Genomic DNA, 242,713 nt, shown 5'->3' with positions numbered 1-242,713 from the left:
AAAATCATCAGCAGGTTAATCAAACAGAAGGTTATTTACACATTCAGTAAAACCAAACAATGCAATTTTCCAAAGTAGAGTAAAAGCAGAGCATTTCACTGCCCTCAAAGGTCTCACCACAATTCCTGTCTATATCAAGATACTGAAGTTTTATGAATACATTTCCTTGAGATGATTTCAAGGGGCTCTGAAATAATGCAATTAAAATAAATTGCTTCAGCAACCTCCAGAGGATATAGACAAATCAATTATGCGTACACACAAACCACTGGGACTATATACTGTATGTATATATTATGTACTGTCTATATAAATGCAATCACAAACTAAGGTAAAAAATGAGAAAGCAGGATTGCAGTTTGTGTATTATTATTTTTGAATAGAGCAAAAAACCCAAACACAGCTGGAGTGTTGTAAAAAGTAATTTCATTCAATAAATGCAAACACAGTATTAGTTCTTCATACAGAATAGTTTGATTCAGAGACATTCATCTCTGCTATTCTGGCAAACAGTGAAGATAAAAAAAGGATGGAATGAAAAATAGGATAAAACAACGAGATGTTCGAGGAGGAGCAGATGCAACTTTTTCACAGATCTGTAGATACAGTGCAAAATAAATCAGGGACTCCAGTAAATAGTTAGGAATGTAAAGAAGCATCAAGCATATGAACTTTCTTTCATCCGTCACAATATCTATCTCTATATTAGGTTTATAATAGCTTATTCACTGGGATATTTATTGTTAAGCATCAGCCATAAGCCCTGCAATGTGTCAGAAAATAAAAGTACAACTGTCAGCAATTCATCTAAACCAAACACACTTAACTGACATTTTGTAACGTCTGTAAAACGGCTTATTTTAAATGCGCCAAAATAATAAAAAAATACAATAAACACTGGAAAATATTAGTGTTAATATATATTTAACTGACTGGTATTTTACTGTTTTTCTTATGTTATATTATAAATTGAAGACAGACCAGCAACGCTATTTCCATAATAACAATGTCTGCACTCAATAATAATGTGCACAATCACACCAAATAAAACAGTGGCATTATTGGATGCCCCTACTTAAGCAAAGAGATCAGACAGTTCAAGTGGCGAGCATTCGTGTTAACATCATACATTATATAATATAAAATAAGGTTAGGTTTCACTTCATCTCAAACAGTTAACAATAAAAGTGCTTTGGCAGAAATTCAAGTCATTCATTTTCACACAACATACCGGGGAGCAGAAGATATTGGCTGTGTTGAGCTTAACTGTATATAAAAACAAGTTACACGTCTATAAAAAAGAAAAACAAATTCAGGCTCTTTTAACATTTATGCCATGACTTTCACTCGCCATGAAACCCAGAGTAATAACTAGTAACAAATGACTGTTTAAAATACCTACTCCAACAATTAAAATGATAAACTGTAATAAAACAATTTAAATGCTATTCTAAATACCTATTTAAATAGTTAAAGTAAAAATTAACCATCCATTTATTGTCTGTCATTGGTTTGAGTGTTTTGAAAGGTTTCAGGGTTCCCACACCTTGGTTGACATCAAATTCAAGGACTTTTCAATGACTTTCCAGGACCTATGGCATCCATTCTTTAGATTGATTTTCAGCACACTGCATCTGACCTAGTGATTGTCTGTGGGATCTTGGTCATTGTCTTTGGTGAGCCAGAGATCTTGGAATTTGCATTTCCCAGGCATCACATCATTTGCTCTCTCTGATAAAATATGTAAAATATACAACACTCTATATCCAAACAAGCACTTTTACTTTGATATTCTGTGAAATATCATTATTGCAATATCATGATGGAATATTGTGTTATAATGTTAAGCTCATGTTGTTTTTTCTCACTTATTTTCTCTTAATTTGTTAATTTCAACAATAAAATGATAAACAACGGATAAACCCTAATTACATTATTAAAATGTGTTATTCTTAGCCTGTTATTGATTAACCTAATCAAATAGTTAAAGTAAAAAAAAATGTATTACTGTTCCAATTGGTTTTAGTGTTTTGATTGTATCGCATTTTGGGGATTCTAATAAAAATCCGCTCACCTGTAAAAACTTGAATAAACGGCGTACAATATATGTGGACAGTTTCTATATCAATTTCTAAACAAGTAGTTCCTGAAACATAACTCGATAATAGTGAGTTCATGAGTGAAACTGAGAAAAAGAAAACTGTTAAAACAAACCTGCCATGCACAACAAGGCTGTATATCTTACAAAATTACATTTATGGAGTAAAAAGCTGAAAAACACACTGACAAAATATGTCATATTTGTGTTCCCTTTCTTACTCTTCGTGATAAAATGTTGTCTATAAGCCCACACTAGCCTCTGTATTACACTCATGCAGTGCATCATGGAATGAGAGGCCGTCGCTTCTCGGTTCAGTATGAAAGGAAACACACAGAGCACATATTCAGACTCAACAGCCTTTACACAACCCTTTGTGACAGCGACAACAAAGGCTCTTCAGGGAACCAGAAGCTTCTGTTCTGCGCTGAGTTTCTCCCCCCCTCCCAGAACTATCGCTTTCTTTTTCCTCTTTTTTTTTGTGGGAGTCTCAACTTGAACAACGAAGCAATGTGAGATGTTGCCAAACTACTGCAGAGCCAGTAGTGGTGGTGGGGGGGTGCGTTCGAGAGAAGTGAGAAGCAGATGTTAATCAGAGCAACAGCAACGCCCAGGCATCGTGTAAGGCTGCGTTAAATTAAGTCTTGGGAGCCTTATTCTAAGAGGTCCTATGAGGAAACACAAATAATGCACTTATTATGCACAGATAATCACAATATCTTCATCATCACGGTGCAACATTGAAGAGCGCATCAGATACCTGATCTGAATCTTCATTGTATTGTGCTTTCCCTGTCTCCATGTATTGAGTGTCAACATCATCAACTCCTTCTATCTTGTCAGCTTCCACGTGTTCCCTCATTACCGAGTACCGGTGCACGAGGAACCTGGTGAGAACGCGAGAGAGGCCACACCGTCACAAACATGGCGACAGAGACGAGACGTCAAAAACAATGACTTAAAAATTAGTGTGGTCGTTCACTGACCGTCCTCCGCAGACATGTTTCTTCACCAGCCAAACACCCGTGACTGCACTCATCATGAGCACCACTATGACCACCATCACGATGACTGCGGCGTTGGGTGAACTGGTCTCCGTCTGTTCACAAAGAGACAGAGCAACAGCAACATCGCTGACATTCTTTTCAAACATAAAATGTGCTCAACACATGATCATGAGGTGGTTTTTATTAAAAGGTCCAGTGTGTAACAAATAGTCAGGCGACGGTGGCTTAGTGGTAGAGCGATTTCAACAATTCCTTAAACACTTAAAGTGGAATCCTGGTATTTTTTGAACCGGCAACAGGGGGCTGAGTTACCAGTGATGCTTGTAAAATCTGCTCGCTCACTCTCCATACATGTTGCTAATATAAGTAGGAACAAACTGGCTTTCTCCAAATATTGATGTGGTCATGTCCCCACCGAATGGTGTGAGAAGAGGGCGAGCAAGGCTACTTTACGAGCATCAGTGAACGCATCACAGCCGAGCAGAAACGTAGTTGCGAGTCACACAGGAGAGAAAATGCTGTGCTGACAACACTGCGGCACAGTGTCCCAATCCCCACCAGTCTTGTAACCAAACCTACGCCCATGATAATGTTGCCAGACTCTTACAATAACAATCTGAGCCATTTAATGGCGAAAACAAGCACTTAACTCAGAGATAACTCAGAGCGGTGCTGTTGTCCTGTAAGATTACACTGCAGCCATTGGCGTCTGTTGCAGCTGCCGCCCCAGAGCGATCTACTGGACCAATGATGAAACTTTTGCCGGCAGTGTGCGAATGGGAACAAAAGATATGAGATAGAAAATATGCGGCATATAGATTTGCTGTATGAATGGGTGAATGGCAAAAACTGTAGTGTAAAGCAGCATTGAGTGGTCTAGAAAAGCATTAAAAACCAAAATACAGACAACACACAGTTAAGTTAAGCTCCAGTTGTATCTTGAATAGACCATTCAATTGGGTGATCAATATTCAAGATAAACTTTATTGTCCCTAAGGGAAATTTGTCCTGAACAGTGTCACGTTGGTAACGTTCAATTTAGAAACAAACATACTTGAGAGATTACTAGTCATTCATAATAATCAGGACTTTTTTAAGGTAATGTTAGCTATTAAAACATCCAATATAGATCGGACACGCTTACATTGCCACTTAGATGGCTGTTTTTTGATGTTTATAGATTCAATTTGCATCATAAATGTGTAACTATTTGTCATTCTGTATGAAAACAAACTTCTATGTAACGGTAAGATGTTACTTTAATTGGTAAGTCCCTTTCCCTGAATGGACAAACTGTAGTTTGCATGACAGGAAACTACAGTTTGTTCATTCAGGCCGTTGCAGACATGAAGAAATGTGGCAGCACAATATAGCGGCCAATGACTTTTAAAAAGATAATCCTGCTGAACTCTGTAACTCTGTATCACCACCATCAGGACCTGCACATAGAAAATGTTGGCACAAAACCATGGAAGGTAATGTAAAGATAATAATAAGATAAAGATAATGTCTACAGTTGGTTCATTTTGTCTGACTTCAGTCTCAAATACTTGTGACAGGGTTCCGGTTGTAAACCTGTCCATCCACTTGTTTTAAAGCACACTTTGAATTTAAAAATGCAAAGTGAAATTCCCTCAGAAGGTCAAAATTCTGCTGTGTATTTAGTTTTAATTTATTTATTTTTGCTTGGCTGAGCGTGTGTCATGATAAAAGCAAATGCAACCAAGAGATTTAAACGACCTGTTAAGCAAATTATAGTCTTAATTGTCCTGATATACAAGTAACTTAAATGACCCGTGGTGACATCTTCAGCATTGACCAGAGCAAAGGTCAAAGTATCTGAGCGTGAGAAGAACTGACCAGAGAATATGGATGAAGCAGGTTGCTGGTGCACATCCTCCTCAGGTCAGTCTCTTTCCTGTCTGGCTGAAAACCTCCCTCACACTGATCACCTGGAATTTTCCGATACCTTAAATGGACGGACAGAGACAAGCGGCCACAAGAGGTGAGACAGCATTCAACAAGAGACGTGGGAACAGAAGAGCTGCAGAGATGAGCACATGAGTATTTTCCTTCAAAAGAAGACAACGTGAGTGAGCGCTGGAAACATTAGAGCAAAAAAATAAAATAAACACAGTCAGACATCCTCACCCACTGGTCTGCAGCTGTTCTGTGGTCCCGTTCAAACAGAACTCCAGCGGCCGGCCCACCATCTCCTCCTGCTCCACACACTCCGAGCTGTTTTCTGGTCGGTAATATCCAAAGTCACTGTCGGAGAAAGCGATGTCAATATGTTGTCTGTTTTTTGCCTCAAATAATAACCAGCCAATTACGGCAGGATACGAAATTAAATAAAGAAATTAAATAGTTTAATTAAGTATGACAGACTCTTCCTATGCAGAGCAAATCTGACTGACACCACAAGGCATCTGGATGAATATACATGAACATGTATATTATTTGCCCAGTCACTTTGTTGACTTTGTGGGATGACGGTAGCTCAGTGATAGAGCGAGTCGTCTTTCAAAGGAGGGTTGTGGGTTCGATCATCAGCTCCGCTAGTGCTACATGCTGATGTGTGTGTGTGTGAATGGGTGAATGTCAAAGCTGTAGTGTAAAGCAGCTTTTAGTGGTCATTAAGACTAAAAAAAGTATTATTTCCATACAGACCATTTCCCATGTAAGCTTCCTCTTACAAAGCAAAACACATCTGTTCAGGCTACTATAGCAACTACACAAATAAACCTTTAATGTTACATAAAGGACCTTTAAAGGAGCAATCTGATAAAGAGCTGAAACAATTAAAAACATTTCTGATTGTTTAAAAGCTAAACTAAAGTAAAATTCGACATGGAAGGAGCAAGGATGCACCAGTGATAATCATCCACTGTACATGGACACGGCCACAGCTTCTTCGTGACGGCATAGTCTCTCCCATTCCAACAGACAGAGTCTTTCCTCAGGCGCAGGAAGCTTTCTTTATAGCCCAGCACGCAGCCGTCATCCGATCCACTTGGGTCTACGGAGTGAGCCAGCCACTCCACATAGTCTCCTTCAGTGCCTGCACACATGTACACATGTACACGCACACATGCCAAGTGTAAAGATTATATAATGGCTGAAACAGCAGCTGTACATCACGCATCGTCTCCCCCACACTCACAGTCTCTGCTGAAGAGGTTTCTGAAGTCTATGGTGATCACAACTTTCTTTCGGTTCCTGTAGCCCCACAGGCTGACGTTCATGGCGCGAGAGCCGGGCTCACTGACCATTGCGCCGAAGTAGATTGGGTCGCTGGTGAAGTTGTACGTGTGCCAGCACTGCCCTTCGTCTGTTGAAAACCTGAGGAGTGCAGGGGTGCAAACGAGAGAGACCATGAAGCAAAAGAAGAGCAAATCATGGGACAAACCAAATAAGAAATAGTCTATGCTGACGAGTTATCCTCACTTTATCTGGTTAACAGGTGAGTTGGTGTGCTCCACGGCCAATAGCAGACCCCCAGAATCTAGAATTTCATAGTGATGAGGGCCTTTAAGGGCCAACAGCCAGGAGTAGCCACCATCATCAGACACGTACACATTCGGGGACAGAGCTGACTCTGCGTCTCCGACACTGCCTAAGGAAAAGGGAGGGAGAGTTGGTGTTGTGGCACATTTTACTCTGAAGAAAACTGATTTAAAACCAAGTGATGCTGCGGTAGGTGTGTGTGTGTTTTATACCATGAGCCAGAATAAGGCCCACAGCGTTGGGCTGTGAGTGAGGCAGGTCGGGGATGTTCATCTTCAGGGTGGTGCTGTAGGAGGCATGGATGTGAAGTCTGCACTGTAATGACACGGCAATCAAAAGTCATTTTAGTACCAAGTCACTTCCTCCCTGCAGAGCATCCTGCTGTCAAATGCTGATGAATTACAGCTGCATCTGCTCTTTGAATATGTAACTGAAAGCCTGTTTTACATGGAATACTGTCAGGGCAGGCCCAAGGCTTTATGGGGCCCTATGTCTCACACCACGTCTTAGTAGCCGGGGTGTTGACTATTGGTGATTTTCTATTATACAGTTCTAGTACTAGTCGGCTCAATTCCATTAGTTTTTTTGCTTTTCCATTAGGGTTAGTACCTGGTACCTGGTGCTTTACTTGGTATCTTCTCTGGCAAGGTTCCAAGCAATCCAATATTAAAATGTGACGTCATTTATCAAAGTCATTTCTAAAAGACCCTTTGGCAGACTGGCAGACATTACTGTTTTCTATCTTCACGTGTAAGTCATCTTCAGCTCTGCACATCTGGATTTAAACAGTTTATCTCCGTTTTGGTAGACTTTATGGAAAGTGTATGTACCGTCTTTAAGTTAAGGCTTATTTGGCTTGGCCACTCGAGGAAAGTGAAACACTAGCTTTGACTTGGCTGTATGGTTCACATCATGCAGTAGTTGTGCTGACAGTTGAAACAGCAGTCTGGTTATATGATTCCCTCAGTTATAACCATTCTCTCTGTCTCTGTCACTGAGGATTCTCCTTATAGCCTCCCCCACATTTATCTTTTGAGATGTTTAAAGGTTCTGTTTTTGTCAAACTCAAAGTCTGCATTTCTGCCTGTCTTTCAGTGGCTTCTCCCTGACTGCTCCTTCATGGCGGGGTGGGGGCTGTGCCGTCAGCAAGATACGTAGCGCGATGCGAAACCCTTTCCCCAGGAAGGGTGCTAAAGATTTGGTACTATTGATAATAGAAATGCAAAGAAATACATACCGTACTGTTCCAAACCAACTCTTTCAGTTGATGGAAACACGGTTTAATCTCTGCTTGAGTGACTCTTCCAGTCCCTGATCACTGAGGCTCCTTCAAAGCTTAAGAAATGGTTTCATTGGTTTTCTCTGATCTATGTCTCACCACAGTTTCATCCCGGGGGTCTACAAAGAATTCCTTGGATTTCATGGCTTTGTTTTTCTGTCAGACATGAATTGTAGACAAGTGTTTGCCTTTCTAAACTACAGTATTTTAAACATTCTAATTGGTCACAGTTGGACTCCAGTTAAGTTATAAACACATCTCCCCTTCAGGGATCACCACATCGGATCATCTGCCTCCATCTTGTCCTATCCCTTGTGTCCTCATCTGTTACACCAACTGTCCTCATGTCCCTCTCTTTCCTCCTGCCCTGCGGCTCCATCTTAAAAAATCCTTTGGTGAATATAATCACTATCCCTCCTCCGCATGAGACCAAACATTACCAAACCATCTCACCCTTGATTCTCTTACTTTCAAACCGGTCACAAACCGACTGACATACATTTAAATACAAAATACAATTTAGTGATAAAAAACACAACATGAGCCACTGTAAATATACATAAAGCAGTTTTCTTACTTTGTGTGGCCTGTTGGTAGAAGTGTCCGTGTCACAGTGGCTGTTCTTTGGTGGACGCAGAGCCTGCCACCTTGCTCCTTGGTCAAAGGTGATTACTGTCTCCATTGTACCCTCTGCAGCAAAATCACAAGTTTCTAGACTGATCTCTCAGCAGTTTCCTAAATTAAACTGCAAAACTGACAAAAGTACTGAAACAAAGTATTTCAATGCAAAAAATAGTTTAAAACATTACCATAAGATATCTTCTGTGATAAACTATATCTTCAGCAAGTGTTAAAACCTTGATAGTAAATTTTCCCTCATAAGCGCTTTGTTCATGTGGTACGTGCGTGTTGACCCACCCTCTGTGAGTATTGTGGTCATGTAGACGCCCCTGAGCGACTTAATGGCGGTGAAGTCCGTGTCACTTCCCGTGGTTGTGTAGACATTTCGCTCCAAAGACTTTGAGAACACAGTCCCTCTGTCGTCCGACACATAGATGGTTCCAAAGCCAGAGTCTGGGCCACATAGTACACAACACACACACATTAAGTTGGTATTTTACATATCCTCACAGAGTTCTGTTGCTTTTGTGGCTTTGTTACTGTCATTAATCAATACAAAATAGGTGTGCACAATTTTGCCAGTATCTGATATATTGGAGCGCTTGGGCCAATAACCGATACTGATATATATATGTATATATATATATACATATAGACATTTTATATAGACATTTCTTGTCTTCTGTAGTGAAATTAACATTATATTTTGGCTACTCCTTTCACAGCAGATGCAGATATACATTTTCTTCATTGAGCAAAATAAATAAACGTTTAAAAAATAAAAGTTGTAGAGGGCGCCAGGAAGTGAAGGAGGTAGTAAGGTAGCAATTTTCCATCTTAAAGCCAATATCTGCTGATACTGATGCTGTACCGATAATATCGTGCATCCTTAAATAAAAACAAGCTCAGCATCACCGTTAACTACCAACACGGTCGTCATTCTCCACGTCAATCTTAAATCTGAGGATCACTGCTTGTTCTGACCTCCAGGGTCGTCCACATGTATGAAGATCATGTCCTGATTGGCTTCTAGGACGGAGTAAAACTGCTCATGGTTGATCATGGGAATCTGAGCCATGTTCCACACCTCCCCTCCGTCCACTGACACGTGGATCATACGCTCTGTGCCCTGAAGAACAAATTAAACAAAAACAGTTTAGATGATGTTGTAAAAACTGCTCTTTTATAAGTTGGATGTAAAAATGAAACATTCTTTTCTATTCAATTCCATATTGAGGTTTCAGGGACAGACAAAAATTTGTTAACAAGTCAGGAAATTTGAAGATGTGGTTCATTAGCTCTCAACTAATGCAGAAATGTCAGATAGGGCTATACGTGAACGCCAACTACAAATAGAGCCATCAACAACTTGAAGGGAACAATTCTTCTCATTTGGATAAACAAACATTCAAATATCCAGTGTGCAGTCTGGGTATAACTGCTTTGAAATAAAATGTGTTTGCCTTAGAATAATGCTGTGTTCCATGTACATCAGAATCTGGAAGTGGGAGTGACGTCGGAAATGCAAACGTATCACAGGCCAGCCATTGTTAGCAACCACAGACAACACGCTACAGGTGCTATATCCACATTATCTAAAGTTGACAGTTTTCCCACTCACCATTGACAGCTCCTTCGTTCCCCCCTTCCCTCAGTTTAAGAGTCTGGATGTCATCCTCCATAACACAATCCCACATCAATAACCCGGTCTGCATATTTCCATTTTTGCGAAATTAATCTGCCTTTCGCTTACCCCCCATACTACTTCAATCCTTGCTCACGGCCTCGTCACCTCCCGCATTGACGGCTGTAAGTCTCTCCTCGCTGGTCTCCTTCACAAATCCCTCCATAAAATTCAACTGGTCCAGAATTCAGCTGCCCCGCATCATCACCAGAACCCCTTCAACCCACCACATGACCCCCATCCTACAAAGACTCCCATGTCTCCCGGTCAATCTCAGAATTCAATTTAAAATCCTCCTACCATGCCTTCAAGGCCATACACAACCTCGCCACTCCGTATCTCTCCGACCTTCTCCACATCGCCACCTCCTTCCGCTCCCTCAGGAAGCAGAGCGGCTGAAAGCTCTGCTCCTTGAGGGAGCGGAAGGAGTGCAAAGAGAGGTGCAATCTGCAGTGTCACAACAATGTTACTTCCTGGCTAAATATGTTGTGTTGGCATCTAAGCTCATAAAGCAACACACGTACATACATGTATCCACACATTTGTCCATATTCTTCTCTCTGAAAACACTAGAGGTGAAGACGCAGCCATACCTTGCCAGACATGATGGAAGCAATAACAAATTTCCCGCCAAGTACAAAGGAGTAAACTCTTGTTGCAATGGTCTGGAATGTTTGGCCATAGTCTGTCGTCTTCCTCAACTCTAGCATTCCTTTATCGTCTGATGGAAAGAAAGTAGGTGTGTTAACAGAATTTTCTACACACTTGCATGAACACTGTGGGTGAACAGTGTGTCCTCACTTACTGCACGATCCGTTATAGTTTGCTGTGAAGTAGATGCTGTTGTTCAAATCCCTGTATGTGAGAGAAAGACACAGTGAAGGGGAAAAATGGAGGGTAACATGAAACTTAACTAAACTTAAAACTTTTTTTTACAGCTGAAATTTGTCTGGGTTCAAAGGTACGTTTGGAATTTGTAGCGATCACATATTAGAGTTGTGGTTTCTTCTAAGTGCTGGACTAGCGAGGCTCACATCGACCCCCAGGCTGCGCTCCAAGCCCTCTCTGGCTTTGTTCGCTGCCAAATAGGGCGAAAGGTTTTCACACTGCAAGGATTCTGCTGGTTCCTGGACTGTGGGCTGAATAAGAATGCAACTGCTGACTCATGATCCACTTTGACAGCAGCAGCCTCAGCTCCCTTGCTCTGAAGTCAACTCCACTCTGCATTAAAGGATGGCTGTGGTCATGCGGCGCTATCGCGACGTTCCCACAGTGCAGCGCTAACGACCGCAGGCTGACACTCACTACAACCTCATGTGAACTCTGGGCACTCAAATAAAACCAGACTCAGGAGATCAATGGCAACTGTAATGAGAAAGACATGTGGAAGAACAACAACAACAATGGATAAACAACAAGAGCACAGTTCATCTACAATATCCACCTTATTCCCATGGCCCATGATAGCTGAATTATGGGCGCTACTTTCATCACCAAAGATTCCGAACTTTTTATGGCCTTTAGGAAGGTTTTACAAATCGAATTCCCAGAATTTTGCAATCCTAATTCTGATTAGGACAAGACACAGTGAGGATTTGTGTTAAATTACACTCATTTAGTGTTAACATAACATTAAGAGTTAAATATAAATAGTGAAATTGACTCTTTTACTGTTATTTCAATACTGCCAGACTGATTTACATATCACAATAGAAAAATGTGATGTAACAGTGTCTGTATTTCCCAAACAATAATAAATGTAAAGAATAAAATTGACTGCATCGCTACAGACGGTGAAGGTATCAACAATCTGAAAAGATCCAAGATGTATTTACAAGGCAATAATATCAGTCGTGTTTTGTTAAAAAAAAGAATTGGAACACAACCTTATTTATTTAAAGGCAGTCAAACAGCCACCGACTGGGGTGATTTTCAAACTGTAAGATGATCACACATTGCAGGAACAGCACAGTGCCAAAGCCATGTTACTGCCGCAGCCGTGACCGGGTTTTGCCACTGGAAAGAAATAGTTTACCGCTGCTTCCGCTCTTCAGGTTCTCCAGGAATAAGGTGGATAAAGACTCTCAGTGACCACAGAGCTGTCACAAGTGCCCTGTTTGCTTATTCAGTGACTGCTTTTCTTTGTGTAACTATTGATTCAAATATAGACCACCACCAACACCACTATTAAGTTGTATATCTTCTACATCCTATTTCATCACACAACGAAGTATGCTGTATTTTCTATTTAACACAAAAAGTCACATTTCTCACCATCTGACCATACACACACTGTCATGGATCTTCCTCCAAGTGCCGCCAAAGTCCTCAGACAGCCACAGGTCCAACTACAGGGGAAAAGGATCGTCACGACACCCAGCAACTTTACTTTACCACAACTGACAAATGACACTAGAGGTTTTAGTTTACAGAGGATTAAGGCTGCTACCGTGATGCTGAGTGACAGCAGTATGTTAGAGTCTCTGGGGTTGAACTGCATCTGATAGAGGGGCTCGAACGGCATGTCGTTTGGGACAAAGGTGAGGCCAAAGTCCTGTGAGCTAAACAGTCGGAACCCCCCGATTTCTGACACTTCACCGACCAGGATCACCTGAAACCAGACACACAAAAAGATTCAGAGAGGAAGCTTGAGCACGTTCTCAACATCTTATGATTTAGAGTGTTCACGTGGAACACCTCACCTTCCCAGAGTCGTCGGGACTACTGGCGATGCCAAACTCAGTGTGGATGAAGGTGTGGTTGATCAGGTGAGTAACATCTTTGAAGGTCTTCCCATAGTCTTCACTGACACGAGAGACAAAATTACAGTGAGGTATTTAGAACATAATTGAGGCAATTTATTACCTGCTCCATCGGTGTGCCATTGAAGCAGAACTTTGCAAGTCTAGTCACTTTTTCTCTATGGATCCCTTTCGCATTCGTCCAACAATGTTTTCTTTTACATTTTAATGTGCCATGCCCTTATTATGAGCAATTTAAGATTACAAAAGAAAAGTGTAAAAATGCCAGAAAGGTAAGGATTGCTTTAACCTCCGGTAAATATCCTGCATGCTATAGTTCCGCTTTAACAAACGTGCATTCCTCACCTCCTGTAGAGATTAGACTGACCGAAGAGCATCATGAACAACGGCACCTGAAATGTCGTGAGCACCAGCAGGACCTGGGAGACGAGAGAGAGGAGGTGTTACACAATAACTGAAACTTGTGTTTTTTCATCTATTCACTATCATTCAGGATCATAAATATGAACAAGCTCACCCCTGATCCTTCTCCCACCCAGGCCAGCCACAGTGGACTCACAGTACTTAGTGTAAAGGTGAACTGAAACGGGAGAAAAAGACAGAAATAAAAACAGTTTGCCCACACATGAAGCCTGACACATCAGGCGCCACTCGTGACTTCTGTACCTAATAAAGTGGTCAATGAGAGTAAATTAGTCGGCAAAGTGTAAAATAACATTCAAGGGATAAATGTCTGACCTATTTAAGTCGTAGTCTCACAAACCAGACATGACCTCATGCTGCATCACAAGCTGATTTTTTTAAGGCTTTTCATTTGCTCTCTGCAGAGGCCTCTCATTCAGAATAACAGCTTGTGACAATGTAGCATTCAAGGTGGATCGTTTGATAGTGTAAATCAGCAGTTGGCAAGTATGGCATTTTCAACATAGTCTTACAATCATAATCTTCATTAGTAATTTTTTTTACTGACCCTTTCTTTCTTCTAATCTAAACTATTCAACATTGAACAATAATGGCAAATTAAAGAGATGTTTAAGAAATGTAAAATTTAAAGTTTACTGTTAAAACATATTTTTTCAGAATAAAAAGGCCCAGAATTCTGCATGACTTTCGTTTTTGCGAAGATCAGCAAATTGGATTCATCTATCGGGTCGAACATGAATGCTGGTGGATCCAGTTGCTGACCACTGTTGTACTGGATGAACCTGTAGAATGGCTGAGGATTATTTGGTCAAATGTAAGAGCATCAGCTGAAGAACAAGAGCATTTCTGTGCATTTCTGCCGTTCCCCATGCAGCATGAAGGGCAGCCAAGAGGGGAGAAAGAATTTTCTCTACTGTCCAGAGTAACTCAGCCATTTAAATGCACTCTGCATGTGTGACCTACATTCCTTATTAACTGACAAAGCTGAGGGCACAGAACCATCACTGATGTCTCAAACACAACCATGTATTTTATACAATTTCATTAAAAAAACAAAAACAAACAACAACCTTGTTTACATACAGCAAACAACATCCCAGTCTATTAACTTAAGAGTGACATTCAAATCTTGGGTCATTTGTGCAGCTTATTTTAGCCACAGCACACATTGTTTGGAGTCGAGAGAGAATTTTCCTCCCTTTCTTTTTTCGCTGGAGGGGTTGGGATGTTTACAAGGTAAGCCCTGTCCTGGAGAGTTTGCACACTGCACTGTAAAGCCTCTATAAAGAGTTGGCTGGGCCTGCCTGCTGGAAATTGGCTAACGCTGCCTGGTCCAAAAGTGTAAACACCAATTTCCACCCCTTGTGACATTGATCTATTCTTTGTTTCATATTTTGATTACCTGACGCTGTTTGATAGCATCTCCTTCCTTCCTTTGTTTATCACAACTGATGAAGAGATTTAAAAAAGTGTCCTCTCTCACATCATTAAATCAGTGGCACAAATCTGTTCAGGGTACTATTTTCATTATTGCCCACTATGCTTCTCAATGGTCACACTAGGGATGCACAATATTATCAGCAAATATCAATAAAAAATATATTACATAAAAAATATCAATCAATTTCCAGGTTTGACAAACACTGATCAACATTTTTTAACGTTTTCTGACATTTTATGGCCCAAACGATTACTCAATTAAATCGAGAAAATAATCAACAGATTAATCGATTATGGAATATAATCCTTATTTGCAGATTTATACTTCACAATAAATACATATTAATGGTGCAAAAGAAAGCTAGTTATTTCAAAAACAGAGAAATAAATTAAGTAAAAGTAAGTAATAGAGTGGACAACTGCAATTAAAACACCAAACAAGCTTATACACATGTAATTTAATGTTTGAATGTAATAAATTTAATAATGCAATACTGTCTTATATTACTATTATAAAAAACTGCAAGCAAATATATTTAGTATTATAGTCTAGTCTAGTCTATATTCTGTCACCTAGCTGTCAGCTGTGCCAGATGTTTTCATTGTAACGTTATAATTAAGCAGTGGGCAGTGGGTAATCGATTGAGGGGGATGCAAGTTGCCCTTAAACTGGAAATATGCGTGTAAAAAATAAGAATAGAGGGGTTCAACAAAAAAAGTAAGACCATAACATGCTCTTTTTCAGTTGACGTGACGTCAGACATGAAGGTCACTGCAACTCAGGCTTTTGCGAAATGCTGCTTTTGCCAGTTGCTTGTGCACCTGTGTATAATTTAACCAGCATGGTTTTATCCCACATCTGTTCCCCCGAAACACTGACCGCAGAAATGCTGAGTTTACTGGCTACAATTCAGCAGCAGTAAAACCCAGTAAGCAATCGATCAACAAATGCACGATAGAGCCGCTCGGCTGACAGAGTCAAAGTGAAAACTGCTGAAGCTTGTGAAGGGGAGCTTATAGAAGTGAAGTGAAGTTCCTTTATGAGGTACATGAGGTACATTGCTTGTAGGGATGTCACAATATTGATTGTGAAATGAATACTGATCGAAACAACGTCACGATCTGGACCTTTGAAAGCAAAGGTGGAATCGAGGATTTAACTATGCCCCCAGTGTGATGTCTTGCAGATGTGGGATAGTTACCTTACCGCTAACCCGAAGCTGCTGCCAACTAATAGTAACCACAGCAACTGCTGATTTGGACACATCGACCGTACTCAATCACCATCCCACGTCTCTGAAATAACAGGTGTGAAAAAAGTGTGCATTCCCCGTGAGTGTTTGTCGACAATAAGACCACGGCGTGTAAACTATGTTGTGCATGTGTAGCAGACCACAGGACATCTCCGCATGCATCATAAGGACATAGACATAACTAGGGAGACGCTCCAAGCTACCTTTTCGTGACACTGATACAACAGAGCAAATACAATACTGTGGATGAGATTCCTCTGCCAATCTCACGCTTCAAACGACCTCAAACTGTATCACAAGTTACTTTCAAGGGTTAACGTCTGCTCTGAAGAGGTCTCTGTAATATGTTTTAGCTGTACAACTTGTTACACTGTGGGTGCATCAGTGCGTTCAACTTTCAATCGTGCACAACAAAGCTGTACAAGTGTGTACTACACAAGCAGCTGTACATAAACAGGCTGGCATACATTATCGCAGACTCAATAATAACATAGTAACAGTAGGTGGTAGCACAGTGAAGGCCTTTTCTCGGAGCTCCATCACAAACAATGAGCTCCTTATTCTCCTGTGCTCGGGGGTTTTAACCTTTCTGCTACGGCCGTGTTTACACACATAAAACTTCAGAAGGAGACGTGAAACACCAAGGCTCTGATCCAACACTTGAAAACCATGCAGACCAATCATTCTGGGGGCAAGGACTTTCCCTGCGTTGCACTGATATTCACTTTGACTATTAACATTTGTAAAAACCATAACAGAGGAGAAGTGGAAGCCTTCAGCAACCCATATGAAGAATATTCTACTAATTCTACGACGTATTTAAGCCAAAAGGATGTGTCACTCAATCATCTAGTTGATGTACACAAAAAATTGCCATCAACAATTTGGATTTTGAGTTTTGTGAGGACACCACTTTGGTCCAGAGTGAAAAACCTTAACACATACACTCACAGGCCCCTTCATGAGTAACAGAGGACACCAAATAAAATAGCAGAAGCAGCACCCTCTGCTGCTAAAGCTCATCTGTTATTTTAGCAACTGTGGCCCATCTATCATCTCAAACCATTGCGGTCCGACCTCTGCCGCACACATTTTGTGTTTTTTAGACCATTCCATTAAAACTGTGGAGATAATTATGTGTGAAAATCCCATTAGATTAGCAGTTTCTGAAATACTCCAGCTTGTCTGCTACCAATAGGGGTGCTGGGGAAAAAATCACAGTGACAATATTCGTATCTGCCTCTAATGTACAAGTGCCCCTCTATTTTCACTGAGTTGATGATCTCAATGGCCGCCTTTCCCTGTACATCAACAAACCTTCACTTTCCCCAGCTCTCTTACTCACTGTGTGGAACATCAACCAGGCTGCTTTGCTTGGTGCAGCAACAGCTGGCTGCAACCCAGGTCCACTGCACCCCCTCCTACTCAAAAAAATGTTTTTTTCCTCTGTGTTTTCTGGCAACAGGGGATAGAGGATGGGATAGGGGAAAAAATAAGAAACAGCAGGTTAGTTTGTGTACACATGAACCTCAAACTAAAACACAAGAAGGAGAAAAACAAGGCAAAGCCTGGCTGTTTGACAAAAAGCTTCCCGTATAATGTTTATATGAAGCCTAAAATAACGCTAAAAGGTGGAGCTGGTTCTTCATGGATCATGAAGCACAACCTTGTCTGATTGCTTGATAGCATTTAACTTAGATCTAAGACCACACAGAGGGTGAGATACAGTTTAGAAAGGCCTCAAAAAAGGCGATGGAAACGGTGTTTGTGAGGGAGAAAATAAGAGGTGCCTGCTCTCTCTATGAGCATGCCAATGAGCTTCTATGTATTGAACGTGGATAGCTTTCGCCGCCCCTATCCTGCTGTAAACTCCCTCTTCTTCGGCCAGGTAACTTCCACCCAACTTTCCGTCATTCATTTGAACAGCACCGCCATAAGGAGACCTCAAGTACAACAATGATAGATCACCAAATCGATAGCTTGATCCACCCCTAGTTAATATAGCAAGGAATTTCATGCAGATAACCTAAAGATATTACTTGAAATTTTAAATCTCAGAATTCTGGCTTCTTTTGATTTTGTTTTCAAATATATATATATATATATATATATATATATATATATATATATATATATATATATATATATATATATATAATACTCTATTCTGTTTAAATTTAAAAAAAAAACAGGAAAAAATGGAGAATAAATGAAGTACAACTACAATAGTAGTAGTAGTAAAAGAATAAGTAGTAGTACTGCCAGTGGAAGAAGAAACAATAGTAGTAGTAGTAGTAGAACTGCTAGTAGGGGAAGAAGAAGAAAAAGAAGACATGAAGAACCTGGTAGACATGACAGAGAGGGAGAAAAATTATGGATTATTAAATCCAATGGAGTAAATCAACATCACAAATGGCATCTGCCATTAAATACAAACACCACTAACCAGTGGTGTATAATATGGCTTTCCAAGAATATTGGAATGTTCTAGATTCAGAATGTTTTGTGTTTTACAGTTAGGAGGAGCCCATCCTGTCTGAGCTTTTAGGATAAGATGAGACCTTGAGAGTCTCCACTCATGACTTATGTTGTGGATACTGTTATCTTTCCCCCATAGTATAAACTCAAAGTCTGTTATTGCACTCAGGGAGTTCTGGTCAGGCTGTCTACATGTGAGCTGCACACAGACTTAGCAACAGGATGAACTTTTTATCATAAAATAAATTAAGTTAACAACAGAATAGCTTCAGAAAGTCTATTGGGACTGCTGTATACATATGACTTGGAGTATATGCTACCAAAAACAACAGCTCTGTTTCAGTACTACAATTAGGGCTGCAAGGGTTCTGATAGAAAATTACTGATTTTGATGAGTTTCTTTGCTCCAAACGGAATACGTTTTGGTTTGTGGACAAAACACGACATTATTTTCCAGGTTTGAGAAACACTGATCAACATTTTTTTATTTTATGGACCAAACAATTACTCAAGAAATGTTTATAATGGTCATACAAGACATAATGAATGAGACTTGGACTGATCACCTTAGTTCTGATTTGATTCCATTTTTCTATGTTTTGCTGTCAATTAAAACACAGACATTTGTGTGCTGTTGTTCAGACAAAATTAGCAAATTGAAGACATTACATAGGGCTTGGGCAGTTTGTACTTGGCATACATTTGCCATGAAATTCCATGAATGAGATAGTCACAACTTAGAAGGAGCTTTTTGAGGGTTAAGACTGGTTATCATAACGAATGGTTATGATTTGGTTTAGGGTCATCATCCTCCTCTTCCTTCAGGTGCTGGTACAGTAAAATTAGACTGAGGTGGAGTGAGAGATAAGGTGACTCATTCATTTGTTCATTTTTAATTTTCTACACACTCGGTCAACATTCCTCAGCTCCACTCTGAGCACATACCCTGGTACATACAGTAGAACAGTATTTCTGATTTTCCTCCAAGTACCACAAGCTCCTGTACTACTGGTGGTACACGCACCACTGTTTGAGAATCATGGGGGTAAGGCATTAACTGGTTATGGTTAAGGTTGTGGATAGTGCTTTGTTTGGGCTGCAGTTACATAAACCTGCGTCTGTGTTGAAGAAATATACTTATTGTACTACAACCCATTTATAATTAATTATCAAATCAGTTCCCAAGATCAGTTAATCCATCACAGACTGACAGGCTGCTGTCAAACTCTAACTAAGCATTTGATTGTCAGGGGCTGACTGTGTATATGAAAGTATTTCAGTGTGGACAGTGAGAGTAGCTGCATGTGCAGAGTAACCACAGACAAATTGATGGGGTTAAGCAAACAGGAGAAACATGGTCAAACTTCTTGACCTCTTCATTAATTAAGAAACGGACAGAATGAGTCACTTACAGTGTGGGTGTTGTTCCGCAGGTTTGACTCTGCTCCAGGCAGAGCTGCTCTACATGTCTGTTCATTCAGTCCTGCGCTGCGTTCAAACCGCTCGGACTTCTCTGAACTATGTGGCTCCACATCCCTGCCAAAATCCCTCTGCAGCCTCCTCAGCTCTGACAAGCTCCCCGCCTCTGGAAGACCACTGCCCGGCGCAGCAGACGACAACAAGCCGAGCGCGAACATGCATGACACGGAGATCATGTTAATAAGCGGAGAGTCCAACTTTAGACTGGGACCTAAACTCGTCTGGCTCCAAAAGTTGGCTCCACCTGCCCTCCCCCTCCTACCCTGACCCACAAATGCATCTTCAATCACGGCCCATCCACCGTGGCACCTGATTGGTCCGAACCAGAATAACTCACTGTCTCATTGGTCAGCAGGAATCCTTCTCTCACGCCGAAATGGTTTCTCGTGTTAAACTGCCCCCTAGTGGAAAGACCACGCAAAGCACGCCGAACTCTTCACCTCAGAGATTATGTCGAAGTAAATATGAGTTCACTACTCACATCTATTTTACAGTTATGATAAACTATCATCTAGTAAACTAATACTAAACCAGCAGCCATTTGACAGGTCACAGTAGGAAAATCACAGGTGTAAATGATCAAATTAATGTTCCATTTACCTTCTTCACTCCAGGGACAACTGAGCTTTTCCCGCTGAAACATGTCAAAATGGCCGCAGTTCAAAGGGACCGTTCAGACTGTCTGACAGACAAATGCAAAACATACCATACATAGAAGAAAAGCAACACAGAGTACACACAAATATTTAAAAATAAACCATTCAACCGGTGTTGTTTAAAAGAATGGCTGCATGTGAACAGGTTACCTACAGAGTTAAGGGGAGACAATGTCAAGTTAATTCTCGGGCTACTTTTTGGTATCAATAGAAGTTGTTTTTATTTCTGTATAAAATATTCAAGACAGTTGCCTCAAAATGTGTGGCAACTGATGTAACAGCTGCTCTTGATAGGTCAGTTTATTGGTTGTATGTAACTTAATATAAGGCATACATTTGATTGTGTCCCTTGAAAGTATTTTCTTTCTGTATGCGCAAAACAATATACTCTTAAATGGATTTTTCTTTTATTACAGTTGTTCATTGAAAGTATTTTTTCTGTATCTTTCCAAAAAGGTCTATGTACTTAATACTTAGTCTCTTAAATAACTATAAGAAGGCATTAGTTTTTCTTGCACTGTTGTTGTTCCTGAAAGTATTTATTCCTGACATTTGTACCAGTGCTTCAACAAATGTTACTTTGGATAGGACCAAGATGAAGTCATTAACTCATGAATCAAGTCACAATGTGTGTATGTACTTCATTTATGAAAATGCATTATTATGAATATGCATTATTAGAACACTGAAGAAAACCAGAGCTAAGTGTGGAGGGATAAAGACAAGGATACATTTGATAGTATTGGTTTCTGCCAATGAAATATATTATTAATTTTGGTATCATAATATGAATATCACTGGGTATGGACGCCCAATGTTCACAAAGTTTTTTTGCAATTGTATAGATGTGCAAGCATGATTTCTGGTAGGAACGATCCTGAAACAAAAAGGAGAAACTGTAATTGCAAAATAAGATGTTGGGACTTGCAACAATTCTGTATTAAAATAGGACTAAACATGGTTGTATAATATATAATATTGTGTATATTTTAATTTGCCAAATTTTCTTTTTCCACAATTTTGTTGAAAATATCACATCAAAAACAGCCATGGTTCAGTGACTTTAATTTGAGCTCAAGTTAAGACAACCTTTGAACATGGCAGTTGCTGTAGGATGGGTGATATGGCTTATAAGTAATATATGGAGATATAAAGCTGCACACAAGTCATTTCCCTGGACTGTTTTTTTTCTTTTGGAGACGTTTATGCTTCTTGACGTATAGTGAAATACACTAAAATAAAAATATCTACTGTTAATGATCTGTATTAAAACCAAGAATACATATCATGATACGATATCTTGTCCCAAGTCACGATATAGATATAATATCGATATACTGGCCAGCCCTGCCTCTGACTAACACCTGAAAACCAAGAAATAATCAAAAACCACAAAAGCCACCTTCTGAATACAAGTTTAATTGCTTTACTGATTAGTAACAAAAAATAGCCCCACCCTCTTCCCCCACCCAGACATTTTTTTGTGCCACCAGGCTGTAAGAATTGGTCAGATATCTGTACAGGGCTGCACAAATTGTGACAGAGAAGAAAATTACAAAGACACGCCTTGTATGCAATGTAGAAAAGCTCTGCAGCAAAGAGGAGAATGTTGCAATTGTGACATTCAGCCCATGTGTAGTTTCCTCGTCTCCTGTCCAGAACTCAAACCAAGACTTAAGTCTTTTAATTTTTTTAGATATCCTTGATTACATCTTCCAGCTCCTCTTTGGAATACATGTGGAAAGTCTTCCCAGGCTCTACTGTTGCCAGCTACAGAAAAGATACAAAAAAAAGGATGTGTTAAAACTGCGGATTCAACTCAACAATTATTCACAACCTTTTATTTTGAAATTAGTTTTATTGTCATTTGGCAGATGCCAAGTGTAAAATTTCTTAAATTAAACACTGGAAATTGTACTGCTTCATTAACAAATGAAATGTTCCCAAAGTCTACAACATTAATAACAAAAAGTTTGGTTGAAAGTGGAAGAACAAACCTCAATATTGGTGGCGTTGAGCTTCTCCTCCATCACCTGCTTCAGGATGGTGAGAGACGACTTGATGGCATCTTTTAATGTCATGGACTGTCAAAGTTAAGCAGGGAGAGGGGGGCACAATGAAAAAATACACATCTTTGGTGACTTAATGTCTTACACAATTGTACAAATTTTCCTTAACAACTGGCAGATAGGCAAAACAGCTCAGCTGAGATTCCTGCTGAATGTAAATACCTTGTGGTAAACTTCTTGCAGAGAACTCTGTGCTCCCTCAGACGCTGAGCCAATAGCACGGGCATCACACTGCACAAAGGTTCCTGATGGGTCCATGTGGTAACTGTAATTAAAAATGTAAGATTCGTCATGGTCCGACTTTCAAGTTAAATGTGCTGCTGATTTAAGTTTTGAATATCTAATGTAAAAAAAAAAAACTTTACATACAGCTGAGGTCCTTTTTCATCAACTCCCCCAAACAGAAGTGCTACACCAAATGGTCGACTCTATAAAGAAGAAAAACAAAAGGAAGCAGCAGAGAGAGAGAAGATTTAGGGGTGAGTTTAGTCAAACAACATAAAACAGTATGCATGCGATTAAAACATCTAGGGATGCAGGGTATTGTACTTTTTCCTGATATAAAAGGCTGCAACGATTAGTTTAAGTTAGGGGTGGTACTTTTATAACTTTTCAGTGACATTCTGTTTTCTTCAGTTAGACAGACATCGTGATGTATTGCTATAGGATTGTCTTGCAATATAATAATTATCACAGAATCGTGATATTATCGGTATCTATATATTAATGGTAATCTATCATTAAATTAGTCACAGACTAACTGAATTGTCGATAATTGTCGGTTACGTCATCATGCAGCTTTTTACACTGTGGACCTGAACATAATTTTTTATACAGAGTGGGACATCTCACTTTCTACCCAACTCTGCTGTGAGTTGCACAAGCAGAAAACAGTGGGAGACAGCAGATAAACATCAGAGCCACATGGCTGCTGCCGCTGATCCAACAGGGTCAAACTTTTCCATGTGCCCAACTACAGAGGTCATATCATCTCTGCTGTAGTGGAATTAACAGAATATTTTTAAATACTCATGTCACAGCAGATGTTGATACAAAATGTCTTCATCATACAATGTTCCATTGGCTTTAGGTTCGAATGAGGAATCAGCTGAGTGACTAACCATGGCACCAGGATCAGCGTCCTCCTCTCCAAACTGCAGCGCCATGTTGGACACAGCCTGAGTCACACTCTCCACTGTCATCGTCTCATTGTAAGTGAACCAGTGGTTCTGAGGATTCAAATGTGTACTGGTTAACGTCAGGTTAAACACAAACTCAGTGACTGGTTAGATGAAAGGGTGCTCAGCATCAGTACCTGTGTTTCCACTCTTGCTTTGTCGATTAGAGTCTTGGCATCAGCTATCAAGCCACTCATGGCACAACCTTCACAGAGAGAAGAAAATTAAGAGACTGTATGAGCTTGAGACGATGTAGCCATTCAGGGCCGGCACAAGTCTTTATGAGGCTGAATATGATTTACCTCACACCCACCCATCAACTCTGAGTAGCTGTTGTTCAACTGTTATTGATACAAATGTAACACTTTAAATTGTATTAATTATAGTTGTTATTTACACCAAACAGGTGCCACTCCTGTTTTTTTTGTTTTTTTTTAAAATCACAAAAAATACATTACTACAGTTTGCACTTTTGTATTCAGGGTGAAGCAATAAATGTGGTGACACTGAACTTGAATTAAATAAGTAAACCAGTTTATTGACTAAATACAAAATAAAAACAAAAAAACAAAAAACAACTAACGTATACAAACACAGCTGAGTGTGAAAGCTCATCCCTTTTTTGTTTTTGAAATTTAAGGATACCTGTCTGATTACTGAACTGATTGTAACATTGACAGTTAAGTAATTAATGTATCTCTACACACTGTGTACAGATGTATTTCCACTTACCGATGTGAGTGTCGATCTCAACGATCTTCTCAATGCTGTTGGGCTCCATCAGGGGAGAGGTGATCCTCTTCTCCACAGCCAGACACACTCCTTCTGATGTTTGTATGCCGATTGCTGTTGAGCCCAACTGGAAGAGCAGAATCAGAATCAGCGTATGACGAGCTTCAGATGAGTCCCTTGTTTTCAAAGTTCAGTACACAGTATCACATAAAAGGACAAGTGTGTATATTAGTCTGCATATATAAACTTCCTTACAAAGATGGTACCATTTACAGGCTTTCACCAGTATAATATTTATTGCCAAAAAGCTTTGTTACATCAAAGAAATAATTGAGTCCGTCAGGTGCAAAATTTCTACATGGCATGTGGTGAACATTTATTCAAATAAGTGGGCAGTGAGGATTCCGCTATGTCATTATGTGAGTGTTAAGAATGATGCAAGGGACCATTAGAAATCTAATTGGAGCAGCAACAGTGTTGAAACTGTGACGCATCATCAGACTGGGGAAAAAAAACAATAAAATTTTTTCCATGGTATTCTTATCAAGGCTCACTACTCACTTTAATAGCCTCAATGGCATATTCAACCTGGAACAACCGTCCTTCTGGAGAGAATGTGTTCACACCTCTGCAAAACAGATGTGGATTATAAAACAGTGATGGTTCAACACTGGAAAACACACCGACAATTTGTAGAAATGTGTAGATATATAATATTTACATTTACATCCAAAACAAATATTTTGTGTTTGTCCTGTTTATGTTGATTTTCTTCCTGTTAAGCGTTTATCGTGAGATAAAATACAACAATACCGAAAGTGAAACTAAACTTGTTAAAAACGGAGGTTTTGTTGGCCGACTATGAGCAAATAACAATGCAAAATTACAACAAAGAAAAAGCACATACACATTTATTTTAGTATAATACATTATAAACCCTGTTAATACAAGTTTACTCATGGCTAATGAGAAGCGTTCGATAAATGACAAAGCAAATTGAGTTGCACAAACCTGTCATATTCCGATCTTGTCAAAAACATCTTTTACCGTTTGAAGCGGCACCTGCAAGCAGAGAAGGTGAAGTGTGTTAAGACACTGAGACGATTAAATCAGTTTATACAACAGAGACGCACTTAATTGTAAGTGCGCCGTTGGACCGGGTGATTAGCTAGCTAGGGCTAGCTGCGATGCCGAGCAGGCGTGCTAGCTAACATACACTGAGCTAAAACAAAAGCACAAAACCGGCAAATTTGAGTCCCACTTTAATTCCCCCACCATCATGTATACTGTTCACATGATGTAAAAGGACAAGTCTGCTATGTCATTCAAAGTAATTATACTTGTTAGACTGAATTACCTTCAGCTACAGACCCTTGAATGAGTTCGCTTGTTTCGGGGGAAATGTCAAGTGTGTCACACCTATCCGCGCCGGATGCCAACAACTCGCAAGAAAAGGTTCCGCGGGCCAAAACAATCTTTGATTACGCGAACGTTCTCCAAGCATTGTAGGAAATATGGAAAAATGTTTTATAGAAAAAAATACATTAGCTTAATGTATTCACGATGTGAAGGTACGGGGTCTCAAATGTGAAAGAAAAATAACGTTATGATATATGAGATATGGAATGTACCTCACTGGTCTGTGACATATTAATATACAAATAATGTATGTCGTTTAAAAGTATATTTAATTAAAACTAAATAATAAAAAAAATACAAACAATCTAAACACTGTAAAATATTTGAATACATACCTTTAAAGTATATAACTATATAGGTATTATATCAACATCTCCTAACATCATCTCCCATATGGTCTAGCGGTTAGGATTCCTGGTTTTCACCCAGGCGGCCCGGGTTCGACTCCCGGTATGGGAACTACTCTTTTCTTCCTAAATTGACATTCAACTTTCACTCACTCTCTCTCTACATATATATGTATTTAGATATACCTGTACGAGAATGTCTCTGTAACAGCAATGTGTCTGCTGCCATGTTCCTACAGCAGCCCAGACAAACAGACCAGCCGTTTTGAAGAAGAAGATTACATACATTGAAGACATTTTACCATTAGATGAATTCTTACACACATATGTGCATGCATAATGTGAAATACTAGAACGTTGAATATAAAATATATAAATCATAGGCATACGAACGTGTGAAATTAATGAGAATTATTTTAATAAGTCTTCTAGGATATTTTTTCCAATCAAATTACTCAATTCTGCTCCCCCCCAGATAATTTATCTTTAAAACATAGAATTCTTCTGGGTTTTTAAAAAAATTATTTAGGTAATTTTATTCACTAATTTGTCGATCAATTAAAAACACAGTAAAATAACACAAGCATACACCGTTTATATAATGACCTTTCCACAAACCATACAAACCCAATCCTAAGGGATAAGCTGTGGGAAAAACCTGTGTCCTACTAAAACATGTGTTATTGATGTTTTACTCATATGATGTTATAAAATAAACATTTACAGCAATGGTTGCTTTCATGTCTTTTACACAGTAGCAATGGCTCATTGTGTTTAATGTGAAAATGTCTTTTCTGTGGAAACCTTTCCAGTAAAAAAAAAGACTGACTTCACTCCGGATGTAACGTTCCTCTTCACTGAGGCACCACTAGAGGGCAGTCATTGTATTGCAAATGAGCAGGCCAACAGCATTTTCAAAGCAGAGGGGGCTGAGTTTGACACAATCTTAACAGAGAGCGTGTGAGTGTGGTGTGACTCCAATCTTCACTTGAAGATATCCTCAGTGATCATGATCCCGGGATAAAGCCGGAGACTGTGTCTCGCAGTGTGTGCAGCTGTGTGCATGGGGTCACTCAGTTCATGCTGTGGAGTGACAGAGCAGAGAGATCTGACCAGGAGCAACACAACCATCAACTCACCATCACATGGTCACAGCAGCTCCAAACCTCATTACAGAACTCCAGACAAGAATCAGGACATTGAGAAAAGTGAGGAGACCCGGCTCCTTTATTTTTTTTAAATGAATTGTTTTGTTGTTGTTTTCAAAGACAGTTCTGTTTTTTTGAAGTAGGTTGTATGGGGACACATGGTCTAGACACTAAAAGAGATTTTAGTCACTTGAGACACGGCTCACCACATAAAATCTGTGCCTAATTGACCCTATGATAAAGCTGTAGTGTGTAACTTTGTGGATGTCTCTTATATCCCATTCACACTGGTCAAAAAACCTGTTTAATCCCTGACCGTGGGAATATATTAATTCAGCATACACTCCCGGGTCGAATGACTCTGCACTGCATGCAGGTTTTTATCAGGTTACACTCCAAATGGTATTAGTGATAAGACCTGGGTGACCATGCTAATATTTTCTTCGTCTGCTGAATTTTTAGCAGCTATGCAAATTGCAGCATCATTTCTGGTACAACGCTAATGATGCTTTTTCTTTATTTTTCCATTACTATACTACCTCCTCAACGTGGGTGAGGCCATAGCATATCAGCGCAAAACTGCTGGGATAGCATTCTATATAGCAATACCAGTCAATAACAATGCTCTACGTGGTATTCTGCGTACACAAGCAATGTAACAATATGTTTATGATTAAAATGAAACAGTGCTATGTTTGAATGCGTCACAGTGAAACAAACATCAAGTGCTATTGACGGTAAAAGTAGCAGTGTTTGTATAGTGGCATACATTTTGGAATCTTATGTCGCAGTTGGTGAGGTTGCTGCGAGTTTCTTAGTTGGAAATCTGAATTCAGGGGCGCTTTCCTGTGTCGTCTCTTCATCGCCTGCAGCTAGTACAGAATGCAGCAGCTCGTCTTCTGACAGGAAAAAGTTGACCACATCACACCAGTTTTGTCCTCCCGCAACTTGCTTCCGGTCTGGTTCAGGGTTGTATTGCTTGTTTTTAAAGTTTTAAAAACAACTTATTTGTGTGTTCTGAGAACAGGGTGAAAAAGCAGGGGTGACTTTTCTGTGGCTCTCATCAGTCTCTGGAATGGTTTACTTTCTCATGTAAGAGCAGCCCACACTCTAGAAACCTTTAAGACCCTACTACAAATGTCTACATTTTATTTTTCATTTGTTTTACCTGTTACCTGCTGTGTATTTGTGTCTGTGGAGCACTTTGGTCAACTTGGGTTGTTTTAAATGTGCAATATAAATGAAGTTTTGGAAATTCCAAGTTCAACCATCCATGTGCCACAACAATGCATAGACAAGTCTGACTGGGCTTGTTGCCCCAACTCAATCAAGTGAATGACTTGTCTTTGGTTGATTGTTGGAAGAAAAACCTGGATTTATGACAGGCTTAGAAGGAGACCAAAGAATTTTCACTTCACTAATGGGCAAAACTCTTCAAACAGGAGGGGATGAATAAGGCAAATAAATATAAAAAAAGTATATTTGCATGGAGGCTGCCAGATTCAGAAGTCACACAAGAAAAGCATCAACTGCCATGCAAATGAGAGCCAAATGAGATTCAAAACATGCCAAGGGGAAAGGAGTGGCTAAAGAGGGGTAGATAGAGCACAGGAGTGTTTCTGTGTGGTGCTAACTTGCCGTCCGTCCACACAGTTCTTTGTGCTCATGACTTCAGGCTAATAGGTTTGTCAAGTTTTACAACGACAGCGGCTCACTGGGCAAGGGACATGGCCATGACATCAGAAAGCACTGAAGACAATAGTTCTCTGTGCAGGGGAAGAGCCGAGGCGTGGCCTGGCTGCACAGAGGCTCCTGTCAGAGGAGCAGCGGGGCCTCAGCAGCTGTCTCAACCTCTGTCTGTATCTCTGTCACATACGCTGTGTCAATTCTTCACGAAAGCTCACACAGCATTAGGACAAAGGATCAACAGATTTATGTAAAGTCCCTTCACCCCTATGTGTGTGTGTGTGTGTGTGTGTTAGCCGCTCTCTGTCCATGCTCATTTCCAGCTTAGGAACGCAGGGCCGGAGGTGGAGTAGGAGGAGAGCCCCGGAGAGAGAGAGACATAGTTCCATAGCAAAAACAAAAGAGCCACTGGACAAATGTCTGGTGTGATAGTAGCAGAGATAAATGTATGTGTGTTTATAACACACGGCCTGCCCACAGGGTTACACAGCAGCATGATTTGCACTGAATTTGTCTTCTCGTTATTGCCTGTGGAGATGGAGGGAGCTTCCAGAAGGGTTAAGACTTATCTTCTCCCTCAAACACTTGTAAAGGTTTACAGACCATGACAGATAGGAGTGAAGAAGCTCACCACATAGATGAATTTCACATGGGGAGAGGAATGTGATATCCTCGCAGCTCCTTCAGCCACACACACATACAGACACACACACACACACACACACACACACCACCTGGGTTATGAAAAGCAGTCTGGCAGGCCTTTAAAAAACAAAACAGCTCAATACGGGATGTGCAAACAGCGGATGAGCATCGTTGAGCACGCATCAGCAGTGTATCTACACAAAACCCACCTGCCCTTCAGTGCAAGTCTAATGACAACAAATGCAACAAAAGCCCAGAGCGATACGCCCAGTCCTGAGGGGCTGCCACTGCTATCTTTATTCAGCCTCCATTCACCTGTGAGGAGGATTGAGTAGGTTATTAAAGGCTTTCATACACATTGGCTGATGGCATTATGAATTTGTATTGAGCACAGCGGCCTAAACTGAGCGGGTGGTGGTGGAGCTGCATGATGACTGGACCTTTATTGTTGGAGTCTGCCGCCTGGCTGAAAGCACTGAGCAGTTTTTTTGTCTGTTTGTTTAACCAGTTGATTATTTTCTGAAAACATGTTCCATTTGTAGTATTTTCAATTCAGTCAGGTCCCACAAAAGGTAATGTCATGACAGCATGTACATTGTATGTATATTCTCTACTACAAATAAGAGAGAATGGAGTCTTTCACTTTTGATGGACTGCTGAATAAAACGTTATCAGTAATCTAATGCTGTGTTACCCTCATGGAATGGTTTGGTTTGGAATGGTAAAGCCCTGAGTCAGGCTTGTGTTTTGACTGAGAACAGTACCTTTACTAGGTAGGTGGGGCGTCGACATCAACGACACAACAGACGACATCGAACACAACACAACAGACAGCAAAGGAGGACATCCTGCCGCTCTTTATTTCTTGCTCGATTTAAAGCTGTCAGTCTTAACAAGACGTCAAGCTTTGACTGTGGGTGTTTGACTTGACTTTCATTGGATATTTACACGGGTCGCAAGGGAGTGACGTTTTTCTGTCACCCAATGAGCTGGCTGTCGTGGGTAGAGTCGGTCTAGCTCCAACCGCACCGAACCATTTTACTCTGGTACCCCAAGGGAGGGGTGCCAAAAATGGAATGGTTGGGAAACATGGTATCATACTCTACTATATATATTCCACAAACGAGCAACTGATTTTGGTCAAATTTGACCTGTTGTCTTAATCATGGCACGATGGTGCTTCCTATCTGCACATCACTACACGAGGAGCAAAAACATTCATTCATTGTCTACTGCTTTATCCTCCATATGAGGGTCACAGGCAGCTGAAGCTAATCCCAGTTTACATGGGGTGAAAGGCGGGGGGTACAGTACACCCCGGACAGGTCACCAGTCCATTGCCGGGCCAACACACACAGACAAACAACTGTTCACTTTCACTTTTCACATTCACACCATAATACCATGTGTAAGTGCATGTGGTGAAGTGCTATCCAATCGCTATCTGATCACAGAAAATGCATTCTAATTGTCATTGTGAGTCTGTTGCTGATGTTTGTCTCAGTCCATGTGTGCTCAGGGTTCCATGAATACTTGTTTAAACGTTACAGAACTCCCGTCTGTAGCCAGTAGGCTTCAGAACGTTCCCGCCTCTCACTTGTGCCTCAGTGGCAAAGTGTTTGACTATACTTTATTAGAATCACCAGGCAGTAACTGAGATAAGAGGCACTGTGGATAAGAGAGTGCCATGTTTGGAGTGCTGCTTGTCACTGGCAGTACGGTTGGACAGCAGAGGTCAAAGCTATTGAGAAACATGATTTGTATTGCTTTCATGAGGTGAGGTATGTAGAGGAGACATATAGGAGGACTATGTAAGGGCATATTTCTACGTAAGCAGTGTTTCCATCAAGAGATGCACCATAGTTGTGCTCACAATGGAGGTAAACCCTGGTTTAGCTTGTGTTGGAGTGCGTGGGTTAGTGGGCAATAGCTGTGTGAGCTACATAAATGGTGTGATATCATACCAGCACAACACCATGCAGCCTACCAATAAATTAATCAAAGATGAACGTGACACAGCAAACACTGCTGAAAATATACATGAAAAAGAAACACAAGCGGTACTCGATCCTCTCTCTGTCATAATGCATTGTCATTTAAAGTGGAACTTTGCAAGTCTGGTTGCTTTTTCTCCAGGTTTATCCTCACCATTGACACTCCCCCCTCCCTTCCCCTCTTGACCATGTACATTTGTTTTCAATGGAGCCGACAAACACGAGCCATGGAGCCATATCCACGCCAGTCGGCATGTGTCTGTGTTTTGCTTCTCACATTCTCACATTCCTCCAACAATGGTTTTCTCTGCCTAGCGTGGGTGTGTGATTCCGTGAAGCAATACTTGTAGGACTCGCAAGACCTAAGACTTCGTTAGACCTCCTGGTTCTGAGGACACCTGGGTCGGTGACCCCGATCTTGCAAGGCTGTGTTTACGCAAACAGACAGTAGTGGACACAGCCCCCAATCTCCCCATTTAACCATCACAATGACCTTTAAAGTTGTTAAATTAGGGTAAAAATCCTGCATACTTCTACTTTAAAAATGACACATTTCGCGTGTGTTTTCAACCAATCCATGTCTAGCTCCACCCTATAGGTGCCAGACCAATGCTTGGTAACCCAACTAAAGGAGTCCAAAGTTGGAATGCTGCAGATCAACTATAACAACATTTCACAAATCAAAATGCAAATAATTCCATAACCTACTGCTTGGTTTAAACGTGGCTGTAGATCCACTGTCACCTCAATTTCATCATATAGTGGGTAAATAGTAGCAGGGAGGACTGGAAGAGTAACCTCTTGTGGTTGTGGGACTCCAGATGATTGCCAGTGTTCTTTCCCGTGTGGCTGGATGGATATTGTGCCCATTGCTTGGAACTTCCCCTGAGCAGATGGGGAAGAGGGAGAACATCACCACATCATCACTGACATTGGATAACAGTCTTTGATGAGCAGAGGAGAGACAATGAAAAACACTTCTCTCACCACCCACCACTTCTCTGTCATCCACTTTCTATCCTCTCCCCATCTCTCTTTAGTTTCCTCTGCTCTGTTATTATCAGCCAGATCATTATCAGACCCACTCTCCCTTTGCTGTGATGGAGAGGAGGGCCAGCCTCCCACATGGCTTTGGTGAGAGATTTCCAACAGCAGTGATACGGGGGTTGGGGGGGAGAGAGAGAGAGAGAGCGAGGCTCAATAAAGTCCATCTAAATATAGAGGCAGCAAAGTCTTTTTTCTCTTGCCCTTATAAAGAGCTCTGCTGGTGAATCCGCATGGACTAGACTTGTTGTACTGAGCACTGATCACTCCCTCCAGGATCAGGAACATAACTCCTGGTGCATGGAAACACACAAACACACAGGGTCACTTTGTTTTATAAGAGAGGGAGACAGAGAGAGAGAGAGACAGAGAGAGAGAGACAGGGAGCGAGAGGGAGAGAGAGTTTTTTTTACATGAGAGGCCGAATCATATCTAGTGGAACATACTAAAATAGAAAAGGTTTCAGGAAACCTCTAAAAAGAAATAATGGGAGAATGAGTGATGGGGGAGGTTTCCCTGGCCTGAGAGTTAAAGACAGTGCAGGAGAGGAAAGAAAAAAAAGACCAAAAATATCTGCGAGGATGGATTATTCATTTGGAATTATATTAATGCAATCATCGTCATCTGTTTAAAAAAAAATGCCCCTGTTTGGCTTTCTTTCCAATCCTGTCTCACTTATAGTCATCGTGGTTTTTCTAAAGACTGTCTTCTAAATTTGGATCAGTCTGAAATACTTGCCAAGAGTTAGATTTGAAGACAGGATTTCAACAGTTGATGCCGGTCTCCTCTCCTCTTCATGGTAAAATGGAACTACAGTTAGTAGCTGGTTAGCTTAGCTTAGCATAAAGACAAGGAACAGCTAGCTGGTCCACAAATTCCAGTTCACATTGTGGGAATTTCAGCCTGATAATCTTGTCACTGATTAGTTTTCCAATTTGTGGCCAGTCATCCCTAAGCAGCAGTTGTTGCTAAATGTGAAATATTCATGTCAGTGTGTCTGCGAGGTCTTTCCAGCATACTGAAAATGTGACTCTGCAACAACTCAAGCCATCCCAGGTGATCAGACCAGGACGATGTGATAACAGAGCGAGCAAGAAGAAGAAGAAAAAGAAAAAGAGCAATACAACATTTAAAAAAAGGCCTGGAAGTGGAATGTAAACTTGGACCACATCTATAAAGCTCACTAATCGAAAACCAGATCCTAGCAACTCTGTTGATTCCAGGAAGTCGCTACTCTAAGCCAAGAATTAGTCCAGAGCACAGTGTAACTCCTAAACTGCAACCTATAGTTTCTCAAACTTGGAGTTCTCTAAATATAAAAGAACAAAAGAGTAATGTGCTTTAATACTTGTATAAAACCAGGCTAGTATTTCTTCCTGGCTGTAGTTGTTTAATTTCAGTAGTAGACGCCCCCAATAAAGTGATAGTTCAGATTTTGCAGAGATAGACCCAAATGTAGGACACAAAGAGGGTTCTGGGTGAAATAAGGTTCAGTACACAGGCACTGGGATAGACAGAAGAGTTAAAATACATAAAAAACATGGTCATGCACAAAGGAAGTAACACTAGAAAACACTGGAACACTCACAGAAAGACAATCTGGCAGGGAGCGAAGTCTGAAGTGAGCTTATACACTGCTAGGGAGGTGAGTTAACAAGAAACAGGTGTACGTTATTTGGGCACGTCTATCAATCACTGAGGAGCAGGATGACAAACTGGAAGTGAAGGAGTGACGAGTATTTCAAAATAAAACACAATATGATGATTATAACAATAGAAAAAGAATGTGGCTCTGATGGCCCCTGTGACCCTCATGTAGGGGATAAAGCGGTAGAACACATAAAAACATGGCTGCCAGCTTAACAGAAGTCTAACCTAATAAAATCTAGGTCTGCTGTTTGCCGCTTTCTCTTGGTGTCTGCAACAGAATGGCCAGTCTTTACATCTCCACACATTAAAATGATAAAATCCAAACAGCTGCATCATTAATGAAGGCGACTAATGTGATTTACTCGCGAGTCCTACATTCTGCTGCTGTCAGTCTGACGTGCAGTTATCAGCGATGGTCTGTTTTCTGTTGTCGAGGTGTGAGACACCGGCAGCTGCTTCCCCTCCCATGTCTTTCATTAAATAACAGTACTATACAGGTCATGTGCAGTTTGACATGTGTGTGTTTAGAAACAAAACTTAAATCAAAACTGTGTTTTTACCCTAATTTAACAAGTACAGAGTCATGGTGACAGGCTTCAGAACTCATTTTTCGTGTGTACGGCTTTTTTTTTTTTTTTCTCAAAAAGTGTTTGCTACGCTCTAGGAAGCAAAAAAAACAAAAGGTAATTTTCACAGCTGCCCCGGGGTAACAGCACAGGTTCAGAGGTCAGACAGGAGAAAATCGATCAACTGTATGTTTTAACAGCCTCTGTCACACCTGCTGCGGTTTCTTCCCCGCTGTGGGTTGTGGGTGGCAACAGCAATGGCATATGTGGACACACACACACAAAGTAATTATTTTATTGACGCTATATTGTGCTTCAAAGGCAACAAAAAAAAAAACTGCATAACGTTGCACACACACACACACACTGAACATCAGCATTTGTTACATAAGAGCTGCTCACTGCTGCACAGCACAGTCTGACAGAGTCAATGTCAGATCTGCATGAGGGAGAAAATGGTTATAACGTGTGAATGATCATTCAGCTGAAGTCGACTGATTTCTCTCTCTCCCTCTGTGTGTGTGTGTGTGTGTTCTTGTATGGATGTCTTTGTGAGAACCAAAGAACTTACCATAGGGAGTGAGGACATTTTGGGAAAGTGAGGACATTTTCGTTCTGTCACTCCTTAAAAGGGCTTTTTGAGGGTTAAGACTTGGTTGTTTGGTTAGAATTGGGTTTAAGTTAGGGTTTAGGCATTTAGTTGTGATAGTTAAGGTTGGGGTAAGGAGCTCGGGCATGTATCATATGTCTATGAGTGTCCTCACCACGTATGCTGCACAAACGTGTGTGTGTATATACTCAGCTCTGTTACCTCTTTTGGACATTTTCACACCGACCTTGTCAGGGCCAGTACTTCCCATGGAGACCAAAACCTGGTCCTAATGTGGTTAGGTTTAGACTTTGGAGCCTCATTTCTGAGACTCTGGTTAAAGCTGCTAAAACTTATCTCGTTAACCTATTCTAATGAGGCGGCACATCATTTAAACTGTGGTTATACATTTGGATTGAGATGTTTATTATTGCTAGATCAAGGTTAGAGCTTTGGTTAGGCTGTCTAAGTAAATATAAGTCAAAAATAGCTGCACAAACTCTCTCTCTCTCCCTCTCTGTGTGTGAATTTGACTTTGTGAAAATCCCCAGTGAGAGGAAGCTCAGCTGTCAGTAGTTGTCAGTTGCCGGGTCTAACTCTCTCTCCCCCTCTCTCTTTTTGCCGGTCCTGTTGTAGTAAACCTCGCTCACCCTCCCTTGTTCCTTTTCCTCCCTTTCTTCTCCTCTTTTCTGCACTCCGACAGGGGTTGGCTGAGTTTGAGGTTGCGGTGGAGACACCGCTTGTTTGTAGAAACATGTTAGCCAGAGATAAGGAAATATCACACAGAGGCAACCCCCAACCCCCAACCCCTAACCCCCTCACCCCCGTCGCCAAACACACACACACGCAGGTTTGTGAAGCTACTTTTGACAAGGCACTGCAATGACTAATATTCATTTGGACAGCCGAGCCAAAGCCTTATCCCTAACCTTTAACTACTCACCTAAACTCAAATGTTACCTAACTTTACTTTTTTGTAGACTTTTTGGCACTCTTCCCTTGCGGTACTAGAGTAAAATAGTTACTGTAAGGTCATAGTCAACTCCATTGTTGTCTGTTATGTCACGTCCGATGTCGTCGTTCATTGTCCTGGCACGATGTCGATGTTGGGCACAGCCTACACACCACCTACCAAGTTCAGGTACTGTTTTCAAGTATGGTGGCTCAAGGTCAAGGCATTGATTGTGTGCTGGTCACGACATCCATATTGTAAAGATGGCTGTGACCTCACTTCACCGAAAGGATTTAACCACTGCCCATTTCTCATCTCTTGCCTTCTTGCTGTGCTTCCAATGCTCCGCTGCACCACCGTGGGTGTTACACATGCTACATTAGCTGCTCACATGCACTATCACAGAACAAACAGCCCCTCTCTAAAAAGCTCACTCATCATTTAGTTTGGGGGGGGGGCAATTTTCTGTGTCTGAATGCAGACACTGCCAGACTGGTGTGGTGCGAAATAGACAAGAGAGGCGGATGTGAGGTTGCCGTTGGGAGGTGTTGGGGTAAGATAGGATAGGGGTTTTTTGGGTGTCTGAGTGAGTGATCTCAGCACCGCTCTGATGAACGTCTCCAGTCTCTGCTTAAGTGAGACAAATGGCTATCAAATTACAGAGCTGCAGACTTAAGTGATCAGAAGGTTGACGGGGAGTGAAGATAACAAGTGCTAATCTAATAGGAGAAATACACACATGCCTACAGGCTACAGGCATAAAGTAAAACCCACATATATGCCTGGTTTACTGAGATTGACAAATACTATTCACTTGTATTGTAAGGTGCAGGCTGGACCCAAATGCAGGGAAGTGAATACAAAATAACAGGGTTTATTTGCTTTGAGTACTGATGGCTGAGACAAAAACAAGGAACATTTTTATTTTAGTACAGGCTGAGAATAACTGCTAGCAAAATGTAAAAAAGTATTACACTTCGAACAGACAGTTAAGTTCAACACTCCAGCCAGGACTGGCTGTTGGAGCTGTCCTTTTCTGTAGTGGTGATTTGAACAGACGTGATAGCTCACTGGCGTTAGCGCTCACTTTAGCTTTTGTTTTGGTCTGATTGTGACGCTCAAGTATTGCATATTGGACCTTCACACAGAACACGTTTCAGCTGTTGTTCCGTCTTTTTGTTTCTGCCTTGGTAAAAAAAAAAAAAACGTATCCTGTTTTACTGCCGTTACCTTTGATAAACGTTTGCCACATATTATCAGTTCAGTATGGCACTATCTCCTCTGGCTCATCTCACGATCACCAGCCACAGCTTAAGTGCTAGGACTGGAGCTGTGAGAGTGGCATGAAGGACCAGTGGAGCAGCTGATAAGATGAGGCCTGCTGTTGGATAAGCACTTGTTTCTTTTCTGAGTCCAGATCCCACAATTAAGTTATAATCAAGACCATAAATGACAATTGTATCGTAGACTTTTCAGGACTGTTTACATTAACATTCTCTTTGACTCATACTCAAGGTCAACAGGGCAGAATATAGAGTATCAGTGTTATACGTTCACATGTTGGAACACATTAACATGCATGTTAAAAGTCTGATTTTTTTGACTAAGACACAATCGAGCTAATCTTAATCAGTCTAACTTATTGTGATTCATAGTCCTGCATGTATACGCTTAGTCAGACTGGAGTCGGACTGTAGGTGTTTTGCGCATGCACCGGAATTTCCTACCCGGTGTTTGAACTGGAAGTAAAAGGAGGCGATGTATAAACTGTGGCGACAGATTCTTTCTTCAGACAACACATGCTCAATCTAATTTGTATCACGATGAACATGTAGAGCAGGTACAAAACATGCAGAACCACAGCACGATCTATCTCACCGTCCATGTTGCTATAGTGACATAAAGGTCAACAGGAAACTGATTCAATAAGGACTAACTTATAGAGAGATACAGCGGCTTCCTTTTCCCTGGCTTGGTTCACACAGTATATGTTTCTGTAGTTGTAGTTATGTGTGTATGCTCAACGCTTTCTTCTCTGCTTGGTGTAGCAGCGTTACAGCGCCACATATAGGCCTGGCATATGCACTACAGTGTTTAGAGTCGTTTTGGGCATTTCGTGTGGATGAAAACATATCCTGGAATGACGCAGTGTTTATGGAAAACCTTTTCAAAATGACAAAGAAAAGGATTGTTTACATTTCATTTCAGTGTAGATAGGGCCTAAGAGGCTGTAAACCCCTCACTAATTATTGGATTTGTATTATTTGTTCAGTCGTTTTGATTGGCCAGAAACTCTTACAGTCATGACAGTCTTTGATTAACTCAGCCATGTTTCATCAACACAATGCATTCCTGTCTAGACAATAGTACACCAGCCTTTAAAAAAACAACAATTTCACACAAACACGGACATGTTTACAGAGAATACAAAAGTATGTTTGTTTTCTGTTTTCTTTTTTTTTTAGGCTGTGGTGTTCCCAGTTTTACTGGTTGAACTAGCGGAGCTCGTTCTGTGTTATTGGCAACTTTGTGACCAGTTGAACTCCTTTTAAATCTTATTTCCTCATTAGTCATTTTCCATTTTCTGGATTGTAACACATAGGGATTTCACAGAAGTTTTTTTGTGTATTTGATGAAGAATTTAAAACTCCCCTTAAACTAACACCTGTCACTGAGGCTCGTATTTGTTTGCAATCATTGTGCCGTCTTAACACGGGGACTTTAGCTCCTTCTCCCAGATCTGTGTCTGTTATCTGAATGGATTATTGTCGCGGGAAAAAGCCACAGCACAGAGTATGTGATGGGTTTCTGGGGTGTGATCACTTAGTAAATATAGTCTAAATCCGAGTCCTATCTCAGCACTGACACTCACCAGGCCCAGCTAAACCCATAATAAGATGGCAGGAGTTTGACATGTCACACAAAGACACAGGAGAATCTAGACTTTAAATGTTTGTTAAAAACCAGCACATCTCTAAAATGTGCCAGTTGGTACAAGATGTAATAGTCTAGGTTAGAAGAATAAAAGGTTAGTAGATCTAGATGAAGGGCCAGTCGGGTTAAAATAAAAAACGAAGGAACATGTGCATGAAATAATATTCATGCATGGTTATAGGCTGTAATGGAATAATGAGCAATCACAGAAATGCTATTTGATTTTCCACAAAACATTGAATTTCCCATAGGGGCTTTGTGACTGCTCATAACTTTTATATCATTTTAAGACGTACAAATCCGATGAATTAAGTTGTACAACTCTACCTTCTTTAGATGAAATTAACCATGTTGCAACATTTGATTAACAAAATTTTTTGTTAATAATGGCAGTTATGTCTGTGTATACTGTACCTGGGTGTATACGTTCTATTCTATTATGTTAGATATACATAATGAGAAGTATATTTTAAAACGCTATCAAACTTAATTGTATGGTTATAGAATTCCATATATCAGGGCCAGCCCAAGCCTTTATGGGGCCCTAAGCTGAATTTGATTTGAGTGGGTGGGGCCCTCCCACCACCTCAGATTAGCAGGTGTTTGACTATTATTGATACAAATGTAACACTTTAAATTACATTAATCACAGTTGTGCTATTTACTCGAAACCAGTGTCGCTCTTGTTTTTATTTAACTTTAAAGAGCAGTAAAATCACAAAAGTGGCCTGGAATTAATTTGCCCTTTCTTATTCAAAGTGTGGCGATACTGAACTTGAATTAAACAAATAAATCAGTTTAATCATTTTGGTCTTTACATAGAACAGATGTGCAAATGTGCACTAAATGAGCAAACCTCAGCTACAAAATAAAACCATATATCTTAAGCTCACTATTTATATATCTAAACATATCTAGATTTCTTTCACTTATGCCATGGGCCGGCTCTGCCATATATTACAGTTATATTATATTACAAGTCTGACATTTTATTATAGTTATTGACTGACATCTGAGTGGAATATCTGCGCGGGAAAAGGCCGCCACAGAGAACTATACATTGTGTTTATGTTTGGTGTGTTTATGCAATATGAGTATATAATGTTCATTTCGCTGTAGAAGAGACTAAATGACCTCTACATTTGGGTGCAGAGAAAAACATACATATATTGGTAGCGATAGCAGTTAACAGCACAAGCACTCCTGGTGTATCGGATACCGTTATAAAGTCCAATATTGTGCTTTTAAAAAATACATAATTGTATTATTTGGGCAAAAATCTACATCCTCTGAAAATAATACCTCTGGCTTTGTAGATGAAATCAATGAGTAAAACTAACTGATTGACTTTCTAATCTGACAAAGCTACCAAGGTAGTGACAGTGGCCAAACAGACGAGTTGAGGTTTGTAGATGTGGGGCCATTTTTAAGGCACTTCTGAGGAATCCCTTGACATCAAAGTGACACAACAGAGTGAGAACCATGTGGAGAGTGAGATTTGACTGACCCTATTTTGTATGTACATGTGAAAGTGACAGAGGGGGGGAGGGAGGGAGAGAGAGAGAGAGAGAGAGAGGGGCCTTCTGGTGACTCAGCACAACCAACCAGGTCAGCTGGACCTGACATGACACACGGCTCTGTTTCTGCTCCTCGCTGGTGTGATTCATAGGGAACATGCGAGAAGGAAAAGATCAGAACAAAGATGTTATAGAAACAAGGAAGGAAAGGAGAGAGAGAGAGAGAGAAACAATGGAATGAGAGAAGAACCAGGAGAGAGAGGAGAAGGGGGGGAGGCAGCACAAGTGACAAGCTGAAAAGTTGAGTAAATAAATGTGAGAGTGAGATCACAAATAAAGCAGAGGGAGATAAACACTGGCCCAATGAAGAGAGGGACCAGAGCTGAAGCACTCACTAACAGCCATTAAAAACAGCAACAGCGCAGACATCACCTCTGCTGAATGCAAGTGTGTTTAAAAATCTGACATGATTCAGCCGTAAAAACTGCAACCTGTCCTCTGGCCACCTCTGTTCTAACACACTGCATGGTTTATATCAAGGGTCTTGTAAAATCCAAACACACCAAGGCCGTATCAGTCAGGGCTTGAAGTCAGCATCACCGACCGAAGCTGTTGAGATCAGAAGATTTGGGGCCTTTACAAGGCAAAGAGAAACAGTGCTCTGTGTCATGTGACTGGGTTACTGAATGATTAAACAATAAATGAGACTCAGAGTCTTTCTTCTCTTCAACTTTAGAGCAACAGAGTCCAGAACACACAAACAAAGCGTCCGCTTCATGGCAAATCTTTGGCCGTATCCACACGGAAACAGAACTTATGATCTTTTTCTTTGTCAGTTTTATGTAAACACGGCATATGAAATCAGATTTGTGCACTTGCCCAAAGATTTAACCACCACATGCGTAACTAGAGTATTGGGATGTCTGACCATTACACTAACAGGGACTGTACTGACATATTCAAATACATTTACAGTACTTTAATGTGGAGTTGGTCCTCCTCTTGCAGCTTTTACGGCTTCCACACTTCTTGGACAACTTTCCTCAAATGCAATGGGAAAGTGTGCCCATTCACTCTGTAGAGCATTTACGAGATCAAGCACTGGCTCGCAATCTCTGTTCTAAATCATCCCAAAGGGGCTTGATGGGGTTGAGGCCAGTCAACTTCTTGCACACCAAACTCGTCAAACCATGTCTTTCTAGTCCTTGCTTTGTGCACAGCCATGATGGAACAGAAAAGAGTTGCCACAAAGTTGAAAACATAAGATTGTTCAAAATGTCTTGAAATGCTAAAGAATTAAGAATGGCTTGTATTGCTCAAAAGTAAATACTTCAAGGGAAGGGTGCCAAAGAATGGAACTCTAGGCGCTGGTTATTTTGGTATTTTTCCTAATGGTTTAGAAATCTACCAATTTATCATTAATCAAACACAAATGACCCCCTCCCCCCCACACACACACACACACCCAAATAATAAAAAAGACCACAATAGGCAAACATCCCCTTTAAGGCAAAACTACGGCAACTCTGTAGGGACACAATGACTCAAACACAAACACATAAGCAAACACAGAACAGCACAGTAGAAACTCATGACTAGAGATTCTGAACGAGTTACTTCACTTTGACAATTTCTTCCCACACATGAATTCTTGTTTTGCTTAATGAGTTTACAGCAAACAAACTTTACAACCTCTGGCATCCTTACGACACCATGTGACTGCAGCGTCTGTTGAATTTTAACCCTCAACCCCAGCTGTGGAAAAAAAGAATAATAAATGTAAATACATTTATATAGCAAAAATAAAAAACAGACTACTGAAACGCAGGATGCATTGAGAAACAAATTTCAAAACCCCAAATATCAACATAAATAAAGGGAAGTAAAAGCAAATAATTCACTGAATCTCCTCAGGTAGGCTGTTCCAAAGTCAAGTGGCTCATACAAGCAGAGTATAGAATTAAAATGTCAAGTATGTAACATTTGGAAGGGTTCACTGACTGAATTTAAATGTACTATCCATATGTTTGCTTTAAAATTGTTGTTTTAATATTGACTTTTTAAAGGCAGTGATTCCACAATGGTAGCAGAGGCTTACTGCACAAACAAAGAAGAATGGTATTGTCTTTGGTATCTGAAGGTCACCATAGTGCCACTATTTATTACAAACTAGACCTCTGAAGGTTCGACCTATGCAAGCTTTAAAAAATGATTGGTAAACATCTTAAAAACGGAACCTTGCGAGTTCCACCGCAAACAAGTGTGTCTGATGGCCAGTATGCTAACATCGCCGCTAGCAAGCTAACCAGCTAAACACCTTTACGACAACCGCAAACATTGAGAAAGTGCAAATACACAACAGCATACGCATAGAGAACAGAGAGTTTATTATTTATTATTTATTGTTTATTTATTATTTTTCGCTAACAGACATTCGGGGGAGAGGAGACAGCTCCCAATCTCCCCTCAACAAGATATTTAACCATCACAATGACTCTGAAGCTGTTAAATTAAGGTAAAAATCTGCTGTAAATTCAATTCTAAAATGCACCAGTAGAGAGAAGCTAGGACTGTGAGAGCAGCTGCTGACTTCTGAACTTGCTGGAGGTAAGAGAGTGATTTATGATTCATGCCAGAAAGTAGTGAGCTTTCACTAACCCAGTTGTGAGAAAAATAAAAGCATTAATAACCTTTACCAGGTCAGAGTGTGGAAGTACTGAATTTGTTTTGGCAGCTGATTTTATGTGACGGTAGCAGGACTGCACATTTGTTTTTTTTTAGGTAAGATCTAAACCAAATGAAACTCCTGAGCCTGGTTTTACACACTGAGTCTTCATTTACAGCCCTGGCAAATGAGAAAACCTCGTTTACAAATGTGTTGGGTAAAAGAACGGGGTGTTCATGTAATTGCAAGGGTAAATGAGACCTGAATGTACTTCCACTGAACCACGGCCACGTTGTAAATCATGACCGAGTGAATAGATTACACACTGAGTAGGAACAGAAAGATAATGGCTGTGTTTTTGTTAGCCTGTGTTGCGTTCTCTGGGGCTAAGTGGGGTTTAGAAGTGACACATCTTAGGAGCTGACGTAACCACGAAGTAGAGAAGGCTGCTGGTAAACAAGAGCTGGCTGAGCTTGTTAGACGATGGGGGAAAAATACTTGTAGCTCTGTTTTAATGGGGTTTTTAAAACCATGTTCTGGAACTCTCAGAGAGAGAGAGAGAGTAAATGCATGTGTGTCAGCCAAGGGAACACCCAGCCCCGCTGGCAGGTGGTGGTGTTGTGGCTTGATAAACGTCTGGGCCCCTACAGAGCAGGATCCAGCAGCACACACTGCCTTGATAACAAGCACACACGCACTTTCAATAAGTGAACCAGTTCACCCCACAGGGTCTTCAGGCTCTGCCCCTCAGTTTTTCCAGTACGTACACACAGTGACACAGTAATAAAACAGTCCTGTGCACACGATTAACTCGAGCAGCTTCATTTGAACCGGACTGCGGTCTCTCTTGTTGTGTACACTTGTGAGTCTCTCTGTGTGTCATCCAGATAAAATGTGGTCTTGAGACACCAACTGCAGTGACGACTTAATGTGAAGTTGCGTGTTGCAGCTGATTATTCCACACCTCACATTTCCCCTTCAAAGCTTTTAGGAGAACCCACGGCCGGCCCAAGGCATAAGCAGCAACTAAACAGCTGCTTGGGCGCAAAAGCACTTTATCATCTTAAAGAAATGTTGATATCTTTAGATATAGTGTATTTAGATTTCTAAATAGTGTTGAGTTTAAGTTTTTTTTTTTTTATTATTATTAGGATTTTCCATTTAGTTTTAAAAAACACTTTAGTTATTAATTCAAGAATCAAAATTCAGAATCACCACACTGAGTGCTTCACTTTAAATACAAAAATGTCATTTTGCTGCCTTCTGTTAAAAAACCAAAACAAGAGTAAGAGCCATTTATAGTGTTACATTTGTGTCAATAATAGTCAAGCACTGGCTACTCTGAGGTGGTGGGAGGGGGGTCCCCCAAATCAAATTCAGCCTAGGGCCCTATAAAGGCTTGGGCCGGCACTGGGATAACCTAATCAGTCATCATTGCAACTCTTAAGCTGTGTCCACTGTGAGCTACTGTAAAACCTTAGTGGGCCAACAGGATGACCTCAGCATAATCGTCTCATATTCAATGTCTGCCAAATGGAAATTCTTTCACAATCTTACACACTAGATCTTTAATTCCACAGCGGTGGTTGAGGTGGGTGGGTGGACAGATTCTCCCACCGATAGTCACAGAAATGTACAGGTGTTGAGTTGAGATAAAAATAAAGGCTGCGTTTGGAAGACGGGTGTGGTTCCACTGACGAGCACCGAGTGCTCATGTCATAGTGACTCGTGAGTTCTCGTGGGGTGGAACGTCAACATGTTGATGGGAACTGACGGAGTCACTGAACCATCGCAAAGTCTGACTGATATTACAGACTTTAAGTACCATTATCAGTCTGATAGTCTTTTTAAACAAAATATAGTACAAGCTGTGTCACATTTGTGTTATTGCATTTACCACCTAGTCATTTGAAAATCAGATATCCCACATACATGACTAATATTTTATGTAAAACATTTACAATTGGTAGAAGTAGAATACACAGAATTTTGTGTGTAGAAGTGTTTAATTTGCTCTCACTCTCTTGTGATCATATGACAGCTGAAGTGGATGTGCATGGTATTAATGCACAAGATATTTGAGGTTTACGGACCATATTTTTATTTTTCTATCCAATCCAGTGATTTTTGACCAATATTGGACCAATACCACACATCAACATCGGTCAAAGAACACACAAGGCATGTTTCTGTACAAATTCTTTATTTTTATTTGGTTTTTTGGTATGGCTTCTTTTCAGGGGACTGTAAAAGACATGTTTAGTAGGGGGTGGGGGGAGAAGAGGATTGCTGATGCAACCAGTCAAATGAAGATCTACTATAATTTTGTGCAGCCGGGCAAATCCACTGATATTGTGACAGGGCAGGTCCAAATCAATGACACCGGTGGATCTGCAGGTTAAATTACATCAGTGCCTCAGCCACAGTCAATGTAAAAAAAACAAAAGAAAAAAAAGAAGAAGCTATTTTAACTTAGTACCTATTATAAATACTTACATATAAATATTGTAAATGTACTGGATGAATGAAAACATTTTAAAATGCTGTACATGAATGTCCTTTAGAGAGCAACAGTGAGAAAAGAAGAAGAAATACACTGGTGTTCGAGCTCAGTGTCGGCTACCTTTCAACCTGGATACACAGCGCTCTTGGTCTCCATCACCCATGTACTGCATGTGATTATCTACATCCATCTGAAATGATCAAGACCCAAGTAAAAGTATGATTGGCGTCACTGACTGTTGACACAGTCTGACCAGTTACGAGGGGCTTTCTGCATTTGGTTCAGTGATGGGGCTGGCGCTGGAAGAATCAAGAGATTCAAAAAGTTTCTCTTTATTAAGGCCTCTTTAATTAGAAATAATAATAAAAAAATGTAGTCCTGACATCACATTCACAATCCAATGGCGCTCCCACAGTCTCATACTTTGAACTTTTTTTTTTTTCCTTGAGGTGAAATCTCTTGCCGTCTCTTCTGCATGGCGATGAACGCTAGAGGTTTGTTCATGGGGCAGACGTGCTCTACCTCACTGGGGATAGCACCGGGGGGTGGGGTGTGGGGACATGGCCATGTGGTACCCAAAGTCACCACTCTGCACACCTCCATCCACATCTGTGCCCTTCATATCCTCCCAACACACCGTGTAGTCAGGAGGACAGCGGCGCTACATGTCCCAGACAGCTGTCACAACAGCAATATGTACCATGGACACACATAACTTCCACTGACTGAGCCACAACCTATGATAACATTGTGTATAAACAGAAAAAAAGGATGACAATTACATTAATACAATAATAAAAAGGACAATAAAAATAATAACAATAATAATAATTAAAAATGAAGTGTCAGCCTCTGGAAGCCCTTGGAAGCGACCATATACTTTATGCTGTTTAGCTTCCCAACCTGAACCTCGACAGTCCTCAAATCCCACCCACCACTTTTGTTTATTAACCCTTTAACCAATGAGCACGGGGCTCTTCCTGATCGTATAGTGCAATAGTCCTCCCATTTTCATCCCGAAACCCCCTGCTGATGACAGCTGGGTCATCCGGTCAGGTGTTTCACCATCGTCTGTTCAAAAGGTCAGTGACCACAACCCCCCTCCCTCCTCCTCCTCCTCCAAAACCCGAACACGCCCCTCTTTTTCAAGCGTCACGTTCAGGCTCACTGCATACGGTCCGGCTGGATGTGGTGCTGTGGGGCGTAGTGCAGGTAGGCCGGAGCTGGGCCAGCGGCAGAGGGGAGGGCCGGGTGGACAGTAGATGGGGCGGTGGCGGCGGCAGCCGGGCCAGCGGAGACTGTGGGGCTGGCGGTGTAGCTGTAGCCCAGGAAGCCAGCTGGGGAGGCGGAGTATGGATACTGCTGCTCATAGGCAGCCTGGGCGTACTGGCTGTAGGCTGCGCTGTAGTCCAGATAGGGGCTGCTGCTGACGGAGGTGGAAACCTGAGTGGGCAGCACCAAGCTGGGCTGCACAAAGGCTTGTGGGTAAACGTATGGCTGGGCCAACCTGCACATAGACACAAAGACCAAACAGAGATGTGAGGTTAGACGGAGGGGACTGCAGTAGCACGGAGAAATCCCAGGGCCTGGCTTCTCTTTGTTTACATTGTTCCCTAAGGGAAAGCTTGTTGGGGATATAAACTCTCTGTAGGAGTGAACTTCGAAAACGTTCTCACTCATCCACTGTTATTAAAGACTAAACAGACGGGAGGCAGAGGAGGTCAGGAGGGGAAGGTGACTCAGCCCTCAGTCTGTGTCAGTTAGTAAAACCTACAGAACCTGTTAGGTAGGGCCTCCTGAAGGAGAAGGGAGGGACCGTTGAATGATAGAGTCAGCCGTTACTGGCAGGTTTTCAAGCTCAGGCATCGGCAGAGTGTTTTAACAGCTGCTGCTCTTCACCTGCTGGGATACACACACACACACACACACACACACACACACACACACACACACACACACACACACACACACACACACACACACACACACACACACACACACACACACACACACACACACACACACACACACACACACACACACACGGGAAGTACACAAAGGCACAACAGAAGTTCCCATCTCCCAGCTCTCATTTGGTGTGGAAATCTCACTCAGATTATCACAGGTGACGATAACTAACTGGGGGGAAGGAGGTAATGGTGGCAGGGGAGGCTCCTTGGGGCTGGGTGCCAGGCTCTGCTTGGGCCTCATGGGTCGCCTCTCAGATGTAGATGATTAGAGCAGTGGGGGTCTGGGGATTGCAGCGTCTCGCCTTCTTTGTCTGTTTTTGCTTTGCCACTTCATCCATAAGACAGGGTAGGGAAGGGGACTTTTGCTTGGTCTGGCCTGAAGTATCTCAGGAGAGATACTGTCATGGGTGGGGGAGAAAAGCAGAAAAGTCCCTCTTCAACAAAAAGGGTGATGTAACAACTGACAGCTTTTTGAGAGGCTTTTACCCTTCATACTACGCTTTGTGGGAAAAACATCTTCACACACACACACACACCCAAAGACAAAGGCTACATCCATACTGCTACATTTTCAGCTCTGTATCAGGAGTAATAACACCTGGAAATGTGCATCACATAATCATTCTGGTAATACTGAGCGTGCACATGCTGGTGTAAACAGGAAGGTGCTTCTCTGCAGTTGTTTCAGAAAGTACTACTAAGTACTGAGAGTGAGGATTTGTGTTAGGAGGTGAATCTGAAAGTAAGCTTTCTGTTCACAGTCAAGTTGTGGCTGATAAGAACCATTCAGGAAGCAAATGCATGTTAAGTTTTCTAAGGGTTCCCATTTTTACATGTCCCTACTAAAATGCAGCCCCAGAGTTCTTCCAATCTTAAGCGGAGCCAGCAGCGTTTTTTTGCACTTTTGAGGTTGAAAAGGCCAGGGTAGTGTGGACGGCAGGCGTTTCCGCAAAATGTATACGTTTGTAAACAAAAACGTAGTGTGGATGGTTGTAGCCAAAGACAAGACAGTAAAAACAAAGTGTCACATTGACTCTTCAGCTGCATCTCAGTGCTGATTAAAGTCTTTTTTTTCCCCATGGACTGTATTTAAATTTGGGTCTTTTTTTTTTTTAACCCCCACCACAGATTCAGTCCGTTATAATAGGATCGGTAATGAGAGGCAGTCATGAAGTCAACACAGCAAAATCTGGAAGCATGCATGGATAAGGATGTTATCACACCACACACACACACACACACACACAGTTCCTAGTTCTCTCTCCCTCCCCCAACCACCCACACACACACACACACACCAGTTAACACTGCAAACTCAAACCATGCCATAATAGGGAAAGAGTCACACCGCAATCAGCATAACCTCTTCAGTTCATATCACACAAGAGGGAAATGATAAAAAAAAGCCACTTCAGTCCATCACAGCACACTGCACTGCACTCTCAAGCCATCACTGGCACCTTGGTGTGAGAGGCTGGCTGAGGGAGGGAGGAGGAGGAGGAGGAGGGGGAGCGTGAAGGACAGACGGACATGTCCTGTCAAACCCCCTCCCCAGGACTAGTCTTGTACTGTGGTCGTCTTCTGATCCTCTGCTGGGGCACCGGGGTCAGCTGGCAGCAGGGACAGCAGTGATTAATGTCAGGGATAAAAACTTAAGGTCCGGTAGTGTCATTACGGTCAATACAAGGTTGTGTTCTAAGAAAATCTGGTCTAGAAACCTGGAATCTATGAAACTAAGACAGTCCTACTTGAGACATATGAACCTGCATGTGTGTTCACATAAAAGAGGGCGGGCAAAAATCATAGGCAGCATTTCCACTAAGCGGTATCGGTGCAGTTCAGCTCGCCACAGTTTGGAGCAGTAAATCTTGAATTTGGCTTGTGTAGGCTGGATGGTTTCAGCTGCGTCAGCCATGTATATAGCATGACATCATACAAACATCATGCAGTGTAGCCCACAATTAAATAAAGGGAATGCGACACATGGGTTTGACGACAATATTCAATTATAAAAACAAACACAAACCGACTTAAATTGTGGTAAATGCATGATATATTAAATTATGGGTGACAACATTTCTGCTGACCAATCAACAGGCATCTACCCCAAACTAAAAGGAGCTGGAGCACTATGCTGTTTACCCCAACATGGCCAGGATGCCAAATTGGAGTGGTACAGATACCCAACCTTTACAATCAAAATATGTACCAAAGTGTACCCAACTTGTCAGTGCCCTAAACAAATAAAATAAGTCCTCGTGTCACGAGGGAGCATACGCAAATGAAGGCAACCCCCTCCACGTCAAGGGCTCAATCTACATTTTGCCCCTGCACTGCTATTGAGCAACTCACAAAGAGGCATTCACTCTCACCCACAGCTTTCAAAAGATGACCATACATTAATGTTGTGGGGGCATTATGGGCTTTCACTCGCATCACGTATAATGAAACTGCCATCTCTGTGGCCTTGGCAGCGCGTCGCTCACAGGCATTTCTGTGCCGTAATCTGAGTTCAAAATCAACTGACCTTGTGGAAATCGAATGTAAATAATGTAAATGCCATGAGGCGAACGGGAGTCGAGGAGAGACAAAGCATTTCTGTGTGAGAGCTTGTATGTGGCAAAGAGAGATATAGATTTTTTTTTGTTTGTTTTTAAAGAAGAGTTTATATGAGGACCAAGGCAAGTTAGGGACACAAATGTGCTTCCGGGGCCAACTGATGCCAGATGCCAAGTTGACCGCTGGACAAAGGCAGTGGTGGGTGGGTGGGTAGTTGTGGGTATGACCGCTACAAAAGATGATAGGTCAGCTGGATTCGTGCTGACGGCCAGTCGGCGCATGTATGACATAGTGTCACTGTGTGGATGGCAGGTTTTCGACACTGGAGAGAGATGTGCTCACTAGAAAAAAAACAGTATCTGCCCAGGCTGGGGTACTCATCACTAATGAAGGCCACATAATGAGTTAATGTGAAAAGCCTGGGTGATACCACACCGAGCAGCTACATATTTCTGCGTGATAACACAAATGACCTTCAGTGCATGACTCACAAAGTGTGAAATGAGGTAGGACTGGACTGGATGGGGAATTAAAAAATATCCCCCCCCCCACACACACACTTGCACGAGGACTCGATATTCTCCTTTGTTTCAGAGGACTTGATGGGAGGGAAAAAAACGTGTTTTGTTTGACACCTGAAGAGGTGCGTTTCCCAGGGAGCAAACTGCCTCATTAAGCATTAGTCCCCAAACACACCCTGCCCCCTCAATCCTGTCTTTGAACCCCCACCCCCTTCCCCCCGCCCTTTCTCAAAAAGGTGTCAGTTTTCTAAGTCTTCATCTCATGTCATGGCGGTGGGAGCATTGTCTCAGACAAAATATAAAAGGGATAGTTGAGGTTTTATGAAGTGTGTTTATATGGAGGCACCAACACGTGGTCAGAACTGACTTCTTTGAGAGAGCCACTGTCTCCGAGAACCAGCCGCAGACACGGACGCTTGCTGTTGGTGAAAACATGGCTGCCACCAGGGACACAAGGATCAGATTTTGACACTCAACAAAAGGTTTTATAAAAAAAAACAACAATGACCTAAGTTTGAAAACTGCTCACTCTCCTGCACTAAATCCACAAAAAAAATCTGCCATTTTAGTTTACTGGGAACACAAGACCTGCTGGTCAGCTGAGGCCTTGTTCAGCAAGTTTGCGTCACTGTGGTGAATCCAAACAAAGGATTTCAAACACGAAAGTCACATTTGATAAAACATTTGTACTTAGTATTTGAGACAGTAGTGGATGGATAACACCTGTGTGCCTGCATATAAAATGACTGCTTCTCTCTAAAGGGACTGTGGCAGGGAGACACAAACCTCAGTTTCCAGTCAGGAAAAGCCTTCTAACAGCATGATAAAGCAGCAAACACATTCTGAAGATGGTGTTGACTACAGCAGGTATAGATCTATGAAGGCAAACATCAGGTTTGTGTTCCCAGTGGCAGCCATGTTTTTAGTGAAAGCAAGCTGACAGTCTGTCAGTAACTCATACAAACACACTTCAAAAAAAAGAAAGAAGAAGAAGCAGAATTATCATGAGGTTAAAAACTGCACGTGTGATGCACGAGGGTCGATGAATCTGCATGTATACTGACAGGCGCCTGCCCTCCCTATCAAAACTGATCCTGGCCTCTGTGACCTCCCCCCTCTAGCTCTCACAGTCTACAGCATCTGCTGACCACAGCCAAACACACACTCACACATCCACTATAGCAAGTCCAAACCAGCACACCAGCGCTACACACAACACTCTGGCATTGTCCGAAAATCCTTCCTTCAGATCATGTCCTCACAACATGTGTTGTTGAGGGGGTTGTGGGGGGGGGGGCTGCTGAAAGAAAAGCTACTTGCACACTTGGCATCTTAGGGAGGTCTGTGTCTGTCGCCCGCCCCAAAGGAGGAAAGACAGAGAAAGGCGGACAGGTGCTCTGAGTGCCTCTCTGGGGGTGGTGGTCATGGGAGATTATGGAGGGGTGTAAAAAGCTGTAACACAACCCAGCACCTGTCAGACACATACATCACTGCAGCACTGAGCTTCACATTTCAAACTTGTACTATCCAGTGTCCTAATTGGGATATGATGGGACTCGTTTACTGGACGTCTCAAGGTATTTAACTCTTCCACACAGAGCTGAGGGTGGTGTGTGTGTGTGTGTGTAAACTCTGATCGGTCAGTGGACAGGAGGTATGCGCGGGCTGCGGGGGGTGAGGAGGATCATTACTGCAGTGAAATGCTCATTAGCTGCTCAGTGGACCATGGCCAGGCAGCTCTGTCCAAGACAGTTTTTCCTACAACACAGCCTCTTCAAAAAGGAAGCCATCTAAGGCTACATCCATACTGCTACGGTCTCATTAAAAATTGCCGTTTTCAAAACAAAAACACGATCTGCGCCCAGGTGAGCATCTGCGAAAATTGGATCAGGTGATCATCCAGGTAGACCGGGTATGATGATTCACTCCTTTGCAGCTGTTAAGTTCTGAAAAGTTCTACTCCTGAGAAACAACAATGATGAGCATTAAGAGCGGGGATTTCTGTTAAGAGAGTGACAATGAGGTTTAACAAACTGAGACCAAGTGTAAACAAAGCTTTTCATTCACAGCTTTTCATTCTCAGGGCTTTAAAAGGCGCGTCAGACGCAGAATTAATGATTTTTTCCTAATGAAAATGCAACAGTGTGGATCTGGCCTCCGTAACAGAGCACACGAGTCAAACGATCCCTGATAGAAGTTAACACGGGAGTCAAACATTCACAGCTGGAATGCTCTTCTATTATCACAAACATGTGAACCATCTCCCTCGACTCAAATATGTTAACCGATGACTTGTGGAGTTGCATGCGGTCACAGAAACTGACATGTACTTTCCAGAGGCCCTGTTTGTCAAATAAATTGTAGGCTAGTGGTGTCCCACAGAGCGTAATACAAGAGAACACAACAAGCGCCCACTCCCGCTCACTTACCCATACTGCCTCTGGATGAGTGCTGGGTGAATGGGCTGCACTCCGATGGATATGCCTGGAAGATAAGAGGCCGGCTGTCAGACACACACACACATTTGCATTTACAGAGGAGGATCGCAGAACAATACACAGAGGGCACGGAGAGACGCGGGCAGCAGAGTCAGCATCAGAGTCACACACACAAACAACAGCTTCAAGTGTGTAACATCCAGCTGTAAACACACATATACAAAGAGGAAACTGTATTATTTGTATGTAACAGTATGGAATTTGGAATCAGTATCAGTGCTAAACAGGTCAGAAATCATTGGACTGATAGAAAAAAAGTAACATCCAATCCCAGTAATAGCAAAAAGACCCTCACCTCGTATTCAAATCAGTTCTGACGGAAACAATAACTGCACTGGTGGAAGAAAAGCAGTGGTGTGCTGAAGTAACGTATTAGGTCACTTCCTGTTTCAGTGACCGCTTCGACGACTAAACTAATTTTACTGCTGTGGATAATGATTCACTTTGCATACACTCGTAAAGTTTAAATCATCATAACTCTCACCCCTCTGTTAGTGACACTCTCACTAATTCTGTCTTAACTAGTAAATTCACATTTTAGGGACCTGACAACCTGGTGGAAGTGGCTCATCACAGCAGTGCGACTGCTATGCAGGAACACCTGAAGCCCACGTATCCGAGAGCGGTTTCGAATCCCACATTTCGAAATTCTAAACGACTAACTTCTCGCCCCAAATTACCTTATACAGATCATTATACGATACAGAAAGGGTTTTATTTCAAGTTCTGAGCCAGCGGATAATTTCAATAGGACAGACGATGGTAACACTCCGAGCACCAAACACACACTCTTCACCTCTGGCAGCATTCACTGCGAAACTATGTCATATTTTGATACACATGCTTAAAATCGAACAAGCTCTTGTTTTAATATTATTTTGGAGTGTATTATATTGGACAGTAAAATGGAAATTACCAGAGAAGACTTATTATTATTTTCGTTACATTCTTATTTGTAAGAGAAGATGATTTAATAAAATACTGAAATATTCATGCGCGTTTTTGATATTTATTTTGGGTAAATTCATTGTTATATTAATACAGTAATAAGAAAAAGAATAGAAAAATACATTGTTAGTTGCAGCCCTAATAGAAATCACATATCAAACTTTTCGTGGGTGCTTCTTTGTATTTTCAGTCAAACTCCAACCTGACATAACACAAGTCACTCCCAGTGTGCAGCAAGAGTCATTTGGAGCTGATAAACTTTGACAGCATTGTGTGAACTCATGGGTCTGAAGGTAAGGACATAAACACTTAATGTATTACAGTTTTACACACACACACACACACACACACACACACACACACACACACACACACACACACAGACGAGAAACAACTTCTTTGTCTTGTCTTTTAGTCCTGAGGGCCATGATGACACAAGCACAATTTTGAATGGGAATTTAGAAGATCATTTATTACCCTTTAGTTTGTTTACTCGGGCAAGCAGAGACACCTTCCTTACAGTGACAGTGACTAACAGAACCAGCATATTTTAACCAAGAAGACGACTTAAATAAAGCGTAAAAACAACATAGATCTCACCTGTCTGTATGCTGCGAGGCTTAGCACCCAGGTAAGCCAGGTTGACGTTGGCCTTCCTGCCGTCAATGATGGGGTTGGAGTCTTTGCAGGCTCTCTCGGCTGCTCCTCGGTCCGTCATTGTCACCTGGGGATGGAGACACACTCGTCAACATGTTCTTGCTAAAAAAACCCAAACATAATTCATTGTCTCATATGGTAGAATGGAGAGAAGGGAGTGTCCAGCTGCTGACTGGCGATGGGATAAAACTGGTATATTTGGTTGATTGTGGTGAATTTTCATTAATAGGATAATTACAAAGGAGAAAATCACTAATGTTTCAAGTGGGTGTCCGCTGACAAGCAAGACAGCATTTACAAGTCAGTCTTGGGATGAAGTACTGCAAGTGGGGGGGGACTTTATGATTTATGATAAACGTGTTTTTCCACTTCCACTTGACTGAAAACACGAACAAGTCATTCTCACATTTTATTGTTACGCAAATAATGATTTTGTAACATTGCACCATCTGTTTCCCTTTCAGCTTTCAGTAAATGTGCATAAAACAGACATTTGTTCTTATTTAAGGAAATTATTTTAAAGCTTGCATTTATAGACAAAAGGCTCGACCCGTAAACTTACAAATCTACAAACAAATTGAAATTATTGTGCTTAAGGATATTCATGAAAAGGTAATTTTCATGCCGCATGTTGACAAAATCACATATTTAATCCCCAAAACAGAAGAAAATAATAAAACAAAGTTCGGACAGTTGAGTCTCATTAATTCTCCCTACAGGCATTTCACTGTTCACATTCTGCTTCTTTGGAGAAGAAGTTGAAACTACAAACAAAGCACAATGATAAGCTTTGAAAACTGCCCACAGCAGCAGTAGCCAGCCACTCGACTGCCACTCAGCCATGGGCAGAGCTGCTGAAATATGGATCTGGGAAGGAGCAACAAGGAGCTTATCCAATTAGGGACAAAATATTAAGGAGATTGGCATTAGACTGCCCCTCCTCTCTCCCTCCTGGCATTAGACGAGTCCTTCTGCTTTGATTGCCATGTTCTTGCCAACTCATAGGGTTCAGTAACCTTGGTGTGTGCCTGTGGACCGGGTAGCTGACTACAGGCCGCGGCTGGCATTGTTTAAGGGGACGTTTTTCAAAAAGTTCTCCGTAGTGGAAGGACTCAGAAACAAAGCCCACACCAGGCCTTGTGTTGTGAACACAGGAAGGAACGAGGTGGTGTTTACACTGTGAAGAGCCTTGCTGTGGGGGTTCTACTAATCCACCTCTGAAGTGTGTTTAGAAAAAAAGGTGCGCTCAGCTCTGGGACAACCCCCTCCCCCACTGCTGACTACCTATCCAACTGGAACACACAGAAACAGACATTCACAGGTTGCCTCATGCCTCGCAAAAAAAGTATGAAGAACACAAAGAGCTGATCATTTCACTGCCACAGCAGAGAGTTTTCTCCTGTGCAGCACCCACATCGCCCTGAGCCTGTTTAACCTGAAACACCAGCCTCAGAATGCAGCCGTTTGATACCAACAGGACAGGACGGGATGGGACGGGACTCCTGGAAGAGCTTTCCTCTGAATTAGGGAGCTGATGTGTAAACACAGTGACCAATTGTCTTGCAATTCTACAATGAGAAGTAAACGCGCACACATTAGGAGTTTTCCATTCCTTCTTTGGCCTGATAATACTTTAGAGCTGAATGTGTCCATTCAAGGTTCTGGTAAATATTTGCATTTCTTGCATTGCTTCTGTTCTTTGTGGCAGAGTGAGGAAAGCAGCGGGTGTATGCCTGAAATAGGATAAGTCACAAGTTATGATTAATGTATTTCATGCCCCTATTCTATATCTTCAACGACAGGTTGCAGATCATGTGTATTCTATAGTTTACAACATTACCTATAATGTTTGGCCTGTCCCATTCGTCGATTTTGGAATTTCTTTCTCAGAGAGCATGTGAAGGTCCCTACTGCTCCTACACAACCATATTAAGAGGGCAAGATGTAAACACACACACGCCTCTAACAGCAGTGTGTCATAAATTAACCTACACATGTTTGCGCTGTGTTTTATTGTTCCTGCTCTCCTCTTGGTGACCAAGGGACAACAAATGTTGATTTAACACAAAGCCTCTTTTATCTTTGTTTGAGATCAAATCATTTATTGGTGCTTTCACAGTCGTTTGTCATTACTAATTATCTTTTTTCGGGATTATGTTCTCAAAGAGTTCACAGATTGCACATGTCAGCACTTGATCTGGGATGTGCAAATGTATGTAGGACATCTTATATAATACTTAAAACACACAGCAAGAATATTCAGGGGTGACTGAGGTGGTGGTGGTGGGGGTTGGGGGTTCTTTGGGAGGTTTGAGGACAACAGACATATGTTGAAATATAATCTTCTTAGTTACTCATCAACTTGTGTGATCCCTCATCCTTATTAGGCTAAAATAACAGACAGCCAGCCGGAAAAAAAAAAACACACAGAGATGCTGATGCGCAACTGCAAACACAAGGCTCAGTGGGGGGTTGTGAAGGCAAAGCAGACAATTGCCTGGCTGAGAGGGGGCTGAGTACATTAAGCTGCTTTCAGACATGCACTGAAGTTCAGATATTTTCCTGAAATTGTCTGAAGGGGAGAATGCAAATGTCAGCACAGGATGCTCTGGACCTTTTCCAGAACTTCTGCCATCTCCCCAGTCAGTTTTCTGAATTTCAGGGCCATTCTCCTGCTGCTGTTGTGAACTCATCTGACCCAGACAGATATTCTCACACTGCACTCATCAATTGTGAATTAAGAATGTTTGCAAACATGGATTCAGTAAAATATCCAAGAAAAAATACCCAGAAATCCAATTTTCTACATTTTCTGCACTTCAACTGGGTTTCATTGAAAATTTTGTGAAATGAATAAATGAAATGCTAACCGCAGCTGATGCATCGGTAGAACAACTTGTATATTGACTATTAATGCATAAAAAAACTTTCAATTTTGAATTGGCAAGATATACTGGGTCTAGCTTGGTTGATATTGTTGCTAGACCAGCTGGTCTGAGTATTTCAGAGACTGCTGATCCACTGGGATTTTCACTATCCATCTTAACAAAGAATGGTCTGAGTTCTCAGTTTAAAAGAAAAGCCATGCTGAAGTTGGAGGGCTAACAAGAATGACCAGGCTGGTTTGAAATCATAAAAAGGCATCTCAAAACAGTACCTCACGTGAAAAAGAACATCTCTGAACGCACAGCATGTTGAACCTTGAAGCAAATGGGCTACAGAGGCAGAGGCACACCTGGTGCTTCTCCTGATACATTATTGAGTGTCCAGTGAGTGTAGACGCACAACTTGACACCCAAAAATTCAGAAAATACTATACAGATCTACCTCGAGTTTCATATTTCAACCAGGAAAAGGATTTGTTCATAGAAAATCCATGAACTTTATTGGGTGTCCTGCGTACCCAATAAAGTGGTCAGTGAGTGATCTTCCCATCCCATAGTCTAATGTCATTTTTTAGCTTTTAAATAGCATTTCAATGGTTCATTCAGTCATATAATTTACAGAATACTGCATTTTTTTACTGCAGCCCCCCCACAGACCCTTATGCCAGCATACACCCCAAATTTTCTCTAAACGCCCCTGGGCATCAACATGTAAAAAGATGGAAACAAAACTTAAACTAAGCGGAAGTAAGGCAAATGAGCGTACTTAGTCACGTAGGAAGTTGTGAATGGCAGGAGCGTGTGTGTGTGTGTGTGTGTGTTTGTTTGAGTGTGTGTTGCTGACAGACTTGTTTGTACTCACAAAGCCGTATCCTCTGGATTTACCGGTCTGTCTGTCCGTTATCACCACCGCCTCGTCGATGTCCCCGAAGGCCTCGAAGTATTTCCTCAGGGAAGCGTCGGTGGTGTGGTACGGCAGTCCGCCCACGAAGATTTTGGTGAAGGTGGTGTCTTTCTGAAGCGGTGTGGGATGCATGACGTCCAGAGCTCCGTTCATGAACTGATGCAGAAGCATTGGTCAGCCGTTGAGACAAGACAGCGACACGGGGACACACACGCGCGCGCGCACACACACACTAAGGGACAAATACGACGCTCCTTCAATTTAACGAGGATCCAGCATCACTTTTCCTCTGCTAACAACCTACTGACATCTATGTGCCTCGCTGACACACACGCACTCTCTCGCTCTCTCTCTCGCGCGCGCGCTCGTTCTCTCACTGCGCTGACTCAACCCCGGTTCTATTCAAACCCTAAGTGACTGTTGCCGTTGCTTCGGGGATAATTTATATGCCGTGAGTAGAGCCACGCCTACATCTAACTATTGACCAATCCGCGTAGCTCCCGAGTGCCAACTTGGGCAGCGGCTTTCTCCATTGGCCCCGCCTCTTCCGAAGCTGAGCTGCACCTGCTTTTGTCCGTCACGACACACAAAGAAACGCAGGGAAAGAAGAAGAAGCCACATGGTGCGGTGTAATGACGCCCATGGAGAAGTCATTAACGCCTCAATTCATCTTTCTGAAATTTAATAAGCAGCAGTTTGAGTGTGTTTGTCTTACTCACCGTGACATGGCACATACAGCAAGGCACAGAGGGTTAGTTAGTTTCATGTCACCAGTTTCCAGTACGGATGAAACAAAAGAACAGTAATGAACAGTGAAACCGCATCTTTATGGTCTTTATGTTCTTTTACTTACAAACATCTGTAGAAACTGAAAAGTCACAAATTGCAACAAGCATTTTATTTTTGCATTGTGATATGCAAAAAGACTAAATATACAGATGCATATGGTGTTTGTGATATGAAATATCATAGTCTTAAATGCATTGTAGTTGGGAATGAGTATTTGTTTGTTTTTTTAAAGATATGAGTGATTAATGTTTTATAATCTTTCTCCAAAAAAGTAAGCTGTCTTATATGGCCTTCTAATAATACTGGTAGTGTAGTATAGTTAAAATTAGCATAACAAATAATATCTTATGTGCTTATACCCAGGCAAAGCAGCTCAGTTGATGTGTTTTTTCAACAGAAGAGGAGGTTGATCAATTACAAATGAAGTAAAATGAATTAGAACTACAACGTGTAGTGTTTGCCTGGGTGTTCTTTGTGACAAAACATCCTCTCGACTTATGTAATCAGTTGCACTTGAAGATAAAAGTTTTCCATGCAAACACAATAATGATTTGCACAAATAAATCAGTTGTGGTCTTGACCACACTTAGTATACACACTTTAAAATCTTGGCTGTGTCGGAGTCTGAGAAAAGTCAGTGAGAACTGCAACATTTCAACTAAATATGCAATATTCTCTTGTTGGGTCTATTGCAGTAGTTCTCAAATGACCCATCCTTCGTGCACTGTTAAAACATGAAATAAGAAGCGGAAAGTGTGACTATTGTGCTCATAACACAGACTTGTAATATGGGAATTTAAGTTTTTTTATGAATGAAAAAAGACAATGAGAAATAATTGGTAAAATAACAAATTAGTTAGGTTAAGGTTGACCCATTATTTACATCAATTTGTGTGGTGCCAAGCAGTGCCGGCCCAGGTCTGTATGGCCCCGAAGCTGAATTTGATTTCGGGCCCCCCTCGCATCAGAGTCAACTGTGCTGGACTAATTTTGATACAAATGAAAAACTATTATTTACATGAATTATATTATAATTATATTACAGGGTTGTTGTTGTTTTTTACCGTAGAGGGCAGTAGAAGCCTAGAATTAATTAGTGTGGTGATGGTGCAGTTGAATTGCAAAATAACAAAACACAACAGTACACATTACATTTGCTGCATACACAGAGGAGCAGCTTCAGTGACAGACTGCTGTCAATGTCCTGCTCCACAGAAAGACTGAGGAGATCATTCCTCCCCCATGCCATCAGACTCTTCCACCTGCATCATAAATGACACGCATACGCAAGCAAACATGTACATCACATTCTTTTTAACGCCCTTATATTTTTTCTTTTTCCTTTTTATACATATGTTTCAGTTTAGATTTAGACTGTACATAGACTTGCACGCCTCTCATGTTTCTATCGTGTAACATATTCTGGAGCTGCTGAAACTGTGAATTTCTCTGTGAGATGAATAAAGTATCTATCTATCTATCTATCTATCTAACCCAGTGTAATGGCTTTGTCTTTTAAAACTGGGAACAGATGTGCAATAACTACAAAATAAAACCAAATAACTGAAGATAAACAGTATTTAAATGTCTCTAAAGATATTAAGATTGCTTTAATATGATAAAATGTTGTTGTTTTTTTCCACACCCACTGGTGATCGAGGGCCCCAAGCAGCTGCTTAGTTCTCTTATGACTCGTGAACTAGTTTTCTTTCCCACAGTGCAGGTAATACTCATCAAAGTTCAAGTCTCAGCGTAAGTACAGCAGATATTACATCATCAGGTGATACATAATGACTGCCGTCGCACTTTACTTTAAGGCTGACAAAACAGACCAAGTTTAACTAAAACTTTTTGCTCAAGAGACAAGAGATTTAAAGTCAGGGGTAAAAGTAGATAAATTAACTCATGCCTGTTTTTGTTACAGTGCTTTTTCAATGCTCTCAGCTCATGGAGTCTTTTGTTTGTTTCACTCTGATGGCTTTGTTTTCAGAATTTTGTTTTATATGTTTGATTTGAAGTGTCAGCACTTGGCTGACAACTCACTGTGGTTTGTTTGGTCCCTCTCTGTTGTCAATTTTAACTTTTGTCCCCCAAATGTTTACAAGCCCTTGACTGTGCACCAGCTCCTGACATGACAAACAATGTTGTCATGACAATAACGACAGTGAGTGGCTACTGTGCGCACACTGCCGCAGGGAAAAGTGAGTGTCCTTCAAAATAAAAGAATTAAGAAAGGTTTGACTTTTAACAACGGAAAAAAGCTAACTATAAACCCAAAACATTATATCTATATCATAAATGTCAGACATGACCTTTAAATCCTTTATAAAACTGATTGGCCTATGTTTAAATTAAAAAATTTAACAACATACCTCATTACCTTTTACCATAAAAGCTTATGACTCTCCCAAAATAACTAAAGGGCTGCAGCTAATGATTATTTTTCACAATTAATTGATTTGTTGTTTCATATATATTACATTACATTACATTACATTACATGTCATTTAGCAGACGCTTTTATCCAAAGCGACTTACAATGGAATCAAGTACAATTAGCCAGGGGTGGAATCGAACTTGCAACCATGATGTCTTTGGTACACAAGGGAGGGTCTTAACCACTGAGCCACTCCACCCTTATATATTTGAAGATATATAGTTTCCTGGTGTCCTCTGGTGTGTTTCCTGTTTGGCTACTCTCAAACACTAATAACCTCTGAGGGAACAGGTCAATTCAAATTTCTGTATTATTTCTATTATATCAATTCTGCCCCAGTGTCTACAGAAGCCAGAGAGTCAATCTCTCATGAACAGCCTTGAGTGCAGTCAGCTGCTGGACCTTCTGTTCAGCCAGTTGAAAGCAGAGACAGAAGTCTCGAGGAGTGATACCAGTGTCACCCCCATGAAAAGTTGAGACGAGCCGGTGAATTGTGGCAACAGCGTTATCTTCCCGCCCTCGGTGCCTTGCAGTTCGCCTGCTAAGTACCGAGGGTCAGGCTGACGGCGAGGTGACACTCTAATGACCTCAATAAAGAGGCATTTAATTCACACCTTCTCCTCTATGAACTGGTTCACCTTTCACACATGGCCTTTGTAGCTGCCCACACCACCTCATTCATATCCTCCTGATAAACCCCCCCTCATTTCCAGCTGTGTCCTCCGTCAAAGACACTGAATGAAGAACCCCACTGTCCTTGCTTTGATCTCATGTGTCCTCTGTGTGAGTCCACAGCTCCTCTTCTTGTTTCGGGAGGTAGCTGCTATACACTCGCAGGGCATAAGGCTCACCCTGCTGGTTAACATGGTTTAAGACAAGCAGACAGAAGGGTGCTGTTCAGAGGTTTTTGATTTAGTGATCGGTCCACAAGACGGAAAGAATTACAGCTAAAATATACAAGATAGTGGTTTTGCATGCACATTACATTTTCCCATCAAACATATATACAGCAAACACACTTCGTTATTCTTACCCTGCTTAAACCCCTCTAGTTGGAATAAACATGTTGACATCTAAGAGTATGCATGTTGGTATTTTATTTTACATCCCACTTGAATGAATGGAGCTGAACCACGGATTGAAATTAAACCAAAAAGAATGAAGTCTTTGGGAGATAGAAAAAGAATAGAGGAGCTGGACACTTAAAAAAAGAATATCAAAACATCAAGGTGAATGACAAATAAAGCCCTCCCCTTCTATGATGGCCTATTTTCACGCAGTTGTCATCAACACCAGGTTGAGTGGGCCCCTCAGATTGGTCCATGCACAGTACACGCAGCACCACAGCATTGGTCCAGGTGTTTTCCCGAAAGGAAGGAGTCTGTCTCGAGCGTATACACACACTAAAGCAGCAGGTCTTCCGCATTTCCTCACAACAGATGCGACTCAGCACGATGAATCTAAAGACAGGAGGGAGCAGTCAGTCACAAAGTTAGCATAGTTTTTTGTTTATTTCTTCAAGGGTCTTTTAAATCACAGTGTCCCCCTTTTTTGCACAGAATAAACAGAACAATCACTCATCAGCAGAATGAATAGAATAGAACAGAAAGAATAAACCCCAACAAATGGTGTTGGATTCATTGAGAAGCATTGCTTGCTTACATTCAGCAATGACTGCATTGTCAACATCATGACTTAAATAGGCAGGATAACTGAAAAATAGCCAATAGCCTGTTGAGTTTCAGCAGCAGGTTACTAAAATACTAACTCATTAAATGAGCTCCTCATTAAATGAGCACGTACAGACATACTTGTTTCATACCTGAGCAAGATATATGGTCTAAGATAATACTGCTATTGTTGTTTTAAATAGGGGTGGGTATAATCGGTGAGCAATAATTCATGACTTAAACAACTCATATCAAAAGTTTAAAGGGTATTGTTGAATTATCGCTATCGTAAAAATTCACCAAAATATCGAGAAATCATTTTTTTCAGAAACTAAAAGCCAGTTTTAACTAAGCTTTTCATTCACAGTCGATAGTCAATAATGACTGGTCAGAAAGCAAATACAGGAGCACTTCTCTCTCTCTCTGAACTGACCGGCGATCTGATTGGACAAAGCCTCTCATGCTACAGGTTTAGCTGCGAGGATGTAAACGGAGCCAGGAGGAGGTGCACAAATGTTCTCTCTAAGGGCCTGTCCACACAGAAACGAGTGTAGGGGAATCCACATGGATTTTTTGTTATCGTCTTTCATCCACATGGAAATGGTGTGAAAACAGGTCTCAGAATGGGAAAATCTAAAACCAATAAAAATAGATTTATTGGCCATGTAAGTGTGACTCCGCCTTCATAAGCGAAGTTGTATCTCTTGATAAGCTAGTGCGTATTGAATCAGATGTTGACCTTTTATGTCACAGAAAAAACGTCTCTCTGTAGAGTTTTTTTTTTAAATATATTGACTAAGTTGTCAACACTGTTGTTTTGACTGTTTGTCTTTGATAACGTTTATTTTCCTCTCCTTGGTTTTGCTCTGTTTCTGTGTGGATTATTACATTATGCTCAAGGGTTACTAATCCTCCCTATTGTACCTTTAACAAATGAGTCCTTAAAAACAGTTCTACTAACAAGCTTCATTGTGAAAAAGCCAGTGGAGTTCATCTCTCAACAACATCCCGACTGTACAGGTGCAGAGACAGCTCGTCTACACTATTACAGTAGAAGATCCAAAAGCCTTCAACATAACCTCACTAAAGGTCAGCGCACAACCAATCCCATTCATAACAATGGCTACTTGTAGCAGTGCATTGCAATGCTGAGAACTGAACCATATCAGTTTCTTCACAGCCCCATCCATGCAAGCGAGATGGGGCCTCGGCGGGCCCCACAACAAGTGACAAGGGCAGAGGAAGTGGGCCAGCCCTGAGCAGCGACTGTGGTCTCCAGATTTACAGACAGTGCCAGCTCTTCTCTCACCATTTCTTGTTACGAGGCTTCAGCTCCTCTGCGGCGTTCCTCAGGAAGATGTAGTTCTTTTTCTGGGGGTTGTAGTACTCATGGCCCTAAGTGAGCAAAAAAAAAAACAGTTAAAAAAGATATTATTTACAAAATACAAACACCTGCTAAATAATTTGGTGAAGATCTTGTCTATATTCTACCTTCGACCAGTCGTAACTGGAAGCATATGCAAAGATGTTGCCATTGTTGTTGAAGCAGCAGGCTGTGATGGGCTGGTCAAGCTGCTCCGATGTCTTCAACTTGGTGCGGGCGTCTTTGTCCCAGAAGCTGAAGCGACCATCCGAGCCCACAGTGGACAGTGTGCCATGGACAGGATGGAAGGAGATAGCATTCACCTGGTGGGAGAATATGAAAATGTGAGACACATAGAAACATAATTACCATTCTTCTTCTTCTTCTTTTAGCTTCTTCCTTTAGGGGTCACCACACTGGATCATCTGCCTCCATCTTGCCCTATCGCTTGTGTCTTTTTCTGTTACACCAACTGTCCTCCTTCACATCCATTAACATTCTCTGTGGTCTTTCCTGTTCTTCCTGCCTGGCAGCTCCATCTTCAACATCATTTGTCCAATATAATCACTATCCCTCCTCTAGCAAAATCAACCTTTACCCTCCTACTTTATTTCCAAATTAGAAACATAATTAGGGTCAGAGCGCACAAGGAATTATTTTTCTTCTTAATTTTCCTCGAAATAAATCGTGTTTTTGAGGCCTTTCCCATGCCCCAAAACTTAACAGTTCTTAGGCCTTCATTACTTCATTACCCACATATTTCGTACCAATTTTAAGGGTTGCCCTTATGTAATTTCCCATATACATTCATACTTATGTAAACTGTTGTTAACAACAACATAGTGTAGCTAAATGTTTGTCGCCAGAAGCACAAATATAGTGTGTGCACACACATTAAATGGTGACATTACTTGGCTGATTTGATCAACGGGGAAACGACTGACTGTTTTGAAGTGGTTTTATGGTGAACTTAGGGCTGTATACAAACAGGTGGCAAATTAGCTGTTATTGTGTGTGTATGTGTGTGAGAGAGAAAGAGAAAATTGTGTTGGTGGAAAAAAAACGACAATTTGTGTGTCAATTTGTGACGGTTGGTGCTGATTCTGTAACCATGCATTGATCAATGTATGGAAACTGGAAATGTTAGGTGTTATCAAGTATGAAGACCATATATCAAGTGTTATTTTTGCTCCAATCTGAATTGTTCTTTTTATGAAAAGTAAAATATCTGCCATAAAACAGGCTGGTTAGGGTTAGGGCACAAACCAAAAAGAATAAAACTCCAGTTAAGATTAAGCATAGACGACACATTTTTTTTCATAATGTCAACACACAGTCAGAACTACTTACAGCGTAGATGTCCTGTGGAGTGGTTGTGTTGGTTCCATTGGACCTGTGGCACTTAAAGGTGAAGTTGTCTTTGGCTCTGGAAGACATCAGAAAACACATTCAGGGTAAAATTATGTAAACAAAGAGAGTACTCAATTATGTTTAGCCCTCAGTGAATTAAAGGACCATTACAAATGATGAGTAAGACTCCCTAAAACCTCGCTCCTGAGGAATTGATTGATTGATTTACACACTCACGGGTTTGGAGGGTTGATATAGTGGATGGCCACTCGACCCTCGATGCTCCCCAGTGCAAAGCCTGTGGGCTTGTTCTGCTTGTCCTTGAAAATGGCTACACAACGGTGCTGCAAGACCATGACAGGAAAGAACATTAGCACTAAAGGCCACAGTGCATGAAAAATAATCAGTAATATCTTACTGAAATGGGCTGTATTATCTTTGTCACAGAAAACGATTCCGGTTGTATTTCAAAAAGGTACTGGGCTATGAGACATGGTACATGAAAAGATTCACTCTCACTGAAAACATGGCTGCTAGTAGGAACATGCACACACAAATTTCAGTCTCACCTAATAAAATCTATACCTGCTTATATGAACCAATTTTAGTAAACCACTTCTTCTCCCACACCAAAGTCCATTGAGAAAATCTGATCAAGTGATCTAATGCTGCCTCGTGTGGTAAGTTTGTGGTTCGACTGAATTTACTGATGGAGGCAGCGGTGGATTAACAATTCACCTGATGTTTAAGAGGAGAGTCTATTCTGCGAAATTCAGACGGCTGATTCTCCAGTTGGTACACAATCAGGCCTCTCTCAGCTGTGGCAACCACCGCCATGGGGTAAACCTACGTGTAAGAATACGGGAGGAACAATGTTTCATCAATCATCCAATTACTACAAATTTGAAATGTGTCATATGAGTGATATTATAAACCACTTACGACATCTGCACAGTAGCATCTCTCTGGCATCTGCAGAGACATCATGGGATTGGGAGAGCGGGTGTCCCAGAACTGAGGAGAAATGCACAAAACAAAGTGTGTTATGGTTCACAAAAGTCAAATTTACAGGGCTCCTGACTAACTTTTTGCATTAGTTACACTGATGCGCCTATTTCATTTAGGTGCTTCCACATTTTTCCAACACACTGCCTTCAGCAGCACAATTTTAAGAGTTGCTCTTTTGCAAGTTCTTATGTTAACGATTGTTAACAAGAATAAGGTAAATGCATACAAACACACATTTAATAGTGACATTGCGTTGCTGGTTAGATATACAGGGAAAATCCTAACCGTTTCGTAGTAGTTAAATGGCAAATATGATGCGGCATATACACAGACCAGAAACTAAATAAATGGCAAACTTTATTCAATTATTACTAACCAGCTCTATTGAAAACATTAAATTATTATAGTACATAACATACAACACGTGGTGCTTCACTTGTTAGATAACAAACAGGGACGGAGAGCGTTTTAATACTGTGCCGTGTCTGAGTTTACCAATAGAGAAGGTGCTAGCAAGCTAATGCTATGTAATGAAGTTGCAGAAAAATACACATTGGTCTTGTGAAAATTGACACAATGAATGATGCATGTTTTCATGTCTCTAGGTCAACAGCTGAAAATTGACTGCAGAGCCATCAGTGATCTCTGTCGTGTTATTTGAAACAACATTTCTTTTTCCTCTCTCTGACAAACCTGTGCTGTAGTCCTGCCCAGGTTTAAGGTGCAAACATGTCATGAAATGTGGACCACATTGGGTTTCCACAGAACGATCACATGCCCATTCAAGAGCATTTAGCTGTGACTTGCAAAACTAATCGGCCTCTGGATTATCAAGCAGGAAATTGTGCTGTGTAAACTGGACTTCAATTGGCCTCAATCTTTACAAGAAAGAGGACATTTTCCAGGGGAATTAAAAAAAGTAAATCAGACACTCCGGTCAGTCCAAATATGTCGTAATACCTTCGCCTCAGCTCATGATCCTGCGCATTGAAAACTTACGGGCAAGACTGTTATGGAAATGATGCAATGATTAAAACTGCTCAAAAAATATCTGCTACTAAGAAATGTGTGTACCTTCAGTGTTTTGTCCCAACTGCCAGTCATGATACAGCTGTAGTTTGGGGCCTTTATCCAGTGGATAGCTTTGATTGGACCTTCATGCTGTCAAAAAAAATAAAAATCAGTGAGATATACGAGGCAATTCTGTCAGGATATGAGCATGTAGTTGATTTGGAGGCTCTCATCCAACCTGTGCAATCTGCATTGCTTGATTGCTGTTAAGATCCCACATCTTGGCTGTCTTGTCACAAGAAGCCGTGAACACTTTACTACCATCCTGTTTAAAAAGAAAAGCATGTCATAAATTACTCCATGACTCAGTGGAGAGCGAGTACTACCTGTAGTGCTGAAACTGCTCTGCATGATGAGACTCACATCACTCCAGCAAGCATCCAGCACTGGACCTGTGTGCATCTGCTGGGCTTTGGGGACAGTCTGTCCATTGTCCTGCACTTCCCAGCACCTGACCTGAGTGTCAGACAGCACAACTCAGTTATAGCACACTACATACTGAGGATGGTTGATCAGAAGCAGCTTCTTAAAACACCTACAGCTTCATTCCCCCCATCAAAACAAAATCTACTGCACATCTAGCACACCATTTTTGTGAATGACCAAATAAACCTCACATCATTAGCCCACGATCCTCCAATGAGGAAATTTCCTGGTAAGGTGGGCGGACTGAAAGCCAGGCAGCTGATGCTGTCATCAGGAGGCGAAGTCACTTCAACATCCTTTAGCACAAGCAGGTCAAACAAACAAACAAAAAAATTAGGTTGTCAGTGGAAAAAAGTTCGGTAAGCAACAGTTATTAACAGTCTTACCTTCATAGGATTGTGGCTGTCTGTCGTTGTGCTTCCAAAGACACTGGTCCCTCCTGTTCCAAACCCAGTGGTCGTCCCAAACAAACTCATGGTCTACAAACGTTATCCCTAATGTCCACATGAGAGAAAACACAGGAACTGCGTGTTAGGTTTTTTGAGTTGTTAAGTGGAATAAAAAAGTAGGATCCTGTTTTAGCCTTGTTCCTCATTTTGTTCGAGGCTTGGTTTTCAGACCTGTGGGCAGGTACGCTAGAGCTCTGATTGTGATGTTATCAAAATGGCTATGATTCTCAGTTTTTTCAAACATGATAGTAAATAATAACAATGTCAAGACAACCTTTCGGCATGTGTGTGGGTCATCTCGCAATATTCCTACCGAAATATAGAATAGTGATTAAGCCGTTCAAACGTGTATGTTATGTTATTAATATTAATACAGTTACCATGATTACATGTGTAACGCCAGGTACAGGACGGCACATTGACATGGTGCATTATTGTTTGCTACTACATTTTATTTTTATCATTGCAGTCTGATTTAAAATAACACAATATACACAGTATAAATGACAAATGACACATGACCACACGTAGCTGGACAGCTCCGTGTGGTGCTAACACTATCCTCCATCAGCTAGCGCCGTTAGCCTCTAAACACCAGCGCGTGGCTAACGTGTTCCGTACATATGTGCCGTTTAACTGTTTAAGACCGTTAACTATCTCTTAACTCATGCATGACTAATCCAACCGTTACGTGGACCAGAACATGAGTAAACCGGGGTAATTTAATGCTCACTGACGCTAGCTAAGTCGGCTTCTGAGTGAATCTACCATATTCGCTGTATTTCCTGCGGCCACCACATATAAACACCGCGAGTCCTGAAACACTCACGCCGATACGTTCACATACATACCAGCAGAATATTTTTGGCAGGGGGCAAGGGCGATAATGTTGAAAATACCCAAAATTATTTGGCGCAGCCAAAAAAAATGTGGCGCTATTTCCCCCGTTGTGTCGCAGTTTGGTGACGTAACAGTACCAGTAAAGGGATGTTGTTTGGAAAGTCAACGCCAGGTGGCAGTACATCACCTATAAAAGGAAAACCGCTCTGGTGTAAAGTCGGTGATACTGTGGTGTGTGTGTGTGTGTGTGTGTGGTGGTTATCATAGCTTAGGATGGACATAAACCACTGTGTCCATGTGTAACTTTCCTGACCATCCACTTAAAGTGGACGGCACCATAGTTTAGAGCAGGGGTGTCAAACTGAAATGACCTGGGGGCCTATGAACGTCTAGTCTGGTTAAGAGGGAGCAAGTCTAGAGAAAAAAAGTGAGGAAATAATACGAGTTTAAAACTATAACACAATATTACATCATAAAATCGCGATAAAGATATTCATGATGATATTTCACAGAATTTCAATGTAAAAGCGCTGGATATGGAATGATGCATACTTCACAATAAAAGACATTTATGATGCTAAAATAAAAATGAATTATAAAATTAAGTAAATAATAATGTAATCAAAGCGTTAAAGCATAATTTAACGTTGAATGTAATACATTTAGTAATGCGATAATTACAACCTAATAAGGCAATGTCTCATTTCTACTATTAAATATATTTAGTATTATATAGAAGTTTTGGGATCTGACTCAAGTATGAGTCTTTCAAGTATCTATATTACAAATAGATTACTGAGATTACTGAGATTAGATTACTGAGATTCAACAGAGGGAAGTGTTTCGATCACATACACGTCCACACACAAAAACAGCATTTTGATGCAGCTAAAAAGACACACCTCAATGTTATATGTATATGAAGAAATGAAAAACATCTGCCAAATGGCAGAAAAGATCAGTGGCACATGAAGTGTTCTTTTCTTTCCATGTTGATTTATCCAGAGAAGAAGCTGAAAGGCAGGTATAGCCTGCAAGTTTTTAAATGTTTGTATTATATTTTATTTTTTGGCTACCCACTGTCCAGTGTAGCTATATGTCTTGAGCCAGGCCTGGATTTAAGACAGATAAATAAATAAACTGTTGTAGTTAGTTGAAATCTAGTCATAAGGTATATAAATGTGGTATAAAATTTCTATATATATAATAACATTTCAGTATAGTTTAGTAAATATTCTTTACTTTCCAACAATATTTTTAGGTCGCACACGCAATCTGAATGATATGGGTTATGAATAAAAATAAAAATAAAAATCATGTTTGATCTAAATCAGAGCTCTCAGACCTGTGGCCCGCGGGGGCCACATGCAGGCCCCCCAATCGATGTCTTGTGGCCCTGCACTTACTTTAAAGTGATTATGAAAACTGGCCTGTCAACAAAATTTCTCATAAAGATAATAATACATTAGGTTACATTAATTACATTGTTTAATGTATTCAATTCAACATTTAATTGTATATCACATTGTCCAGTGTTTTAAATACAACTGTCTGTGTTGTTATCTTATGATAAATAATTCTATTGTATTTCTGTCTGTTTTTTGTTATGAACAGATTCATTTTGCATCATAAATGTGTTCTTTTTTGTGTGAACTATATATCACTTTTACTTTGAAAAGGTGAGCAATATAATCCTGGATGTTTTAAATTTGTAGTATCATGATGGTTTATCAAGATATAATTTTAAGTGAAGTTTAGTTCATTTCATCCAAACTGTTGAACTTTTTTCACTCTGACCGGTGCCTAGCCCCGTCCTGACCAGCCTAGAAGTTCACTGACTCTCAGGTCATTTTGAGTTTGAGGCCCCTGATCTAAATTGTTTTTTTGTTTAGGTTTTTATTTCCACAGTTTATATTTCTGGTGGTTGATGATTGATGCCAATAAATGGACAAACTAAAAAACAATAATACACATTAATGGACATTCACAGGTGTTAGTGTGCCAGAATGTTGCCATTATTAAGTTTATTTAAACTACAGTAAGAAAGTTGTCTTTATAACTCACTAAATTTAGTTTGAATGAACTTAACTCATGTCACTGTTACCAACTGAAGTCCTTTTTGCTAACCATTTTCACTTTTTTCCACACACACACATATATATAGCAATATGACTCAGGGTACATTTGTAGCTTTATTGGTCAGTTTTACAGTCGTACGTTGATACTATTTAAGACGTAAGATGTTTACACATCTTTGTCGTGGATGGGAAGTCTCTTGAGTTTATATGGGTTTTCGGGAATGAGTCACGTAAAGTGACCTCTCTCTCTCTCTGTGGGTGTTTTTGTTTTTGAATAATTCAACCTAAGTCTGAAGAAGTTTATTTTACTACACCGACTCGGTCAATATTGAAAATCGAAAAGCACATGATTGAGAAAAGGCCGTTTATTCCAGTTTGGTGGCTATGGCACAATAATCTGAGATTTACATGCTGATCCACTGTCACCACTGTCTTGTAAAAGCAGAGGTTAAACACACACATCTGTTTTCTTTCTTCCTTTGTCATTCATCACCCGCCCTCCTCCACCCCATTAAATCTTTATCAGTGGAGTGTTTTACACATTGTTGTAGTAATTCATAGGAGCCATTGGCATGTCCCGTCTTGTACCTGGGCTGCTGCTGCTGCTGATTACTCTCAGACCCCCCAACAATTAGGGTGGGCCCAGGTTTATTGTTTGAGTTCAAAGGTGTCTGAGTTGAAGAAGGGATTAAGGGATTTCCCTCTCTTTACCTTAGATTGACCGTTTAGTGTCGAGGCATGTGCTGAGGCACATTCAATGCCAGTAAGATCCATGTGTCCTAACATGGTGATCATTTGAAATGACTTGATTCTGAAACATTAACAGTGGGACCAACAACGTTTCTATAGTTTTAATTGTTTCCCCTTAATTAAATCTAAGAAAGAAAAGCAGCCACAACATTAGAGACAGTTTCCAGTTGTCATGGAGTTGATTGTTGTATAATTATGTCAAAGATAAATCCAGGAGTCATTCAGCAGACCTGGAAAACCAAAGCAGCATATCGCAGCTATAGCAATAATATTTATTTAAGTTAATCAAATGTTATGTTTAAACTGTTGTATTTTATCAGATAAACAACCAAACAAATAATCTGATATCGGTTGCCATCATTTTTTAAAATCGACATTGGTCAAAAACCTAAATTGGTCACTTTCATTAGTGGCTCAACAGTCGTGTCCAAACAAAGGACCCAGTGATTGGACACTTAAAGTCCACACCCCAAATATCTCATTACTGAAATAGAGAATTGGATTTCATGAAAGGACACCGATCCATCCTCATTCTCACTGCCTCACTCCCACTCATTCTCCCAGGCTTCCCAGCTCTGGTTGATCCCTCCTGCTCCTCCCCTGACACAGGCGCAATAAAACCAATTCCCAAAATGCCATCCAGAGGAAAAGCGCACGGCGGCATCAGACTGTGCGCAACGCAGCGACAAACTGTGAATGGATGATAACCAGAGTTAACAGAGGAGACTGTTTTCAACTTCTCTCACATGAAGGACAACTTTTTATGAAACAACCGCATCTCCGATCTTACACCTCGACTTGTAACAGCCGCGCGTAAAATTGGGTTTAAACATGGTGAGCAGCGCCTTGGCGACAGTGACGACCCTCGTGTCTCTGTGTTACTGCGCGTTGGCCACACAGGTCGCCTTCTCCAACTTTTCCACGGACAACGAGGTGCGTTCCAGCTTCATCCAGCGGCGGCTGCGGAGCCAGGAGCGCAGGGAGATCCAGCGGGAGATCCTCTCCATCCTGGGGCTGCCGCACCGTCCGCGGCCCCACGTCCACACCAAACACAACGCTGCCCCCATGTTCATGCTGGACCTGTACAACACCATCTCTACTGATGTGGGACCACCCGGTTATTCCTATTACAAACCCGTGGTACCGACCCACGCTTCCCCCATGGTGACCCCTCAGGACAGCCGCTTCTTAGTGGACGCGGATATGGTGATGAGTTTTGTCAACACTGGTAAGTTTTCAGTCACAGTTTCACTGTCTTTCATATGCTGTTACATTATATATATGTATATATATATATATATATATATATATATATATATATATATATATATATATATATATATATATATATATATATATATAAAGATAGGAAATAAAAATAAAATAAGATAGGAATAAAAATAAAAATATAAAAATAACAATGAAAGTGACCCATGTTATATATATGTATGTATACCTACATACACACAACACATGTATACATATATACATACACACATACATATATATGCATACATACACATACATATATACACATACATACATACATATACACACATATATACATACATATATATATATATATATATATATATATATATACACATATACATATACATATATACATATATACATATATATATATATATATATATATATATGTATGTATATATAATTGTAACATGCGTGTAATGAGTGAATTTTCATTATAACCATTCTCTAACCTGTAAGGACCGATAATAATCCTGTGATAAGAGCTGCATGGATAATCAACTAGTTTGATAATTCTCGTGTTTTTTATTTTAAGAATTCAAACAAGTTCTCTGATGTTTCAGCTTCTCAAATGTAAACATGTTCTGGCTGCTTTGCGCCAGATAACAAAGAAATCATGAGAACTTTTGATGTTTGTTTGAAGTTAAAGTTTGAGGTTTGGGAAACAGGTCAATAATCTTCAACATTTTCTGGACCAAACAACAAATTGATTAATCAAGAATGTGTGAATAGAGAAATTAACATTTTATCAAGCCAACACATTTTATGGACCATATGATCGTATTTAAGATTTTGGTTCTTCACTTGCAGATTTGTTTTGTAATGTTTTTGTCACAAAATAACATTTTGTTACTAATGTAAAGTTGTTTTTTACTTACATTAGTCCCATGTTTTTTTTGAGATAAACAACATGTTGACACCTTTTCTGGCAACATATTGTTTTAGGAACATAAGTAACATGGTTTTGTGAGAAATTTCACACATTTTGTAACTTTTTTAATGTTCATTAAAGTTTGTTGTTATTAGTAACATTAAGCTGATGGACACAAACCAAAAGAGGGCATGGTTTTGGACAAAGGAGTCTGTCTGTTTACGTTTTCTTTTTTATATTTATCACAGTGACATCGCTAAGTGCTGTTAGTTTAGGATAATCATAACAAGACATTTTCCTGTGCTAACTGTGCCGAGTGTCAAGATGAAAATCTGTCATTCATTATCACCGGTCACAAAGTAGCCCAATACCACAGCAAAAAAAAGATCATTATAATTATATAAAAGTTTTGGCTTTGATAGCTTCTTAGTGAAGCCTTTTATATCCACAATATCACACTGAGGAAGTGTGTGTGTGTCATAGTGAAAATGTCTAACATTGTGGCTTTTAGGTCAATTTCTACACCTGAACCCAAGCGTCATGCATTCAGAGTTGTAAATGTTGTGGCCACGTGGCTCTATCTGATTTCTCCAGAATCTCTTCAAAGCTCTAGGGGGAGGATTCACCGTGGCTTTGTTTTGCCTGAGTACGAACTGAACAGGCATTTTTAAATCCCCCGGTGAGCGAGAGACAAGTTTATTGCCATAGTTATCTCTGGTATTGCAGGTGTGTGTGTGCGCTCTCCTGTGTCTGTTGTTTGGAGGGTGTAAATCTCAGCAGTCACAACTTGTGTAAATGAGACCAAGTCAAGACCAAGACAAGACCATGTCTTTTAGGGACAGAGATTGGATCAAGATTAGGCCCAGAGAGTACTGGGAACAAGACAAGTCCAAGATTTGTAGGGTTTTTCTAAGTGGAAACCAGGGGCGTAAAAAAAGACCAAGACTTTTAGGGACCAAGACTGAGTCAAGACTAAGACCACAGCAAGACTGAGTCAAGACTAAGACCACAGCAAGGTTTACATACTAGGTCACGACTAAGACCAGAGAGTACAAAGACCAAGACTTTTAGGGACTGAGACCAAGTCACAACCAAGCCCAGAGATCAGTGAGACCAAGAAAATGACCAAGACTTTTAGGTACCAAGACCAAATCAAGACCACAGAGTACAGCAAACAAGGCAAAATCAAGGGTTTTATAGACTAGGTCAAGATTGAGACCAGAGAGTACACAGAACACTACATAACATAACAATACACTAAAGACGTTTAGGGACTGAGGCTCAGTGAAAACCAGAGACTATCAAGACCAAGACTTAAAGGAAACATGGGAAGACCAAGAGTTTTATAGACAAGGTCAAAACTAAGACTAGAGAGTAAATAAAACGAGACAAGACCAAGGCAGAAAATATCAGGACCTTCTTGATCAGGCTCTATTTTACAGATCAACAGTAAGTTTATTTACTACAATAAAAAGTGAGTAAAAATGATTTAACTCATGGTCACAATTTTGTATCCCATTTGTATTTCTTAACTGTACTCTCAGTTATTTGTCACTTCTCTGACATTTTTTGAAAAGCCCCTGTTTGGGACCAAGAAAGTCTAATTTAACTCCATTGCCAAATTGGCAAACATCACTGGGAATGTGGGAATTCTAAAATCACGGCATGCATGTGAAGTCAGCTGACGTCAGAAAAAAAACATTCTTACTACTTAATATAATTAGCTGAATTTGTAGATAACGGTTTTCCCATCCAGTCGCAATAATGATTCAGAGAGGGTGTTGAAACTGTGAACGGTCTCAGGTCTTACAGCACAGGTGGAAGTGAAGAGTTACTGTTATTGAATGAATTAAATGCAACTCCTGCCTTTGTTTCCCTTGGAGATCCCGCAGCAACTCCGATGTTGCTACGGTGAAACAGGCAGATGGCATGATGCCTGTGGCTCATATCTGGATGTGGTTACATCCAAAACCAAAACTGTGTCTTCTTTACTGCCCTCCTCCGCCTCAGGTCCCGGTACGGGGGTTATAGGTCAACGTGAGGAGATGAAGTTTGTTCATTAAGAGATGTGTCTCTATGAAATCTTAACCCATCTGTTTACTATTGAGATCGAGATGAAGGCTTTAACGGAGGATCCGTCTTTTTTTTTTTATATATCAGCCTTAACCACATAATTAATGCTAAACATTTGGAAACCGTTACAAAAAAATCTAAAATGCATTATATAAAATTTTATGTCCTTAGCTGTGAACTTCTGACTTACAGTCTGTAGCTAATGAGATCTGGAAACATTGTTTCTGGAAACGAGTAACAGATTTATGCGGTTGAACATCTGAAGACTTTGATTATAAGGCAGAAGGAGGGGGAAAAGGGACACATTGTGTTTGTATTATTTCTCTCTCAAACTCACCACGGCCTCCGGTGCTGGTGATCAGCGGAGTTTTTAACTCATGCTCCCACGTCGTGCTGGAGTGGCTCTGTCATGGTGGTCCTTGAATGATCGCTTCAAGCCTAAACTGGACTTCTTTCCTTAGCAAAGACCACAACTTCCAGTGTGAGGGAGAGCTGTCGCTGAGCCATCCCAGCTTCTGCCTGTGCAGCTGGGTATAAAGTGCACAGAGTCAGTGGTTCTTAATCATTTTTCAATTCGACAGCCACATTTCTGGTATCAGCCCCTGTTTTCCACGAGCTGGTGTCATCACCCCGTAAAGAGATGCATGTTCACGGCCGTGCGTGTTAACTTCAGTTTGAACGACAAACCACAGGTTGTCACAGCAGAAAAAATCAGTCTCATTGTCAACACACAACAAGACACAAGGCCGCTGTTGTGCCGTTGTTTCTAAAATGTACTGAGTATAGTTCTAAAGGCCTGACTTTGCTCTAAAGCTGCATCCACAAAACTCCAATTTGTGTTAAAAAATGCATAAATTCTGCCCCGGGTACATCTGTTGTGCATACTATCCCGGCATTTTTAAGACCAAACAAAGACATTTAAAATGCTACTGGCTCTGTTTTTTTTTTCCTTATTTATAAGTCAGAAGTCATTTGCGTCCGTAATAACAGCCCTAAAAACATCCCTGCGCTTGTTTGCTTAGTTTCAGAAAGTACTGTAAAATAGCGACAAAACAGGTTTAATGAAAATTGTTTAATGTGGATATAGCTGGATATAGTGTGGATATGCAGCGATGGAGACCTTTAATAAATTACGACCCGTCAACCACTTTGACAACTCACCGCTAAGAACAAGAAGCTCCACACGTCGACACAAATTCTCAGATTTACTTCCACCTTGTTCTTGGTCTCATAACTACTTCTTACAGGGAGCTGAAACACGCACCTGGAAGTGGATCGTTTTAGTTTTTAAAGCAGGACTTTTTTACGACACCACCGTTCTCGTGAGACCTGAGTCTCCCTGATTCTGAGGACTCCGGGTTGGCGGCCCTGATCTTGCAAGGCTAGTTTTTCACCAGTAAAAAACAGTAGGGGGAGAGGAGACAGCACCCAAGCTCCCTGAAACAAGACATTTAACCATCACAATGAGCCTGAAGCTGTTGAATAAGGGTAAATATCCTACACAGTTCTGCTTTTGAGGAAACTTTAAAAACTGGAACTGCTGTGGATGCAGCCAAAGTCTCCCCTGGCTACAGCTGCTGAAGACTTTGCCTGCAGATGAGCACACTCACGATTAATTGATCACAACATACCTTCAGAGCATGGGAAGGCCACTGGCTTTCATTAAAAATAATGCTTTCAAATGGTGGAAGAATGACCACTTCATGGAAGAACAGAAGGAGCATTGTACTGGTGAGAACGAGCTGGAAGAAATGTGTTTGTCCTGCTAAGCTGATCTGTAGGTAGCATAAGGAGATCATAAGAAGAAACACTTTTTATCCAACCCGAGAAATCTCATTAACTGTCTCCCCATTATGTGTACTTTACTCTTAACTGCTTGAGTAATCACGTGGCCTTTCCTTGGATACTTTTCACCCCTCTTGTCCTCTGCAGTGGATTTATAAGATAACACAAAAGAATGCTAACAAGCCAGTTTAGGGTGCAATATTTACTTTGATAAAACAAGGCAAAACACATGGCTGTCATGCTGAATAATAACATTTTCAACTATCATTATTCTTCAAGATCCCATTTTCGTCCATTTTCAAAGTTGTGCCGCTGCTGAAAAGGTGTTGCATCTTGAAACCACCCACGCGGATACGTAAAGACTCCCACTTACTATAAAATAACAGAAGGTTAACGATACTTTGGGGCGGCTGTGTGGCCCTGCAGTGTCAGAAGACGTCTGAAGTGTTGAAATGCCTCCCAGAAGGAAGTTTGCATATCTGAGGTCTGATCTCTGCAGCTAATGGTCTCTAACGTAAACACACCAAGTCCTTACCAGCAATTATTGCTTTCATAAAAACACCCCTGGTTCGCTTCCAGCATTTAATTGCGGTCAAACAAATGACTCGCAGGGTTCAGAATGCACTGCTCTTAACGACGAGCGGGTTGTGTGTCGTTAGAAGTGTTTTAAGAAGACTTTTGGTGTGTGTGTGTGTGTGTGTACGTGCCTCGATGTCAGGGCACTACTATGTATAACCGTTGGTCTCTGCTTAGTGAAACACTCGCGAACGATGAGTAGAGACGAATTGTGGTTGATGTCATGATGATGTCATGGTGAACGCCACTGGGCAGGATGTGTTTAAAGTGGCTAATCGCTGCCCTGCTCTGCTCTGCACACCTTCACCAGAGACCTCCACTGCTCTTTCCAAGGACAAACACATTGACTGACGCTGTAAAAACACGACACTGGAAAAGCTCCAGGGAGCTCTGGGGTCTTTTCTGACCACCGTTCTTCTGGAAACTCTGAGTGCGAGGGTGAGCTTCAGCCGGCTCAGGGCGGGCCCGGAAAACCCCACTATACAGTATGCCACCGCTACTGCTGCTTCACTTTATCCTCTACAATCAGAATGGAATCACTCCATGGTACATACATGGCAAAATGATCAGGGAGGTGTGGGTGGCACAGGCTCTTAGTTAAGTTAGTTAAGTCACACACGGATTTGTGTGGCTCTCTGTACTTTATGTGAGTGTGTTTGTAGAAGCACACGGGCTGCTGTGGTTTTCCGGGCAGTGCCTTAACGGGCCTTTTCTTGTGGTCAGCACATGTGTGCAGTTTAAACAGGGAACCAAACTGAGCTGCAAGCGAGCGTGTTTCTTCCTCCCCCCACAATGGCATGTATGGCAGACTCGACTTAAGTGATGTTTAGATCAACCCCTTCGCCCTCGGCAGCCAAATTTTTCCTGTCTCGGTGCTTCAGAGATGTGGGCAGAGCGACACACGTCAGAGAATCCCTTTGAGCCGGTGACAATTAAGTCAGATAACGCAGCCGCTGACTGGTTTACCATCTGATTTTACTCTGCGGTTTGGTTTTTCCACATATGTACAAACTTTCCCCGTGAGGCGTGGGATATTATTTCATTGTATGTGTGTGTGTGTGTCAGCTGGAGAGAAAACAATCAACCACTAACCACAGAACCACGGCGGAAGAAAAAGCCTCGATCAAATCAAGAGTTGACTCACAGATGCTAATCCTTCAAGTAAACCACCTGTTCCTCAGACCTGCTCTTACACTATACCCTCTTCTCTTATCCCCCCCCCACAGTGGACCAGGATCAGGATCTCTTCTACCAGCAACATCGGAGAGAATTTCGTTTTGACCTTTCCCGTATTCCAGAGGGAGAGGCTGTCACGGCAGCAGAGTTCAGGGTTTACAAGGATTTCATCCATGAGCGCTTCGAGAATGAGACATTCAAAGTCAGCGTCTACCAGGTCCTGCAGGAGAGCTCAAAAGGGTATGGGTGTTACATTTTCAGCTTCGAGCATATGCTTACATCTACCCGTTATTTGTCTGAGACGTTTGCTGTGTTTCCATCATGGTACGGTTTGGTTTGGAATGGTAAAGCCCTGAATCAGGCTTGCGTTTCAACTGAGAACATATACCTTTACTAGGGGTGTGGGCTGTGCCCAATGGCTGAGTCAGCAAGAGTACCCTTCTAGACCCACAACAGTCAGCTGATTGGGCGACAAAAACCATCACTCCTCAACACCTGTCTAGTCTGTTCAAAGCTTGATGTCTCGTAGAGACAAACAGCCACAAACCGAGCAGAAAAAGAAAACCGAGCTGCTGGATGTCTGTTGTACGTTGTGTTGTTGTCTGCTGTGTCGCGATTTATGTCATGGTTCATGCACAGCCATCGCACACAGCCCACACCAAGCCCGGCTACCAAGTAAAGTTACCGTTCTCAGTCCAAACGCAAGCCAGCCGATAATTGTATGATTGATATCACAACCATAATGATGAATACTAATTCAAATGTTCACAAAATGTTTATAGTATACTTAAAACTTTTCACAATCAACAAAAAAAACCACACTATCAACACAACCTTCAAGTCTTTCTTTTTCCTCTTCTTCTTCCACTAGCATTTTGTTAGCTTATCCTGATTAACCAGGACACTGCCTCTATTTGTTGGTACATTTATACCCATGTGGTTGGCTGTTGGTCAGCTGGAAAAAGTGAAGGTGAAAGCAAAAATACTATTCAAATATTCAACGGTATTGTTTGTTGAATATTTAAATATTCTAAACTCAGCGTGCGAGCTAGCGAAAGTGATACAGGGTTAGCTGCACGGGAGCAGCTAACGAGATGCATTTAAGTACATAAAAATGCTGTTTCTGATTTATTTATTTCCTCTTTATGGGGTTGTTGAATTTATACTACTGTGTGTTTTATTGTGTTTTTATGATGCTGTTAACTTCATTTATATGTACATATACTTTTTTTATGTGGGGTGTTGTATGCTAATGGTCCTAGCCTTGTCGAGCTTATGACAAATTCCCAATAAGAACAATTAATTTCTCTTCCGTTTGAACATACTGATGGGGGCAGCTTTTGTGTGCGGTGTTGTGATATCACAGATTTTCTTTATGGTCTCTGGTGCAGGGAGTGATTTACAGAGGACAACAAACTGGACGTCTAATGACAAAGAAGAACATATTATTAAGACAGTGTAGACTTAAGCTGATGTAGATTTTATATGGTGAGCCTTTTTGGTGGCATAAACATGTTTCTCCTTGCGTCCCCTCTGGTGGCTGATCGACAGAGTCAGCGCTGATTTGGTGTCATTACCTCAGAGATCCCCTCTTCTGAAACCTTCAACTACCATTTTAAGTCTTTCAACTGTGGCAGTGGGTTTGGTGATGGTGTTGAGGGCAAACCCCCATTGTCATTCACAGACACAAAAAGACCACTCCACACAGACTAGAGGAGAGACGTCTGCATGCAGCTGTGGGTCTCAAATTCAGTCTGTAAACAAGTCTATTGTCAGTGAAATTTGCCCCTAAGTGCTGCTTTGATGTGAACGTGTGGGGAGTCGTCGCCACGATTAGCTCATGAAGGGAAATGAAGTGAAAATGAACCTTATTTAATTTTAGCAGTAGTAGTGAACAGTGTAGCGCTGAAACCTTGTAGTTGAATGGGGAAAATGAACAAAAACTTCATGTGATCATGTTTAATACTATAGTATCAGTTGATAATTATTGTTGTAATTTTTAGATAATTTAAGAAGGGCTGGTGTGAGTTGAAGCCACCAGTTAATTATTGACAGTAAAATTCTTTATGGACAAAAAACCCCAACAAATATCTAAATTACACATTTGATAGCGATTATGTGTTTGCACAGTGCATGTACACATTGAATTGCAATATATAGCGAACCTGATATTGAACTAAAGATATTGAACTTTAAATCTTTAACAAAATTAGATAGCAATATATTAAGTACAGTCCAAAGTACAAATAAAGAACACGTCATCAAACACATGAAATAACGTAAAACATGATAATGCAAGGTTATAATAACAGTTATGCAAAAGCTTTACAATAGCATAGACACATGTTTAAATTATGTTTAAACACTTATATATATTAAACTGTTCTTATGTTATTTGATGCTTAATGTGTCACTACCTTACACAACCACACCTGAACTGTCCCTTTAAAATGAATCTCAGGCTGTTTACATCAAACCTCTTGGCTGCCAATCATTTATTCTAAATGTGTTATTATAAACAAAGCCAGTTGTTCCCATACATACTGTCTACACAGTAGATATGAGCAGAGTGCGTACATCTGCCTCGACATTGAACATGTGTTATTCTCTCTTCCCAGTGAAGTGGAGCTGTTGCTGCTGGACCAGCGAGATGTTTGGGCTGCAGAGGACGGCTGGCTGGTTTTCGACCTGACCCCCACCAGTAACCTGTGGCTGGTCAAACCTGAGAAGAACCTGGGCCTGCACCTGGTCCTGGAGGACAGCCACGGTCAGTCAGTGCATTACGGTCGCGTTGAAGGATCCACTGAAGCATTAACTGTCTGAAAGAGTGCCGTCTTTGTGTCCAGTTATGATTAACAGTTGCGATGAATGATCGTTAAATGCTGCAGTTAAAAAGGGAAAAGCACATGTTGAATATAGTCTCAGCAGACAGAGTATACATTATGACTGCAGATAGATAGATATACCACAGACATAGAATAAGACATTCTTGCTTTGCCTGCCATGTTTTTGTCTTTTGTTTAGACTCACAATTTTCTCCTCCATGTCTCCCCCTGCAGGCCGGAGGAGGAACCCCCGCCTGGCCGGGCTGGTGACGGGCAGTGGACCCCAGGACAAGCAGCCCTTCATGGTCGTCTTCTTCAAAGCCAGCGAGGTTCGCTTCCGTAGCGTCCGTTCTGCCCACGGCCACAAGGGGCGCCAGTCAAACCGCTCCAAACCCCAGAGGACCGTTCAGGACGCACTAAAGGCAGTTGAAGCTGCAACAGGTGACTACACTGTTTAAATCTATGTTTATAATATTTTGCTGTATTCTTCGATATGCTTGCATGTACTCATCTTTGTTTATTTCACTTTCAGAGAACCTCGGCTTTTCTAAAGAGGGATGTAAAAAACATGAGCTGTATGTCAGTTTCAGGGATCTTGGTTGGCAGGTACAGTTCATTTTTCTCTATGTATTTAGGTTTATTTTTTATTTCCAAAAGAAATAATTAACAAACCCCTTTTGCCCTGTTGTTTTCTTCTGATCAGGACTGGATCATAGCACCAGAGGGATATGCAGCATACTACTGCGAAGGCGAATGTGCTTTCCCACTCAACTCCTACATGAACGCCACGAATCATGCTATAGTGCAGACTCTGGTACGTTCCACACAAACAATGATGACGTCACCACTTTGACTACAAGCTCCACTTTTTTGAGAGTGGAAAGCAACCTGGCGTCTACTATACACATGTGGCTCTAATCAAATCAAGGAATTGCATTTCTAAATTAAGAGAAAATATTTACCCAACCAACCAACCAATCAGTTGCATATGAGTATTTTGATAATTTATGTAAACTCATTTAAATTTTTCAAGATTGTTAATCTTCTGGCTTTATTATGTAAATGTAATATTCATAAAGCCAAAATCTCCAAAAACTTCACATGCATTGACAAGTTGAAGATTATTAGTAATAAGTAATGTACACTTAGTATTCTCTATTTCTGATAGAAATAGAGCATACAAAATAATTGAGATACTGTTTGGAGTAAGTTTTAGATTTATACATATGCCTCTATTTTGATTTATGTATCTATTTATATGTATTTGTTAAGTTTATGACTGCAGGTACACAGGTATTTATTCTTTATGTATGTATGGATATATGCAGTATACACACATCAGTATTTAGCCCTTTCCACGATGCCTGATGTGTTTCACATGTTCCACTCCATTGTTGTTATGATTCTTCACTTCTGAGCTTTATCTCATTTACGATTCTTCTTGCACCACAGGTGCACTTTATCAATCCGGAGACGGTGCCCAAGCCCTGCTGCGCTCCCACGCAACTCCACGGCATCTCCGTGCTCTACTTTGACGACAGCTCCAACGTCATCCTCAAGAAGTACCGCAACATGGTGGTCAGAGCCTGCGGCTGCCACTGATCACTCGTCCTCCTCCTGTGAGCTTTGACAAACATGGAGGGCTTGACTTGGCAGAGGAGGAGGAGGAGGAGGAGGAGGAGGAGGAGGAGGAAGCAGAGACAAGATGACCAACTTTTATTCTGGAGGACTGTTTTTATGAGCAGCAGCTGGGCCGCCCATGCAGAATAAACAACTACAGCGGATTGGTCACTGAGAACAGGCTGAATGAAAGACTGTTATAGTGTGACAAGTACAAATGCACTAAAAGGAATCGCAGCAGCGTTGAGTCACTTCAAAAACACAGTTTGCTGGAAAAAGCTTCAACCATTCCTTGTTTGCAGAGATCATACAATTACCAGCCACTTTATTATGTACACCGTTCAACTGCTAATTATCTAACCAGCCAGTCACATGGCAGTAGCTCGATGCATTTAGATGATCTGCTGAAGTTCAAACTGAGCATCAGAATGAGGAATGAACTTAAGTGACTTTGAACATGGAATGGTTGTTGGCTGGTCAGAAACTCCTGATTTACTGGGATTTTCACCACAACCGTCTCTGGGTTTACAGAGAATGGTCCAGTGAGTAGCAGTGCCTTGTTGATGCCAGAGGTCAAAGAAAAATGGCTTGACTTGGTTCAAAAATTAACTCAAATAACCCTTTGTTAAGGTATGCAGAAGAACATGTCTGAACACTCTCTGTACCAAATAAATGTGATACTTTGTTGATAAGTTCTTGTTCTTTGGGTGTACCATATCTTTTTTTTTTGCCAAACTACTAAAACCACACTGCATAAAAACACATTTATACAACAGTGAGGAAACTGCTATGTGATCAGGCTTACAGCAGCCTGCCTGACCTAACTGTGACATCAAATATGAGACCACATGGTCCACGTATCAATGTTCTTAAAGCGGAACTATGCCAGGATTTTAGCCCTAATTCATCAACTTCGGAGTCATTGTGACAGTTGAATGGTTTGTTGTGGGGAGATAGGGGCTGTTTCCACTCCACCTACTGTCTGTCAGTGGAAAACCAGTCTTGCAAGGTCAGGGCTGCTGACCCAGAGTCCTCGGTATCGGGAGGTCTTGTGAGAAACATGAATTGCTTCACGATTCACGGCTTAATCATGGCAGAGAAAACAATTGTTGGAGGTAGCGAGGAAAAGGAAACGTGTGACTATTCATTTGAGAACACAGAAGCATGCGAAATGGATGACAACCGGCATATGTTCACTGGCTCTGTTGAAAACAAATGCACATGGCCAAGAGAGGGGAGCGTCAGCTGTAGTGGTAGACAATGGATAGATGGACGTTCACGGTGGTGTCGTATAAATATGTACTCCAAAACTGTCAAGCTCATAGAGTAAACGGCCAAAAAGCGGCCTGGCAAAAGTCCCACTTTAAAGGTCCAGTGTGTAAGAATTAATGATATCTAATGGTGAGCCAGCAGATTGTAATCAATTGGACTTGTTGCTCTCCCCTTTATTTCCCAAGAGCATCAAGGAAAGAATGTTGGAAAGGATATATAAACTTCTGCTTCAGCTCTGGCTGGCCGGTCCATTTGGGCTCCTGTAGAGACATGATGGCAGTCCAAGATTGCAGCCTCAGTAAAGCAAGGCCTTTGTTTAAAGTACATATATTAGGCTCATTCTAAGGCCACCAAAACCAAACTAATTTCATTTTAAAACAATTACACATGGGTATTATATTAAAGTTCTGCCAAAAATCCCTCCTAAACGTTACACACTGGACCTGAACTGTGCACTCGTGAGGAAATGACATCACAGCACTGACACATGACGCTGTAAGGTGATTACGGATTGTGCCTTTAAAAGACTTCAGAATAGCACAGGCTAAAAAAGCAAAGCACATCCTCCACACAATGTTTGCATATAATAACATGGCAAACTAATCATTTACACTGACGTTCACCGAGAAGCTCGACGACTACATCACAGCCCACACTGATAAAAACACACAATTACATCTGTCATTGCAGATAGAAAATAGAGGTAGAAGCGTGAAATTAAATCCTCCCGACACGATTACAAAGGTGTTGATTGTCGTTGTGAAGTCCCCACTCAAACTCAAAAAGTGAAGAACTCTTTCATCGGCAGAGGAGAGAAAAACCTTTAAGTGACATCACCAGCGGAGCAACAACCTGAGAGAAGGTGCAGTAATATGCAACATTCTGCCTCACAAGATATCAGGAAACAGATGTTAGCGATGAATATGACGGGGTTAGAGTTAGGGGTCAGGGTCAGTGTGGATAGAATGTATGGTACAGCACTTCTCTGTGTGCTGTTTCCATCTCAGAGTTCAGAATGTTCCGTGTAGGATGTGCACGCCATGATCTACTGAGTTCTCACTTGAACGCAGCAATGAAACATTGAGACGAGCGGCTCAAAAATGGCAGAGAGTAGAGTTCAAAGCGTCCTGTGAAAGACGAGAGGGACGACCGGAATTTCTACAACGCAGAGCTCCAAAAAATGACTCGGAGATAACTTGAAGCAAACATTACGTTACGTTATGTCTGTTGTACTTGTTGACTAGAATTGACTTGATTACTTATTAGCATTAGCTGTCAAGGTGACTCTGATCATTTTGGTTTGACGTGTGCTAACTGTGACAGCTTGTGGAGCATATTGGACGTTTAAAGGACACATTATGAGCTGAGTATGAGCCCATCAATTGGAAATTAAAACAATATTATTCCCACATACAGTACATATGCATTAAGCTTGCACACTTTCCCTCAAACTTACTGCCTCTGCTTAGTCTTACAGAGGTTCTGTGTGTTACAGGAGAAGAGGCCTTTGAAGATTTCATTTTTAACTTCGACTAATGCAAACATTGCTGACGTACCTCTACAAATACACCCACAGCCACTTGATTAGGTACACCTGTGTCACTGAGTCTTAATGCAAATGTCTCATCAGTCAACCACATGGCAGCAACTCCATGTAGACATGGTGAGTATTTCAGAAACTGATTTTTACACACACACACACACACACAAGTATCTCTAGGTTTTACAGAGAATGGTCCGAAAAAGAGGAAACATTGCCTCGCTGACGCCAGAGGTCAGAGGAGAATGGCCTGTCTGGTTTGAGATGACAGAATTGTAACTCAAAATAAGCACTCATGACAAACAAAGACCATCTGTTCATGCACAACACACACCATAACTTCAAGGAGATGGGCCACAGCAGCAGGACACTATGAAAAAGTGTCAAGTGTACCTAATAATGTGGACAGTAAGTGCTCACGAGTCCCCCTGACGATCGTGCTGCTTCACATTTACTCCTTAGATGTCATTTAAAAACATAAATACAGTCATGCACAGATATACGATTCAGGAGGTAGAGAGAAACAGAAAAAAAAAATACAGGCTGAAGATAGCGGAGCTTAATACAGAGACTGACTTGTTATCTGCCCATAAACAAGTGGTCTTCCTTTCTACATGCAATTAGTCTCTGGGTGTCTCAGATCAGGGGCTGAACAGTGTCTCCTCCTCCCTGCCACTGCCACCCTCCTCTCCCCCCCGGCTGGCTCCTGCGGCTCTGGGAGAACCTGTGGTTGTGATAGCTTTAGGGGCTCAAACCCCCCCGCTGACTTCCTGGCTGAGGTTTTTGGCTCCAGGGTGGCTGACGGTGGAGGCTGTGTGGCTGAGACGGGCGTGAGAGCCAGGCAGACGTCCCCCACACTGAGCTGACGGCACTGCAGGCCACAGAGACGGGCAGTTCTCTGAGGGCTGCACGAGGACCAGCCCTGCCCACGCACAAAGAACGGATACTCCATGTAGACATCCACCACCTCCTGGCAGAGGAAGACATACAGAGAACCAGAGGACAACAGTTAAAGGTTCATGTGTGAGAATTATAGTGAGGTAACAATAAACAGAGGACTCCTCCATTCAGGGAACTACGGTGGCCTTTGCATACCAGAACTCATATAAATGCTCTTCACAACTTTTACCTCTCTCTTTCCTTCTCTCCCTTTCATTGATTTAATACATCAGACGTATGAGGGTGAAGTCACTTTTATACATTCATTCTACTTCAAAACATGAAATGCTTTCTCTGGACGAGAAGATTTAAACAAAAGCTTATTTCAAAGCTACAAAAACCCAAATCATTTAAATATTAAAGCACCTATAATACACTTATAAAAACATGCTCAAGGCATTGCCATGGATAGTAATTCTGCCACTAAACACTGGAGCTTAAAGAGATACTTTACTTTTACTTTACTTTAAAAAAAAAAAATTATATTTTTTTTATTTTGCAGATTCCAGAGTCTTTATTGTCAATTACTTGATAACATCGTTGCCAGTCATTTAACTACCTTTGATACATTACACTTGCAGCTCACACATTGGTCCACTAGGTGGTGGTGGAGTTCATATTTGGAGCACTTATTTTTGCTGAATTAATGCCAAGCAGCAAAGATACAGCTGAATACACTTGGAAGCATTTATTGATTTCAGACTTATTTGACACCATTAAGGTTTTTGACTTCTTTTGGGGGGGATTTCTTTTTTCACATGAAAAGTTACAGTATGTCTATATTACAGTATGTAAATAAAAGTGCCTTTGTCTCAAATATCAGTGAAACTGCTGAAAGTTCAAATGTGTTATTGAGTTCTGATATCATCAATTTTTTTTGTTATTGTAACAATTTCAGGGAAAACTGAAACTCCTTAATCTTTAAGTCCTTAGACTCAATCTCTTTTTAGATAAAAATTAGCAGAAGATTTGCCACTGACAATTACTGACTTTGAAGGGGTGCCCTTTGTCACTTGAGCCCATGCCCCCTTACATGATTGCTCACACCACTGGTTGTTTTAATTCCCTACGTGACCTGAATGCATCACTTTTGTAAACAAAAGGATGACCTCTCTGAATGATGAATACCACACTGTGATTGTGCATCACCTGCGACTGCAGGTCGTGCAGCAGGACGAGGAGGCGCGAGACGGAGGAGGACGAGGTTGGCGTCGAGATGTTCTGCACTGTGCAGCAGCTCAGGCGCAGGTCTGGACAGGCCAGTGATCCCAGCAGGAAGTCCTCCGTCTGCAGGTGCTCCACTCGTCTCAGCCGCCCGTCTCTGAGCTCGATGAGCGAGCCAGCCACGAAGTGAGGGAGCAGCCAAGGGAAATGGTTAGGAGGAGAAGAAGAAGAAGAAGAAGAAGAAGAAGAAGAAGCGTGTTTGGAAGAGGGCACAGGTGGAGATCTTGATGCATCCTCTTTCATGGAGGTATATAAAGTGTTTGAGTCATCGCCAGGGGAAACTCTTCTGAAGGGACTTCCAGAAACAGAGTGCCTGACAAAGTCAAATTGGTCCTCGTGTGGAGAGTGAGGTAGGCAAATGCTCAACGATGGTGGAGTTATTTTTTCAGCCCTAGGATAAAAATCAACCTTCCTTTCTCTTCTCCTTGTGTATGGTCCTTTGTATCGGCCATTACTCTGCCGATCCCTGTCTCTTAGTATCTTCAGCTGCTCCCAGCCGTACCTTTCACCCATGTGGAGACCATCAGAGACCAAAGAGGGCTGATGTGGATGGCCCGGGTGGACTACAGGTGTGCTAGATGAGTGTCTGTTGTGCTGATAGTGCTGGGAAAAGTGCCACCCGGAGTGCAGGGGGTTGAACTCTCTCCACTCTGTCCAGCCATGAGGCTCCCTGAATGCAGATAGCGTATGAGGAGTGGGCCTGCTGGATGTGTGAAGCTGCTGCGTCCAGGGCTGGTACAGAGCAGGAACGCGCCTCGGAACCGGCTGAAATGGGCCTGTGTGTGTTGACTTAAAGTCACTGTGGCTCTTGTATGGATACGGCGCCTTAAATGTTGCAGTATCACATTGCTGCTGCTGCTGCTGCTGTGATGGTGAGCTCAGTCTTTGGTCCCTCTTCTTCAGTGGAAGGTTGTCCCTGTCTGGGACTGCAGCCGGACTCGGTGTGAAGCTCATTGGCTCACTCTGCCAGTCACTCACACGGGTACTGCGTGTCCTCCTGCAGGAGTTGAGGTGGTGTTGTTATCATTTGATGCAGACTCCATTAGTCTCATGGCAAGCAGGGCAGATATGAGGTCCAGTGTCATCACGATCTGAAATGTAGCAGAAACCAACATTTTTACAAATGTCATACCTCTAAAGCTGAAAAGAAAAAAATCACTTTAACTTCAATTTGTCCTCTGCCACAAACTCCCCCACTCCCTTCTGAGCGTGCCACCTGTCTGCCTGTAAATATCCCCTTTGCAACGACGAGCCATCAGCTTCAAATTAAGGCTTTCCAACCACCAATTTCTATATTGATGGGGTTTAGGTTGATTGACGTCGCCATGTCTCCAAAGGAAAAAGTTACTATGGTAACAAAGTACAGCACCACTGTGTGATGAAGGAATGATAGCGATGGAAAGACAAAGTGAAAGGTCAAGCGTGGATGTAAGATTACGGGTAAATTCACTTTACTGTTGAAAGGATCTTTCAGAGAGAGGTTCCAGTGTGTCTAAAAGGTAAAGGATGTTAAACGTTTTTTTGCCAGTGGGGAACACAATTAAGGAAAAACTGATTTTAGCCACTTATCAAGAGGACATAATAAAATCTACAATAACAAGTAAATGTTATTGTAAATGGCTCATTCAAAGCACCAAAGTCCATTGAGAAAATCAACAATTTTACATCACGGCACATGGGAGTTGTTTATCTACAGTTGAACAATGTTGTTTTGTGACTATGGTGTTTCAAGCAAGGTTCACACACCTAGGTTGACATGAAATTAAAGGACTTTTCAAGGACCTTTCAGGACAGATTCCCTCAAATACAAGGACCGTAAGTGCTGACACAGCTTACGATGGGAGGCAAACTTGTAAGAGCTGCTTTGACCCGTAGGGTCCACTTTTATTGATTGACAAGTGTGATTGTCGTTGGGATCAGTCTTTGTAATTTTCTTTGGTGAGCCAGAGATGTTGGAATTGTTCTGCACGGAATCTCATGTCAACTGCGGAGAGAGACAGCGCACGGTGTCCGTAACGCCGCTCGTCAATGCGATCCGACGTTTGTTCTGCATAGGCCATAATCATACATATATACATGAAACAGTAGTGTTGAAACAAAGAGCAGCCATTAATAAAGTTTGGTTTCCAGTCAGCAAATGCCGTCTAACAGTGAGGTAAAGCACCAAACGTCAGTGCCTCATACAACCACACTACAAACCTTAACAAGAATAAGCACAAATAAAACAATAAAGTCCTATTTGTCTTATTATTTATTCTTGGTGAATTCGATGGTTCATTTCATTTCATTTCCCAGGAGATGTTTGCTGGAGGCTTTGAGAGAATTTAAATAAAAAACAAATAAAACAACAACAACAACCCTGAACTATCCCTTTAAACACACATTGCTCCACTTTTCTTGCTGGATTTAAGTGGTCTGCAACACCTCAAGCTACTGAAACCCCATCATCCTCCTTACATGAATGCAGAGTGAGTCAGTGCACTCAGGACTAAATATAAGCACCACACACACACACACACACACACACACACACACACACACACAGAGTTTCTTACCTACTCAACGACCCTGCAGAAATATGGTGATGCAGGAAGATAAAGAGAAGAACTGACCTGTTTAACAGCCTTGTCAATGCAAAGCTCACCTCACTGAATGTCTCAATTAATGATGACATCACCACAGCTGAGCTTATGCCACTGAATGGACCCTCTTTGACTCTCTCTGACTACTATGTCTCTGGTATGAGCCGTTTCTCTAAACCTCTAAGCCCAAAAACCTGGTCCTGTCCGAATGAGGACGAACCTGAGGAACTGGTTAAGTTTAGGGCTAAGATTTGATCTGTGGTTAGGTTAAGGTTATCCAAATGAATAGACGCCAATGCAAGAGTCCTTAAAAGGATAGCTGGGCGAACCTCTGTGTGTGAGAGATCAAACATTCCTGTATGAACCCTTAGCATTATACCATGAGACACGACTTGATAAGTGTTTAGTCAGATAAACGCCCGCAGTGCAAATGGAAATTCATTCAAATGGCATCCAGGTATTGGCTACTTACTCACAATGACTAACACACAGGCAGGTACTGTGCTGTATATGCTGCATGACCGCATCATGACCCAGACAGGACTGTAGTGTCCCGTCGTCCAGCTTCAACAACCGTATATGATGTGACCACTTCATAACAGCTTGTTAATCTATGGAAATTCAACTTCAGAGTTAGTTTGAACCTAAATCGCCCCCCAAAAACAGATTTTGACACAACTGAGGAAAACACCGACCTACACATACTATTTCTATATGTTATTTATCTTATATTGTACCCTACATTTTGTTTTTTTACTGTTATTCATATTTTACTACATTTGGCTGCTGGTTTTCCCTGTAGGAGACAAATAAAAGTGCATCCTACCTTATCTTAAAAATTGCATCCAGAGTTAGCTACTGCACATCACAACATGTTCTGCTACTGTAGTTAAAAAGAATGATGAGATGATGAGATGAGGTGGTTGTGGGGAGACTTACATGGTTCTCCATCCTTCCATCCAGCCATGATTTTTGCACATCCATCTTCACATTACTGTAGAATACATTCAGCCACACATGAACACAGATGACACACACCTGTCTGCCTTGTGTCGTCCTCCCAGGTGAAAAGGCAAAAAAACACAGCACAATGAACAGAAGCATCCAGACAAGCTCTACAGACTATCATCAGACACACTCTCCCTCCTTTTCTCTTCTCTCTCTCTCTCTCTCCCTCCCACTCGCTTTTTACATTTACACTCCCACTCTACTCAGTCAGTCAGTCCTGTTAACCTTTCTCAGACAGATTTGATGTTTCTCCCTCTCCCTTCTCTTCTTTTCTCTCTCACATCTGAACTTGCTCACCCCCGGTGTTTGCCGTTGAGTAGCACTCTCAGCCTCTCTCTCCCTCATCTGTAATCACCCTCCTCTCTCCATATTCCATGCTCTCTCTCTCTCTCTCTCTCTCCTTTCCAGCTCCATGTAGCTCTCTGTTGTTGTGTGTATAATTAGAAATGAGACTGCTGTGCAACTCCTCAGCTGACGGTAGGCGTACGGCTGCCTGATGGCTTTGGCGCTTTGCCTGGTGGAGTGAGGGCGGGAAACGGTTTGCTTTAGACTTCCTCGCATGGACACACTTGCACACGCAATAATTGGAACACATCTGCCACATCTGGTCCGAGCCGTCACTCGTTCATCCTCTCCCGCGTTTCTCACCTTGGGGTCATTATGTGAGCGAGGTTCTTGTCCTGAATGAGCGAGACACCAAACAGAATGATCGCTTTGAAATGGTCAGTAATTGCTCCCGACCAACAAGCTCAAAGGTCAACATTAAGTACTGAAGATAACCGTGTGTGCAGCGACTTCTGCAGAGCATGTAAGCAGCTAATCCTGCGGTCGTGTCTGCATCCTTCCCAGTACATTTTTCCCTCACTTTCCTCTTGCTCGCTTGCCAATCTCTTTCAGCCTATTCTGAAACAAGCACACACACACAAAGAGAGGTTGGCTTTTGCACAGCAGCTGTGGTCCCAGCTATTGATTCTGCAAGGCCTCAGCAGGTGAACCCCCAGTCATGAGAAAGCCCACGCATAGTTTAGTTTGAGGTGAAGAGGATTTCTCACTTTGAGTCACATCATACTTCCTCTGCCCACTCTCTCTCTCTCTCTCTGTGTGTGTGTGCATTTTCAGAACCCACAGACACACTTGTGCTGCCACAGTTGTGAGGACATTTTTTTTTGCAAACACAATGCATTCCCTATAGCCCCTTTAACTGTAACACAACCATTTTGTTTTAATACATTTTCAGTTTTCATCAACGAATCAAACGCACACACAAAAAAATGAAACTGCAGGCAAATGAAAATCCCCTCATGTAGGATACAAACGCACCAGCCACTACGAAGACATCTACAGGCCATAATAGTTCTTCAACCCTATACGCTTACATACAGTGTATGCTTGTATAAATAGGACAAAAACACAATTTAAACCTCTCCATACCCAATGAGCTTGAGGTCTGTGCACATTCTAACAAAAAAGCCATTTTAGATTGTGAAGATGTCCTCACAATTTCAATTTCACACCAAATGTTGTCCTCATTACCCGATAAAAACATGCGCACACACACACGCGCGCACGCTGGTGAAAGTTCATGGTGTGTTTAGGCTCTGCGTTGCAGTGTTTGCTACCTCGCGCACATTTTAGGTTAAACCACAACCACTGACATTTACAAAGAGCATGCTTATTTTTTCTTCTTTTTTTTTTTTTTTATGGCTAGAAATCACCGGTCACTCCCACCACTTCCCAACTGCTCTTTTACAGCTTGTTTTTGCAGTTTCAGTCGCTTGGGCACAGATGCCAATGTGCGAGTTTCGGTCGCTCCAGTAGACGCAAGCAGATTTGTTGTGAAGTCATTGTCACATCAGATGTGGTTAGACGAGAGCAAGTGATGGTCATGGACATCGTGAAAATGTAACTCACTGCATTGTTGAGATGTAGTCGTGTTGTACTGTTTTTTATATATGTTATTTACATTACTAGCAACTTTTACTGCACTACATTTCCTCATTAAATTGTCTACTTTCACTCCAATACATTGCCCCTAACTATCTTTGTTACTCGTTACTACCAGATCAAATCAGAAGAAGAAGAGTTGGTAAATGGTCTGTATATATATAGTGTTTTCTAGTCTTGATGACCACTTAAAGCTGCTTTACACTACAGGTTTGCCATTCACACACATTCACATGCTTCCGGCACAGCCGCCAGGAGTAACGTGGAGTTAAGTTATGTGGCTTTGGCACATATAGACGAGCAGAGGTGGGACTCAAACCCACAACCTTCCATTTGAAGGACAACTCAAGATAAATATGTTGTGTCTTTCCTGCTCCTCATTACTAGCACACATCAAGTTGCGTCGCCGGTGAAAAGAAATAAACAAATTAAATGTGGGTTTTGAAAACACAGAGCCGGGAACAAGAGGGGGGTTTCAAGGGGGCTCAGCCTCACTTTGTTCTTCTCTTTTAGCTTCATACGTCTAATAAAAATGACTGACGACAGCAACTTATTGCCTAAGATACTTTATATGTGACTACAGGACAGACAGATGGAAACTGCATTACCATACAACAGATTTCAGTGGAAATTATTTACCTACAGAATTACAGAAGGGCTAAATATCAACATTGGCAGTTATATACACATCAGTTAGAGTAAAGGGCATAAATGTAGAAGAGTGGTAAATATTTAGAATTTTGTTTCTTTATTTAATCTATAAGCTTTGTGTGTTCTGAATTTTATATTATTTGACCTCGTCTGGTCCTCTACCTGGACATCGTTTTTCGTTTTGCCCGCTCTGGACTTGAGTTTGACACCCCTGGTTTAGAGGAAGTGGAGCTGGTAGCTGTTCACCACTAGATGGTGTCAAGCACATACAAGCTGACACACACAAGTAAGCCACTGTTGTTAAACTATTAAAAAGCCCTCCAATTATATGATTTCTTTACATTTATCGTGAAATATTACGTCTCATAGACTGATCTGTTGATATGCGGCTACAGTACTGTCTTTAAAAAATGGGATTATTTATTGCTTTTATTATACTGAGACCAATAAATCATTACGGCCGATTACTATCGAATCATTTATTTTCGACATTTTCAATAATCGGCACTGGCCCTTTATTACTTATATTTCTTGATAAACGTAAGGTTTATTTGTCAGTTTCAAGGATTAAATATTTAGTTTCCACACTTTTTTATTATTTCAAAGATGTAAGAGCACTGCAGCTTATGCAGTGTAAAATACAGACTGGAGAGACCGACTGTGAGTGTTGTTCTACAAATGTTTATCTGAGTTTGGCGTCTTTGAGTGTAATTTATCATATTTAGACAGGGGAAGGGAGGAAAATGTCAGCTAAACATACCAGCCAAAAATAAATATGGAAATCACATATTGGCATCGGCCACAGGAAAATCCATCAACTTTTTTTAATCTGTGTAATACAGTTATATTAAATTGTGTCACAGTTGAAACCAAGTCACAAGTTTTTTTTCTGAACAAAATGTTCTGTATAAAAAGGAAAAGGCACGTGTTATTACTATCTGACTAAAGAACGAGCGTAATGAGAGAAACCTGTGTCTGCCAATAATAAAACAAGCTGTCAGTTTATTCTGTCATCACCGTAAATCAAAGAAACTCTGCTTACCAAACTCACTCTCAAGAGAACATCACTTTTAAAATCCCAGTTATTCATGCAGAATGGAGGAAAATGTCAGTTGTTTAGTTGGGTTCCTTTAAAGGAATACTCCCCCTGTTCCAGTAATAAAAGCTAAATGCTAATCTGTGAAGATACACAAAAAAAATTTCTTTATTATAAACAGAAATAACAGTCACACACACTTCAGTTCAGTCCACTCGTATCCAAAGCACAAGCTTTCATTCACAACAACCTTCATGTCTTCAGTTTGGTGAAGATGGTCCTCTAAGTGCACATACGCGTACAGATAAATCTGAAACTGGTGACAAGAGAGACAATGATCTGACATCACTTGAGTTATTGGTCTCCATCTCTGAGCAAATGTTTTTAACTTTAATCTCACTGTCATTTTATATATAGCTTTTCATTTTTTCTCGTATTTTAACTCGTTCACTCATAGCATTCGTTTTTAGTGCCTTTTTCATGTTTTTGTCGGTGTTGTTTTATCTTGTTTTCTTTTTGTCTGTGCTGTGCAAAGTGGCTCTGTGGGAAAGCGTTGTAACCCCCCAGTACCATGACAATAAAGGTGAATCTGAATTTTTATTCTCTTTCTCCATTTACACGAGCAGGACTCTCAGTAACTATAACTGAGTTAGAAATATAAAAGTGTGGAGGGTATTTCAAGCAGAGGGGTCAGAGAAACTGAAAGCTTTTTTTCCCCTTTTCAGTCTGAACACGGGGAACAGACAGGTGCAAAATGTCAATCGAACGTAAGGCATTATGGCTTTTAGTTTTTAAATCAGTAATCATTAATCATTACTGAAGGACATTTTAGATAAATAATGCAAATGCTTCTGTTTGAGTCATTGTGACATAACCTTAATTTGTGTAGTGAGAATTAGAGCTTTCTTTGTTTCTTGAACCTGAAATATATTTCTTTCTGTCTTTCTTTCTTAATAAGTGACAGTGGGTAAGGAAGTTGAGGGTAGGAAGATAAAAATAACAAAGGCATGTGTCTGTCTCTCCTTGGTATTTTCCACTCTGTTACACAAAATCCCTCCTCTTCTTCTCTCTCCTCAATCTCTTCCTGGCCGCCTGCCTCAGCTCCTCCCTCCTCCCCGTCATTGGTCAGCTGGTCGGCTCCACAAAGCCACAAACTTGTTCTCGCCTGATCCAAGTGGCTTAGAGTCCAGTGAATGGGGGAAGAGGAGAAGACAGGAGAGGAGCAGCAGCAGCAGTGACTGTGGATCAGAGGAGGAGCAGAAGAGGAGGAGGAGGAGGAGGAGGTGGGAGACGACTGGCTGTCTCTCTGCTTAACTCTCATTTATTTCCCACGATTCTTCACCAGCAACATGAGCTCCTCATCCTCATCCAACAGCCTGCACAACAGACGCCTGCCCTGTGAGTAATTCATTAATTCATTAATAACTTGAACTGCAGCTTTTAGTATAAGGAAGATATTGAGACACGTGACCTGTAGTTTGGTCCATTTCCCGAGTTTTCATAGATGTGGAGAATGACAGCAGAGAGGAGGAATGTCGTCTCCATGTTTGGTTGACAGGCTAACAACACACAAAGTACAAACTCAAACTTTGTTTTTTCCACCTTTTCCAACCACATGTGAACACCACTGTTTAAATTCCAACAAAATGTGTCACAGTCATTTTAAGGGAGTTTAAAAACAACAACCTTTTTTTTTTACTTTTCATCTTGCAGTTTCAATTGATCCAGCTCGTACTTATTTTGTGTTGCACATTTCTATAATGGTAAATGTAAATGGTTTGTATTTAAACTGTATATAGTAACACTCCTCTGGTCTAGATGACCACTCAAAGCTGCTTTACACTACAGTTTTGCCCTTCACCAATGCACACCTATTCACTCTTGCCCAATGACACATTGGTATGAAGTCTTGTGGAGCTGGGAATTGAACCCACAAGCTTCAATGTGAAAGATGACTACCAATGAGCTGTGCAAAATAGGCATCACAACAAACCTCCAAAGCAACATTACTGTATATGATACAAAGAGCAATTCAATTAAATTGAATTAATGAGTGTGAGATAGTGTGAGTCATCTTTCAACTTGAAGGTTTGATTCATTGATACATGCCGATGTGTCCTTGGGCAAGACACCATGTTAACCCCATGTATGAAAGTGTGAGTGAATTGTTGTGTAAAGCAGCTTTGAGTGTTCATCAAGACGAAAAAAGTGCTATACAAATATAGACCATTTACAGTGTTAGTGGGTGTGTGTGTGTTCTTGTAGGGGTAAGGACATTTTGACCTTGTCGGGACATTTCATCTGATCCCCACAACTTAAAGGGTCTTTTCATGTTTAAGACAGGTTTTTAAGGTTAAGGTTAGACACTTAGTTGTTATGGTTAAGGTAAGGGGCTAGGGAATGCATTATGTCTATGATATGTCCTCAGTTAGATACAAAAACAATTGTGAGTGTGTGTGTGTGTATTGTTGTGTTAATGTGACTTGTCCAAGAGCAATGCCAGCCAAAGATCGGTCAGGAATTTTGAATCATCACCCTGAGTAACGCTCACTAATACTTAGTGAATCGGTCACACACTCTTTCCCACATCCACACACACACACACAGAGTGAGCGTGTGAGTGAGTGAGTGAGTGAAGCAGGCTTGGATTGAGGCCACCGCACAGCTCCAGACAAAGATCTGTTATTTCTAATGGGATTGTGCCTGCAGATCTCATCAGAGAACTGACTGATTGACTGCAGTGGGGTCTCTGCAAACACACACACAGATACAACCTGAAATTGAATTAGTCCCGGTGAGATCAGTGTGTGATTTCATGATGCTAAAAACATTCTGGACTGTGCAGTGAAGACGCCTCCCACCTGTTGCTTGCTCGACCCCCTCCCTTCCACCTCCTGGCGTCTGTGCTTATAGTCTGTCATGTTGCATTATGATTATTGTGGCAGTGTGCCCGGGAGAGGCACACCGCTGCATGTGCTGTGGAGTGAAGGACTGACCAGCTGCAGCAAGCATGTTACTCTCAGCAGGGTACCCTGTGTAAAAGGAAATGTTTCTATTCTACATGACCCCTGTCCCTTTCTCACTGTAAACCACTGAAATCTACACTGGCTTAAGTCTCTGTTATAGCTTCAGTATGTTTTCCCATCATTAGGCAGCCTCTTCTGAGCAGAAACAGAAGTTTGTAACCCGCTCACTCTCCTGCACCAAACTCCAGAGAGAAAATCTGTGTTTTTATTTGTGTCACTTAGGTCAATCTGAACAAAGGATTTTGAACACAGGAATCACAAAATAACATATCAGAAGTTACTGATGAAAGCAGTAGTAGATCAACAACTCCTTTACGTAAAAGTGTAGATTTTTTTAATGGAGTTTGGTGCAGGGAGTGAACAGTTTGCAAAGCAACACAAACTTGCATTTTCTGACATAAAACACTGGCTGATGGAGAAATAAAGCTGCAAACATAATCTTTGAGCTCCACTGCATCTCTTTTGTTGTCCTAATAACCAAAGCGCTTCCTTCCTTCTTGCCTATGTAAGTCGTGACATAAAAGACATCACATCCTGTGTATATAGTGCAGGAATATCACTGGACAACATGAGTTTATTTTAGGGTTTTAGCAAAAGGCTCTCCTAATAAAATCAATCTTAAGGCTATAAGTTTGAAAACCACTCACTCTCCAGCACCAAAGTACATTGAAAAAATATGTGTTTTTAACTTGCAGAGACACAGGAGCTGCTGGTCGACTGTTGCTTTGTTTGTTAAGTTCGTGTCACTGAGATAAATCCAAATGAAGGACCCACAATTCACACCCTTAAATCACAAAATAACACTTTTGAAGTCACTCATGGGGGATAAGTGTACAGCAGCAACTCCTGTGTACCTTAGGGTGATTGTAAAATTGCTGATTTTCTCTATGGACCTTGGTGAGTGGGCAGTGGGTGATTACAAGACTCAAGACTTAGACTTAAACTTACATAAATCGAGATTTGACTGTCATTGTTGTTAAAGGAGAGGAAGAACTCCTCAGAAATAACTGCGTCATTGCTTACCAACGTGAGGAAAGCTCACATGGTGCAAATACGCAGATCATTTTGGCATGTCAGAGCTATTTGTTCTAATATTTGTGTGTGTTTGTGTGGAATTATACTAATCAGCCTTGCCTGGATTCTTGTAAAGCTGTGCAACCGTGTGGGACACAGATCTGCTCCACTCATTAGTTCTCTAACAAATCCATCTAGTAACGATTCAGCTGAATCCTTCGAGTATAGACAGTGCGTTTAAAGCCTGCAGGCAGACTCTGAGTGTTCAGGGAAAGAAAACAGCAGCAATTCATCATGTGAACACTGCTTCTTATTTAAAACATACATTTCCCTGTTTGGTTTTGGTTTGTTCAATGAGGCACTGCTGGAAGGAACATGAGACCTCTGAGGATCATAAAGAAAGTTGCCAACAGGTTTTGTGGTGGTGGTGGTGGATCACTGCACGGGTTCATTAATAAACCAAAAAAGCAACTCTGTGCTTATTGTTTAGCTGTTAAAGTCTCTCAAATGTGAAGATACTATCATGGCTTAACAGGCAGTAACCTGGATGTGGTGAGTAATGGACGTTCTTTTTCCTGACATATGGACCAACAATCAATCTATCGACTCTACAATCCCTCTCTGACCAAGTAGCTTTGATTATAGTATGGGAAGTTCAATCGCACACTACATGCTGTGCTTGCTGTTCAACTGCGGCTAGATAATATATATGTGTATACATATATATACACATATATATATATACACATACATATATATATATATATATATATATATATATATATATATATATATATATATATATATATATATATTTGTACATCTTCATTATTTTACCCAAGAAAAACAAAAATATTTACTTAGGCCACACGCTTGAAAATTAGGAAATTAGTAGATTTTTGTAGTGATTTGGATCTGGATTAAAAACAAACAAACCAAAAAATACAATTGCTAACGTACTAGATGAGATACTTAGTCGTTACACAGTGAAACTATAATGACAATAAAGTATCTTATCTATAACATGGTTTTGATTTGTGAACCAAACTAGCACCTCATATACAGTGGGTCTACATTATTGTGTAGTTTGCTAACATCCCCTCACATGTGCCCAAAGGCTGCAAAGATATAAAAATATTAAATCCAATTTACTGACAAGTTCACTTGGCATGCCCTCAAAAGGCAAAGGCCTCAGGGTGAACATGTGATCTACTGAAAAATGGTTTATCTCAGATAGAAAATATGACCCCAGGGTGACAAACTGCTAAAGTAGTGACACTGAATAGAAGGTGAAGGTGGAGGCAAACTAGAAAATAATCTTTAGTGAGAAAACAGAATAAATACCAAATAGAAAATAACTTACTATGACTGAAAAAACCCACAAAAAGTTACATTTACCTGAGCAGAAGGTCACCGAGAAAGATTTGACACAGGTGTTATGTTATTGCTGCGTAGCCCTGCCCGCCTCCCCACCCGAACAGAGATCTAATTAACCAGTAAGTGAAAACACCTGTGTGACTGTGTGAGGCCATTTAGACAAAAGGAGGGAAACACTCCCACAATAGATGAATATAGAATATGAACAAAGCAAGCCACCATGACTGCATAAAGAAAAACAAAAAAATAAAATCTACACCTGCGATAGTTCCAGTATTTCAGCATTTCTGACTGGAAACTGAAGTTTATAAATTGCCTCCCTCTGCCACACCAAAGGTCAGAGAGAAAATCAGTAATCTTATGCCACAGGAGACACAAGAGCCGCTGGTCGTCTGCTGCCTCATTTGATCATTTTGTTAAATTAGAACAAACGAAGGATTTCAAACACTGAAGCCCCCAAAACAACACATCAGCAACACATTTGAACTTTGTGATGATGGAGGCACCAGTGGATTAACAGCTTCTGCGTGCTGCTGTGAAAATAAAAATTGCTGATTTTCTCTATGGACTTCCTTGACTTTGAGAAGCAGCGACTGTCAGCAGCCAGTGAGTCGGTGTGACCTGTCACGTCTGTAATGGAAGCTACGATAGAGGGCGAAACACTCACATACGAGTTGGTGGATTTCTATAGCAGAATGAAAGAAAGAAGGAAGACAGTTTTAAAAGAAAAATTACATTGGTTTTTGTTCAGGGCAGCAATACAAGAAAAGCAAATCACCAGATTTAAAAGCCATTGTTTAATTTTATTTGGAAGCTATTTATTCTTACCCTAATTTATCAGCTTTGGAGTCATTGTGATGGTTAAATGTCTTGGTTGTGTCCAATTAGGGAAATAGGACACTCTAAATTGACCGTGAGAGTGAATGGTTTAATGGTTGTTTGTCTATGTGTGGCTCTGTGATGGACTGGTGAGCTGTCCAGGGTGTTACCCCACCTATTGCCCTATGTCAGCTGAGATCCCGCCCGCGACTCTCCTGTGGAGGATAAAGCGGCTGAAAATGGATGGATGGACACAAACAGGCATGGACAAATTGGAAAAAACAAACAAATTATTGGAAAGAAGGAAGGAAGTGAAATCACTAAACTCAATCTATGAGAAAGCTGTACTCACTGAGGGTCAAAGAATTCTGAATGAAAAATGACAAATATTTCACATCCAGAATATGCACTTTTACCTTCAGGGAGATGTATAGATCGATCACACACAAATCCAATTGGTACAAGCTCTCCTTTCAACATCACATTTCCTAATAAACAACCTGCTCTATGACTGTTTGCTCCCGGAAATTCTTTTACACTTCTTCTTATTGTTCTTAGGGTATTTTTAGGTTTTAATATCAGTTCTTTTTATCTCATTTATGATCCTTTATGAATTTTAAATGTATTTATTGGGTTTGAGATCCCTGGTTTTATGTTTTAGAAATTCCATTAGTTTTTTATTGAATTTTAATACACGGATTGCACTCAGGAAACCAACTGCACTGTGACAATACCCCGCAGTATTGCTGCTGCTCTTGCACTATGAAATTACGAATCTGTCTGATTATTTTCAATTCTTATGATTTAAGCCTGTTGCTTTTCAATTGAAGTGGCACTGCTGTGCAGGACAAACTTCCTTCTGGAACAATAAAGTTTATATTGAATCCTGAATCCTGAAATGCACATGGCTAGGAGAGGGGAAGGGAGGGGGAGCGTCAGTAGTGTGTTTTTACAACAGTGAGGATCATGTGGGAGAAAATGGATGCATGGATGTTGACGGTTGGTTATAAGAAATAACTACTCCAAAGCTGTAGGGGGAGCTCTGCAGAGAAAAAGGCAAGAAAGAGTGACCGGACATGCAAAGTTTTGCTTCAAACAAACAATTGAGCACTTTGATGAGTAGCTTTGAATCTTTCTCTTACTAATACAGAGCTGCATTTTCTACTGGGAGCAGTGTGAATGTTGAAGAAAGTGTAATCAGAGCAGTCGGCTCATTTGAGGATTTAATAGAGAAATAACCAGTGTCTCAGAGAGAAAGAAAGAGAGAGATGCTAACTCTTAGAACACTAACCATAGCCTTGTCCAATCCACTGAATAATTCATTGTTTTTGAGGGTGATTGCAGATTTAATTATCAGACTAAAAAGGCAGGGAGTTTCTGAGCTGAACTATTTTGACAATCATGCCAGATGCACTTTGTCTTAACAAAAGCAAACTCATTAATGCTGTTGACTTAAATTTAATGTGGCGTCGCATAACTGGTGGAAGAATTCTACTGTCCCGGTTGGGATTTTCACATAATGTGCTGTTGGATATTTGTCATTTTATGATTCTATTCACTGATAATCATTCTAGGTTAGAGGAGGATGTGGAATTGTCAGCTGGTGAAGCTTATTGTGTGAGTGATCATCAGCACTCATGACAGTCTGCTTGTGGGTGGGAGGACAGGACACTGGCCAACAAACAGTCTCTTTGTTGGGGGGGGGGATGCGGAGGGTTAACACTGATGTCACTGTTGTTTGACAAAATGGGCTAATGGTGCTGGACACGGCTTTGTCCCAGGGAAAACTGCCAGATCTAATGTGTAAGAGGCCCACACACACATCTTTACTCTAACCATCACAATTAAATGCCTAAGCATAACCACAACTACATTCTAATCCTCCTAAACCAGGTCTTTAAAAGCCCTTTAAAGTTGTGGGGACCAGACAGAATGTCCTTAATTTCCCAAAATGTCCACTCTCCCTTTCGTTTTAAGATTTCATCCTAACCATGCAGCATGTCTTCACCTTATAATGTAATAATACAATAATTAAAGTTATGGGAACTTGTTTTTTTGTCCTCATAAGTAACACACGTCCTTATAATGAGACTGTGTTAACAGATTTAGGTCCCCACAACATGATCAATACCTGGGACACACACACACACACACACACACACACACACAACCATTTAAATCTTAGGCCTAAACTTAAACAAGTTCCTTAAACCTAACAAGGTTTTGCATCATTAAGGACCAGGTTTCGGTGTCCATTAAGGGACTACTGGTCCTGACAAGGTCAGCATTCATGCCAGAAAAATGTCCTTAAGAGGTAACAAACACAAGTACAAACACACACGCACTGAAACACAGACACGTCAACTGCTGCCATTAATAATTCACCGTCCTTGCAACTGGAGCCCAGTAAATGGCAGCTTTTCGAAAGAAAACAGAGAGTGAGCGAAGAAACCAAAAATAAAAGTGTGAGAGCAACAGAGCAGCTGCGTTCTCTCTGACCGTGCTCCTGTCCTCTTAACAAGCGTGGCCACCTGCCCATTTCAAATCTCTGAGATTTGGATGCAAGCAGGCGATGCAATGGTTTTATGTAGCTGTTGGTGTTTGCATGGCTGCTTAACTATAGCGGGATAACAATTTAGCCACTGAGTCACTCAACCATTCACAACAGCGGAGGCAACATTAATGAACCAGTATTAGAGAAAGGGATCATTAATGACCAGCTGTAGATTGTCAACAGCCTTCTGATTCTGCTGCTGCTAATGATGCCAATGAGGCCTGTTTCTATAAGCCGCCCATGTGGCAGGGACAGAAGGAATGACATATTATAGTCACTTAAACAAAATGCTCACCCAATAAAATCCATGTTGACCTAAGTCTATGATATCATAAGAGAATGTCTGCTGCTTTACCTCATCGTTTGACATCCTTTCCTGGCTGGAAATGGAAGTTTATAAACAGTGCACTCACAGCACAAAATCCCACAGACAAAAATCCACAGGGGTTGTTATATATATATATATATATATGTAAATATATACATACGTATACATATGTATATATATATATATATATATATATATATATATTTTTTTTTATATATATATACATATATATGTATGTATATATATATACTGTATATATATGGATTTAACTCAGCAATGCAAATATAAGAAACAAGTCAGCGGTTAGACCAGAAGCTCCTGTGACCCAGCAAACTATAAAATCCCTGATTTTCTTCATGAACTTTGGTGTGGAAGAGTGAGGGGTTTCCAAAGTTAGGTTCCAGCCAGAAAAGACAGAGCAAAACACAGCAAACATAATCTTATGATATTGAAAATACCTCACATAAACGGCCAATTAAACCATTTCTACGTGTTGTGTCACGTCTGGTCTGACCCAGCTCTCTCCTCATGTTAAGGCTCCTGACCTTTCCTTTCTCTCTGTGTCACCCGCACTTCTAGTCGGGAACATGCACATGTGAAATAAAATCCCCATCCTATATGACAAGCCAAAGTGTTCCACTCCACATTCCAAACAAAGTTCCCTGTCGATCGTGGCGTTTACGAGTCACACTGACAACAGGTGATCATACCTTTGCTGTTCATTGTAACCTCATGACCTTGTTAAACAGAGACACAGAGAGAAAAAACTATTATTAGTGCTGAATATGGGGACAAACAAATACCTTATTAATCTGCAAATAAACACAGGAACTTAATTTAACATGTTTAAATAATACATTGTCAACTCATTACTTACTTACTTCAACTCATTTAATTTATCTAGGGTGGAAATTGTGGCTGATACCAGCTGATAATCAGTGTTGTGCTAGTTACTGAAAAATAGTAACTAGTTACTTTGTAAAAAAAGTAACTCAGTAACTCTTACTTAAACCAAAAAGTAATGCGTTACTGACAAAGTAACCTTTTAGTTACTATAAAACGTTTTTCCAATGCTCCCATTAAATAAATGATCATCATATATATTATTATTACTACCTGTGCACGGCACCATGCTGATGATCTGTCTGAAAGCAGGGTCCTCCACCGTGGAGATGGGTAGCATGTTTTCCACTACATATCTAAGGGGAAGAAACACATGTTTTTATCTGTAAAATTTTACCATTGGACTCTTGGAATAACAGCCTGAAATTGTTAAAAGAGATCCAAATAAACAATTAAACATACCGTGCTATTGTTTTATCAAGTTGTGCCTGGCCATGGGTCCGTCTGTCGAAGTCCGAACTCCAACCGCTGCTGCTTGTGTGGAGTGGGTGTGTGCTCGCTGCTGTGTCTCCGGATGCTGCGTTAGCAACCTTAGCTGCTAACTTTATCGAAGCATGTCGCTTCTCCAGGTGCTTCAGCAGATTGCTGTTGCTGTTGTTCGCCGTAGAAAGTATTTTTGAACCGGGACACAATCGACAAGTTACCGAAATGTTGTTTTTCCCTCTGCTCTCCAGTTGAAAATAATGTGAATACCTCCACGGGGAGAAACTTATCTTCCCCTTCTCGCTCGCCATCATGCCGACATGTCCAGTCCTCTTCATGGCGCGTGTTTGATTACGTGTGGGACGCTAGAGGGCGACAAGTGCTTTGTTTTTCAATTCAATTAAACTTTATTGATAGCTAAAATGTTATGGGAACTGTGTGCCGTTGTAAAACCTCACTAAAAGGAACGGAGTAACGCAGCGTTTGGTAACGGAAATGGAGTTACTGAATAAAATAAAAAAAACACGCGTTACATTATTAGTTACTGAATAAAGTAACGGCGTTACTGATAACGCGTTACTACCCAACACTGCTGATAATACATACTGTTTATTGCTTATTCACATATTTAGGGCTGAACAATGAATCAAAAATCAATATCACAACATGGCCCACTGCAATTTTCAAATCGCAAGAGGATGAGTGTTGAAATACCATTTCAGATAAAATTCTGTCCTGACCTGCACATCATATTCTACATTGTTTCACATCAGAGCTGACCTAAACCTTTAGTATTACTTACTTTATTATAGGGCTGTCAATAGATAGCCCTACTTTGTTGTTATTACCTTTGTGTGACCAGGAAAGCATCACCGACGTTCAACAATCTCATTTACAAGAGCATCCTGAGTTACAGAAACACAAATAAGTAATTGGTAAATGGGTCATGAATGTAAAAATAATAATTACTTACTGAATTTTAAAATATCAAAATATATGTCATAAAATAGTTTGCATTCAGTGATCAAACAGGTCAGGTAAAACATCTACAGTCAGGTTTGCCTGACTCCAAGTTATTCATTCCTGCATTCAATTATGTTGATGAGGGAGAAAATCAATAAATGGCTATTTTCTTTTTCTTATTGCAGCTTAAACCAGTGTCTGCTGTTCAAATTTGAATATCTGAGGCAACACTTGAACGTATGTGCTGCCACCGCAGGCATTTTTATAAAGGATGACCTCATCTATTTGTATAAGGAAGTCACTTCTCAGAAAAAACAGCGCTGGCAGGAGGTTTCCATTTTTTACAGATGGGTTGGGAGGACCAGGCTTCCCCAGACAACCAGAACAAGCGGATCATCTGCAGAGGCAATTTTCTTAGTTGTGTATTGTCCTGACCTTCCCTCCTCCCTGCCACAGGGGAGGCTGCCTGTGAGCTCACATTTTCATTTAGCTCTGTGAAGGACTAATGGCAGCCTGTGGGTGACACTGAGCCCTCCCCTCTCGCTTCATTTAGCCTCCAGATCAATGTGATCCCTTTGCTCCTTAATAGAGAGCAGCACATGACATGCAGAAAGTGGGTGACTGCATTATTTTCATATCATGTTTTCAATACTATAGATTTAGTCACGCTGAGGTCAGTAGAGCACTGAATGGTGTCATCATGTGGTGATGATGTGATGGATCTCCTGGCAGCTGTGCCTCATTCCTCTGAGGGTCTGTTTCATCATGACACAGAAATCTGCTGGAAATCCTGACAATACAGACCCATCCTTGTGATTTCTGTTTCTCATTGCCTTCCAATGTCCAAAGTATAAAGCCTGCCCCACACTAGAGGATAATTAGCCAGATTTTGGTCTCAATCTGGCCCTTCTGACAATCGTTGGTGCCTTTCGGCTGCTTTTAGGCTGATTTGAACAGATTTGACCAAATTATCCTGTAGTGGGAGGGGTTAACAGACGCGATAGAACAGCGATTGGGGCGTGAGCAGAGCTCTACAATAACCAATGAGAGCGAGTTGACCGGGAAAGGATGTTGCATACTTTTATTTACAACCGTAACTTGTACAAGCCAAATTGAGTAGTCATGTCTTCTCAGCCATGACTACTCACGCAAGTTCCTGTGATGAAATTGTGTGATTAAATGTGTGGTCCTGCGTCTTGACTAGACTTTATTTTAAGGATTGAAAAAACATTGAAAGTTGTTTACGAGATGTGTTGTGTCTGTGGTCTCCCACGTCTTTAAAACCAAGGTAGACCCTGAAAATCCTCCAGTGAGGGTTAGGGTTAAGAGGGTTTTCGTAGACTTAGAATAAGCCTTTTATTTGTGTATTTATGTACTTTATGCAAGGGCCTTACTTTATGGAAGCTACCACCTTGTGCTGCCATGTTTCTCATTTTGAACTGGAAGCTTACTGCAAATGAAGAAGAAGGACATACTTGTCTGGTAAGCAAAGGCCACCGTAGTTCTGATGCAGTATGGCAGCGATTTTCACAGTGAAAGGTCAATAAATTTAAATTAAAAAAAAGTTTTAAATTGCTGTAAAATATGTACGATGGATTTAAGGATTTAAGACATTTTAGACACTTCCCTGGTAACTGTCAGAGATTAACCCACATTTTAAGTCTTTTTAACTGATCTACAGTTCGGCATTGTTCGGCTTGATTCTTGTGTTGGACGGCTTGCTCTTGCCTCTTCCTGTGACGGCACTCTGACGATTGCACGCATAGCAGAGCAGGTACTAAAAGAACCCACCAGGTACTATCGCTAGTGGAATCGCAATATGACCTTGAAGTGGAATGATTATTAATCCGCACAAATAGTTTTTGTATACCCATGTTCACATGAAAACAATAATAAATATGGTAATTATTGATCATCGTCTCAGAGGATTTTCAGATTTCAATCCCAGTTCAGTTTGGGAATGGCTGCACTAGGGAATGAGAGTTGTCCAATCAGTATAAACTGCAGAATGTCACCTAACTAGACCTTTAAAACTAAAACACCATACTGAGGCTGAGTAAAGTTTTGCCCCCCTCCACTGCATCCAAAAAGAAAAAAAGACTTTCTGTAACTGGCATTATGTCGAAGGAGTCCAGGTCAGTCCCTTTCCCGGACATCTCTGCTTTTGTCCAGCTCTGAATGAGCTCTTTCTCTCTCTCTGCCCCCTGAGCAGAGGATCTGGGTTTGTCTTTGTGTGGGAAGGAATAGAGTGGTACACAGACACATCCGGTCTGCTGGGCTCTCTCTGTCTGCTCTGTTTTTCCTCCCGTCCCAGAGTCTTTCTGCACATCCAGTGGGTCCTGAGCCCCTCACATGTGACCTTTTCTTCCTCAAGCCCCACAGAGGAACAACAGAGAGAGGGCGAGGGAAGGGATGGAGGTTGAAAGAAAGAATCAAACAAAGACCAGTAACACTGAACAGACTGACAGGAGGATGGACCGACAGACTCAGAAAGTACTCTGGTAGCAAACTTGAGACAATCAAAAAGTAGTTGTGAGGAGATAATCGTAAAATAGACTATGATCAAAAAAACTCTAAAAGAAAACACTAAAACAACTGGAACTCAATGCACAAGACAAAGATGATCTGGTAAAGAATGAGGATGAGACACTGACTAAATATGCACAGGGAGGAGGGAAGATAACGAGACACACATGTACGATTGGGGACTCGGTTCAATTGGGGGTTGCAAGAATCAGCCGGCCCGAGTTTGCTTTCACTCTTTCGCACTGAAGTGAAACAAACTGTACCTTTTAAATAACATATTCCCCTCCTCGTCTGAGGCAGCGCTGCATCAGGAATTACTCAAGGAGAAGACAAGACAACAATGAACAAGAAAACTCGCTCCTCTGTTGGTTAATGCAGGACAACTTCTGTTTCCTCCACATACTAAGAGCAAAACATGGATCTGCATCAAATCCTGACCTTTGCAACAATGGGCTCAGCCATTTCATCCCGGCTATCTACATGGGCATATGTTTTTGTTTGGTTGTGTTTACCCACAATGCCCTGCCCATAGTTGAGTCTAGTCTAATCTACTCAAAGACACAATTTCTATCATACATACCCATTCACACGCTGGGAATCGAAAACCCACAACCTTCGAGTAGAAAGACGACTCGCTCTTAGACAAGGGTTACCAAAACATAGCAGGAAACACAAAGAAAGCACAAGTAATATAATAATAAACATGAATTCAGAGAATTAGATAGACAGACAGGAAGAAAGAAATAAAGAAAGAACAAAAAAGATTACGTTAATACAAATTCATAAAAACAGCTTCTATCACAGATGCTTCGATTCAGTTGAGCAGTTCCATCATTAAGCAGCTGAACAGTTTAATTGCACCTGGTCCACGGGAATGACAGAACTCTCATCAGGTTGTTTGTGTCTCAGAAATCTCTCCTGAGCCTCAGACCCTCAGACACATTGTGACATGAAACTAAAGACTGTGGTCAGACGGTAGCGGAATGGACATGTGATCTCATTGGCAGTGGAGGCTGTGGTCAGGCTTTTATATGTGTGTGTGTGTGTGACTGAGCACTTTCCCATGTGAGTGGTTGGACTAATCAGAGGTCACAGGGGTCATCTGAGATCAGGGCAGTCGCATCGATGAAGGTGATTCACTGGGAAAATAAGGAGAGAACTGGATAGGGAAGCAAAATCGATGCAGGGATATGCATCTGTAGCTAACCTTTTGCTCTCCACGGGCCTCAGCCTTTAAGTAGCAACAATCAATTATGTGATCAATTAGTGTTTAAGTGAGTGGGGGAAAGAACTCCTGGATAAGCAGCTTGTTTAAACCTGTACAGCTGGGATGAAAAGCATCATTTTATTGGCGAAGGTTGCAGCTCAAATACACTATTTTAAAGAGCTGCTGTCTGAGGAAAGTTACTTAATCTATCTGCTTTGAACGGGATGTTTCGAGGCAACCCTCCTGACTTGCCTGGTTCTCAACTGAGCTCTGATTCAGTCATCATAAATGCTAATATCACAATGGTGATCTGTCACCACTGAGAAGGAGACAATTTGAGGTAACCCGCGAGGACGTCGATGGTGGACCAGATCTGGCCCCAGGGCCTTATGTTGCCCATTTGTGCTGTAAACCCTAGAGATGGTTGTGTGTAGGCATGGGTTGATAACCGGTTTCACCAGTTTATTTAAAGGTCAAGTTACCAAAACCACTCACAATCATACCAGTCATACCACGCCAAAAACTCACTTAGGTTTGTGCAGCACTAAATAACACAACCCCTTCCCCTCCGCGTTGGTACAACCAGTCAGTGTTATCAATGGTATGATGGAAGGAGGTGACATTTCAGCACTTTTATCACAATATCAATATACCATGATGTTTTTATAGTCAGAACAGCCCAGCACCAACAACCATGCCATGTTCAAAGTCACTGAAATAACCTTTTGCCCTCGTTCTGATGCTCAGTTTGAACTCCAGCAGATCGTCTCGACCATGTCTACTTGCCTAAACGCGCTGAGTTGCTCCCGTGTGAATCTGTGTTAACAAGCCGGTGGGTGTTTACTGTGCCCGTGGCTCATGCTGTGACACCTGCTTTTGTAAAGATGATTCATGGGACTGATATAAGCTTTCATATGTGACATGGAAGCAATAAAAATAAAGCTCCATTATATGAACCAGACACATTACTGCCTTTATTCTGTCTTTTCTGATGGCTGAGCCTGTGAGGTCTTTGTGCCCAGGAGGCAACCTGTCACACAGGACAGAGCAGAGCTGCAGTGACAGACCCGTGTCCTGCTTTCACCACAGACATTTCCCCAACTCAGGGGGAGGACAGTGCTGATGCAGCAGTCTGAAGACGCTGATGCTTTATAACATCTACAGTACATGATTTTGGATGTACATTGGTGGCAGATGTTTCCTGGCTGCGGTCAGTTCATTATGCGACAATCTTCTCTTTTGTCCGAGACAAATAATTCCGGGAATCCTTAGTCACCGTAAGCTGAGTGGAGTATTTATAGAGCCACTGGGACTGTTGCCAGATAATCTTCACTGTTCTCACTCGGCTTAAAAGCCTCATCCTACTAGTTTGATCTCTGCAGTAGCAATGGCTCCTCAAAACTCAGACTTTGCCACATATGGATTCTGAATAATGAAGACAATCGAGTGGAAACACTCTACAACACTGATCACTGCAAAGGTATTTCACTTTCTTGCCAAGGGTTTGATAAAAAGATTATAACCACTAGGACACTATGACCTCACGTGTTTCTGAGCTTTAAAGGGATAGTTCTGTTTTTTTTTTTTTTCTTTTTAAGGTGTGTTTGCAAGAGGTAATGATGAAAGTCTGAAAACTGCCTGAGCCCTGTGCACCCCCTGCTGGCTTCTGCATCAGAGAGCCATGGTCCCAATCTGTGAAAAAACATCACCAGCAGGGGACGATGATGATGATGATTTGACCCCAATCAGTCAAACTTTGCTATACATGTCACTGATAGCTCAATGTCACCCCCTTCTGGTCACCAACATTTGAGTAATTTACACATCACCTCTCAGAGTGTAGAAACAAATCTGTGACATCTTTTTCTAAATAAATAAAAACTCTTAATGAATCAGAATAAAATGAAGCCTGGAACACCATGTCAATGACACAGGAACAGGAGACTTGAATTCCATAACTACAAGTTTAAAGATAAAGTTTAGAGATTAGATCTCTAAGCTCCAAACCCATCTGCCACAGGTGCAGAACATGCAAAAGGCCCTTTTCTAGTTTCTTGATTTGATTTGAAAGCAGCATTCAATGATGTCTGGCCTCGCTTTACCTGAACTGATTTCTAACGTCCTGTCCCTCTGTTGTGTTTGCCAGCGGAGACTGAGCGAGGCCAGAGGCTCCCTGATGTGGACGCAGCGCAGCAGCTCAAACTGAGAGAGAGGCAGCGTTTCTTTGAGGAGGTCTTCCAACACGACGCGGATGTCTACCTGTCCTCAGCACACCTTTGCATCCGAGACTACAGGAGACGTGAGTTGGACTGGTGGCATCTCTGTGAACTTTTCCACATTCAGACAGTAATGCCAATCATCTCTCACCATCTTCTTGCAGCCCCCATTGGCAGTGTCTCATCCATGGAGGTGAATGTGGACATGCTGGACCAGCTGGATCTGACTGACATCTCTGACCAGGAGGCTTTGGATGTCTTCTTCAGTTCTGGGGAGGAGGGAGTGCTGACGTCCCCACTGCCAGGTACAAAAAACACATGTAAGATATAGTTTATACGAACTTTACACAGATATTTCAGACTTTTTGTCGTGTTGTTAGATGAGGCATTGACACTTTTGCTTCCATCATGGTACGGTTTGGTTTGGTACAGTTTGGAATGGCAAAGTCAGGCTAGCGTTTCAACTGAGAACAGTAGCTTTAATTGGTAGTTCGGGGTGTGGGCTAACGTGATGTTGTACCAGTGCGACGACATTGAACGCAACACAACAGACACAACACAGGACACCCAGCAGCTCTGTTGACGCAGCCATCAGGCACAGCCCACACTGTTCTCCTGATCCAGGGCTTTACCATTTCAAACCGAACCATACCATGATGGAAACACAGCACAAGTGACACAATCTCGACTCCTGTGACACAGGTTAAAAACATAGATTATCTTTATGGACTTTAGTTTGTTATCAGTGACATATCCCTGACCACATTTTTCATCTGACTCACAGTCCAAGGAAACAATAACAACGAGGAAGTCATCAGCAATGGACTCTACCGACACGTCCTTGAGGGTCTTGATGCAAAGTCTCGGATGTCCTCGACGTCTTCAAGCTCCTCTTGCGACAGCCAGAGCACCAACGCCAACGGGGAAGATACACCTGAAGTGGGGTCGGACAATGACGAAACACACAGTAGCACTGTCAAGAGGAGAGCCGCACCTTCAGAGATAGTGAGAGTGAAAGCTCAGACTTCACCTTCACCTTTCTAAGGACGCACCCTCCTAACAATGGATCTCCACCTGCAGGATGGTAGCTGACTGCTGGGATGGGGCAAACAGAGGTTTTGTTATGACAGCTACTGAAAAAAGGCTTCTCAATCTTTCACAAACTGGTTCTTATGACTGCTCTTGACCTTCCTTTGATTTATGCGTTGTGGGTTGGGTGCTGTGTGTTTTGGAGTGTAAATATCGGTGCTTCCATTAATTATCACCAGCTTCATTCTTGTTCTGGCATGTTTGACAGACAAAATCTCTTCCTATGTTACTTCCCTCACAGGATTTTGTAGAAGATGGATGACTCGTGTTGTACGGTGTTAACACATACAGCAAATAATAACATCAAGTGAGTGGCTTCAGGTACAGTGTGGTAGATGAAGTCACCCAAATGTTAAATGTGTTGTCTTTGAACATTGTGCTGACAATGCAAATTCTGCTAACTCCAATTTCAATGGACTCTTTAAAAAATGATTTCTTTGGTTTATCAATAAAGAAATGTTTAATCACATGTTCCGACCAGTTTTCGAGCTGCTTTTATGATGACAAACCAGCGCGTAGCTGATTCCACGCGGCAAACTAAGAGCACGCTTCTGCGGAAGCTTGCCACAAGTGCCGACACTTATAGAACAGTGTGTTGAATGGCATCCATAAGTGTGAAAAATTTAAAAGTCACTATATCTACAGGATGAATGAATGAAGAAAAACCCACTGAGCAAATATGAAAAAACTGCATGCGTGACTCATGAGTCACGCATGCAGTTTATCACTGACTGTATATTCAAACACACTTACACACACACACACTAAATTGATGTGTGTGTGTGGGTGTGAAGCGCAGAGGGCAGGGTCCTCCTTTGCTCAAGTGTAACAGAGGGCAATCGTCAGACACTCGGAGCTGGAGGTGCAGAACGAGCATCATGCTTTGCTTCTTCTTGGTACGTACAGCTGACACTGACTCTAAATCTTTCTGGATATAATTATATACATGTCAACATTAGTTTAAAACCAAGCAATATGGTCGCAGTTTGTAGATTATTATCTGTAAAGGAAAACATTTTGACATAATGCCAGCGTTGCAGGCAGTGATGCTTGAGGATATAGTTTTTGTGCAGCGGGATGTTTCTTTGCAACTTGCTCGGTGTTGACATCCAAAATGAATTGGTGTGAATTTATTGCAGACACTAAAGATATAAATAGTCAGGATGGTCGCAATAAATAGTGTAAGTATGGGGTGAGGCACTGGTTTACCAACTATGAGGACAATAGGTCCAGTTCATTCCAAAGTAGAAAAAAATGACATCAATTACGAGCCCACAGCTACTGACTTAACAAACACACCATACATAAATCTCCCTTTTTAAGACTGCACACCACAGGGTTTGTTTGTCTTTCAGTTGTGTTGTTTGTCAAGTGCAACATGTTCAGAAGCGCTGAGTCGTCAGCGAAGGTCTTGGATCATTGATTCCTTCACAATTGAGGAGGAGCATCCAGGGCCCTTCCCTTATGTGCTGGGAAAGGTGAGAAACTCACACCGTAAAATATTTCACCCGAAACATATTATTTTGACTTGTGGTTGCATGTCATCGCTTGGTTCAATCTTTATTGCTGCTGTGCATGTCAGTGCAAGCCATATGTATACATACAGCATGTATACAAAAAAACAAGGCAAAGGCAAAGAAAAACAGACACAAAACTAGATGAAGTACAACCAACATCGAAGTGGTGAAATAACCTATGTGGGACAGGAGACTGAAAAATAAAACTTATTCTCAGTGTTTTTGAAAGAGGGTAGTAAAAATAAAAGTGGACCTATACTTGACCCTTGAGGTATACCATAATCAATAGGAGCAGAGTGTGAATAGTATTTTTAGAATGATTTTAGAAAATAGAAATTTTTTTTTAATTTATTTACTTTTTAATAAGAGGCAAACAGTCTAGACCCTGAAAGCAAATATCGACAGTTGAGTATTTAAGAAGAATATTATCATCATTAAAACATTTGAACGTTGAATCCAAGTCTCAGTGTGACTGAGAAGAATCTGGTGTTGTGTTGTAGGTAAACATTGAGCGCGACTATCGAGTATACTTTGATCTCTATGGGGAAGGCGTGGACGAGGAGCCGAGGGGAGTCCTCTCCATTCACAAAGACTCTGGCACCATTTATGTCCACAAGGCTGTGGACTATGAGGAGAGGACGATGCTAAAGGTTTGACTTAATGAGCGCACTGATGAATTTCCACAACAAACACACGGGGAAGAGTGCAGTGACACGTAGATGCGACAGACAGCTAACTTTGTTTTGATATCATTTCATCACTCATTCTTCATTACCACTTTATCCTCCACATTCTTTTAAGTATTATAGTTACATCATTTATTTCTTTTAAAATTGTGACTAAGATTGAGTAATGTTTTTCAACCTGCAGCTACAATTTGAGGCCAGGACGACAGATTTATCAATTGACACTAAATTAGGAGTTGAGATTACCATACAGGACATCAATGACAACCCACCACACTTTCAGAAGGATCTGTATGAAATCAGTGTTAAAGAGGAAGACGTACAAGGTAAACATGCCTCTTCTTTGCCTTCTCGTTTTTTTTCTTTTACTGTGTTTATTTCCTCACAAATGAATCATTTATTTATCGTTTCCTAAAAGGCTCCCATCTCCTGACTGTGGTGGCCAGCGACAGAGACCAGAAAGGAACAGCGAACTCCACCTTCCACTATGAGATCAAAGCTGTGTCCCCAAACACTCCAGACACCGAATTCGTCATTGAGAAGACTGGAGCTATTTCATTCAAGGGATGTTTGGATCATGACGTAAGAGTGTCTTGTTTTTAACATCTTAACAGAGTCATGTGACCCGAGAGCCCAAAATGCAAAATAGGTCGTAGCATTTCCAGTTCTGTTAGTGACTGTGATATATGGAAATGTAATGTGTGACATGTATTTATAGAAGTATGTAGCTGTTCAGTTAGTTCTTCACCAGACTGTATGGTATGACATCTGTAGTAATTATGGGCATGTACCAAACACAGAGCACTGTCTAATTATAGTGCGAAAAACGTTAAGTCTATGTAAATGAACAGAGCAGAAAGATGAATGTACTCTAAAGATTTACACCTATACTAACCATGGATTTTGTGTAAAAATGATGAAATCATACACATCACACTAGGGATGGGATCTGGTATCGGTCCGTAGAATCTGATACAACCAAAAACTCCTATATATCTAAGTCATGTTTGGGCTGTTTATTTCTTCTTTTTGGGAGGACAATATTTGTTACACAGTAAGAGAATTTTGTCTAAAATGACTCACCACAAATGTGTTGATAACAAATTCATAGTCCATATATGCTCTGAAATGACTGCAATGGACCAATATCGGTATCAATAGATACTCAAGTTTGTGATATTGGTATCAGTATCGGACCTAAAAAAAAGTGGTACTGTCCCATCCCTATATCATACATCTACACCTACAGTACATGTATGATACTCCTATGATAGACTCAGACACAATTACAATTAAATGTAATTTTTCTTTCTATTAAGGCGGCTGACATGTTCACGATACTGGTGGAGGCCAAAGACCATGGTGAAGTAGTCAAACTGTCCAGTTCAACCACCGTTGTCATCCACGTCCAGGACGGCAACAACCACCTCCCAAGCATCAGTGGACAGACGGTAAAGCCCGGGCAGATTAAAGGGATAGTGAAGATATTTCTGAGACACAAACACCTGGTCTTTCTAAAATAATGACTGCCACTGTGGACACAAGGAAATATTGAATAAAGCCACTTAACAAAAGGCTTAACAAATAAAATACCACAACTTACTATTCGCCGATTTATACTAAAAACTGAACTGTCGACCTTCCAGTATAGACAACCCACTCCTCAAACACTTCAAATGGTTTGCAATTATTTAATATTAAAATAATCAAAAGCAACTAAGATGTTAAATCCAGACATTATTCATATTATTGTAATCTTCAGACGCTTTTACTGGAATAATCAAAACCAAACAAGGAAAAGTAATATGACAGTATAATTGATTTTGTTTCAGTGTTTATTCTGCGTGATTTTACAATTTTGTTCCAAGGAGCCATTGTTTGTGTCAGTAAACAACAGTATAATCAACTCAAAGTTAAGATTTTCATATTGTATCCTCTTATTTCAAACAACAGGGCAGTGGGAAAGTAAAGGAGGGGGAGATTGGGTTTTCCCCTCTGCGGCTACACGTGACAGACAAAGACACCCCACACACGCCTGCATGGAGAGCCAGGTTCACCGTGCATGCTGATGAGGGAGGACACTTCATAATTGAAACAGACCCAGACAGCAATGATGGAATCCTGAAAGTAGTCAAAGTAAGTGGTATTTGGCGGCATGCCTTACATTACAGTGACACCCACTTCCCTTTGACATGTAGCGACAAGCATATCTGCCACTTAACTGCGTATGATCTCAGGCTTTAGATTTTGAGGAGGGAGCGCAGAGGGAACTGTCCATCTCTGTGGAAAATGAGCTTCCATATTTCTCCTGCCAAGTGAAGGGGAAGAGGTCCTCAGGCCTTTGGATTGTTGACACCATAAGAGACAGTGATCCTGGTGCAGCTCAGCCTCACTCTGTCAAAGTCATCATCAATGTGGAGGATACCAACGACCCCCCAGTGTTCAGTGTGGCCGTCAAAGAGGCCACAGTGGAGGAGAACACCCCCATAGGGACGTGGGTGGAGAAGGTCACCGCTGTTGATCCTGACTCCAGTCAAGCTAGAGATTTTGTGTAAGTGGGATGTTCCTCCTTATCCGTCCACCTACATGCGTAGAAACCAAAGTCAATAAGGAGTATTCTACACATGACGGTCCAGAGAGTGAGAACAGAACAATCATCTTAAATATGCTGCTCCTTTGACATGGGCATTTGTTTGTGACCGACACATTTCCAGTGTCGGACCCGGATTATGAACGTCGGAAACGATGAACGGACATGTAGTGTAACATAAGTGAAGAACAGAGATTTGGAAATCTAGCATGTTGGAATTGTTAGAATTGTTTTCTATTTCACTGCCTAGTCTGACGTCTCTTATGACGTGCTCCTGGATGTTGAAGTATGGTATATACTGTATATCAGGGGTGTCAAACATACGGCCCGGGGGCCAGAACCGGCCCGCCAGAGGGTCCAATCCGGCCCACAGGATGAATTTGTTGAAATTTCACACTACGATTACAATCTAAACGTAATGTCAAATGCAATATTTTTCACTTCCAGATACCTGTGACTAAATGTTTATGCCTTTATAGATCCAGTGTGATGTGTAAATTGTTCCAAGACAAATGTCATGTTTTGTAAAAATTAAGTTCTTGTTGGTCATAGGCTATTATGCTATTATTTTACTGGTCCGGCCCACTTGATCACATTGTGCTGTATGTGGCCCCTGAACAAAAATGAGTTTGACACCCCTGCTGTATATGAAGGTACATATAGGACACCTAATGTGGCAGGAGTGGCAGTGTGGTCCTCTGTTGTAGCTCATCTGCTTTAAGGCTCAACATGTGTGTTTATAATTGGTCTTCTGCATGATTTTGGGGTTTAACAATGGGTTACTCAAGTTACTCTTGCCTGTTTTATTATTTTTAAACCAGTCGTGCGATCTTCCACAGACCTCTGGCAACAGCAAAGCCTTTTCTTGCAGAGAACTGCTGCTCACTGGATAAAACATACAAACTCCATGCAGAAGGGCCATTTTCTGATCAGGTCACAAAACCCAGGTCTTTTTTTCTGTACTTTTGCAGAGTCTGAAATACACACACCAGCCTGTCTGGCACCAACAACCACATTCAGTCACATTCAAACTTTCTTCCTCATTCTGATGCGATACATATATATATATATACATATGTATATATATAAGACTTAACATGTAATGTTATAAACAAAGAGGAACTCTAGCCTAAGTGTCCAGTCTGTGTATCTGAGGGTTTATGCGGAATCTCCTATCCATGTAGTGACCTCTTCATATTTGTCCACAGGTACAAAGTGGGCAACGACCCTGCAGGCTGGGTGACGGTGGATCCCCACACAGGCGACATCACAACTGTCAAAACACCAGACAGGGAATCGTCTCATGTTGTAAATGATGTCTACACCGTCTTGCTACATGCAGTGGATAAGGGTAAGATTATGTGGATACACAACATTTCAATCAAAATTTATTATTATTATTTATTATTTCAGATGAATTAATTAACATTAACTATACCGTGAAGGTGCGAAAGTGAAATGTTTGGTCTATATTTGCAAATTGAGGGCCAGAAAAAAGTAGTACATGGGCCAGCTCTGGCCCTGGTGCCATATGTTGCTCTTATGTGCAACGGAGCATAAGAAGTGACGCAGAAAGAGATAATATTGTGAAAATTCAGGTAGTGGTGTGCTTAATTGTGGCGTATTTATCCTGACTGGAACTTCACATTCATGTTTCATTCATATCTGCACTGCTTATTTTGACATTTGGGACAGGAGAGCCACCGATGACAGGCACCGCTACACTGCAAATCCATGTAACAGACCAGAATGACAACACACCACAGCCAGTAGAGACCTACTTGTATGTGTGTATGTCAGACGACCCCATCGCCACCAACATCACGGCCTTTGACCTGGATGAAAATCCTTTCGGAGGGCCTTTCACATTTGAACTGCTGGGAGATGTCAGAGGAAAATGGAAACTGAATCCTTCATATGGTAAAAAAAGAAAAAAAGAAGAAAAACAACTACCCTACATAGATAAATATCACAAAAAACATACAAAACTATAATGTTTGATTATTTCTCACAGGTTACACGGCAGGTCTGGTAAAGGAGCCCAGTGTATATGCTGGACCGCACACAGTTGGTGTGAAGATCTCTGACACGCAGGGAGAGTTTGGCGTTTACAACCTCAGCGTGACCGTGTGTGACTGTTCTGTGACGGGCAACTGTCGAACCCGCCGACACTCTGCCACCAGAGCTGCCTCTGGTGCTATAGGGATAGTGTTTGCCTCACTGGTTTTACTCCTGTGTAAGACACGATGTTGCTACCTGTCAGTCGTGTTGTTATACAGCAGACGTCTCAAACTTATGGCTAGCGGGCCATGTCCGGCCCTCCAATTGATTTCCTGTGGCCCTGCAATTGATTTTAAATTAAAATGGGTTAGTTTTTTTTAATATAGTCCTTTTGTGGGGCCACACACGTGGCTAGCACTGCTCCCTCACAGCAAACTGTTGCTGGTTCGCATCCATGACTTTCTATGTGGAAATTGCATGTTCTCTTTATGTCTAAACACATGCAGAGGTTAATTGCCTGTACGTGAGAATGAATGGTTGTTCAACTCTATGGCGTCCTTTACACCTGGCATTAATATACGTTCTCTGTGATCGGATTACAATCAGATCACGTCTGAGCACTTGTAAGTAAATCATTTTGGGAGGGGGTGGGGGATGCATTGTGACCGCATTGAACAGAACTGTAAATGCAACAAGTCTCTGATGCATCGTCACTCCACCCACAACTTCCATGTGAGGGGAAATACATTGGTGGCTCTGAGCACAGCTCATGTGACAGCTGCAACAAAACTGCACAGTCGGTTTTCCGCTCGTCGAAGACGACTACTTCCCCTGCATCGAAAAACCAAGGGGATTCCATACAATAGCGTGACTTCACATGTGGCTAACGTTGTTGTTGTTGTTGATATGGCAGCAGACAGGATGTGACGCCGTGGTCTGCTGCTGGAAATCTTTGCAGAACAAGAGGGGGAGGAGACGCAAGGGGAATGACTGTGATCAGATTGTCATCTTTTCTTGATGTGGACACCTGAGATGCACAAAACCATGTGTAAATACATGCTGTGAAGCACTATCCGATGACAGAAAATGCATTCTAATGCCAGGTGTAAAGGTGGCCTATACAGTATGTCGGCCCTGCAATGGACCGGTGACCTGTCCAGGATGTAACTAGACCTTTTGAGTTTGAGACCCCTGTTGTACAGTGTAACCTGATGAGTTGCTGCAATTTTGTTGTTTTTTTTTCACAAAATGTTGCCTTCGTCCCTCTGACAGTTCTGCTGCTGATGGCAGTCGTCTGCTCCTGCAAAAATGAGTTCATCACTTTAGAGACTATATCATCCGGGCAAACCCTCCTTGAATCAAACACAGAGAAACCCGGCACAGACTGCCAGGTCACTGCTCGCACTGCACTTTTGATAAAACAAAACCACTGACATGTTTTCATTCAAATTCGAGTAACACTCGCCTGTTCTTCTTTTTAGGTACTTGACAGTGTCCTGACAGGATCTTCTGAGAAGAAGCGTCGAGATTCCACTACTGTACATGATAGGATGCAACATACAGAATTTTCAAAAGTGGGCTTTGTCATTTTTGTCAGGCTTCCTTCTTCTTACGAACGATAGGTGATGAGTTGATGGTGTAGAAGAGTAACCCCTCTGACACAGGACTCGTACCGAACAAAGGGATTTCATTTGGTTACAAGTCAGGCATCAGAGCAAGCTCTGCAGTAATTCAGGAGAATGTGTTCCTGCCGAATCTCCGAACAATTCTGTCCCAGAAGAACAAAACTAACCTTATATAGATTATCATTGTCATTATCAACAAGTCGGGTCCGGATATACTATACTGTCTCATGATCTATAAATTAGATGCAACAAGTTTGGACAAAATCACCATTTAGTCAAACAAGAGACATCTGTGCTTCCTTAACACACCATATCCAGGACAGACCCTCAAGGTTCCTGTCCTATACAGGACGCATATTGTAAAGCATATGGTCTGACTATCATGTGTCCAGAATACCGTCTTGTCTCATGTTTACTTATTAATGTCCATCATTAATACATTTAAGGATTAAACATGTGTTCATATACTTCATCTTTCAACTTAAAAACTTAAATGATTGATGAAATTATAAAAGTGCTCGTTTCAATACGTGATATCATTCTCAATAAAAAATATTTATGGTGGGAAACAAATCTAAAAATAACAAGAATTGTGATAACTCATTATGACTTGATATAAAGTGGGGGCCACATAAGCCCCAGGCCCTGCTCACGTTGAGTAAGTTACGTACTATGAAGTCATGGAAAACGACGTGTCTGATACCCGGACTGAGTCGAGTCGAGCCAAGTGCTGCTAGAACTGTATAATGTGCATGTATGCTGTTTATCACGGTTGCTGCACCTGTTGTTGTGTTGAACAGGAACTGAGACAAAGCTTCAGGAGCAGACACTCCATAAAAGTGGACGACCGAAGAGAGAATCACTTGAACCTACTCGCTGACAACTGCAAACAAGTAATTCAGTCACAGCTTTACCTTCAAATATTGACTTGTTTTTGTTCCTTTCATTTTCAAATCACATTCTCCTCCAATCGTAGACAACCTGGAACCCTTTCACAGCCAACGACTATGACCACACCCACCAGGTAGAGTGACAGTTTATGCTTTTTGTTACCTTATAGCAGCTGCTGGAGAAAATTATTTCTTTTGTACATTGTGTTCAGTACAAGGACATGGGAACACTGACTTCCTTCAACCAAACAAATAGCCATGTGTTGGATGACACTCTCCGCACCCTGCTGCACAGGGTCAGTATTTAAGTGTTACAGCCATTGCTGTAAAAACACTGCAATATTTGTTTAAATTAATATGAATGTCTGCAGAAGCTGTCCGCTCTCCAGGAGATGGAGGACGAGATGCTAGACGATGAGCTTCACATGTATGCAGACGAGGGAGAGTCCCACAACCTCTCAGAGCTGGAGGCCATCGCCATCGCACCTGATGACACAACCTTCCTGAAAGCGCTACAAGAATTGGACCCCAAGTTCAACCAGTTGGCTTCCATTTGCAAGCCACCACATATACAAAACTGAAAAGCTGCTCTTCTATCATTTGGCTTTCATACATTTTGTTTGGTGGTGGAAATGGATCTTTCAGAGCTGGTGGCCCAAGGCAGAAGCGAACCAGTGGGGCGGCACAGTCTTTAAACATGAAAGATACCTTAGATATCCAGATTGTATCTACATTCATTTTTGGGCGGTCTGTACAGCAACAACACAGGAGATACAGTTTTTCCAAAGCTGATTCAAAGCACATTATGGAGGTGTTTGGAATGCAATTCTGATCGGATCCGACCGTCTCGGTTGCTCAGATGGGATTTTAAAGTTTCACTCACAGCACGACTCAAACAATGTAGATGTGGAGAGATGGAGGTTAATTGGAGGCACATTAAACGATTGATGCAGTGGAAGAAGATTGTTCAAAAAAAAAAAAAAAAAAGAAAAAAAAGATACAAGCATGGAAGACAGATATCCAGAAGAAATTAGAAGGGACATACAGAAATAAATCCATATATCAGGACAGCACATGCGATGGAGGAGCTGGGTTTTGGAGAATATCAGCGGGAAACAACAACAACCCTCAAAACCCTCAGTTACAAAGAAATAAAGGACAAGATTAATATTGTGCTTGGACTAGTTTTGCATCACCTGCAACTATAGAAATCTATCTATTAGATGTCAATGTGGACACATGGAGACTGGAGCTGATCACTTGCAATATGTGAACAGTTGGTCAGAAGATCAGATTGTGATTGGATATACTGACAAATCTGATTTGGGCTGCAGTCCTCAATGCTGCAAATTGATACTATAGGCCACTCTTGGTTTTACTGCCAAAAGTAAAACCAAAACTGGTTTTACTGGTTACAAAAAAAACTGTGGTGGGGCCCCAAGTCAAATTCCCCATGAAGGCTTGGCCCTGGGATCTTAGTTTGGTCATTTTTCTTTCTCAATGAGAGCATACAGAACAAGAGGAAAGCCAGTCTGTTAATCATGTTATTTAATAGCAACTGTTAAGCTTCTCCACAGTTTTCACTTTACAAATAGGGGGACAAAAAAAATAAAGCACAGCTGTCTGTCTATTCTGTCAAGACAGTCCTACACCAAACTCACATTTGCAAAGTCAAGTAGACGATACATTCAGATAGGAAAAAAAAAAAAATATGCATGTCTGCTGGTCTGCTCTAATGACATTTCACATTAACATGCTTCCAAAACCAGCCACCAATTAATATGTTAGTGCACAGCTGGACTAAAAATAAATAGCTCTCCCAAACAAGGGCCCAAAATAGGTTTGGGACAATGAGGAAAATAAATAAATTGCTTCAACTGTCTCAAATAGGGGAAAACGGGGAGAATTATTATTATTTTTTTTAAATTAGTAGAAAACTACAATTATTTACAAAAAAATCTCAAAAAAAAAAAGGAGTAAAGAAAAGTCTTCACACCCTCCCACTGCCAACTTTAGAGAGGGGTCGCTGCTCAGTGGTGCCCTCCTTTCTTTGTCCTCGGCCTCTGAATCCTCTGCCTCTCAAGAAGCGGCCGGGCACGCCAAATGTTTCCATGTTCAACTTCTTCTCCTCCGCCCATGTGGTTCTCCTGAGGATGCACAAATAAAAAATAATATGCTGAACGTTGTTAAAAGTGCAACAAGCATAGCCTTACATGGCAAACTCCTAATCACCTGGGTTTAAGGTCCGATGAGACGTTGTCAAAGAAGCATTTGGCTTTGTCGTAGTATTTGTCACTTTGAGGTTCCTCCTCGTCCTCCATGACCGGACTCTCCGTGACCTCAGCTGAATCCACCTTTTCAACTGCAACGGTTGACAAAAGAAACATGCATGCGTGTAAAATAAGATGTGAAGTGGCTGCCGGTGCACTGAAAGGAACATACCTTCAACCTCCTTTGTGAGATCATCCTTAAACTGAGCATTTGCCGTTTCAAAGTCGAAATCAGAGTCAAACTGCAGTGTGGTCGTCTTTGAGTTTTTCACTATAAGTTGTCCTCTGCGTCGGTTCCTGGGCCTGCGACTGCCTACACACCACCACCAGGACAAAAAAAAAAGTTCAGACAAATAAACATCTTGTTCTGCAGAAATATTCCCATTTATTCTTCTACCATAATCTGGAACGGCAGAGTCTGCAAGACATGGTTTACAATAAGAGGGGCAAAACGGTGAATAAATATTTATATGTTTAATCTACAGCTCAATATACTGGGATATAAACCTTCAAACCACATCTCAAAGCTCACTTCTTCAGAATAACCGACCTTGGCCCCACATTACCATCAGTCACTCATCTATATTTTTTGTATTACTTTTTTAAATTTGGATTATATTTTGTCTGATCCATTTATCTTAGCTTTGTTTAATTTAACTGATGCAAGGTGACCGAGTTTTGAAAGGCACTAAATAAAACTGCACACTTTCTGTTGAGATGTTTGCACTTCTTTGGCTTTTGATGTTAAATGAAGGATATGTACATGCGCTGAAAAAACACATGATCAAAGTGTGAAGTGACTTAAAAACATCAACTCCCATCTATTTTTTTTAAAATATATATTTAATTTATTTGAATAATCCAACATAATGACTATCAATGCAATGCCTTTAAAACCATTAAAAGTCACAGATATCTTATGATACAACAATACCTAAACTCAAAGATGATATCTCGTCTCATGATGATACGGATATAAGAGATTAGTAATATTTCTGATACATGCATTTAAAATATGCATTTTTAAAAACATAAAATATTTTATGTAACAAAGCATCATGGTGCTTGGTGCTTATTTCACTTTGCCAGAACTTGTAAACATCACACATCAAGTCACAGGCTTTCATCCTCCATTTAATCAATTGAGATAATTGATCTTTTCTAGACTTGGAGAGGCAGGAAGTGACCTTGTCGACTTGTTCACACCATAACACTTGGTGACGGATTAAGCACATACAATTGCAAAGTGTTCCTGGAACATTCAAAATGTGAACCCGTTAATCATGTGATAATTATTGGCTTCCAAGTAGTTGAATTGATTAGAAAATGATTGCATTGGATGGTAATTGGATGTAGCATTCAAATGTGATTACCTGCATTTACAAAGGAGGTTGTGCTGCCTCGAGGTGGGAAAGTATTTTGAAAATACAATAAGAGTATTTTATTTTGATACAGTGTGGCTGCTGTATTTTATAGGTTTTTAATACATTTAGAATTTTATATTAAAAGAACATTTTGCCCATGCGTGGACATAGAATGCCCAGACCTGACAAATTTGGTACCTTGTTTTTGCCTTTGCCTCTGGTTTTCAGTGCCTTGACTTTGAATCTTGGCTGCAGTAGGCTGAGGCGGCGCCACACCTGAACATGAATCGCAATGATCAAATCATTAACACGTTTTCTCATTTTCTGTTGGTAAAAATGAAGTATGAGACATTGGAGATGACAGCTGTGTGGGACAAGTGTGCTCACTGGTGGGAACATTCTCCTTCTGAAGCCGGGAGCCATCCCGCCCTGTCTGCTGGGTTTGGCGAACGGGCTGTCTGCTCTGAGACTGGGTGGAAGCCTTTCCCCTTTTCTGGACAGCACCAGCCAACGGCATGGTCTGAACGGCCTGCTCGACCATAGGGGCCCTTCTGGCTGGGATGCCATGAAGTCCTGGTACTGGGAACAAAAGGATAAACAACACATGTGGAAAAGGCAAAAAAACTGACAGAATGACTGTTGTGATGTCATTAACCCAACTGAGGCCGAGTGCTGCATTGTACTGCTGGTTGAGGAGAGAACTAGCAGCCAGCTGGTTGTAAGTGGGCATCATGTCCCTGTACGGACTCCATCGAGGGTGATACATTGATGAGCCGCCGCCAACAGATGACTGAAAACACAAGTTAGGACAGGGAAACTCGCCATTTAAGACTTTGCCATACTTTGAGGGGATTTATTATAAATTGGACAACTAAAGCCACACAACCTGCACAATAGCAGGGTCTCGAGGGAGTCCGTGGTGTGGTTTCGGCGGTTCGGACACGGTGATGTCCTTGATGTCACTTCCTCGGAAAATTATGTATTCATAAATTTCATCTTTTGGCGGCACTGGTCTGTTGGAATGTCGGTCCTCTGTACCGTATGATTTGACTAGTGAAAGATTAAAAAGATGATTTCAGTTATTTGGTGAAGGAGCAATAACATGAGGTTGAATAGAGATGCTCTTATGATGAGTGACATGTTAGCACAGAGTTAAAGAACATGCTCAGGCACTCTTTTCAACTATTAAAGTACCTTTAATAAGTAAAGGAATAAATGAACCAACCAGCTGCTTGAAGCCATGTGTGTGTGTGTGTAAAACAAAAAACATCTTAACTAGATATCTTTAGATAATAGTCCAGCACTGGATTCTAATTAATTCTAACCAATTCAGCTTAGGGCCCCATTAAAGCTTGGACGTTGTTCTGCCATATACGACACGTTTTTTAAAGGCATTTTAATTATTTGAAAAAAAAGAAAAAGTGCCTTGGCGGATTCTTTGACTTCTTAAAAGCGACATTTCGTTCAACTTCAACTTCCGTTTTTCACATGTAGCAAACAAACCACCCACGTGGCACACATTTAAACCTACCTTTGGCCAAAGCAACCGTAGACCTCTCTGTGTCCACAGAGGACAGAATTCCCTCATAACGAATCTGTGCCTTGGATATTAAACTTATTTTACTGCCGATGTAAGGAGTCCCTGCTCCGGTGCTCATGTTTGCAGTGGAAATGTCTTCAAACTGATATTACCGCAGCGAGCGTTAGACCTTAGTTTATCAGCAATGAGCATAAATAGCCCACACCTGTGCGCTCCTCTGTGCTGCTGGATCACCTGCGCGTAACAGTTCGTTTGTGTTATCTATCGGCGCACACCGCCTCAGACACCGCCTCTGTCTGTGGAGTCTGTTGTGAAGACTGATGAAAGAATTTACCTCACGTTACCGCTTCCGCTTATTATGATGGAAAATGTGTATCGCAGAAAAACATACAACTTCATTATAACCACTTTTTATTTAATTTTTTATTATTATTTATTGGCAATTTTAGCGCATGTGGGCTAGTATATTGAAGAGTATGAATTAACCACAGTTTATCATGTTCCATAAAAACAAAACAAAACCTTAACAAGAGCTGAAGGAAATGGCCACTGACCTGAATGTGGATGTAGGTGCACAGGGCCGGCCCAAGCCTTTATGAGGCCCTGTGCTGAATTTGACCCCCCCCCACACACACACACACACACTAGGAATTGACTTATTGATACAAAAGTCAGTCATCAGTCAGTCATCATCTAACCGCTTTATCCTCCACCAGAGGGTCGCGGGGGGTGCTGTGCCAATCACAGCTACATCGGGCGATAGGCGGGGTACACCCTGGACAGTTCGCCAGTCCATCGCAGGGCCACACACTACTAGAGACAAACAACCATTCACTCTCACACTCACTCCTATGGTCAATTTAGAGTGTCCAATTTACCTAATCCCCACATTGCATGTTTTTGGACTGTGGGAGGAAGCCGGAGAACCCGGAGAGAACCCACGCACACACGGGGAGAACATGCAAACTCCATGCAGAAAGGCCCTTGTTCCAACTGGGGCTCAAACCCGGGTCTTCTCGCTGCAAGGCGAGAGTGCTAACCACTACACCACCGTGTGGCCTGATACAAAAGTAACACTATAAATTTCATTCATTGTGCTGTGTTATTTACTACAACACAGCAGTGACACTCTTGTTTTTGTTTTTTTAACATTTTACAGTTCTAGCACTGCTCGGCTCTACTTGGTTTGGTATCAGGCACGTGATTTTCCATTACTTCATAGTACCTCCTCAACGTAGTCGGGAAACTGCTGTGACAACACAAACTATTGACGTGCAAAGCAGTTATTTTCGGTGAACTAAATCCTTAGAATCAGTTGACCTAATTGTTCGGTACTTCCTGCATGACCAGAGCGCAGACTTAGTCTGACACAGCTGCTGTAGTAAAGCTGAACAGGTTGTGATCGGTTCGCCATTGCTGGCTTTCGGCAGTGCATTTGTTATTTTATAAATGTCCTTGCTTGGATATTTGGATATTAATAATGCATGTTTTGGAATTCTGAAGTCTTTATAACTGACCTACAGTTCGGCATTGTTCGGTTTGATTCTTGTGTCGGACGTCACGCTCATGACTCTTCCAGTGATGACACTCTCTGACCAATCAATAACCGGTCATCTGTTGGCGTCACATTTTAGTATCGGCTCAGCTCACTTGGAACCTAAGGAACCCCAGGTACAAAAGAACGAGCCGTCGAGTTGAGCCGAGTATAGTGCTAGAACTGTACAATTGGAAAAGTGTGGTAATACTGAACATGAATTAAAAAATGACAAAATACAACAGCAGACATTGCATTTGCTGAGAACTAGTACACGTTTAATAACCATGGTTATTAAAACTTGGAAGAGAGGCACAAATTTGTACTAAATGTGCAGTCTTCAACTACAAAATGAAACCAAATAACTTTCGATAAACACTATTTAGATATATAAATGTATCTAAAGAGATCTAAATATTTTAAATATATTAAAATATTTCTTTCTTGCATCAGACGTCTCTTCCTGTGACGACACTCCGATGACCTCTGGAAACACAACTTAACCGTGTCGTGCTGGTGGAAACACGCCATTAGGTAATCTGAGTAAAATATTACAATATTAACTAATTGATGTTATAAAAAAATATATATACCATTTATTTATGTGTGGGAAGGGGTGCTTATTATATTTATAGTTAAAATTCAGCATATAAAATACACATTGTTAACCAGTTGATATACATGTATAAATATCAACAAAAAATAAATAATTATACACACAAACAGTGGTTTATTACTGTGTATCGTAGAAATTCAGTGTATAAACAGCTCATTATTAAACAAAAGAAAAATATAATACAGTAAGTAATATTTTAATTTAATTGTATTTGTTTATTAAGGAAATATAGCATATAGAAAGTAAATCCTCGACTTTGAAGGTATTTTCATGGGGCATTATCAACTTTAGATGGAAAAGAGGGAGTATACATGGCACTACATAGAAAAGACGATGTACAAACACACTATTTGTCGGTACGCGAATAGTTAAGCCAAACTAAATCCCATGACCGTCTGATAACACAGCAGTGTTCCCCGCTCTCTCTCTCTCTGTGTGTGTCTATCTCGCTCTCTCTTTCAGAGAAGGGTGGGGCTCGCTCGAACGCCTCTTTACAACAGCAACTTCTCTCGCTGTGACCAAAAACAGTGCAGCCATCTTGCACGGCTCAGCGGCAGCGAATTAACTCTCAATTCCGGATCGTTAGCCCGCTGCAAACCGCGATATTTCTCCGCCGACAGTTAGTCGGTGCGATTCTGAGTCGGAACATATAGTTGCATGGCGTAAAGACGCCGGCGGGAGCGTAAACTTTGACGGGAAACATTTTAGTCTCGGCGACGATGTTGTTCCATCTCATGCATCCCGTGGACTGACAGCTGAAGCCATTGGTACCGCCTTTTAGAATGCGCGACAGCCAATCACAGCTCGAGAAAGGCCCCCGCACGGAGACGGCCAACTGGTGTGCGCATGCGCATGGTTACTGGTAAGTACCTCACTTCTCATCATAAGCTCTCCGGACTGTGAAGATGGCGGTTCACCCAGGCCCGCCGGACGAGCCGTTTTTACACACAAACCTGAATAAAGCGGTAGTTTGTCATCTTGTCCAGGGCTGTAGAGTCACAACTGTCCGTCTTGTGTCACAACAACCACTGGGGTAGGCGCGAAACAGCCGGTAATTACACAGTGATAGTTCCGGGACTATTAGGGGTTTTGCGCGAGCTAATGTCCAGCTGGTTACTTGGTCAAGACGGTTGCTAAAAGCAGGTACGCTGTAAACTACTTATGTTGTTTTCCTTCTTTGTGTCTCGAAAAGAGTGTGTACACAAGAACAAGCAGTAGAAGTGTCAGAGTCCTGCTGCCTCCCCATCACATGCAAGGTTGTTTGTGTGTCTTCTGAACAAGTTGAAGCGCTGGGGGTCTCATCGTACATGATAACAAGGTTCCCATGGTTCAACCATGGACGCGTCGACAGCCAGCACGGACTCCGCCACTGGACTCGACCCTGGCAAAAAAGCACTTGTTGACGGCGGCGGTTCAGTTGCTCTCCCTCATCATCAGGGGAGAGTAGGCTCACACTCAGTGCAGACTTTCAATGGGAGCCAAACTATGATGAACTCTCACGATGCAGGAAGCGCTGCTGCCGCCTCTGCTGCTGTCCCTCACGGGGGGACAGTGACAAGCAACAGTGGTAGTCCTGCAGCTGTCGACAGTGGACCAGTGTCTGCTAATAAAGGGCTGCCCGGTGCGTCCAACAGTGTCATCCAGACGCCTCTCATGAACTCAGCTCAGTCTGTGAGCCAGACAGCAGCAGCACCAGCAACAGCCACTGTGACTCTGGTCAGGCCGCCAACTCTGAATGGGAACAATAATGTCATGGTTGCCCACACATCAGGACAGTCAGGTGTCGTAAACAACGGCCAGGCGTCCAACAGGTCGCACATTATCAAGGCAGAGCCGCCCACAACTATAATACAGTCAGCACCGCAGCCGGCTGCTGCAGTCAGCGCTCCCCGGAGTCCGGCGAATGTGGCTGCCGCCGGTCCGGGAGGTATCCGAGCTTTAACGCCTCAGATGTTGGCCCCGAGGCTGCCGCAGACGAACCCGGGTCAGTCCAGCATACACAACATCCAGCTGCCCCCCGGTGAGTGAAGGCATGGCATGTTCAAACTTATTTTTACTTGTTGATTGTTGCCGATTGTTTACTTTTTATTTGCTTTTTAAACTTGATATGGAATAATGAAATAAGTTGCTATACATATTCCAATTATAATTTACACACTTATTTATTTTTTTAATCTAAAAATATGTATATATGTATAGTATGTTTTTTAAATATATATATATATATATATATATATATATATATATACAGATATATATCAACTCAATTGCTCATAAAGATTAAGACAATTAATATTAGTATATTCAAAATTCACATTATAAATCAATTACTAAATTATCAACTATTTTGGGAAGGGTTTGAGTGTTTCAAAAACAATTATAATTAAAACAAGGTTTCTGATTTTTCAGGTTCTTGAATGTGAATATTTTCCTTGTATCTTTGGTCCATACAACAAATAAATAATTCAAACTGAACAATTTGGATTTGTGGACAACCCTAGTAATGACTCACCTTTTAGTCTTTAGAAAAACTTTATAAAGAATGTTGCAGTCCAAAAATAGAGTTTTGGAAGCACTTTTATAGGAAAAAAAATAAACATATTTTTTAATTTAATGAAATCATGGATATCTTATATTGACTTATCAATTGGGCATTTTTAATAATCAATAAAAAAAGGAATATCCAGCCAATTTCTCATTAACTTGATAAATTCACAAGTTGAGAGTTCAGTTTCTTCAGTACTTGTTTCATTTAGTTAATCTTAAATTTATCTGAAGGGAGAAGGACCATTTGTTTCTGTTCAATACATTTTGTTGTGTATCGTTTGTTATTATTTAAATTTAAGAAACTAAAGATTGAGAAGAATGTGATTAGCGTGAATTTTGAATAGATGATCAAAATTTTCAAACATTTAAAACACTGCGTCTGTTTGGTGTGATTTATGGCAAATACTTTCTGTGATTTACGATGCAAAGAGATCATGTTTACTCTCCACATTAGTTCAGCCGTGCACTGATGACACTGCCTCTATCAAATTACTTTCCAGCTGTCTAATGTATTTTTCTGACATGGTTCAGGGATGGTGCTTGTACGCAGTGAGAGCGGACAGCTGCTGATGATTCCTCAGCAGGCTCTGGCCCAAATGCAGACTCAGGCTCAGACACAGGGAGGCATGGCACCTCGGACCACTACGCCCACTAACGTGTCACCTGCTCAGGTAAGGTCACACAAGCCCCTTTCTCAGACTCAAACCCCCGGAAAATGTTCTGAGACTTAAGTCCAGACCTTCTCAAACGTTTGCAGTTATCACATGCGCACATTGTCTAGTAGGTGAGATATGTTCAAAACAGCAGTTGAATCCAGAGAATCCTGCCAAGGAGGTGACATCTGGCTTCAGTATGCAGATCAGGACACTCAACAGTTCACTTGCCGTGGTTTCTGCTGCTGTGTTCTCTTATGAACTGAGTTAGATATTAAACAGAAATCAAACTAGGGAGCTGCCCAGAGACTCTCCAGAGTGACATGTGCGGATGTTTGCGTTTACACACAAGGCCCCTCCAGACAATCTTCAAAGAATGTCTGGAGTTCAGTGAATCCAGCTACAGTCTGCCCAGGAAAGGTTTTTATCTCTGCAAGCTTAGGTGCCATGTGCAACATTATAGCCCATAGTCAGCTGGCTTTCCTGTCAATATAACAGGCTATAGTTTTATTACTCTTATTTTTTTCTTCATAAAAATTCTTAAATTCAGCTCCACATATGGCTGCCGACATAATCCCAGCGTTTAAGAGCCCCAAACATGTAAAACTGAAACTTAAGATTGATGATGATGATGATGATGCTGCTGATGTTTGAAAATCTCTATTAAAACTTACTTTAATTTTCACCTCGTTGCTGCTTTCTTAAGAGAAATCCTTGCTCATACTTCTTACCATTGTTTTTTACTTGTTATTAGCACTTTCTAAAATGGCAGAGGAGAAAACCAGCCTCCCGTTTACTCCTGTATTCACACGCCATTTGTATCTGTATGCTCACAGCAGATTATTTATGACTCGAGGCTGAAATGCTCATCTGAATGCAGATTTTTTTAAAAAAATGCTTTGCCACATTATATCGTGTTTGCTTTTGCCTTCTCTCACAGTCTCCTGGAAACATCAGCAGACAAGTGGCTCCCAGCACCATCCTCCGACAGAGCTGCCCGGCTCCAACGACACTCCCTGCAACCACCACTCTTCACAGACCTCCTATTCTTCAGGTAAATGTGTCTGCACATGGTAACATGTCACATTATTTTTATATCCTCGTGTTATCGCCTATCACCAAGCTCCATCTGAGTTACATAAAGTGTAAATGATTGAAATTAGGGGATGTAGGGGATAAGGAATGTCACAGTGTGGAAATGTTCTTACTTGTAGTAGTAGTTTTAACTGATCTACAGTTCGGCACTGTTCGGCTTGATTTCTGTCCACACGTCTCCGGAGCGCAGCCTCCTACTCCACAGACTACAGCGGCAGCAGTCTGTGATGCTGCTCGCGATCACAGGCGCTGTCCCTAAATACACCAGACTCCTCCTAAAGATAGAGATTTCCCTGGTGGTTGTTGGAGATTAACCCACGTTTTTAGCATTATTAAGTAGTTTTAAGTGATGTACAGTTCGGCACTGTTTGGCTTGTGTGTGGGACGTCTCTTCCTGTGACGGCACTCTGACCAGTCACAGGCTATTGGAACCTCGCTGGAGCAGGTACTAAACCAGGTACTATGCTAGTGGAAACTTAAACCGTGACGTGGCGTGGCGAGGCAAGTAGAGCCGGTGGAAATACGCCATTAGAGGTAGACTTATAGATAGACTTATCAAGACTGTCTCATTAAGGGCACCAGACTCTCTCTGAGAAGTTAAAATCTGCCTGTTAAAAAACTGTTAAAAAATGCCTTTCGTCTTGTAAGACTTCTTTAACTAATGATAACTAGTCCTCTATAAAACTGCAGGTTTTTATTTGAATGTCAGTGCCTCTGCGGGTTTCGTGTTCATGAGGAATTAAATAGATGATGGAGCTGGTGTAATAACACCAGCACAAGTACAACATGGAAAGGTTGTCATTCCATCGCAGGGCAGACTTCCAGAGACAAACAACTCTCACACACACACACACACACACACACACCTACAGGCAATTTAGAAGCTTTAATTATTCCAACCTCATCTGAATGTTTATAGACTGTGGGAGGAAGCTACAGTAACTCGAGAACAGACACGCAGACACGAAACGGCACAGCATGAATCATAAATGTCAGTCAAAATGTCTCCATTTAGATGTATAAAATTCAATTATTTCCCCCAATAAAATGAACACAAACATTTTCTACAAAATTGGGAGCAGAGCATTCAGCCGCTTGCTCCCCAGCTCTGGAATTCCCTCCCTCCTGACCTCCGAAACAGACTCCCTCCCACATTTAAAATCAAAACTAAAAAAATCACCTTTTCAGAAAATTATACTCTCACTGACCACACAGCACTGTTCAATTTTATTGTCTTTTATTATTATATTTTAATGTATTTTATTCTATTTTTACGTTGCTCATGTGTGTCAGGTGACCTTGAGTGTCGGCAAGGTGCTAACAAATAAAATGTATTACAAAATGTGCTACTTGTTGCACAGTGTGAATGAATGCCTATCTTAAACCTTGTTTCCTGAATTTGCCACAGTCAAACTGTTCTAATTTATGTATATTTTTATCAATGCTATCAGCCCGAGAGCTCAGGATAAGCTATACTCACAAAATGATCCAATATATTAAATACTGAATGAATAAAAAAGCGATATCATTGTGGCTTTCAATAAAATGTCTAGCAATAACAAGGTGGGATAGCTTATTGCCCCATGGTAATGCGTCCAGCAAGCTTGGTGTGAAAAAATGATTGAATGAGTTTTTCATTTTTTATTAAAGTAGGCTTAATGTTTCAAAACCTCAGACCTCAGTTTGCCAGTTGTACCACTCCACCACGTACTTCTTGCTAGCAGCTGAAATCTTCTTTTGAGAAAGAAAACTGTAGATCGGTGGTGGAGAACCACCCCGATCCTTATAGGGAACTAAACATTTGTTTAATATAGCTGAGCAACTTTGAAACTACTATATAACCACATTCTCTATTACTGACTTCCCCAAACATTTCAGCAATTTACACAGCATGCAATTGTGATACCTCTGTATTGACTTTAACATCTACATGTATCTGTTCCCAGAGCTCAGTTGGGGCTCCAGTACCAGGAATAACACCCAGGACCGCCAGCCAAACAGCTGGGACCACGGTCACCTCGGTAACAGTGAGCAAAGTGAGTCATGCATGATTCAAGAGACACACATGTACTGTAAAGCCTGACTTGTTCTCCTTTGCATGGCATTTATAAATGTTTCATCTTTAAGTCGCTTTTTCGTTTTTTTCTCCACGCATATACTTATATTATTATATTTTATGACACCACCATAAACATCCATCCACTGTCTACCACTTTATCCTCACTGTTTTAATCAAAACTCATCACCGATGCTCCCCCCCTCCCCTCTCCTGGCCATTTGTTTTCAATGGATCCGATGAACACAAGCCATGGAGCCATGTCCATGTCGTTCTTTTGTATGCTTCTGTGCCATTTGAAAAAAAAGTGTTGCGGCCCCCTCACACGGTCAGACAGTCGTTTCTGCTTCCTCCGACAATGGTTTTTTGTCTGCTTCTTTTTCGCCAGCTCTGCCATGATGAACGTCTAAAATAATGCTATCGCTGCCTTGATCTAATAGCCAGTACCTGGCTAGGGGGTGTGTGTGTAGTGCTTAGTGAATTGGGACCACATTTGGCGTGTGAGTAGAAAGCCTCCACTGCTGAACGTTTTGCTTCATTTCATTTCATTCAGACAGTACACATGATTACAGCAGTAACAATGAGTGAACCATGCTCGTTTTTTTGGCATTAGAGCTCTTGCTCTCACTGCAATACAAACAGCAAAAATGATCCTTTACCACAGTTTCAACGTTGTAATCTTTCGTACATGTCACAAATACAACACTTCCTGTTTCTATTTTAAAGTAATCAAGCTTGGACTTAACCAACTACATGAAGTTCTGAACCTTGGCCTGAGGAAATATTCTCTATCTGGTCCTCTCCCAGCACAGATATAGATACAAATAAACAAGATGATAGTACTGATCAGGATGACACAATGTAACTGGAGGTGGGTGGTTACACAGACATGATTTAAAACTGTCACTGGAGAGAAAATTGAAAATGTGGAGCAACTAGTTAAGTTTATGCAACTTGCATACAATTAAGACCTTATATAATATGAGATGTTTTGTGTTTCTGACAGGAGACAATGGAGAATGTAAAGAAATGTAAGAACTTCCTGGCAACATTGATAAAGCTGGCTTCCAGTGGGAAGCAGACAACAGAGACTGCGGCCATTGTGAGAGAGCTGGTCAAGGAGCTGCTGGTGAGTGAGCTCGATGCATATGAAAGACACAGAGACGGGAAAAGTCCTTCCACAAAGAGACACATCATTTGTAGTTGTGTAGCCTGCGCGTATGACAGCTCTCAGCCAAATGTGTTTTTGTGTTGTTCTAGGAGGGCAAAGTGGAAGCTGAGGAATTCACCAGCAGATTGTACAAAGAGCTTAATTCTTCACCCCAACCATACCTTGTGCCTTTCCTTAAGGTGAGAAAACTTATGTTCAGCTCTCAGTAGCTGTACATTTTTATTTTTGACATTTGTTGATAGTGCTTCAAGTTAAAATGCACAAAATTAAATTAAAGAATAAAAACCCTAAAACATGAGCAAGACCTGACATAGAAAAAAAATAAAAACTAGAGTCAAATCTGGAAATGCAAAATGGTGACTGATAAAAGTACATTTAGTTTAGTTAAGTGGACTTCCAGTGTCTTGGAACTCTTACTTCGATCTCCACGGATCGACATAATTGTTGTTGTTGTTCGAGTCGCGCTGTGAGTGACAGACACTTTGAAACGTTTAGAATCGCATTCGAAATGACCTCTGTATGTGGTTCGAATCATCTTTGGAAAAATTGGATTCCACATGTATTTTAGCTGTCCAGACATAAAATCAAGCTAGATCTGGATATGCTTAAAAGTCCGATTTGGGCTACAGTCTGAAGAAGGCCTAACCTTTCCTCTGAGAATCTGAAACAGTTTACAGGCTTGTACGAACAGGGTTGTATGTGGATATAAGATCCTCAATTTACTGAGGATCTAGGTAGTTTAGTGCTTTTTAAGGAAATAAAAGAACCTTGAACTTAATTCTGGAACAATGGAATTGTGGAATCCAGGGTAAAAAGGCTTAAACCTTGTGTTCTATCCTGTTTACTCTGGTTAAAATTCTGTACTCTTTGTCCACCCTCATCTCTAGAGAAGCCTCCCAGCTTTGCGGCAGCTCACTCCAGACTCGGCAGCTTTCATCCAGCAGAGTCAACACCCCCAGCCGACCCAAACCCCGGTGTCCTCCACCTCACCGACCCTCACACCGACCACAGTAGTCCTAGGCAGCCCTACCCCTCGTCTCACTGCCCCAATTAACAGACCGCCGCTCCATCCAGGCATCAGCAGGCCAGGACAGACCCCCTCATTGGTAAACCACAAATTTGATTTGCATCAAATCACAACATACATTATCTCAAGGAACTTGACGTCAGAGGAGAGGGGGGAAAAAACTGTCTCAAACATGTGCATCCATCTAATCTGCTTTGGCCGGTTAGGGTGAAAGGAAAAAAATGCCACTGATTTAAATTTTAATCTTAAAATATGACAATACTGCTACTAATAATGGTAAAAACCTTGCAACTGGATCTGGATCCTGTAGCCCTGAAGCCACAAGTACCTGCAGAATGAGGACAGAGAGGTTATTAATAATTAGAATTATAAAAATAATCCTTTGCCTTTCAATAGGGTTCTACGCACCTTGTGCCTGAACACTAATAATAAAAATAACAGCAGAATCAGACCTGGATCTGGATCTCGCAGCCCTGCAGCCACAGGTACCTGCAGACTGAGGACACCTGTCATAGTCATCTCCATACAAAAACATTGAGGGAGTGAGAAAGTGAGTGCTCAGTACTCCACAGTTCCCCCCAGCAGTCTAGGCCTATAGCAGCATAACTAAGGGATAGTTCTGGTTCCCCTGAGCCAGCCCTAACTATATAAGTTGCACAATTAAACATCAGGTATACAAATCACCATAATAATAAGAACATCATTATTTGACACCTTCTCAGGTTCTCCAGCCTCAGCAGCAGAGAGCAATGCTGAGACCTCAGGCAACTTTACCGTCAACCCCCATGGTGACTCTCAGGAATCAGGCCCCTGGCCGCATCATGACGGGGCAGCAGCAAGTCCAGCTTAAAGAGCTGCAACCAGGTTAATGTGAATATAAAAGTACCCCCTTTCTGTGCTTGTGGATGTCTTTGCAGTATTTATTATGGTATGTGCGTCTCTTACAGTTCCTGTGAGGCCAGACGTGCCATCTGTCTCGACACAAGCCGCTGCTGCAGCCTTGACTCAAGCTAACAAGAACAAGCTGAAAGAGGCTGGTGGCACTTTCAAGTAAGAACTAAAAAGGATACAGTTCAAAGTCAGTTTCATGTCAATTTAAATTCATATATTGTTTATCACATCAAACTGGAAAGTGTAAATAAATTCTCCAATTTTCTTGCACACCTTTTTCTTTATTATGGATGCTTATAAACCTCCAAAACATTCCATAATGGGTAGAAAGTGTTCCCTTTTTCCTTCCTTTTTACATTTATGATTATGGAGTTATTAGTTTAGTCATTATTACCACATATTTCTGAGAGACTTATGCTTCAGGCTATAGTGTGTTCAAAGTCTGTGTGCCTGCATACATGTACTCTTTAAAAGAGCAATAAGACCTTATTCTCTCCTTTTTTCAATCGGACATGCATTAAGACTATCGTTTATTGACTTGGCTGCTTTCCTCCTCCTTAATTCACAGAGATGACGATGATATCAATGACGTGGCCTCCATGGCAGGAGTGAACCTGTCAGAGGAGAGTGCCAATATTCTAGCAACCAATTCTGGACTAGTGGGAGTGGTAACACATTCCTGTAAGGATGAGGCTTTCATATCCTGTGCCCTGCTGCAAAGGAGAATGCTGAATATAGGTGAGGTTATATTGATTGATTTTATGCTTTAGTGATCATTTTTTATTTATTTATTTCAGTCAAATATTCGGCCTTTACCAAAAACACCAAGACATATAGCTGTGTCCTTTTGCAGCAAGGAAGTATGGTGTGACTGACCTGGGTGTGGACGTGGTGAATTACGTCTCCCATGCTACTCAGCAGCGACTCCAGAACCTGCTAGAAAAAGTTTCCCAAGTGGCCCAGCAGAAAAATATCCACTTTAAGGTTTGTTCATAGCTACACTACACTGTTTTAGAGTTGACAATAACCAGATCATTAATGCCATGTTGCAAAACCTGCATCTTTTCAGTTATACGAGGACCTCATGATTAAAAATCATCTTATATAAGCTTCCTGTTATTCACTCTATTATGTTCACAAAGAATATGTATCCTTGGTAACATGCCTTTGTAATATTACACAATGTTCAAAAACTCTGTCTTTGAAACAACTACTGTTTTTGTAATATTACTTCATCTGGATGAATGTGAACATCTGGAAAAGCTCATGGGTATTTACTAAATGAATTACAAATAAACCATTAAGCATGCATTTCAAATTACTGCAAGAATCATTGAATGCGAATTTCAATCATTTTAGGAAAATTGTGACATGAAATTTAACAATAGTCACACTATGACACTAAAATCATCATATCCTGGTTTTAAACGCTGTCCCATTGATAATCATGATATCTATTCATACAATAAATATTATAAATTAACTATTGTGTATTGATAAAAAAGAAATACATGGAATAGACTAAAGTATACTTAAAAAGTCCCTTAATGACACTTCTTAAATTATTTGTGTTACAGCAGAATTTGACCATGCAATTACTTTCAAATAATACAGATCATTAACAGTAGTGTATTTACAGTGTATTGTCGCTCTCCTTTGGGAAGCACAAACTCTCAAAATAAAATTTGAATGAGCTTTATACCCTGATATATCTTGTATAAAAATATTGAATTTTTTTTTATAACCCATATTGCCTACATATATATGTAAGCCTTGACAGAAATATTGATTTCATTTATATTGTCATATACTGTATATCGATATTGCAGTAATGTTTCTACCATTCTCTCCTGGCAGGAGGACGACAACCACGATCAGAGCAGTGACGTTCGGGCTCAGCTCAAGTTCTTCGAGCAGCTCGACCAGTTAGAGAAACAGCGGAAGGAGGAGCAGGAGAGAGAGATTCTCCTGAAGGCAGCTAAGGTACAGTATCACAAACATCTGATAGATCATTAGAGCATTGTTGGAGTGACACAGATTTCCTGTTGTTAAAAATGATGAAGCAGTTTCAATACCTGGCCTTAAACAGTACTATTATTTTCCTCACAAATATATGCCTTTAGCTCAAGCGTCTCAATTATTTATCAGTTATTTATTTAAAGAAAAAAGAAAGAAAGAGATGAAATCAAGGCCATTGTACCTATAATAGCCACTGTGAAGTGAATGCTGGTTTGTTTAGCCCACATTTTGTGCTTTTCTTTTTTCCCCAGTACATATTCATGTACAATATATAATATTTTCCAAGAAAATTTGATGTATGGTTACCTGCCTTTCACTCCTGGCCTTGCACTTAGGTTCCTTGTTAACAAATGTAACTAAAACTGCTTTTAACAAATGTACAGTGTAATATATGAGGGAACAGGATTTGAATAAATCATGTGGTCATCATAAAACATGGTGGATATGTGTTTATTTAATATTATAAAGTCTGATTACAGTGTGTGTGAGTGTGGATGAAGACTTAACATGCTTGGGTCTTCACGCGTTAATTTATTCTGTGTTTGGTCCTGCAGTCTCGAGCTCGGCAGGAGGACCCAGAGCAGCTTCGTCTGAAACAGAAAGCAAAAGAGGTAAGCTGAGTTGTGAGTAGACAGTCTGCCTGCCTGTCATTGCTGCTGTATGTTTATGCTCCATATGCTTCACTTCCTTGTTTCCATGTGCTCGTTGTCCAGATGCAGCAGCAGGAGCTGGCTCAGATGAGACAGAGGGAGGCCAACCTGACAGCGCTGGCAGCCATCGGCCCTAGGAAGAAGAGGAGAATTTTGGACTCTCCATCCTCTTCTGCAGCTGAGGTAAAGATAATGACACAGTGTTGTAAATCCTGAGACAACCATCGAGTATAGAGCTCTGGTTACTGTTGTTTAGTTCATGCAGCACAGAACTAAAACAACTCCATTTTGGCAGGAAGTCAAGCTGTGCACATAGATGTGCACACCTGGCAGCATATACTCCACCAGGCAATACAGTACATAAGAAAACCTGTCTCTTTGAGGGCTGGATTTAGAGCTGCAACTAACTTTTTTTTATAATGGATTAATTTGTAGATTATTTTCAGGATTAATTGAGTAATCGCTTGGTCCGTAAAATGTCAGAAAACATTAAAAAAAACGTTGATCAGTGTTTGTAAATGTATGATGTTCTCAAATGTCTTGTTTGGTCCACAAACCAAAATGATTCACTTTTAATGATTTATTTGTAATATAACATTTAACATTTAAGAAGCTGAAACAATCAGAAATCTTGTCTTAATAATGAAAAAAGCTTCAAACCGATTAATTGATTATCAAAATAGTTGACGATTATTTTAGTAATGGATTAAGAATCGATTAATCGAGTAATTGTTTCAGCTCTTGCTGTATCCGTAAGATAATGGATAGTTGTTGTGCCCAGGGACACCAAGACAGTCAGGCACAAGCAAACAGGAGATCATTTTACCAAATCACCAAACATCCCAAAGAGAAGCATATCCGATCGAGCTTGATTGTATGTCAGTCTGAACTCTGGACAGCTAAAAAAACACATGAGATCCGATTTTTCCAAAGATGATTCAAACTACACAAAGGGGTGGTTTCAAATGAGATTCTAAACACATTCTTTACAGATCCTCTCAGTCAACTTCTTGGTCCCTCAGATAGGATTTCAAAGTGTCTTCTTTGTCACTCACAGCGTGACTCTACAACAATGACGTCGATCCGTAGAGAGACAGTTTGTGCCGTGGCTCCACAAAACCATTTGGGACAGAAACCAGGCACAGATTTCTGTTGAGACTACTTGTTTTTGCTGGGCGTGGCCTGTAACTATAGCAATCCATGTGAAAGACTAGACTAGACTATGTCACTATGGACACATGCAGATCTGATCACTTGCAATATAATATAATGTGAACAGTTTGTCAGGAAGATCAGATTGTTAAGATGAGAGAAAGTTTGAAGATGTCAAGTCACTGTAGGTGGGCATACATCATATAATAACTCTGTCAGGATCTACAAAGTATTGCTTGATCTCTATGGATTTTAAAGTGCGTCATGAATTATCACAGCGTGCAAAATGGCGCTGTCACCATTCATTTGTGCAGAAGCTTTTCATGCCAGTAATTAGGTATTAGGTAAAAAACTGAGCCACATAACATTTGCTTTTTAGGTTCCTATCAGAGGCTGAAAGTAATTAAGTGCATTTAGTAAATTTTTTTGTACAGTTTTTAAAGTAGGTTCTTAATTACGAAGCTTAATTACTTCCTAAAAAATAATTTTAAAAAACCAAGCTTGAGTGAATTTTTAATGACCCGTAACTGCTCCTTCCATCAGTTGGATTTTATTGTACTGAAAACATTTGCATATTGTACTTTAAGTACTTTATTTATGATGATAAACTAATATTAAACTATTTTAAACCCAGTCCACAACATTTATCGTGACAAAAGCAAATGTAATGTAATGCCTATTTTACAGCCATTTCTGCAGTGCCTAATATTATTTCAAATCGGTAAATCCAAGATACATGTTTGATAAATGATTTGCAACCTAATTTTAGGTCCATAAGCTCTTGGTCAGTGTGAAAATTGCAGTTCTGCACCCCAGTCTTTGGGAATGGCTGCTGTAGAGAGCACTTTACTCAACCTGATTAGCTTCAGATGAAGTCGGACTTGAGAGCCTAAAAGTAAAAGTGGAAGCAGTTACATCACAAGGTTACATGTAAAAATCTATATTTTGTAATATAATCCACTGCTCATAGTAGACGCGAGAACACCGACAGCTCACGCGGCCGTGACAGACGCCTGTCATCAGTCATCTGTAATGAGGCTTTTTATTAGTGCAGGCAGAGCACTGGGCTCTGGTAAACTGTCACATGACTAATGAGTTATCACTGATCAAATTTAAACAAGTCACATCCAATCACTATGAGACGGCAGTCTTTATAATGCGACATCTTATCATCATGTTGTCTGCACACATCACTGGTACTGGTCAGACAGCTTTCTTTTCACCATGTGTTTGGGTTCTGCTCCATTAACACTCTGTCTGGAGGCTTCGTTCACACGATCTCTGAAAATGTTCAAGTAAAATTCATCCATTATTACTTAACTATTACTCATCTGGAGGATGAAGCGGTAGAAGATGGATGGATATTATGTTAGGCGAGGAAGTGAGCACACATGACACCGATCATGAAGTCTCTGCCTTTGAGCTTCACAGTCGATTTACGGTCCCTTTTTCTGGCTTTTAAAGCTCTTAATGGTCTTGGGCCCTCCCATTTATCCATTTCCTTTTACCCTATAAACCTTCTAGAACCCTCAGGTCTTCTGGTTCTGGTGTTTTAATCATTCCAAGAGTAAGAAATTAACACTCACAGTGCTTTTAGCAGCTTTTTTGTGGAACAGCCTCCTTGACGACCATCAGAGGGCAGCACAGAGCGATCATATTTTTAAAAGTAAACTCAGGACCTACCTGTGTAGTCCGGCTTTCAATCAAAGTTCTCTTTATTAATGACAATATTGATTACTTATTTTATATTCTCATATTTGTCTTTTTATTTTCCTAGCATTTTTTTAAATTTAATTCGATGTTCTCTGTTACTGTAGATCAGGGGTGTCAAATGTAGGGCCTGTGGGCCAGAACTGGCCCGCCAGAGGATCCAATCCGGCCCACATGATGAATTTGTTCAAATCTTTATGTGAAATACTATATTTTTCACTTCCAGATACCTGTGACTAAATGTTTGTGCCTTTATAGATCCAGTGTGATGTGGAAACTTGGGGTGCAACCAACGTTTATTTTCATAATGGATTAATTTGTCGATTATTTTCTCGATTCATCGAGTAATCCATCGTTTGGTCCAGTGTTCCTTAAACCTGGAAAGGACGATGTTCTCAAATGTCTCGTCTCTTGCCCAAAAACCCAAAAATGAGAATGATTTCTTCATTATATGGAGCAAAGAAACATTTAAGAAGATCAGAAAACTTGCTTTAATTCCATAAAAACACTCAGACCGATTAATCGATTATCAAAATAGTTGACGATTCATTTCAGCCCGAGTGTGAACGGTAAATTTAGGCATAATATTGTTGAAGTTGCACTTGTTTTTCTCAAGAAATGTCACATTTTGTAAAAAGATACTTCACTAAATGTAAAACATAGATTATTATGCTATTATTTTACTGGTCCGGCCCACTTGAGATCAAATTGTGCTGTTTGTGGCCTCTGAACTAAAATGAGTTTGACACCCCTGCTCTAGGTTTTGACTGTTTTTGAAGATAATTATTAGTTACAGCCCTATAATAGATGGTGCTCTAAACTTGTGTTTCAGATGTTGCCCGGCTACAACCTCATTTAAATGAATGGGCAATTATCCCGCTTTTGCAGAGCTTGATGGCGACATCTAAAACATGCAGGGCAGGGGTCCCTGAGGGCCAGGATTGGGAAACACTGCTCTAAACAATGCACACACTAATCCACTCGACTGTTCATTCGTATTTGAATGTGTAAAATATAAAACATAATGGATATAAACGGTTCCTTTTTTCATTCTATTTCAATCCCCATCCCATCTCTCTCACCCTGCAGGGATCGGGAACAGGTCCCCCTTTGTCCGGCGGAGCCGCTTCATCGGGCTCCAGACCCACACGGCAGCGCATCACTCGCGTCAATCTCAGGGACCTGCTCTTCTGTTTGGAGAACGAGAGATTTACCAGCCGCTCTCATTTCCTCTACAAGGGCTTTCTCAAATAGGCTTGATGTCAGAGAGGGGAGAAGAAGGAGGAGGAGGAGGAGAGGTGAGAGGTAGAAAATGAAGAGTGTGGAGTGAGAGAGACTTACCGCTCCCACCGAAGAGAGAGTGTAAGAGACTCTTATATATGAAGAGGACAAGAGCCGTGGCAGCAGCAACTTGGCACATTTTCAGATATTCCTGGCTACATCTGATGGCCTCTCTACCTCCCTCCTCAAATAATTGCCTATTTTCTTTCAGAGCAGTCGTGAACTGATGCCCCCTTTATTTACCCTGTACAAAAAAAAAAGAAAAAGAATCATATTAAGGGTTTTTTTGTATGAACAAATGACTTGTAGAAATATGCACTGCAACACAGTACAGTTTATTTTCAGATTTTTGTATGTGCAGTAGACTGTAAAGCGATGAAAATCATGTTTTCTTAGACCGCCAACTAATTTTTATTAATGATTTAATTGTCAGATGAATTAGTTTGAGCTCCAAACTGTATAACCTACTGAGTTGCCTTCCTAACTATAATGAAGCCATATAGCCTACCTGAAACAAAGTAACCCTGCTGTATCTCATCAGGCTCTCCCTGTCCTCTCCAGTACTTTCTTTAGAGATATTTATTTGCTAAAAACTCAAGCTTAAATTAATGTTTAGCTATTTATTGAAATCACCTCAGATGTTTTTATGTAGCTTAAATTCAAGAACACATTTTGTGAAGTGAATAGACTTCAGTGGTGCGTGAAAAGAGGTGTGATCTGTTTTTGTTTTTTAATCATGCTTTTAAGAATCGTTTAACGTGTTTATTTCTCAAACTTCAACAGGTTGTTGTTTTTCAACCTGTCCTGCTAAACCAAACATGCATCTACCTGAGACTGATTTGTATTTTTGTAGCTGCCCTCCAACGCACATTTTTACTCTTTTAATAGTGGCTGACATCATCATCATCATCATCATCCTCCAATCATTTCCTTACCTGCTTCTATTTTTCTGTGCTACCGGGTGACCCCTTTAGGTTTTTAGCACCTATTAAGAAACTTAAGAAACTGGAGTTTCTTCCTGTACATTTGTAAATGTTACACCTAAAGTTTTACACACGGTTTTGTATAGAGTTGAAAATTTACCCACACAGCGCTAAGAAAACAAAACATTTTCTCTATTGAAAGTTTGAATAAATAATGATTTTACAGTACACTTGTGGAGTTTTCATTGGACCATAAGAATGTGTTTTGATCTTGCACTAGGGGGCAGCATTGCATTATTAGTGAAAGGATGTGCGTCTCACGTGGTGATAAGTGTTCGTACACTTGATCTACCTGTTCACTGATTAATCCACGTCATCTAACATCTGCAGAGCCTCATGTGGTACAGTACAGAGTCTCCCCTGGGTCCTACAGGCTTCTATTGAGGCATCTACTCCCATGAGCACACCACCCACAATGAAAACATTATTTGCAACCAGGCTGTGCTGTTCTTTGAGTCCATCTCCATTATCAGCAGCTGCTACATCAGCTGCTAACTTTCACCTCAACCACAGGCTGGAGATAATTAGGCCATTCTGCCGCTGGGACAGTGGCCTGATGTTGTAATGATCGGGAGCAGCTTTTATATCGGCGTCGACCAAAAGAGAAACAATACAATAACAACAGTAAGTATTTATCTGGAGCCATCAGTGGTGACGAGGAGCCATATTTTCTATTTTATTTTCCACAATGAAAGTTCCCATAAGGAGTCACTAGATGGCAGTAGCTCATTTTATATTTTATCATATCACAACTGGAGCTGAGGCTGACTCAAAGTTCCTCCTCAGGTTCTTTATAGTTAGTGTACGATGGACACTTTTGTTTAAAAGTGAAATGTGTAACACTCTGTATCACAAGATATTAGGGAATAAGTATCAATAGGCAAATACAGTATAAAGCAGACATGTGACGCCTTAAGCAGAGATTGGGGCTTGTGTTTTGGTAGCTGGTATCGCAGTTATATTTGAGTTCCTCTCAAAAAAGAATGCTAAACCTTGTATATCTGGGCTCTCAGAATCAAAAGACCGGAGGAACAGGTCATCTGGACGTCTAGTCATCGACAATTTGGGGAAGAAATGAAAACTGATCAGTCTGAGTGGGTGATGTGAACTTAAAATATAAAGATATTCCATCATAATTATGTCAAGTGTTTGTTTTGATATCATTCACAATATAAAAACCTATTAGATGCAAAAATAATGTATAGATAACAAAAATGGAGAGAAATAACTCCTGATTTTATAAAGTGGTGAGGCCACATACAATCCTTGCCCTGTGAGTACAGCATCTCCTATATACCATGTAGTATGGGACAGGATTACGAACTCGGCTTGAATGCAGCAATAGACACAGCGATTAACAAGCCGCTGTTTCCACCGAGTGGATGTATGTACAATATCTTTCTGGCATGAGCTGCCAAAATCCCTTTTGTTTTTGACATTTGTGCTAAGCTGGGGACTTTCCAATATTGCGTACTGGACCTTTAACCTTATCGATCACATGTCTGCTCAGTCCTCACCAGCATGTAATGTCTTTTGCCTTTTATACCAACTACCACCTGAGAAAATATTGAGCTCTCTCAGTAACACCATTGTCGCTAACGTTAAAGTACAGTGGAGTAAAGACGCCGAGCAAAGTCACGGACTCTTCACAGGAGGCACATTTATTCCCATTAAGATCATTTGCTCTCTCATCATCAATCTCTTCCCCACATCTATTCCAGACACTGTTATAGTGAATTTAGATTAAGATGGAGTGAGAAATAAAATGACTGTAACTATCATTATTGAATTTATTCTTATTTTTTGTTATCTATTTCATTTTCTGCACACTCCAACGGTCAAAATTACTCAGCTCCACTCCTATAACATACCCCACTAGAACAGTATTTGTGATTTTTCTGCAATAACCACCAGAGGATGCTTGCATACCACTGGTGGTGCAGACACCACAGTTTGAGAACCGTGGATGCAGACACCACAGTTTGAGAACCGTGGATGCAGACAATAAAAAATGTTTTCCTGTCATGAGCATAGGAGCAGTGCCACGTGACAGTCCTGAGCAGCATCGTGGTGTGATGGCAGCAGTGACTCAGGTAAGTCTTCACCCTTTGTGCCTCTTCCCAATCCAATATTTTTCCTGGTAATCCCTCTCCCACTCCTCAACACTGCAGCTCTTTCAGAGTTAAGACCACATAAGCTCCCACTTGAGTGCCAGAGGCAGAGCAACAACAGGGATGGAGCCGTTGCCTAGCGACGTCTCAGTCACTGCACCTAAGGGTGCTGGGTAAACACCCTAAGCCTTTCAGAGGGAAGAAGGGCTAAGTAACCTCACTGTTCCCCTCCATGGCATTAATTAAAGCTAGAGCACGTATTAATTTGTTGCAGTCTGTGTTGTCATTTATGCTCTCACCCCCAGGGTTAGATTAAATTATAAACCACATCCGTAGCAAGTTTATTTGTGTGTGTGATTGTTCATTTTTCTTGACTTATGTGCGATTATGTCTGATTCTAAGATGGGCCTTGACTGCTCATTTGCGTGCACCTCATGCACCTTTAATGAAGAGTCTCTGGTCTAAAATTCTTGGCTTGTTTACATTCACGGAGGGGCTCTGTTTTAATGATGGTTAGAGGCTAATGAAAGCTCCCCCGGCTAACATTTCTTTCATGAATAGGGAGGTTATGAAATCCAGCGCTATGGTGCGACCCCTGGCTGGATGAACAAAAAGGGTTGTGATATTTAATTTTTGAAAACCACCAAATTCAATTCAATTCAAAACCAAAAATTCCAGTCGTAATCAAGCTGTGAGACAAATGCAACACTAACAGACAGTTAATTATTTTCATCCTTTTCACCGCCTCCTTGCATGTTGTTGATTAAGGTCTGAGCTTATGAATAAAAAGTCTCTCCTCGCAGCGACATGTGAATGGGATCGGGATGAGCTGATGTGGCGCCGTGTGATTCAATCGCTGCACTTTATCATCCATTTGGATGCACACTTCCAGTAGCCCAAAACCGCTTTTATCCTGAAATGAAAGAGAATGATCTCCCGCCTCTCCTGAGGAATCAAACCCTGAAATAAAACATGGAACACCAGTTCATTAGCGAGAGCCACCTTCACAACTCCTCCCGTGCTCCCCGTGCCCTTGTTCCACCCAGGTTCATGCTGACTTTAGGTTTCTTTTGTTATAGGGTCGACGGGGGCGCTCTGCTTTGGCCTGGAGACGCTATAATAAGGCCAGTGTTTACAAGTGGCGCTGAAATGGGTTTGTGAGTGTGGCTGAACCTGTGAGGTATTGACACGGGGGTTAACTGCCTATTGCCCTCTTTAACGGAGCTGAATCGGGCCAAGCAGCAGGCAGTGTCAGCCCACAGGAGACCAACATCTCCATTTACAAAGTCATCGCCTATATGAGGTGATTCAACTTTATTGTCATTTTGCAGAGTACACGCACAGACACTACACAATGCAGTTAGCATCTAACCACAAGTGAAAGGCAGTACTGTGATACTGTAAAAATAACCAAAAACGAGTATGAATATAACGTTAGATATCAACATCATATAAATATAGTTATATGTATGTATCAACAATGTGTGTATGCATATATACAGTATGTATAGTATAAGTGGCAGAAGATACATATTTACACATACATATAATACAAATATGTTAATGTTAATCATGTTTAGTGTTTCACATGTTGTCATGATTTCATGTTCGTCCTTTGTGCCTCTCTATGTCCAGTCTTGTCGTGCACTTCCTGTTTTATTTTGTACTCATCTTTCCCCTCTGGTTTCAGATCCTGACTTCCTCCCTTTGTGTGATTTTCCCTCCGCTGAGATGGCTAACCCCGCCCCTCACTGTTTTCACCTGTGTTCCCCTACCTCACGTATATGAATAGTCCTCGTCTCGCTCTCGCGTGTCTTGTGTCAGTTCGTTTCTGTCTGTCTTGTTTCTCAGTGCTGTCGTCCAAGAACCGCATCATCAAGTATAAGTTGAGTATACGTTTTTGATCCTCGTTGAGAGCGTCTATTGTTTGTGGAATAAATTCCTTTTGTTTTACCCTAGTTTGGAGTCGAGCATTTGAGTCCTGTGCAGTGCAGCAGAATATACCACAGCTGTTGTGATGAAGTGTTCTTGAACAAAGAAACAAAGCCTCTGTTAAGACACAGGCTGAAAGTCAAAATGATGATTTGCATTTTAACCCAATAATCTCCAAAGGGATAATTCACTTTTTGAAGGGTGGTTGTATAAGGTACTGACGCTTTGAAACAGGTGTAGATTTGATTGGTGAGTTGATTAGGTGGCTAAGTGAGTAGCTCAAATCTGTTTTCCCTTCTGCTCCTGCTGGCAGACATTTTATCAGTGACAACAAATGTGAGTGTTGATAATGTGTCAACACAACCACGACACCAAACTTGAACCATTTCTTTAATCTTGCTTCAAATTGAGGTCAACACTACTTTGTTGTTAATTGATCTGGCTAGCGGCTAGCACTGTTGCCTCACAGCAAAAAGGCCCGCGGGATTGCAACCCAGTTCAATCAAGAGTATGGAGTTTGCATGTCCTCCCCATTAGCGTGTGGGTTTTCTACAGCTTCTCTGGTTTCCTCCCACAGCCCAGTTGACAATGAATGAATGAATTATCTTTTATCATAGAGACTCTGTATATTCATATTAGTAGATTCTGTTTTTAGAAGGTATTCCACAAAAGAATATAAAGAATAGGCAAAATCATCCACATTTACCGTCTTGCTTTAAAATGTTCTCAAAATCCAAACCCTCATGCAGTTAGTTTGCATGAATATTAGACTTAAATCTAATTATTAGAAACGTTTAAATTCTTAGTGCCAAGTGTTAGCAGATCAAAAATACTCAGCAACAGGTTTCAAATTTCCCAATTGACATCAAGACGCATGGGTTCCATGTTAAGATAAGATAAGATGAGATTAGATCAGACAGTCCTTTATGTGTCCGGCAGTGGGGAAATGTACATATTTATATTGTTACAGCAGCTAAGATAGTAAAGATAAAGATAATAAGTAATAAACATGCTTCACCAAAAAAAGTATAATATATAAAGATATTAAGACTAAGACTATAAAAAAATTCAAATAGAATGTTGAGGGGGTGAAGTTCTGGTAGAGTTCTGTTACTGAGGCAATTCTACAGTTAAAGGCCTGGGAGTGTTGGCTATGGCTGCACTGCTGACATGTGCATACAGTATGTAAAATGGTAAAAAATATTGCCTTTCTAGTTTCGATGACCACTCAAAGCTGCTTTACTCTACAGTTTTGCCATTCACCCACACTCTCATACAGCGCATCTACGTGCGTGCAGCACATTTCCTATCACTCGTCATGGGTATGAAACTTGACAGCAGGCCAAAGAGTGATTTGTAAATGAAGTGTGAAAGCCTGCATGTGTGTAATGATGACTAGTTGACCAGATAAGTCAAAGAGTTGACAGGCGTGTTATTAATCTCTAAAGTGCTCTGTGATCGACAGCATGTAACACAAGGAGAGTGCTGGCAAAAGGAACTGATATAAACTATGTCTTCAGCCTTAAAAGTTAACCAAACCTTCTCTTCTGAGACAACGTCTGACCAACGTATGATGTATTCTTGAGTTGTTTAGGGGTTTAGTTACACTTAAACAAGTTTTTTTTTTCTGGCATTGAATGAAATACAAGGTTTGTTCTTAAAGAAAAACTCAATTTCTACAAAAGATCTTCTATACAGTATTCAAAAGACAGATTTTCATGAGTCAAGGTGCCTTAGTATTTGTAACAAGCCACAGAAGAGTACAGATATAATAGAAAGAAGAACAGCTGGTACCTTCTTCTTGAAAAAACATGGCTTTTGTTCTATTAGCATTTAGCACTAGTCTGAAATGGAATAAAATGTGATTAAACAGTGTCAGATGGTCAAGGACCAGGGCAACAGTGTTTGCACGACAATTAACAATTGTATCATCAGCATAAAGACACATTTTTTGACCCAGATTCAAAAGAGGATGGGTTCTGAAACTGAGCCTTGTGGCACACCCTTGGTGACGTTAGGATAACTGGACAAAAGACCACAGAGATGCACACACTGCATCAATAAACCAAAGATGATCACCTCATGGAGACACAGCAGGAAGGTCAGAGGGTCAGCAAACACTTAGGATTCACCATCAATGACACAATTACAAATGACCACACCTTTAGCCAAACTGGTGAACTTTCAAATAGTTCAATTGTGCCAAACAAATACATCACATGCATTTTGAGTCAGACAGGGCAAAAAAAACACAACATTATAAATGACCACGAGAAAACTTCAGAACAAAACAACAGGCCTCACCTTGAAACACACACACACACAAACACACGTGCAGACAAATGGTCTGCGTATGAAGTGCTGTATCATATAATACAGACAGATCAGTAATAAAATGAGACAAATCAGATTACGTGACCTGCTGTGTTACTGTAATATCATCACTCCATTTACGAGGCTGAAGCCATTACGCATGTGATAGTCAATTATTTATGTGTACTGATGACTGTACTGTAAATCTCTCATTAACGGTAATTGTTGATCTGTCTTCCTGGAGTGATGCTGACAGAGGGAAATGCAGGGGGGAAAAGGGAATGGAAAATTGATTGCACCTTAAAGGACATCAGAGACAGACTTGGCTGCAAAGGAGTCATCGCCTGCCATTTGAGGATGAAGCCAGTGTCCCGAGGAAAACGTTTAACCCGTGGCTGAGGTGAAGAATTATATGCAGTTGATTGGAGCAGCACCTCTGCTCGAGGATGCAGCACGGATATCCCACAGCACTCTAGCATGTAATCACACAGAGAAGAGGCGGGTCTCTGCAGAGTTGCTCAGCAGCAGCAGCGCTCGCAGCTTCTGTGTGCTTGTGTTACAAATAACCCCAGGGCACTGCCATCATTCTCTGTGATTGTATTACAGGTGTTCCTGAATATGGAACGCTGTCTGAGCAGTTGTGTGAACGTTCTCAATTAGACGGTTCACTTGTCAGTGGAGGAAGATGTAACAATTGGACAGCAACATTTCCAAATGATGGACCGCCAGCTTCAGATGTCTCGTTGTGACTCTGAATTTTTGTTTTCATAATTTACATCTCAAGCCCAAGCGGGAACAGAGATTACTTGGACTCTCTCGCGCATGAGTTACTCTCTCTGACAGGTAACCTGAACTCCATGTGTATAACAAGTGTCTGGATTGGAATTTTCCTGAGCAGCAAAACATAAATGAAGATTCACTACAAGTCAACGGCTTCATAAAACAATATTTTTAGTCAGAGAGAGTCGTCAAGGCTGCATCCTCCAAGTGTGTATTCGTCGCCCGGATGTTGTCAAAATGCATCATGGGCCGTCCCAATTGTCACATGAATCACCAGGTCCTTGAAATGTGTCTGTCCCCACCCTATCCCAGAGTTCTTTGCGCGCCAGCAGCAGACCAATAAGGGTGGCAGTAACGTTTCTTTCAGCTGTTTTGCCAACCCCCATAAAAACCTGCAGAAGAGAAACATGAAGCTTTTTTTTCCCTTGCAAACGTCACAAAACGCAACACAAATACATGTTTTTTTGGGAGTTACTCATTTCAACCCATTCTTCATATTATTTAAAATTTAAATTTGAGGATTCAAATGAAGACGCAGCTTAACCAGGTTTATTTGACCTATTGTTCCAAATCAGAAAACTGTGTGGCGATAAGTTTTGCCCGTGAATCATATTCACATTTGCTTAAATAAAGGGATTTAAGGGAAATTATTTTGCTTGTCCATGTTTGTCTCTCAGCCAGAGATACATCTCACACGAGCGTCTGCATTGATGAATCCATTTATTCCAGTATTACATAAAATAATATCCATCAAAAATTATTTTAAAATGAATAAAACTGATACAACACAAAACTAAAATTGGAAAAAAAACAAAAATTAAACAAATTTGAAATATTTTCATTGTATATCAGATAGGTTTAACTATATCAGATTTTTCAGATGTTTTGGCTGATAAGGGGTTAAATCCCAAGTCAGGCTTGGAGGGGCGAGAACGAGTTGGGACTTCAAACTGTGGAGGGCGGCATTTAACCTCTTGCTGCACAGCCTGCCGGAATATATTAGGAGAAGAAGGAGAATTTGTAAGTGGTGTGGGCAAGACCGCCTCAATTCTCACAGCGTCTGACTCCCGTCTCCCTCAAGTGTGCAGCCGCAACGGATCCACATACAACGCTTGATGCTGCCCACATTCAAAGTGAAAAAGGCAGCCATTTCAGTTGTTGGCAGATAGAACCACATTAAAAAAATATGTGAACTACTTACGATGTACCAAACTCTGAAGTTGCGAACAAACACACCAAACAGCCGTGTGGCGCTTTCCTATTTTTATCATATCCTTCATGATAGAGGTCTGCTGAGTACGGAGGTGTTTAAAAAAAAACATGGGCAGTTGAGTTTAATGTGGAATTAAATAATGATATCTGGGAGGAATGTCTATGGAGTATTCATAAATGTTCTGTTCATACCAGACACATCCTTACACAGTTTAAAATGCTCCATCATTCACAGGAGAAGCTACATAGATTCTACGCCGACTGTCTCACCCGTTTGTAATCGATGTAAATCCATGATCAGTAAGCTTTCGGAAATGCATTTACTCTGAGGCCTTTGGGAAGAGTTAATTACCCAACCCTCTTGTAGCAATTTTACGTTTCTGGAAAATTGACTCTGCACCTTCATATGACTCGCAGTTAAGAGAAATGTCAAATCTTGAGAGATTGGGACTTTATAACGAAGACAGAGGAGATTTATTTGGCAAGATATGGGACCCTGAGCTCGAGGGGCAGGACTCCCGAACTGTGGCTGCTATAAACTGTATGTGATTCCTCACTGTGCAAATGTATATACAGAAGTTTATGTGTACTTATTTTTAATTCATGAATTCATTTTTGTAACTTTTCCTATTATGTCTGCCTTATTATTTACTATGACCATGCACTGCTCTTAGAGATGCCGTGTTCTGTGTCATGTGTCTGTTTTGGACCTGTTTTTTGGCTTCTCCCTCTCTGGAAGTTGCCACAGTGGATAATCTACATATTTGATTTGGGAGAGATTTTTAAAACTGGATGCCCTTCCTGCTTCCTGATCCATTGGGCTTGGGGCTGGCACACATCGTGCACTGGTTGTGGCTGGGATCAATTTAGAATGTCTAATTAACAATGAGCAATTGGATTGGGTTCCTAGCTCAGGGGTAGTCCAGCCCTTGACCTGGTGGGACTTGAACCAACAATCCTTCGGTCACAAGCTAACTTCTATTCATGTTATCTTTCCACTATGGGCTGCTCCCCCCAAAAAAAGCAATACTTCTAATAAAACAGACTTGAACTATCCCTTTAATATAACACATACATTTACTGCATATTCAAAAAGAAGGGAATAGGAAAAGCTCTTTTCATGGGCTGTTTATGGAGCAGCGAGTGTTTCAGCACTGACTGATAAGCAGCCTGTCTCCACCGGACCAGACATCCATACCATAAATAGCTGGTCATTAAACAGTAGATATCCTTTCCACCCTCTTGCCGCAGGAACATCAAATTTATTCTGCTGCTTTGATCTCATTTTAGACTGAGTCCTGAAATAGCAGGAGGTTGAGAGTGGTGTCAGCAGAAAAGCAGCCAGCAGTCAGCCCATCTCGTGGTGTGGTACATCCACTGAATAGCAACATCAACACTAAACCGCAAACAGTTGATCACGCAGCCGGCATCAGAGACAACATCGGCTGGTGTTTTTCAGATTGGATTGTTCCCAGCACCAGGGCCCAAGAGACCCACTAGCTATATGGAGAGGAAATGAAAAGAGCCAGGCTTGGACATGTTTGAAGAGGAGAACTTTATTTACAACACACAAGGCACTGGCTGTGAGCCAGCAGCCAAGCTCTCAGTCTACGTATATACACCATTTATCAAGGAGGCAACTAGTTTGCTTTCTACTTCCTCTCTGCCTGTGTCTGCCATGGGGAAACCAAGTGAACTCCACTTAAGCCCATCAAAGAAACCTCCCCTGAAGTTAATCTCCTTACCCGTCGACTGACTGTGACCACAATGACTTTTTAACTAACGTGATTATTATAACAGAGCAGCTGATCCAACCTGTGATGACCCTCTTATTAACACGGGTCCACAATCCTGCCGGGCCCATAAAATAATTCATTATTGTACTACTGTAAAGGTTAACCTCGGGTTTATTACTGGCTGTCCTCATTACTGGGATACTCCGGTGTGGATTAAAGTGGGGGAATCAAAGCTCTGCTCATTAACTAGTCCTGTACACTCCAGTATCTCTGCTCACCTCTACCTGTCATCTTATAATTCCTGGCCACAGAACAATACAAGATGAAGCATGTCTCTGTTTCACCTCGTCAAATCAACCTTTTTTCCCCCCACCTCCTCCCCAAAAGTACTTGCTAAATGTTATGCATTGTTCCCGCTGTGCTCAAATCTCACGTCGTCCTCTGCTGAACCCTCTCCTCCATCCTACTAATCACCTCCCCACATGGCCTACCTGTGTCTTGCCACCACCTCATTTTTCTCGCTCTCTCTTAATGCCTGCCTCTGCGCTTTTTCTCTGGGTGTCTCATTAAAGGCGTTCTATCTAATGAGATTACGCCGTGGGGATTAATGGTGTGGCTAATTGATAGACACACAGCCGGAGAGGATTAAAACCCTTTAAGTCCCCAGCGGGTTTTTTGGCACTTTGGTTGACTAATTGAAATCACAGGATTGGACACAAATATACTCTCTGACCCCCACGCACGGCTGCGATGCTCCTTGCTCTGAGATGGAGTAAAACGATGAATAGTGGTTTTAGTCATATCCAATGATTAGCTGTAAATGCAAACAGCAGTCTGTTCTGCTTCACGACTTCTTAACACTTAAAAACACATTATTCCACTGTGAAGAGCAAAAAGTCATAGTAATATACTGACCAAATAAGAATAAGAATTCTAAATTGATCCATTGATCCAGGACCATTCTAAATGTTTGTTATTTTACTTTTACTTTTTTCGCTTTGCAAACAGCAAGGATTCATGTTCAGTGAGGTTTAGTTATGGAGAGAAAATAAATACACAGTTGAGTGAGCTCTGGGCTTTAGTAAAGTCTAAAGTTTATGTTGGTAACATGCAGATAAAATAGTCTTCTTGCTGTTATGACCGGGCCTTGGGGAGAACCTGATTGCAAAGTGAACGAGGAGACTCCCTCTTCCCACCTGGCAAGGAACCACCAGCAACACATTAAACACATAATTGTAGTGTAGTGTACGACAACAAACATGTCTACAAACAGTCTGACTGTGAGTGGTTCAAGGGAAGACCATTGCAGTTGGCATCATTAGGCCCCTTAAACTGAAACCTCCTATGCTGGATATATCAGCTCCCACACACCTGTCATTCAATCAAGCATGCACACTGGCAAACCCACCATACTTTTATCTCTTTCCTTTGCAGCAACAAGACCGGTGTTCGTGACCCAGTCGGAACAAGGGCCTTTCTGCATTCAGTTTGCATGTTCTCTGTGTGTGTGTGTGTGTGTGTGCGCAAACGTATCTCAGGCTAGCCATTGTTAGCAATGTAACAATGCTATAGGCTATGTGGTATGTTTGTCTGAAGTTAAAAATTAAACAAGACTGAAAACAACGCTCTACATGGTATTTTGCGCACACACACATCGTAGCATCATGTCTGCGGTTAATAATCAAACTGTTAAACACTATTGGCACTTTTCCATTGTACAGTTTTAGCACTACTCAGCTCCACTCAGGTATCAGGCACGTCATTCTCCATTACCAGTACCTCCTTAACTTGGGTGGTGTTGTCATAGCACGTCTGCACGAAACTGCCATGGCGTCCTTTTATAGACGACTCACAAATAGCAAGCAAAGCAGCTCTTTCGGTGTACTGAATCATTAAAATCAGTTCATTAAAAGGATTACGACTGACCCGCATGACCAGAGCACATGAACGGGTTGTGATTTGGGCTCACAATATGTGGCTTTTGGGAGTGCTGTCACTAAATACACCAGACTGCTCTGTTAAATATTTTTTTTGCTAACTTTTTGAGTTTAACGCATCACATCACATCAAATAGGTCAGTTCCTATGAACAATCAATCAATCAATCAATCATGTACTTCCATTTTACAGCATAAAAAAACATTAAAGTTCTGAAACCAGATATTTATGTTTCGTAACCTTTTAAATCTATCTATGCATCTTAATAACGTTTTAATCAAATATTTGAAATGATTCATTCTTTCAACAGTTAAGATGAACTTTTCTCATGTCCACATTGAACATGTACTGTATTTCGGCAATTTAAGGAACTAAATCGTCATCATCTTACAATATGATAACCAAGAGAGTAAATACTATTAATACTAACTATTAAATTACTATTAAATGGTTTTAAGTCAACAAAACAAAGTACAAAGGCACAATAGGCAGTGTGAATGCTACCAACATTTCCTACAAAATCAAAACAAATTCACATTTAAATGCTAGCGATTAGCATGTGGCTAGCGTGATTAGCCCGCGGCTAACGCGATTAGCGATCGTTTATAAACATTTCCAACGACAAAACAATCTGAATATGTGTCTATGTGATATCAATCACTAAGTATCAAAGTCACAACTCCGATTGGTTTAAAAAGAACAGTATTTCAAAATGGAGCACAGTTAACATGACACTTGGGTTAGCATTAGCATCCTTACCGGAGCTATCTTGAGGAGCTCGCCTCTCTCTCACACAGCTTCCAACCTAATGGACAGACAATATTTCAATAGTTGGTACGAGGTTTTATGAATTTCTATCCGTCAGAGGATATTTCCATACCAATTCTTGATGTTCTCAGTCAATGTCTCCACTGGAAGAAAGGAAAGGTGAGTGCTTCTACAAAATTCCCAGGGGTGTATACGCCACCCTCTGGCAGAGTAGAGGATTATACTCCAGTAAAACTGGGAGGGTTACATATACAACTGATTTACTGTGAAACAAATAAGACAAAAGTGCTATTGATGCTAAAGTAGCAGTGTTTGTACCATCTTGTAATCCCATGTTGGGATTAGTGGTATTACCCAATAACCTCAGAAATTCCAACTACAAATAGAGCACACCATTAGAGATGGATGAATTAAAACACAATTATTGTATGAGTTTGAGTGGGATTTGAAGTGGTCATGATGCACAAAGGGAAGATTCAGGAAAAGATGGCGCATTTTCAAAACATGTCTTGTTTATTTTCTAAAGCACACATCCAGTATCTAGATGAATGGGTAAAAGAATTCCAATACACTGAATAATAGAACAACTATCAGCAGGCATGGCTAATGAACCTTCAACTGTCCTGAGGCCAGAGGACAACAAGAGCAACACGTCAGTCAGGGACGACAGGGAGTGAGAGGGGAAGGCCGTGTTTTTCTTTACATACGTATGTATAAAAGGAATGTAACAAAGCGTTCCTAAACTTAAAAAAAAGAAGCAAAACTCAAATGATAATGTATACACAGGCATCTTAAAAAAAATGGAATGAAGTTTAAATGGAGGACAAAAATAAAAAACATCCACGTGTCAATAATGAACAGGCCAAAATAATCCCCTCAGCCCAATTAAGAGCTAGAGAAAAAGAGCAGCAATTTTTATGTCATCAATACTTCGAAAATAGGTATCTTACAGTATTTTTTATTTTCTCAGTGTCTTTATACAGAGTATATTCATATAGTTTCCGCTGACTATTTTCACATTCTCACCACATAGTAACAAGTGCTTTGAGTAAAACATTTTTGAAGAAAAAAAAAAAAGTCATGCACCTTTTGAATAGTTTTGTTGGCTTATAAAAAAATGGGAATGTTCAAGGCGACAAAAAAAAGAGAAAAAAAATACGTTATTCAATGTCTTTGTACCAAGTCATTTCCAGTTGCACTTCCTTACACCGTCTGACTGAGCAGATCATGCCTACGTAAGCTTTACACTGTGGCGAAAGCAACACAAAACTGAACAGGGCAGGCAAGCATCTCAACATAAAGGCTCCTAAACTCGAGTCCACAGAGGAAAAGGCAGGCATTCTCCGCTAAATTAGAAAAAACCCCATGAGTATAAAAATGGTCTCACGCAATGTCAGCGTGTCGCTGTAGTTGTGGCCGTCGTGTCGACAGGTGATGCTTTGTGAAAGTCTAATTGAGTAGGTCCTTGGAGAAGATTGTTGCCTTCACCCCCCAAAAAAACAACTGTCATTGGCTTCTTTTAGGCCATATTTCACTGGGTTATGATATCTGATATCCAATCTTTTGCCCTGGTTTTGTCCTTGCCTCCTGGGACTGGCTGCTGGGGTTGTTCGTCTGCTCCGCTGTGGAGGGGAGAGGGGTTGAGTAACAGGCAGGGCTGGTCTGAGGCTGACGAGAGAGAACGAGCCTCCACTGTACTGCACAACTGGCAACCGATCCTGAGATTGCAGGAGTCTGATACAAAAACACACCACAAAAGGCACTTTATAAAACGACAGTGCTTCTGTTCTAAGGAAATTCAAGTTGACAGAGTGAACAAGAGAGAGTCAAGAGAGCATCTTCCCAAAAAAACATTCTCTTCAGTGTAAGACTAAAGCAGGAGATGATTTTGTTTTAACAATCGATCAAAGCACAAATTCACTACTTGTGTCTCTCACGAGCGCCTTGATTTGTCCCCCAGAGAGCTGCGGGTCCAACGAGCTGAGAGAACAAAAAGGGAAAAAAAAAAGAAAACAAAAAAGAAACAAAAAAAAAACATCACACTACAAACTTGCCACTAAAAAGTATAGAGCCAGAATACAGTTGCGTTGCAGCGGAATTCGTGTTTTTTCAGGCTTGGTTGTTGTGAGGAAACTGACTCAGCCCATGTCAGGGTCCTTTCCGCACACGTCTACCAATAGAGCCTGTGTCATGTCACCTTGGCCCCTGCCCGTGGTTTTACGAGGAGCATCCTTCCACCTGACCCCGCCTCTCCCGACCCCCGAGCCCCGCCCAGCCCCCCAGCTCCGTTCTCAGTCATCGTCCCCTCCTCCGTAGAGGTCGGCCAACTTCTTGAAGCGAGGGCCCCAGTCGTTGAGGAAGTCGTAGTCCTGGTCCCCCGAGCTGGTGGAGTTGAGCGAGCTGACGGAGCCGGCGGTTGAGCCGCTGCCCTCGTAGTCAAACACCAGCAGGGAGTCGTAGGGAGGAGCCGTGGGATCGTTGTCTGCTGCCCTCAGACCCTGAGGACACAAAGACGAGACAGTAAATAGACTGTTTTCATCCTAAGCGTGGAGGCTACATCCACACTACGTGGTTTTCAATCGAAATCAACTATTAAACTCAGGAGCAAAGATTTATGTTATTAGACAAATTCTATTTCTGTTATTAGACAAATTGTAAGGGAAGCTTTTATTTATAGCTGATTGTTGAGTTGTGAGCATTCCCTTTAAAACTGAGGGCGTTTTCGATCTTTTTTGGGAAGGTTATGGCAGGAAAATAATGCAAACTAGAAAATATTCACATTTAAGAAACTGGAAAATCTCAAAACTTGATTGAGTTATTAATTAATTAATGAATAATCGATTACATTGTCTATTTTTAGATGCAGTCTATTGGTTGGACCTTTACACCTTTACACTGCTTCCGGAGGTGGGTGTGGGAGACCTGGAATTTAGGCCAATCATTGTGGTTCACCAATAATATAATGGCTGTGATGATTTTTCACTTACGGACAGGATCAGGGTGCCAGACTGTAAAAACTGCAATAAAGTGTTTTAATCTGGCTCACCCACCTATTATAGTTTTACTGTCCCATCACAGTCTGGATGCTGTTTCAGAGCCAGACATTGAGCTGTAAAACAAAGGCCAAATAAAGTATTTCAGGCAGTGGCCCTCCTGACAGGAATACTATTCTGGAGAAACAAGTAAAACGCCTGCACGTCTCACTTCACATCTTTGAAGCAAAAATCAATTCTGGTGTGTGACGTTCCAAAAAAAAAAAAAAAGCCAGCCAGTCAGCCATCAGCACTCATAAACTCAACTCAGCGATGTCACATTGACGCTCTGCGAGCATCAGCACAGCACATAAACACAGACATTTACTGAGACGTGTCATTTTCCTCCACTCTGCCACTTACATCATTAATGAAGTCTCCTATGTCTCCTGGGTGAGGCAGACTGGGTCTGACAGGATACTGCGACTCCGTGATCACGGGCCTCTCGTCCACCCTGCGCACTCCTGCCGGCTTATTGATAATGTGGTCCAGGGACTCGGGCTGCTGCAGCTGACTCAGGTCGTAGTCCTGGATGACGAAGCAGAGTCAGTTTGATGATAAGTTCATGAGCATCATAATTCTATTTATTATCAAAGTATTTACAGTTTCAAACCCATTTTTCCCTGCATTGCAGCACATGTGTTTAGTGAAACTAAACCCTTAAACCGCTTTTTCAGATGAAAACTAGTGTATATTGAGATCTTGTGATGCTATTTGTTGATTCAGATGCAAATCTTCACATTTTAGGTATTGGTAAAGTATTGAAATAAAACATGTGGTGAAACCTCTCCGTGTCAGGGAGATACGTAGGCGTACCACAACACAATAGACCTGCTTGGTTTGTGGCTGTTTGTCTCAACAAGACGTCAAGCTTTTTATGAGAATAGACAGCTGGTGTTGAAGAAACACCGCTCACGAGGGAGAGACACATTTCTGTCACACGATCAGCTGACTGTTGTGGGTCTAGCTCCACCTATACCATGCCGTAACATTACTCTGGCGACCCAAGGGACAAAAATGGAATGGTTGGGAATGGTTATTTTGGGACTATTCCTAATGGAAACACAAAAAATTTACTGTAAATGATTTGTATTTATATAGCGCTTTTTTAATCTTGATGACCACTCAAAGCTGCTCTATACTACAGTTTTGCCATTCATCCATTCACTCATACTTTCATCATCAACCCTCCCCAGAGCTGCTGGTTTGTCGACTCGATGGAAACAAGGCAGCACAAACATTTCAACACAATTCTAAACCAGAAACCAAGTCCTGACTGTGAAGTTGTGAGGACGAGACAAAATGTCCTCAAGTTTGATTCATAATGTGTCCTCACAGCCTGCTACACACACACACACACACACACACACACACACACACACACACGCACACACACACACACACACACATTTATATACAAATTATTCTTGTTCTTGCCGTTCAATTTATATTTATTGCTGATTTCCCATTAGTCTTAACTAAATGGAACATAAAAGCGAGCACTGTTGTAAATAAAATCAGTTGTAAATTACCATGAAAACAAACGCAGCAGGTTTTTTGACTTATCTCAACAGCTTGCAGCTGAAAAATAAAATAAATGCACATACTAAATCCTCAAACAGGTGCTTAGGTGGGAAAATATGCTTATGTGTACCACTGCACCCGTGGGTGTGTTTGCGTGAGACATACCTGGTGTGTGTAGGTGTTGGAAAACAACACAAATGCCAGTGAAGAATAATAGTTTACTGAATTACTCAATTATGTTCATTTATGTAGAAAATAACAATAGTTGGCGATAGTTGTATGTCGACGTAACTGAAAAGGTCGTTCTCTTTCCAAATGTTTCCTTATATACTGGTCTTATTTTGCGATGCAACAATTACAGTTGATCGACAGCTGATCTGCAGATACTCTGATAATAATGTTATTATTATAATTGTACATTATCACACACATGTTGCTTTTCATAAGTAGTGTTGTGGCTGTCGAGCCTTAAAAAAAATATAATAATATATCTATGTCTATGTAATATATATGAGATCATAAGAAAAAGCCTTAAAATATGAAATATGATTCAGTCAACAGACATGCTGAAGAGCTTTTACTTTGAAAGGGTAGTGCACACGGAGAAAATAGGTGCCACACTCAGTGGCTCACAAACTGTTTTACCTGCAGAAAAAGCACAAGTACTAGTTATTGTAATAACTAGAAAAACAATACCTGGTCCTCCTCTCCTCCTCCCTCCTCGTCGTATTTGAGGATGTTGTCTCTGACGTCGTCCTCAGGGTCGATCAACAGCGGCTTTGCCTGCCGCTCCTTCTCTCTGCGCTTCATCCACACCACGAACAGCAGAACCATGGCTGTGAGGAGAAGAAACAAAAGTGTAGGGGTCAAAAATAAAGTGCAACTTTGAAAGTCTGGTCACTTTTCTTCGCCCAACCATCCATCGGTACCAGGCTATGGTGTATGTGTGTTTCTCGTGAGACACGGAGACTTCGCAGTCCTCCTGATTGGTACACTGGGTCGCCGGCCCTGATCTAGCAAGGTTGGTTTACTGCTAACAGATAGTTACGCAACAAGCAACTTAACCATCACTTAAGAAGCTGTTAAATTAGGGTAAAAATACTGCAAAACAAAAATGTTTTATTAAGCAACCCTAAATTGTGAGATTTCATTGAGCTTCTCTTCTGTCAAAGCGCTGAACGACCAGGTTTTTGTCGTGACACATATGGAATCACTGTCCACAGTATGTGCAGGGCAAACAATAACGCCAGGCAACACTGCTATAATGACAAATACAGAGAGAGAGACACGTGTGAAGCTTTACGTTTCTGTGTTGTACTCACTGAGCAGTATGATGATGCAGATGAGGATCGCGATGATGGCCCCGGTGCCGAGACCAGCGGCTGCCACGGCCCCGGTGGCGCTGCAGTCCCCGTTATCATCGCAGGGACACACCTTGACTCTGATCAGAGAGCGGTTGGACAGAGGAGGGTTCCCAGAGTCGGACACAATGATGGGGAACTCGTACACAGCTGACTCCAGGTACGGAATCCTGAGCCTGAGCTGAGCATAGTCACCTGGTGTGTGGGAGTGAGGTAGGAGGAGTGGAAAGTGAAAAAACAGAACAAAAAAAACAAGATGAGACGGAGGGGAGTGAGTGGGGAGGGAGGGAAAAAAGACAAAGAGGAAAGGAGAAAATCAGATTAGACAATGTAGTTTGGAGACAGAACATTTTGTTTACTGCAGGCCATCATGTCATTGTGAGTAAATGACGGATCAAATTACAGCCGCGTCCAAACAATCCTTCTGACTTGTACGTATGCAAGGAAGGACAATATATAAATGTGAAAGGGAAACAACGTGAGAATCTATAACCTTCAACATCTATCACTCAGTCGACCTAAGACAAGAGTCTCCGTGGGAGAAGAAGCCAGGTATGTGATCAGATTTGTCCTCACGACAACTGCTGTGATACATCCATCTGGGTGGATTAGGTGACAGATCGGCTGCTCGGGGGACAGAGAGATGAATGGATCTCATTTGTCACAGACACTGGATTGTGCGTCAGCACTGGATGGCTCTGTAAGACATTTTTGTCCCCGGACCCTCCACTGATGGTGTTTTCCATCCCGTGTGTTGGGACCATGCGCTAATTCAGCAGCGCACGCAGAGTAGCATGTTATACTCGTCAGCCACTTTATTCATTTTAAACACATTTTTAGCACTAATTCACATGTCCATAATTATCAAAGTAGACATGCCAGGAATCTCAAAGTTAGTGAAGATAGAGAAAACGAGTGCTAGTCCTCTCCTTATCCATACTGCAGCGTTTTGAATTAACTGGAGGGTTTTAACAGACTTGTTGAAACACCCTGATAACAAGGAGTTACAGTACAATAATCTAGATTTAACAAAAGCATGAGCTACATTTTCAGCGTCCTTTAAGGATGGAATGTTTCACATTTTCATAATGTTCCACAGACTGTCATGTGTGTTTCACCAAATTATTAAACACTCAATTCTGAACACTTTCAGTTCATAAAAGATACCAGAAGATGTTTGAAATGTTCACAACATCTATTTAGTTTAGTCCATATTAAAATAACTATTATAGCTAATAATGAAAAACTGGACAACAACTTGTATATTTAGATTATCCTTCACACTAACAACAATGATTTGATCTGGTGTCATGTTATTAAGCTGTTCCTCCAGAACACAAATGTGAATAGAACCAACATATTTTAAACACTTTCAATGGATATTGTTCTTCTTTAAAAATAAAAATAATAAACTACAACACTACACATCATGTAGTGCAGCCTGGGAAATTATTATTCTGGGCCATAATAATGAATTGGACAGATAAGGTAAAAAGAACAATATTTATTACTAATTATTATTATTATTTACTTTATGTACATTTGTTATTTGTTTCATTTTCTACACACTGGTGTCAAAATTCCTCAGCTCCACTCCGACCACATACCCTGGTTTATACAGTAGAACAATATTTGTGATTTCCACTAGAGGAAGCTTGTGTACCACAGGTGGTACACGTACCACAGTTTGAGAACCATGGTCTTAGAGTTTCACAAGTGTCTAATGTTTTGCCACATGTAGGTTTTCTACCACAAACTCCCTCATACTTTTACTTCACCTCATCTATCTTGCATCTCTTATGTGTGTGAAATAGTAAAATACTTTAAAATGAAAATAACAAAGTGGCAGAAGAGGCACCTGGCGTGGTCCTCTGCCCAAGGTCTGCTTCAAGGTTTAATGCGTCGCCTGTTCAGAGACTATCGTGTGCATCACTTGGTTTTTACAAGTGCTTATTTGAGATACTGTTGACTTTCTGTCATTTCAAAACAGTCTGGCCATTCTCCTCTGACCTCTGGCGTCAACAAGACATTTTCTTCTCAAGAACTGACACTCGCTGGATATTTTATTCTTGCAGACGAGACCAGTCCGTCTGGCACCAGCAACTTTCTTCCTCATTTTGAATTTCAGCAGCTCGTCTTGACCATGACTGATGCTGCGTTACATTTATGTCGGAATTCCCAACTTCCCAATTTTTTAGCCGCTGTTTGTGTAAGCAAATTATACCATGTCGAGCGTAGTTGTGCACTGCTAACAATGGCTAGACCGAAATAAGTTTGCATTCATGTTCTTTTTCCGATTTCTATTATTATTACAACCTATTGTTATGTAACCAGGAAAATAAAACCTATTTTTGCACTGTCCTGGCCATGACAGTACATACAGTATAGGTTAGAGCACAGACACAACCACTCCAGCACACAGCATACAAATGAAAAATAAAATATAATAAAATATACAGAAAAGCTACTAAACAAATATGCATAAACTACTTGAAATATACAGAGTGTGATAAATTAAAAATAATAAAGTCATAAAATGAGCACATTATTCAGAAAAATGCACTCCCAGTTCCACCTCCCGACGTACAGTATATGGAATGCAGCATACACGCCTAAAACTGTGTTCCTGCCATGTTATGCAGTTTAACTGGTGTACCTAATAAACTGACTGTATAAATCCAACCACACAGCACAGCATTCAATTACCACTCAGCCTGGAAATGGTCCAGTTGCGGCGAACGCTGGCGGGAAACGTCGGCAGCTCGAAGACAAAGGGCCCCACGTTGGGATCGGTATCGGCGTCCGACGCTGTGATGTTGATCCTGGAGTGGGGGTGAGCGCGCTCGCACACTTGGGCCTCGCGGGGGATCAGCACCGGAGCGTTGTCGTTCACATCGATTAGGTAGATCTGGAGGGTTCCTGTCCCACTGGCTTGAGGGGAACCTGTGACAGTGGGAAGTGGAGAGGGAAAAGAAGGAAGGAAGGTCAAAAAGGAGGAGATGGTGATAATAACACTAATGGACAGAAGGATTGAACAGGGATGAGGCAAGGAGGGTGAAAACGAGCTGAGAGATGACATTTAACCAGCTGATTTGTGTGTGAGGCGGCTGACGAAAAATATGTTGTGTACTGAGGGTCTGAATGTGTGAGGACAGTATACATTTGTGGTGGAGAGCCCTAACAAGACAGCTCTAAGATATTAAAGGACACATCAATGTTTCAGTCCTGGCAACTCACAGAAAAGTCTCCGTCAAGACTCGCACCGAAGGGGACAATGCTCACATAAAGTTTTGCTGTTATCTGCACTCTGCAATGCCCGCTGGGAAATGACTCAAGCACTCACTGCGCCCACACAAACAGCCAACATAACAGATTCAGGTTTTTTATTTGATTTGATTTATTTTAACCGAATCAGGTTAGAAGAGACATTGTGTGATGTTTTATGCACCGTTAATGGCAGGAGCTCTAATGTGCTTTGATTACGGCACACGCTGTTCCTGAACTGCACTTTAGTTGACTGACAAATGTTGGTGTTTTTTTTCTTTCTGCCTCTGTTGATGCTGTTCAACATGGCGCTGGGAATAAGCGCCTCGCTGGTTACCCCCCAAAAAAAAAAAAAAAAGCAGCAAAGTGAACTTTGTCTCATCTCAGTGCAACATTAAAGCAGTGAAAACATTTGTAATGAGGCTCAACTCAAGTGTGAGGTTAAATATTTAACTCCTGGACTGGGAAAAAAAACGACAGCGAGAGAGTGTTGATGCATTTTATTTTTTCATCATGATGGCCTCCAAACATATTTTCTCATTCAGCTTGTTAGTCTCGACAACTGTTCTCTCAGCGGTGTACAAAAATGACAGAACTAGACCGGCATGTCATGCATTTCCATGCACCAATATTTGGATGAAAATGTGACTGTTGGAGAGCTGCATTTGATTTCAGGGTCCAGGCCACCGTCAGTGAAGTGTGATGAAACCACAAGCCAACAGTCCCAATGAAACAGATTAGCTGCTTTTTTTGTTGTTTTTTTTTTGGAGCACTTTAAACTCTTATGATCAATAATGGAGAGGGATGTTTTCTTCATCTCTGATTGTTGTTTATTTAGACATTAATATGTAATATCACAGAGAAATGCAGCGTGTGTAGTCTTCACATCATTAAAGTGTTGGCACCGTATGTATCGCACAAGACGCATAAATGATAAGCTCGCTTTTTGAAGTTGTTTGTTTTCTCTGGGATGCGGTTCAAGTGACTGAAATAAACATATGCGGAACGTTACAATAATGAAAAAGAGTATTTTTATGAAGCAAGCATATAAGTGGAGTTTAATTAATTGGATTTTTGGTAACATTTATTAAAAAAATATGGAGACATTGCGTGAATAAAATCAGTGGATGGAATCAAAAAAATCACTAGCACTATGTACTGTATGTATATATAGCAGAGTTCAGGGCTATTTAGCTCCCCACTGCTTTTATTGTTTTTATTATTCACTCAATTCTGATATTTTCCTCCAATATGGCACAAATCATATTTACACTGCTGGTCTTCATGCCCAATTCTGATATGTTGCCTATATCAGATTTTTAACTGTTAGCAGACTGAAATGGAAGTGAAAGTGGTGCTACTATATTCTTTAAATCTTAGCTTGGAATGCATGAAACCTCGCCATGAGTCCACTGGTTTGAGCCCTTGTCCTCCTTTGCACAGTTTGAGAGTCATGTGATCGTAGATAGTGCACATGTGCACTACACTAGAGGATAATCGTGGGTGCTTTCTGATTTTAGGCTGATTTGAACAGATTATCTGGCCAAATGATCCTGTAGTGTCAGGGGTTAACGGACGAAATCAGACGCATCGGAGTCTGAAACACGTTTGATATTTACCACTGAATATGACTCTCTGCAGCGGAGTACAATGGAGGACGAGGGCTAAAAACACAACATGAGGTTTCATGTCTTTTAAGCCTTTGGTGCAGAGGTTTTTGAAATTTTACCTCCATTTTCAGGTCAGTTGTGACGAGCACCATGTGGTTTGTTTTCCCCAAGTGTGAACTAGTGTAAATGCAGATATCAATGATGGGTCATTTTTTTTAAGACAATGTAAGCAGGTCCACCAAAAGAATCCGACATAGGCAACACATCATCATCGAGAACTGCGGCGCCAACGCAGCTAAAGAGACTGAGACTAAATACACCAGGGAGGCAAGGATGAATGAACGCAGGTGAAACACATCAGGGCAAGGCAGACAGTCAACATAGAGGGATAACTAGACAATGACAGGAAGCGCACACAAGGGAGAAACTCTCATTATAAACGAGAGCACTTGCAGTATCTGCTCATCGCTATCACTAACTTACATAAGCATGGCAACGCTCATCCCAATCTGTTAAAATGTCGCTGAGATATGTTAAATGTGAACTTAAACCATAATCTGGATGAAACTTTGAAATGTATTTCAAATCATTAAAAGAGATCAGTCAAAAAATGTAGACAGGGAGGTACTGAGAGAACGTAAAGGGGCCTTCTAGTTATTATTATTATTATTATTATTATCTTTGGATGTCAGAAAATACCAACTGCTGCTGCTGCCCATTGTAATAAACTGTTTTTCCACTGCTGTGCACTAATCTGACAAACCTTTGGTGGTTGGATTAAAGAGTAATTTACTCACACCGTGTGATGGTAAAATGAGATTGTTGTGTCACAATAACATTGCACTCAGACTCGTTTCTAGAGAATAGTGAGTTATTAGACAGCACCACATTACGGCACAGAGATACAGACAGAGGGAGAGGAGTCTGTTGTGCTGCTCTGCTGAACAGACTGCAGTGATTTATTGGGGCCTTGATATTCACTTGACAGCCCCTGCACACTCACTGTCAACACGCTTGACTAAATTACTGATGCAGTGTAGCATGGATAGAGTTTACCACGGTAACTCATCAGCATTGTATTTCAACTGTTTTCCCTCTATCACGCAGCAACTTGCTACATCAACAATGTAAATGTCTGCTGGCCCTGGCCGGGCCCCAGGTCCCATCGACCGATGATTGGCTGGGTGCTTTGTTGCTTTCTTACGCTCCGCTTGAGGAGAATAAGTAAAGAGAATTTCAATCAAAGTGGAATATATCCCCTTGTTGACTTTGGGCTCCAGAATCAATAGGCAGTCAACACTTTGAGCTTAGGTTAGTTTGCTTCGGGGCAAACGATCCCTCATTTCTCACTGGAGTAGAAAACACCTGAGTCCCTCCTGCCGACACAGAGATCAAGCACCTGTATTTGTTCTGACTTCATTGACAGATCTGACGTTTAACGCGAGACAACATGGGAATGAGCATCACTGCATACAGCATAAGATACAGTTTATGAACAAAATAGTTTTTGCTTTTCCCTTTCCTGACTGGAAAGCAGCAAACTGCGCGGTATCATCGTGTTAAAAACATATTCAAAAAGTGGTTTATCCTGAAGTCAAATAGTAATACCTACAGAATGAACATAAATATAATTGATATGTTTTAGGACTGTGTAAAGTGGCAGTTTTAAGAGGCCAAAGACAGACACACGTTACACTAAGTGTGTTTCCATCAGCATGTTTGTATGCATATTCTCAGGTGTGAAACACAGAAGAAATGTGCCACACAGTGGTGCACGAGTCATGCACCGTTGCCTCACAGCTAGAAAGTTTGCTGGTTCTGGTCTACGCCTTTCTGTGTGGTGGTTCTCCGGTTTCCTCCCACATGTCCAAAAACATGCAGGGGTTAAGTGGACACTCTAAATGGCCTGTGTGAGTAACTGGTTGTTTGGACTGGCAAACCCCACCTTTTGCCCTATGTCAGCTGGGAGTGGCATCAGCAGCCCTGCGACCCTTGTGTGGAGGATACAGCGTTAGACAATGGCCGGATGGATCTTGAAATGTGGTGCAAAATATGCAGTGATTGCACTGGAAGACTGGTATGAGGTTTGTGTGGACTGATGAGGAAACTAAAACATTCCTTGGTGCAAAAATATTTTTTCTGTATTCTTATGGCAGCGAAACAGCACCACATATCGTCCTGGCATTATGTTTTATGCATTTAAATGCATGTATGTGGAAAACTATTAAAAAAAAAAATCATATAGGGAAATCTCTGTTTCCGTGTGGATAGGACCTAAGTCCCAAAAAGCCCTTTCTTTTACCAAATTTTTGAAAATTCAGTTACACATTTTAATGGAAACCTGGCTCAGACTCGACTGTGTTGTTTCACTGTTGAGGAAAACCTCCCTGAGATGAATGAGTCATCATAAAAGGCCATTGTCACGGGCTAAATGTGTTCTCTGCAGCATCTAAATATATGATAATGTGATAATTGATTTAAATGCTCATGCCAAAGAAGGACAAAATGTGCCAAAAAATAAAATAAATAAATATACAAATACGCGCGTAGCTTAGCTATCCTTGGCATAAATCATAATCATTTTAAGTATGTGTGTATATATGTGTGTATGTATATACAAAACTGATCAAATAAAGTATTCTTTTAACCTTTCAGTCTTAACAGTCTTACATCAAAGAGTATGCATCCAAACTGGGTCTGTTTGTTCAATTTAACTTTGGTGTTATTAAATATTAATTCAGTCTTTTAATGTCGGCTGTCCTAATGCTTTAACATCTATACCTCACATGCTCAATGAATTCATCACGACACACACGCACACTTGTTTTTATATCGTAGTAAGGACACATGATGCGCTCCCTAGCTGCTGACCTTAAACCTAACCATCACAATGAAGTGCCTAACCCTGACTCAAAACGCATGTCAACGTGCACGCGCACACACACACACACACACACACAGAGCAGTCTAGTCCAGACTTACCAGACTTACCATTGTCGAATGCCAGGAACGTGGCTTCGTACACGTTGTTCTTGACGTACATGGACTCTCGATCGAGCAGCGCCATGGTGGTGATCTGGCCGTTGGTCCTGTTGATCTTCAGCCAGTTGGCTGGATCCGACAGCTTCGAGTACCTGTACATGCACACAGGGGGGTTAACAAAAAGAGAGAGACAGTTTAGAGAGAGTTAGAAAAACGGACGACTTCATTAAATCCAAAAGGCAAACATACACAAACATATTCCAGAAATTAACTTTTGCAGCCAACAGTTGCTGCAACTCCAGCTGCTCTGAACCATTTATTTGCAGATCCAAAGTGCTCATTATCAGTTTCCATGTTCATTACCATAATAAGCAATACCAAGCCGAGCACCTTTGAAATATTACAGTGACATGGAGAGTGGAACATATGTTTACTGAGCTTATCATAGCGGCGGCTCATTAGCATGAAAACCGATGAAAACCTGAACCCGTACGCCGAGCAGGCAGGCAGCGCTCTTAACAACGCCACAGCTCTTTGTACCCACACAGCCACCACTGCAACTCCCATCACCATCAACGCCGCATACATCACCAGAGTGGAGGGTGACAGCTGCAATTACCGTCTATAAATCCCATTAACTACGATGACGAGTCTCAACATCTGACTGAGTGGAGGACGTGCTGCTTTCAAAGTCTTAGTGAGGAATGAGTAATTATGGGAGGCTCAGCCAGCAGCTAGGTAGATGATCAGTGTGTCAGCATGTGTTGACAGGAGGCACAGGGGTGGACAGAGTGGGAGACGCTCGGGGCATCGTGGGTGGGTCGGTGGCTGTGCAGTTTCAGAATGTAAGCGTGATCACCGGAAAACATGATGAATAGGAAATGGGACTTAATTAAAACATTTAGTGCGTTGGAGGCGGACACGAGTTGCGTTAGATCAGAGGTGTCAAAGTGGCGGTCCGCAGGCCACATGCAGCTCCCCATTCGATTTAACACGGCACGTGTGGCTGAGGCACAACTGCCAGCGAGGTGATAGAATATAGAATATAATACTAAATGTGTCGTTGAGTCAAAGTAATGATTAATTTTATATCACAAAATGCCAAAATGCTCTGTGTTCTAAGCGTTAATAATAAAGTACAGTATACAGTGAAGTATACATCATTCCGTAGCACTTTTAATTTGAAATTCTGATTGCAATATTATGATGGAACATTATGTTGTAAGTGTAAGCTCATTTTGTCTACACACTACAGAGCAGTTGTTTTTCCTCACTTTTTATCTCTAGACCAGACTCGATGCTCATTGGCCCCCAGGTCATTTGAATTTGACACCCGTGCATGGGAGTAATTCCACCCCCAGGTAAGGACTCACACATGTGCACTGGTACACTTGGCAAAGTGGCAGATGGTAACAATGCAACGTCTTTTTGTGTAATTGTATTTTACAAAGAGAGGGGAAACATCGTCAACAGATGAAAGCCAATGTGATTTCTCGTGACGTTACCCTGCAGGACAGATTCAGATGTGTCACCACCTTCTGTCTTTATCTGCAGCTGAAAGAGCAACGCATGAGGACGACCATAATGATCACCACCAGCTTTCTGTCTGAGCTACATCAGAATAAATAAAACAACATTCTGCATCAGACCATATCAGGACATGAATATTACCTATGGGACAACGATATTCTACTTCACTAAACATTTTCCTGAATGGTTAATCAATAGTTTCATGTCTTCTTCAATGGAACACGATGCTTTGTAAATGATGTTCCCGTCCAGAGAATAAAAGACGATAAATACTTTGTTTATGCAGAAAACACATCCAGCTATTTTGCATGTGAAGAACTGTACCAACAAGGATTTGTTTGAATTAAAAACGATTTGACTGTTTATTGTTTAAAACTGGTAAATCCATATTCACAATAAAAAATAGAGTTCAAATGCAAGGATGAGGTTCACTCTGAATAATGGGGGGTTTAATCAGATCCAAAAGCCTCGAAAAAGACTTTATATCCAATTAGTTTATTGCAAAACACGATTTAATTTTGACTTTGAAAGAACTTCAAATGATCTGTTGGAATCTAACGGTCAAAACTTGGCTCTCACCGTTCATTACTTCAGACAAATGGACAGTCTGAGCGATGGCCTCGTGGCAGAAGCTCAGGCTTTTTGATATGTGGGCCAAGTATTCTCAGAAGAAGGTCAAACTGTTTTTTTTTTTCCACTCTGAAATAAGCTTTGAACCTCCAAACCGTCCACAGGAAGCTCCAGGATCACTCTGTGAAATGCTGTTTACTTTTAGCTTGAAGGATGTGAAACACCCAGACAGCAGCAAAAGGGATTTACAGTGCTGGAAATCCATTTATCTACTTCCTGATTCTTTAGGAATCTTCTCGTTAAGTTGGCTTAGTCCTTTTTTTTTTAGTAATTAGACAAGAGCTTTTGGTTGCTTAGTAACGCCAGGTGCAACAATAATGAAAACTCCCGAGCGTCTTGGAAAGGATGACAGCACATTTTTATACGCTGCACTTTTAGACGAACAACTCTTTCATTTGCTTTTGCTGCCACTTAAAACTCACCTCAACATATTTTCTTTCCTTGTCTTCAAAGAGGGACGCATAAAAAAAAAACACTCTCCCATCTGCTGCTCAGGCGCAGGCTTTTCACTCACCCATGCGTGAATGTTTGTGTGGATTTGTGAGTCTACTTTTGTGCAGTTTTGTGCAGAGGGGGGGTTCAAGTGAGGTCACCTACAGGGAATACAGAGGCAACAACAGAGACAAGGCTGTCTGAGCAGGGGATGAACTCCTGTTGGCAGACTGCTTTTTGGAGAAGATGACTGCTCTGAGCTCCTGCCAATAACGGACACACAGACTGAGTGATCGGGTCAGGAGGAGTGAGGGAGCAGGACGGAGAGTTGTGTCTCTCCACAGAGGGAGAGAGGAGCTCAGCCCTCTTAAGTTTGTGTGACATGTCTTTTCCTCTGTACACTATGCAGTATATAAGAGTACAGCTCCCGCCAACCTCCCTTGCAGTTCGGTAACATTTCCACCGGGTTTCCTCGGTGGAAGAGGCCGTCTCACTGACATTAGGGAAAAATCGATTGCTCCCGCCGGAGCTAGCCGTGGAGCACAGCGATGCCGCTGGACCTCAGCGGGCATGTCGTCGAGGTTTCTGGCGCGCAAGGTCGATGCAGGGATGGCACGGTGCCCAAACTGTGTCATCCCTTTTAGGAAGGGATGAAGGGAACAATCGATAAGGAGGAAGGGAACGAGAAGACAGGCATCTAAGGAGGGTGGGCAAAGTGTCCAGCTCATTACAGGGTGACCTCTTCACACCAGTCGCTCGGCAACAGGGTGGTAACTGGAGCCTGGGATGTGCACGTGTGTGTGTGTGTTTGTATTTGTTACCTCTTTAGGACCTCTTTTCTGGCAAAAACACTGATCTTGTCAGGATTAGTTGTTAACAGCAGCATAACTTGAAGGATCATTTAAATAAATGACTTATAACCTAATAGCAGTTATAGTATACAGTGTGTCACTCAGTGTAATCAGTGTCCTTCATTATCATAGTCCTGCAGATTTCTGTCATGGAAATATAGAGTATAAAAGCATTTAAAATGACCACTTTCAAGCTGTTATAATCATTTCTGACGTCACTGAAAACCAACATGGACGCTTGCACTGAAAACATGGCTGCCAGGGGGAACTCAAGCCACTCACTCAACTATTTAATTCATTAATCTTCACCTGCTCGACACTACAATATCTTAATACATTTGTGAGCTAAAAACACTTGATTTTCTTTATGGACTTTGGTGATGGAGAGTGAGCACTTCACAAACATCAGTCAACAGCTGGAAACGACTGTGTAAAGGTGCGATAAAGTGGCAGACATGTTCTTAAGAACGCACGCTGGTTAAAGTCAGTGCTCATAATGTGTTGACACCTCATACAGCCTCACTTTTGAGCACCCACAGCTTGTTACTGGTGTGTTTTAATGGATTTTGGTGTTCAGGCACCCCACGTCAGAACTGTACCTGACTATCTGGTGGATGAAGTGGTCAGGGTCTTGTGCAGCAAACACCGTGAGAGTGGTCCCGGCGGGGACACCCTCCTCAAAGCGGATCATCTTGGGGTTGACCGGAAAAACAGGAGGCTCGTTCACGTCCTGGACCGAGATGGTGACTCCTGCTGTGGACTGGAGCGAGGACTGGATGCCGCTGGCCAGGTGGGCCTGGTTGGACACCACCACCGTCAACATGAAGGCGCGGTTCATTTCAAAATCCACTGGCTACAGAGGAGAGAGAGAGAGAGAGAGGAAAAATAAAATAATGACAGCTGGGAGTCAAACGAGTGTAGCTGATTGCATGATTTGCTGTAACTGTTCTCCAATTTTAGAAATGGCAAACAACTCAGTGAAAACATTGTGAGATTGAGTTCTTAGTCATCAGCATCTGGCACTTTAGAGCAGGTGGAAAGATGCCAGATGCAGAGTCGAGTAACGATGGAAGCAATTGTTTACTTTCACACTGAAAGAGCTGGTTATCAGTTTTAAGCCCGCGGGCTGAGAAGAGCTTCACGTTTACCTTGACCACCGTCAGCATGCCCTCATTGGTGATGGGGTTGGTGCGGATGGTGAAGTGTCCAGACGGGTCTCCGCTCACGATCCGGTAGACGGCGTTCCAGTTGGGGCTGTGCGGCTGATCTCTGTCCACCACCGTCAGGTTGGTCACAACCACATTCACCTTGTTCTCTGGCACCTCCCCGGAAAACTGCAGAGTGGAAGTCAGTAGATTATTTTATATTTGAATCTTCAAACATACACTATGGTGTTTCCATATGTATATGTATACATGAAAAGAGGTGGTTAACTATATTACAGGGCTATTTAATTACAAACAATAGTTGAGACACATTTTCAAATCAGGAATTTTAGCTGGGTCAGACATTTTCCGAAGCCATTAAGATAGATAGAAAATAGATAGATTGCATAGAATATAATAAAAGAACTGTACCTTAACAATCTGGGGTACAAGAAATAATGTTTTCCACTTTGAGATAAAATATTTTAGTCAAACCTGTCCTTCACACCCCACAAAGTACATAACAACAAAAAATAAAAGTGTTTTTTATACTTGACCCGGGTGCAACTCAAAGTGCAGGAATTCAACAGCAAAAAGATTAGTTTCTCTTTGATAAATATGTGTCATATATGACCCATGGACAGCTCAAAGTGCATTTAACAGAATATAAAAGTTATATCAGTGCTATCAAACCATTCAGGCTCCACTCATGCTGCATTCATGGTCAGCTCTCGTGTTGTATAGTTTCTCTCTGGGTTTTTTTCTCAGTGTTTTCCCATCAGTTAAATCAGTTGTCTATGCTCTTATCACTTGCTTAGCCTATACTTCACAGTTACACTCACCCATAAAAGTACAAATATTATTTGACTAATAAAAATAACACGTTAATTAGAGTTAAGATCATTTGTTACATCGATATCATTTGTAAATATGATCAAAAGTGTGCACATCATCACAAGACAGACAAAAAACTAAATTATTAATACACAAATTTGGGGTTATTTTATATAATCCCTATTAGTTACCAGTAAATAATATTACTGGTGGAACTGCATTGGTATTTAACTCAAAGATATCCATGAATTACTAAAAGATTTCTGCTTTCTTTTGGGCTGCTATTACAATGAGAGGACAGTTTTTACTGTGACTTTTGAATAGATTATTCTCATGGTGTTCCATCAGTCGGCAAAATAATGCATGTTAATAAACTTGATTTAGAATATCTATTTATGCAAATCTCACTTGGTAAACATTTCCCTTAGTTGTTATTATGACAACAAGCTGCTTTTAGGGTGAAGCCAATAATGCTCATTACATAAAAAAAAACTAATTAAAAGTGGTAGGAAAAAAAAAAAACAGATGCTGAAGAAAAGGGTGGGAAGTAAAGAGGAAGGAATATGTCGATAATAGAGAATCATAGCTCACATTATGTTAATGCGGTCCCTCATTCCACAGCGAGACCCCTCATAAGAAACTCTTTATCTGAACTAATGGATTTGTTCAATTAACTGTTTACCCATGTAATTTAGGTTCTGTGCATTCACCAAATCTAGGTCTTAATATGCAATTAGATAAGTGCTGTAATTAAGGCAGCGGTAGGAATAATCTTTGGTTAATGATCTTCATTATAGTGCAGTGTGAAACAACTCCCCTCTCAACCAACTCTGGAGGAAACTTGGTGACAGCTGCAGAGCCCGGAGAAGAATTTACAGTGCAAAAGATACATGTCCCTCTCTGTAGGGACATATCTGACAACACACACACACACACACACCCTAAAAGCTCTCATTGTCAGACAATAATCTGTGTTTCCTCTTGTGAAGCGTTAACTTGTTTATGGTCTGTGTCTGCCAGCTGCTGTTCACTTTAATGGCTTCATCATCAAGGGACCGAAGCCGTGTCCAAAAACCACCCGACTCCTCTCTTCCTCCATCATTCCCTCCATCCCTCTGTGTCTCCGCCTCTCTCTGCCTTATCCCCTGCAGTGTGACCAGGCTGATAAGCACCGAACAAATTAAATATGCACTCCCAGTCCCTGGTGTGTGGGCTCCTCCATTTCATTTTCACCCCGAGCTTTAGTACAAACACCACCACAAACCCTCCAAGCTTGTTTGGCCACACTGTCAAACAGCAACGCTCACTCAGAGGCACGCGCACACACACACACACACACACACACACACACACACACACACACACACAATGGTGCTGACTGTAGGGCGTGAGTGTGCTTCCAAAATGGCTACTCTCTCTTTAAAATGCAATATGGATCCACAGATAAGCCACTTAAGACACGGACTCTCGGATTCTGAAGGATTCTGTGAAGACGGGTGGAGAAAACGCCGACTTGTAAAGTCAGAATATGTGATGTCAGGATTATAGATTGTGGCTATTTGGTGTTTTATATTCTAAGTTTATTAATACACTCAATGAGCAGAGCTTTATTAGTGGCAAATCAGCTGCCCACCCCATAACTTTTTATTTTAAACATAATTTCTTAAAGAGGCTTGTCATAAAGCTGCTGCAGTAGCAGGACAATGTTAAAGACACAGGTACTTTTAAAAGGTGAATCCCTAAATAAAAAGAAAGAAAAGCATTGGTGTTACCAGGAGAACACTATTCTCTGCAGTGTTTTGGATCTGAAATAACACAATTTCTTTGTGCGACAAATTGAGTTATTTGTACAAAAACCCTGTGACGGTGGTCAAGAGAATAACAAAGGGAAAGCGGGGATTATCAGGGAATAATAAAAACGCAAATGGTGCTGTTTTTCTGTCACTGAGACACAGCACAATCATTTTTAGGTTCATTATGACAAATCTGAGCCAAAAATCTTAGCATTTAACACATTTTTATGTGAGACTATTCTGATTAAGGGCCATTATCTGTGACTTGCAAAACGTGCGTGAACTACTGATTCCTCTTATTGCACAGAGTTTAATGCAAAGCCATGTAGAACCTGATAATGTAATAAATCCCCGATAATGTAATAAAAATTTGCACTTGAGTCCATTGAAAATGTAATAAAACCTGATAATGTAATAAAGTGCATTTCCCAATAATGTAATACACTTTTTACCAATGATGTAATAAAGTATTACATTAACGGGAGGTTATTACATTATCAGGTTAGCCTTCATTTCGCAGGTCCTGATAATGTAACAGCAGACCACCCGTTACTTGGGTTCAAGTGGTGATACTGTGTAAGCAACGCAAGCTCGAGAGCTCTAGCGCCACCCACAGGACAAAGTTGGACATGCATGTGTGTACATTAACTTTTGACTTGTTCATCTGTTTTTCACAAACGATGTATCACTGTGACCCTTGGGCCAAGCCGAGTTCAACACATCCTTAATGTTTTTTTCGGCCAAATTGGATTTTCTGCCATCATAACCTTTCAAAGGCTTCTGTACAGAATTGTGTACAGTGAAGATACAGTGAGTTTTTGCGTTTCTCAGTCTTTGAATTCGCATTTCAAGCATAAGCAGAGGGGAAGTAATGTATGTGCTTGTCCCCCGACCAGTAAGTGGCCCTCCATGACTAAAGGCTACTGCTGGTGATTAAAGACACTCAGTCCTCATGCAGACTCTTTAGAACATGAGTTAAGTTCGAGGCTTGACCCATTAGTGGCCATTACAAAGCAATATCTGTCATAAGCTAAAGGTCATAACTGAACAATGAGGCTGCACGAGCAAAACCACTACCCTTTGGCTAGTTTTCTTACATTTGTCCCTTCTAAGAAAATTGCTTCACGCCACTACTTGCACACACACCCTAGCGAGGCAGCTATAGCGATATACTGGACGGAGCAGAAACAACTGTCTGACTGGCTTTTTCCAATGGCGAGACAAAGACTGACCAGCAGAAAGTCAGTCGGACACCATCATCTCCCCACAGGCATTGCTTTCGAAAGGAAGGATTCTCAGGGGAAGTGGAACTGCCATGAAACTTCTGTCCATTTTGCACCAAGCATCCGACCGGGAGACGAGTCTAGACCTGAAAAAGAAGCTCGTCTTCCCAGAGGACGTGGCAACAACTACACTCCAACCGGATATAGTTCTGTTCTCCAGGAACTCAAAAGCCATCGTGATAACAGAGCTTACAGTGCCCTTTGGAAGATAGACCAGCCATCGATCACCAGTTGCAGAAAGCTGAGAACCAGGATCTGGCAGACAAAGCACTAGCCAAAGGATGGCATGCAGCCTTATTTCCTGTTTCCCTGCAACATCAGTGTGATGTTTCATTGTCACAAGAACAACTGACGAAAACCACCGGGGAGATGTGGTCTTCACTGCCCCACTCAGGCAAGGTAATAATTCTCCACTGCACTCTCACTTTCAATCTCAGCCTCTGACACATGAAAATGACTAAATGGGTTCAATGTTTATAAAAATAAAACAGAGAGCGCAACAAATGCGTATGTGTATGTGCGCGATAGCAGTGTAACGCCAGGTATAAGTGCAGCTCCAACATTCCCAACATAAAGTGAGATTGCAGCAAGCATTTAAAATATAAGCAAGAAAAAAAGAAATAAAAGTATAGGTCACAAGTTCAAGGAATGTGTTTTCCCGTTTCGACATTCAAAGCATCATCATTGCTACTATGACAGGCTCTATTGTTGATGAACCTCCAACACGTCCGTCGACCGCGTACGCATCACCGACAACACCAAACAGAAGTATACACAACACGGGGTCACTCACGCACGACTCTTCTCTGTAGACATGTCACGTTTGAGCTACAGTCCAGTCAGGGGAAATTAGCGAGGCCGCACTGCTGTACAGAGCCTGAATCATTTGAAGGAAATAAATCTGCATCAAGGTGCACAGCACAGCAGGGGAAATCTACTGCTTCCTAACTGAAAACAGGCTCAGCAAATAAAAATGTCCCACTTTACCCGGCAAAGCTGGAGCTCACCACGACTAAACGGGCTGTTCTTTTCCTTCATGGGCTACTGAAAACAACATCAAAGGGAAATGGCAGCATTAGGTGGAGTAAATGTCCCAAAAGCAGACGCTTAGTGATATTAGAGTGACATTAGTCCACTTAAGACGGCTGTTATGTCGTCGCTGGTGTAATAAAGATACAGCTGTTGGCATCAGGCGCCTACGTGTTTTTTTCCCCATGTTGTATAAACATGTCATGCTGCTTCTTCGTGTGTCCTGCTCGTTCTAACATAACTCAGGAAAAGATGATCCACTGATCTATGGCACAACTTTTTCTATTCTTTAGAAACTGCTAGCCTTGGTAAACCCAGCCGAGGATACTTTGCGCATCTGTCAGCTGACACTGAGGGACAATGAGACTTTATCCTCACAAGTCTTCCAAGCTGCTCCTCATTGTTGTTGTGTGCCTGAATGACCACTTGAAGTGATGGTGTGATACGCTTGATTAAACCGTTTGATTAGATAGATTGTGGCAAGTATCACTGGCTTTTCATTCATTGCGTATTGACGAACATCGCACTAACATAGCACATTCAGGCCCATGTGGTGAAATGAATAAAACATGTGTCTTTTATTTTAATTAGATGCAATATATCAGCTTGGTTTACGCCCCCACAAGCAATTTCACTTAATTAGTGTGCTACGGTTCTCCCTGTGCCTCCTGTAGAGTGCTATGAATTCTTCTCGAGTCTGTAACACACAAATAATTACTGAACTACTCTCCAAGTGCAGTTGCTTGAGTGGGAAGCAAAACAAAAAAATACAAGACAGCAGTGGAAAAAGGCATCAGAACAATATCTTTGCTGTGGGTGTCGATGTGAAAGTGTGGTGATGCGAGAGAGGAGCAACAGGAATATTTTTTTGACTCACGTCTCCTCATTACCACCTTTGAGTCACACGTCAGAACCTGTGACAGACGGTGAGCCAGCATCTACTGCTCTTTTAATGACCTCAAGCATCTCCATGAATGGCTTTCCCATACAACGTTCCACTGCTTGTTGACGCAAATCTCAAATCCGCCAATCACACGCTGGTGTCCTCTGCACGTGCAAAGCTTTCTGTGCTTTCACTGCTCAATATTACCGAGACGAATCCCAGAAAATCAAACATGTCAGCGATTCTGTCGGTAGGTCGCAAGGTTCCTCGTCGTGGCGTGAGATCAAACTATTAGATTTTCGGAGTCAAGGGGTCCTGAAACCCTGCATCTACTGGATCGGCTAAAATCAGGCTCATCACATGTGTGACATGCAGTAGAGATCCTGAGGATGTTAAGAGTCTTCAGGCACACCTGCTCAACTGCTCGTTTATACAAATATCTAATCTCTATCTAAGCTCAATGTATCTAGGGAGGCGGACCAAGTATCAGAATGGAGAAGAAAGGTGATTTAGTTAAAGCTGTGCTTCCGACTGGTACAGTAAGGTACATATTTTTTACCTTAGATTTTACCATTCCAAACCGTACCACACTGTACCAAACCAACTTGTACCATAATGAAAAAACAATTTAATTTGCTTTGAAAATGGCACGGTTGGTGTAGTGGTTAGCACTGTTGCCTTTGCAGCAAGAAGGTTGGAACAAGGGCCTTTCTGCATGTTCTTCCCGTGTGGGTTTTCTCATGCTTGCAAGGATGCAAGGACGCAAGGAAACATGCAAGGATTAGGTAAATTAGACACTCTAAATTGACCGTAGGTGTGAGAGTGTTGTTGTTTGTTTCTATATGTGTCCCTGCGTTGGACTGGTGAGCCGTCCAGGGTGTATCGCCCTATGTCAGCTGAGATTGGCACAGCTTGCCCCGCGACCCTCCTGTGGAGGACAAAGCGGTAGATGATGGATGGATGACATAGTTGTTAGTGGCAGACACGCTAATCTGAGTATTTCAGAAACGGTTGATCCACTAAGAGTAACGCGTGACTATATCGAAGGTTTACGGAGAATAGTCCTAAAAAGAGAGAATGTTCAGTGTGTTCAGTGTGTTCTCTGGGTAAAAATGCCTTGTTGATGCCAGAGTTTGTGAACACACAAGTCAAACTGCAGCAGAAGACAACACTCGCGCCTCTGCCACTATATGAAGTGTCTTCTGTACCTCATAAGTGGCCAGAAAGTGTACATAAATGTGCACGTCTCTTCATTGTGTGCCGCGTGTGTGTCAAAAACGTGTCTGTTGGAGCGTAGCGTGTCCGTTTCTGGCTGACAGGAGGACTCTGGTCCAGAGCTTCTCCCAGTTGACGAGCGGTGACGGAGCCAGCTCCTAAAATGTGGACAGAGCACCTCTGAGCGGAGCAGCAGCCCCGTTCATTGAGTCCTACCCCTGACAGCTGGGGAACTCTTATCAGAGAACGCGGCTGGAATTGTACTCCACACACACACACACACACACATGCTGATGACGGCCCCGCTGAGAAGACAGGGATCACAGCACATGACGCTGACACCACTGCCTCTCACTCTGCCTCTGAGCCTTGATGCAGACAGCATTTGTCTCTCTCTCTCTGGAATCTCAAAAATACAAGGGGTCACATGGAGGAAAGCTATGATGCAGCCTATATAGGCCTGTCAGGCAGCGGTCAGGGATTTAACTCTGTCCTGCAACCAAGCTTAGGACAGAGAGTCAAGATACTGCCAAACAGCCCGAGATGTGTGCAAAGTTTGACAAATCTAGCCACTTTCAGACTGTAATGTGCCTTAAATGAAGAAATACAGGACAGACAAGAGACAAATCTGGCCCACATTTGAGAGAGCTTTGTACAAATTTCTGTCAAAAAGAAAGGTTAACTTAACATGACTCATATTTGCACACACACCAATCTGTGATGGTGAATTTAACTTCTGTATTTAGCCCATCCTTAAAACAAACCAGTAATCAACACAGGAGCAGCTAAGGTTTCATGCAATCCATTGTTTTACTAAGCTGTCGTATCTTGTTAAAACTGTTGGATATATTTTTTTCCTTGTGTAAAACTTGCTTGTCAAGATTATTTTTCTTTCTAGGGCAAAGCATAAGAACAATTCCCCAGAAACAGGCTTATTTGACTTTCTTGAAAATCAATTTTTGCGGTGTACACTCTCCATTAAAAGCATCGGATTTCCATTGCTGTTTCTTTATCAATTACTCCTTGCGGTCTAACAGTTAACTGATATGAATCAGTAATTGGTTGTGGAGGAAAAAGACAAAACTGCATCGATACACCAGTGTTTTGGATGTAAATGTACCGTGAGCTGATCGAAGGCCCGTCCGCTCATGTTATGCATCGGTTCAGAGGAGCTGTGATTCTGTTACTTCCTCGCTACATTGTCTCAAATCTCTTTACAGACACTTCAGAGACTTTTGCTTTTTGCTCACAAGACTTAAAGTTTAATCTTCATTTTACTTTCACGTTACCTAACCTCTCAAGTCCAAATGATTTGGCTGAAGCTCTTAAGACATTATGAAATGAGAATATGGATGTCTCTGAAATGCTTTTTTATTTTAATATTATATGACTTCAAAAGCTTGCTCACTAAGCTGAAACAGAACTGTGTCAAATCTATTTTTTGGGGTATTTTTTTCTTCACTTTATATCGCTACATATTTACAATGTCAAAAACGGATCTCAGAAATGATTCATGTGTCATACGTCAAGCACATCACTTCCATTTTTCTTCGAATGTCCTCTTCAAGGGCTTTCCCGTTCCAAAGCATAATGCACTGTACTTGTTCCTTAATAAATAGCATCATATCACCAGTATCATAGCCCATGTATCAAGATACATATCAAATCGTCCACTAAGGAAGAAATGCACATGCCAACCTCTTATGACGCTTCTCCGTTATATAGATCTAGCACTATCGGCTCAACGAATAATATGGAGGGCTACCATATTAACATTTTATGCAATTTATCATTTAAATGATGAATATTATGCGTTCAATTGCATACACCTTGATTCCAGTGCTTACTCTTAATGATTATCACACTTTTCATAAACCATATCAATGATATTTTACGAAGTGATCATATGGATACACGCAAGGGATTTCATACAACGTGAAGTTATCCTAGGAAAACAAAATATGGAACATTTTTATTTAATTAAACTGTCTCTTTCTGTAAGTTTTTCACACACAAACACACACACACATTTTGTCAGCCATTAAAACTGTGCAGGCACCTTCTTGGCTGCCCACGGGCAACCAGGTGCTCACCGGGCACCATTGAACACCACTGGGATAGTACTTGGTGCTTTTTTTGGTACCTGCTCTGCAAGTTTCCAAGTGAGCTAGACTAAAATGTGAGGTCAAGAGACTGCCAGCCGCTCATTGGTCAGAGAGCGTCATCACTGGAAGAGTTATGAGCGACGTCCGACATAGGAATCAAACAGAACAATGGCGAAATGTAGATCAGTTAAAAAGACTTAAAAATCCTGAAAACATACGTTAATCTCCAACATTTAGCAAGGACATTTCGAACAGTTGCTGTGAAGTGATGGAAAATGCCAAACTGAGGAGCGTGGGGCTGAGCAGTGCTAGAACTGTATCATGGAAAAGTGCCATTGCAGAGACCCACACACTGTCAAACACAAACAACTCCGTGCTAACCACACATAGTGCTACAGCAGAGCGGGGCCAGCTGCAGCCTGGCTTCCTGTCAGACCGATGTGGAGGTATCAGGGACCAGGGCCAGATGCCTGCAGACAAACGCTGGCCAGCAGAGGCCCTCGCTGGCAGTGCAAACACAGAGGGGAGGATCTGGACTGATCTCGATCACACTTTCAGTCACGGTACTTTCAGTCTCTGTCTGTTTCTCCATATGCTGCATGTGGTTCTCAGCTGTCTCTAAAAAGCATATTTTACATGCAATCACACTAAAGCTGATTTAAAGCTCTCTTTGACAGTGAGCGGGTCATGTATATTCACTCTGTCTGACAATAATAAACACTCATGCACACAACTACAGTGTAAATACTCATACGGGACAGGGATATTTATTAGTAGTATTAATTATGAGTAGAGCGGAAAAGCTGAATCCAAATTTACTTTAAGAGAAAGGTCCTCCTGATTTTAAAGGTGCAGTGTGTATGAATTAGTGACATCTAATGGTGAAAATGAAGATTGGAAGAAAAAGGAGGACGACTCCACTCTCTCCACTCTTCCCAAGCGCGTCAGGAAACTTCTGCTTCAAAACGCCAAATGCACACTCAGGCTGGTTTTTGTGTTTGTGCAGGAGCCAAATATACATAATATAAAAGGTTTATTCTAAGGCACTTTTACAAACATACCTATAGGCAGTATATCCGACTCTTGCCAATAAACTTATACACTGGATTATATTTTGACCTCCAACACAAACAAACAAAACCAAATACAAGAAAAACACTATTTCAAATTAACATAATCATAGCAAACCACACAATAGTAATAAGACAGCTAGTCTTTCAGTTTTAATAAAGACCTGTTAAATAAATAACGCTGAAAGACACTGAATGAAAGAACCGGAACCAGGCTTGGGATTTCAATGAAAAACAAAACTAAATTCTATCCCTATAATAGGCCTATTGTCCTCTGTTTATAGGCAGTTGCACAAACAACCGTCAAGCCTTTAATAGAATTATTGACTCTTTTTTGTAACAATGGGACTCTTTAATAATAAATCTCACAAGAGAAGACGGAAATAAAAGAGACTTCCCTACCTTCAGTAAAAAAGAAAACATCCACAACCCTGCCTTCCTCCCTCTAATCATTTTTATACACTCCCTCGCACTGACCAATAAAAAGCCAAAGGTCTTAGTCTTAGTATGGACTTACCGTTCTGACTGTCAGCTCGGGTGGATTGTCGTTGATGTCAGTAATGGAGATCAGGGCTGTTGCTGTGTTGGACAAGCCAAAGTTTAAGTTTCCCTCCATGTCTGTGGCCTGGACTATGATGGTGTACTGGGACACTTTCTGTACAAAAGAGACAAGGGAGAGAAAACAGAGACTGGTAAATCAAATACTGCTGACGGAAGAAAAAAAAAAACATGGGCAACACATGGAATCAACACATAAATCTATCATCCGTGTCACACGGCGAGTCTTGTCAATCAATAAACAAGTGAATGCATGAATAAAATCCCAGCCATGGCCACACATCTTTCCTTTTTCTCTAACGGAACGACTGGAGACTGTCAGAGCGCTCGTTCAATAACGGATGAAGTAAACAACACAGCACACAGCACATATCCACAAAGAAGGAGGAATATGTTGGAAGAAGGCCCATCCATTATTGCCACAGACACAGATCATCCCACATTTTGATATTAGCATGTAAAGACATACCAGGACATACTATCATCAAATGAGTCAACTTCATTTCTATAGCACATTTAAAAACAACCAGGGTTGAACAAAGTGCTTTACAAGGGAAAAGGTACAATAACAAGGTACAAAGAAAGAGCACAAAACACAATAAATCAAGTAAAAGAGTAAAATAGTAAAATGGTATAAGTCTAGTTAGATCCCTCCGGATAAGTAAGTACATTTTATTTATAAAGCACTTTTCACAGATAAAAATCACAAAGTGCTTCACAATAAAATGAAATACACATAAAATATCAAATAAAGAATAATAACAAAATACAAAGAACAGACAGTCATATAAACCCTCACTGTTTAAAAAGCGTGGTCTTTTTAAAGGTCAACACAATTTAAGCAGCACATTATAAAAGGTAAGTTACAGGTTGGAATGATGGGTCCCCTCTTGTTTGGTTTGGGGCATCAATGTTCTCAGTGTTCTCATCCTGAAGTGAAGGCTAGAAAGAAGAGGTGGGTCTTTAAAAGTGAATTAAAATGTTCGATTGTGGGAACAGATTTAATTTGAAAGGCTAAGCTATTGTTATAGGTTATTTGGCCTCAGACAAGTACGACAGTGCCAGTCCATGAAAAGCTTTAAAAACCAACAACAAAATATTTAAGAAAAAGTGTCAAATATAACAATCTGCATCACAAGATTAGAGGTAACTTATATCAAAGATGTAAAAAAATCATAGCGTGTCTCATAATTTTGTCTGGCAACCCTCCAGTTACAAGCCCAATTCCTTTCCTCTTGGCCACCGGCTATGCAAATAACTTGATGTCTGTTTTCATTAATGACCGGCTACAATACAGAAAGTATATCCAAATTAAAGTAGCAGTATTTAGAAAATGTATCATATTGAGTCATAAAATGACAATGTTCTCCAATATAATAATAATAATAATATTCATTTGCATTGCAGTACCCGTTTAAAACTCTAGTCTCATATCTTTGGTCCCTTTAAACTGCATGCTGGGCACGGTTGCCAAAATGATTAATTGCATGAAGTGTCTGCACACCAGTTGTTGCTCCCAAAAAAATCATTAGATTTTTTTTACCATATGTCTAAAGAAGGGTTTGGGCCTGAAACATCACCTTGTTGATATTTTTTATTTTTGGGAGCAACAGCTGCTGTGCTGACGCATTTTGCTATTTGGCAAGATAACTTATAATGCTCTACTAGCCTCGGCACGGCTAAGTTGCGTTTCCATTAGCATATTACCTGGTATCAAGGACTTTTTTTAGTTAGTACCTGCTCCGGCGAGGTTCCAAGAGCACTGAGTAGGTCCTTGTCAGGACTAGTAGTCCTCATGGAGACCAAAACCTGGTGCCAAACTGGTGCCAAATTAGATTTATTTAGCTTAGGTAATGTGTAGTTAGGTTAATATGAGGCATTACCACATTATGGTTAAAGTTAAGGATAAGGCTTTGTTTAGACTGTCTCAATGAAAGGCCTTAAAAGGATAGCAGCACAAACCTGTGTGTGTGTGTGTGTGTGTGTGTGTGTGTTCCCATCCTGACAGTATTAGCCTCTCTGTTTTGTGTTCTCCTCCTATTAATCCATTTGGCACAGGCTTCCATTGTGTCAGAGAAGAGAGGGAGTAAGGAATAATAGGCGTCAAGGACAGGCCAGTGTTCACCACACAGGGCTCGCTGCTCTGCTTAACATTCAAAATGCCTCCTATTGACAGTGGGATGTTCATTTGTTTCCAGGCTACTTTTATCGAATTTGCTTCAGGGTCAAGCTTCCATAAAACTTGACAGCCAGTGGCGAAGATGACTGCCTGGTGGAAAGAGATCAACCCCAGCAGACAGCTTGCACATATACATGGGCCAGTTGCTGCTTCCTTTATTTCTTTTAGCTGTGTGTCTTTTTTTTTTCTCCATTTTTTCCCACCTCTGGTTCACTGTGTGCTCTTTGTTAACTGGCATAATGCGCTTCTTTTGATCTCTCCCTATCTTTCTCATCACATCTTTGTTGCTCAGTGTTCTCTCCGCCTGTCTGTTTTCTCTTTGTCTCTCGCTTTGCCAGTCTTTCAGCAGTCTCTGAGCATCTTTGTAGAATCTCCTCTCTCGCTCTCTCTCTCTCTCCCTGTTTTTTCACTTGTGAAGGAAACAGTTCATTGTTAGATCAGTCAAACCACTAATGCCAGCTAAAGCATGCGAGCAGAGTCATTTAGCATCTCCCCAAGTCACCATGAAGAGTGCAGACATGTTAATCTGCACCAAACCAATCCTATTAATGAAAACTCAATACTGGCTGCCCTTTATTAGACTCATAATGAAATATCAATAGCATCTCTCCTCACAGAGCGCTTCAGTAAATAAAACCTTCCATGAGCGTGTCTCTCTGCAGACTCGTTTACAGCCAGTCACATGCATCAACCGAGAAACGGCACCAGACTCAAGCTGTCATGGGATGCCTTTCTCTTAGGTCAGGTGGAAAGCAATGGCTGGAGTGCAGCACAGCCAGCAGGTGGAGCTCTCACACAGCAGGGGACGTGGCTAACGTGTCCTCTCCTGCAGGACGACATCACACATCTGAGGGCAGTTGTGAGTTTATGGCCCTGCTAGTGCTCACATGCACTCCGGTGAGTGGTTACATCAGGTATACATGGGCAAGCACACACACACATAATGCTCATTATCCTAACCTTAACCATCACAACCAAATGCCTAACCCTGATCTTAAACCTAACCTATGCAACTATTTTTCAAAGGACAATGCACTGACTTCCATTCATTTAGAAAGCCTTAAAGCTTTAAAACCGGGCGTACCGCTGACGATGCTTTGGCACAAGCGCACTTTGCATGAGTGTAGTTACGCAACGGTTGGTGCTATCGGGAAAATTCCGACAGTTTCTGAAAGTTGAGAAGTTGCACGTCCAAGCCAATTCTCAGGAAGCCGACAAATCGGTGTCCTTTTTGGCGCCAGAGAGGAAAGAGTTGGAAAAAACGCCTGTACATAGTTCAATTTTTTGACCTGTTTTTGCACATTGACAGACAAAGAAACACTGAGAGACTAAAAAAAAAATGCTACTTTACTGTTCAAATTTCTAATTTAACACGTGTACAACAGCAGTGTTTCGCTAAATAAACCTTTTTATTTTCAGTATTTTGACATGCAGTAAATTGTAAATAACTGCCAGATATTTATCAGAAGTTATTTTGGATAAAATGAGCAAAAGCACTTACTCACAGGAAATGTTCTGGTCATTTTATGGTTAAAATAAGCAAAAAGTCTAGGTATTAAAGGGTTAAGTCTACGTGTTAACCCTAACCTTAACCATCACCAGTCAATGCCTAACTCTAACCCTAACCTTAACCATCACAACTAAGTGCCGAACCATAACCACCTGACCCTAAAACCAGACCTTAACCCTCCAGACAACCTCCAGACAAAATGTCCCCACACAGACAGGTTTGTATGGTTTTTGGACCTCACATGGATATTAATACATGTACACACACACTCACTACTCTCCAAAAGTGGCTGTCACTTAAACAGCCACTTAAAGCGCTCTCTAATGGGTCCTATAGAAATGCTGAACAGAACATCTCTGTTACATTGGCAGAAAATACTGCTTCTTGTCTGACAACCAACAGCCCAGACTCCCTCACAGGCCTTGAGCCTCGCTGAAGCTAAATGCCATCAGTGGCTACAAAAACACCTGCACACAGAGCTCTGCCAAAAGTAAAAGCCAATGCCTAGTGTTTTTTTCAGGGGGTACGAATTAGGTAATTTACTACCCAGGAGGAGGAAATGAGAAAATGGCTTTGAGACATCAGTGTTAGTGATTGTGCGTGTTAAGACGAGCAGCACAGATTAAAAGAACAACTTTTCTTTGTTTGTAAGAGAAAGGACTTCCGCTGCAGAACACAGGACAGGAATGATGGTCACAGCTGGTCAACCAATGTCAAACTAGCAAAGAGTGTGTGCACGTGCAGTGGTGAATTCATTATACTCGAGCTGAGTGTGCATTTTCACAAGACCACTCAAACATGGGTAAAGGGGGAGAGAGAGAGAGGGAGAGAAGGCGAGAGCGACCTGCACTTTATTTGTGTTGTTTGTAGATTGTGTACTGGCCTGCAGGGATCCGACTGGCCGCAGTCATTAGCTTGTCACTTACAATCTGTCTCAAATGGCCGGAGACTCCACTCGCTTGCTCTCCCTCAGTGACTCTCAGTGTCACTGACCCCCTACAACAGTTTTCAATTCAGTTCAGCCGAGATCACTTCAATTAAATTTACTCAGTTTGATTTGACGCCATTTCCATTCCATTAGATCTTCATTGAGTTCAATTCACTTCAATTTATTTCGATTTCGTTCGGTTCATTTACACATCCGACGAGTGAAAGGGAAGGTCTACGAGACCGTCGTGAGGCCCGCTATGATGTATGGCTTGGTGACAGAAAAAAGACAGACAGGAGGCGGAGCTGGGGGTGGCAGAGCTGAAGACGCTGAGAGACCAGGATGGACAGGATCAGAAATGAACATATTTGAGGGAAAGCTCAGGTTGAATGGTTTAGAGATAGTAGGGCAGAGATAGAAGTAAGAGAGACAGGGGGGTCTTGCGAAGTCTTGGGTCTCGAATTGCTTCACAACACAACGCTACACACATACACCCCCGCCAGGTACCGGCTATAAGATCAAGGCAGCAATAGCATTACTTTAGACATTCATCATGGCAGAGCCAGAGGAAAAAAGAAGCAGAGAAAACTCTGCTGTCAGCGGAAGCGAGGAAGAGGAAACGGCTGTCTGAGCGAGCGAGGGGCCCCACACGACTAAATCGGACCAGCTTTTCCGAAATGGTGAGAATTGAAAAACACAGAAGCATGCAAAACGGACGCTCAATAGATCTCAATAGACCAGGCACACAGCAACTTCACTCTACACAGGAAAAGGTTTCATAAATGTCAGGTACACATTCTAATTATTCACATTCTCAAAGTGAAACTGCATAATGCAGAGACATTATACCACTTTCTTTCCTTTTCATTTGCTTGTTAATGCAAATATCTAATCAGACAATCACAATGCCGCAACTCAATGCACCAGACATGTAGACATGGTCAAACCAACCAAGCGAAAGTGCATTAGAGTGGGGAAGAATGTTGATTTAAGTGACTTTTACCGCACTGTGGTTGATGGGCTTGTATGAATATTTCAGAAACTGCTGATCCACAGTGATTTTCACTCACAAGCATCCAGAGTGCACGGACAATCGTCCAATAAAGAGGAAATATCGAGTGATCGGCAGTTCTTTGAGGGAATATGCGGAGAAAGAGCGGACTGCCTTGAAATGATAGAAAGGCAACAGTCACTCTCAACGGTAACTCTAATAACCACTTGATACCACATGTTGAGCGTTGAAGCAGGTGGCCTACAGCAGCAGAACACCACACTGGTCACTTCTTATAGTGTTCTATATAAGAACCCACTTTTTAAAGATGGCAAACTATCATTACACCCTTATCTTTAATCCTAATATCATTCCCAAGTGGCGAACTGTCTTTGATGTACCTAATAAAGTGGCTGGTAAATATTACGGTATATTATCATTCTTTTACACTGTTAGTGCTGTTGAAGAAATCGATATTGCAATACGTATTATAGTTTTATTGGCCAGCCATAAATAGCACACAGTTCCTGTTTTATATTTCGTGGTTCGAGGATTGTTTTGTTTCCATCCTCATCACAAATCATTTTCTTCATTCCTTGCAGGGCTGCATCTCAGGTTAGGCTGAGGACACAGGCAGCTCATGACTGTTTTTGAAGACAGCACGTGCAGAGACAGAAAGTCGTTGCAAGCAGTGCACGGTTTTCTAAAAGGCTTTAGTCTGAATCCCACTGTCGAGACATTAGCCACGTGGGTAAATCTCAGATGTAAACACTGCAGTGTCTTGATTACGTAGCCTCCACATTTATACACACAGCTCAGAGTCACATATTGAATAAATAAGGGCCGATGAGTCACAACGCGCCTGAAACTGCGGGAACGAATCGCACAGACCGGGTGAGGCATTTAGTTAAGCATCCAACTGAGCACGACAATACAAAACACAAACAGGATTAAGCAAATATGAGAAAGAGGAACACGTTGCCAGACTTACTGGCCCCAGAATGTTACAAACAACTCCGAGCAGCACAGACGGCAAGCAAATGACTTTTTCTACATGATCCTTTTCTTCAAAGAATGAAAAACAAGAGACAGGCATCTGTGAAAGCTGTCCAACACTTCCATGAATCAAAGCCTTAAAGGTACAGAAGGCAGGATTTTTTGGGGGCAATTGTTAAAACTGTGGAAACTAATTTATATTCCATTCAAATCATTATGAAATGAATTCTGATGAATCCTTTCAGCTCAACACGAACACCGTCTTCCTAGGGTGATAATACGATGACGATATATAATGATATATGGAACATTTCCTCAATATAAAAACAAGATACACTCCGTAGAACATCGGTTAGAACAACAAAGAACCCGAACAGCCAATGTCAATGAGAGGAACGGAGGTTTGAATAGCTGCAGCCACGTCATGTGAGGTTAACGCACACAGTGTAAGAGAAGCAGGGGGAGGCATGAGTGCTAATGTTTCCAAGACCGCAGCCACGCGACAGAAGTGAGAGTGAGTCACAACAGAAAATCTAAATTTCCCTCAGACAATTCTTCCCCTGCTATACACAGACTACAGAGAGGGTTGGTTGTTTTTTTTTGCTGGGTTAGTTTGCCAAAAATGTTATCTACTTTGAGCTCTACAAAGATAAAAGACACAGCATGAAGGTAGTTCCTGATTTTAACTTAAGTTAAGTTCACTGTATTTTGTTCTCCTGTAAAACTTGAAGCTTTGAAGCTGTAAGTATTAAATTTTTAGTTAATAGCCTGTTTTATTGATTTAAATTGACAGCAGGACATAGCTACAATTTTAATGTCCCACTTGCACAAAAAATTCAACCAAAATAAACTTTTCCAATCCCTACATTTCACTTCATAGTGAAGAGGAAACGTTAAGCACTATCATGATACAGTATATATCAATATTTGGAAAAAAAAAAATAGTATATCGTAATAAAATCTTTTCCATATCACGACTGTTCGGATCTCATTTCATCATCATCAAATTTCCAGTGCTGCACACAGAAAGAGATTTATTTTATGCCAAGACAGATGGAGGCAACAACATCATTGTGCTAGTGAATCAAGACGGCTACAAACAGATTGAGGTATGACTGAAAATACAGAGAAGTGCCCAAGTTTCAGAAGTGAATTTTACTGCTTGAAAAAACGAGTTGTTCGACAGTATGCCGGGATATATTCTCCTTACCCCCGCGCTGCTGCTGTATACACACAAACACTCACTCATGCAGCTCTGACAAATTTGGTTGATAGAGCCTGTCAAACGTTACTCACATTTCATTTCCATTCCACACAACACCTACATAGTTCACATTCAGGGCCTTTCTGGCGCTACAGCAGAGACAAAAACTTTGAAAGAAAAAAAGAAAGCATCAAAAAGAGGGTGTCAGAGGCAGCTAAAAGTTTCAGAGATGGAGATATTGCCTCGGGTCATCTGTCACGCATGAAAGGAGTACGTGCTAGTAGATTATCAAGGAGCGTCAATGGGCAAAGTTTCATGTAGAGTAAACAAAATCAACACGCTTTGATTGACTGTAAAAAAAACTTTGAAAAAGTTTAGTATTTGACTCAGGTAAAGCTCAAAAAGTATCATTTGCAAGAAAAGGGTGGAAGATGCATCTTCCATATCCACGTATATCATGATATAAATATTTCTGTAGGGCTGGGTGATTTGGCTTATACATAATTTCTCAAATATTTAGGCTATATATCATGAAACTGCACACAGCGAAAATGTTGTCGATTTCGTGTATTTTTTTATTCAACTGTATAACATTCAAGTTATATTTTCTGTATTTCATTAATTTATTCAATATAATAAATAAAAGTCATCACTGATACATTATCATGATAAGATGATATCAAAAAATCTAGATGATATACAAGATGATATCTTGTCCAATGCCACGATATAGATAAAATATTGATATACTGTATTGCCCAGGCCTAAGCTGGGTGCACATCATTATGTGGCTATTGAGTTGACTTGTTATTTCTTGACTGAATGAAGTTCTACATGCACCAAGAGTCTTCATTCGGCAACCCACTCACAATTCTCAAAGGGCCAATGTCTGGCTCCTGGAGCTTGAGTGGAAGGCAGCCGGTTAACATAACTCAGCTTTCTCAGACGCATTAAAGCCCTGGGCCCATTTCGGATGCTTTCTCTCAGCCTGCATCCCCAGTCAGACTCTGGAGAACCTAATAGAGCCAGGCTGTGGGCATTCATGTCCTTGAGGCAGTCCAGACGATGTCCTAATCGAGGATGAGACAGTCCAACATGAAGCTGGCATCACCCCGTTGGACAGCCTGGTGCCAGCCCACACCACGCTGTGCCACAGCAGATCGTTCCGACCCAGGGCCTATGGGAGATTGAGACAGCCTGGGGTAATGAAAGACAACAGCTTTGCCTGCCAGTGGAGCTGGTGCCATGGAGGGAGGGCACAGAGGGGGAACATCCAAGGCAGCTGTGGCACACTGACATCTCCCGCTCTGCTACCTGCTGCATCACTGTTGTACTTCATTAGAAATTTCCCACAGCAGCCAGATCTATTTTTCTGTACAACAGACACCCACCACACAAACAACCGAGCACAAAACCACGCTGACCCGACAGCCAATCTATCGCATGGCAGCGACTCAGTCCATTTATGTTTGTAGACATGGCGACGAGATGACCTGCTCTAGTTCAAACTGGGCATCAGAATGGGTAAGAAAGGGTAGTTTTAGTGACTTGGAATGTAGCATAGTTGTTGGTGCCAGACAGGCTGGTCTGAGTGTTTCAGAAACTGCTCATCTACTGGGATTTTTTAAGCACAAACAGAAAATATCAATCGGGTGGTCATATTTAAGTTCTGACTGCTTATACCAAGTGACAAAAAAATCAGCCATGTCTATTTATGTAGAAAAATGAGGATGCGATGGACACATTGGAATCATATCATATTGTGATAACTGTAAATGAATGCAGGCGTAAACAGGAAGTGGCAACAGTAACTCGAGTAACCACTTGTTACAACCAAGGTATGCAGAAGGCCTAGCATGACTAACACCAATCTCATTCGAGATTGAGTATGGGAACGGTGTAGTCATCTCTGCACACAATAGGACACATCAAGTGCCACTTTATTAGGTGTCATGTGTACCTAATAAAGTGGCTGGGAAGTATAAACTCAAACCATAACATATTTACCTCCTACAAAGCTAATTCTTATGTTCATAACTGTATGTCCCTTTCAATGCAGAATGGCTGAAAAACACCATAACATAATCCATACGCACACACACACAAACATGTAGTAGAATCAGACACACAGGCAAATGTCTTGGATCAGCTTGACAGCTGGAGGGAGGCAGAATTTGGAAGCAGGTGAGGTCAAAGGAGGAGAGGGTTTGTGGGTGGAGCGTGACAGAGAATAATTGGTATTCAGCAGAGTCAGAGGTAAGTGATACCAGGCTAACCTCCATGTGCCCCCAGGTCTCCTCAACATGAGAGAACCTGCTTCACCCCCTAATTAGCACATGAATATTCCAATTAGACAGCTACACGGTGGAAGTGGATTAGCACAGGCGTGAGATAAATAGATGTGGGAGAGGCGTCAGGGAACATACAGCTGGAGACGTAAAGGCGTTTATTCAGTGTCTTTACATTAGGCGGAGCATGATGTGAAAATGTATTATTCTGATTATTCTTACCAAATATACTTGCAAATGTAAACAGGTGGAGCCTTCTGTTTATATTCCACCTTCAATGTGCACAAATATGAATGAATGTCCATTTTTCTCCAATTCATTTTCTGTTATCCATTCAGAAAATGAATGGATAACATTTATATAAGTGAAAAACAAGAATCTTAAATACGCTTGGTGTAAATGATGAGGTGTTGAAATGAGTACAATGACTTGGCACATCAGAATATATAACCAGAGCTGCATTTCCACTGAGCAGTGCAGCACAGTTCAGCTATAGGCATGGTACGGTTTGGAAGGGTAAACCCTGAGCTGGATCATACAACTCAGCCAATAAAGAATAAATTCAAGAAAAAGGAGAAAATACCAAAGGCCTTGAATCCTCTCCCAGTCATAAGGCAAAGTATATTTTAAAATGTTGCATTCTGTGGTTTTTTACCATTCCATTTCTGTTGTTCTGGAAGTGACGATGCTCTCTCAACCAATCCCCACACTGCAGTGTGTCTAGCTCCACCCTTTAGGGGCTGGACCACCCTACAACAGACCTCCACAGAAGTGGGATGATAAAGATCGGTCATTTTGGTAGCTTTCACAACTTTTCACGATTGAAATGCAAATAATTACATTATGCACTGTACTGCGTCGCCCTCTACCGCTTGGTATGAGTGTGTCTAAGGACAATGTATGTAGACTTTCACATTTGTCCCGACTGATAATATACTGTATATGTGTGTGTGTGTGTGTCTGTAAGGGCTGAGTGCATCTCCTGAGATTAGAGTTCTTCTGTGAGCTCCATTGAGTCTAAACAACTGCATTGAAACGTGTGCCCGTGTGTGCGAGCGTGTCTCTATGTTTATGATGACCTTGACAGCAGGTGGGCTAACTCCCAGGTGTGTCCCAGTTTTAGTGGGAGGATCAGAGGCAGGTGGGACTGAGCCTGGCTTGATGTGTCCAGATTAATGAGCTTTCCCTCACACACATCAGCTGCTACTGCTGCTGCCTGGGCCAAGCTGGAAACAGGGACACGGAGTTGGCCCGTGTTCACTAGACTCATTTATATTGTCACACAAATGTATCAGGCTACTATGCCATGCCAGCGCTCTATAACATTTGGATAAGCAACAAGCACTGATGTATTGTATTCTTCTGTTATCAAAACCTGCTTTTGTTCTTGAGATTTTAACTGTAATTATTTTTCAAATGCGCTTGCCTTGCTCTTAGTCAGACCCTGTTTTAATTTCCAAAGTGTTGCCTGGCCAGGTTTAGTGCCGACTGGGACCAGCGGGACTCCTCAGAATATAAACATTATGAGACACATTCATTGGCGCTTTTATGACGGCACTAAAATCAGCCAACTAAGTTATGAGGATGAGGATTATCCTCATAATGACAGCATATGAACTCAAACGTTTCCCTGAATTTGCCAGTTGTATTTTTTTTTATCTTACACCACAGGGAGGTAAGGATGTGTGTGTGTGTGTGTGTGTGTGTGAAGAAGCAGCACGATGAAGAACTTGAAACACTGATACCCACAGTCATCTGATCCGTTTTGGGATAAACAAAAGCCAACCATGCATCATTAGTGGAATAAGATGGAAGATGGAGCAGGGACAGTGTGTGTGGTCAGTGTTGGTGGCGGCGTGTGGGTTGGTGAAACAGACACGCACACACCAGCGGTGGGTGAGACAAAAGAGAACAAGTTCTCAGAACCTCATCAGAAGAGATGATGCTGGCCATTATATCTGATCTGCTCTACAGTATGTGCTGAAAAAAAGCATGCTACCTTTTTACTATTTTGCTATACAATGAGAAAAATACTTTTTTAAGGGTTTGTGGGTGGTTTTAAGGGTTAGCAATATCCAGGGATAAAGTATTGTTTCATAGCTTTGTATATTCAGAAAAAAATTAAATGCATGGAAAGGCATATACTTTGTTGTAGAGCACTGATGATGACGTTTGAAGCGTGACACATTGCCAGCACAGAACCTGAGATATGGATTCCAGCTCTCACCAACAACAAGGCTGCCAGCAGGTACACAAGGAAAAATAGATTTTAACCACTTAACTGAAGACTAACTGGAAAAACAAAAGGAAATGCCTGCTCTTAAGTATTTGTTTGTTGCTTTTAATCATCCATAGACGTCATGCTCTACCTGGAAACTGAGGTTTGTGTCGCTTCCTACTCAGAGAAAGTCATCTCAAATTTTATTTTTAGCGCACGTTCGAAAGCAAACACGAATGACCAACGTGCTGCACAGAATGAGTCAATTCAAATCTGTGAAATAGAAGTGCATAATAAAAACACATAAAAACAAACAGTGTTTTCAGTGAGAGTACAACCACACTTCAAAAAACCTGAACTATCCCTTTCACATTACTGGACCAAAGCAATCTGTTTTTTTAATTATTGTACCTTTTTGAAAAGTGAAGTTCATTTTTGGCCAAGCTGAACACACTGGATATAGCTTTAAACACCTCACTGCAGTCACTCACCAGCATTACAGCTAACCTGCATTTGACTGATTCAAAATTCTTTTGACCGTCGGAGACACAAGCTGGTGTGAAGCACCACTTGGCTGTGTGTGGGCGAGTCGATGTGTTGCAGCGTTATCCCTGCAGAGAGGCTCTGTGAAATAATAAATGACTGACTGGAATGGCTGTTTTGTTGTCTACAATGTTGTTGAGCGGTGGGGGAGCAAGTCTGTAGCTAGCTACCAGAATAAAGTCAAATCAAGAAACAAAAAAACAAGAGACAGTATGTGCACCTTGGTGATAAAAAACCCTTGCAATAACTCAGCATTCTTAGCTTTTCACAAAGAACAGAAACAGAGGGAAATAGCCTGGAATCCGCAGTGCCCATGGTTTGGGTTTGGCTGTCCGTCCTCAAATCATCTCAATTATTATATTCTGTTTTAAAAAGTTCCCTCCAAAAATATACTAAAACTAGCAGAAACATGCAAAGAAAGCAGTATGGTGGAAAACTCTGAGTTACACTGAATAACTTTGAACTGCGATGAAACAGTGTAAATAAAAATAAGGTTCATATGACAAAAGCTATGGCTAAATCTACTGACACTTTCCTCAACAAATAACAACTAGACAGACGTTAGGGCGGGACAAACTGGGAGGGGAACCAATCAGAAGAGAAGAATAATAATACCGAGGTTAGGTTGATCTACTCGGACGTCAACGCGAAGGAGGACGACGCACGAGGAAAGCGGCAGAACTGACGGCGTTAGGAAGAAAGAGAAGCGACGACGTGGTCGAATTTCACGTACGATGTTACTGAAAACAAAACCCTTTGTAAACCATGCAGAGCCTCAAAACTCAAAGGGAAAAAAAAAAACACAGCAAACCTGAAATGACATTTGGAGACGAGTCATCCAGAAATCCATGCAAAGGTTCGGTAAATCACACGCACTAACTAGACTAAAACTAGTCAGATGACTAAAATATGACAAAAACTAAATGGCATTTATGGCATTAATAAGTCTATAACCAAAACTAAATCTAAATTTACTGTCAAAATTAACACCGCAATGAAGGATGAGACTGGGGAGATGAGAACTTTAGAAAAACTCAACATTACACCTCCCAGTGTACAGTCAGTCGGAAATTATTATTAGAAGAAAAGAAGTGAACCTCCACCTCCATGAACAAAGCTCCACCAAGGCCATTCATTTTCTCCCATTCAACTGTTTTCAATTCAAATATCTAATCAGCCAATGAAATGGCAGCAACTCAACGCTTTTTAGAAATGTAGACATGGTCAAGGCAAACTGCTGAAGTTCAGACTGAGCATCACAATGGAGAGGAAAGTAACTTTTGATCAAAGAGGTGATCTCTCAGGTTTACATAGAATGGTCTGAAAAAGACAAAGTACTGCCAGTTCACTTTGCAAAAATGCCTTATTGATTAAATGCAACAGTGACTCAAATATTCACCCTCTGACCATCTCTAGGCACGCAACACATCAAAAATGTAACTTAATAGATCCGTTACCGGTTTATATCATAGTTATTAACAAATAAATAGTATATAGTCTATAGTTATGTTGTATGTGGAAAACTGTTCATAAAAATCCATTCTTAAAGCTCCAGTGAGTGACTTCAGTCACCAAAACACTGCTACTGTCGCTACCAGACGCATAAAAGAGCACAGACAGACAGGTGCACACGCTACGTATCATCTTATATGTATCAGATAACTGGGGTTGTATTTCACCTCACTCATGTGAATGCGTTGCTATCTACAAGCGTAGCTGTTATGCTTCGGCTTTCGATGTAAACGTATCACTCTGCGTCTCCACACACGCGACAACAGAACCCCTGCTACACTGTGAAACTAACAAACAGAGAGTCGTGTGGATCATGATAAGCTTAAACAGCACTGAGTGAACTCATTTGACGGTGGTTTGAATGCAAACCACTTTTTATATGTAAAAGTTACATACTGCAGCTTTAACTTTTTGAGTTATGCAGCTGACAAACAGACAAACATCACGTTTTGAATAGATGCTGGACTTCACATTGTTTTTTAGTGACAATAAAGAAACTGAATTGAATTGAATTGAATTGAATTGAATTGAATTGAATTGAATTGAATTGAATTGAATTGAATTGAATTGAATTGAACGGAATGGAACGGAACTGAACTGAACTGAATTGAATTGAACTGAACTGACCAGCAAAAACATAAGATCTCCAACACTTTTGAACCTTGACTGGGGTTGAAGTTGTTACAGAAGGGAGGGGAATTACGAGGTGCACACATACAACTGACACTGACCTCTCTGTCCAGTCCGGCTGCCACGGTCACGATGTGTCCAGTCTCACTGTTGATGGTGAACATGTTGGGGATGGGGCTGTGGGGCGTCTGTGAGAGGATGCGGTAGCGGACCATTCCGTTTGCCGTGGTGGAGTCGTCCGAGTCAGTGGCTGTCACCTGCATCACGGACGAGCCTGTGGAGAGAAAGTTAGTTAGTTAGTTTGGAAGAGTCAGAGTGGGACAGAATCATCAAGAGAAAAAAAAAAAGGAACAAAGAAAAACAAGAAGGTGACATTCATCAAAATACTACGTGCTTTTGCACAAATACATTTAAAAAAAAAAATATATATATATATATGTATATAGAGAGAGAGCAAAGTAAAGGTTTCTTACAACCCCGTTTATGTAAATTTGTACAAACATTTCAAAGAGAAGTCAGCAAACACAGAAGACAACAAACCCATTTTTAAACAACAAAGAAGTCAATCAGACTTTACAAATTGCTGTGACGTCCTCTGTTCTTTGCAAAAACAACTCTCAGAATGAGAGCCATTATAGAGCAGGGCACAAAAAAACAGACCAAATCTGTTAAATTAGCCCCTATTCTAAGTCCTGCTGTTTTGTTCTCTGTGGAGAGCCAAGCAAGTGGGCCAAAGTTTCCATCTCTGCAGAGCCCATTTAGTAATGAGCAGCACTGGGTCTTCTGCCATTTCCACCATCCATTATTTCAGCCTTCAACAGCGCCGTGGCTGCCCTTAATGCTCTCCCATGCTCTCACCCTATTTGTCTTTGAATCACAGATAAACACTGCCATTTAAGGCAGACAGCGCCGAGGAGGTGAGGTGGAAGGAGCGTATGCACGGCATGGGTTACCTACACGCACGTGTGTGCATCTGTATGCATGTGCTTGTTTGTGTCTTCGCAACACAGATCAGGGCGACAGGCTCCCGTGTCCCCTACATCTTCCCCCAGCAGAATTATTGATTTGCGCGAGTTTGTCTGCTAGGGCCTCGCAAATGCGATCGGGCAATTAGGAGCACTTTGTGCTGGAAAGAGGAGAGATCACCTCGCCTCGCCTCGCCTCTCTCGCGGGCTTCTGTGAAAATGTCACTTTCCATCAGGCAGCCATTTACAGGCTGCTGCCGAGACTGTCAGCTCACAGGAGTAGGACAGCAGGAGAAAACAGACAGTTGAAGCATGAACACGCATGGATGAGATGACATTGTGAGAGTGAGAGGAGGTCATAGGAACTGAAGAGTAAAAAACAGAAGTGGAGAAACGAAGAGAGTGGTAATTATAAAATAATCTAAATCTAAAATAATCAGAAATTTTTACTTTTAGAAACATTTCTTTCGGATTCTTTCGGACATATTTGTTGAGCCCTAATACCTCATATTATAGATGCCTTATTTCTGATTGTGGGCTGTAAAGTGTCAAACTAAAGCATAGCCTCTGTGTGCATAACGGTGGGTGCCATTCTGAAAAGGTGCTAAACCAGTGGTGTTCTTATTATTACTAAAAAAAAAACATACATACATCATCTTTTTTTGCAAAACAAAAAGTCTCCAGTGAAGCAGGGGAGCTACTAAATTCACGGCCGTTTGGTGATCCCCTGTGGGCTTGCACACTTACAGGTGTCTCCATTCCCATAATTGGGTCTAGATGGCACCATGACTCCTGTGACAGCCTGCATAGACAGGATAATTGGAGCCTTGGATTTCTATTTCAAACTTCATTAAGTTCCAAAGCAGGATTTGTCACTTTATCCAGCAAGAAAAGATTCCGGGGGAAGACAGGAAGAATAAAAAAAAAACAAGTGCTGCTCTTTCACCAAGGACAATGACAATAAACGGTGTGAACAAGCTTTCCAGTCCTGTCCTGATTTTGGCCTTTAATTTCAATAAAGAGGCTTCAGTAATGTGATGATGGTGTGCTTTTTTTTTTTATTCAAAGCGGGATGGCCATGCCTGAAAGGGTTCATCTCTGAGCCTGTTTAATTCCTCTTTAATTTGAACGCTAATTCTAAATCCTAATTGCTTTTCCGCCTAAATTGCTGGAGCTGAAAATTCAAGCGGGTTGGCCGTCCTACTCACGTGACCTGAGATCACTGGTGTGGTCTATCTGCTGGCTAAACATTAGTCAACCAGAAGTAACATCCCGACATAGCCTTCCAATTAGAGAGGTTTGAAATAAAGGGGAAGATGGAGCTCAACAGAGCAAAAGCAGGAAGCCGAGGAGGAAATTGCATCAGGGAAAATAAATATAAAGACAAAGAAGTGAGATGGTTTATGACGACAGCTAAAAGCAAAGGTGCAATGGTAAATCAGGGTGTGAGAGGGCAAGGGATGGATGGTATTAGAGGATAATAACCTTTATCAGTGGAGAGCAGAATGAAGTTGCCTTGAAGAGGGAAAGAGTAGCCACGGTACAGTAGACAGAGAGAGAGAGAAGGAGTCGAAAGTAGGTGTGAGAAAAGGTTGAAACCTTTTGGAAGCACAGAAAAGGAGACCGTGTTCACACAAAACCTAATAATGGACACCATTGCTCTCTGAGGACAGAGGGACAAAGTCACACCTTTCAAGCCTTTCAAAACCATTCACTGTAGGCCAGAAAATAGGACAGCTCAAATGCACAGGAAGCTTAATGGAACCTTTATCCCTGTTATTGCCCGATAGCCATGCCTGCAGACCTTTATCTGCTTACCGTTAGTCAGGGCGACTGCTCTGCATTTTACACCCAGCGCATTGTATTGATCAGAATATTGTACAGAAATTAGCAAAAGGGCAACAGCAGTAAAAATCATAAAAAAGTCATGGTAAATATCTGTTTTTTCTATGGCCGATGCTCATTTTTACAAATCATATATTGAGCTGATTTTCATTTTTCAAAAATTGGTTAACTAAAAACTTTAGCAACCAGTAACCAGAAACTTCATAACACATACACGAAACAGGTCATCAAAAAGTTAACTAACAGCGGGATATATTTTGGGACAAAGAACCCAGATATGATATTTATTGTTGTGTAGTGTAGTTGTGGGTCCACTACAAAGAGCAGGGGGCTATGTTCTATCGATCCCAGGGCAAGATACCGCAAGTTGCTTCTGGTGGCTGTGCATGCCGTGTAGGAATGGGTATGATAGATGTGTGATAGAAAAAGAGCTGCATGATGGGTGTGAATGAGCCTGAGTGTGCTGTACTTAAAGTGGTCAACAAGACTAGAAAAGCACTATATAGAATAGGCCAATTTCATGCTAAACAACGTTCTTTCACTTAAGTGTGAGTTCACACTACAACAACAGTGACCAACAATGGGAGCCACAGACATGGGAAGTATAAATCATTGGGTTTCATGCCTATAGATCGACCACAGAGCACTGCTGTCTGATCTCTGTCGTGTGTTTTGTCTGCGGATTTCTCTACTTTCCCTCTCATTCTTCTTCTCCCCGCTGTTGTGTTCCTGTTTGGGGCTCAGCCGCCGTCACCCCGTCCTGGCCTCTGATTGATTGAGGTGACTTTCGTTGTCGCAGACTCAAATTTCCAGCAAGAAAAAGGTGCATGAGACACATTGGGTAAGACAGTGGCAGGTCTCCCAAAGCGTTGTATGAATATTTTATACCTAGGAAGTGCCAGTCACAAACAGATTAAGGGTGACAGGCTACGACTTGTAAAACTTGTCAACAAGCGGTTGTGAGGCTTAAACAACAATTAGGATTAAACGTTCCGTTTGTAACAATTAGGAGGGCTTATTGACAGATGCACTACCCGTTTTGGACGTCTGTATAAGTGTATAATGACTTACATTTGTTTTTTTTTGTAGCTATAGAATAAGCCTTTTAATATACTTAAGCTAAGGGGCTTACATCAACGAGACGACCAATTTGAGCCAAACAACAGAGAGAGTGGGATACTGGCATTTGCTGCAATCTCACCATTAGAAGTCTTACAAAGTGTACCACATAGGATGTAGCAATGCAACATTATGGACAACAACTGCCACAAAACAACAACAAAAAAATAACATACTGTGTAAAAGGTGTTTATCCACCTCCACCTGCTTACATCACTCAATTTCTTCCCTCCTCCATAAATCCTTAATTAAAACCACCAAGGCAGAGTGACGCTCTTACATCTTTCCGTAGCTATTAGCACTGTTCAGGAGAGAGAAAGGAGAGAGCGATGCAGCGCCCATGCCATCCCCTGGGAGGACAAATCGACTGTAAGAAAAGGCACTCAGCTATTGGTTTTGATCTCGCTCTCTCATTTCAGAGACATTTTTTTTTTAAAAGGGAACAAGTTGCAGTCAGATTTGGGGATGAGGGGGAGGGAAGGGAGCAACGGAGAAGGACTGAACATCAGAGGGCAGACATGCTCAGCACGTGGCAGCTTTTGAACACAAGGGCTTTCTGAAGGAGTCACATCATGTCGACAAATCTTTATCTGAGGCCACTTAACACGGAGCAAGGACAGTCTCGTGTCACAGGCTTGAAGAGCTTTAGATCACTTTAGTGACCTTACTCGAAAAAAAGGCACTCTTTCATGAGTTTTGCTCCCCCGTATTGTTTGTCGGCTAACCAAATCTAACAGGTTTAGCAGGTGTCAGGAGGATCAGCCTCCTACTTTAACACTGAACCCTCATTTATTTCTCATTAACCAGACCTGAAAGGAATCAGCTCGCTCGTTTTGTCACGTACTATTTTGTCAGGTTTGATTGGCCATGCAAATGCGATTCTATTAGTCGCAGATTCATTTGGTGCTGAGCGGGGGCTGACTGTGAGTTTGATCACATCTCTGCCTGTGTAACATCTGGGGATGGTGATAAGGGTGGTTCCCAGTTGGTGTCCCATCTTTGATGGCTTTCACACAGTGGTAGATGAGAAGGTGGCGCAGTGCTTCAGAGAACCTTTGATATCTGGTTCTGTAGATACAATATGTGATACAGACGATGGTTTTTACACGTGTATTTCCCCTTTGGGTGGCATTCAGACAAGTGAAGGCCTCATATTATAGGGATTAGTGGCAAATACACAATGATTTAAATATGAACTGCGCATTCAACAGTCAGATGTAACACCTTAACTCGACAGAGGTCGATCAACATATTGCAAAACTTGGCAGACTGAATTATATCTGATCCATATAATCACCTGGCTTGAGTATGCAAAACAGTGAGGACATTAATCCAGACCTATCCGGACAAGCGCCTGGAGGAATTGCAATCTGACAAACATTCAACTCTGAATTCAAGTGTCATTTAAGCATAATGTTAAGCATCAGCGACGGAATGTAAATAATTGCTGTGTAACTGTCCAGTCGAGGCAGATGGCCGCACATTTTTGAGTCTGTTTCGGTCAGAGCTTCCTTTTTTATTCTCTCCACTGATGCCTCGTGCTTGCTCATAACTGTTGGGTTTATCTATAACATTGTAAATTGTTCTGCCTTACTATGCACATTGCCTTAAGACAATATATGTTGCTATGTTGTGATTTGGCAGTACACATATAAAGTTGAATTGGATGAAATTGAACGATTTGCCCAGAGTTAACCACAAAATGTGTTGCTTGTGGGTTCACATCGGGGTGGGTCTTCTTCTGCTCGCTTTGACTATGCTTTATGGCAGTTATCCACCTCTGCCATCTCTCTGGATCATTGGGCATCCGGTAAAATGCTCTCTTTTGGCATCCCGGGTCACAGCAGCTATCCACCATTTTTATCTTTATGATGAAATCTGCGGGCGAAGAGATGAGCGTTCTGACATATTGCCTGATTTATGTCTTGATTAGTACATACAGTATGTCAAAGAGGGACTTCTCTATACACTTTAAGAACACTTCTACTTTTTAGTGGACAGGTGTGGATAGTAAGCATTCAAATAAGTCATTTATTCAAGAAATGTCATTGGTTCTCTACCATCCAGGTCATAGTCACCTTTAGGAGTAAGCTGTAGACTTGTTTGCAGAAGTGAAGAAGCCTCTTGTTAGAGACTTGTACTTATACTTCATCGCATATCAAGCAAGTATCAAGTCATGTGTTTTGACAAATAAGGTAGTACTGAATTGTTTAACCTTCATAAAAGTTTATGGGTTCCATTTTTTTCAAGTTTTCTTGCATTTTATTACCCTCTGTGGAGGTTACGTTTTTTTTTGTCTGCTTTTGTTTGTTTTCCTGTCTGTTGGTGAGCAGCATAACTCAACAAGTCAAGGACAGAGTTTGATAGAATTTTCTGAGTATGTAGGTTATGGCACAAGGAAGAAATGATTAGGTGATCCAGATATGGATTGTTGTAAACTGAGCAGCCTTGGCGGAGGTTTGCACTTTCTTGAGTTTTGCTGACCATAACAACGTATATTTCAAAAAGCATTTAAATGCAGTTTTATGTGCCCCTTCTCATGCTTTTCTTTGTAGCTCTGGCAATAAAAGTCGATTTTAATACCCCATTCTCACTGGCCATTAACATAGCCATTAGCCATGAATGTTTGTGGCAAACCTTACTTTTTACAACCTGGCACAGATTTAATTGATCGGGTCAACTGAATGATTGATTAAGAAAGGGACCAAAAGTATAAGTAACAAAGCACTGTAACATTATCACTGAGCTCCATAGCGTTATTGTTTCATCTTCCTCTGACTCGTTTTGCTTCCAGCCTGTTTGTGATGTCTTCCAAGAGGTGAAAAAGAAAACAACATGGAGTTGAGCAACCTCATGATAATCTTTTTAGTGGGTTCACCCCAGTTCACAAATCCAAGGTATACTCACTAATCTTAGTGTGAAAAATCCACTTGTGTGACTCGCAGGGAAACCAATCATTGATTCATGGGTAAATACAAATGAATGATGTCCTAATAAAATGACATGTCAGACTAAAACCCCTCAGATTGATATGGCAGGGTTATAGTTACCAACAGGGTGACTGATTGTACTGTTGGAGCATTGAAGTCCAATGTAGAAAAGTTGTGTGTCGGGAGTGTCGGCATCTGTGTTACGGTGTGGCTCACAATGGTAAAATTGTGAATGGGTATTGTTTAAAAGAAATTAAGCTCAAGATAAAAATGGAAAAATAAACGTCTTGTTACTCTCACTCTCACAAGTGTTACGAAATATTAAAACAAACATGTGTCTCAAACCACTGTCTCACAAATCATTAGTTTGTCTAATTCACAATTTAACGCAAGATCAGCAGAGGCAAGTGGCTCGCTGAATGCAGCCACCACGAATGACAGGCAGGGAGACGCTTTAGTTAGGCCCCATCATCTGCGGAGAATCAGGCGGGTCCAGGACTTAATTTGAAAGGCCAGGAAATCACGGGGGCATAAATTAAAAGGATTAAAGACACAAAGGCGAGCCGACAGCACCAACAGCCGTAACAGCTGAATCCGAAACCATTCTGGATGTCAAGGAGGTGTGTGAGTGGGCAACCTTTACTCCACTGCCAGACTGTGTTCTGAGTTTTGGATAGGATTGACTGGAACTGCACACAAGAGGCCAATATAGGGCGATATAACGGTAGTAAGAGTTATACCCGTATATTTTTGAAAAAGATATGCAGTTGATACAATATCACCATACCGGTATATTATATATTATTTTTATGTTGCCTTAAATTGCAAACGCTATTTAATAAAGCTGACCGCTTCTCTCTGAGCCTACAATCCTAGCTCAGCTGCTCAATCACGCCCCTTGTTCTCCCACCCACGCTACGCATCACAACAGACATTTGAATGAAAATGTGGCGGACACGGTGCAGGTGGAGAGTGAGCAGTTGGTGGCTAAGAAAAATAATAATTTCTTAACAATTTTCGTTACTCGTTACTACAAAATAAAAGCTGAGCTGGTGACGCAATGCCCGTTTGTTGTCGCTAGTTTTTAGCAGCACCAGATGTTAGCCGCTCAGCGGTTAGCCGCTCGGTTTTGGCTCCAAGTGGACTTAAAACACATCAGCTGCTCGTTGTTTACTGTGTCCGACACAGAGGTTCTGGTCTCCTGTCTCTGGGTTTCTGTTGTACACACTGGACACTGGGGTTCAGTTGTCAGCTGAGCAGCCAACTGGTGAGCTAGCGAGCTAACCCGTTTTGTTCAAAAATATAATTATAATATTGCATATCGCCATTTGAACAAAAAATATCAGGATATCAGTTTTGGTTTATATCGCCCAGCCCCAGTTCAGTGTACACCTACAAGGAACATCTACAAGTGGTAGTGTATACTGGGGAACATATGGTGAACATATTTGTCTGGGCAGCAGCTATAAAACATGGCTAACGAGCTGCTTATCCTTTCTTCAGAGCTCCACCACCAGGTGGTGGATATTCCATTCTTTAACTGTGTGGAAAAACACATTTTCAATCCACGCACGGCCATAAAAATAGCTGGTTTTCAGTCCAAATACCTGAAAAGAGCAGAGTACAAGTAATCCAATAATCAGTAGAAGAAAAGCCGTGAAAGGATTAAAGGATGAAAAGATCACTGGTGACACCAAACTATGAAATTAAAAGTTTCAGGTAAATACGCTGAGAAACTAAACCCAACAAGACAGGACAGTGGGTCAGGTCGGGCCATGGCTTCCAACGACGTCCCAACAGTCTGTGTATACTTGAGCTTTCCCAGTAAATGAGTACTTTGACATTTTTTTCACAGTCAAATTTGTTTTATGATAAACAGGACATGGGAAACTCCATCTCTACGACATGTTAGGACTGTTAAAGACACTACATTTAACTCTGGTGGTATTTAGCCAATAATCAGTTTTTGACGAGGTTTTAGACATTTCATATCTCTAAATTTACCAGGACAATTCCTCAGTGTTGTATTACCACTTGTCCTGCTGTGGATTGTGTAAAACAGAGAACCCACATATTCCAGCTGCATTTCTCTGCCCAGAGCAGCACCTGCATCACAGCACCTCTGTGATGCAGAGATCTTATCATGATGTTTAATAGGAAAAAAATTGCAGTGGAATACAGAAAACAAAGCAACAGAAGCTCCATGGTCAGAAATCAGTCAAAAGTCAGAATTAACGTGCACTACCTCTCTACCCTCTGTTGTCATTCCCTATTTGAATCAACTTCAGCAAAACTGTGCAACATTTAACACAAGGCCTACACTGTGTTCTTTAATTATGAGCCAAAGACCTAACTGGTGGAGGACATATTAAAGGCTTAAATGGGCCAGAAAAGTATAGAATGGCTCTTTGAACTTACACTGGAGATGAATGACATTCATTCTTGTTTTCTTCAACTAAACAGGCAATTAAGCAAACAAGGCTTTGAAGCATATTTGTCTAGTTAAAATTCATCTATTCAGAGACCAGGGAATTAGCTACACACACACACACACACACACACACACAAACAAAAACATGTTATTATATTTTTGTGAGAACACATCATAGACATAATGCATACTCTTACCCTAACCCTAACCCTAACCGTCACAAATAAGTGCCTAAACCTAACAATTACCCTCACATAAACCCAGTTTTAATCCTAACCAGGGTTGAAACCAGGTTTTAGCCCTGAAAAAGCCCTTTAAAGCTCTGCAGCCCACACAAAAAAATCCAGATAAAGTCAAAATGTCCTCACAAATGTACGTTTCCATGACGTCAGATGATGTTACATTGACTTGTATTAATTTGCTGGAGGCTTACCATAACATTAACCATGACTACTACTGGCCTATGGTCACAGCAGCAAAGACAGCAGAGTATAAATAATAATATAACATCTGTGAATATAGACTAGAAGATATCCACTATTAACATTATGAAAATAGAATAGGCTGAACAGTATATGCATTAAGGAATTTACTGTGAAAATCAGATAACGCCTAACTCTAACCTTAGCCTAACCATTTAATAATTCAAATCTTAGCTCTAAACTAAACCAGTTCCTCGGAAATGACGTTCTGCCTCATTAAGGCCAGATTTTGGTCCCCCATGAATGCTACTCCAGGACCAGTGTTTATGCCAGAGAAGGTCCGAAAGAGGGAACAGATACAAGTACAATCACTCTCACACACACACACACACACACAAACTCTTAACATCTGACACGGTGAGCTCCACAAACAAATGTCACTTGGCAGTGACTGTTCATTGGAGGGCAGACTAATTATAAAACGCGTCGTGTAACAGATTGTATTCTGTTCCGAACAAAAACTTAATTCAAAGACTTTTGTCATTGCATGTTCTTATTTTAAACTAAGCAGAGTATCAGAGTGGAAAATGAAGAAAGTAGCTGTGGGAATGTCTGGTTGCCCTCACTAATTAGGAGCTCCATATACTGTAGACCCACGCTCCAGTGGTGAGTAACCAGTACTCGCTCTCTTTCTCTCTCCTACACACACACACACACACATAAACTCATATTCACTCATCCATAGGCACACAAACACTCGCACAACATGCTTTCCCATATTGTTTACAAATCCTCCTGAGATTAAACTGCAGCAGAACAATATCTGAACGCTGTGAAGAGACACACATGGGTCCTCCGGGTCTGATTGTTAGAGCGAGAGTTCTTCCAGATGAGACACGAGAGCTACTTGAACATTCTGCTCATCTCTCACTTTGCACTGACCACATCTCTGTTCCCCCCCCCCGGTTCAGAAGGAAGGTCTACACCTCTCCATGCTCTGCAGAACCTGATAATGATGCATCCACAGCCAAGTTACTATCACGCAAATATCTCATGAGTTTGCCCTGTATTTTGACCGACTGAAAACTGCAGTTCCCGTAAGATTCACGCCTCGTAGCGTCGTTTCATTCTTCACATCCAGGTTAACTCAAAGCCACTGGAAGTAGGATTCAAGATTTTTGTGTGGTGACTTTTTCACCTTTGTCTCTACGCATCTCCATAAACATCCATCCATATATATTGTATAACTATTTATCCTCAGGGCAACGTGGGGTTAAGTGTCTTGCCCAAGGACACATCTGCATGTAGACTAGTGGAGCCGGGATTCAAACCCACAACCTTCAAGTTGAAAGACGACGCGCTCTAACACTGAGCTGCTGTCGCCGTTGCAGGTTTTACAAGTGTCTTTTCAATTCTCGCCATTTGTTAAAAGCCAGTCGGAGGTTTACTGACAGTCAGACAGTCGTTTCCTCTTCCTCGCTTCCTCTGACAACAGTTTTCTCGGCTCTGCCACGATGAACGTCTAAATAACACTATCACTGCCTTTATCTTATGCCGTGTTTCCACTACATGCTCCCAGCTCGCCTCGACAGGGTTTGGATGGTTGTCCATTACAATACAGTGCCTCCTCAACGTGGGCGGAGTCATCACTGCACGGCCGCGTGAAACTGCTGTGACTTTGTTCTACACGCGACACACAAACTAGTAACTAGTGACTTGTAAAGCAGTTGCAATTTAAGCAATTGTATACCATTCCATATCAACACAAATACTTTTATTTTTAAGCTGTAAACTTAAATAATTTGTTATATTATTAAATATAGTATAGCTTTACATATTAGTAGAATCCAGCAGTAAAGCTGTAAGTACTACCCGTAAGTGGTCATTTTCCAAGAGTCAATTTTAAAATGTCAAGTTATAAAAAACGTTTTCAAGAGAGTGCAGTCTGAACTAATGGTCCTTCCTTACCACATGCTCACAGTACTTATCCTCTTATCAGACACTTATCCAGCACCTGATTATGTATGTTACTGTAGTTTGCAGGTGCAAATGCAACACTCTGCACAAAAGGAAATAAGCAAACTCGAAATGAAAGTCATTGTTAAGGCAGTGGTGCCCAAACTTCTGGCTAAGGAGACCAAAACAGGTCACAAGATATGAAAGAACAAGGAAATACATATTTCTGGGCAAAACACTTAAGTCCCAATCAATATTTGATTTCTCTTCCTTTCCACAGAACATTTCCCTTCCAGCAATGTTCTTAAATTTCATTTTTCAGCCATCCCTGTCACATGAAACCAAACCAAACCAAGCCACTGTTGCAGCTGTTTGAGAGAGGTCAGTTTTGACGAACACCTGAAGTCATCCCTTTTGGACGTATTATAAAATAAATCAACATTTTAGCTGTATTCTGGTGATGGATTTTGTGGGAAGAACCTCTTACCTGGTTTGGACCCTTCAGCCACGGAGCCATTATACACCTGGTTCTGAAACTCCGGCCTGTTGTCGTTCATGTCGATCACGTAGATGTACAAATCGATGGGATTCTCCACCTGGTTACCATTCATGTCCACTGCGTGGGCTCGCAGCTGTGAAGAGCATAAAGAAGAAAAGTATCATCAGCAAGGAATGTTGAATTAAAGGCCAAGTGTGTAAGAATAGGGACTGTTAGTTTTTATGTTAACAGTAATTATACACTTATACAAATGCTCTTTTGGCTATTATATTCAGTTTTTGTTCTTCCTACATCATAAATGACACACTGGGCCAGTCAGGATTGTTGCTCAACTGAAATAAAAAGGTTCATATGGAACTGTGTAGTCCAGTCAGTAATTGGAGCAAAGCACACAAAGCGGCACAAAGCACAACTTTTATTTCGCTTCTTCTCTGCCTCTGTAGGGCATGAGCATCCCGTTGGTGTCTTGGCGAGGACGACAAAAACACAGACGGGGGCAAAGTGGTGAAGTGTTCCGCACACAAACAACACCTATTTTGTTGTTAGCACAGTCAGAGTCCAGGAGAATATGAGAGGGGTGTTGCTGTTGCTCAAGCAGCGGCTCCTTTTTGTTTGGGGAGAATGTTTGTCTCGATTTGTTTTGACAAAGTCGCTCAATGATGAGATGTTCTCCGACGATTCAGAGTGAGGATTGAGAGAGAGGGAGAGAGAAAAAGGGAGGGGAGGAAAAGAAAATCAGGGCAGGGAGACCGGGATGGGAAGGTGAGGAAGAAAGTGGCTGAGGCTTGTGCAAGGAAATGAGAGATGAAAATACAAAGAAGGCAGTGTGGGGGTGTGGGGGCCTTGAACAGGGAGGACTGACAAAAGCAATCATCATCTACAGTGGGATGTCTTAATCTCCTGTGCTGCTGTTACACTCCCCACCAATCCCCGCTAATGATATCTAACATAACGCAAAGCTTGTAATAGCCTGGAACCAAACCGGCACTGTTCACCGTGACTTACATTACTCCCATTCAATTGCCTAGAAAATCATATCCTCTGCAGAAATGCTATTCAATCACAGCTTGGCTCGGTGCAAAAAAAGAGAATGGCTCCCTTCTTCTGGCTAAAAGTGTCAAGCAAAAATATTCTGTCTGCAACACAGACAAGGAGGAGCTGTCTGCCAACCCGCTTACAGGAAGTCGTGATGTATTGTCGAGGTGACACTAAAAGATTGAATGGCAGCACCTGCCTTCGCCGCCACACAACCAATCATGTCAGCTTTTGTGCCAGGCTGCCAAAACACACCCAAACACACGCCCACTTCCAGCATTCACACACGCATCCAAACACATGTTTATGCATCTTAACACGGACAATGACACATGTGCACGCTGGACCCACACACACACACACACACACACAGAGACACTCACACACTCCCATACAGCCCCCTCTTTAGCCACTTAATGATCCTTAAGATGCTCGTTTTCCATTGGCTGAAGCACAGCAAATAAACATGGAGAGGATACACAACAAAACAAACAAGCCCAATCTGTTTTCTCAGCTGTGAGCACTGCACGCTGAGGGACGTATGACTGCTTCAGTGCATGGGCGTGTGTGTGTAAATGTGTGATAATGATTGGGTAGTTGTGTGCGCTCCATATCTGTCTGTGGATGTGTGTTGATTTCTAAATGAATGTCTCTCGATTCATGTGTGCGTGCGTGTGTGTGTGTGTTGTCCCGTGTGTGTCTGTGTGCTCAATGGAGGGATTGGGAATGTGACCTGAGGGCCTGGAGGAGAGTGTGTGCTGCTGCTGTGCAGATGAACGCATGTGTGTGAGCCGACATCAGTATTCCGCCGGCTGAGGATTAGTATGAGTGGAGCAACCTCGCAGGAGAAATAAAGTTTGTATTTGACCCATCGGAACATCATCTTCCCAATACTTGCATGATCCTTCCGAAATAACCTTGACAAAATTGTTCTGAATTCTGTTTGTGGTGCGTTTCCTCTTTGCTGAGATATTTTGTGTCTAACTTTATTAGATAAGGAGTTAAACAGGTATGGGTTTCTCTATGTGCATTACTGTCGCCCCCGTCATTATATGTCCAGCATTTAGTGACCACATGCTTTTTTTTTTTTTAACATCATAACTGATGTGGAACGAGTGCAGGGGTGTCAAACTCAAATGACCTGGGGGACCATGAGCATCTAATCTGAATAATAAAATAAAAGTGGGAGATATGATGCAAAAATAAATGTATTATTAAATCAATGTATAATGAAGTAAATAACATGGACAAATGTAATTAGAGCACCAAACGAGTTTATAATTCAGTGTTTACTGTTGAATATAATCTATTAAATAATGTGATAATTATACCAAATTTTTATTACAAAAATATTGCCAGCAAATATTTTTATATTTGCACATAAATAGTGCCTGTGTGACATTTGGCATGATTTAGAACTGTCTTTTTGTTATTATGTCACTGAAAAAATACAAATATCGAGAAATAGACTAAATGGAAAAAAAGCATTCTGACACATGACCATAACACAACACGACAGGGCCTGTAATGATGTAATCAAACACATATACATTACTTTAATATAGAGTTGGTCCCCCATTTGCAGCTATAACAGCTCCCACACTTCTCGGAAGACTGTTTCTGTGGGAATGTGTGCACATTCATTCTGCAGAGCGTTTATGAGGTCGGGCACTGATGTTGCACGAGAAGGCCTGGCTCACACTCTCTGCTCCAGTTCATCCCAAAGGTGCTTGATGGGGTTGAGGTCAGGGCTCTGTGCGGATCGGTCGAATTCTTCCACACCAACCTCATCAAACCAAGTCTTTAGAGTCCTTGCTTTGTGCACTGGGACACAATCACGTTGGAATAGTAAAGGGTTTTCCTCCAACTGCTGTCCCAAAGTTGGAAGCATAGCATCAGAAATGTCTTGGTAGGCTGAAGTGTTAAGATTATCCTTCATTGGACATAAGGGGGAGTGAAGAACCTGCATTCAATACTGGTGTAGCCAAATAATTTATATTTATATGTATATGTACATATATATATATACATATATACATTATATTATATATATATATATATATACATACATATGTATATATATATATATATATATATATATATAATATAATGTATATTCTATCTCGCCATTCAGCAAAAAAAAATATTGAAAATTATTTTGGTCCATATTGTGCAATAAACTATATCACAAGCATCAGACAGAGCTATAGGCTGATTGTGAAGGGTGCGAACACACATACAAACACTCAGTGAAGACTGTAATAGATTAATTCATGCAAACACATAGGGAAAAAAAAGTGACATTCTCATATTGCTCAATTCTCCTCGTGCCCCACCGACTCGCTGTCTGACAAAACTGAAGCTGGAGCTAACACCCACTCTCCTCACCTCGCAGATCACTTCCCTCTGGTGTTGGTCTGACAGAAACAGCAGCCTCCGTCTCTCTTTTCACTTGAACCAAAAACTAACAAGCAAAGTTTGGCCAGCGAGAGCACAGCAGTGGTGGGAACTTCTTGTCAAGTTGAAAGAAAGTAAGCACTGGACTAAATTTCCCTTGGGTCAAACACTGCCTACATTCTCCTACACTAAATCAGACATCTTAGCACAAGCAAACGTGGGTTGGCGGGAGCCTAAACAGAAGACACAATCAACATGAAGTGCACTCAACCCAACGTGTTGTCTCTACTACAGGCAGTATCAATATAGGAAGTGTTTACTGAGCCTGACAGAGTCTTTCTTCCCAGGGACCAATAATCTACCTGCTTTATTGATCCCAATTTGCTGGTTTAGTGTAAAAGCGGGCAAGGAGAGACAGCAAACGCCAGGAGCAGCGTCCAAATCCTGAAAGCAGCAAGTCAGGGAACAAGAGGCTCATTTAAAACCAAATGGAACTCACACACTAGAATACTAGACAAACCAAGAAGACCTGGGGGCCAATGAGCATCTAGTCTGGTCAAGAGGGGCCCAGAATAAAAAAAAAGAAGATTTTTTTTTTTTTTTCAACCAAACAAGCACTTTTAATTTGAAATTCTGTGAAATATCATCATGAATATCTTTATTATGATATGATGAAATATCATATTGTCCATCTGTTACAGAGCAGTTGTTTCTCCCCACTTTTTTCCCCTCTTGACCAGACTATAGCCCCGAGGTCATTTGAGTTTGACACCCCTGGGCTAGGAAATGCATCATGTCTGTGATGTGTCCTGACCAAGCTATAAAAGTGTGTGTGTGTGTGTGTGTGTGCTGACAGATGCTGAGGAGATTCACTCTTATTTTTTCCCCCTTCCTCTGAGACAGGAGCGCGCTTCTGAATTAGCTCCACCAGCGGCGCAGTCATCTATCATGCTGACAGTCACATGAGCGTTGACACCGGCGCTCGCCGCGTGTCGAGGTGTCTTTGCCGATGTACACTAAAAACCTGTAATGTGTGTGTATTAGCGTTAGCGCGAGTCTCATGTGGTCTGCATATTTAATTTCACGCAGCCGAGAAACGGTTTAACCTGTGGTTCTCGAGGGAGATGTCGCGAACTCAACCTTCCAGCTTTTGTATGGCTGCTTATGTGTGTGAGGATACACTGTGTGTGTGTGTGTGTGTGTGTGTGTGTGGTGGGGAATCCCCTGGGCGAAAAGCAGACTAACTATCCAGCTGTAAGTCTGCACCCTTTGAACATCACAGCTGCAGAGTGCATGAGGTGAGCATTCTACAATGTGTGCTGTGAGGCAAAGTAATACATCGCAGGAGGGCACAAAGGAAAATTGAGGGACACGCGGGCCCCCATTCAGACTTCAGACGTCAACATCCGTCCTAAGAGATACGATCGAAAGTGGACAGTGCTAACTGTGACTGTTGACATGTGGCATTTAATTGCATCCTGGATGCGTCTCTTGTGACCACATGAGATCTGATTCCACTTCCTGCCCAAGTTTCAAACCAGCCTGACTGCACAAATGTTGTCCTAGTGTGGCAAAAAGTAAGGGAACCAGTGCAGTACTCACGCGGCTTTAGCATGAAATAATGTTTCAGTGATTAGAAAGAAGAAATCGTGAGTTATTAGAGTTAATATTGTGGCGGACGCTGCAGATAATTCAACATTTAGACCCGGAGAATTGTAAGAATACTTTCACTTTACTGTGAATGTCTCGTGAGTCAAAGGACATCAGCTAAATATAGGGCTGCAATAGGCAAGGGTGGATTAATAAACAGGGCCGACTGGGCCCGGGATCAGGGGCCCTGAAGCCCAAGTCTTTGCATTACTAGTGATATTTTCACTACTACGTCATTCATCCCTGAAGAGACATAAAACTGTTTTTTATGTGATATATCTCAACAGGGCCCTTCTATCATATATCAAGGTTTATGGTCACTCATGTCTTCACAAGGCTATGTTATCCAACACCCCTCATTATTACTATTATTATCATTATTATGATGCTTAGAATTAAGACAATGGAATCATTGAGAGGAGTTGATATTCTATATTATAACTACTTGTATTTTTATAAGTTCCTTTTTTTTGTATTAGCACATCCTTTGTCTTGCTGTTGATTATCTGTAAGAACACACACACACACACACACATATATTTTATGGTTCGAGGACAAAGCAAGCCATTTGAAAGGGTCACCATCCTAATCGACCTAATTGTAGGTAATCGATAATAATCAAGGAAATAATCGGCAGCTTAATCAATGGTGAAACCAATCGTTAGTTAAAGCCCATAAAAGGCTGCACCTGCTTAAAAAAAAATACCGTGGGGATGTGACTGTGTGCACACAGGCCTCACATGCCGTCTCATCAGCTCTGAAGAAACATTCAGGTCTAAAGGGAAACAGACTGTACTTGTGCGTCTGTTCACTATTATTACTATTCATAATAGTAGTAAAATCTACAGGAGATAAGTGAAGTCTATGGTGATTTTATAGGCACTACACGGGTGATGATATTATGAAAATTTATGTTTTTTTTTAAGGTTTTGAACATCTGTTCTGTCTGTGTTGCAGCTCGTTGTCCAGTGTAGTCCCTGTGCGCTGGCTAACGTTATAGAAAATCACAGTATAAAATGATATGCATGAATTGATCATAAGAGTGTACAGAATTATTAGAATCAGTTCATTAAAAAGGTTTGTACGAAAGATTTCTTCAGACTCCATCTGAAGCTACAGATTTGTATGGGTTTTATTTTTAACTGATCTACAGTTTGACATAGTTGCTGGGTATACTCAGGCAGATTCTGACTGTTTAAGCCGCCGAACGTACGTTCACTGATTCATTCACGCTCTCTCGTGGGAAGGGACACACAGGGTCCAGCTGCTTAGATGCACTGATTTGCTTCTTGCAAGTATGACATACAGAGACAGCTGTTAAAGTCTCTATTTGTGCACTCATCACAAGAAATCATTAACGGCCAGCTTTTACCCGAGCCGTCCTGTGCGATGGCTCGTTTCGATGGAAACGAGGTTGTAGCGTATTGTCTACCTTACTTTTGTCGAAGGAACTTAGTGTCACAACAGCAGTGCTTAATGCGTGATGAAAGCGTGGGCATACGTTTCCACATATGTCACCTCCTGGACTCCATACACTTCAGTGGCATTTGCACATTGCGTAGTTGTGAAGAAGCACTTAAATAACTGTACAATGCCACCTTTTTTGCACCCTTTGAAAATCTTCTTCAAATATACCATGCATTATGGCAGAAAGAGAGGATTCAAAGCCATTGGTGTTGTTTGGAAAAACAAGCCAGATTACTGTTCCATACCATGATGAGCTAAACTCAGGGTTCCTATGATTTACAAAACAAATATGTACTGCATTGTCCCAAAACTGAACTGTTCCACTCAGTGGAAACACGGCTTAAGTTATTCCATTTCAAATTCTGTGTTAAAAGCCTGTGATAGGACGAGTGCGTCAAAGTAAGAGTCTATGTTAAGCTACTAAAAGCAATGGAAGTTGGGCTGTGTGAAAGTTATGGACAAGTTCAGAAAATGAAATGAATTGGTAATAATGTGTGGGAACCTTGTACACTTCACTGGTAACGCTTAGTGGAAACACAGCTTCTCACGGGGGACAAGGATAAATGAACGCAGGAGGAAACAGACCCCAACGAGACAAACAATCAACGCGCCCTTACATGGAAGGAGGCTCTCTCTTCTCTGTCCAGTGGTTGGGTGACAAACATGTTGCCGCTGATGGGATCTATGTTGTAGATGCCACTCGGGGGCTGATCAGCTCCTGCTCCTGTGATGCTGTAGCGGATACCGACATCCTTATCCTGATCGGAGCGGATCTGTGGACACAGAGACAGAGAAAGAAGTTCAGTGGATAGGAACATCTGGATTTAGCCCAGGCTTTGCTGGCTTTTGCGATGCACTTGCACAGACACGAAAAGTCAAAAATAGAATGTGAAATGTTCAAGGATGTACTGAATGTACACTTGATGCTTGATAGATAATATAATATAATTATATCGGTTAATTACAGACAGTCTTTTCAGGGTTAACATTTTGAACTCATAGACTGAAGAAGAAAGAGTGAGACACACAGATAATAGATGCACTGTCAGAAGATGTTGTCTGACCTGCTGATGTTTTAGTGTAATTTACTTTACTGGCAGCGTCTCAGCAGAACAAGAATAAGTGTAAAAAGGAGCTCATTGCTGCTCTGAAGGTCTGCCCGAGATGAAAGTGATTCTCAACTACAATTTGTCTGACTTGAGTTGAATATCTCATCGCGCCTGCTCCATTTTTAACGCTCTTTCATGAGATTTAATGTTGCGCGCACACACGAGTGCGAACGGAGAAGGCGCGCTTGTATTTTACATCATAGGTTTCCATATGAGTGCCGCCACTGCAATGAATACATTAAGTGTGACACTGTGTTGACTTTGGAGAAGACAATGGTCTCTATGGTGTCACTACATCATGCAACAAATGAATGTGACATCGGTGACAAACCCTCTCTAACAAAGGGATAATCATTCACTTATTTAGTTGTTACACTTGTGTTTTATTCAACATTTTAATAGTCATGTAGGTGTTAAAAGCATTTTTAACAAAGATGTACTGTCACTGTCATGTATACACATGCAGCTACTATCAGCTGCTGGTTTAGCTTAGCTAAAAAAAAAAACCAAAGACCAGAAGCACTGTGAAGAAGAGTTCCTGGTCTTTGGATAGAAGGAGGCAAATGGTTTCTCCCATTTCAAACATAACAGATTTAAAAATGAGCAAAACAATGATCATCAGAGTTCGACACTCAACTTACGTGCAAAGAAAAACATTGCAAAGGATTTTCGTGCCTTTTCGTCTGCTTAATTATATCACACCACTGCTAATGAATACAGCCAGTAATTACATAATTACATGAAAGCCTACAACATACGGTGTTTAAAAATGTTGAAGACAAAATCGGAACTGTTTTTCCTGCATGCAGTTATCATTTACTGTCACTGTCAAACACCAGGAACCTCCTATTCCTTAGAGAAATAAATAAGTAATAACTTTGTTTTTTTCTGGGATACCTTATCTTCGAGGAGGCAAAATAAGCCGCGGGCTTCATATTTGATAACTATTTTTAGTTTGTGGTGTAACTTTTCATTATATTCTCACACGTTGTTATATTTGTTAGTTCATGATATATAAACAAAGACAAATTCATCAATGATGTTTTGATGTCAGTTCACATATACATATACTAGTGTCAACTTCACCCTTGGGTTCAGAGTATTTATTCTTTTTTGGGGGACTGAACCATCACTATGGTTACAAGGCAGAGGTAATAATCAGAGTCAAATGGAGGGGAAAAAAAAAAGGAAACTTGACTCTTTTTTTTTTTTCCCCCTTTCTCCTTCCTTCCTATGCAATTTTCCTGGTCTGTGGGTCTGCACATCAGGCATGAAAATGAAATGACTTCATCCGTTCAGCAGCGACGGTGGCTTCTGCGTAAAACACCTCTGTGTTTGAACACGACACCCTCTCTCCCTCAGTATCCAGCACGATCTTCTCCGTGGCGTCGCATTCGATCGTAAGCTTTCACACCCGCGATGTTAATTTCACACCAGCTCCATATGTGGATCCTGCAGGTAATTTACAGCGTTGTGTAACTTCTTCCAATCAATGCGCTCGAGCACATATGCACATATTGTACATTTAATCAGTGAAGCAATTATACTGCACCACAGATTACATATATTATTCGAGACTGCCAATCAAAGCAGGATGGAACTAAAGCGTTTAAAAAAAGAAAAGAAAAAAAAAACCCATAATGTTATGATTCACCCTCATAATTAGTGTCATCTGTTTGGATAAAAAATAACTAATATGCAGAACAGTTGGATTATGAATTTCAGAAATCCTCTGTCTTAACAGTGAAGGAGACAAATGGTTCAAAACATCAAAAAAAATAAACATCTGCTCCATCTCCTACATCTCCATGTAAGTACAAACATATTTCCTGTGTGTGCGTGTGTGTGTGTGTGTGTGTGTGCATTAGTGTATTGAGGAGCTTGGCAGGTAAGAGATTCTGTACGTGCACACCATAGCGCAGATCAAAAGGACCAGCTCACTTCAATAATGCACAAGGCCGTCATGCGGCAGAAAAACACACATGAAATTTTCACCTGCCATGGGTTTCTCATTCGGCGGCTGCACGTGTTCACACTTGTGTGTTTGAGTGTGATTTGTCTCCTCGCTGGAACTTCAAAGCAGTCTGTGTGTTGCTGGTGTAATAGCCCCCGGGAGGAGACAAAGGGGCTTTTACGTGTCATGTGGCCTGTGCTTCCATGACTGCTTAAAATTCGACATGAAGGCCGCCTGAGACCTGATGTCACATTTCACCGGTGTCTCTTAATGAAGTGTCTTTATATCAATAAAGTGAATAAATTTGGAAGCAAAGCTCCAGAGTCCCAGGAATCCCGTGAGTGACAACTACTCAATTGAGCTATTTGAATTGAATGCTTATATGACGAATAGTGGGATTTCTTTCCTTTTCCTTTTCCTTTTCTCTCTCACTCTCTCTATCAACAGCTTTATCTCCCCTCGCTCTCGTCCCTCCTGGCAGAACGGCTACTAATCACACTAAAAATAGCAGAGAGAGAGAGAGAGAGAGAGAGGCAGATGCAAAGGACTTAACTGGCTGTCTCTCCTCGACAGATCAGACCAGACATCAGATAAGTGACCTATTTGTAGCTCTTTGAGTGTGATTTCCTTGATTACTGACAACTGCTGGGATCCTGTGGGACAAGCTATGAGCGTGAGAAGTAGGACGGAGAAGGATGGACGCAAAGAGACACAGGCAGCGGAAAAACAATAGAGTGTTGGGGGAAAATTAGATGAAGAGTTAGCGTTCTGTTATAACTCCTCAGGGTGATGCACGGCATGCAAACAGACAGAGGGAACCGGGAGGAATACATTTCCATTTATTGAGCCGAGCGGCTCGCTGCCTAATTAGCCCACTGTGAAGTTTAACTCTGTCCAAATCTCATTTAATTGATTCAACCCCGAAATGATGACCCTGTTTGCGTGGATAATTTGATGCCTACATAAACAGGGACCGATGTGCTGTTCATTTAATGGCACCACCTTTTCTAGAAATGCTTTAAAAATGAACAACACAGCATTCTGCTGTGTGCGACGGACAAAAGGGTCTGTTGCTTCGGGTCGGCAGCAGTATTTTGCTTCGAGGGAACAACAATCATTCAACCGGGAAGTCATTAAAAGGGACATTGCAGTGCTGGCACCCCTGGGATCATTAGGGGTTACTGTCTGCAATGAGCTGATGTCACACAATAATGGGAATCTCTTACACTCTTTAAAAGTCTCTTGTCTTCATGGTTAAGGTCTGCGTTGTAATCTCGTCCACCTCTCTTTTTTATTTCATAGCTCTTCACCTTTACGGCACGTCAAACAACCCCCACCAGGTACACGAGCTCAACACCAGCGACACCAGGAAGCCAGGGGATCGTTCAGTAACAACATCTGAGGACGAGGATGCATGTTGTTGCCATTTATCATCACTTTTGAAACTGATCAGGGGGTGGGGGGGGGGGAGTGTGGGTAGTTAATCTAGTCTCCAAATGTCTGGATGGAAGACAGTCACTGCAAAGGACAATTCAATATCCAATGAATATCCTGTGTAAAGGTGAAATCTTTCAATATGAGCTGCTGCTTTCTTTTACAATTGATGGGATGCTTCAGTGCTAACATTGTTTGACAACAACCAAACAAGGTCTACTCAACGTTTCTAATAGAATTAACCAACACAATTCATTATAATGGATTCTCATTGAGCCTTGTCACCATGTTCAAAAATATTATGATTACCACCAAAAACATTTTCAGCTTAACACACGTAAAGAGTCTGACGTGAAAATGAAATCTTGTGTGCCGAAACGATCGGCCTGTTCATACAGAGAGGGATATCTAACAGCGAGAAGAAATAATAAATCTATTCTAAAGGTATTGTGAATTATATCAGTCTTGCTCTGCATGTGTGCATGACTGACTGGTGTGTGTGTGTGTGGATCCTGGGAGTGCATGTCCCTTGAACCTCTCACAGCCAGACTGCCAGCAGACATCTCATGTTGTTTTGAAATAAACCTTAAAAAATGGGTTTGCCATGGCTGCTGGTGGGTTATTGGGAGTTGAGAGAATGGAGTCTATTTTCTCCTTGTGGCACCCTCATTTTCCCCATAGCAGACATTAGATGTTATGAGGTGAGTCATTGGTTAAAGTATAACTATACAGGATTTTTAGCAGCTTTAGAGTCATTGTGAGGGTTAAATAGCTTGTTGAGGGGAGATTGGAGGCTGTCTCTACTCCCCCTACCATCTGTAAGTGGGAAAACCAGCCTCGCTAGATCGGGGCTGCTGTCCTGGAGTCCCAGGAGGTCTTGTGAAGTCTCGTGAGGAACACAAATTGCTTCATGGCACTACACACACACACACACACACACACACACACACACACACACACATACACCACAGCCAGGTATTGGCTAGAAGATCAAGGCACCAATAGTGTTATGTTAGATCTTCATCATGGCAGAGAAGAAGAGGAAACCATTGTTGGAGGAAGCTCAGAAGAGGAAGTTAGTGTCTTACTGAGTGAGGGGCCACACCACACACGAGTAAACATATGGCGAGAATTGAAAAATTGCATCGAAGCACGAAAAACAGATGCCGCCAGGCAATGACATCGCTCCACGGCTCTGTTGCTAACAAATGAACACACTGATGCGGTAAGTTTTTACCACTGTGGTCAAGGATACAGTGTTTACAGTGGTGTCATAAAATATGCACTCCAAAACTATAGGGGGAGCTCCGTAGAGAAAAGGGCAAAAAAGCGACCAGACTTGCAGAGTCGAACTTTAAGTAGCTGTCATTTGCTTATCCTTGTGTCCCTGGCAGCCATGTTTAGGGGGGTGTCCGTGTCACGGGCTGGTTCACAGTGACAGCAACCTACTAAAAGGTGGACTGTTCCTTTAATGCATCGCGTGACAAACACAATGTGAACATACTGATGATGAACTTCAATGTTCACTTCCAGCATCTGTGAGGCATGAACCACTTCTCTGGCGTTTTTAATTATCCCTGTTGTGACAGCGGAGCTCAAACAGCTCCGTGTGTGACAACTCGGAGGAGGAGGAGGAGGAGGAGGAGGAGGAGGGCAGTGACAACACGAGGCACAGCTGTGAATGAACGAGCAGAGAAGTCAGATGTGTGTCTTATAAGTCAGATGTATATACTTCTCTTCCTTTGCTGCTGCTTTATTCTGATGCTAATTCTGGAATCCTAGACAGGTGATATGATTTCTTCTGCTTTTTTTGGTTCTATCTTTAGGGGTCACCACAGTGTATCACCTTGTCCTCTCCCTTGTGTCCTCCTCTGTTACACCGGCTGTCCTCCTTCATGACATCCATGAACTTTCTCTTTTCCACCAGTCCGGCAAATCCATCTTCAACATCCGATGTCCAATATAATCACTATCCTTCTGCATATGACCAAACCATGTCAACCTTGCCTCTCTTACTTTATTTCCAAAGCGTTCAATGTGAGCTGTCCGCTTAATATGCTCATTTCTAATCTTGTTAACCTCAGCATCTTCAGCTCTGCCACCTCCAGTTCCGTATATAACTATAACTGCTATAAACACTTTATTATTATGATCATTATTATTATTATTATTAGTATTATTTTTTGACCAATGTTCTGTGTGGCCCACAAAACACCAGCTATCCTTTTTGTCCCACCTGCTTCTGAAGCTGAATAACCCTGCCATACATCTCTCTACCACCTTATAAACCTCCTGTCACACATCAGCCCTGACACTCGTCTCCAGCCTGCACTCTCTTCTTCACCTCTCCTGTGCACTGTGCAGTGATTTGATTCGACGAGCCTAATTCAGCTATGTAAAGTAATAACTTGTGGTGGTATGCTATTATTTTGTACACCTTACATTTGTATAGCAAGGCATAGGAAAAAAGGCTAAATAACAATATCACCCCAAATAAAATCTCTACATCAGTTCCCTCAAACAATGTAGTACAAACTGAACACTACAACCTTCGCAGGAAGGATTTATTTCAGCACTGTTGCATAACAATGGTTTTAGCTCTATGCCAGCTGAATGTACTTTATATATGCAATTATCAGTTATATCCAGAGGCTACAAAGTGTCTGACAGAAATGTATTGTTTGCTTTCCAGTGGAGTTCTCACAGGGGAACCGTGTATGTGTATTGCATATACACCCACTATGCTAAGATGTCCTTTAATTCATTATTATCACAATATCACTTTTACTTTCATTCTTTTCACTTTTTTAAAATGCAATATACTAATATTTACTCGGAAAAACTGCTTCACTTAGTGCCACATTGGTCCACTAAGTAGTTACTAAATAACCTGCACCACTCATGATGACTTAAAGTAACACAATGTCTTCTCTTAGGTTCCCCCACAGTTTGTTACAACTGTCGTCAAATATACGCTGAGGTAACGAGCCTTTGTTGACCAGTCAACGATAGAGGTGAACTGATCTGAAGCAGGACTACTACCAACCATGTCTTCAGACCACAGACGGTACACATGGCCTCTGTTTCCATTATGGTACGGTTTGGACTTCTGCTCGGTTTGTGGCTGTTTGTCTCAATAAGACGTACAAGCTTTTTATGAGAATAGTCTGCAGGCGTACGTGCCACTTTACTCTGGTACCGCAAGTGAAGGGGGCGAAAAAAACGGAATTGTAGGGGCCTGTTATTTAGCACTATTTCTAATACTAGTACTGTTCCAAATCATAACATTACATGTCATTTAGCAGACGCTTTTATCCAAAGCGACTTACAATGGAATTGAGTACCATGAGCCACTCCACCCACTCCACTGCAAAATTTGGTATCGATCCAATACCAAGTTCATCCAGTATTGCCGATACCGATACCGATACTTTTTACTACTACCATCTACTTTCATGTAGGGGAGAGCAATGTATCATAATTTATTAAGTGAATGCATCATCAATATGCAAACTTGACTGAAATTAATTATTAGTAATTATTTTGTAAGTTTTCCTTTAATTAATCATGTTTATGATGATAATAAAACACAGGACAAAGTTTTCAGGCAAATAAAAATACTATTATTAAGTAACTCAGAAATATTATTTACATTTTTCTGTTTTATTGAGCTTCTTCTCTCACTCAATAACTGACCTGCCTTGGAGAAAATCCTTTCTCAGGTATGTTGCAATTACTGTCAGAAAGTAACTCAGAAATGTTTATAGAAAACTTGAAACTTAAATTTCCCTTTTGGGCTGGTAATCTGCATTTGCAATTAACAACAAGTATCAATCAATACCCAATACCAAGGTTAGTATCGATACTATCGATATGTTAGATCGATCCGCCCAGCCCTAATGGAAAGTCCTCAGGCTTTGACAGATGTGCCATTCACCCTGTTGTAAGTCAAACATAACCTTGGGAGACATCATTTGAAGGTCAAAAGCCTGCATTGTATCTATAGTGGATGAATTAGATAACATTATGATTAATATTCGAAACTAAAGATTCAGTGTGTAACAGAAGGGGTTATTTGGCAGACATTTAGGAGTGATTTGATTTTTACAGCTTTTTCAAATGTACTTTATATGTACTTTACACATAAAAGGGCTGGTTTGTCTGAATGGACCTGATTCATAAAACCTACGCAGTGGAAGAGCACATGGAGTTGTGAGAGAAAGGTTGTAATCTTTCTGCTGAGTGAAGGCCATCGCAGTTCTCGATAAGGAAAGAAAGAGGTGAGGCTGGAGGAGTCTGTCCTTTGTTGCAATCTGCCGTCTCACAACTGGATGTCACTAATTCTTACACACTGGACCTTTAAATATTACAGAGGAGTCAGGGAAGTCTGCTGATATGCTGGTAAACTATTCTTATTGAACTGTCATTAGTATGTTCGCACCACTCAATCTAAAAATGAAAGCAGGAAATGGTGAAATAACATGACATGAAAAGCACCAACAACTAAAGGGGGGCATTTGAAAATCAAGTTCATCATTTGCATTTCACATTCTACTGTTACAATGCACAATTATCCAGTAAGTTGACCTTTCTAAATGGACTCGGGGAGGAAAAAATGTGTGTTATTCATATTCCGCTCTCCTTTATTGCCACAAAACTACAGCGTTTCGAAAGTGCAACACTATCAATCTAAATAACACAATGTACTTGTATTGTTTTTAACATTTTTGTCCATCAAGCTGGTTAGGAACAGTCTTTAAATGTACATTTTGATGCACTGGGGTACAGTAGGTCAGATTGAGAGCATATAATGTGTTATACCCATCAGGCAAACACCTAAGGACATTCATAATAGTTTTCTTAAACTTCAGTGCTTGCACTCTTAGAGTCACATGCAAATATGGGGAAAACTACAACGCAGCAGTAATAACAGTTTGGTACAGCGGATTTAAGTTCACACTTTTTTTTTTTATGGCTCGTTAATATGCTGTAGAAAAATGCAGTGAAGGCAAACTGAGTTGTATTATGGTAGGAAGTGATGCCAGTCAGTCAGGGCACAGATAGGCTATGACTGAACCCTTCTGGCAGCCTCTCAGTCACGCTTTAGCTGTCTTAGCTGTCAACTATAATTACGACAGTGTCTGCCAAATATCTGAGTGCCTTTAATAGAAACTACTGAGTGACTGGATGCCTCACACACTTGGAGACCTGTTCTTCTCTTAAAATGTCTCCCACGACGCATATGATGGTGCTTTTCTATTATACACTTCTAGCACAGCTCGGCAAGGCTCGACTGTACTCGTTTTTTTTTGCTTTGCATCAGGGATAGTACCTGGTACCTGGTGCCGATACTAAAATGTGACGTTAACAGACTGTGAGTATCACCACTGAAGAGTCATGAGTGCCACTTGCATAGAGCATACGTGGCTGCCGTGGTCCTGTGTTTGGTGGCGGACGAGAGCGTCCGGCGCGTTTGTGTCGCGTTTAAAACAATGTCGCCGCAGTTTTGTGAGTATATTAATCTCAGCATATTAATAACACTAACAGGAGTAGTCATTAACTAACAGAAGCCACTTACATGACCACAACTCACAAACAAACAACAACTCTGCGCTAATTACTTTAATAGTTTCCACAATGTTATTTCCAAGCACTTGGTAGAGACACTTTTTAGCAACATCACCTCACAGCACAACCCCCATTACCTTGCATTATAATCTTCATTTATTTATTGCCATATTTTATATTTGTTGTTTTGGGAACTTTGCTCGTTCTGTAAATATGTTTTCCACAACAATGAGAAAAAAAGAAAATGTTTGACCGTTGAAACAAACCAAATGTCAACAAAAATGTCTATGCTGCTTTCACTTTTGTGTTTACGCTGCCTCTCTCCACCGCTGACGTGACATTCCATGAATACTTGCAAAAATGACATGATCCCAAGGACTATCACTTGGCCAGATGCAGAGTGTGCAACAAATCAATAAATAAAAGAGGACGCCATGGGAGAAGCGGCTCTTATGAGTTGCCCACCTGTCTGGAAATTGGTTGAGGAAACCAAGATGTGGGACAGCTCAGGTTGATCCGTTTGGAAATAAAGAAAGAATGGTTAAGGTTTGGTCACATTCAGAGGATGGATAATCATTATATTGGACAAAGGATGTTGAAGATGGATCTGCCGGGTTAGTGGAAAAGGGAAAGGCCACAGAGAAGGTTCATGGATGTTGTGAAGGAGGACATGAGGACAGCCTGCGTAACAGAAGAGGACTCAAGAGACAAGACAAGATGGAGGCAGATGAATCACTGTGGCGACTCCTAAAGGGAGACGCTGAAAAAAAGAGAACAGACGCGGTTTTATGCTTTTTTGGCTGCTGCTGCCTGTTGACGGAGAATTGCAGGGAAGCTCTTTAGAGTTTTATTGTAAATAAGCCTTCAGTTTTTGTCCACGTTTCCACAGCAGATTCACAGCAGGTTAGCACGTTAGTGTTACTATCTTGCCGAAGAGGACAAATGACTTTCCTGTTTTGAACAGTCTTCGGCGTTGCTGCTTATAGGTTAAAATATTCTAATCTGACAATAAACCTTGTGGGTATGGCTGTTAGGATGAGTCACTGCAAATGAGCAAATTGCTATGTTTAACAGCATCGCCCCAAAGGATCTGTGCACCTGAAAACCACGCACGCATCCTTGAAAATTGCCGCGTTTGATAATGTCTCATCTTACGTTCCAGACTATCGGTTTTCTCTTTGTTGAACACGAGGGAAATGGCAAAACTACATGTTTTTTTTTTAACTTCCTCTTAAATTTCACTTTCGCGTTTCTTTGATCCCTCCTGCTGAGCGCTTGTCACTCGTCAAAGCTGATGTGCCCCAGTTTTGATCGGGTAGAGGAATTCAAACAGTCTAATAGGCCGTTCACAAAAAAACCTCCAACAAAATGACATAGCAGGAAATAGCAAGCAGAGGATGAAAGGAGAAGAGAGATGAGCTGACAAAATGGAGACAAGATTTCCAATTAGGGAAAATATGGGACCTCAAGTTTTCACTCGGCTTCAAACTTCCCCTCTTGCAAAATAAATCCAGAATTACCACTGTGCAGTTTCATGTGTCTACCAACCAGTCAACTTTCACTTACATAAACCCATCTCTGCCCAGACTCGACGGAGGCCATTTATTTGAGGTAATATGTGAGAAACAAACACATTAACCCTTCATTGTTTTGAGGTGACGATGACCTTGACATTTGACCACTAAACGGCCAAGTGTCTACCATCAAGTCCAAGAGGATGTTCGTGCACACAACAACGTCATAATGACGACCTTAGATGGAAGAGTGTGGCGCTAAAGAGCAGTAAAACCTGTCAGTTTAGTGACACTGTGAGAGGGGAACGGTGCAGATGGTTTTAAAAATAGTCACCGCGGAGGTCTGTGAGCGGGAAGCTGCAGCGAGCTCAGGTTTAATATCTCTCAAGTGAGAGCCACTGACAGCCACTGTCGCACACACTTATCCCTGATACTCATAAAGAACAGCTTGCGTCTGTGGCAAGCAGGCGGGTCCATTATGGATCGGAAACTGAACTGGGAATAAAAAAGGTCCACATCACTAAGAAATATGTATTTTTTCTTTCTTATACAGTATATCCTTCTTTTCACTTGGTGGGCTTTGGCTTTGTGCTGTTCTATCAGTTTGCCTCTTTGTCTCGCACTCTCATGCACTTCTTTCTTCAACTTTGCAAAGGAAGGGATATCTACACAAATGAGCAAGTGGCCCGACCAGAGGAAGCGTCGTCTGCTCTAGTACTAGGGCAGCCTCCATTCTACTACATTTTCAAATAAAACCATCTGCCTCCACATCTGGAAGTAATCTGTGTTAACATACCTAAAATGCATATCAGGTGAATCTAGGTAGAACCTTTGCAGTTGCACTTTGCAAGTGGAATGGTTTGGTTTGGTATACTGTAGTATGGTACACAGTTTCCATTAGAAATAGTACCAACATAATGTGCTCCAAACATTCAACTTTTTGGCACCCTTCCCTTGGGGTACCAAAGTAAAATGATATGGTAAGGTACGGAAAGTCAGCTGATAAAATAAAATAATGTCGATCACTTCCATATTCTAGGGCCACACGGTGGTGCAGCGAGAAGACCCGGGTTCGAGCCCCGGATGGAACAAGGGCCTTTCTGCATGGAGTTTGCATGTTCTCCCCGTGTCTGCGTGGGTTCTCTCCGGGTTCTCCGGCTTCCTCCCACAGTCCAAAAACATGCAATGTGGGGATTAGGTAAATTGGACACTCTATATTGACCGTAGGAGTGAGTGTGAGAGTGAATGGTTGTTTGTCTCTAGTTGTGTGTGGCCCTGCGATGGACTGGCGAACTGTCCAGGGTGTTCCCCGCCTATCGCCCGATGTAGCTGAGATTGGCGCAGCACCCCCCGCGACCCTCTGGTGGAGGATAAAGCGGTTAGATGATGACTGACTTCCATATTCTGTCTTTTCAGCTCATACAAAGCTTGATCTATTGTTTAGACAAACGGCCACAAATGAAGTGGGGAAAAAAGAGATGCTGGAGGTCCTCCATTGTTGTCTAAACCGTACCGTACTGTACCAAAACAAACTGCACCACGATGGAAACACAGCTTAAATTTAAAAAAAATAAAAGAGCAAGGGCTGACGTTTTCATTTCCAACTTCCAAAGGTTTCAGTCTCTGCCTATGCAGACTTATCATGATCATTTTCACAATTCACCATTTAAGTGGTACAGACCTAAGGTAGGACTGATATCCAGAACAGAATGTAAGAAATGGAGTACTGTGGATTAAGCACTGCTATTCAGGAATTCCTCCCCACTTTCTAACGCTGTCAACTGAATCACATCTATTCCATCCCTGAATATTCGTATTGTGGTAATTCCGTGAAGATAAGTACGTTATTTTCTCAGAATCTTGACCATTTGAGATTCAAATCCAAAATATTTCGAGGGTAATGATTTCCTCCCTGTGGGGGATGCTGTTTTAATATGAGGTATGAGACAAAAGACTGTCCAATTCTTTTTAATTGAGTGTGAAAAGAGGGAAGAGGCACAGAGGAAAACATCAGAGAAAGCAGACAAACCGTAAGTCATTTAATGAAGAGGAGAAAGCATTCTGAATGCTGACAGCGCTCAATACATGACCCCGAGATGAAAGCTGTTGGTCCTCTTTTAAAAAGTTATTTTAAAGGGCTTATATGAAATGTTTAGAGGAGCGATTTCTTTTTTAATCCATGCTCATAGAGCACATGGGTCCGGAAGCGTAGAACTGCAAAGGGAAGAAAATAAATGTCTGAGCTGTGTCTCTCATTGTAACAAGAACATTTGTGTGTGTGTGTGTGTGTGTGTGTGTGTGTGGGGGGGGGTTATTGATTGACATTGCAGGGTGTTTATATCAGAGCCTCTCCACCGGTGATGTGCAGGTTCCTTCAGGAAACTGGTGTGAGCGAGTCAATGACAACTAATTATCGTGATCGATCACTGAACATGTTTAGTTCAATCCCATGCACTTCACAGCAGCAATGATGCGCCGTCGCGCGCGGCTGACGGACGGCGCTCTTCAGACTACATCTGCCCGCTGAATATTAAACTGTAAACGCGCTGCGATCGATCGCAATTAACATACTCGAAACCAGCGTGTGGGAGGAACCTGCGCGTCACGAGTGGAGAGGCTCTGTGTGCAAGAGGGAAGAGCGTTGTCAAACCAAGGAGCGACAAAGTTCCCGTTGCCGCTGTTAACCTCAGAGCAAGCAGAGCCACTCATTCAGCCTCCATCCCTGCCTGATGTTAACATCCCACAGCAATCCATCAATAAAGCTGATGTATCTCGTTATAGAACAATACATCTGTGTGTGAGTAAACTGCGGTGCGTCTGAATTTGTCTTAGAAACTACTAAAACTACAGTGATACAGTGCGGGGTGTCAGTTTTATGAAATCATGCTGGTAGTATCAGCAGAACTTCTCTCTAGTTTTGCTGGGAACCGTGTGCATCACCAGTGAAAAATAAGCAAGACTAAAAAATGTAGCGCAATTCATGCACTCAATTTAGAACACTGCAGAGCTCTGTACGTCGTGTGACTCGGTTTCTGTGAACCGCCATGTTAGCAGCCTAAGATGGGGCAAAAATGAACAAGACTGGTGCTGGATTCAATCTGTCAGAGTTCACTGCACATTTTAAATGCATGAAGATTGACCGATCCATCACAAAACTTGATAGACTGAACATAACTTACTTAGAATGCCCCCGGCCTGCTTTTTACTAGTTTAAAAGGCAGGAGAGCACATTATTCTGGGCCTGCAGTATGTTGAAATATTCATCTTCCTGATGAACTTCCATTCATCTTCAACTCTGGAGTCCACTGGCTAAATTGGATTGGATTGGAAGGGTAAGTGTCACGTTAGCGTAGCGTTGACTGACTAAGTCCAGTACTGAGAGTTTACCACAGAATCTGTTGCTTTCCATTGCTCTTCACTGTCTTCTTCTTCTGCTCACTGAGAGTTTTACCTTCACCGTCTCTTTGGATCGGGGATCCAGTGAAAAGCTTAGCCTGTATCTGTTACGGCATCCTGGGGCACAACATCTACCCACAATCGTCACTTTTATGAATAAAACAGGCAACAAAGAGACAGGTTGCCTGACATATTGCCAGATTTATACACTGTATTTGTATAGAGGTGGACATCAGAGTGTCCTGTCAGAGGCCGTTACCTTGCTCGTGTGACGTCAGCTGATGACACGGGTGCCGAACTGAAAAACACGATGGAAACGCAGCAGCGACACACAAGCAGCGTGTCCTGTGTGAACCAGGACTCAATAGCTCAATACTGTGGGTTACTCGTGATGAGTTAGAAGAAGAGGAGAGAAAGGATGACGTCGCACAGCTTTAACCCTTTTTTTATCTGTTTAAAAATAGATTATACACTTTCTCTCGCTCGCACATGCTTGCATATCACTGCCGCCACCTTAGACCATTACCCAGACAGAGGAATGAAATGTAGGAGTGGAAAAAAGGGGGGCAATTAGCATGAGAACAAATATTAATGGAAGTTAAGAAGTGACTCACAAACCCAATTACGGTATTAGCCAGGCAATTTAGATGAGCTCTGCGAGAGGCGAGAATCCTGTTGAAACGTACCAGCAGTCTTTCTACATTAGCAATAGCATTAATTCCCCTGATTCACAGAGAGGGGCAAGAATAGAGCAAATGCAGCCATTCTGTCTTCCTTAAGAAGAGAGACACATTACCTATTCCTTCTGGGAATGGAAGAGGCAGAGGCTGACATTCTTGTCTTACCCACCCCAAACAGGCCACACACCCCTGGGGAGATTCAGCTTGTTAGATAGCTCCATCCTCCTGCTCTACCCTAAACAAGGACAACAGTGAAACATACTACAGATTTAATTGGGGATTTGTGCTGAGAAGCAGTATTAAATTAATACTGGTCCCAAATTGGTCGATACCAACGTATCAATAAGCATCTGGATACAACGATATGGCTCCTAAATATTAGTGTTGAATTTATTCTAACTTGCTAGAATTTTCCGATTCCCAGCTGTCCCCTAATGATGATAAAGCGGCCGACATCAGGCGATTACGTGTGGCATTCTGCTGTGTTGGTAACTCCAGCAGTCATGGTGGAGCGTCGCGCGAACGTTTGGGGTCACATTGACAAATTCAGCGGAAAAGAAGCGGCTGGTATCATGCGTTAAAAAAAAAAAAAACCCTGTAGTTTTGAGTAGACGGGTGAAACTTGCAACCCAACAAAACACTAACAAATACAACAACGTGAGGCCGTGCATGCATGTTTGACTGCTTTAGCAAAGCTAATATTTCCGTTGCAGCATCACCGGAGCAGCCTCCCAACTCTGAAGATGATGAAAGGCTAAACGTAGCGTTCCATCCAAATAAGGGGATCATGGCCCTGAGAAAGAAAACAGCTAATGTCACAGGGCTGCTGCCAAAGTTTATTATGATAGATTTTTAAAGCCTTCACTGCAGGGGAATCTGTTGATTTAAACAGAAGACCCTGGCCTCTGATGAGTGAGTTAAGAAGTACACCCTTCCCCAGGTCTCCAACTCACTTCTCGCTCAGGTGTCCTCAGCATCACACTGTAGAAAAGTAGCAATTAGAGCAGTGTTTCCTAAACTTTCTATGCGGGGACCTGAATTTTAAAGACTGAAAACTACCATGACCCAAATCGCAATATAAATCATGCCAAGAGCATAATTTGTGCATAATTTTGTGTCTAATTTACGACCTAATATCATTTTGAATTGTAAGCAAATAATTTCGGTACATTAATTGTTATTGTTATGTTATTTAAAACACTCATGAACCTTAACTAC

The 242,713-nt window shown here is 41.3% G+C and overlaps 11 protein-coding genes, 1 long non-coding RNA gene and 1 other non-coding gene across 21 annotated transcripts in view; 6 read left to right on the top strand and 7 right to left on the bottom strand.

The window, feature by feature from the left end:
- Positions 1 to 409: 409 nt before the first annotated feature.
- On the bottom strand, positions 410 to 20,283 carry LOC122768697 (sortilin-like). The gene is made up of 20 exons (XM_044024881.1): positions 19,965 to 20,283; positions 13,476 to 13,538; positions 13,304 to 13,377; positions 12,899 to 13,001; positions 12,646 to 12,807; positions 12,471 to 12,544; positions 11,002 to 11,051; positions 10,790 to 10,917; positions 9,497 to 9,641; positions 8,810 to 8,965; positions 8,469 to 8,581; positions 6,825 to 6,927; positions 6,553 to 6,721; positions 6,269 to 6,447; positions 5,977 to 6,166; positions 5,257 to 5,373; positions 4,966 to 5,074; positions 3,085 to 3,197; positions 2,859 to 2,985; positions 410 to 2,766 (listed from the first exon to the last, which is right to left on the bottom strand). Exons 1-20 carry the CDS (start codon positions 20,205 to 20,207, stop codon positions 2,752 to 2,754), a joined length of 2,433 nt encoding a protein of 810 aa, XP_043880816.1. The 5' UTR covers positions 20,208 to 20,283; the 3' UTR covers positions 410 to 2,751.
- A 1,452-nt stretch (positions 20,284 to 21,735) lies between these two features.
- Positions 21,736 to 26,108, bottom strand: psma5 (proteasome 20S subunit alpha 5). The gene is made up of 10 exons (XM_044023047.1): positions 26,024 to 26,108; positions 25,678 to 25,728; positions 25,228 to 25,294; positions 24,667 to 24,793; positions 24,072 to 24,139; positions 23,878 to 23,985; positions 23,126 to 23,184; positions 22,919 to 23,021; positions 22,685 to 22,771; positions 21,736 to 22,457 (listed from the first exon to the last, which is right to left on the bottom strand). Exons 2-10 carry the CDS (start codon positions 25,704 to 25,706, stop codon positions 22,380 to 22,382), a joined length of 726 nt encoding a protein of 241 aa, XP_043878982.1. The 5' UTR covers positions 25,707 to 25,728; positions 26,024 to 26,108; the 3' UTR covers positions 21,736 to 22,379.
- A 364-nt stretch (positions 26,109 to 26,472) lies between these two features.
- Positions 26,473 to 26,544, top strand: trnae-uuc. Its single transcript has one exon. It is a non-coding gene; the product is annotated as a tRNA-Glu (tRNA).
- A 20,883-nt stretch (positions 26,545 to 47,427) lies between these two features.
- Positions 47,428 to 59,696, bottom strand: rbm38 (RNA binding motif protein 38). Its single transcript, XM_044024102.1, has 4 exons — positions 59,226 to 59,696; positions 55,422 to 55,545; positions 53,805 to 53,859; positions 47,428 to 47,832 (listed from the first exon to the last, which is right to left on the bottom strand). The coding sequence occupies exons 1-4, from the start codon at positions 59,436 to 59,438 to the stop codon at positions 47,490 to 47,492; spliced, it is 735 nt and encodes a 244-aa protein (XP_043880037.1). The 5' UTR covers positions 59,439 to 59,696; the 3' UTR covers positions 47,428 to 47,489.
- Positions 59,697 to 63,567: 3,871 nt separating this feature from the next.
- rae1 (ribonucleic acid export 1) lies at positions 63,568 to 70,797 on the bottom strand. Of its 2 annotated transcripts, XM_044022921.1 has the most exons (13): positions 70,682 to 70,797; positions 69,768 to 69,875; positions 69,573 to 69,677; positions 69,319 to 69,411; positions 69,134 to 69,220; positions 68,959 to 69,045; positions 67,819 to 67,890; positions 67,615 to 67,722; positions 67,114 to 67,220; positions 66,877 to 66,952; positions 65,655 to 65,849; positions 65,473 to 65,558; positions 63,568 to 63,953 (listed from the first exon to the last, which is right to left on the bottom strand). In XM_044022921.1, coding segments are annotated over exons 2-13 (1,107 nt in total). In that variant the 5' UTR covers positions 69,858 to 69,875; positions 70,682 to 70,797; the 3' UTR covers positions 63,568 to 63,952. The 2 variants fall into 2 exon arrangements, with proteins under 2 accessions (XP_043878856.1, XP_043878855.1); XM_044022920.1 differs by lacking the exon at positions 63,568 to 63,953 and having other exon boundaries at positions 65,469 to 65,558.
- A 3,375-nt stretch (positions 70,798 to 74,172) lies between these two features.
- On the top strand, positions 74,173 to 85,726 carry LOC122768526 (bone morphogenetic protein 7-like). Of its 4 annotated transcripts, none has more exons than XM_044024584.1 (7): positions 74,173 to 74,726; positions 81,302 to 81,491; positions 83,870 to 84,018; positions 84,311 to 84,517; positions 84,609 to 84,682; positions 84,780 to 84,890; positions 85,529 to 85,726. In XM_044024584.1, the coding sequence occupies exons 1-7, from the start codon at positions 74,330 to 74,332 to the stop codon at positions 85,676 to 85,678; spliced, it is 1,278 nt and encodes a 425-aa protein (XP_043880519.1). In that variant the 5' UTR covers positions 74,173 to 74,329; the 3' UTR covers positions 85,679 to 85,726. The 4 variants fall into 4 exon arrangements, with proteins under 4 accessions (XP_043880519.1, XP_043880520.1, XP_043880521.1 ...); XM_044024585.1 differs by having other exon boundaries at positions 83,870 to 84,028; positions 84,321 to 84,517; XM_044024586.1 differs by having other exon boundaries at positions 83,870 to 84,028; positions 84,321 to 84,528; positions 84,611 to 84,682.
- Positions 85,727 to 88,677: 2,951 nt separating this feature from the next.
- Positions 88,678 to 94,272, bottom strand: LOC122768647. The gene is made up of 3 exons (XM_044024802.1): positions 94,193 to 94,272; positions 90,597 to 91,762; positions 88,678 to 89,478 (listed from the first exon to the last, which is right to left on the bottom strand). Exons 2-3 carry the CDS (start codon positions 91,623 to 91,625, stop codon positions 89,119 to 89,121), a joined length of 1,389 nt encoding a protein of 462 aa, XP_043880737.1. The 5' UTR covers positions 91,626 to 91,762; positions 94,193 to 94,272; the 3' UTR covers positions 88,678 to 89,118.
- Positions 94,273 to 99,113: 4,841 nt separating this feature from the next.
- si:ch211-253b8.5 (dysbindin) lies at positions 99,114 to 116,806 on the top strand. Of its 2 annotated transcripts, none has more exons than XM_044023177.1 (4): positions 99,114 to 99,290; positions 115,179 to 115,331; positions 115,413 to 115,553; positions 116,033 to 116,806. In XM_044023177.1, the coding sequence occupies exons 1-4, from the start codon at positions 99,242 to 99,244 to the stop codon at positions 116,290 to 116,292; spliced, it is 603 nt and encodes a 200-aa protein (XP_043879112.1). In that variant the 5' UTR covers positions 99,114 to 99,241; the 3' UTR covers positions 116,293 to 116,806. The 2 variants fall into 2 exon arrangements, with proteins under 2 accessions (XP_043879112.1, XP_043879111.1); XM_044023176.1 differs by having other exon boundaries at positions 115,413 to 115,568.
- A 382-nt stretch (positions 116,807 to 117,188) lies between these two features.
- Positions 117,189 to 127,186, top strand: cdh27 (cadherin 27). Its single transcript, XM_044022893.1, has 17 exons — positions 117,189 to 117,233; positions 117,693 to 117,815; positions 118,355 to 118,504; positions 118,725 to 118,866; positions 118,959 to 119,122; positions 119,860 to 119,991; positions 120,494 to 120,676; positions 120,778 to 121,091; positions 122,339 to 122,481; positions 122,826 to 123,050; positions 123,145 to 123,366; positions 124,404 to 124,522; positions 124,613 to 124,705; positions 125,557 to 125,649; positions 125,733 to 125,780; positions 125,859 to 125,942; positions 126,018 to 127,186. The coding sequence occupies exons 1-17, from the start codon at positions 117,216 to 117,218 to the stop codon at positions 126,225 to 126,227; spliced, it is 2,463 nt and encodes an 820-aa protein (XP_043878828.1). The 5' UTR covers positions 117,189 to 117,215; the 3' UTR covers positions 126,228 to 127,186.
- On the bottom strand, positions 127,178 to 131,369 carry LOC122767563 (protein LSM14 homolog B-like). The gene is made up of 8 exons (XM_044022894.1): positions 130,812 to 131,369; positions 130,167 to 130,330; positions 129,941 to 130,070; positions 129,668 to 129,859; positions 129,479 to 129,556; positions 128,089 to 128,229; positions 127,879 to 128,008; positions 127,178 to 127,793 (listed from the first exon to the last, which is right to left on the bottom strand). Exons 1-8 carry the CDS (start codon positions 130,936 to 130,938, stop codon positions 127,637 to 127,639), a joined length of 1,119 nt encoding a protein of 372 aa, XP_043878829.1. The 5' UTR covers positions 130,939 to 131,369; the 3' UTR covers positions 127,178 to 127,636.
- A 2,113-nt stretch (positions 131,370 to 133,482) lies between these two features.
- Positions 133,483 to 150,368, top strand: LOC122768467 (transcription initiation factor TFIID subunit 4-like). 2 transcript variants are annotated; one of them, XM_044024506.1, is made up of 16 exons: positions 133,483 to 133,832; positions 134,252 to 134,990; positions 136,049 to 136,188; positions 137,111 to 137,224; positions 139,212 to 139,301; positions 140,328 to 140,450; positions 140,582 to 140,671; positions 141,380 to 141,598; positions 142,242 to 142,383; positions 142,467 to 142,569; positions 142,979 to 143,148; positions 143,264 to 143,394; positions 144,268 to 144,393; positions 144,984 to 145,040; positions 145,143 to 145,262; positions 149,031 to 150,368. In XM_044024506.1, exons 2-16 carry the CDS (start codon positions 134,306 to 134,308, stop codon positions 149,193 to 149,195), a joined length of 2,475 nt encoding a protein of 824 aa, XP_043880441.1. In that variant the 5' UTR covers positions 133,483 to 133,832; positions 134,252 to 134,305; the 3' UTR covers positions 149,196 to 150,368. The 2 variants fall into 2 exon arrangements, with proteins under 2 accessions (XP_043880441.1, XP_043880440.1); XM_044024505.1 differs by having other exon boundaries at positions 134,163 to 134,990.
- Positions 150,369 to 150,645: 277 nt separating this feature from the next.
- LOC122768624 lies at positions 150,646 to 155,229 on the top strand. Of its 2 annotated transcripts, XR_006360333.1 has the most exons (4): positions 150,646 to 150,829; positions 152,240 to 152,298; positions 153,396 to 153,619; positions 154,007 to 155,229. It is a non-coding gene; the product is annotated as an uncharacterized LOC122768624 (long non-coding RNA). The 2 variants fall into 2 exon arrangements; XR_006360332.1 differs by lacking the exon at positions 154,007 to 155,229 and having other exon boundaries at positions 153,396 to 153,796.
- Positions 155,230 to 163,486: 8,257 nt separating this feature from the next.
- cdh4 (cadherin 4, type 1, R-cadherin (retinal)) overlaps positions 163,487 to 242,713 on the bottom strand; it is a 240,352-nt gene continuing 161,125 nt past the window's right edge. The window contains exons 6-17 of one of the 2 annotated variants that reach the window (XM_044024562.1): positions 226,458 to 226,613; positions 219,280 to 219,424; positions 207,226 to 207,398; positions 192,085 to 192,222; positions 181,359 to 181,544; positions 180,810 to 181,063; positions 176,768 to 176,919; positions 171,618 to 171,854; positions 168,873 to 169,106; positions 168,247 to 168,386; positions 166,390 to 166,554; positions 163,487 to 165,492 (exon numbers count right to left, since the gene is read on the bottom strand). In XM_044024562.1, the coding sequence (XP_043880497.1) occupies positions 165,286 to 165,492; positions 166,390 to 166,554; positions 168,247 to 168,386; positions 168,873 to 169,106; positions 171,618 to 171,854; positions 176,768 to 176,919; positions 180,810 to 181,063; positions 181,359 to 181,544; positions 192,085 to 192,222; positions 207,226 to 207,398; positions 219,280 to 219,424; positions 226,458 to 226,613 (2,187 nt within the window). In that variant the 3' untranslated portion in view covers positions 163,487 to 165,285. The remainder of the gene's footprint in view (positions 165,493 to 166,389; positions 166,555 to 168,246; positions 168,387 to 168,872; positions 169,107 to 171,617; positions 171,855 to 176,767; positions 176,920 to 180,809; positions 181,064 to 181,358; positions 181,545 to 192,084; positions 192,223 to 207,225; positions 207,399 to 219,279; positions 219,425 to 226,457; positions 226,614 to 242,713) is intronic. The other variant, XM_044024563.1, reaches the window with a different exon arrangement.

The sequence above is a fragment of the Solea senegalensis genome, linkage group LG4, assembly GCF_019176455.1.
Source record: "Solea senegalensis isolate Sse05_10M linkage group LG4, IFAPA_SoseM_1, whole genome shotgun sequence".
Lineage (NCBI taxonomy): Eukaryota > Metazoa > Chordata > Actinopteri > Pleuronectiformes > Soleidae > Solea > Solea senegalensis.
This window is presented reverse-complemented; position numbering and strand designations above follow the sequence as displayed.

Bases quoted from the DNA above. Each gene is read 5' to 3' on its own strand.
- rbm38 (XM_044024102.1), bottom strand. From the start codon at position 59,438: ATGCTTCTGCATCAGTTCATGAACGGAGCTCTGGACGTCATGCATCCC. The intron at 53,860-55,421 runs GTGAGATCTATG...CTTATCTTCCAG, and splicing joins GCCTCGCAGCATACAGACAG to GCATATCCATCGGAGTGCAG. The intron at 47,833-53,804 runs GTAAGTGAGCGG...GTCTATGTGCAG, and splicing joins CTCATCCAGAGGCAGTATGG to GTTGGCCCAGCCATACGTTT.
- LOC122768697 (XM_044024881.1), bottom strand. From the start codon at position 20,207: ATGATCTCCGTGTCATGCATGTTCGCGCTCGGCTTGTTGTCGTCTGCT. The intron at 12,808-12,898 runs GTGAGGTGTTCC...GTCTGGTTTCAG, and splicing joins GTCCCGACGACTCTGGGAAG to GTGATCCTGGTCGGTGAAGT. The intron at 9,642-10,789 runs GTATGGCTGCGT...TTTGTTCTTCAG, and splicing joins CTTCCATCATGTCTGGCAAG to GGCACAGAGCGTATGATCCA.
- cdh27 (XM_044022893.1), top strand. The intron at 118,505-118,724 runs GTTTGACTTAAT...TTCAACCTGCAG, and splicing joins AGGAGAGGACGATGCTAAAG to CTACAATTTGAGGCCAGGAC. The intron at 121,092-122,338 runs GTAAGTGGGATG...ATTTGTCCACAG, and splicing joins AGTCAAGCTAGAGATTTTGT to GTACAAAGTGGGCAACGACC.
- LOC122768467 (XM_044024506.1), top strand. From the start codon at position 134,306: ATGGACGCGTCGACAGCCAGCACGGACTCCGCCACTGGACTCGACCCT. The intron at 141,599-142,241 runs GTAAACCACAAA...ACACCTTCTCAG, and splicing joins CAGGACAGACCCCCTCATTG to GTTCTCCAGCCTCAGCAGCA. The intron at 142,570-142,978 runs GTAAGAACTAAA...CTTAATTCACAG, and splicing joins GAGGCTGGTGGCACTTTCAA to AGATGACGATGATATCAATG.
- LOC122768647 (XM_044024802.1), bottom strand. From the start codon at position 91,625: ATGAGCTTCACACCGAGTCCGGCTGCAGTCCCAGACAGGGACAACCTT. The intron at 89,479-90,596 runs GTGATGCACAAT...TTCCTCTGCCAG, and splicing joins TGCACGACCTGCAGTCGCAG to GAGGTGGTGGATGTCTACAT.
- rae1 (XM_044022920.1), bottom strand. From the start codon at position 69,857: ATGAGTTTGTTTGGGACGACCACTGGGTTTGGAACAGGAGGGACCAGT. The intron at 69,046-69,133 runs GTTGGATGAGAG...TTTTTTTGACAG, and splicing joins AAGCAATGCAGATTGCACAG to CATGAAGGTCCAATCAAAGC. The intron at 67,723-67,818 runs GTAAGTGGTTTA...TCTTACACGTAG, and splicing joins GATGCTACTGTGCAGATGTC to GTTTACCCCATGGCGGTGGT.
- psma5 (XM_044023047.1), bottom strand. From the start codon at position 25,706: ATGTTTTTGACAAGATCGGAATATGACAG. The intron at 23,185-23,877 runs GTTAGTCACTCA...TCTTCTTTATAG, and splicing joins ACGCTGATCCTGGTGCCATG to AGTCGACCATTTGGTGTAGC. The intron at 22,458-22,684 runs GTTTGTTCTTCC...TCTTTTCTGTAG, and splicing joins TCAACGCCACCAATATTGAG to CTGGCAACAGTAGAGCCTGG.
- si:ch211-253b8.5 (XM_044023176.1), top strand. From the start codon at position 99,242: ATGAGCTCCTCATCCTCATCCAACAGCCTGCACAACAGACGCCTGCCC. The intron at 99,291-115,178 runs GTGAGTAATTCA...TGTGTTTGCCAG, and splicing joins GCACAACAGACGCCTGCCCT to CGGAGACTGAGCGAGGCCAG. The intron at 115,569-116,032 runs GTAAGATATAGT...TCTGACTCACAG, and splicing joins GCCAGGTACAAAAAACACAT to TCCAAGGAAACAATAACAAC.
- LOC122767563 (XM_044022894.1), bottom strand. From the start codon at position 130,938: ATGAGCACCGGAGCAGGGACTCCTTACATCGGCAGTAAAATAAGTTTA. The intron at 128,009-128,088 runs GTATGTTCCTTT...CAACCGTTGCAG, and splicing joins TCTCACAAAGGAGGTTGAAG to TTGAAAAGGTGGATTCAGCT. The intron at 127,794-127,878 runs GTGATTAGGAGT...GTGCATCCTCAG, and splicing joins TCATCGGACCTTAAACCCAG to GAGAACCACATGGGCGGAGG.
- LOC122768526 (XM_044024586.1), top strand. From the start codon at position 74,330: ATGGTGAGCAGCGCCTTGGCGACAGTGACGACCCTCGTGTCTCTGTGT. The intron at 74,727-81,301 runs GTAAGTTTTCAG...CCCCCCCCACAG, and splicing joins GATGAGTTTTGTCAACACTG to TGGACCAGGATCAGGATCTC. The intron at 84,683-84,779 runs GTACAGTTCATT...TCTTCTGATCAG, and splicing joins TCAGGGATCTTGGTTGGCAG to GACTGGATCATAGCACCAGA.